Raw genomic sequence first — 212,746 nt, forward strand, 5'->3', positions numbered from 1 at the left:
CTTCCAACAGGGTAGAACTTTCATTTTCTGCCCTGCCCTATCCCAATTATTCAACTACTTCCCTAGTTCCTGAGACCAGGCACCCTTCGCTGGGAAAGAAAAGGGATTCCTACACAGGCCTTGAATGTCAATTGTAAACTGCTTTCTCCCATTTTCTTCTAGGGGATAAGAGAAGTAAACTCAGGTATCCTATGAAATAAATGGTTTTGCGAGATTTCCCTAAATAAAATAGTGCCTTTTTGAACCGATCACTCTTAAAATGGATTTGCATTTTTATGGCTGAGTTAATTTCTTTTGGCTTTTTCCCTCAGTACTCTGCTTAGTAGACAGTCGTGTAAATTAATTGATATTTATTTTTTATTATCGTCATCTAATAATAATCATTATGTGCCAACCACTGTTCTATGGGCTGGAGAAGATACAAGATCATCATGTTGGACACCATTCTTGTCCTACAATGAGGCTCACAAATCTAAGAGGGAGGAAGCCCAGAGATCTTATCCTCATTTATATAAAGTGCTTTGAAGTAGGCACTTCATTCTGTCCACCGTTTTCCATTCTGCCCTCTTGCTGTAAATTAATCCCATCCTCTATCATGGTTTTAATTAAATGCTTATGTGCTAAGTGTAGTGCTAAGCACTGGGGGAGAAACATTGATCAGATCAGACGCAGTCCCTGGCTGGCTTCGCTCATCTGCTGAACCCCCAAAAGTAATGGGGCCAGAGTTAGCAACTTGGCCTCCTCAGTCAACTGAACTCCCACCTTGGCAGCGAGAAGTTGACGCTCCTGGTCTGAAACAGATGCCAGGGTTAAGCTCTGGTGAGCCTCAGCACAAACAGAGCCCTGGTAACCTAGTCAGCCATCACAACAAATCTCTCAGTCTCAACCAAGAGAAAGACTTAGCAGGGGGCAAAGTTAAACAGAGTGATCCTTGCAGAATTTTTGGCTGAACGGATGCACCGTATGCAAGGGGGAGCTCAGGAATTTCTGGACCCACGGCAGGACTGTGTCTGCACTAGCCATAAACTCCCTGTGGGCAGGGAGTGTGTCTCTTTTTGTACTCTCCCAAGTGTTTAGTACAGTGCTCTGCTCACAATAAGCTTGTATCCACCCCAATACTTAGTATAGTGCCTGGCACCTATAGTAAGTGCTTAATGAATGCCATAATTATTATTAGTAAGCTCTCAGTAAATATGATTAACTGACACTCGCCTCCTTTCCAGCTCTGGGTCGTCCCCCCACCTCCTCCACCCAAACACCTTCCCCAACGAGCTGAACATGGAGGTTCCCTACATCTGAACCCTAAACTGGGCTCTGAGACCTCCCCAAACTTCTCCCCACCCTCACCTCCAGCCCTTGAGGAAATTAAGAATAAGGAGGTCACTTCAAGGAGGGTATATGGGTCAACAGAAACATCAGTTAAAACAATTTGCAAACAATTCCCAAGTTCTTAGCCCTTTCAAACACCACAATGAATGGAACAAACGCTATTTAATCAAATAACGTTCAAGGTCCTGGTTTCAGCCCAGTCCTGAGCTATACAGTGATTAGAGGGTTAGAAAAATTCACACCCTGCCCAACATTGTGTTACTGTCCTTTGTGGGTACATTTCTCACAAATGCTAATGACTAATTCCCTTTGGGCAAATGAGCAGCAAAGTTAAATGAGTACCAGGCTGAGTCAGGATTGCCCTTTATGCCCTTTCAGTTTATGCACTCCATGAATTCTCCTTTTTCCACACCATTAGAACAACTCTGTTAGTCCAAAACAATCAATAGCATTTATTGAGCACCTTCTGTGTGTGCAGAGTACCATGCTGAGTGCTTGGGAGAGCACCACAGAGGTAGAAAACCTGGTCCCTTACCACATCAGGGAAGACAGACACAAATGGAAATTTGTATGGAAATTTACATGTATAAAAGTTCAATGGTTGAGTACACAGGTGCTGAGATGAAATGAAAGTGCTGGGAAGGCAGTGACCTGGGGAGAAGAACAATGAATTCAGGAAAAATCCAGGAAAACTCCAGGAGGAATCTGGATTTGGGATTTCTCCTCTAGACTGTAAATGTCTGGTGGACAGAGAATGTGTCTACCGACTCTGTTGTATTGTACTCTCTCGAGTGCTTATTATGGTGCTATGCATACAGTAAGTTCTCAATAAATACCATTGATTGATTATCTCTATATACATTAAAGCTTTTAGACTGTGAGCCCACTGTTGGGTAGGGACTGTCTCTATATGTTGCCAACTTGAACTTCCCAAGCGCTTCAGTGCTCTGCATACAGTAAGCGCTCAATAAATACGATTGATTGATTGATTAAAGCTTTCCTTAACCAGTATTTTTTTAGTGTCCGTCTCCCCACTGCCCACAACTAAGATTGGCAGCTTCATGAGGGCAGAGATCATGTCTACTATTGAACTCTCCCAAGTGCTTAGTAATAATAATATTAATGGTGGCATTTGTTAAGCGCTTACTATGTGCAAAGCACTGTTCTAAGCACTGAGGGGGGATTCAAGGTGATCAGGTTGTCCCACTTGGGGCTCACAGTCTTAATTCCCATTTTACAGATGAGGTAACTGAGACACAGAGAAGTTAAGTGACTTTCCCAAGGTCACACAGCTGACAAGTGGCAGAGCTGGGATTCGAACCCATGACCTCTGACTCTCAAGCCCGCGCTCTTTCCACTGAGCCACGCTGCTATGGTGCTGTGCACTGAGTAAGTGCTCAGCAAATACTTCGGTTGATCAAGAAGAACTTTATCAACCTCCTTCCATAAAATGCATGAGGGTATCTGTAAGCGGACTCAAGACAGCCATTCTTGCCCTCTGCAGGGAGTGGAATTGAACTCAGTGGAAGTAAGTCTTTTCCTCAGAGTTGATGTCAGCATTTAGTAGATGGAATATAAGTATGCCCTCAATCCCAACCCGCAAGCACCTAGATTAATCTATTTTTCGCTTTAAGTGGGTTGTTTCCAGATATCACAAAATCACAAACTTGAGGTTAAGTCTCATGAGGTATTTTCCCGAAACATCTTGAAATAAATACTTTCAGAAGCTGTTGTTTGCATCTCATATCAGAAATTTGGCAATGTGACCAGGTGATTTCCAATTCTTACTCACTTGGAGATACTTCAGTATGTGAAATTTCTAAGATTACATGACAAACTTTTCTTTTAAATATTATGACATTTCTAGTTCGGAATTCTGACAGAGCTTCAATCAGTTTTACACTCTCAATGTAACCAGTTTTTCACTTTTGGAAATCCTGAAAACATTTCTTTTGGGTTTTTTTTGAAGCACAGAATTTTGATTCCTCCTCAACTACCCTTCATTATATCTTTCTTACCTTTTTGAGAAAGCTGAACATTTTTATGTGCATTTATCAGTCATTTCCATCAACCTCTCTTCATTTTCGTTCCGTGCCAGGGACACAATTCTCTTAGCCATTTTATTATTTGGTTTTCTCAGTCGGCTGCTATTAGGTAAATCTCTGCCGATTTTTTCTTATTTTACTGCTATTTTATTCCAGTCTACTCCATTCTGGCTCATAATAATAATAATAGTATTTGTTAAGTGCTTACTATGTGCCAAGCACTAGTCTAAGCGCTGGGGTAGATACAGGGTAATCAGGTTGTCCCACGCGGGGCTCACAGTTTTAATCCCCATTTTACAGATGAGGTGACTGAGACACCGAGCAGTGACTTGCCTAAAGTCACACAGCCGATGAGTGGCGGAGCCAGGATTAGAACCCACAACCACAACGTGTGGTAGACACATTCGCTGCTCACAACTTTCTCAAGTGCTTAGTACTGTCACACACATGGATTGCTTGACTGTAGAGCTAACCTCTCCCCCCAGTCCCCCTCTCCATCCCCCCATCTTTCCTCCTCCCCTTCCCCACAGCACCTGTATATATGTATATATGTTTGTACATATTTATTACTCTATTTATTTATTTATTTATTTTACTTGTACATATCTATTCTATTTATTTAATTTTGTTAGTATGTTTGGTTTTGTTCTCTGTCTCGCCCTTTAGACTGTGAGCCCACTGTTGGGTAGGGACTGTCTCTCTATGATGCCAATTTGTACTTCCCAAGCGCTTAGTACAGTGCTCTGCACACAGTAAGCGCTCAATAAATACGATTGATGATGATGTTTCTTATTGCTGCTCTTGCTGCCCAGTAAATTGTGTAAAACGCATACTGTCGAAGAAAAACTTCACCAACTCTGCACTGTGTTTGAGCGGGTATTAGAGACAAGTTTATCACTACTTGCGCTTCTAGTAGGGAGAGGTAAGGCCAGCTCAACTCTGAGTAATCCAGAGCTTCTTTTGGCTTAGATAGAACAAGGGCCTGGGTGACAGAAGGACCTGGGTTCTAATCCTGCCTCTGCCACATGTCTGCTGTGCGACCTTGAGCAAGTCTGTTCACTTCTTTGGGCCTCAATAACCTCATCTGTAAAATGGGGATTGAGAGTGTGAGCCTCATGTGGGACAGGGGCTGCACAGGCTCAAACTGATTAGCTTGTATCTATTCCAGTGCTTTGAACAGTGCTTGGCACTGTACTAGTTGCCTGGGAGAGTGCAGGAGAATTAGTAGACAACATCCCTCCACTGAGGAGTTTACAACCTACTGGAAGAGGCAGACCCTAAAATATTGTAAAGATAGGAAGCAGCGTGGCTCAGTGGAAAGAGCACGGGCTTTGGAGTCAGAGGTCATGGGTTTGAATCCCGGCTCCGCCACATGTCTGCTGTGTAACCTTGGGCAAGTCACTTAACTTCTCTGAGCCTCAGTTACCTCATCTGTAAAATGGGGATTAAGACTGTGAACCCCACATGGGACAACCTGATCACTTTGTATCCCCCCAGCGCTTAGAACAGTGCTTTGCACATAGTAAGCGCTTAACAAATGCCAACATTATTATTATTATTATTATAGGAGGACATAATAGAGTATATGAGGTATTTACATAAGTGATATGATTAGTGGTGAGTGCTTAGGTGTTTTTATAGTATTTTTTATATAGCTCTTACTGCGTGTCAAGCACTGTTCTAATCACTGGGGTAGATACAAGCGAACTAAATTGGACAGAATCCCTGTCCCACATGGAGCTCACATCATCATCATCATCAATTGTATTTATTGAGCACTTACTGTGTGCAGAGCTCTGTGCTAAGCGCTCGGGAAGTACAAGTTGGCAACATATAGAGACAGTCCCTACCCAACAGTGGGCTCACAGTCTAAAAGAGTTTAAGTAGGAGGGAGAACAGGAGAACTGAGGTACAGAGAAGTTAAGTGACTTGCCCAAGGTCACACCCTGCAAGCACTTGGCAGGGCTGGGACTAGAACCAAGGTCCTCTGATTCCCAGGCCCAGGCTCTTTCCACTAGGCTACACTGCCTTTGGAAGAGGACTGAAATGGGAGTTGGGGGATTTAAGGTGGGGAAAATAACAATAATGATTGTATTTACTATGGGCCAAGCACTGTGTTGAGCACTGAGGTAGGAACAAGATAATCAGATTAAACACAGTCCCTGTCCCAGAAGAAGTTCACAATCTAAGAGGTAGTGAGAACAGGTATCTTCTCCCCACTTTCTAGACGAGGAAACCGAGGCACGGAGATGGTAAGTGACTTACTCAAGGCCACACAGGGGACAGTTGTGGCAGAGTTGGCAGGAGTGGCAGAGTTGAGCTTTGAAGATGTGGGATGGGGGAGCCTGTTGCATTTGAAAAGAGAGGGAATTCCAGGCAGGGCCTCAGGCATGAGCAAACTGATCAATCAATCGTATTTCAATCAATCGTATTTACTGAGTGCTTACTGTGGACTGTCTCTATATGTTGCCAACTTGTACTTCCCAAGCGCTTAGTCCAGTGCTCTGCACACAGTAAGCGCTCAATAAATACGGTTGATGATGATGATGGTGCAGAGCACTGTACTAAGCGCTTGGGAAGTACAAGTTGGCAACATCTAGAGACAGTCCCTACCCAACAGTGGGCTCACAGTCTAAAAGGGGGAGACAGAGAACAAAACCAAACATACTAACAAAATAAAATAAATAGAATAGCTATGTACAAGGAAAATAAATAAATAAATAAATAGAGTAATAAATATGTACAAACATATATACATATATGCAGGTGCTGTGGGGAAGGGAAGGAGGTAAGATGGGGGGGATGGAGATGGGGACGAGGGGGAGAGGAAGGAAGGGGCTCAGTCTGGGAAGGCCTCCTAATAACTGATAACTCTTGGGCATTCAGGAAGCCCAAATGATGCCCTAGTCAATAATCCGAGAATCATCTTCATTGCTAGAGTTGTGGAACAGACCAGAACCTTTGCTCCTTATTCATGGTTGTATGGTTGTACATATTTGTTACTCTATTTATTTATTTATTTATTTATTTATTTATTTTACTTGTACATTTCTATCCTACTTATTTTATTTTGTTGGTATGTTTGGTTCTGTTCTCTGTCTCCCCCTTTTAGACTGTGAGCCCACTGTTGGGTAGGGACTGTCTCTATGTGTTGCCAATTTGTACTTCCCAAGCGCTTAGTACAGTGCTCTGCACATAGTAAGCGCTCAATAAATACGATTGATTGATTGATTGATTGATTCAAACCAAGGGGATTGAGCAGAACCTGGGCCCATCTGTCTGCGTAAATTCAGGGAGCCAACAGCAGCTCAGCTGTCTCTGGACGTCTCCCTCTAGATCACCATGCTTCCTCCACCATGGCTACACTTCCCATCCATCTTCAATGTCCCACTACCGATTGGACATGGGAGGAGGAGCCAGGGGCACTTTAGGTTGCCCTCTTAAACTGGGGGGCAAGAGGTGTCATCAGCAGCGTGACTTTCTAAACATCTGCGCCCTTGTCCATTTTAAGCACACATACCTAGGCGGGCCAAATTAGATCCTATGTTAATCAATCAATCAAATTTATTGAGCGCTTACTGTGTGGAGCACTGTACTAAGCGCTTGGGAAGTCCAAGTTGGCAACATATAGAGACAGTCCCTACCCAACAGTGGGCTCACAGTCTAGAAGGGGGAGACAGAGAACAAAACCAAACATATTAACAAAATAAAATTAATAGAATAGATATATACAAGATAAATAAATAGAGTAATAAATATGTACAAACATATATACATATATACAGGTGCTGTGGGGAAGGGAAGGAGGTAAGAAGTTAACAGCCTAATCCTTGCTTGCCTGCATTTGCCAAGGAAAATCCGGGCTACAGTCACAGCTTAGGACTGTTGATTTAAAGCAGAAAGCATACTATGGTTTTCGTTCCTTCCCTTCTTCTCTAGGCCCACAGCTTCTAGGGCCATCTTTCTTCCAGTTTTGAGCTTTGGTCTGAGATTTCTTTTGCCCTGGTTATGTTTATGAAAGCATTTTGTATTGCGCAGTTTACATGGGAAAATTAGAAATGGCAAGAAAGCATTTCAATGCATTTGAGGGGGTGTTTGTGCTCTTTGCCTGGAAGTGAATTGGTGTGGGTGTCTGGTCTTTTAGACTGTGAGCCCACTGTTGGGTAGGGACTGTCTCTATATGTTGCCAACTTGTACTTCCCAAGCGCTTAGTACAGTGCTCTGCACACAGTAAGCGCTCAATAAATACGATTGATTGATTGATTGGTCCTACCGGATGGGTAGTTCACCTTTTCGGAGCCTTCCCTGTTCTCCCACCAGCATTGACAAATTCAGTGTGCAGATGCAGGGCATTTGGTACACAGTGTTGGTACACAATGTCCTGAGGTTGCTGAGCTGGTTTTAAGAGAGACGTCTTGATCTCCTCAGACAATTGGAAGGGGAGGAGATTTTTTTCTGATTTTGAGATAATACCAAACTGGAAGAAAGGCAAGAAGCAGGGTTCAGGGAAACAAGTGGTTACTAGAAAGCCAGATCGTGCTGGAGCTGGAAACCTCTCTATTTTTATAATCTTTTCACTGGTGATTAATCCTGAGCTAGCTAGGAGCTGACATACATTCAGATCATAAATATCATAAAGAAAAGGGTAGCACCCTTCTTTTGTCTGTGCTCCAGTGGGGCATGCAATGAGGAACTGCAGAATACAGCAGCTTGGAGTCTAGGCTCCATGTCTTGGGATTTAGGGAAGGCACAACTGAATATTCTCTTTTCTGAATACGGTGTTGTGGTTACTAGAGCGGCAGGAGCCATGATTTTGCATCCTCAGGAAAAAGAAATGATTCTAGCTCCCTCTATATCTCCATTTGAGGAATAAATAGGTGCCTGGGAGGACAGACCGGAATGTAAAGCAGTCTCTTTAGCTATTGCTCAAGGAAAAGAGGACAGACTTCCCAAATACAACTCTTAACCTGCAAAAGGCAACAGGCAAGGCCTTGATCAAAGAAACTATGGCTTTCCTTCTAGAGGCTTTCTTAGTTTTACCTTTTCCCTTAAAAGATTACACTGAAAGTTTTACTGGCTTGCTTTGTAAAAACTCTGTATCTCCTCACACTGGGCACTCAGTATACACTGCTGAATGAACGAATGGAAGGATGAAAAGATGGATGGATGGGAGGAAGGACGGAGGACGGTCTCTTTTCCATTTTCGAAGCAAACGTGCATCTTAGTTGTTACTGCAGCACCTATTTGATTCATAGTGCTTGAGACGACTTTTTCTCTTCTTCCATTCATTCAGTTGTATTTATTGAGTGCTTACCCGTGTGCTGAGCACTGCACTAAGTGCTTGGGAGAGTACAGTGTAACAATAAAGACACATTCCCTTCCGTTCCTTCAGATTATTAGAAATGATGCTTTTTTTTTTCCACCCACCTCAACATATTGAAGTCAACAAAGCCAAAATAGTAAAGAAGCTCCACCAGCTCCTTGTAGGTTGAGGAATACTCTCAAACTGGAGATAGGCTTTAACAAAGATTTGGGGACACTTTTCTCCATGGAGGTGGCTGCCCATTTTGAAGCCTAGTGAGAGGACGAAGATCTATTCTCAATCAATCAATCAATCGTATTTATTGAGCGCTTACTGTGTGCACAGCACTGTACTAAGCGCTTGGGAAGTACAAGTTGGCAACATATAGAGATTGGCCCTACCCAACCGTGGGCTCACAGTCCAGAAGGTGGGCTCACAGTCTATTCTTAAATGAGAAGCAGCGTGGCTCCGTGGAAAGAGTGCGGGCTCGGGAGTCAGAGGTTGTGGGTTCTAATCCCGGCTCTGGCACTTATCAGTTGTGTGACTTCGGGCAAGACACTTAACTTCTCCGGGCCTCAGTTACCCATCTGTAAAATGGGGATTAAGACTGTGAGCCCCACGAGGGACAACCTGATCAACTTGTATCTAACCCAGCACTTAGAACAGTGCTTTGCACATAGTAAGCGTTTAACAAATACCATTATTATTATTATTACCCCAGCACTTAGAATAGTGCTTGGCACATAGTAAGTGCTTAACAAACACGATTATTATTATTATAAATCCCTCCAAGGAATGGGAGCTCCTGAGAGTAGGAGGAGCAGCACAGGAGCGTCACAGGCAAGATTTTGCTTATGACTTTTTAGATTTGTACTTCCCAAGCGCTTAGTACAGTGCTCTGCACACAGTAAGTGCTCAATATAAACGATGGAATGAATGAATTCTCATTCATCTGTCCTGGCACACATATGGCCCCGGGGGGCTAAGGACACTAATGTGGGGAGAGACAGGTCCTGGCTCAGGAGCAGGTGGGGGACTAGTCATCTAGACTGTGAGCCCATTGTTGGGTAGGGACCCTCTCTATATGTTGCCGATTTGTACTTTCCAAGCGCTTAGTCCAGTGCTCTGCACACAGTAGGCTCTCAATAAATACGATTGAATGAATGAATGGGGGTCCAAATGAGAGCCCGGGCCATTTACCCCCATCATAATTGATTGGTTGATTGATCATAAAGAAGCAGCGTGGCTCAGTGGAAAGAGCCCGGGTTTGGGAGTCAGAGGTCATGGGTTCTAATCCCGGCACTGCCACTTTTTCATTCATTCATTCAACCGTATTTATTGAGTGCTTACTGTGTGCAGAGCACTGTACTAAGCGCTTGGGAAGTCCAAGTTGGCAACATATAGAGACGGCCCCTACCCAACAGTGGGCTCACAGTTTAGAAGTCTAGTCTAGTCTTATTAGCTGTGTGACTTTGGGCCAGTCACTTCACTTCTCTGGGCCTCAGTTCCCTCATCTGTAAAATGGGGATGAAGACTGTGAGCCCCACGTGGGGCAACCTGGTGACTTTATATCCCCCACCCCAGCGCTTAGAACAGTGTTTGGCACTTATTCCCAAGCGCTTAGTACAGTGCTCCGCACACAGTAAGCGCTCAATAAATACGATTGGATGAACGAATGAATGGAGACCGTCTCTATATGTTGCCAACTTCGACTTCCCAAGCGCTTAGTCCAGTGCTCTGCACACAGTAAGCGCTCAATAAATACGATAGATGATGATATATGTTTGTACATATTTATTACTCCATTTATTTTACTTAAACATATCTCTTCTATTTCTTTTATTTTGTTGGTATGTTTGGTTTTGTTCTGTCTCCCCCTTTTAGACTGTGAGCCCGCTGTTGGGTAGGGACCGTCTCTAGATGTCGCCAACTTGGACTTCCCAAGCGCTTAGTACAGTGCTCTGCACACAGTAAGCGCTCAATAAATACGATTGATGATGATGATGATGATGATTAAGCGCTTAGCAATACCGGAATTATTATTATTATTGGAGAAGCAGCATGGCTCAGTGGAAAGAGCCCGGGCTTTGGAGTCAGAGGTCATGGGTTCGAATCCCGGCTCTGCCACATGTCTGCTGTGTGACATTGGGCAAGTCACTTCACTTCTCTGAGCCTCAGTTCCCTCATCTGTAAAATGGGGATGAAGACTGTGAGCCCCCCGTGGGACAACCTGATCACTTTGTACCCCCCCAGCGCTTAGAACAGTGCTTTGCACATAGTAAGCGCTTAACAAATGCCAACATTATTATTATTATTCTAGAGTGGGAGAGGCCCAGCCCCCTCCACCACCCCCATCTTACCTCCTTCCCTTCCCCACAGCACCTGTATAGATGTAGACATGCCTGTACATATTCATTACTCTATTTATTCATTTATTTATTTTACTTGTACACATCTATTCCATTTATTTTATATTGTTAGTATGTTTGGTTCTGTTCTCTGTCTCCCCCTTTCAGACTGTGAGCCCACTGTTGGGTAGATGTGGCCATCTTGTACTTCCCAAGCGCTTAGTGCAGTGCTCTGCGCACAGCAGGCGCTCAATAAATGCGATTGATTGATTGATTGATTGATTGACTGATCCGTCCCTCGGCTTTCGATCGCTTCTGCCTGAAGCGCTGGTTGGAGGGCGACGGGGCATCAGTGCGCTCGGCGGGCCGGGGCTGCGGGCGCGCGCACGCGCGCGCCGCTCCCGTCCCGCGGCCGCGCGCACGCACGCACGCACGCCAAACCGTCCTCCGCTCCCGTCCCGCGGCCGCGCGCACGCACGCACGCACGCACGCCCGGCGCGCCGGCTGGTCCTCCTCCATCCCGCCGGCGAGGAGGGATGTCGAGGGGCTCCAAGGCGGTGCTGGGGCTGTCCGTCGTCCTGACGGTCGCCACGGTGACCGGCGTGCACCTGCGCCAGAGGCAGGACCGGCAGGTCGGTGGCACGTGACTTTGCCCGCCGGGTCCCCCGGGGGGGGTGTGTGCCTGCTCTGCGCATGCGCCCCTCCCCGCCGGGAACCCCGGGGGAGGGCGCCCGCTCTGCGCATGCGCACACCCCCAGCACACGGGCGCGCGCCGTCCCCTCAGACGGCCCACCCCCTCCATCTTTCCACCCTATTTCATTCATTCGTATTGATTGAGCGCTTACTATGTGCAGAGCACTGTACTAAGCGCTTGGAAAGTACAGTTTTCTCTTGTGGCCACTCCTGGGCCTTCCTCTATCTCCCTTCTCCTCATTCATTCCTTCAGTCGTATTGATTGAGCGCTTACTATGTGCAGAGCACTGTACTAAGCGCTTGGAAAGTACACTTTTCTTTCCTGGCCACTCCTGGGCCTTCCTCAGTCTCTCTTCTCCTCATTCAGTCGTATTAACTGAGCGCTTACTATGTGCAGAGCACTGTACTAAGCGCTTGGAAAGTACACTTTTCTCTCCTGGCCACTCCTGGGCCTTCCTCAGTCTCTCTTCTCCTCATTCAGTCGTATTAACTGAGCGCTTACTGTGTGCTGAACACTGTACTAAGCACTTGAACAGTACAGTTTTCACTCGTGGCCACTCCTGGGCCTTCCTCAATCTCTCTTCTCCCCATTCATTCATATTTAGTGAGCTCTTACTATGTGCAGAGCACTGTACTAAGCGCTTGGAAGCCTTCCTCGATCTCTCTTCTCCCCATTCACTCAATCGTATTTGCCGAGCACTGTACTAAGCGCTTGAAAAGTACATTTTTGTCTCCTGGCCACTCCTGGGCCTTCCTCTATCTGTCTTCTCCTCATTCATTCATTCCATCGTATTGATTGAGTGCTTACTATGTGCAGAGCACTGTACTAAGCGCTTGGAAAGTACAGTTTTCTCTTGTGGCCACTCCTGGGCCTTCCTCTATCTCCCTTCTCCTCATTCATTCCTTCAGTCGTATTGATTGAGCGCTTACTATGTGCAGAGCACTGTACTAAGCGCTTGGAAAGTACAGTTTTCTCTTGTGGCCACTCCTGGGCCTTCCTCTATCTCCCTTCTCCTCATTCATTCCTTCAGTCGTATTGATTGAGCGCTTACTATGTGCAGAGCACTGTACTAAGCCCTTGGAAAGTACAGTTTTCTCTTGTGGCCACTCCTGGGCCTTCCTCTGTCTCTCTTCTCCTCATTCATTCCTTCAGTTGTATTGATTGAGCGCTTGCTGTGTGCAGAGCACTGTACTAAGCGCTTGGAAGCCTTCCTCAACCTCTCTTCTCCTCATTCATTCCTTCAATCGTATTGATTGAGCACTTACTGTGTGCTGAGCACTGTACTAAGCGCTTGAAAAGTACACTTTTCTCTCCTGGCCATTCCTGGGCCTTCCTCTATCTCTCTTCTCCTCATTCATTCCTTCAGTCGTATTGTTTGAGCGCTTACTATGTGCAGAACACTGTACTAAGCGCTTGGAAAGTACAGTTTTCTCTTGTGGCCACCCCGGGCCTTCCTGTCTCTCTTCTCCTCATTCATTCCTCTAGTCGTATTGATTGAGCGCTTAGTATGTGCAGAGCACTGTACTAAGCGCTTGAAAAGTACACTTTTCTCTCCTGGCCACTCCTGGGCCTTCCTCTATCTCTCTTCTCCTCATTCATTCATTCCATCGTATTGATTGAGCGCTTACTGTGTGCTGAGCACTGTACTAAGCACTTGGAAAGTACAGTTTTCTCTTGTGGCCACTCCTGGGCCTTCCTCTATCACTCTTCTCCTCATTCATTCCTTCAGTCGTATTGATTGAGCGCTTGCTGTGTGCAGAGCACTGTACTAAGCGCTTGGAAGCCTTCCTCAACCTCTCTTCTCCTCATTCATTCCTTCGATTGTATTGATTGAGTGCTTACTGTGTGCTGAGCACTGTACTAAGCGCTTGGAAAGTACAGTTTTCTCCTGTGGCCACTCCTGGGCCTTCCTCTATCTCTCTTCTCCTCATTCATTCCTTCAGTCGTATTGATTGAGCGCTTACTATGTCCAGAGCACTGTACTAAGCGCTTGGAAAGTACAGTTTTCTCTTGAGGCCACTCCTGGGCCTTCCTCTATCTCCCTTCTCCTCATTCATTCCTTCAATCGTATTGATTGAGCGCTTACTGTGTGCTGAGCACTGTACTAAGCACTTGGAAAGTACAGTTTTCTCTTGTGGCTACTCCTGGGCCTTCCTCTGTCACTCTTCTCCTCATTCATTCCTTCAGTCGTATTGATTGAGTGCTTGCTGTGTGCAGAGCACTGTACTAAGCGCTTGGAAGCCTTCCTCAACCTCTCTTCTCCTCATTCATTCCTTCAATCGTATTGATTGAGCGCTTACTGTGTGCTGAGCACTGTACTAAGCACTTGGAAAGTACAGTTTTCTCTTTTGGCCACTCCTGGGCCTTCCTCTATCTCTCTTCTCCTCATTCATTCCTTCAGTCGTATTGTTTGAGCGCTTACTATGTGCAGAACATTGTACTAAGCGCTTGGAAAGTACAGTTTTCTCTTGTGGCCACCCCGGGCCTTCCTGTCTCTCTTCTCCTCATTCATTCCTCTAGTCGTATTGATTGAGCGCTTAGTATGTGCAGAGCACTGTACTAAGCGCTTGAAAAGTACACTTTTCTCTCCTGGCCACTCCTGGGCCTTCCTCTATCTCTCTTCTCCTCATTCATTCATTCCATCGTATTGATTGAGCACTTACTGTGTGCTGAGCACTGTACTAAGCACTTGGAAAGTACAGTTTTCTCTTGTGGCCACTCCCTCGGCCTTCCTCTATCACTCTTCTCCTCATTCATTCCTTCAGTCGTATTGATTGAGCGCTTGCTGTGTGCAGAGCACTGTACTAAGCGCTTGGAAGCCTTCCTCGACCTCTCTTCTCCTCATTCATTCCTTCAATCGTATTGATTGAGCGCTTACTGTGTGCTGAGCACTGTACTAAGCGCTTGGAAAAGTACAGTTTTCTCCTGTGGCCACTCCTGGGCCTTCCTCTATCACTCTTCTCCTCATTCATTCCTTCAGTCGTATTGATTGAGCGCTTACTATGTCCAGAGCACTGTACTAAGCGCTTGGAAAGTACAGTTTTCTCTTGAGGCCACTCCTGGGCCTTCCTCTATCACTCTTCTCCTCATTCATTCCTTCAATCATATTGATTGAGCACTTACTGTGTGCTGAGCACTGTACTAAGCGCTTGGAAAGTACAGTTTTCTCTTGTGGCCACTCCTGGGCCTTCCTCTATCACTCTTCTCCTCATTCATTCCTTCAGTCGTATTGATTGAGCGCTTGCTGTGTGCAGAGCACTGTACTAAGCACTTGGAAGCCTTCCTCAACCTCTCTTCTCCTCATTCATTCCTTCAATTGTATTGATTGAGCGCTTACTGTGTGCTGAGCACTGTACTAAGCGCTTGGAAAGTACAGTTTTCTCTTTTGGCCACTCCTGGGCCTTCCTCTATCTTCTCATTCATTCCTTCAGTTGTATTGATTGAGCGCTTACTATGTGCAGAGCACTGTACTAAGCGCTTGGAAAGTACAATTTTCTCTTGTGGCCACTCCTGGGCCTTCCTCAATCTTTCTCCCCATTCATTCATTCGTATTTATTGAGCGATTGCAAGCCTTCCTCAACCTCTCTTCTCCTCATTCATTCATTCAGTCGTATTGATTGAGCACTTACTGTGTGCTGAGCACTGTACTAAGTGCTTGAAAAGTACACTTTTCTCTTCTGGCCACTCCTGGGCCCTCCTCAACCTGTCTTCTCCCCATTCACTCATTCAATCATATTTATTGAGCACTTACTATGTGCAGAGCACTGTACTAAGCGCTTGGAAGCCTACCTCAATCTCTCTTCTCCCCATTCACTCATTCAATCGTATTGACTGTGTGCTGAGCACTGTACTAAGTGCTTGAAAAGTACACTTTTCTCTCCTGGCCACTCCTGGGCCTTCCTCAATCTCTCTTCTCCCCATTCACTCATCCAGTCATATTGATTGAGCGCTTACTGTGTGTCCTGAGCACTGTACTAAGCGCTTGGAAAGTACACTTTTCTCTTCTGGCCATTCCTGGGCCTTCCTCAATTTCTCTCCTCCCCATTCACTCGTTCAATGGTATTGACTGAGTGCTTACTGTGTGCTGAGCACTGTACTAAGCGCTTGAAAAGTACACTTTTCTCTCCTGGCCACTCCTGGGCCTTCCTAAATCTCTCTTCTCATTCATTCATTCGTATTGATTGAGCGCTTACTGTGTGCTGAGCACTGTACTAAGCTCTTGGAAAGTACAATTTTCTCTCCTGGTCACGCCTGGGCCTTCCTCAATCTCTCTTCCCCATTCACTCATTCAATCATATTGACTGAGCGCTTACTGTGTACTGAGCCCTATACTAAGCGCTTGGAAAGTACAATTTTCTCTTCTGGCCACTCCCTCGGCCTTCCTCAACCTCTCTTCTACGCATTCATTCACTCAATCGTATTCATTGAGCGCTTACTGTGCGCAAAGCACTGGACTAAGCGCTTAGAAAGTACAATTTTCTCTTCTGGCCACTCCCTGAGCCTTCCTCAACCTCTCTTCTCCTCATTCATTCAATCATATTAATTGAGCGTTTACTGTGTGCCGAGCACTGTACTAAGTGCTTGGAAAGTACAATTTTTTGTTCTGGCCACTCCCTCGGCCTTCCTCAATCTCTCTTCTACCCATTCATTAATTCAGTCGTATTTATTGAGCGCTTACCGTGTGCCGAACACTGTACTAAATGCTTGGGAAGTATAATTTTCTCTTCTGGCCACGCCTGGGCCTTCCTCCCCATTCATTCATTCAGTTGTAATTGTTGAGCGCTAACTAATAATAGTGATGGCATTTGTTAAGCGCTTACTATGTGCTGAGCACTGTTCTAAGCTCTGGGGTAGATACGAGGTGATCAGGTTGTCCCACGGAGGGCTCACAGTCTTAATCCCCATTTTACAGATGAGGTCACTGAGTCACAGAGAAGTCAAGTGGCTTGCCCAGAGTCACACAGCTGATCAGTGGCGGAGCCGGGATTGGAACCCACGACCCCTGACTCCCAAGCCCGGGCTCTTGCCACTGAGCCACGCTGCTTCTCTGTGTGCAGAGCACTGTACTAAGCGCTTGGAAAGTACAATTTTCTCTTCTGGCCACTCCTGGGCCTTCTTCAACCTCTCTTTTTCCCAATCAGTGGTATCCAGTCAATCAATCAATCTGCATCAATAACAGCCTGACCTAGTGGAAAGAGCTCGTGCCTAGGAGTCAGAGGTCCTGGGTTCTAATCCCGCCTCCACCAGATTCATTCAGTTGTATTTATTGAGAGCCTACTATGTGCAGAGCACCGTACTAAGCGCTTGGGAAGTACAGATCAGCAACCTATAGAGACATGTCTGCTGTGTGACCTGGGGCAAGTCACTTCACTTCTCAGTGCCTCAGTTCCCTCATCTGTAAAATGGGAGTTCAGACTGTGAGACCCCTGTAGGACAGGGGCTGTGTCCAACCTGATTACCATGTGCTTAGAACAGTGTTTGGCACATGGTGCGTGCTTAACAAGTACCACAATTATAACTATTGATCGCTTACTATGTGCAGAGCGCCTGGGAGAGAACAATTCAACAGGATTGACTGACACGTTCCCAGCCCACAGTGAGTTTACTTAGTCCGTATTCCTTCCCCACCCTGGGATTCGGCATCTGGAGAGACTCCATCCTCTCTGTCTCCAATCATTCGCCTAAATCCCGGGAGTAATAATAATAATATTAATAATCGTGGTATTTGCTAAGTGCTTACCGTGTGCCAGGCACTGTACTACGCACTGGGGTGGATACAAGCAAATCAGATTGGACACAGTCCCTGGCTCATGTAGGGCTCACAATCTCTATCCCCATTTTACAGATAAGGTCACTGAGGCACCTAGAAGTGAAGTGGCTTGCCCAGGGTCCCCCAGCAGACAAGTGGCAGAATTGGAATTAGAATCCACAACCCTCTGAGTCCCAGGCCTGTGCTGTAGCCATATTGCCATGCTGCTTCACAGTCCCAGCTCTGCAATTTGCCTGTTGTGGGACCTTGGGCAAGCCACTTCTTTGTGCCTCAGTTTCCTCTTCTGTAAAATGGGGGTTAAGACTGTTAGCCCCAGGTGGGACAGTGTGATTACCTTGCATCTGCCCTGGTGCTCAGAACAGTGCTTGGCACATAGTAAGCACTTAACAAGCACCATCATTGCAATTATTATTATTATTATCATTATTATTATTATTGTTACTGAGCAGACCCCCACCATGTCCCTGCCCCCAACTTACCCGACTCCCCCAACCCAGCTCACCCACCAACTTATATGACATCTCAATGGTTTCTTTCATTTCAGAGGCTTCGAAACGGCGTCATCAGAGACATCGAAAGGCAAAATCGGAAAAAAGAAAACATCCGTCTTCTGGAAGAGCAAATTGTTCTGACTAAACATTTTGAAGCAGAGAGAGACAGGGTGCCACTGGCAAATGGGTCTCAAAAAACAAATTAAGAGGTGAAAATTAAACCTGAATGACATAGTGGGGGGGTTTTGTTTTTTGTGTGGCCAAGTGTTCCCCAGATTTAACCTAGGTTTCCCCTTAAATATGTTTGTATGAAAGGTATTGACGGTTAGAATACTTAAAAATTATCTGAGTGGATATGTCGGTGAAAGACCACTCTCAAGTAGGTTCATCCGTGCTTCTCCCCGTTTTCGTACCTTAGTAAGTAGCGTTTCAAATCCTGGGTGACCAGTTCCATGGACTTCAGAAGGCAGAAGGATGGACAATAGCATTCACATGAGGGCCCTGATGAGTCGGCACGATGATGAAGCAACTAGAACATCCACGTCGGAAGGCTTGGAGGAGGGTGAGGTGGAAGGCGAGACCCTCCTGATAGTCGAGTCGGAAGACCAAGCATCCGTGGATTTATCTCATGATCAGAGCGGGGACTCCCTCAACAGCGACGAAGGGGACTCCTCTTGGATGGAGGAGTTGTCCTACTTCTGCGAGAAGTGCCAAAAATGGATACCAGCCAGTAAGAACCTTCCATTTCTTTATTTGCGGTGCCCGTTTCTTCTTTCCTAAGTTAATTTAGTTTGTCATTCTGCCAGGGGACGGGGAATAGCCTTTAACGGAAAAATTTTTTTGTTTGCTTTTTAGGGGGGGTATTTGTTAAGGGTATACTGTAGGCCAGGCACTGCTTAGAAGCAGCATGGCCTAGTGGATAGAGCTCAGGCCTGAGAGTCAGAAGGACCTGGGTTCTAATTCTGGCTCCACCACACGTCTGCTTTGTGACCTCGGGCAAGTCATTTGACTTCCCTGTGCCTCAGTTTCCTCATCTGTAAAACGGGGATTGAGACTGTGAGCCCTATGTGGGACAGGGACTGTGTCCAGCTGATTATCTCTCTTCCCTCCCTTCCCTCCTCCTTCCCCATCTCCTTCCTTCCTCCTTTCCCATTTCCTTCCCTCCTCCTTTCCTTTCTCCTTCCCTCCTCCTTCCCATCTCCTTCCCTCCTCCTTTCCCTTCTCCTTCCTTCCTCTTTTCCCTTCTCCTTCCTTCCTCCTTCCCCATCTCCTTCCCTCCTCCTTTCCCTTCTCCTTCCTTCCTCCTTTCCCTTCTCCTTCCTTCCTCCTTTCCCACCTCCTTCCCTCCTCCTTTCCCATCTCCTTCCCTCCTCCTTTCCCATCTCCTTCCCTCCTTCTTTCCCATCTCCTTCCCTCCTCCTTTCCCATCTCCTTCCCTCCTCCTTTCCCTTTCTCCTTCCCTCCTCCTTTCCCTTTCTCCTTCCCTCCTCCTTTCCCATCTCCTTCCCTCCTCCTTTCCCATCTCTTTCCCTCCTCCTTTCCCATCTCCTTCCCTCCTTTCAAGAGCTTTGGATTCAGAGGTCATGGGTTCAAATCCCAGCTCCGCCAATTGTTAGCTGTGTGACTTTGGGCAAGTCACTTCACTTCTCTGGGCCTCAGTTACCTCATCTGTAAAATGGGGATTAAAGACTGTGAGCCCCCCCGTGGGACAACCTGATCACCTTGTACCCTCCCCAGCGCTTAGAACAGTGCTTTGCACATAGTAAGCACTTAATAAATGTCATTATTATTATTATTATTATTATTACCTTGTGTCTACCCCAGCACTTAGAATAGTGCTTGACACCTAGTAAGCGTTTAAAAAAAATACCATGATTACTAAGTGCTGGTACAGGTACAAGATAATCAGATCGGGCATAGACCACATCCCCCATGGGGCTTACGGTATTAATCCCCAATTTACAGATGAGGGAAATGAAGCCCAGAGAAGCTAAGTGACTTGTCCAGGGTTATATAGCAAACAAATGGTGGAGCCAGGATTAGAATCCAGAAAGAAAGTGTTCTTTTTCTAACACTTAATTGATCGCACAACGTACGCAAAGAATCAAACCATTTTATTATGGCCAAAGTTCAAATGCCCTCTGTGGGTGGAAATATTTTCTACTATGTTGAAGTGATTGGATCTCATGGTAGTTTATACGTTTTAAGTAAATGTAGTCCATATGAGTACGTGGCTCCATGCATATTGAAGAATCAGCCACTTTTCCTGAGATAGAAAAACCTCTTCGCATGAAAAAGGCTGCCGTGCCTACTCATGGTGAAATCCTTGGGAAAGGGGGCAGGGATGTATGCTTGGCTCCCAAAGGGAGTGTTTGGGCCACGATTCAGCCATTGCTGCTTTTGGGTTTGAGTTGCTGCTTTTCATAGTTAAGAATGGTCCTGACTCCTTTCTCCTCTTCTTTTTCCCCCAAACCTTCCTCACCGTTCCTGCTCCTCAGGAGGAGTTGGAGGGATCAGAGTACGTTAAGATCGCTGTCCTAGAAGGCACCCAACCTGGCTTCTAATCATACCTCTGCCACCTGCCTGCTGTGTGACTTGGGGCAACTCATTTGACTTCTCTGAGGGCCAGTTTTCTCATGTGTAAAATGAGGATTCAATGCCTGTTTTCCCTCTTAATGGGACAGGGACTGTCCAGCCTGATTATCTTGTATTTACCCTAGTGCTGAGTACAGTGCTTGGCACAGAGTCGGTGTTGGGGGCCAGGGCCAGCTCCGAGCCCAGTTGTGCACAGTTTTTAGACTGTGAGGGTAGGGACTGTCCCTATAGGTTGCCAATTTGTACTTCCCAAGCGCTTAGTACAGTGCTCTGCACATAGTAAGCGCTCAATAAATACGATTGATGATGATGATGTGCCCTCCGTGGGGGTGGCGACCGTACGGTGAGTATAAGCACACTGAGGCTCCCATGTGTGTTGGGGCCTGGCTCCCTCTTACTCTTGGTTTCAGCGTCCGTCTGTCTCCTTTTTCTGCTGCTTCTCCCTGCCAACTTGGTCTTCTCTCCCTCTCTCCATGGAAGCCGCACTCACAACGTAGTAGCTACGGGAAATTAATAGAGGTTGTTTTATTCTCCAGCTTCTCCTTTTGTTCTAAATAGTAATCTGTTGGGCTGAAAATAACTTGCCATGATTAGGAATCCGCAGCTATCAAGAAAGGAGTCACTCTGAGCAAAAGGTTTGTAAGGAATGAGTGAAGAAGAGGTTAAAGAGAAAACAGTGTTAGGCTTTACAAACACTAAGCATGACAGAGGAGACCCTTTTTGTGTTCACAGTGTGGCTGGGGTTGTGGGTCTTGTGTTGGCCTTTTCAGCCACACATGCAAGTATAGATTAATTTCACCCTCAGGAGGGTCTACTTATATGGGTAACCCTATATATTCTTTGTATGAATGTATATTTGCATAAGTAACCCGTCCATGGGAAAATAAAATAGAAATTTCCAAACTTAAGTCTATGTGCTAAATTTTTTCCCGATTCTATTTCATCGGCCTGGGAATTACAGAGATTGTGCCTAGATAAGAGTGGACCTACGAGAAATCCAGTCTTTGCATCAATCTGGCTGATTCCTTTTTCCAAATCTTCTCCAGCCAAACAACAGTCTCCCAATACAATGGAACTGGGTTGTTCAGTGGGCGGTGCAAGAGGTTGAATAGCTCAGGAGAGGGGAGAGGAAAACGTTATCCCTTTTTATTTAAATGGTTTTCTCTGGATGACGAGATATATTATTGTTTTATAAATGCTTATCGCTAACGATGTTGCTTAGCAAATAGTAAAAAAAGGCAATAAATAATAATTTTGCTAAATAGAAAACTGTTTACCACTTTGGCAGGGCCACAGATTGGGGCCCTTGTTGCCTCTGACATAATTGGAGATTTGGCGGTGGGGTTTGAGGAGGGTGTGGAGGATTAAAGCCTCGGTCTCTTAGTCTCTGCCTGCTCAATGTGGTCAGAGGCCAGGCCTGTTGGGAAGAGTCCCTGACAGCCTCAGTTCGGATGGTGGTCTCTCCTCTGTCCTCTGTTCGTGTCCAGGGTAATCCATGAGCCCGGCTGGAGGATAAGGTGGGGGGCAGTCAGAATGCCAAGAGGCAGGTGCTCGGCTGAACCCTGGACCACCTTCCCTGAGTAGAGAGAGAGAAAGAGGGAGCATCGCTAGTAGTGAAAATGCCAGATGTAAATGTCCCTGCTAGGGAACAGACCAGATGCCTCCATTATCTCTTCTGTAAAATGGGGATTGAGACTGTGAGCTCCACATGGGACAGGGACTGTGTCCAACTCGATTTGCTTGTTTCCACTCCAGCACTTCGTACAGTGCCTAGCACAGAGTAAGTGCTTAACAGATACCAACATTATTATTTTTATTATTTTACGAGAACCAGAACCATTTTCTCCACTGCTTTCGGGCTTGCTGGGCAGGAGAAAATGAAAATGAGCAAACAGAAGGAAAGTATAACTGTGTTCCAGGAAAGAAGAAGGTGGCCTGCTCAGGGTTTAAAATATGGTCCAAACTTTGGGAAAAAAAAAAAAAAGGCAAACTAAACTGTTTTTTTGTTTTCTGTTTTTTTCTTCTCTGCTTTAGGTCAGCTTAGGGAACAACTCAGCTACCTCAAGGGTGATAACTTCTTCCGGTTTACTTGCTCAGATTGCTCCGAAGATGGTAAAGAGCAGTTTGAAAGGCTGAAGCTGACGTGGCAGCAGGTAAATAAAAATCTCCATCGCAGAATAATGACGACGTCACCGAGTGTAGTGTTTCCTTGGGCCGGTAACGAGGGTCAAACCCAGAGTTGTTTGCCGACACCGTTTCTTAAGAAAAACTTGTAATTAGAGCTGGTGATGGGGACAGGTGAGGTGGAGGAGTGCTGAAGGAGCTAAACACTTTCCTCCCAGAGCATGCAGCCTTTTTCCATTAGATTTTTTTATTTTAGAATGAGGCAGGGTGAGCCAGGGGAGAGGGAAGGAGATGGGGAGGCATGTGGAGGCAGGGGTGTGCATCCTAGGAAGACCTACCTAATCACTCAGCCGGTGGCATTTGCTGAGCATTTTGTGCAAAGAACTCTACTAAGCACTTGGGAGAGCACAGCAGAGTTAGTAGATATGATCCCTGCCCTCAAAGAGCTTGCAAGCCAAACTGAAAGTGTCTAGCTCACATCACTCTGTCACCAAAGCAGACCTGGACCCCTACCAGTCCCTGAGTGGACCGAGGAAAATCTGAATTGTGAGCCAGAGCTGGCAGCAGGAATGGGAGGAAGGGAGAAGGGGCTGTCCTTGCTTCCTCCTGTCCAGTGGAGCAAGGGCAGCCCTCAGTGAACTGTTTGTAACCTGAGCACTGGCTCTCTGACGTGCCTCTCGAAAACGGGCTCTTGGCCAAGATTCCTTAGTGACAAATTAAAATCTCTAAAAGGTAGTTTTTTCCCCGTGATACGCTCTTCACTTTGTCATTAGATCACGATAAACAAAGAGTCTCTGTAGGAAAGGAGTTCTTGTTTTTGAATTTGAGTTGAGTGATTTGTGAAAATCTCAAGCATAAAATTCCTCTCACATATAATACTGAGCTTTCTGCTGGTCAGAGAATTGGGGAAATTACATCATTTCCAGGTGAAAGTCAAGCCGGCCAAAAGTAAGTTCCAAAAAACTAAGCTAAAAGTTACGTTCTAAAAGTCAAGAATGTCATCGTTTGCTTATGTCCCAATACGGTTAATAACCTCGTCTGCATTCCTTTGTTGTGAGTCATTCTAGTAGTTGTCACCCAGCGAGATCCATTAAAATGCTGTCTACCTTAACCACAATAATCACACTCAGTTGTTTTGTTCTTCAGGGCACTATAACAAATCATGAAAATTAAACTTTCAGTTGTTACTTATTGCATCATCTCGATTTACATATGGTTGTTCTTAGTATTCAATGATAATGCAACTGTTCGTTCAGTTTTTCTTTGGGCATCGAGGGATGGGTGTGTGTGTGGGGAATGTGTGTGTGTTTGCTTAAAGGCCCTTCATTGTGGAGCCTACTGTTCTCACTACCAAACACACTGCACACACAAAGGTTGTGTTTAACTGCTGTTGTTAACTCTCAATTAATCAATCAATCAATCGTATTTATTGAGTGCTTACTATGTGCAGAGCACTGTACTAAGCGCTTGGGAAGTACAAATTGGCAACACATAGAGACAGTCCCTACCCAACAGTGGGCTCACAGTCTAAAAGGGGGAGACAGAGAACAGAACCAAACATACCAACAAAATAAAATAAATAGGATAGAAATGTACAAGTAAAATAAATAAATAAATAAATAAAAATAGGGTAATAAATATGTAATCAATTCTCAATTGCTAGTTGTTAACACCAGAAGGCATCCCCTTTGGCACTTCTCACAGAACCCCAAGAAAGAAGTACATATGTGAGCTGTGAAGACTGCACCTCTAGCAGGTCTGGCAACAAATTCTCTGCTGGAACAGGATGTAACTCCAACATGCAAGAGAGTGGCATGGAGGAGGGCTTTTTTCTATTCTGAATTTATGGTGGTGAGAGTTTTTGGGTCTCCTTGAATTCAGACTCAATGCTGCAAGCTCCCTGTGGACAGGGATCATATCTCCCAACTCTACTGTACTCTCTCAAATGCTTAGTACAGTGCTCTGCATGCAGTAAATGCTTAGTAAATACCATTGATCGATTACTTCAGGAGGGAGAATAAAGACCAATACTTTTTAACTTATATTGAACTAGTAAAAAAGGGTTTAACTATGATCTGCCAGGCCAAAATTCTGGTCTGTTTATGTTGTCCATCAAATCATGTAAGTCGCGAGTTTAAAGTGGAAAAAGAGTGAGGATCAATAGAAAGGAGAGAGGTGATTGAGTGTCTTGAAGCCAGTGGTCAGGAGTTTCTGCTTAATGTGGAGAGGATTGGTTACTACTAGCGGTTTTAGAGGAGTTGGGAAATGTCCAGGATGATGTGTAAGAACAGTAATTTGGGCAGCAGAGTGAAATGTGGACTGGGAAGAGGCTAGGGGCAGGGATAACTGTGAGGGGGCTGATGCGGTCGTTGAGTCAGGATGTAACAAGTGCTTGGACCACTGCTTGGACCAGCGTGGAGGTAGTTGGATAGAGAAGAAGGGACCAATTCTAGAGCCATTGTGAAGAAAGAACCAGCAGGTTTTGGGTGACTGACTCAGTGTGGGGATTGAAAGAGCAGAAGAGCAAAGGTAATGCCAGGTTGCAGGCTTGAGATACAGAGATAGTGATATTGCCAACAGTGATGGGAAAATTAGGAGGAGAAGAGGATTTGGAAGCAACGGTTGAGTGTTCTCTTTTGGACATTCTGAGCTTGAGGTACCAATGGGGCATCTGAAGAGACATCCCGGAAGCAAGAGGAGAGGCGAGCTTATAGAAAAGGAGAGGGGTTGGGGCTAGTGATGTCAATTTGGGTCTCCCCACCTACAGGTGGTAGTTGAAGCTGTAAGAATAGATGAGGTCCTCCCCGAGGCGGTGATTTTAGCTTGAGATAAGAGGGGACCCAGAACTGAGCCATGAGAAATAGCCATGGAGTGGGAGGCAGAGGAAGAGCTGGTGGGAGAGACCGAGAAGGAGTGGCCAGAGAAGTAAGAGGAGAGCCACGAGAGAACAGGCTCAGAGAAACCAAGGTTAGATAGTGTTTCCAGGAGAAAGGGGTGGTCCATAGGGTCAAAGACAACTGCGAGGTCAAGGAGGATTGACATAGAGTCCATTAGATTTGGCGAAGAAGAGTTCATTGGTGAAATCATTCCGCTCTGCTGAGGTATTTTCTAAGCTGTTGTTTTCTTTTTTGAGGTGCTTGCTTGGGGGGAGAGGGTGTTGTTTAAGGGCATTAGGAATGGGTTAATAATGTTAAGTGAAGTGTAAGCCAGAATAAACTGTGTTCAAAAATTCCCATCCCCTGGAAATTTTTGGATTTACTGTTGTTTCCCTTTTAGTTTACGGTTAGAAAGTTTTCTCCTAGGTGATCCAAATCCCCAAGTGTCCCTTTTTCAGGTGTTGTTTCTGTCTGTGTTCTAGGTTGTGATGTTGGCCATGTATAATTTGTCTCTGGAAGGAAGTGGACGTCAAGGCTACTTCAGGTGGAAAGAAGATATTTGTTCGTTTATTGAGAAACATTGGACATTCTTACTAGGGAGCAGGTAAAGTGATTATATTTGAAATTTGGGAGTGGGCATATTGAATAAGAGGGGATAAAACATAATGCCAGATTTACCCAACCCCTTCAAGGACATCACCTTTCAGTGTGGAAGGAGATTGCTCTCTCCAGTGGAACTGAGAGTGAAACTAACAGGAGCATCGTTTTGATAAGGTACTCCAAGCTGAGGAACTCGACAGAGGTTATCTCGCACCAAATGCTGGGACCTATTGATGGACCGATTCCCCACATTGGGAAAAATAGATGGTCTCAGTGGAAATGAAGATAGAGAGCACAACGGGATGTACAAGGAAATAGCTGGCAAACTAAACCTTTGAAAGGGGGAATACAAGCATAAGTACTGAAAGGAAGCAAAGGGAACTGAAGGAAACGTTCACTTAGGAAAAGATAAACTATGTATTTAGCTGGATCTCAAAAATTATATTGGTGGAAAAATCGAAAAAAAAAAATATTGTTGGCAGTAACTTCCAGGGTAAGCATTAAATGAAAACAAAGAATAACATGCATCCAGATTTATATTTTCATAGAACATACAGAATTGATAATGTTTCAGTAATCACTTCTAGAAAAGCAGAGCTATTCTGCTTTTAGAAAAGCAGAGATTGAAACTGTCCTCAATCTGGCAAAATTTACTAAGGATTAGAGAAGAAACCAGGGACAGTAGTAAAATGGGAGAAAGTGATAACCAATGAACTAAGATAAACTTTTAAGAGGAAATATTTAAAAGTAAAATACATTATATCAAATGAAATGGACAGCAGAGATTTGAAGCAGAGGTCATTTTATTTGATAAGTAACATGACACTTCTCGATTATGGTTTCATTCACCGATCAGGCCGTGAGAGAGGAGTTTTAGCCTTTTGGTGGGACAAGGAAAGTGGAAGAAAGTGGTGGCAAATAGAGAAGGGTTTAAATAAGGCAAATGGTCACAAACTCAAGATAAAGATGACAGAGGCCACCATGGCCAGGAGAGACTGAGGCAGCCTCAATGCCTTTAAAGTCAATGAGTGAGAAGATAAGATAGAAAAAAATGTGTCCTAGAAATATTAATTTACCTACTTGAGGAGGCTTTACTTTTGGCTCTTTTCAAGGAACCCCAAACTCCTGAAAGCTCTGATTCCTGAGTCTCAGAAGTGGGTAAAACCCTGGAACAATTGCTGAGGGGTCCTTAAGTCAAAAGGCTCAATAGTGAGTGCGTTTCCTGGAGGGCTTTGGAGAGTGCTCCATAAGTAGCTGATGAAACGTTTTATTGGAGCAGGTTTCTCCAAGACATCTAATACATGTCCCAGATTAACTCACTGCCTTTGCCATCCAGTTTGGTTCCTACACTTTTAGTTCATCCCACCTATGTGCACCTTGCATTGAGATAATGAAACTGTATCTCATAGTCTGAGATCTTGTCGATCCTACACCATTTGCGTCGGGCTTTTGAGATTGCTTGAATCTGCGACATAGCTTCTCTGCTGAATTTTATATAGGCTTTTTGGATCCACAGACATTGTCATAATCTCCTGAACAACTAATAAACCTAGCAGCAGTTCCCCCGGTGTAGACGTGGGTTTTCACTGTTTCTTATCCTTCTGCGTTCTTTTCCACAATAAGTCACTAAGCAGATGAAGCAAAGCTCTTCAGATTCTGTTGCTAAGACACTGAGAGGAGTGAAAAGTGGAATCTGAAGTCAGAGGAAGTGTTAATTTGTAGTGATTTTTTTTCAGGAGGTGTCATTCTCATTTCTAAATTGCTTAGTGGTGGTTGGAAAGGAGTTGCCAGTGTAAGGGGTTCTATTCTTAAAACAGGGAAATCTACCAAAGGGGCTCCCTGGGATAGTGCTCTTCATTGGTTCCGTGAGAACAGGGTTAGGGGGAAATAGCCCAGTCCCAAAAACACACCTCCAAGGCTGCCGTTCTTCCAATGAGGAATACTATTTCTCCCTAAGAAACCTGGGAAAGTGCCTAGCTCCTTTTCTCTTCCCTTCCATTTCTCCCAAAGTTGAAGGGAGACCTTTCCTGCCCCTTTCTGTATCCCACCCTCGTGTGCAAAAGCTGAAAAGAACAAATGGGGATTTCTCTCTCCTACTCATCTCTTTGTAAATCGAAGTTGCCCGTGTGACTGACGTTTGAGAATTTCTCTCTTGTATCCATCTCTTTGTAAATTGAAGTCAGCTGTGTGACTCACATGCTTTGATATGTTTCTATATTGTTGGGTCTACCACTGGCAAAACGCTTTACACTTGTAACACTTATTGTTATTTTACCATATTATATACTGAAAAGATGCAAGATACGAGGCAGAGGTGGAAGCATAGCGGAATCTTGCCTTGACTGATATCACACTCATGCACAGCCATTTCTTCCAACACTGAATTTACCTGTACATCATGTTGAACCCAGGACAGATTTATGTTGTGAAAAAAATGTTACCTAATTCCCCCATTGTGTTATCCCCAAATAGCATAATGAAGACATGCTATGACAGAGCCAATTACATTCTAGAAAGCCAGAGCTGGTTTACCAAATGGCCCTTTCCCATCATTCCCCTTTGCGGACTTTTCCATTTTCCTTTTAAAGTTGTATTTGTTTCACCTGTTCAGCTTTTGGTGGAAGATATAGTTTTTGTCCTATGGCGTGTGGATTTTCCTAGTGAAAATGAACAAGGGATGTTACTATACTGCCGTCACTCAGTTCTCTTGATTCTTTTCAAAGCCCTCAGTAGTTTTGTGTTCATTAAACTACCCAGACTTAAGGGGGAGTTTTGGAATTCTCAAGGTATCCTATAGCCTCTTACACGTCCATCTTTTAAAACTAAACTTAAACCATCTTTTGAAAAATGAGATCTGGAAATTACAAGATTTTTTCTGGAGTCTCCAGTTGCCCTGAGGCTTAACCCTGTTCAAGGAACAAGTCATTCAGTTCCAGCTCTGCTTCGGTATGTGAAAACCAGGAACAGAAATGCTGTTGGAAGAAGCATCAGACCCCCTAGGCAAAATGAACTATTTACTTGCACTCGCGTCTACGATGATATATTCAGAGAGGTTGGTTTCTGTCCAACTGAAGTATTAGCTTTAAATGGGAAGCCCATAATTCATGATGTTGGTACTTCCTTCTGAGAAGCAGCATGGCTTAGTGGAAAGAGCACAAGCTTGGGAGTCAGAGGACCTGGATTTTAATCTCGGCTCTGCCAGGTGCTTGCTGTGTGACTTTGGGCGAATCACTCTTCTCTGCCTCGGTTTCCTCATCTGCCAAATGAGGAAAGTAAGTACCTGTTCTCCTTCCTACCAAGACTGTATGCCCCATGTGGGACAGGGACTGTGTCCAACCTGATTAACTAGTATCTACCCCAGCACTTAGTTCTTGACACATTGTAAGCACTTATTAAGTGCCGTTGTTATTATTATTATTATTCCTTGTCTCCATCTTTTAGGAAAAAGACTTCAACTTGGTGGAGCACCGTAGCGGGCTGTCTTTCTGTGGGAAGCCCCGTGTTCTTCCGCTCCGGGGCTCAGGAATTTGGAGAACCAGGATGGTGGAAACTCGTTCACAACAAGCCTCCAACAATGAAACCTGAGGGAGAAAAACTCTCTGCTTCTGCCCTGAAAGTAAAAGGTGACATTTATCAGAGCAGTACAAGAGGTGCCAGAAAGGCCAAAGTCAACTGAGATTTAAGATGGGAGATAAACTCTAATTTCAAGCAGCAGAGTTAATGTGTCTCTAGAGTTATGAACTCCGTGTGCTCTTTATGGCATATTTTTATATGATTTAATTTTTAAATATTACATTTACTCGCAAAAATTGCCTCTACCCCACCCCCTGAGTTTTTGAAGACAAAATAAATTTTTTTTTTCTAAGCAGTGGTAGTGGCATGTGGGCTGAAGTAGGAAAAAAGGGTCAAGATACCCTGGGCACAGGCTCTAGCTGCAAAGTTTTCTTTTTCCAAAGTTAGAAGGGATGAAGGATGGTTACCATAGTTCATGGAGTGTCTATTTTATGCAGCCTTTGGAAGAGTACAGTAGAAGCAAGTGCTCTCATGTTTCTCTTCATCCTTCACTCGTCCGTTTTTTTGGCCTCTCCTTATTTCCTCCTGTTCCATTATTTCTCAACTTCATTCTGCATGTTATAGCCCCTCCCGTTTTTGCCTCAAAAATTATGCAAAAAAGTGGCATGATTATGGAAGTAAATGTGGTAAACCAAAGACATTCTCTCTAATCTGAGAAAGGCATCTACTTTACCAGGCATTATTTTTTCTATGTCTGAACTACCACTAGTTGTCTATACCCACTGTGGTTTTTAAAAAGTTTCTCTGGTCATTTTATTCTAACTATTTCGAATTCTTCAGATCCGCGTTGCTTTTATAGGCTCAGCCAGATCCTTGTCAAAGTGTTTAAACAGTCCTTCTTTTCCAACAGCATCCAAACCACCTTTGGATCCCATCATTACCGTGGAGGGGCTTAGGAAGCGAGCGAGTCGCAATCCTGTGGAATCAGCCATGGAGCTGAAGGAGAAGCGATCACGCACACAGGAGGCCAAGGAGATTCGGAGAGCCCAGAAAGAGGCAGCAGGCTTTCTTGACAGGAGCACGTCGTCCACCCCTGTCAAATTCATTAGTCGGAGCCGGCGACCGGACATGATTCTCGAGAAAGGAGAAGTTATTGACTTTTCCTCCCTGAGTTCTTCTGACCGCACCCCTCTGACAAGCCCTTCTCCTTCTCCTTCCCTGGATTTCTCTGCTCCCGGAACACCCGCCTCTCATTCGGCCACTCCTAGTCTGCTGTCAGAAGCCGATCTTATTCCAGATGTCATGCCACCTCAAGCCTTGTTTCACGGTAAGAACCACCTATTCTATTTCCTTTATTCCTTAGAGCCTTCCCTTCGTCTCCCTGATCGTACTTGTGAGCCGAGTTGCCCCTGGGGCCAAAGATGAGGTCTGTCCTCCTTGCCAGCCGTCTAGCAATGTGTACCACTGGGGACAGCGGGACAGGGCCAGAAAGTGTGAATGGCTCAGTGCAAACCATCACCACCACTGCAAAAACAATTCAATTATTTGTTAACATTCATCAGCATTGCTGAGAAAATGCCATTAAATGAGAAGACGTCATGCAGTAGGAAATAGTGTCGATCAGTCACTGATATTTATTGAGTGCTTACCGTGTGCAGAGTACTGTACCAAGGGCTTGGGAGAGTACAGTATAACAGACACATTCCCTGTCCACGCCGAGCTTACGGTCTAGAGGGGGAGACAGACATTAATACAAATAAATTATGGATCTATACGTACGTGCTGAGGGAGGGGGGTGCGAATAAAGGGAGCAAATCAGGGTGATGCAGAAGGGAGTAGGAGAAAAGGAAATGAGAGCTTAGAGAAGGCCCTTTGGAGATGTGCCTTCAGTGATTCAGTTCAGAAACATCAAGACAAGCTGTATCTTAATGCAACAAATGAGACTTTTTCCCTGTGGTTTGAATATCCCACTCTTAAGAAAGGTAGTGAGAAGGCTTTTTAAAATACTGTCAGCTCATGAGTCCCTGAGGGTAATGGGAAACAAGAGTAACATGGGGAAATGAAAACCAGAGCTCCTGAATCCCCAGCTCTCATTTTATCCATTGGCTTTAATCTCCTTTCCATCAAACATTTTTCAGGAGCTGTAACACTCAAAATTGACTGGCCTGACTGGCAGATCCCTTCCCTTTTCTGGTAGAAGTACCTAATGTAAAATGAAGTGGTAAATAATGGTGAATAGGAAGAGAGAAAAGGAAAAGCAGCATGGCCTATTGGGAAGAGCACAAGCCTGGGAGTCAGAGGACCTGGGTTCTAATCCTGGCTCTGCCAATTTCTTGCTGGGTAACCTTGGGCAAATCACTTAATTTCTCTGTGCTTCAGTTACCTCATCTGTAAAATGGGGATTAAGACCGTGAGCTCTATGTGGGACATGGACTGTGTCCAATCTGATTATCTTGTATCTACCCCAGTGCTTTAGTACAGTGCTCGGCACATAGTAAATGCTTAACCAACACCATAAAAAAAGAAGAAAAGAGGAGCAAAGGGCTTTGATAATCCATCCCTGAACTATCAAAAGCTGACTGGAGCAAACCAGGTGGCAGGTAGGGTAAAAGAACATACTGTGTAAAGTTGGATTTATTGTTCAGTCTTTCTATATAGTGTATCCTATCTGTCTGTCTGATTCCCCACATCTTTCCTGATGCTCCTGTTTTTTTTTTTGGTTCTCTGTAAAGATGATGAAGAGATGGATGGCGTTATAGACCCAGGAATAGAGTATGTTCCTCCTTCCAGTGGAGCGTCAGCTTCTGGGCCCATGGTAGGGGGCAGAAAGAAAGTCAAGCCCCTTGAACAAATAAAACAAGAGATAGAGAGTGAGGAAGAGAAAACTGAAAGGATGGAAGTGGACAGTGAAGACACCGAGGACTCCAACACCTCACTGCAGGCTCGAGGGCGAGAAAAGAGGAAGTCCCATGTGGAGAAGGACAACAAACCGAAAGGCCCCAAGTACACACCTGTTAGCATCTATGAAGAAAAGCTTCTTTTGAGGCGACTTGAGGCCTGTCCCAATGCCGTGACCATGACTCCGGAGGCCAGGAGACTGAAGCGCAAGTTGATCGTGAGGCAGGCCAAGAGAGAGAGGGGATTGCCACTTTTTGACTTAGACCAGGTTGTTAATGCCGCCCTTCTCTTGGTGGATGGGATTTATGGAGCCAAAGAAGGTGGAGCTTCCAGATATCCCACTGGACGTGCCACCTACAGAACTACATGTCAGGATTTCAGAATCCTAGACCGATACCAGGTGAGCGCTGCCCAAGCCTGCATTCAATCAGTAGTGGATGTATTGAGCGCCTACCGGGTGCCAAGCCCCGTAAAGCAAGGCGCTGAACCTGGAAAACTTGGGGGAAATTTTTCAAAGGTGGGGGGAATGGAGGGGAAAAATCACTGACTAGACAAATTCACAATGGATGCACTTCTTTTTCTTGGGGAGTGGATTTCCTTTGAGTGCCACAGGGACTGTTGTCATTAGCAGAGGAAGTCTCCTTCCGGTTCCCCATAAAACCTGAATGAACACTTACATATCTGTAAGATCCCTCTTTATGGTTTTTCTCATCGTCACCCTAGCCAGTAAGGACAGGACTCCTACCTATAAAACCACAAAGAACGGTCATAGTTTCTAACTGTCTCTCTATTTATTGACTGCCTGGGGCCTGCATGAACGTGCCATAACTCATGTACTGCTGGCCACCTTCCAATGCTCCTCGTTCCACAGCTACGTTCAGAAGCTGAGAAACCAGAGTGGGGGCTGCTGCCATCATCCACTCGCTTGCTCCCCGTCTTATGACCGCTGCCGCTTTTTCTGCTGCCCCGTCCACTCCTGGCCCTGTATAAGGAGAAAGTAGAGCATGTGGGAGGGACGAAGGGGAGAGGTTGTATTTAGGCAGATACCGGTCTTCTGATTATCAGCAAGGAGACAAATAAAGTTTCCTTTCCAAATTATCGGGAGTAGCCCAGGGACAGAGCAAACAAGAAGTGGTGGAGCAAAACCAAGCAGTTAAGGCAGGTAAATTCTTCATTTTGGCCAGGTAGAGAGGGAGAAATGGGGGAGTAAAAGCTGGAATGAAGAATTATGAGAGTGGGAAGGCAGGGAAACATAATGCCAATGACTCTGCCTTTCTAACCTGCCTGTTTTCTACTCCTGGTCTTCAGGGAACAGCTGTTGAGGCCAGTGAAGTCAGACCACTCATTCTGCGCTAGGAATCTCTTTAAAGGAGAAGATAGAAGCAGAATAGTTGAAATTTTGGATTTGAAATATAATTGGCGTTAAATTAACTGGTGGGGCTTGCTCTCTGCTTCTCACTTCTCCATGATTAGGGCTCATCAAATGTTAACAGTTCATCAGTCAGTCAATTAGTGATATTCACTGAATGTTTACTGTGTGCAGAGCACTGTATATAATATAATGATGGCATTTATTAAGCACTTACTATATGCAAAGCACTGCTCTAAGTGCTGGGGAGGCTACAGAGTGATCAGGTTGTCCCACGGAGGGCTCACAGTCGATCCCCATTTTACAGATGAGGTAACTGAGGCACAGAGAAGTTAAGTGACTTGCCCAAAGTCACACAGCTGACAATTGGCGGAGCCGGAATTTGAACCCAGGACCACTGACTCCAAAGCCCATGCGCTTTCCACTGAGCCACGCTGCTTCTCTGTACTCAGTACCTAGGAGAGTACAATACGGAAGAGTTTGTAGACACACTCCCTGCCCACAAGGAGCTTTCAGTCAAACAGAATTGGCTCTTGTCAGCTCCTTTCTACCTGTTTTGGGCCAGTGTATTGGTTTTATTTTGATTTGTTCTTTCATGATCTCTCTACCTCCTGCTCCATTCAGAAATACTTATTCATCATCTTTCATTTCCCACTCATCACTGATGAATAGGGGAATGTCACTCTCTTAGTTTTGGATCTGTGCCCATGGCAGTGGCTCATAGCACCACGTAAACTGCTTTTTGACCTCAATCAATCAATCAATCAATCGTATTGAGCGCTTACTGTGTGCAGAGCACTGTACTAAGCGCTTGGGAAGTACAAGTTGGCAACATATAGAGACAGTCCCTACCCAACAGTGGGCTCACGGTCTAAAAGGGGGAGACAGAGAACAAAACCAAACATTCTAACAAAATGAAATAAATAGAATAGATATGTACAAGTAAAATAAATAAATAAATAGAGTAATAACAGTGCTTGAGCCAAACAGCAAAATGAAATTTTAGAAGTCGAAATGAATACGTACAGGTGGCGAGATGACATTGACTTGGTTTTGATGTTAAATATTGGCCTGAATCTGAATGTAATTTAGCATTTTTAACATTTATAATAGGTGATGCAATATAATTATTGTTTTCTTGGATAATTAATGATATTGCATATTAAGAGTTTAGTCTTCTAAATTTACTTCACCCTTTCCAGTCAATCTTCATTATTTTCTTTTCAGTCCACCTATTTCTATTTTTATGTCACAAGCCCAAAAGCACATATCTTATTGTTAGATGACTTAGAATACATGGCAACTGAATTAAAGACCAAGAGGTTAATTTTCAGTTTGAGTCTCTTGATGAATCCTTATGGTTGAGATTGTACATACTAATTTAAGTGGAAATTCCCCAAGCAGGCATAATTGAAAATCTCCTTCAGGTACTGTGAAACGTAAATTATACTTTTGAGATGCATTTGTCAAAAATATTTTAAATTGGAATTTTTTGGTAGTTTTTTTACACTTTGAAAGAAAAGTATTTGTTATCTTCAAATGAGGAACTCAAAAGTATTCATATTCTCCCACTACTCAGCACAGGTCTCGGCACATAGTAAGCACTTAACAAATACTATTATTATTATTTTTATTATTATGATATCACGGAGAAAATTAAGCTAATAATATTTACTACTTGACACTTTCTGAAAATTACCGTGACCTACTATATAACCAGTCTCTATTTGTTTTATAGACGACTTTGCCATCCAGGAAAGGATTTCGGCACCAGACTACTAAATTTTTATATCGGTTGGTAGGATCAGAAGATATGGTGGCAGACCATAGTATTGTCAGCCCTTACACATCTCGGGTCCTGAAACCTTATATCAGGTATAAGTCAGCAGAGGATGAATGTCAAGCCTGCTAATGGAGATTATCGGTGCCTTCCTTTGCCAGTTCTCTTTGAGAGGGAGATCTGAGTTTAGGGGAGTAGAGGGACTTCAAAATGGCAGTGAGAGCACCTTTACTTTTTTCATATTGTCCCCAATGAATTTTTTCCCCCTTTTTCCTTTAATTTGTGTGCCTCTGATAGGCTCTCACTCTTCCTTCCAACAGGTCCTGCTCCAACTCCCAGTATTTCTTTCTTCTTTGGAAAAACTTAGCCAACTTTCAATCCTGTTGTACACAGAAGGATTTACGTAGGGATATGGCAGCAGCTTGAGACCAACTGGAATCTTGCATTTCACACTAGTTTCCAACTTGTGCTACTGGCACAAGTATTGTGCTGGTAGCTGAAACTCCTTGGCCCTCGGAGGCCTCTCTGGAGGATTCTCCTCTTGGAATGAATAAAACCTTTCGTTAACAAGGATTTGCTCTTCCTAAGTCTCAACTCGTTGTGGGCAGGGAATGTGTCTACCAACTATGTAATACTGTTATATTTTACTCTCCCAGGTACTTAGTACAGTGCCCTTCACACAGTAAGCACTCAGTAAATAGGATTGATAGACTGATTCATTCTGATTCTCTGTGGTGCAGAGAAGCTGGCTTTTTGGAATGAGAAGAGCCCAACAATACTGTATTTTGGGGGAAGCAGCATGGCCTAGTGGAAAGAGCTCAGGCCTGGGAGTCTGCTTCTTGCCTGCTGTGTGACCTTGGGCAACTCACTTCACTTCTCTGTGCCTCAGTTTCCTCATCTGCAAAATGGAGATTCAATCCTATTGCCTCCTACTTCGACTTTGAGCCCCATATGGGACAGGGATTTTGTCCAACCTGATTATTTTGTATCTCCCTTAGCGCTTAGTACAGTGGTGCTTGGCACATAGTAAGCACTTAACAAATACCACAATTATTAGAACAAAGCCATCTAGGGTTATGTTGCCGATTTGTACTTCCCAAGCGCTTAGTACAGTGCTGTGCACACAGTAAGCACTCAATAAATACGATTGAATGAATGAATCTAGGATCTCTGACACCCCTAAGTAAGAAAGCGAAAAAATGAAATGGGAGAGTGCTGTGTTCCCTTCACTCTAGCAAATGCTGCAAGACTATTTCGACATAACCATTAAAACCTTGAAAATTCTAGTGCTTAGTACAGCATTTGGCCCTTAGTAAGCGCTTAACAAATAACCACAATTATTTACTTGCTTTTACTTGTCCTTAACTTTCTTTATTGAAACGAGCTGTTTCATTTCTGCCCCAAGGTAAAGGCTGTAGCGGTTCTAGTTAAATTTTGTCATAAAACATTTTATTGCATATGAGACCAAAAGCTGTTGAGGTGGCTTGTGTGAAAGTAGGCACCTCGGGAGGGTCTCCTGTCCACTAGTGGGGTCCACCTTTGGTCTTGGGCAGAGGGGTCAAAAGATGAAAGAAGACCCAAGAGACCGAACTCTCCTCTCAGTCCAATAGATGATCCTTCTGGGGCCTGGATCACATGTGGCAAGTAAACTTGCACTGCTATTTCTTATGCCCATTCTCTGATTGAAAATGGACAGCTTCATTGCTGTCCGTGGATCCCCTTATCAAGCATTAAGTTTGAGAAAATAATTTTTTGGATGGCAATCTGACTGACTGGAATGTCAAGCAGTTTTTGAACCAAGACCATGGTTTGGTTTGGGGTGGAAAGTCACTGTCCACCCCAAAACTGCAAATTTCCTTCTTGAAAGCCTAGCACTGTGATCAGTCAGTCAATCAATGGCATTTATTAAGTGCTGGTTGTGGGCAGAGCACCGTATTAAGCACTTGAGAAAGTATAATGTAACTGTTGGTAGTGACATGTTGCCTGCGCATAAGGAGCTTACAGTCTAGAAAGAGAAACACATTAAAATAAATTACGGCAATGTTCATAAGTGCTGGGGGGGGTGAACGCCAAGTGATTCAAGGGTTTAGACCCAAGTGCATAGATGATTCAGAAGGGAGAGGGAGGGAGTAGGGGAGAAGAGGGCTTAGTCAGGGAAGGCCTCTTGGAGGAGATGTGCTTTTAATAAGGCTTGAAAGGTGGGGAGAGTGTCATCTTTCTTCGGTCATCTTCCCCAATGACATTCATTTTTTTGTTTTCTATGATCCCGGAGGCGTGATTATGAGACAAAACCTCCCAAACTCCAGCTGCTAGCGGAGATTCGGACCTATCCTTATAAAAATGACACAAACTGGAAGCCTCAGCCTGAAGCCCCCATCGATTATTGCTACGTCCGTCCGAATCATATCCCTACTATAAACTCGATGTGTCATGAATTTTTCTGGCCTGGTAAGATTTGTTAAGTTTCATATTTTTCTCTGCTGTGTCCTCTGCCTAAATAGTCATCTTAGACATTTGTTTCACCGGTAAGTGTTTGATGGTCCGTTGATCTGTGAGGCACAATAGGAATTCAGCATAGAGCTATCAGCACGTCTTAGTTTTCCGAGATCAAAGAGTAGCATCAATTTGAGGAACTGTAATAAGTAAACTTTTTTTGGTATCTACTAGCTGCATACTTCTCTTTGTGTCCTTTATTAAAAACATAAAGGATCCTTGAATTTTTACTAGGGTGTATGGATCACTTCGGGTTTGGTTTTTGTTTTGCTTTGCATTAATGATTTGAGCTGATGGGCATTTAGGGCCCTGGTAAATCAAATAAATAGGGAAGTTGTTTCAGCCCTTGTTTAAAAATAATTATAAAATTTTCCTAATTTCTCCTAGTAGCAGAACACCTAATTTCATCTTTGTAATTTGTAGTTGAGTGAGGCTTCATTTTAATACTTATGACCTACATCATCAGTTTTCTTAGCAGTGTAATTGGCATGTGGTTAGTTTGGTGGTTTAAATAGCCACATTGATTTTGAGTCATTTAAAATGGCTTTAGGTTTTTTTTTATTGTTTTTTTGAACGTGTAGACACTATATAATTATCCACTTGGGCATGAAAGCATGAATCAATGAGCATGGATTTAGCGGAGCTGGGCCTTTTAAACCCCCTGACCATTTTGACATTTATTGAACTACAAAATGCAGTGACTTTTTGACCTATGGAAAATTTCCCTTTGGTTTGTATTTAATCTTTTTTTCTTCCATTCTCTGTAGGAATTGACTTATCAGAATGCCTGCAGTATCCAGATTTCAGTGTTGTCGTCCTTTACAAGAAAGTCATTATTGCCTTTGGCTTCATGGTCCCTGATGTGAAATATAATGAAGCCTACATCTCTTTTCTGTTTGTCCATCCTGAGTGGAGGCGAGCAGGGATTGCTACTTTTATGATTTATCATCTTATTCAGGTAGTTGACTATGCTAGACCGTAATTAATGTCTTTGTTTCCCTCAGGAATTTGGAAGTAACTGAGCTAGTGTTCTGGGTAATGCTCTAGTAGAGTAGTTGCCAAAAAATTAAATATGTCACCTGGAAGCCACAGGCTACAGATAAAATTGATCATTATTATGCCAGGGTCCATAAAGAAATAGAAAACTACTTGTGGGATCCAGAGGCTCAGGGCCTGAAAAAAATTTGCCTGCTGGTGAATAAGGATTTTAATCACATTTGAAAATATTTCTCCTTGCACAGGTATTAGATTTCTTTAGGCTACTTCTTTTCCTTTGCCATTAGATGCATCATCACTGTGAAGCTGTACTGTGGGTTGATTGATTATTTCACTTACCTTCAAGGCTTTTCTGATATATTGTTTTGTATTAATAGAGTTGACTGTCTTTTAAATTCCATGGCATTTCCCCTGGAGCCACCCCATTTTCTTGAAATGGGGGCTCGTAGGCAGATACCTCCCTACATTGTTATTAATGGTTACTAAACTCCCAAAATACGCAGAACCCTATGATGACTTTCCCTGAAAGTTTCCAACTGTTGCTGGTTTATGATGGTGGTGAGACTTTTGTAGTTGTCTATTCTGGATATCAATCTGTAGCTACATGTAAAGAAAAGATTTTATGGCTGCACTGGCAAAGAACGGAAGTGGAAGTTGGCCTTCAAAATATGAGCTTTCTAGAATTTTTCCCTGTAGCCTGGGTTGAGTTTGTGTTAGGCCAAGCCCCAGCCCCAAGGGGAGACCCATTTCCTCATGCTCCTCCTCAGAAAAATAATCTGTCAACCATTAGCCATCTATTTTTTAGGCTAAACAACCCCAGTGCCTTTAACGTCTTTTGATAGGCTCTCTTTTTCATCTCTAATAATTTTTATCATCTCTCCACCCCATTCCATTGTCTCCACATCCTTTTTAAAATATAATGATCCCAACTAGACGTAATAGTCCCTTAGGATCTGACTAGCTTCCCTACGCAAAGGCAGGTTCATGGTTAGAAGTTTGAAGATGCTTCTGTTTTAAGGGCCAGGCATTTTACTCTTCCATGAAGGGAAAGGGAGTAAACTCAGGATCCTAAGTCCTAGCTTTCTCCAGCTGCCCATCACATGGGTAGAGTTCCCTTTTAACACTAGCCAGAACAGCTCAAAAGAAGTGGAAGGTGGAGTGATGATTTGGTGGACTTGCTAAAGCTCCAAAGGAATATTTCAGGTCCCCAGGTCTAGTTGGTTCAGAATTGGGGCTGTGGATTTTTGTAGTTCCTTGGGCTGCTTTCTCCTTTATGTTTGTATTGACCTGACTCTATTGAAATATTTTTCTCTCTTTGAGGTTAGTGATTAAAGCTTTAAGACTAATGCAGTTCCCCCCAGGCAGTGCAAGCTTCTTATGGGCAGGGAATATGTCACTGGGTTATCCTTTACATTTTAAAAAAATGGTAAGCACCTGGGTAGATAAAAGATTATCAAGTTGGACACAGTCCATATTCCACGTGGGACTCACAGTTCTTAATCCCCATTTTACAGATGAGGTACCTCCCAAGCACTGTGTCTAGTACAGTGTTCTGCACTGTGTGGACACTCAATCGATGCTGTTGCTGCTACTACCACTAGTTCTGTATTCAGGAGTGTCATCCAGTGACATTATTAAGTGCTTACTATGTATGTGCCAAGAGTTGTTCTAAGCACTGGGGTAAATTCAGGTTAATCAGATTGGGCACAGTTCCTGTCCCACCTGGGACTCAACAGTCTAAATAGGAGGTAGAACTGGTATTCAATCCCCATTTTACAGTGAAAGAAACTGAGGTGCAGAGAAGTTAAGCGACTTGCCCAAGGTCAAACAGCAAGCAATTGGCAGAGTTAGGATTTGAACCCAGGTCTTCTGACTCCTAGGCCCTTGCTTTTTCCACTAGGCAAGGCGACTTCAATACTTGTAGTTAATGGAAACATAACCCTAGATGGCTTTGTTTTAATAATTGTGGTATTTGTTAAGTGCTTACTATGTGCCAAGCACCACTGTACTAAGCGCTAAGGAAATGTGTACTCATTTCTTTTCCTGAGCTTCTGGAAGTTTTCCCAGCTTCCAGAAGGACTGAAATGTGTGAGAAACCCATTAATACCAAATCCAAAATCTTAACTTTTAATTCCGTGTCTTAGGAGGAGGCCTCAACTTTATTTATGGGACCCTGTGGGAAATAATTGGTGGACAAGAGAGTAAAGGATTACAGAAACGGAATTTCTAAGCTTTGCTACTTCTTCAAGCTATTCATAAGTGTCTGAAATCGATGTATCTGAGACAAATGTACTTAAATTGTAAATGCATTAGTATCGATGGTGATAAATTCACTCCTGGGCTCTCCTTTCTGTTGAAAAAAAACAAACCCACAACATAACACCCAAACATTACAAAGTTCCCAAGTCTTCCTGTGAGTGTTTTGAGAAGCAGCAAATTCCAATCCTCTTTCAGCTGCTGCTACGTGTTGTAATGTCTTTCAGGTTCCCATTTTCTCACGTTTCTACAGCTAGCTAAATACCTAAACATAAAAGTGTTTCTTCACCTACTCATTTCCCCCAGAGGCTTTTTCATTCCGGTGTTCATTTTTTTTCCCCCTCCTTTTGGCAGACCTGCATGGGCAAAGACGTAACTCTTCACGTCTCAGCAAGCAACTCCGCTATGCTACTGTACCAAAAATTTGGATTTAAGACCGAAGAATATGTCTTGGACTTTTATGACAAATATTATCCCTTGGAAAGTAAGGAGTGCAAACATGCATTTTTTCTGAGATTGAGACGCTGAGACGGTCTGGATTCGTACCCCGTGAATGGAAAACTGCACCTGCAGAAAGAACCCATCTGTGGGATACTGAGGCTTCAATCAATCAGTCAGTGGTATTCACTGAGCGCGGCCTGTGTGCAAAGCACTGTACTAAACGCTTGGGAGCATACAACACAATAGAGTCGGTAGACCTGATCCCCACCCTTAAGAAGCTGACAATCTAGTGGGGCTTCATGCTCAGAACCTAGGTCCATTGAAGCGAAAGTCTATGGAAACTTTGATCTCTGATTGGAGCCAACAGTAGCACATCCTTTGCTAAGAGCACAGTGTAAAATTTCCCGTGTGTTCAGGGAGACCTGAGCATCAGAGCAACCAGAGGTCCTTTAAGGGGGTTCTAGGTCTCCCTTTTTTGAGGGCCCAGGACCGATTCCTTGGGATTTCCAGCTAAGAACATTGACTTTCCCAGCTCAAATGAAACTGTAGTTTTTATGAAAGATTGATAAAAACAGTTGGATGCAGTCATCCCACGAAACTGACATAAAATATAAATCAGAGAAGAGGAAACATAATGCCCTGCCCAATTAAATGGATGGTTTTAAACTCCGCCCCTTTTCTCTAGCCCGTATCTTTTCACTTTAGTTCTCTATGATGGCCAATACTGTTGGTATTGTGTTGTTTTGGAAGAACCCAGAGTCATGGCTCTAGGGCAGCCCCTGCTACCCACAACTGAATGTGGAAAATGTCCAGGGCAGACGGGGGTCGATCAAACTGTTGTTAGAAGAAGATCTCCGTACCATTGAGGTGATCCCTCAGCCTCCTTAGGGAGCCAGGGAGTCTGGAAGTCCTTCCTTGGGTCTCATTGGAGCTCTCGCTACAATTTAAGGCCAGTCCCTCTTGTTTGGGTGTAAAATGTTCTGCCTTCTCCTTGGGAAAACGCTTCCTCGACCGTTATTTGTCTGTCTTGGGATCGTTGTTTCTCTGGGTTTAACAGCCTAATTCCTTTGATCTTTCCCTCTAGAACCTATGTCCAAGTCCCTCAGTTATTTTGTCGCTCACTCTTGGGCCCTCTCCATTCTCTCCACATCTTTTTAGAAGTTGGACACAGTCCTTTAATCGGGGACTGAACGGCACCGAGCACAGGACAGGAGGATGACTCCTTCCTGCCTCTTTCCTGACACATCCCTGCCGTTGAATCCGTTCCCTTGCTGGCTTTCGTTGTAATGGCCCCGCATTGCCAGCTCCCCGTCGGTTCACCCCTGGACTTGGGTCTAGCCAGTTTTTTCTGGATCTGTGTTTCAGCTTTTGTGTGTAAGTATACTGTTTGGTCCATGACCTTACCGAGTCTAATTTATGAAATAACTTTGAGTTTTACTCCGATCTTCTGAGGTGTAAACAGTTCTTCCCTCACCGCCCAGCAGTTTAGTGTCACCAGTAGTTGCTGAGGGTCCTCTGAACTCCTTCAGGTAATCAGTCAAAATGGGGGCATGTAAAGCCGGGACCATTTGTGAGTGGATCTCCCCAGTGGACAGCGGTCCTCGGAGTACAGCCCGTCACTTCTGGCCTCCTGGTGGGGATGGCGCCGAGGCCAGGACTTCACCCCCAAGGCGCCTCACGGTTTTGGGGTACCGGTCTAACAGGCAGGACCCCTCTGCTGCTCCGTTATCTCTGGATAGCCAGCCCCATCATGGGCCACAGGCTCACAGAGGGCGGGCTGCAGCTGGAGAAGCACTTGGAGTGCTGCAGAAGGAAAAGATGGGGAAGCACTGGTCTCCGTCATTTCCTTCTGGCTTCTCTGGGTGTATTACTCAGTTTATGAAAAAAATAATAATTCCTGTAGCTAAGTAATTGGTCAGTTTCTACCACATCAGATCTAACACTGTCAGCTGAGGGGCAGCGGGGTCGGCTCCTGCAGATAGGAACCCGCCTCTCCAGGGGCCGGCTGCAAGATCGTCAATCAGCTTATTAACCGAGGCACTGCCCGGATGGCTCTGGGCACCAAAGGCAGTGGGGGAGCTTCGTCCCAGCAGAAGGGAGTAAGTCTGATATGGCAGAAATAGTGTGAATTGTGTCCAGCAGCAGGAGGTAACATGGTTCCGTTGGCCAGTGGAGCCTTTGGGTGTCTCCCCTTTCCGTTTGCTAGCCAGAAATGGTAGCAGCAATGAGGAGAGCTTCTGGGTGACTGCGGATGAGGGCGCGGGCCTCTTCCTCATCTGAAGCCGGCCAGAGCTGCAAATTATATTACAGCTCATTGGGTTATCCTAGAGGTAGGGTGGCCTTAATTCTTTTTCAAGCGGGAAAACCCCTCATAGCTGTAATATCTTCACCAAACTTACATTGTTACAAAGAACAGTGGGAGGCATTTGCCCCACCCCATCTTTTATGCATCTTTGAGGTGCCTAAAGTTGAGTCATTGCCTCAATCGACTCTCCATTCTGACAACGGTTTGTGTACGTGTGTAATTGGCCTGTCATAATGGCAAAGAAAATGTAGCTTCCCATAGAAGGAACTGTAATTCTAGAAGTCACCCTGTATTAACCCTAATAGCTGTTGCTCTTAACAAAATGTTTTTACAATCTCCTTGAAATTTGACAATTATAAATATTTGCTGTACTTGGAAAAAAAAAATCCTCTTTTTCCAATTGAAATAAAAGTTCCTTTCTTGCACAAATGCCAAGGGCTGTGATGTTTCCACAGCATTTGTGTACACTTGTGTTTTTGTGATTTAAGAAGAACTGAAACAAGTAAAGAGAATTCATTTTGCACCTGTTTTTGAAATCTGGCCAAAACTGCTTTGTGGATGTATGTATGCGTTTATTAATTTTCTTGCAGGATTTGATCTTGGTTACTTTGGGAATAATGATTTGGAGGTGGAAGGTGATATCGGTCAATCTAAAGACACTGCAGGACCTTACCAGCTGCTGCTCAGCCTTTCTTCGTCCGGTGAAGTGGTTGCTTTGCCCTGTGGGTCTTGAGCCAGAGCATTGGAGCGAGGATGGTGCAGGCTTGGGGCAGCGGGTTGTTGCTGGGCCTGGTGACCCTCAGGACACTCTCCTGCTCTCCACCAGCCGGAAAGCGGAAGGTTGGGTCTTAGGTTGTGTGCCCGAGGGTTTGTTACAGGGCTCTGGTGATGGTGGCTATCTGTCTGTCTCCCCTTCCCTTCTCTCTCCCTCTTTACTCAGCTTCACTCCAAATACCAGGCAAGTCCTCATCACCTGTGATTCCTCTGGCCCAGCTCCTCAATAGACCTCGGCCTCTTGGACCCCCAAAATACAGTCCCTTTGGGGGGATGCCCCCGGGGAACTTTATGGTAGAGACCCCTGTGGGTCTCGCGGGTGAAGGTAAGCGTGCTCAGGGGGTCAGATTTGGCTGTGGCCCCTCAGATCCCTCACTGTTCAGCCGGCCTCAGCTGACTTGGGGTTAGTGGCGGGGTGTGGGGCGAGGGGATCTCCGAGTGTCGGCCTCTCTGTTCCTCAGACCGTTGGACCCTTGCTAAACAGACCATCTCCTTTGGGACCCTTGTAAGGGTCTCAGGGTCCCCTAAGGTTCTCCCCAGCCCAGGTGTGTCTCTGGGGTCACTCCTCCTCCTCAGCCTAGGTGTGTCTTTGGGTTCACCCCTCCCCGCTTACCTCTGAGCTGTGGCTCCGAGGCTGGGGCAGAGGTATTGGTAGGAGCTCATCCCTGGCTCTCTCAGCCTCATCTTGGAGCCTCTTTTCAACTACTTCTGCCCAATCAGAAGAGACTGAAAAAGAGGGTCTTAGAAGGCCCCGGAGGGGAATGGGGTGATCCGATTTGTTGGCCTTTCGTTGTTTTCTTGCTGTTTCCCCTGGATTTTGCTAGAAAGTGGAAGAGACTCCTGCTGCCCAACTCTTACAAAGCCACTTTGAGAACTACGATCAAAGACGACTTACCAACTGGGTGAGGGTGCCACGGTGCCTGTCGCTACAGAGACCTCAGAGATAATCTGTGCTGTGACCGCGGGCCACAGTCGTTCTCCAGGCCGACCCCAGTGCGGTGCCACTGGGTAAAGGGAGACTGGGCAAGAGACGGGATGGCTCGGTGCAAACCATCACCGCTACTGCCGAAACAGCTCAAGCTTGTTGCGTGTCTGAGCAGCGCTCACCCTGAATGGCTAGGGCCCTTTAACCTTGGTTCACGGACAGACTGTTCATGCAGTAAGATGGAGAGGACTGTCAGGAGATGAAAGTGACAAAAAGAAGCAGCAGTTTTAAAGTAAACAGGGCTGGGTATTGCCAAATCGCCTCGGACCCTAAACTGACTCGGGCTGATGGTCAAGTTAAATAAGAGCATGTGCCCAATGAATGTGTTTTAGGCAGCAAATGGGAAAAACAAAAGCCTATAGAAAAGATCTGTGGGTTTTTTTTAAGAGCCCCTTGGAAAAAGCAAGGTCACCGTTTATCAGAGCTGAAATGCAAAAGGTGTCCACATTCCATAGATTCCTGCAGTTGAGGTAACAGCAGCCTTTACTGAGTTTCTGTTGGGTGCAGAGCTCCATACTGGGAGCTTGAAACAAGCAAACTAACTAGGAACAAGCAACAGAAGTTAACCTCAAGGGAAAGTGTATTCTCTAGGTGATTCTGAGTGGTAGGAGTTTCCAGACCCGAATCTACAGGAAGGGATTCCCGAGTACCAAAAGGTAGACATGATCCCTGCCCCCTTAAGAAATTACCTGATGAGCAATTGGGTGCTTAGAGTTGGAACAGGGTGGGGCGTTTAACTGTTTTGGCGTTTCCTCCTCAGATAGAACTAGCCATGGGCAAGGCATGTGAGTGACCCCCGCCCCGTAATGAGGAGTCCAGAATGGAGCTTGGAGACCATCTTACAGGATTGCCCGCAGCCCTCCTGGATGGGATGAATGGGTGAGAAACAGGATCCAAGTTTTCACTGCTCAAGAAGACTAAATAACTCGGTGTATGTATGTGTGTGTGTTCCGGGGGTGGGGGGGCAATTGTGTCGAGAGTTGGGACTCACAGAAGAATCTAACTCTTAAGAGCTGGCTAGAGGTGGCAGGAGGACAAAGGCAGAGGAGGAGAGAGTTCTGGTGGGTTTGGGAGGGGCGGAAAGGGAGTGAATTGAGTCCAGATCAGGCCAGGGTGTTGGAACATAGCCGGCTGAATGGCCCATGGGAAGGACTCACAATTGGGAAAGGTGGGGAGATGGGGCTGAGCCCATCCCAACCTCGACCTCTGCCAGCCCCCGGGCTCTTTGTTCAGAGCCACAAGTGCTGTTTCCACTCCTGCCCTCTTCATTCAATCGTACTTATTGAGCGCTTACTGTGTGCAGAGCACTGTACTAAGTGCTTGGGAAAGTACAATACAACAATAAACGGATGCACACCCTGCCCACAACGAGCCCTCTTCCTAGGCTCCCGCTCCGCCCACAGCCTCCAGGGGCAATGGTGGGAGAGGGGTGGCATCTTCAGCCAGACAAGGGGCAGTGATGGAGATGGCATGTTCAGGAGTGGCCGGGTTTTCTCTTGCTGCTGCCTGGAGGCAGTTGTCGGAGGAGGGAGAGAGACTCTGGCATACGAAGGAGAGAGGCTGACCTAAACGGTAATACAAAGTCTTGTATGTCTGTTTTTCTTGAAATCTAGATTTTCTTGAAATCTTGAAATCTAGGCCAAAGGACATTCTAGATTGTTCTGAATTTGAAAGGGACATGGAATCTCTTCAGTTGTGGAATTTGGCCTCATCCCTTGAGCCGGCCTCTTGGAAGGGTGTGGCTGTGGGAGCCATCTAAGTGGACTGAGTGAGCCCTCTTGAAAAGCTGTATAAAATAATGGCTGGGAGTGGTCAGCTGGGTTGGCTGGGAACTGGGAGACACTAACTGGTAAATGATAGGGGCAAGGAGGTGGGCACAGCCTTGTTGGTGGGGGAAGGGGGCAGGGTTATGCCCTGTTTCTTCCTGATGAATAGGGGTGATCCTCTCAGTGCTTGCTCTCAGTTCACAGTTGGATTGAATTGGGAGAGGGAAGGGTTGCAGGGGAAGAGAGAGTCCACTGAAGTGCTTTGTCCAAAGCAAATGCTCAAGAAATGCTGCTGAGGAAGAGCATGTGCCTGTGACCATTGCTGGCCAGATTGGAGAGCCCCGGGGGATATTTCTAGTTATTAGTTGTGGACTGGGGCTGGGATGGGTGGAGAGGAGGCTGAAGGTTGAGCAGGGCCTAACTCTAGCATTCACAGGTGGGAGTCTGCAGATCGCATTAGTGGAATGTGAGTTTTCAGATATATGTTTGCTTTGAATACTCAGGTGATGGGTGAATTTGCATTGTGAGTATGTGTGTGTATGCATGTTGGGGCGGGGGGAGTTCATGTTGGCTCACCAAGGTACCAGGTTAAGGGTCTGGGAATGTTTGGAGTCATGAGCTATACTGCTATTTGGACAGGAAGTGGCTCGGGCCCCTCACTTGAGTTCTGTCTTTCCAAGGGGAAGGAGAAAGCAAGGAAGGGAACAAGCAGGAGACACAGGGGGTAGGGGGCAGAGGTAATAATAATTGTTGTAGGATTGTTAAGTGCTCACCACTGGAGCAGATACAAGGTAATCAGGTCAGGCATAATCGCTGTCCCATGTTGGGCTCACAGTCCCAATCCCCATTTTACAGATGAGGTGACCTGAGGCCCAGAGATCTTAGGTGATTTGCCCAAGGTCACAAAGCAGACAAGTGGCAGAACTAGGATTAGAACCCAGGTCCTTCTGACTCCCAGCCCTGTGCTGTTCCCACTAGGCCACGCTGCTTACTTCCAAAAGCCCTTGAACACTGGCCTTTCTCCACCCCTACCTTTACCCAATGGCACTAGTTCCTTCAGATTCAAAAGCCTCTATTCTTGCTGTCATGTCACTTTGCCTCTCTCTTTGTTATTGCCTCAGCCTCTCTATATTTCATCTTATTTATTGAGCACTTACTGTGTGCACGGCACTGTACTAAGCGCTGGGAAAGTGCATTTCATTAATAGGGACAATTCCTGCCCTCTGTATTTCTCAAGATGGCCCTTTTTTATTGAGGGGTATCCTAGCAAACAGCCATAAATAGACTGGTGTGCCCCAAATATTCATTCAGTACAAACAAGAGCATTAGTCTAGAATTCCAAACTCCATCCTAACTCTGGCTTTACAAGTTTGGGTTCATCACCCTGTCTGTAGCGCCCGCCTGGCTGGGGCAGCGATGTGGTGATGTGTCTGTGGTGGCGGGGAAGCTGGCCCCGCCTGAGTAAGGCAGTGGTGGGGTGATGTGTCTATCGTGGCAGAAAAGCCCAGACTGTGACAATATTTACAGTAGCACAAACAGCGCCAGCCTGGTGCGGGCTTTGGAGCATGGAGTCCATTTCCTGCTGCCAGGCTTGGAGGAAAGGAGAGTTGGCGAGAGCAGCTGCCTCGTCCTTGTGTCCTTGTCTTCCTTCCCTTTTCTCCTTTTTTTTGTTTTATTTCTTTTATTCTGGGGGCAGAGCACTGTACTAAGTGTTCAGGAGAGCACAATCAATCAATCAATCATATTTATTGAGCGCTTATTGTGTGCAGAGAGCACTGTACTAAGCACTTGGAAAGTACAAGTTGGCAACATGTAGAGACAGTCCCTACCCAACAGTGGGCTCACAGTCTAGAAGGGGGAGACAAAGAACAAAACCAAACATATTAACAAAATAAAATAGATAGGCACCATACCCGTCTACTAGTATACTAATGGGATAGAAAGATGCAAACTCATTTACCGATAACAAGCTGCAGTGTTTCAGTAGTGTAAATAAATCAGTATGTCAAACTGCTGAGATGGCAGTAGGGAGGATGTGAGCCGGGGAGAAGAAAAATGAACTGGGGAAAGCCTCTTGTAGGAGGTAGGATTTCAGAAGGGCTTTTAAGATGGGTTGGGCTGAGATCTGGTCAAATTGAACAGGGAGGGAGTTTCAGAATTTCTTCCTCCTGGCCCCACGGTTTCCCGGGAAGGTGAGCAAGCGGAGCAAGTTGGGTGCTGGCTGGCTGCTGACACGGGCCAGGATGGAGCCCTGACCGTCCTGCTGAGTGATTCTTCCCTGGGCAGCGGTGACAGGGAGAGGAGGTGGGAACTGGCACTGTGCCCTATCCCTCTGCTCCATTACCACTTCAATGGGCCACAGAGCAGGAACGATCTCGCAGCCCCCGCCTTCCCTCCTCCCCTTCCCCAAGCCACCAGCATTCAAGTGGCCACCTGGGAGATGTTGGCAGTCACCTCACTTTCACCGGGGAAATCCTCGGTGGCCCTTTGCTACTCCACCAGAAGCCGTGGTGACCGGTCAAGGCACAGATGCCCACTCCAGCTTTTTGAGCTAGAGTCCCAGGATTTCTCACCCTGGGTCTGACAAAATTTTAGTTCTTCATCAGGGCCAAATTGACCCCCACTGGTGGCTTTCTGGCCTATTTTAGCCGTTTGAAGCCTGCATCCATCCTGGTCCTTTCACTCCTAAAGTTTCACCTCTCATCACCCCAATGCTCAAAATGAAAAGTGGGCACCTCTGAATTATGGTAAGTTCTGAGAGAGAAAAAATCCAGAGAGCAGCAGAAACCTCCCCATCTGCTGTAGACCGCGCCTAGGGTCTCAGGTCTCTCGCAGGGTAGGGGGAAAAGAAGTCAAGCCTCAGTGAGATGTGAGATGAGGGGAGGAACCCAGAACTGATGACATTCATTCATTCATTCAATCGTATTTACTGAGCGCTTACTATGTGCAGAGCACTGTACTAAACGCTTGAAACAAAACTCAGCTTGTGGGTGAAAAAGCCAGGAGCAGAGACATTAAGGAGGTGATACAGCTAGGGCAGCAGAGCAATTTCCTTGACACTATTCATGGGTCTCATGCCAAAGGCAGAGCAAGAGAAATGGGAGCAGGGTACAGTGGGGCCTTGTATTCTCTTGACCAGGGAATCTTTTCATCTTGATTCCAGAGAGAGGAAGTCTCAAAACGATGGACTGAGGAAATTAAGGTAAGACCTCCTCAGCCTTAATCAGGGCTTTTGTCCAAACCAATGGAAGCATCTATTTTCTTGTTTCTGTGTGCAAGATTCCTACGCTGGCAAAATATGTCCCCAATCACCTTCAACACTAGCCTTCAAATGATAGCAAATACCACAAGAGAAATGTGTGGGTTTGAAAACTAAATCTAGACCCAGCCCCAGCATTGCAAGGAAACCAATAATCCACTCCCAGAGACAGATCTCAGCAGATGCTGGAGCTTCCAAATTGGCTTCTTTCCCGAAAAATCCCATCCCTTGCTGCCCCACATCCCTAGGTCCTCCCTGCTCTACCCTAGACCTGCATGAAGGTCTGTTCCCTGAGCTCTGCTTTCTCAGTCCACCCTCCACCCAGCAGCTCCTACATGCTTCTTCTTGGGGGTTGGAGGAAGGAGGAGGTGGGGAGAACTACAGGTAATTTCCTCCCTCCGGCCCACTGAGCAGGAATGAGCAGCTGCAGCAGCACTAAGCACGGATTGTAATAGATTTTGGCTTTTCAGTTCAGAGATTCCAAGTTGGTCCATCCTCCTTGACTAAAACCTCCCAGTTTAATTCCCTGGGGGGCGGGCAGAAGGTTCCTTGATGCCTGAGTACTTACTCTGACTTTATGACCGAGGTCTCTTACTTTCTGCTTTCAGTGACCCTGGCCCCTTTCTTCAGGGAGGCAGAGTTGACTTGGTGCACGGGGAGCTGATGAACTGATCGGAAGGAGCTTGGTAAGCGAGAAAACAAGCAGAGAGTGAAAGTCTCCTGCAGAGAGAGGCCCCAACATGTGTGCCAACCTCTGGCCCTTTCCCCAGATATCAACTCTTTTTGAAGTCGATTATTATCGGTTAGCCTGAGGGCTGGAGTTCTGGCAGGACCTGTCATTTTCTCCTTTTGCTTCTTCCACAAAGCTTACTTTGGAGACTTCCCAGGAAGGAGCTAAACAGAATGTAATAAGATCCAATTTATCATGCAAATACGGTACTGGTTTTAGCAGGTTTTTTCGCTTGGGCAACACTAAGTGGTTTTGTGAGACAGCAGCAGCAGGGCTACCTCCTCGGTGCCTGACGGTTTGTTTCGCAGGAAACAGAACATGGGAGTTTCATGCTATCGCTCAACAGCATGATTGCCTAACAGTCATTAGGCCTGGTCTTCTGTGTCTTGTTGCAAAGAGGGGAAAAAAAGACAAGGAGTTAAAAACCTTGTAGTAGGAGCCAGGTCACGGCATTTATCTAATAAAAATATAAAAATAGCCGGTGGGAGCCAGGAAAAAAATTCCATGGGACCTGTTCCAGGATCTCGAATACTCCCACTGGGGGCATGAGAGCCATGGTGCAAAAGCAGATTGTTTGTTTTAATGATTTTTGCTAAGTGCTTACCAAGTGCCAGGCACCGTACAAGCGCTGGGGTAGATACAGGATAATCGTGTCGGTCATAGTCCCTGTCCCAGATAGGGCTCACAGTCTTATTCCCCATTTTACAGATGAGGTCACTGAGGCACAGAGACATCATCATCATCATTCATCGTATTTATTGAGCGCTTACTGTGTGCAGAGCACTGTACTAAGCGCTTGGGAAGTACAAGTTGGCAACATATAGAGACAGTCCCTACCCAACAGTGGGCTCACAGTCTAAAAGACAAAGTGACTTGCCCAAGGTCACCCAGCAGACAAGTGGCAAAGTCAGGAGTAAAACCCATGACCTACTGACCCCAAGACTCATGCTTTAGCCACTCACTATGCCATGCTGTTTCTATCACTCTGCCCTCCCTTCTGCACGGCAACATTACTTCTCCTTCCGCTAAGCCCACTGCCCCCAGTAGTGATGCCAAACCTTTAACCCCCACCCTCGGAGCCTCCAGTGCCCGATGAGCTGACCAATACTTTGAAAGATTATAAATCACTAGAATTGAGCTCCCCAAATTGCCCCCGTCACCTCACTAACTTCTTTCTGGCCCCACTGAGACACTCATCCTCAGCATTCTTCCAACAGGAGGTAACACGCTTGCTTTCAAAATGTTCCCCCTCCGACTCAATTCCTTCTCACCTCCTAAAAACAATTGCACCTACTCCTCTTCCCTTCTTGACTGCCACCTTCAACCCCTCATCCTCTGATGGCTCCTTCTCCTCCACCTTCAAACATATCCAAGCCTCTTCTAACCTTCTCTAACAACCCACTTATTGCACACTTGCTCTTAATAGCTGATTTTCCCCATTAGGCTATAAACTCCTTATGGGCAGGGACTGTGAGCCCGCTGGTGGGTAGGGACCGTCTTTATATGTTGCCACCTTGTACTTCCCAAGCGCTTAGTACAGTGCTCTGCACACAGTAAACGCTCAATAAATACGATTGATTGAATGAATGAATGTCTTTTTCTCTACTACAGTGCTTTGCACACAGTTGGAGCCCAGTGAGTACTGCTGCTACTGCTGATGGAGCAGTCCACACATGGCAGTTCTTGGTCACCGGTTTCTCAACTGTGGCCTCATGAAGTGGGAAGGTGGAGTGGGAGAGTGTTATGATGTGTGTCTGTGTCATCAATCGTATTTATTGAGCGCTTACTATGTGCAGAGCACTGTACTAAGCGCTTGGGAAGTACAAATTGGCAACATATAGAGACAGTCCGTACCCAACAGTGGGCTCACAGTCTCCTCACTGATGTGCACCCTCAGAGCTAACTGTTGCCGTTCCTACAGAGATCAAGTTGCTCAGAGAGAAGCTGGGGGCCTCAGCTGAGATTAGTGTGAGACCTATGCTCTCCAACCAACACCGAGCACCCCCCTAAAAGGCTCAGGCCCTGGGACAGTGGCAATGGCAGAACCAGTGTAGCCCACCAAAATCTCCCTCCAGAAGGGTAAGGAAGCAGACCCAAAACACCTCAAGGTTTCCCTTACATTTCCTAAGGTTTAATTTTGTTCTTAAACTACCTATCCTCACCCAAGTCAAATCTCTCCCTCTAAACTTAAAGGGGAATTCACAGAATCATTGCCACGGAGCTAGCTGGTTGCGTTAAGAAAAGGCCTACAGAAATTTTTAGAGTGAAAATGTTTAGAGTGAGGTCAAAAGTCATCCAGTTTACTGTTCTTACGTTGGGTGCGTTGGCTCAGCATTCCCTGGCCAAGTCTAACAGCAAAGAGTGAAATGATTTGGTCATTCCCAGTCTTCAGAGCCAAGTCATAGGCTGACATCCCTTTCTCGTTCTTCTTTTTGATGCTTGCATTACACCTGTGGGTGAAATGCAAGGAAGTTGAATTATGACAGGGTAAGGGATTTCACCCAATACACGAATAATTTGCTCTGCCATGACAATGGATCTACTCTGGTTATTCTGACGTGGGAGTGACTTGCAACTGGAGGCTGTAACTCTTCCAGCTTCCAAACCAGACTAAACTTAAACTTCACTTTCTCTGTGTTTGTCAACATCCCAGGTTCAAGAACTCTCAAATGAGCAAAATTTTCTTTGGGGTTTTGAACTTCATTACTCGCTTAAAAAACGACAAGAATGGACTTGGGATAGGGAAGACCTGGGGGGGCGGATGATGAGGAGAGGAAAGGGGAGCAGTCAATCAGTCATTTTTTAAGTGCTTCCTGGGTGCAGAGCCCTGTACTAAGCGCTTGGGAGAGTACCACATGAAAGAGTTGGTACATACGGTCCCTGCCCACGATGAGCTTACAGACACCCTTGTTAGAGCCCTTTGTTTGTCTTTTCCGTTTGATAAGCCGTAGGCCCAATGGACTCACCCCAATAAGACTTCTATGCACTTCACTGCCTCTAACAGAGTCGCTTCATGAAGAGCTGTATTTCTGAGGCTGTGGGGAGAAAAAAAAATGTTCATTTAGTTCATTTCTGACTAAAAGCCTAGATGGGGAGTCTATTTGGTACTTCATAATGCAGTGGCCCAGGAGACACGTCTAGCTGACTCATCCAGCAAGCCAATCACGCCCCAGACAATGCTGGTTATACAAAACATCTCCTGGGAATGTGTCCCCAAAATCACTTAATACCTGGATTCCCTGGCTCTCCTTTCTCTTCACTTTCCTTCTGGGAATTGATACTGTGGGGGAAGCCGGCGGGGCAGCAGGCAGTACAATTTTGGCCAATACCAAGCTTTTCAGCCAACAGACTTCTCATGGGGCTCAGGATTTTCAAAAATCCTCTTTCTCATTCTTTGAGAGCCCAACTCTGCATATCAGCTTAGGTGTAAAGGAGAAAGCTAAAAATGTAAACAGCGCCACACACCCTGGTGCTCTTTCAATCAATCAATCGTATTTATTGAGCGCTTACTATGTGCAGAGCACTGTACTAAGCGCTTGGGAAGTACAAATTGGCAACATATAGAGACAGTCCCTACCCAACAGTGGGCTCACAGTCTAAAGTCTTTCAGGCCTTTGATGTGCTCTACCATCACTATAACAGTGGGAGAGAAATGATGGATTGGAAAAGGGAAACACCTTACCCGCAGTAGATGCTTAAAAAATTCTATTATTGCTCCTAATGGGCTTTAAAAGCTTATTACTCCAGAGAGGAAAAAAATGGTCTGGATTAAATCTGATTATACCTGGACTAGTTCTTGGATTATATCACAAAGGGGCCGAGCGGCCACACCCAAGCCGGATCATCATCATCTACGGTCATCCATTCAGTCATATTTATTGAGCACTTACTGTGTGCAGAGCACTGTACTGTACACTGTCCCAACCCACACTGCTCAGACAACTAAACTGCACTGTAAAGTGGCCTCCAAACTGCCAGGACAGTTAAACGTTAAGATCCGGAGAACAAAGACATCTGCTAGGAACTCTTCAGCAATAGCCCTGTTGGAACAGAAAAATCCAACTACAATTCCCAGTAGAAGCAACGAATGGGCATTTCTCAGTGCTGGTCTACTGAGGCAGCTGTCAAGACACTGCTGTGCCCAGGGCTAGTCACCAAGATTGGGTTGATGCAAATGGCACAAAGATTAAAGTCTACTTGAAACAAAATAACTGCAACAGCAACATCATGTAGCTCCCAGAACTTAGACAGATGTGAGGCTTTCAGACACCTGTGTTGTGTTGTGCGAATCGGGAACATGCCCGACACGCGATCTGAGGCTGTGCAGGCCACTGGGAAACTAAGACTTTTCACATTATAAGGCCCTGTACATGCCACCCACCCCGACCCCATCATTCCTGAAGAGAACGGGTGGCTCCAACCTCACCCCAGAGGGAATAAAAATAATAATGATGGCATTTGTTAAGCGCTTACTATGTGCAGAGCACTGTTCTAAGCGCTGAGGAATGTAGAAGGAGAGAATGCAGGGCAACCGTTAAAGCTGTTGAGCTTCTTTCACTTACGGTCCTGACAGCTGGTCAATATCAGCCCCCTTCTGCACGAGAATTGGGATTGCTTCATGGTGCATGTTTAAAACAGCTACAGTTAGTACTGGTCGATCCTCATTGTTCTTGCAGTTGGGATCAGCTCCCTGAGATACAGAGAAATCGATCAAACAACCAACAGAATTTGAGTGCAGAGCACTATACTAAGCACCTGGGAGGGTACAATGTAATAGAGTTGGTAGACACATTCCCTTCCCACAATGACTGAGTAAAGGAGGATCCTGTCAAACAACACTATTATCTATGTCACTCTGTTTCCTTATAGAACAAGTGGCACCCGGAGATAAATGTCCAAACTAATGAAAATGATTAGTCCCTGGATTACTGGAAAGGGAATTCAACAACTTGGATCCAGCTTATAAAGGGACACAAATATCTAGGAAACTACATAATACTTCTGCAAAGATGCCAAAGACTAAAGGCAGCTTCTGGCCCAGGAGAGTTAAGGGATGATACCTGAAAAGGTAGTGATTTTACTGCCCAGCTTCCTATAGGAAATTCAAGTTTCCTGCTGTGAACAGCTGTGTTCTGTTAAATGTAAGTGTTCATTCTAGCGACAGTCAATAAGCACATGTGCCCCGCTCACCCGTTCAACTTGTTCAAGCTCAGGTGGAACTTTCCTATATTTACACTGAAAATTGGCAGCAGTTGGCTTTTAAAATTAGAGTTCTTATCTAGTTATCTGGGCTTTGTCACAAGAGTTTGCAGTCTGGTACTCTTCAATAAAAGCTCATGAAGCAAGTCTTTAGAAGTCATAAATTTCTCAGGACCCAGTATCTTGGAGAAGCAGCGTGGCTCAGTGGAAAGAGCATGGGCTTTGGAGTCAGGGGCCGTGGGTTCAAGTCCCAGCTCCGCCACTTGTCAGCTGTGTGACTTTGGGCAAGTCACTTTACTTCTCTGGGCCTCAGTTCCCTCATCTGTAAAATGGGGATGAAGACTGTGAGCCCCTCGTGGGACAACCTGATTACCTTGTATCTACCCCAGCGCTTAGAACAGTGCTTTGCACATAGTAAGCGCTTAACAAATACCAACATTATTATTATTACAGCTCTCCAAAAACCAGGAGCCACAGTGTTTTGCCCAGCCAAGGCCCCACTTGAGAAGCCACGTTTAAAACTAAATTCTCTGTGGGGATAATTTGGGGATGAGGCCCAGAAAAGCATGTGATGGGCTATATCAGATAGCAATCAATCAATCGTATTTATTGAGCGCTTACTGTGTGCAGAGCACTGGACTAAGCGCTTGGGAAGTCCAAGTTGGCAACATATACAGTCCCTACCCAACAGTGGGCTCACAGTCTAGAAGGGGGGGACAGAGAACAAACCAAACATATTAACAAAATAAAATAAATACATATGTACAAGTAAAATAAATAAGTAGCAGAGGTGTACCCCACAAACTACACAGGCCCAGCCATACTGGGCAAATTCCGAAGAAACCCAACGAAAACACAATGCGTCCAGTGGGTGCTAAACCCATGGAATTTATTATTAAAGGAACTGGGGGCAAGTCATCTGTTCGTAAACCCTTTGAGGGTAGGGATTGCATTTTCTAACTCAATTGCACTTTTCCAATCTCTTAATACAGCTGACTGATGGAAAGATTGATTGACTGAACCCTCTTAGTTCTTGTGGAACAGCAGTGTGGGGAAGAAATGGAAGAGTCTGTGTTGGGAAGAATGACAAGAAAAAAACATGTAGAAAGTACTGTATTAGAGCATCTGCGGCAGAGCTGGGGAAGCAGCAAGATGTAGTGAGTAGAACACGGGCCTGGACGTCAGAGGTCCTGGGTTCCAATCCCAGCTCCGCTACTTGTCTGTTGTGTGGCCTTGGGCAAGTCACTTCACTGGACCTCAGTTACCTAATCTGCAAAATGGGATTGAGACTGTGAGCCCCATGTGGGACAGGGACTCTGTCCAACCCGATTTGCTTGTATCAAGTCCCTGTTCGGGCTGCTGTTTACTTGAGGTAGCAGCTAGGCTCAGTGGAAAGAACCCGGGCTTTGGAGTCAGAGGTCATGGGTTCAAATCCCGGCTCTGCCCATTGTCAGCTGTGTGACTTTGGGTAAGTCACTTAACTTCTCTGTGCCTCAGTCGCCTCATCTGTAAAATGGGGATTAAGACTGTGAGCCCTCCGTGGGACAACCTGATCACCTTGTAACCTCTCCAACGCTTAGAACAGTGCTTTGCAGGGGAAGCAGCGTGGCTCAGGGGAAAGAGCCCGGGCTTTGGAGCTAGAGGTCATGGGTTCAAATCCCCGCTCCGCCACTGTCAGCGGTGTGACTTTGGGCAAGTCACTTCACTTCTCTGGGCCTCAGTTCCCTCATCTGTAAAATGGGGATGAAGACTGTGAGCCCCCCGTGGGACAGCCTGATCACCTTGTAAACTCCCCAGTGCTTAGAACAGTGTTTTGCACATAGTAAGCGCTTAGTACAGTGCTCTGCACATAGTAAGTGCTCAATAAATACGATTGATGATGATCCACCCCAGCGCTTAGTACAGTGCCTGGTACATAGTAAGCACTTAACAAATGCCACAATTATTATTATCATTATTATTATTAGAGTTGGTTTTCAAAGCTGTGGCTTCTGGAGAGAGAGATGCTTCCTTTAGGCCACATTACTGAATCTAATCTGATTGCAAATGAACTCATGAACTCCTTCTATTCTCCCCCTCCTTCCTTCTACCCATCTCTCTCTCTCTGAGAACCACAGTACATTTTTAGGGGGATGCCATAGAGATGCTAGCTAGGGCCTCCTGAACCATGTGGTTGGTTCAGAGTATGTGACCCCCCACAACTGGGCACTTGCACATAAACTGCTTCTCCTGACATTGCGGCACTCAGTGCTCCACCGGCATCATGCTATGAAAAGCACATTCCCAATTCCCTCCCAGGGATCTAGCCAAAACACACAGATGAGGGCAGGACAGAATAGAAGCCACTGCTTAAGGCCTGACTAATGGGATTCAATTAATCAATGGCATTTACTGGAGAAGCAGCATTGGCAGAATGGGTAGAGCCCAGGCCCGAGAGTCAGAAGGTCATGGTTTCTAATCCCGCCTCCGCCGCTTGTCTGCTGTGACCTTGGGCAAGCCACTTCACTTCTCTGGGCCTCCGTTCCCTCATCTGTAAAATGAGGATTAAGACTGGGAGCCCCACGTAGGGCAGGGACTGTGTCCAACCTGATTTGCTTGTATTCGCCCCAGTGCTTAGTACAGTGCCTGGCACATAATAATAACAATAATAATAATAATGGCATTTATTAAGCGCTTACTATGGGCCAAGCACTGTTCTAAGCACTGGGGAGGTTACAAGGTGATCAGGTTGTCCCACGGGGTGCTCACAGTCTCCATCCCCATTTTACAGATGAGGGAACTGAGGCCCAGAGAAGTGAAACGACTTGCCCAAAGTCACACAGCTGACGAGGTGGAGCCGGGATTTGAACCCATGACCTCTGACTCCAAAGCCCATTCTCTTTCCTCTGAGCCACGCTGCTTTCTCACATAGAAAGCACTTAACAAACACCATAATTATTATTTATTGAGCACTTATTTGCTGAACAGTGTACTAACTGCTCAGGAGAGTGTTCTGACACTTTCTTCCTCTCATACAGCAACGTTACAGTCTTTAAGTCTACAATCTAGAGTCTAGATTCAGCATCAAAATAGAGGATGGTCCCTGTAGATGGTCCCAACCTTTCCTCCTCTGTATCCATTTTGTTAAAATTAACTTTTTGACAGGTAGTTGAACAACAATTATTTTCCACTGACTCAGAAGTGATTTTATAAGAAACAGCTTTTCCCAAGAACACGAATTGTGTGGGGGTCTTACGAAACAGTTAGAAACATGTGAGAGCCTAATACACTGCCCAGAAGCAAGTGAGTATCGGCAATGCATCTAGCAAGTTCCCAGAAATCATGTTTTTGTTAAACTTACTTCATCGAGAAGTTCTTCGATGAGCGAAATGCTTCCTTTCCCTTCCAGGCTCACTTCTTTCAGGAGGCTTCTATTTTCAGGCTAAAGAAAATTTGGAAAACCCTCAATAACTGTATTTATTCCTTACGTGGAAGCACCCAATCCTGACACTATCTTCGCCCCGATCCAGTAGGTGTGCTCCCCCTAAACACTTGCATGGGTAAGAAGAAGAAAGCTTTAATCCTCTCAGATTCTGGCCGTGCTTAGCTTGGCCTGAGCGGAGCCTTAAATGTTGGCATCTGAGTCCAGTGTGGGTCCAAGCCGGGCCAGATTAAGTCAGAGGTGAGCTCGGGCCAAATTATAAGTGATCGGGGCTGCAATTCCGGGAGACATTACTGTTAGACTGCGGAAAGTCGTAATCCCAGGAGTCTGGAAGACAACTGTGTGTGTGTCAGCATGAAAATACAAAGCAGAGAGCAGTCTGGAAGTGCCTCAGGCCCCAAGGCATGGCTCTTTCCCAACTCAAGGGTCCCAGAGGAACACCCCATCTCGGTTCCACTTTGTGCGGATTTCCCCCCGATCCTTGTGGGCTTGGAACATGCAGGAGCCAAGGCTCCAGACTATATCCAGGACCACAGGAACAGGTGAGAGAATGCAGCTGCTGGGACACAGGCTGTCAATAGCAATACTACAAGCAGAGTATGTACAAGCCCAGTGAAGAGTGGAAAACTTGCCTCGGGAAATCACAGTCAGCAGGGTTGTCTTTAAGAAAAATGGGCACTGGTATATATAAATGGGACTTGCAAAAACCAGGAAGTAATCTTTCTGTTTTAATCTATGCTGACTCAAGACCTTAGAGTACCGTCTAGGCGACAAGAGAAAAATAATGATTAAAAGAATGGAAAATAGGTCTTAAGAAGAAAGGTTCAAGGAACTGAGGTGCCGTTTTGTTTGGAAAATTGTCAGCATCTCAAGGGTAGGGAGAAGTCTTTAAATTCTGAGATATGTTCCCAAACATTCAATACTTATCCACTCTCTTGCCCCACTACACCCCAGCTCATATTCTTTGCTCCTCTCAAGCCTACTTACTGACCGTGCCTCATTCTTCTCCCTTGCCTTTGACCTAGTTCTCACTCCCTCCCCCTTCCTCCTGTCTGGAAATCTTCAAATCTCACAACTCCCCTCCCTCTTCCAAGTTCTGAAATCACAGCTCTACCAGGCCTTCCCTGATTAATGTCTAATCTCTTCAGGTTATATCCTCATTAGCATTTCTGAGTCACCTAAGGGTTTGTGTCCATAATTCCATGCCTTAGCCTGTTACTTAAGCACTAACTCGCAAACACATCTCCTTTTCCTTCTTTCTCCTATCTGTAAATTATTTTAGTTTCTATCTTCACAGCTGGACTGCAGGCTTTTTGGGGACAGGGATCACATTTACTACTTCTATTGTGCTCTCTCAAGCGATTAATATGGTGCTCTGCTCAATAAAATGATGAAGTTGGGAGAAGGCTAATGGGTAAAAACTACTGCTTTCAAACATACGATGGGTAAAGAGGAGAATGCTGATACATGACTCTCCATATCCACAGAGATTTAAACAAAAATCCTGGCTCTGCCACTTGCCTGCTGTGTGACTTTGGGCAAGCCACTTAACTTCTCTGTGCTTCAGTTATCTTATCTGTAAAATGGGGACAAAATATCTGTTCTCCCTCCCCATAGACTGTAAGCCCCATGTGGGACAGCAACAGTGCTCGATCTGCTTATATTGTCTCTATTCCAGTGCTTATACAGTGCTTCGCACATAGTAAGCACTTAAATATCACAATTATTATGAAATGTAAATGGGTTTAAATTAAAGAAGGGATTTTGGTTGAACAGAGGAAATAATTTTCTTATTATCAAGGGATTTAGTAAGAATGTTAAGGATTCCCCTTCCTGAGACATTTAAGAAAAGAACATACAACTATCCACTTTGGATGGCCTAGTCATTCCCCTCTCTGGGGGCCAGGGACTGGACCAGATAATTCCTTTCAGATTTTTGAGCCCCCACAAAAGATAATTCCCACCTGTGTAGTCTTTAGCAGGGTCTACTACAGTGCTCTACACACAGTCAATCAATGGTATTGATTGAGTGCTTACTATGTGCAGAGCACTGCTCTAAGCACTTGGGAGAGTATAATACTACAGAATTAACAGAAACGTTCCCTGCCCATAATGAGTTTATTGTCTAGAGGGGTAAGCACTTAAGCACAGTAAACACTTAGTAAGTACTATCACTACTACTACTCAAAATTTCCCTTCACCCCCCTGATCTCTGACCCTATGATTCCAAAACAAAGTTCAAAGGCAAGTTAAATTTACATCAAACTCAGAGGAGGCCTAAATTCTGGGATAATGTGGGTATATCCAGAGTTGGCATGAAGGGAACAAGGAGGAGTAAAGAAAAAATTCAGGATGGCGTGACAGGTTTAGTTATAAATGTAAAGCTGGATAATAAGCCAGGGGATTGAGACACTTCCTCAAGCATGACACAATCATGAATCCCTTCATTCCTCGTTTCTGGGTCCTCCCACCCACCCACTGCCCTGATTGTGCTCCACTTTTCTAGGGTACATCCAGCACCTTTATCATCATGATCATCATGAGCAGTATTTATTGAGAGCCACCTTTGTGGAGAGCACTGGGGAAATCACAGAAGAAAAATAAGGGGCACACAATTTAATAAAAGACTGGCAGACAAACTGAGTTGGATAACACCACAAAATTCAAGAATAAAAAAACCTCAACAGCTGGAAAGTGGGGGACCAGAGGAAAGGAGATGTTTCACTCTCCCTTTTGTAGGCAGCAGAGAAAACCATAGAGGTTTTTGGCTCTCTCACCCACTGGTCCTGTTGTACTGGAGACCTCCAGGACCACTTCTTGTGATGTGGCTGCTCTGGAAGGGTGGCACTGCCATCAAAGCTGCCCAGGCCAGGCCTGTAGCAGCCCCACAGTCCCACTGCATCTGCACCCTAGGCAGCAGAAGCCCCCCTGCAGTGCTCTGTGGCAAAAGCTCTTTATCTCCATTTTCTCCTCGATTCCCCTGGCCCTTCACTTTCTTCTACCTTTCACTCTCTTCCACTTGTCACTCTTCCCCATCTCCCATTCTTTCTCTTGTTTGCCCTTCCCTTTATCCTCTTCCTTCCCTTCCTCCCACCATCCCCCCCTCCCCTCACCTTATAGTCTTTCTCCTATTCTCTCCATCCTCCTCCTCCTCTCTCTCTTCCCTGCCTCTTTTTAGTCCTTTCCTGTTCTGTCTTAATTAAAACTGTTTGAGAGTTTAATCTAGTGATTTACCCCAGTGCTTAACACATAATAAGCTCTTAAATACCATAATAATAATGAAAATAGTAAATGAACAGATATAATCTGCCTCGCACCACTACTCATTTGTTACATGCTTGCAGCTGAATCTCTTTAACCTTAAAAATTAACAGAGATAAAGAACTATACATACGGAAAGCTTTTCTTCTTTTGCTAAATGTTTTCTTATCTTCTTCTTGGTCCTCTTTTCTTTATTCTCGGTGCCCGAGGTACCCTGGCTCTTTTCACTCGCTAAATTTGACATAGAAGAATTAAGATTTAAAGAGAAATTCCCTGGTAAAAGTGCATTGGTCAGTACTACTCCGCCGCTCTTTTGCACTCAGGAAAGGGATAGAAAATTGCTCAGAGGAATGTGTGTGCCATCATCCTTAGAAAGTAGCAGCCCCACTACTCGATGCTATTCCTTGGAAACTGGGGACAGTTGGGGAACCACGGCCGAAAGGACCTGGGAGAAACTAGTCACAGGTTGGAGACAGAGGTGGCTTACAACCCTCACCAGCACCACTGAACTAAGTGGCTCCACCACACTTGCATTATTGGCCAGAAAAATGTAGACCTTTTTAAGAAGTTGTTCTCCTTCCAAAGTAACATGCTGTAAAAGATTTGGGCCCCTTCTCTGAATTCTCCAGGACTCAGTTCTACTGAAAAGCTTTAGGGAAAACTCACCCAAGCTGTCTTGGCTACTATACAATCCATTCCTGCCTTCAGTCACGTCACTTAAAAAATGACTGTTGGATTTTGTTGGCTTGCTGGTGAGGATATCCTGGCAAAAAAACAGAAACCAGTCATTTCAAAAAATAACCTTATAATGTCATAGCTTTCAGTTATGCTAAAATACATGAAGGACCAATCACAGAAAGACCCAGGGACAAAACAGGGAGAGGGGAGGCAGGTGTGGAATCCCACATCAGTCGATGAGGTCACGGCTTTTTGGGAACCCAGCTGCGGCAGGGCAAAGATAAGGAGGGAGGATACCACCACACGCTCTGAACTGAGCCCCAGCAGGCCCAATCCAGCACTAAGATACAGTGCCTGGAACATAGAAGCACTTAACAAGTATCATTTAAAAAGTTAATACATATAAATTTAAAAAATGCTCTACCAATTCTATAAAGGTGTTGTACCTGGCACTAATGAAAAGAAATAGCCTGAAGACATACAATCCTGGTGCTCAGGTCACCTATCCACAACTTGGTTTCTAGTTATGTGCTCGTGGGTACCTTACGTTATCTGCATGATTGGTCAATTTAACTCTTTTAGTGAAACCTGAAAATTAAACCTCTGCTGCAGGATTCAAAGAAGCAACAATCCAGCAGGAAGTGGCTCCGAAGTACCAAGAAGCAACTTTTCTTAATAACAGATTCTGGTTCCAACACACCTTGTTGGTGATCCGTATGTAATTCAACCTGATACTGACTTCAAAACCATCCTCTTGGACCACCGCGGAAAGAAGCTGTAAAGAAAAAGCAGGAATGGTTTTGAAACCCTTTTGTCTGAAGAGGGGTGTCCCATGCCTGACCTTGACCTCATCTGACAGAGGGGGATAGTCCAGGCGGCTACGTTAAACATTTGGTTCAAACACTGATGGCCCCTGTTGAGGAGGTGGTCAGGAATCACTTTGCTTGGTCTAAAAGCAGCTGGGAGGGTTTAGACTAGATTTAAGGACAAACTTTTTGGCTGAAGGGGTATAAGACACTGGAACAGGTTATCAGGGGGGCTTGGACAATCTCCTTCCTTTAAAGGTCTTTAACAGTTGTAATATAGATACCCTTAAAAAATTCAAGGACACTCCCTCCTAGAAGCTGACTGGCTGGACTAGATGACTTCCAGCCTTCCGATTCAAGGGTTTCAGAAGGTGCTATCAGGAAGGACAAGGTCACACATTCCAGATGCTGGTGGTGCCCTCCTGCCTGGTGGACCTCCAAAGGAATCTTGGGATCCTTTAACAATTCCAGAAAATTAGATGAAAATCATTACCGGTCCTTACTTGAAACCACGGCAAAGGCAAATGTTGGTCACTCTAGGAACTACATTTGGCAGCTCTGTCTATCTCACTTCTTGGGAAAGAGCTTCCCTAGTCAGCCAACTAGGAACAAGAGTTTTAACTGTTCATGATTATCACCTACTAGTCACTGCAGCCCACTATGCTTCCTCTTCACTGTCAAATCTCCTTTCTAGAGGTTTAATCACCAAAGATACTAGGGTGTATTTCTCTTTTAATCAAATTCCAAAACAAATGAACATAGCCAGCCTAAGACAGCAATTTCTATCCCTCCAAATGTTTGAAGACATTATTTGGAATCTCAAAAAATCTAGCGACAGTATTTATTGAGTGCTTATTGCCAGCGGAGCCCTGTCCTAAGCGTTTGGGAGAATCCAATAAAACAGAGTTTATAGACTCATTCCCTTCTTACAAAAAGCTTACAGTCTAGAGGGAGAGACAGACATTGATATAAATTACAGATATGAATAGAAGTGCTGTGGGACTGAAGGAGGGGTGAGCATCAAGTGCTTAATGGGTACAGATCTAAATGTATAGGCAATGCAGAAGAGAGAGAGATTAGGGGAAAAGAGGGATTAATTGGAGAAGGTGTCTTAGAGGAGATGTGATTTTAATAAGCCTTTGATGGGTGGGGAGAGTGGTGGACTCTTGTTTGTGGAGGGGAAGGGAGTTCCGGGCCACAGGGAGGGTGGTGAGCAAGGGGTTGGAGTGATATAGACGAGATCAAAGTACAGTGGTGGTTTTTCTGGTTTTATAGTTTTACAGGTACTGGCATAAACTACAAGGGTGTAGTCCTGTAGTTGGGTTGCCTCGGGGACATGCTTTAAAAAAGCTAAAAATTACTCGAAAATTATGTGCAAAATAATGATCAACAGAATACATTTAGAAAACATAAAGAAATGAAGTTGAAGACTAGAATGATCTCTATCTTTTTTTCAGATATGATGCTTTAGGGTAGGGCTTCCATGGGGCTGGAGGAAGTTGGGAAGGAAAGCAGGAAGTTAGGAAGGAAGGCAGACCAGAAGCAGGTATAGTTGGCAAAAACCAGAGATCAAAAGAGGCAGGTTTAGCCTTCTCACTTGCTCATGCTCTTTTCACTTCCATCTGTGCACGCTCTTTCTCTCTCTTTCTCACACACACACACACACACACACTCTTCCAAGTGCTTAATACAGTGGTCTGTACAGAGTAAGCTCTCAATAAATACCACTGATTGATAGAAGAATTCCATGGGAGATAGCAGCTCCAACAGCAGGAAAGAATCCAGCCCAACTCCCACTCTGCTTGCAGGTCTTATTTCTGCTCAGGACTGTCACACCTCTGCTGCCAGGGGCTGCTCACTGGGGTTGCTGACTGTGGTGACTGCATGCACAGTAATGCCCACCTCCTGCCAACTATCTCCCCTGAAGAATCTTGGAAGCCCAGAGAGCAGCCCCTTCATCCCAAAGTGGGAGCAAGAAGCTGAGCTGCTGGTAAGAGATGGACGGGCTTGACTCAGTTTCTCTTCTCCCCCTTCACTGTTCCACCTGGACCGTGAGTTTTATATGTGTAGCTTAGACTTCACTTCTTTTCAACACTGTCTCAAAAATGTTTTTTTCCAAGGTGGTAACTCAAGTAACTCGGGCTGAAATCTCCATTAGGAAAATAACAATCATCAAAGTGACTTGGCTGATTTATCTTGAAAGAGAGTTAAAAAACCTTCCAACCATCCAAACTGGTTTAACCTAACATGGTCGGGATGTTCATGGGTGTTTTCACATTTGACCCCATTGCTTAAACAACAAATAAGTGGTTTCAAAGTGTTGGATTGTGCAGCCTGTCAGAGTACAGTGATAAGGATTCTCTACTGACTCAGAGGGAAGGGTTGGCTCACCTGACTCATCACGACCTCTTTCAGCAAACACCTGACGATTTCACCAATTCCCAGGCTGAGTGGCCTGATTTCACTCAGCTTTTGAGCTCTGAGAGGATTACAGTCTAAGGAGGTATAGTTGGAGGCTGAGGACTCTGAGAAAGGTCTAAGATTAAAATAACCACAAACGATTTCATCCTGGATGGAAGAAAACATTTTGGCACAAATGGATGGATGCTGCACCATCCTACCAGCCATGACTCTTGAATAAATTTTGTTTTTCCTCCCTCTGCCTTTGGGGCAGAAGAATGTTTGGGGCCAGAACACTGGGGGACACGCCTTTTCTTCAGTTCTTTCTGCCTCCTTTTCTGGACTATGGAGTTTTGAACTCTAGTCCACAGAGAGACAACCAAGGTGTGTTTGGTGATGGATCACCAAGCGCTTAGTACAGTGTGAGCCCACTGTTGGGTAGGGACTGTCTCTCTGTGTTGCCAACTTGTACTTCCCAAGCGCTTAGTACAGTGCTCTGCACACAGTAAGCGCTCAATACGATAGATGATGATGCTCTGCACACAGTAAGCGCTCAATAAATACGATTGATGATCACATACATGACAAATACAGCCTCCCAAGTGAGCTGGAGATGTCTACTCTCTGAATTAGTGGGAAGTGGAACTAATGCAAGAGATGGTGGTTTTAAGCTCGCTTCATTCCCTCAGGAGCCTGACAAACCACTCCATCTTCAGGTAGGAGGCTCCCCCAGTTATTGCACTATTTTGAACTCTTTGGCCGCATCCCCTGACAGGCTAGCCCTGGCTCCGAGCAGCAGACCTGGCCTAAAAATGACGCACTAGAAATGTTCCTGCATCTTCTCTTCCTCTCCTGGGGGAAGGCAGAGGGATGTGGGCACATTCCTGCTGTGACATTCCAACAACCATCCTGCGTGCTGGCAGGAGGGAACCCAGAGCTATCGAAAGCGATGGGTGGTAAAGTTTGGGAGTCAGGGTGACCAGAAGTGGCTGGCTGTAAGGGACTGCCAGCTATTGCATCAAGCCACCTGCAGCCAGTGGTTTGACCAAGATGTCTGAACGCGACAATGAATTTTTCTTACTTTTCCCATCCGAGGTTCTCCAATTACAACCCTGAACTCGGGATTGTTCTGAGCATAGCTTCTGAGATGAGCACTGATGTGATCCAGCTGTTTCCTCCAGTAGCCTAAAACCAAAAAGAGGAAAAACCACGATCAGCAGCCCACGCTGATAAATCTTTTACGGCTCCGGAAGAATCGGGACGGAACAGGGACACTTGTACAAGATGTAATGGTCTTCCTTCAGTCAAACTCCTGGAGGTGGTCGTTTCCATTTTCAAAATCTTCCCAAAGATCAGCAGTTTAATGATAAAAAACCCAGTGAGGCCAGTTTTCTGGAGTTGGATTCCGCTACCATAAGCAGTAGTGGAAATGTTGTGGGGCTGGTGGATGGAGTTTTGGGCCCTCTGGGCTCTATTAGTGGGATTTAATGGTGCATGTAATGCAATCAAAGTTCCTAGAGAAAATTACCACTGGGCAAAACTGAACATGTACTCTTGCTGGGATGGGCCATTTGACTTCCTAACTCCCATCATGTCCCAGACAGCATGGGAATTAATAATAATACTACTAGTAATAATGGTGGTATTTGTTAAGCGCTTACTGTGTGCCACTCACTACATTAAGCACTGGGGTAAATACGAGATGATTGAGGTTGGACACAGTCCCTGTCCCACATGGAGCTCCCAGTCTAAGGTGTGGGGGGCAGAAGGGGTATTGAATTCCCAACTCATAAATGAGGAAACTGAGGCAAAGCGCAGTTAAGTGACTTGCCCAACGTCACGCCACATAGCAGAAAATAATAATAATAATTCTGGTATTTAAGTACTTCCTGTGTGACAGGCACCGTACAAAGTGCTGTGGTGGATACAAGCAAATCCGGTTGGGCACAATCCATGGTCTCACAGTCTTAATCTCCATTTTACAAATGAGGCAACTGACATTATTATTATTATATTATATATTTAATAATAATTTTGCCTCCAGGTATTATTACTGTTTAAAATTCCACGTGTTTGCCCTGCTTCAAACTAATGGAGGGTTTCCATTATATTGTGAAAAGTGCAAATAAGGATAAAAGTAACTTACAATGTCCTACCCTTGAGTCACATTCTGAACCTGTATTCAAAAAGGACCCTGAAAATCAGTTCTGCCTATAGCAGTTATGAACAAAGACAGAGAGTAGCGATGATACTTCCTGCCAGATTGCCAACTCTCAGATTATTCAAATCTCCCAAAACTGTCCCTAGAGTAGTTTGGCTGTTGTCAATCTACTTGACAGAAGGTGATACAATGAAATCCCGAAAAAGAAGTCGGGCTTCAACAAAGAATTTCATCATAGTGAGAAAAGGCAACAAGCTTCGTAACACTGATGATGCTGCATATGGAGGAAAAAGCCTTATTAATGAAGCTTTTGATCACAATCTGATACAGGGACACATGATCTTTCCTTCACACCAGAAACAGAAAAGTGCAAGGAACTCCTGGAAAACCAGTGTGGCCTAGTAGATAGAGCATGGGCCTGGAAGTTAAAAGAACTTTTTTTTTTTAATAGCATTTATTAAGCGCTTACTATGTGCAAAGCACTGTTCTAAGCGCTGGGGGGGGGTACAAGGTAATCAGGTTGTCCCACGGGGGGCTCACAGGCTTCATCCCCATTTTACAGATGAGAGAACTGAGGCCCGGAGAAGTGAAGTGACTTGCCCAAAGTCACAAAGCTGACAGTTGGCGGAGCTGGGATTTGAACCCATGACCTCTGACTCCAAAGCCCGGGCTCTTTCCACTGAGCCACACTGCTTCCAGTTCTGCCGCTTCTCTGCTGTGACACCTTGACCAAGTCACTTAACTTTTCGGTGTCTCAGTTACCTCATCTGTAAAATGGAGACTCAAACTGGGAACCCCACGGTAAACACTTTGGCCGGAGTTTTCCTCCTGAGTGCTCTCACATATGTAGGAAATTACTCAAAATTTTAAAATAAGTTTTGGGATAAAGTAAATACTCCTACTACCTGGTCCAAGAGGAAGGATAAGATGGCTCCTAGCCTCAGGTCTGTCCCGTCATTTGCTATGTGATTCTGGATAAATCACTTTACCTTTTGGTGCCTCAGTTTCCCCCTCTGTAAAATGGGGGCCCCCTAATGATTAAAAAGATAACAACCCAGATTCTTCTAGCACATAGCCAAGCTGGGAGTGAGGGCTCTCAGTAGCTGTTAGTTCTGAATCCCCTTGATTCCTCCAACGCTACTCCAACATTGTAATAACTGAAGTTGTCATTCCCATTACTCTCATGAATAATAATAATAATAATGATGGCATTTATTAAGCGCTTACTATGTGCAAAGCACTGTTCTAAGCGCTGGGAAGGTTACAAGGTGATCAGGTTGTCCCACGGGGGGCTCACAGTCCCCATCCCCACTTTACGGATGAGGGAACTGAGGCTCAGAGAAGCGAAGTGACCTGCCCAAAGTCACCCAGCCGACAAGTGGCGGAGCCGGAATTTGAACCCATGACCTCTGACTCCCAAGCCCGGGTTCTTGGCCAGTTTGCCTTTTGGCAATGTTAACGGCTGTACCAATTATTGGCCCCAAAATAAATTAGCCCCCTCTCAAAGTAGCATAATAAGAATAATGATGATGATGGTATTTGTTAAGCACTTGCTACATGTCAAACACTGTTCTAAGCGCTAGGGTAGATACAAGGTAATCAGGTTGTCCCACATGGGACTCACAGTCTTAATCCCCATTTTACAGATAAGGTAACTGAGACACAGAGAAGTGAAGTGACTTGCCCAAAGTCACACCGTTGATAAGTGGCAGAGCCGGGATCAGAACCCACGACCTCGGACTCCCAAGCCCGTGCTTTTTCCAATCAATCAATCAGTCAATCAATCGTATTTATTGAGCGCTTACTATGTGCAGAGCACTGTACTAAGCACAAGTTGGCAACATAGAGAGACAGTCCCTACCCAACATTGGGCTCACAGTCTAGAAGGGGGAGGCAGAGAACAAAACCAAACATATTAACAAAATAAAATCATCATCATCATCATCATCAATCGTATTTATTGAGCGCTTACTATGTGCAGAGCACTGTACTAAGAGCTTGGGAAGTACAAATTGGCAACATATAGAGACAGTCCCTACCCAACGGTGGGCTCACAGTCTAAAAGGGGGAGACAGAGAACAAAACCAAACATACTAACAAAATAAAATAAATAGAATAGATATGTACAAGTAAAATAAATAAATAGAGTAATAAATATGTACAAACAAATATACATATATACAGGTGCTGTGGGGAAGGGAAGGAGGTAAGATGGGGGGGATGAAGAGGGGGAGAGGAAGGAAGGGGCTCAGTCTGGGAAGGCCTCCTGGAGGAGGTGAGCTGTACAAATAAAACAAATAAATAAATAGAGCAATAAATATGTACAAACATATATACAGGTACCACTAAGCCACGCTGCTTCTTTAGTGCCTGCCAGGGAAAACAACCCATGAGAGTGAATGATTGTCTTCTCCTGTCACCACTGGAGGTTTCCCCAGTTGCAGTTCAGCTCCAGGGTGGGAATCTCAGACTAGGGTAAGTCTACAAGGACTGGACCCTCTTTGGGTTATTTCCAATCTTGGGCGGACTTGGCGGGCCCCGAACAAGGACCTGGTTTCCAAGGAGGGCTCTAGAATATACCCTTGTGGCCCTCAAGTCACACCAGACTCCTAGAGGGTCCCCCAGATCAGAAGTGACTGAGGTCCGTTCAGATAATAATAATGATGACATTTATTAAGCGCTTACTATGTGCCAAGCACTGTTCTAAGCGCTGGGGAGGTTACAAGGGGATCAGGTTGTCCCACGGGGGGCTCACAGTCTTCATCCCCATTTTACAGATGCGGTAACTGAGGCACAGAGAAGTGAAGTGGCTTGCCCAAAGTCACACAGCTGAAAACTGGTGGAGCCGGGATTTGAACCCATGGCCTCTGGCTCCAAAGCCCGGGCTCTTTCCACTGAGCCACGCAGGTAACCCTGGAGAAGAATCCAGACCGAGACAGGATCCTGGCAACTCCTTCCCACCACTGGCAACTCCTTCCCACCACTCCCCGGCCATTTCCATGCCGGCCTGCCTTGCAGTGAAACTGGGTGACTCAGTGAATTAGGCTGGGATGGTGCCCGAGTGGGAGGTGGTTCTTTTCAGTAACGGTGTGGGGAATCATTTGGCTGCAACTCCCCACCTCAAGGTCCTTTCTGTCCTGCCTAGATACTCCAAATAGTAGCGCTCTCAGCCAAAATTCCTAGGAGTTGGCTGCAAACCATGGGAAAACTGAGAGCTCTGCTTATACCTATAGGGTATTAAAGCATTAGTCACCCTGTAAAGCCTTCAATATACTTGTTTAATTAACGTAGCAATAGAAAGGTTACAATCAGGTAACTCTGGCGTGACACGCTAAGTAGTATCACTAGAGTCATCGAACACACTGTCATTAAGTCAAAAGTACCTGTAAAAACATGATTCCAGAAATAATAGGCTCCACGCTTGGCTCTGAGCTACTCAAGATGGCAGCTCCTACTGAACGCTTGAGCTCGCCTGTCGGTACCCGGTTACACCTACAATTCCTGAATGATTTATTGTAACTTTCGGGGAACTTTCAAATCATCTGCGCATAGGGGCCAAAACACATCTACTATTTATGGGGTGAATGTATTTTGGCTCCTACGCACAGATGATTTGGAAAAAAAAAAGGGGGGGGGATTTTGTCGGGGTGTCAGGCAGGGTCAGGCTACCTTCTTGATGCAAGGGGGTGAGATGTAAAATTTAAACCTGCTATGGAGCAAACTGCTCAGCTGCAGTTCAGGGCCCGTCTCATCACTTACTACGTGGACCTTGTGCTTAGGTGGGATTAAAGTATGTGAAGCTTCTGGGCCCTTGGGTTTAGTGGGCCCCATCCACCCGCCCTCACCAACCCCTGAAATGTACAACTTGAGCTGCTGCTGCCACTTCAATCAATCAATCAATCGTATTTATTGAGCGCTTACTGTGTGCAGAGCACTGTACTAAGCGCTTGGGAAGTACAAGTTGGCAACATATAGAGACAGTCCCTACCCAACAGTGGGCTCACAGTCTAAAAGGGGGAGACAGAGAACGAAACCAAACATACTAACAAAATAAAATAAATAGAATAGATATGTACAAGTAAAATAGAGTAATAAATATGTACAAACATATATACAGGTGCTATGGGGAAGGGAAGGAGGTAAGATGAGGGGGATGGGGGGGGCGAGGGGGAGAGGAAGGAAGGGGCTCTGTCTGGGAAGGCCTCCTGGAGGAGGTGAGCTCTCAGTAGGGCCTTGGATACTTCAGATAGCCTATCTGAAGCTGTCACTTGGGACATTTTGAAGATTCTCCCCAGTTGACCACCACACACGTGCAGTGTCAGAAGGAGAAGGGATCAGGGACAGGCAGTGGAGACTGCAGGTCTTCCTATGATCAGATCCCCCAGGACAGGAGGCCTGTAGCTTAGCTCTGCACCAGTAGAATGTCTCCAGCTCAACTTCCACCCTCCATGCTTAGGTGAGATGGTGTCTCCTGACCCAGGGGTTCAGGTCATCTTCGCTGGCTGTTAGTAACATGTTTATGACCCATGCAATATATAGCAGTGTCTATAAGTGATAGCTTTCCATCCCCGCCCTGGGCGCACAGGCCTGCATGCTGAATTTACACCATTGTACAAACATGATCTTGGGTTTCATGGCTTTAAATGACGAGACAAAAAGTCTGGAATGACAGTGTATGATTAGCAAGTTGTCTGCTACTGCCAAAACCAGATTCCAACTCCAGAGCTATGAAAGCTTCAATCATACGGAAAATGGGGATGTTTGGCTTTGAAGGTATGACATGGGCCTGAACCAAGATCTTGAGTAATTACCGTGGATTGGAAAGAAGATTTTAAATCTGTTATATGGAAAATCCATTTGAAAAGGACAAAGAGGAGGGAAAATAAACATGGTTTCAGAATCACGGACTGACTTACTCGCTGACCAACAGGGCATCTTGTTATAACATGAGACTCACCTTTTCCAGGGCTGATAGCCGTGCGAAGAGGCTTGTGGTCACTCATTTTCTCTTGATTTTCTTTTTGAGAAACCAGCTCAAGTTCTTTCTTTTCCAACTCCTTGCTGGATGGGTAAAAGAGGCCAATAGTTTGGGTGCTTTTGTCCTTTCTGTCTTGTATATCTGACAGTGATACAATTAGAGGCTGCCATGCAGATTGGAGCTGGAAGGAAATAAGTAATGAAAAATATAATTTAGTTAACATAATCCTGTAATTCACAGGTAGAAAAAATTCTACGGAGACATCAATGGTGCTTCTAAAAACATAAACCTTGACCTGATGAACTATCAGGGGTAAACGAAATAGAAGATGACAAATATTTATTCAGAGCTCCTTACTCACCTCCATTAATTCGGAGGCGGGGCAGAGGGCATCCACATGGCAATTAATACATTACTGTTCAAGTTAACACAGCTGCTGAAAGGGCTCAAACTCATACCCAAGGTATAGTTTACACCCTGGATGACTCTGCTCAAAATTGAAATAAAATGCTGAAATATTTTAACAATATTCATTCTACTGTTCTTACTAACACTTCATCTGAGTGACAGGAAGAGTTACAGCAAGGGCAACCTTACTACCCTCAGGGCTGCCCCAGGAGTCAGCTTCAACTTGGTGCTACTGTTCCGGCATTCCCATGTGTGAATTGTTTAACCTAGCCCAAATAGTTCCCCTGGTTGTTACCCTAATGAAAACTGCAACCGGGTGAAGTTGGGCAACTCCTACAGTTCGACATTGGGTTACCCTAAGTCAGTGCCATGTCTAGCAGAAGATTGAAAAACAATTCTCAAGTCTTCTTAAATTTCTTGATAATTCTTGTGTCTCAATTGCTATAGATGGCATTTGAATTGTTGGCTAAAGAGGGGTTTGCTACTCTTTTTGGTCACAATTCAACACAATAGGGCAGAAAAACAAAAACCAGCCCTGGCACCCCAGCATCTCTGTATGCCCCACTTTTGCTCATCCTACAGAAGAAGGGAGTAGAAGTTCCCACTGACATTACCACCTTCCTAGCAAAAGTGGGTTAGGGCTCAGTCTCATCCCCTCCATCTGCCCCAGAACCCTCCTTCTCCCTTTGGAGGGAAGAGAGACTCTTTCCTGGATTTTAGCCTGCAGGCTCTTCTCTCCTCACTGCTTCTCTTTGCTATCCTAAGGGGAGATTCAATAAAGTGGTTGACATCATCCTCTAGGATCCCCCAAAACACACACATAAAAAGCCGAGTATATAGAATTTGCAGTGCAACCCCTTTGAGAGATACCGTCAGGTTGTTACTACCCAATTCAAGGAGGTATGGAGATTTGGAAATTCTCCAGTTCATCTGACCAATCAAGTAGACAGCCACAGATAAGACAGGCTAAATGAAAAATTCTCAAATCCCTATTTCAACTGTTGTTGGATGAACTTTATAAAAGAATCAGTTAGTATTGAGCGCCGTTTAAAAATGCATATCTCTACAATAGCTCAATAATATACTCTTTTTAATGGTATTTGTTAAGTGCTTATATGTGCCAACCACTAGATACAAGACACTCGGGTTGAACTCAGTCCCTGTCCCACTTGGGGCTCACAATCTAAGTAAATCATTAAAGTCTATTTCAATCGGGAACCATAATCCAGTATTTGAGGACTGCTTTTTAAATGGTAACAGACCGCATCTTGTGAAAACTCCTTAAAGGAATTAATTTTGGGGAGAGCTTTAAATGAATATGTAATGCAGAGAAAGGAGGTTAAAGGAAGTCTTAGTATTTTTCCAGCCTACTAGAAGTGCTGAAGCTCCTGAAGTTCTAAAAGACGCTGGCGACAGCTTGAATGATATCAATATAGCATTGTGAAATCGTCTTCCATACTACTTCTGTTGGGATTGGCTCCACCTTCTCGGAACCTGTTTTAACATCAGATATGAAGGCAGTACATCTATCTTATTCGACAGGAGAATAACAGTGAAAACGATTTCTTTTCAGGCAATCAATCAGCAGCAGGAGACAAGGGACTAGCATTAGAACCAAACCTCAACCAAATCCAAAACATTTTTGAGAGGTGATTCCTATCTCACAAGTGGATTTGAATCCCGCTGTGAACACCAAATGGATTTTCATCGGGATCCACAAATCCGAGCATTCCAGAAATATTATAACAGAGTCAGGAGAAGGAGTTTTTGATCACGAACAACAAAGCTTTTCAATCTTGTTTTTTCAGGAGGCAGTACCACTTTCTGGGAGAGAGCAACTTGCAGAGAATGGTGGAAATACTCATCCAGGAGGCAGTAATCTCTTTCTGGCCATGGGATCCCGCCACCCTCCTCCTCTCAACTGAGACCTCTGCAGCGGAGAACAACTCTGAGAAACTGAGGCAGGAGTGGCACCTGCATCACTGTTGCTGCGGTTCTCTCTGCCCTAGTCAGGAGGAGGTCCAGCTGGAAAGGTAAGGGACGGAAGGGGTGGAGGGCCAATACATTTTTGTAGCAAAAACATGTTCTGAGATGCCACCAATATCTACAACAACCAAAAGATCGAGATCTTTACAAATCCAATTGTAGGGTCCAACAGCTCTCAAAATATTTGAATATCTAGTGTCCAAAACTGAAGTGCACTGAGTACACAGATAATTTCAATTTTCGACCAGATGGCCCAAATGATTTGTGGTGTTTGAATGGGGTTTAGTGCCCTCTCATCACAATTGTCTTACCTCAGAAAATGCAGAGGCATCTCCAGGACTAAGAAACATGCACTTCTCTGAATCTGATCTTTCCAAAGGCTCTGTGTAAACACCACAACATCCACAAAATCTAGCACGTATGGGATTGCAGGCTCCACATTTAGTGCAGGTGAAGTAGCATGCAGGAAGGCTGGGCTAGAGAGTAGAGAGTAGTGAAATTATCAATAATTGGCCAGTTAAGTACAATGGGGCTTTTCTTACTTTAAAAGAATACTTCAAAACTTCCACAAGGGAAATAGAAAAGTTAGGAAGATAGAAAACTAGGGGAGGGAGAGGCAGTTTTGAAGCCAGAAAGATAATTGATTTCACAAAGTCTTTAAGAATGAATAAATGAAAATGCGTGGATGGAAAAAAAAAAACACCTTTTCAAGCCTTTTTAGTTCCAGAGACAGGTTCTGATAATTTACCTAGAAAGTAGAAGGGAAGCTTATCAAGGAAAAGCAGTTATAAGAAGTAAGTAGAAGCACTAGTAGGAAATTAGGATAACAGCCCAATAAATATCAAAGTATTCTTATAAGATTGTCCACATGGTATAGTACACTATATACGAGGAGCTGGGAAGTACAAAGCAAAGAATGGTCCCTGCCCACAATCAATCAATCAATCAATCGTATTTATTGAGCGCTTACTGTGTGCAGAGCACTGTACTAAGAGCTTGGGAAGTACAAGTTGGCAACATATAGAGACAGTCCCTACCCAACAGTGGGCTCACAGTCTAAAAGACTGTGACAAGGAGCTTGCTCTTTAATGGGAGAGGCAGAAATAAAAATATTAACAATGAATAGTCAAGTATTTAAATGCTCACTATGTGTCAAACACTGTTCTAAGAGCTTAGGTAGATACAAGTTAATCAGGTCAGACACCGTCCTGGTCTCACATGGGACTCACAGTCTAAGTAGGAGGAAAGCTGAGGAAATTGAAGCATAGAAAAATGTAGGGACTCGCCCAAGGTCATACTGCAAATAATTGGCAGAGTAGGGATCAGAACTTAGGTCTTCTGCCTCTCAGGCCTGTAGTCTTTCCACACTGCACAATAACAAACAGGAATAACTTCCTGTATAGAGAGAAGTGTGAATCTTTGCAGATAGAAAAAGCATTTCAAACTGAGGGAAGGCTAAATGGCAAAAATTCTAAGCGAACAGTTGTAACAAAAATATGAAATTAGAATAACAGTCTAATAAATCTCAGAGTGTTTTCATGCAGGTAAAACAAAGTATTGATAGCAGTTGGAACGGTAACATTACAGAAGGCATATAAAATGAACAGAAGAACTATAAAGGAATGGAACTAAATTTCAATAAAAGTAAATTGGTGCAAGTATCCAAAAGAGAGAGGAAATGTGAATGTAAACTTGAAATTATCTTCAGTGGATACTGACAATAGTTCTTAAAGGCGCTATTTGGAATTCAGAGGGTCCTAGGAAACCAAAAGTTTTCTAAAACCTGCATTTTATTTCTTTTGTACCGTAATCAACTAAAAAATGCAAGGACAACTCAATTATGAGGCAAAAAAACCTTTATGGAAGCAAATCCACACAAAGCCAGGCAAGCATAGAATCAAAATAACTTCTCTGGAAATGAGGACCTTCAAAGAGGAAAGTAATCACAAAAACTAGAATGAATAATGCAAGCAGTGATAAAATAAGGAGTGATCTTGAAGGATGGTCATTCATAAAAATATCAAAAAAACCCCACCAGCCAAAATGGATCAGGCAGGTCAACAGAAGTACAAAAGGAAATATGTGAGGTCTTTCTGAGGCCATAGCAGAGGAAACTGAAGAATGAAATTGAAAAATGGGAAGGAAAAGAGGAAAGAGTGAGAATGAAATAGAAAAGAAGGCCGGGGACAGGGAGAAGAGGAGGAAATGGACTTTAGCAACTGTCATAATACAAGCCAAGGCGAAAACCATCAAGGAGAAAAAAGGAAACATCAATAATTGTCCATTTCCATATTCTTCAGGCACAACTGGCAAAAACAAACTCCCAAAAGATAACCCTATTAAAATCCTGACAGCAGAGTTACAGAATCAAAACAGAGGACACAGATTCAGATCTGGTCAGGCTTGGGCTCAAGATTGCCGGAGTCAAAGTTGAATCATACCTTGGTTCCACACCAATCACAAAAGTGAGCATCACAACGGTTTCTACGACCACACTTTGAGCAGGAAATGGTTTTTCCTCTCCAACTGGATGAAGGTGGGGTTGTTTCTTCCCTTATTATAGGCTGGGGAAACAAAAGATGAAAAAGAAAATATTCTTTGAGAAAACCAAACAAGGTGAGCAGCAGCATTTTATACAGAGCAGAGAAAACTACTGTATATCTTATTGCAGCACACTGCAGTACACCTCATAGTTAATTACAGCAGGTTTAATTTCATCCTCACAGATGCAATCATTACAGGGTCTGCTCCTGTGATGAACTAGCATGAGTGAAGGGCATGTTTTTACTGCCCTTTCCAAAGAACAGTGAAAATGCTACGCGATTAAAAAAGCACTTTAATCTACCTCTCTGATTTTAATGCCAGAAGCAACAAATACGCTGTAAGGTTTTAAAAAAAGAAAAACTCCTGCTTGCCACCTGGGCAGAACTCATGACATAAAATATTACAGTTAATTCCAAACATGTGTATGGACATGACCAAAAATACTTTTTCTGGGCTACTAAGAGTACTTGGGTAACAACTGGGAAACTACTCAATAGCAATTATTGAGTAATTACATTGTGCAGAGCACTGTACTAAGCTTAAAATCTGTCAGGGGAAACAGGCCTGAAAATAAATTACAGATGGGAGGAAGAAGTAAAAGTGAGTAGATGCATGACTTAGTACTTAATAATAGGTTTAGAAGATAGGTATAAAAATACTATGGAAGCTTGTGAGTTCTTAATGCTTCTTCCCTTTGGTATATTTTTTTTGTTTTGTTTTTATAGCATTTATTAAGCGCTTCCTACGTGCCAAGAACTGTTTTAAGTGCTGGAGTAGATACCAAGTAATCAGGTTGGACACAGGTTCTGTCCCACTTAGGGCTCACAGTCTTAATCCCCAGCACACAGTTGCGGTAACTGAGGCACAGTGAATGACTTGCCCAAGGTCCCAGAGCAGAAACGTGGCAGAGGCAGGATTAGAACCAGGTCCTTTTGACTGCTCTATCTATTATGCCACACTGCTTCTCTAAGCACTTACTATGTGCTAGGCACCAAGCCACGCACAGCCGCTAGGCTGTTGTTCTATCCATTAAGCCACACTGTTTTACTTGTCCTATGGTGATATAATTTACACATAAACTTTCCATTCCATAAAAATCTTTTAAAAAATTTCTCTGTGCAGATTCAGTCGACATTACCCGGCTCCCATGAGATTCTTGGTATAATTCCCCCCAAACCAGAAGAATCTTGGCCACCGATCCAGCCTTATGCATCTGCCCAAGCCTGACTGGGCTTACCGCTTGCGTTTCAGGCAGGTGGCTCTCACACGTCACACAATACTTGAGGTGGATGGGGTTTCCTGTTCCACAGGTGAGACAGATGATCGTCCTCTTTAAAAAGAGATTAATCATGTACATCTTTGGGTGAGCAGAAACACAAAATTATAACAAGCATCTCATTAGCTTACAATACTAAGAGTAATAAACATGACTGGATGTACCTGTTGGAATCCTAAATGGTCCTGAATTTCCAACTTCCCAATCATAATCCAAGGCCACACTATCACCCTGGTTCCTGGAGCTCCAACCCTCGCTGTTTTCTCCATCTGGCAGACACCGACCCAAAACATCTGATTCTTCTTTAGATATTTTACAGACCTACTTCTTATACATTCTCCCAGTGTTAGCCATAATCTAGGCCCTAACATTTTGAGTAATCTAAAAGGCTCCCCTCCTCCAGGACTAATTCCTTGACTGATTTCTCCACCTTCCCGATTACACCGAATCCTGAGTCACCTTAGTTCTCTCAGGCCCTTACCTGTTCCTATTATTTATCAAACGGTGTTGGTTAGTTATACCTGTTCTCATGGCTTTTTAATTAGTGCTCTACACTGCTTAACACTTAAAATGCATTCTGTGAAAATCGAGGAAAAAACTGCCCCAAAATTGCTTCCTCCAAGCAGTGATGAATGCTTTTTTTTTACTGCTGATATTTTTGTATTATTAAATTTCAATGTCTTTCTTTTGATTGAGGTGATAGTCCCCATATTATTTGACTCTGCCCTCCCCAGATTGTGGAGCCCCTGGGGTCCATGGACAGTGCCTAAATTGAATTTCATGTAATCACCCTAACAGTTGGTCCATTAATAGATGTCAATAAGTGCTGCTGTTTCATTTCTCCTGTCAACTGCGTTAAAGGTTTGTTGTGTACTGATATTCAGCCCTGCTGTCAGTCCAGTCCAAAGAGTACGGCTCTGGGAATCAGGTGACCTGGGTTCCAGTCCCAGCTCTGCAAGTAGGGGAATGTCTGCTGGGCTCCGTCATCAGTGGTGAGAGTTTCAGACCAAAGAATTACTTTAAGGAGGACAGATTTGAGGAATCTTGGAAAAACAGCTGCCTAGTATAGACAGCAAAGACAACAGCAGCTAACAAGGTGACTGCCTGTTGGGTTGTGGCAGTCCAGCACGGCATCACGCTGTGGTCACTCTGGCCAATAATGCAACAGGCACATAAAATGTCTTCGACTGCCCTTCACAATGTGCTGCATCCTGCCCCTTATCCGCTCATAGCATTTGGTGCCCAAATGGGAACATGACTCACAGGAGCCCAAGACTGCAAAGTGGTGCTGGGTGAAGTACTATCCATACTGGTAATCAATTCCTTCACCTAGAGACCAAGGCTCAATTGTTATTCTTGACTGTGGACTCCATCATCAGGCTTATTGCACCATGTTTGCACACTCTTGCCCGTTAGACTGTGAGCTACTGAAGATAAAAGAGCACTGTTTTGTTTTGTTTTTTTGGTTGCTACTACTGGCCTGCTAACCTTGGATTGGGAATCCCTGGGATCCTGAGCATGTGGGTCCGTGGTTCCAGTTTTCCTTCTGGAATGCTAGAAATCTTCCTCCTTCTCTTCCTCTTTCATATTTCAGCCCATGTAGGGCCCTATTGTGTAACATGTTTCATAATGAACAAAATAGCTACTCCTCAGCAAGAATTAAGTTCTCTCAAGACTTTATTTTACAGAAACAAAATATTCCTCCCACTACTGAAAATGTCCTATCCGTCACTTTTATTTCTGTTATGTTTCATTACCTTTAAATGGGTACCGGCTGGGGACTGCAGCTGTGCAGTGAGCGGTGTTTCACAGACAATACAATTCAGGGTGTTCATTGGAACTCTAGTTCTGCATTCTCCACATAATCCCATCTATACAAAGAGGAAAAAATGGATTTACAGAGAGGAGAGAGGCTCATTTTCAGGTGGAGATATTGCACAACAGAGAAAGCAGAAGACTGAGATCAGCAAGCCCCGAATCCAAATTAAAAGCTCTGGCCTAGACCTGTTATATAACCGGGGCAAATCACTCATTTTATATGAGTTGAGCATCCAGGAGGCAAGTGAGTATGTGTGTTTGCATAATTATAAATCCTGAGGTCCCTAAGCCTCTGGATTCCTGAATCGCTGTAACACAGCAGGCAAAGCTTGGGACCAAACAGCGAGAAGGGAAAGGAGAGTAGGAAGGCAGCTGAGAGGCAAAGAAGAAAGCTGGGTAGGAGCAGGATTCATGTGCTTATTCCACAGGAAGAAAATGTGAACAGAGAAAAAGAGGCAGTCAATCAACGGTATTTGAGTGTGTATTTTGGGCAGAACACTTGCCTTTAAAGCATTTGCAATCTAGCAGGAGAGAAAAGGGGACCCGGCCATGAGTTAGTGCTTATATATAATGGGGTTTGTAAGATAGGTCTCTAAGTGCTAAGGGAGGTTGAGAGTACTTAAGTGCTTCACTGGTGTCGAAGTATGGAAGTGGAGTACCCCTGGATTGGCATGGAGCAAAAACAAGATTTCTCAGTAGGACAGGTGGGAAGCATCAACGGATTGAAAAGGAATTAAGTGCAGTCATGACTAAGGGGCTACTAGACAGAATTTTAGAAGTTCCAGGAGGCTCCAATTCTTTCTATGGAAAAGTCCATGTGGATTGTTTGAGGAAGTTAGGGAGCAATCAATGAATATAATTTATTGAGTACCTACTTTATGCAGACACTTAACTAAGCACTTAGGAGCAAACAAAAGAATTAATAGACATGATCCCTATCCTCAATAATAACCATTATATTTATTAAGGGCTTACTACGTACCAAGCACTGTGTTAAGCGCTGGGGTAGGTACAAGATTATTAATTTGCACACTGTCCCTGTCTCCCTCATTAGAGGGAGGGAGAACATGCATTTCATGATCACGAAATGGGGAGAACGGGATCATGGTGTGCGGGGTACGTGAGCACCATATGCGGGGTGCGTGAGCACCACATGTGGGGCAGCGCACTCAGCACGTGACCTTTGCGTCATTGCCCTGTGGCGCCCACGTGATCACAGTGGGATCCACCCGCCTCCCGCCGCAAACGTGACCGTGCACCACGCTCCCCCTTCTTGCCGTCTCGGCCTGCAGCCCGGGGACCAGAGCACAGCGCTCTGCACACAGTCAGCGCTCAATAAAGAGGACTGAAGGAAGGAATGAACATTGGTCTATTAGTCGTCCCCAGCACAGTCGGCGCCTCTCGACTCTACCTCTAAAGTGGCTTTTGAGAAGCAGCGTGGCTCAGTGACAAGAGCCCGGCCTGGGGAGTCAGAGGTCATGGCTTCTAATCCCCGCTCCGCCACTTGCCTGCTGTGTGACTCTGGGCAAGTCACTTCACTTCTCTGGGCTCAGTGTCCTCATCTGGAAAATGGGGATTAAGACTGTGAGCCCCACGTGGGACAACCTGATCACCCTGTACCTATCCCAGTGCTTAGAACAGTGCTCGGCACATAGTAAGCACTTAAGTACCATTATTATTATTATTATTTCATTTTACTGAGGCAAAGAAACATTAAGTGACTTGCCTAAGGTCGCACACCAAGCAAATGGTCTCCTGACTCCCAGTCCCGTTCTCTTTCCAGTAGGCCTTGTTAGGCCACACTAAAATAAATTGCAGATAGGAAGAAGGAAAAGGTGAAATGTGCCCGAGTTAGTGCTTAACAGGGAATCAATCACTGGTATTTATTGAGCGCTTACTGTGTGCTGAACACTGTATTAAGTGCTTGGGAGTGTACAACAGAGTGGGTAGACACATTCTCTGCCCACAAGGAGCTTACCGTCTAGGCGAGACAAACATTAACATAAATAAATAAATTACGGATATGTACATAAATGGTAAAATAAGTACAGAAGTATTGCCAGAGGTTATGAATAGTTAAGTACCTAGGTAGTACAAAATTAATTGGAGATCTCCTGGAGGAGATATGATTTCAGAAGGGTTTTGATGATGGGGACACAAGCTCTGCTGAATTTGAAGAGTTCTGGCACGGGGTGGATGTGATCAAGAAATTTGGTGGTGGGAGACATGAAAACAAGGCACGGGGAATAGCTTAGCTTGAGAAAAACAAAGAGTGTGAGCTGTGGTGAAGTGGGAGAAGAGAGTAGATCAACAGAAGGGAGAGAACCGATTGAGTGATTTAAATCAATGGAGTTTCTATTTGATGTGGAAAATAGGTAACCAGTGGAGAATTTTGAAGAGCAGGGAGATGTGTGCAGAATGTTTCTTTAGAAAAACAATCTGGGAAGCCAAATTAAATATGGACTGGAAGTAGGGAGGCCAGTGAGGAGGCTAATGCAGAAATCAACCTGGGAGATTCATTCAATTCATTCAATCAAATTTACTGAGCACTTACTGTGTGCAGATAACTATACTAAGCGCTTGGGAGAGTACAACAATAAACAGACACATTCCCTGCCCACAACAAGCTTATAGTCTTGGTGGGGGGGAATCAGACATTAATATAAATAAATTTATTACAGATATGCATATAAGTGCTTTGGGGCTGAAAGGGATCCAGAACTGAACCTGGAGGGACCCCCACAGTTAGGGGGTGGAAGGCAGAGGAGGTACCCACAGAGGAGACTGGGAATGAACAGCCAGAGAGATAAAAACATGACAAGGGAAACATGACAAGGGTCTGGACCAGCAGAGTGGCCATTAGATGGAGAAGAAACGAGGTTTTCTGGAAATATTGTGGGTGAAAAACTGATAGGATTTGTTGAAAGAATTAATATAGAGGTTGAAATCAATCAATGGTATTTATCAATGTATTACATGCAGAGCACTGAACTGAACACTTAGAAGAGTGCAAACAGAGTTCGCAGACAGGGTTCCTGCCCTTGACGAGTTTACAATCTGGTTGGCGAGACAGACTTCAAAATGAATAACAGGAGAAGCAAAAGAATACAAGGATATGTATCAGTGCTGAAGGGGGTGGAGATATATCAAAGAGTTTAGGTGTTATGGATTTAAGTGCACAAAGTGACACAGAAGGGAGATATGGCAGAGTAGAGAGAGAAAAGATTAGTCAGGAAAGGCTCCTGGAGCAGACATTATTTTCGTTGTAAGAAAAAGAGGGAAGAGCCAAAGACAATGCCAAACTTGAGAGGAGAAAGGAAGTGTCGATAACTGCGAAGGGAAAGTTGGGTGGAGGAGAGAATTTAAGACAGTAAATGAGGCATTCGGTTTTAAACATCAAGCATAGTTCAGTACCTGGCATGTAGTAAGTACTTAACCACCACTGAAGAAAAAAAAAGGAGGCCATTGGTCCCCTAGAAGAGAGACATCTCAGTGGAGTGAAGAGGGCATTGTCCAGATGATTGAGGGTCAGGAAGGGAACTGGAAGAGAGAGGCAGCCCCACTCAGAGTTTGAATAGGAATGGGGTGAAGGGAATGCGGTGTTAGCTGGAGGGTGCAGTGGGATACAGAGAAGTAGTTTTAGATGTGGGGATGTTTTAAGGCAGAGGGGAAGAAGCCATAAGAAATGAGCATCTGGAGATGGCCCTCAGTCGGGCCACACAAGAAATCTGAGATATTGCATTTTTCCTCCAATGCTATTCTGTCCATTTTTAAGAGCAGGAATAGAAGAGAGTAAGGAACCTGGAATGCCTAAAATACATAGTAACTGGATTGTATGGGAGTTTAGGACTCACCCCTACCTTCCTACCCCATGGAAACTCAAGTGCACATCTCATAGGATACTCATGCACTTACACGCACACACACACACACACACACACACACACACACACACACACACACACACACACAGAGGAAGCACTAAACATTGGTCCCAATTAGTTCAGACAATTTCTATTGCTCAACTTGTTTCGTGAAGGTTATCAAGCAGCCTAGATGAGAAAATGTGGTTCACTTTCACCTGCAGTGAATGGTAACCCATCCATTTTATGGGCCCCAATGAGTGTGAGGCTGGACGGTTTTTACTTGGGTGATGCCTGTCTCAGGAGGGTTGGAACCCCTTCTCCCTTGGGTCCCAGATCCATCCTGCTAAACAAGAATTGTGGAAAATACTAGAGTAAGGCCTGATGCAAGACCAAATTATCTGCAGCAGTTCTGCCCCAGGGTAGATTCCTTGTGTCTGCCCCAGTTGGGGCCCAGATGGTTTGGAGATCCCTGGAGCCATCTTGATCTCCAGGGAGCACTCAAAGTTTGCTATTTCTAAGGCAAGAGCCCTGCGAACTGAATAGAGAACCTCCATCTCCTCCACCCCATTCTGGGTTTCACTAAGTGAACATTGGGAAAGGTGCATGCTGGCATGTTAAAGAATGCTTCTTAGGACCCAAGCTCACTATGTCTCAATCAAACTGTATTATGAACAATATTCTGCTCAGGGTGCCTAAACACACCACTGTGGCTCTTTTAGTATTCTTCACTCTATGATGTCATTATTCAGAGAAGAGTACACATTATAACAATAATATGCAGGTTCCACTAGAAACAATTGGACCCTTGACTATTGTGATCAAAATGTCTTGCATTCAGAGGGAGCCTTTCCTCTGAAGATCTGAAAGTATTTTGCAGACATTACCTCATTTATCTATACGGCATGCCTCCTTCCCACTCTGTGTCCCAGTCTCAGGGCCTTTCAGTGTGTGTGTGTCTCTGTAAGTCACTATAAGTGTGTCCAAAAAAAAAAAAAAAAAAATTCCAAAGACTGCTTTATTGAGATAGGGAACAAGTAACTGCCAAACCAAAGATGAATGGAAGGATGAATTATCTTTCTATTCTCAGCATGAAGTTTTAGGGACGTCATCTTAATTTTTCTTTGTTCAAAATTTTTTCTCACACTTCATAAGCTTGTTCTTATTAATCTTTACACAAATTTGAAACAGAGTAAGGAACAGATATTAATACCTTCCTCTTAGTAGCTGAACAAGGTGTCATTCAGGGAAGGATGTGTGACTTGTTCTTTGGCTGAAACTCTAGCCCCCAGGGCTCCTTACTCAGGATCCCATATCCTGACCATGGGAAGCTCAGGAAAGGTTTTCAAACTTCAGTTAGACAATTCTTTTTGGGGTCACTACCAATCAAATACACTGCAGTCTGTGATGAAGCAGGACTGATAAGCCACCCCAATCAAAGGAAAAATATCAGGAATGAGGTAGCGGAGTTAGACAGATTTTCAGTGCCATAAGAGGACAATCTTACAGTCTATCCCTCAAAATCCCAATTCCACCTCCTTGAAGCCTCCTCCTGCTCATACGTCTCGCCTATTTATTGCCGTGCACTGACTCTCCCACTCCTTCAAATTCTCTCCAAGTCTGTACCTGAGCTGCTATCATTAAACCCACCAGTTTTAGGCTTCTGGCGGGGAGAAAGTGTGAGTGGGGTGAGGTTACAGAGGAATCAGAGAAGGTTGGATGGAGAGAAGCTGGGGCTGGGTTTTGACCAGGAGGCAGTCCAGGTAAGCTGGAAGGCAAAGGTCAGGCTAGATATTTCTGCGCCCAAAGTCACACTTTACATACAGCAGGAATAAAAACTAGGCCTTCTACTCCCATTACTATTATTATCATCACTATAAATGGGCTCAAGGGCTCAACCCAGGCAGGAGCTGAGAGAAGTCTCAGTACAGATCCAGATTGTCAGTCCAAAAGCAGACATGCCCAAAAACAAATGTCTAATTTTTGGTAGAACAGTTCAATCTAAACGTACGTGGGGAGTTAAGTGAGCTTTGATAGAGAAGAAAGTGATTGTGATTGTCAAAATACAAAATGAACGGTTAAACTGACACCAAATACTGCCCACATGTAATTAACCTGCTTGAGGAAAAAATTTCGAATCAAGCGTCCAATTATGATCTCAAATATACAGATGAAAGTTAATATGTTGCTTATGACATCAGTTGCTGCTCCCCTGCAGTAAATTATTGTATAGACAGGTAGGTGAATGATTTAGGCTTCTCATGCATATTTCCTGTGAATTTCTCTTCACTGAACCTGCACTATGCACAACAGTCTGTGTTGAAAATGTCTGGGTTGAAAAATCTTTGTTTTTCCAGGAATGTCTGAATTTTTAAAAAGAACATTGAGATCTGGGAGTGACATTTCAACCCTTTCCTTAGTCACTTGGGAACACAAAGAAAACAAAGCAATGGAAAGTATTCAAGCATCTGCTATCATTAGGCAGCGTGAAGAGTAGAATGACACCAAGAACAGGTTTTTCCAAGCCCAGGTATGAGGAACCTATAGGGTCTCAGTATTAAGTGATTTGGTTTGCTGAGGCTTTATAAAGAGCAGCTCCAGCGCTTTGGAAGCTGGAGTTTAAAGTTTTCTTAGCTGACCTGAGCTTCTTCCAGGGGAAGGAGGTGTTGACTCAGAGCGGGTGGGACAGGAGAGCCGCATTCTTGACAGAACCGAGCAAAGGGATCAGACGGGCGAGGAGCTAAACAACGGGAACACCTAAAACACAATTAACGGACTGAATATACAGTCTTTACATTGAGTATTAAGACAGAAAGAAACCGGAAAGAACAGGGGGAAGTTTTTAATTTCACTTTGCTGCTCGGGAAACCTGGCAGGAAAAGTTTCCAATAGCACACAAACTAGGAATTAGGCTTCTGGATTACAGGAATACAAAACTGCCATTTCTTTTCCACCCTGGTAACCCTCAATAAGCCACTGGAGGAATAGATGACCCGACGTGTCTATCCAGTAACCTTACTAGCTCATCTCCTCCTCTCTCACCATAGATTGGAGTATATGTAAATAACTCCCGAACCCAGTTGGGCAAAGACAGCGTAAATCTGACTCTGCATAAAAATAAATTCCTACTGCTCCTGAATAGAAAATAAGGCATAGGATAAAAGAGAATGTATTTGCCATTATCTTTTGTAACGGATGAAGGCTCTGCCAATGGAATCTTTTCCCATACCTTTACTATGACTATGGGTTGAGCAGTCCCAACCTCTAGGAATACATGTAATACAATTACCTTGTTTCTACCCTTATGCTTAGAAGGGTGCCTGGCGCATAGTAAGTACTTAACAAATACCACTAAAAAAAGGCTGACAATTAGAACAGGATCACAGAGTTATGGTTTTCCACACAATTCTTGCACTGAGATGTTGGGAGGGTTGTGTAAAAAGCACAATTAGTTCTCCAGGAGCAATAGGGAAGACCAAAGTAGCAGAAAGCAAGAACAGACTTTTCACGTTGTTGTTGAGCATCCTCTTGTGGTCATTTTCTGCTTACATCAAGAGAGGGGAGCAGGAAAAAAGGAAAGGTCCCGTTGTTCATTGCCTAGAACGAGGAGCTTGGTTTAATTTAAGGCTATGGACTCAGATTTGTGAAATTATAAAGACAGAAAAGTAATATTGGTCAGAGAAATTCTCCTATGTTGCCTGGAACATAGGAGAACATACTGCCCAGCCCGCACCCTCCGCTCCTCCACCACTAATCTCCTCACTGTACCTCGCTCTCGCCTGTCCCGCCATCGACCCCCGGCCCACGTCATCCCCCGGGCCTGGAATGCCCTCCCTCTGCCCATCCGCCAAGCTAGCTCTCTTCCTCCCTTCAAGGCCCTGCTGAGAGCTCACCTCCTCCAGGAGGCCTTCCCAGACTGAGCCCCTTCTTTCCTCTCCCCTCGTCCCCCTCTCCATCCCCCCGTCTTACCTCCTTCCCTTCCCCACAGCACCTGTATATATGTATATATGGTTGTACATATTTCTTACTCTATTTATTTATTTATTTATTTTACTTGTACATTTCTATCCTACTTATTTTATTTTGTTGGTATGTTTGGTTCTGTTCTCTGTCTCCCCCTTTTAGACTGTGAGCCCACTGTTGGGTAGGGACTGTCTCTATGTGATGCCAATTTGTACTTCCCAAGCGCTTAGTACAGTGCTCTGCACATAGTAAGCGCTCAATAAATACGATTGATTGATTGATTGATTGATTGGAAATCAAAGAAGTTTAATAAATTGAAAACCTGTCTTCGATACCTATTTTCCTCAGGCTTTTCATGCTGATTTTCTTTAATAAAGCACACTACGCATGAATTTCAGTCTTGCTTTCTTCCAGTTACATTATTTTGCTCATTTGCTTTCTTTCATCTACTGGCTCCCAAGAAATATTCATCCCGAAGAGCTGAGAGTTCCTGCCTTATTGTTTCCCTCGGCCCCATTAGTTACATACCAGACATGCTATAAAATATTTGAGAATTGAGGATTATACAACTAGCATCATTTTTGCTAAAATACAACAACATTATTCCTTGTCTACATTGTAAACATCAGTCCTGTCACGATGGCCTCTATGGTTTAAATCTGAAACATCCAACTTGTGCTTCCCAAGCACTTAGGACAGTGCTCTGCACACAGTAAGCACTCAGTACAATTGATTGATTGATAAACCCGTTAGGTAATGAGAAGGTTCAGAGACAATATGCTCTTCAATATATTTCTGAGTACAAAGGTTCAGAGACAATACGCTCTTCAATATATTTCCGAGTACACAACTATAACGCAGAATGTCCAGCAGACTCAAAAGACTAGCACTAACCATGCCCACAAAAAGCAGGGGCGATGAGGGGCCAAGAACCAGTTGCCTATGACTGCCAGATGAATAATGCCACTGAAAGAGTAGAATCTAATTTCAAGAGGGTACTATTTTACGGTAGTCTAGCAGAAATACCTCTTTCCCCCTATCATCATTCCCAATTCCTGTTGGGGCTCCTTTTCCTCCTCAGTCATCCCTACTCTGCTCACAGCCAAACTCTTTTCCCAGGGATTAGCTCTCTACTACTCTTTTCTCCAGCTATCCCAAAAGCTCTCAGGTCCTCTTTCCTCTCTTCTACTGCTCTTTCTTCTCCCTTACCTTGGTCCTGATCCTACCATTTTCAAGGCCCGGTCAATCTCCGATCCATCTCTAAGACAATCAGAGCACTTGGCCATGCTGCCCAGATGAAGACAACGTCTTCATACTGACAAGAAACATTGGGGTGGGTTTGGTACACGTCATTTTCTAAGTTACTCCTAATGAGAAGGCAATACTCACAGCTCTGGGTAGGAACGTTTACAGAAAATGTTTTACATTTTGGCTCAGCCGTAAAGATACCATAGTTGGGAGCAGAACAAGAGCTGGTCAGCTGCCCCAGGCACCACCTGGGAGAGAAGCACAGAAGGGGTGAATACCTCATCCTGATCAAGTCTAAGGGCCCTGTAGCATTAAGACTTTAAGAAATAGAGAGCAAACCTGCCTGCCTCCCTTCCTCCCAGGAGGTGAGAGGATGAAGAAGTTCTGTCCCTCAGATGCCCACTCTGGTTTGGACTCGTCCTTAGGAACAGAGCAGAGGGGATACCACGCTGTTAATATCAGACGTCAGTTTTCCTCTCACTTTCCCATCCCGGCTGAGGATGCAGGGACTTAAAATCAGCATCTTCGCCACCAACCATGAATATTGGCAATTAAAAAATAGGAAAGCAGACCAGTATTTGTAAGGGTAACATTCTAATAAAATGAAATCTGAATTATGCAATCGTATATGGGTTGAATGTGAAAGCCAACAGGGTGTTGAATGTTCTGGTAAGAAAACACCACTGCATGGAGCCTCCCATTTTTTGGATTTCCTCCGAGGCTGTACAGCCCCTTTCTCCCAGTGATCTCCCAGTATTGGTGGCTAAAAACCACCAAGTTTTTTTGTCTCTTCCCCCAGCCAAGCCCAGTTGGGCTCTTTTCCATACCATATCTTTTCTTTTCCCTGCTCTGTATCTGGAATCGGGGATGGAACTAAAGGAAGCAGGTGTGCCTGGCCATGTATTACCAGTGGGTCCCTATATATTTGAGTCTAAATGTGAGTGCAAACATGCATATGCAGGTGAGTGGGTCTGGGTGTCTAAACATGGGTGTATGCATATCTAAACATGCTTCTAAAACACTACCATACAAATAACTTTCATCTACCAAAGTCCTTTCAACATTTTTTACAGGGAATTTCCACTGGGTAATATCACTCTTTTACATTATGTGGCCATGTACGGAGGAGCACTGTGACTCAGTGGAAAGAGCACACGCTTGGGAGTCAGAGGATGTGGGTTATAATCCCAGCTCTGCCACTTGTCTGCTGTGTGACCTTGGGCAACCCACTTAACTTCTCTGTGCCTCAGTTACCGCATCTGTAAAACAAGGATTCAGACTGAGGGACAAGCTGATTACCTTGTATCTACCCCAGTGCTTAGAACAGTGCTCTGCACATGGTAAGCGCTTAACAAATACATTATATATAAATGATTTCTACTCATGCTTTTGAAATTTTAAATGTATATAATCCTCTGTACAGTTAGATGAAACCCACAGACACTGTGTCTACACATGCAGAGAAGGAGCGTGACAGTGGAAACAGCACAGGCTTGGGAGTCAGAGGTCGTGGGTTCTAACCCCAGCTCTGCCACTTGACAGCTGTGTGACCTTGGGCAAGTCACTTAACTTCTCTGTGCCTCAGTTACCTCATCTGTAAAATGTGGATGAAGACTGTGAGCCCCACGTGGGGACAACCTGATTACCTTGTACCAATCCCAGTGCTTAGAACAATGCTTGGCACTTGAATACCAACACTATTACTACGATTATTACATGTAAGTGATATAGATAATATAAGCCTCCTGAAGACCACTTATCTAGTCATTTTAAGAAAAGACCTTATTTACCTTGAAATATCTGGAAAACTCAGCCAATGTATATTTTAGTACTCCAGTATTCAGATAACTGTTATGCTTATATTCAAGTAGTGATAGAGCTTGTGCTGTCATGGCACAAATGAGTTACAGTGCACTAACTGCTCAGGTGATTCAGTTACATTTCTACTGTGCAGAAACCCCACATTTCACTAGCGATAACACATGTGATGTTGGCAGCCTGCCTTCCCAGACCCTAGCACCTGACGGAGGCACACACTGCCTCTGAGCTAAGCAGATGACAAGATGGTGCCTTGGGAGCTCTTACTTGCAAACTGGGAAGCTCTGGTCACACTCGCAGCTCCTCGTGCAAATGGCTGGCACCTGATCAATCCAACAGAAAGGAGGGAATGTCGCGGAACGGGTTGCCCCCACCAAGAAAAAGGGATGTCAGGGTGTAGGAGTGGACTGTATATATGTATATATGTTTGTACATATTTATTACTCTATTTATGTATTTATTTATTTTACTTGTACATACCTATTCTATTTATTTTATTTTGTTAGTATGTTTGGTTTTGTCTCCCCCTTTTAGACTGTGAGCCCACTGTTGGGTAGGGACTGTCTCTATATGTTGCCAATTTGTACTTTCCAAGAGCTTATTACAGTGCTCTGCACACAGTAAGCGCTCAGTAGATACGATTGATGATGATGATGATGATGGACTGGGGCCATACCTTCCCCCTTAATACCTTTGATCCCATTCCCCTATCACCACTCTGAACCCTTACTTCCCCTCTCTATCCTTTCCTTCTCCCTCTACCTTGGTCCAATCTCACTATGAACCTCTTTCCCCAAACTTCAATCTCTTCATAGATTTATTTTTTGTTGCTTTTGAATATTAGGTTTTAGTTTAAGTCTTGTCATCTATGTTTGTCTCACCAGTGTCTCTACAGTCAAATCATAGAGCTAGCCAGCAGGGACTACATGGAGGTAGCAAACTCCTTGGGCAATCTCACGGTGCCCTAGTGTGAAGCACCGAAAGAATCCTACCCAAGATGTAAAATGTCCTAAGCACTGAGTGCCCAACCCCTGAAAATAACAGAAATGCCCCAGATACCTAAAGTACTTATGACATTCGGAATGATGTGTTTTTCATTATCTTTGAGAGATTAATATGATCTCATCCTGAAATGTAATAGGCGGGGGCACTTGTTTAGAATGACTATTTCCTTTGGCAGCTGGTTTAAAACAAACATCTCAAAATATGAGAGCAAAAACTGAGTTTGGGGATGCTGACGGTTTCAACCTCAGGGGGCTGGGGTAGGTAGAGAATAGAGGAGAGCATGAGTCTCAGGAGACCCCTACTTTGGCCAGTGTGGTATACAGGGTGAGTGTGGAGATAGAGGGGAATAGGGACCCATCAGCCTTCCACGGTCCCTGGTGGATGGTGGAAATGGATCAGAAGATGGATTGAAGGCAGCAGCCTGCTTTCCCGCAGGAGCCATCAGGCAAGGCTCCATGGATGCCGTTTGTCCTCACGGCACTCCAACTGGTGGGATTCTCATCCAGTGGGAATGCTGCTTCATGGGGACAGTTATCTATGAGCATCATGGTACCATCCATATTACACTACTGCTAACCTGGCTAATTTTCATTCAAAATTTAAGCACTCAGTAACCTAAAGCTACTTAAACCCACTTAATGTTACCAAAGTTCACTTAAACCAACCCACCCACCAATAATGTCTCTCTTAAGCCTCATTTGAATTCACAATGTCCACTGTTTAGTGCATAACTACTACATATTCCTCCAAGAATAAGAGAAATAGAGTCTTACTTGAGAAAGTCAGCTTCCCTTGGAACTCTGGCGGCTTGGGTCCTAATCAAACTTTTCCTGCTGGTCATGTCTGTAGGACTAGTGAACTAAAATAAAGGAAGCTTTTAGTGTAATCCCAAAATCACTACGCAAAGTGTTTAACAAGGTAATTCCACCATAATCATCCTCCATTTAATGTTTACTCCTATTATTGTTTTCATTCGTTCATTTTAAATGCTCCAGCCTAAGGTCAAAAATAATTCTAGTTCCAAGCAATACATCAAGAACTAAAAAAAATTCCACTAGCGTATGGTTAATGAGTTGTATACTTCAATTTCATATCCATAAATGAGGGGTTTTACATTCAGATAATTAAGATCATGCCCTCCCACCCCCAACAAAGCCACCACCACCACCATCATCATCATCAATCGCATTTATTGAGCGCTGTGTGCAGAGCACTGTACTAAGCGCTTGGGAAGTACAAGTTGGCAACATAGAGTGTTGGCCACCAGCACTCTTGCCTCCACCCTCACCATAACCACCTGGGCCATGGGCTTTTTGCAGCTCAGATCCTCACAGCAGGCAGCACCCTGCACTTTCCCAGCAATGACTAGAAACATGTTCATAGGGACTCCGCTGGAAAGCTACAGGACGCTTCCAGGAATAGGCCAGATCAAACATGGTGATGTGAGTGATGGTGGCAGGAAAGAAAAGGAAGAGGAAAAAGCTGAGCAGCCTCTCTGCAACTCCTTCACTTCCCTTCTGGCCTACTACCACCATTACCACCACCTTGCCCCAAGTGGAACCTTTATGGGCAGCACCAGAGAAACCCCCAAAACAGTGATTACTCCACCTGCTGCAGTATGTCTGATAGTCAAGTCTGGAGACCACTAGCAGAGGAAGGAGGCTATTGTTGTAATTATTTTGACCTCTCCTAGAGTCAAACGAATTGCTGAAGTGAGGCAATACTGCCATCCTTTTATTATCCAGAAACTCTTCCCAGTGGCCTTATCTGGTGAGTCAGAGCACGTTCATCACCAGAAACCAACAACTGGAGAGTTGATCGATGGCCAAATAACGACCACGGGACAACAGCATAACATCCTGAACTGCAGAGTGCGCAGGGAAGCTCAGCAGACTTTCTGTTCCAGCCAAGGTGCATTCAATCAACGGGATTCATTCAGAACTTTCTGCACACAAAGCACTGTAGTGAGATGGTTGACATTGCCCCTGTCCACCAGGAGCTTACAGTTTAGAAGACTCCAAGATGAGCTACTCCCTCCTGACCTGGAGACCACGTGAGGGCCAGAATAGTTCCAGGGCTTCCTACCGAGAGTGTTTCTAAAGGCTGAGAAAATTTCTGAAGGATCCAAGAAGATCCTTTATTCTTCTCCAAACCTCTAGAAGCCTACTGAAGCTGAGATAAGATCCGGAACTCTCTCAACTCCTTGAGAACCCCCGACAAGGCTGGTTTGCCCCGGTCGAGGTTTCCCCTAGAGCCAATCAATACTATTGGAATTTCCCCAAAGCTTCAACGGGGTTTCAGAGAACCCTCTGTTCCACCAACTTGCAATGGTAACTTTGCCAATGACTTCTTGATTATGCTTAAGTATATGAAAACTCAACTCAACCAAAATGAGGAAGAACAAACGTGTTTTCTGACAAAGAGCTCACGTTCTTACAATATCTCAGCAGTATCCTATTTCATTTTACTTTTACCTGCACCTGGTGAGTGGATGATGCAGAGACTAAATCTTCTTGGAAATCGGAGACTTCCATGGGATCTTTTGAGAAATATAGATCTTTCAGGATTTTGAGGTCAGATTTCTGGTCTACTCTGCCATCTAAAATGACAACAAAATGTCATTCCTTAAACAGCCCAAATTTACATAGAGCTACACATTTTTCACTGTTGGCCAATCTTTAATAAAAGACCAGCACTATAATAATTTTTAAAGGGTCAATAAATCTTTGCATATCATAAATTAAATGAACATGATCTTGTAAATCAAGAAATCGACCATCCTCTCCTTTCTAAACATCCTCGCCTCCTTCTCCCAGGGAATAATTCTATTGCAACGAGTTTCAAACACCAGCTCTGGCCTTCATTAGTAGCGTGCCATTCTGTGTCATATCATACCTTGAAACTTTGGAAATGTTACATTATAGTCAGGTTTGCTTCCCACATCTATGTCTGCCCTTCTCTGTTTTGGGCCAGGATGTCCATCTCTCAACTCCTAAGAATTAAGATTCCGTATCAGTTATATCATATGTGGTTAACGCTTTAGAATTTAGAATTAAGGTTATGATAAGTGCCAATTGAGCACTTTCTGAGTACAGAGCACTGTACTAAGCACTTGGGAGAGTACAACAAAGCTAATAGACACATTACCTGCCCATAAGGAGCTTACCTGCTATCTGATAAGGTGATTTACTTCTGTTCTACAAGTCACTTAATTAGAACTGGTTTATAGTCCTATGAAGCAGAGATCAGCAGTCTATGTTTTATGAGCCATAACTAGCTCTGCTTCGAACCAAACATGGCCCTGGAGCTGGGGAGGGTAGGTAAAGGACGGGAAAAGGGTAGACGGAGAGGGAAGAGTCATTCAAGCCCACTCCCCAAGGCTTCAGGCTTTGTGAAGGGGGCCCCCCTAAACAACTCACAACAAGCAGGCTAATACTGACACTAATATGACTGCTGCATAAAATTTTGAATTCCCTTCTATCTAAGAAATTGTTTTTCTATTGGAATTTTATAACCTCAGTGAAATGTTTTTAAGACTATATCAATTTTTGCTTCAGTTAGGAGGAGATCTATAAAAACAAATTCAAGCTTTTGGAAGGGCAAAACCGATATCCTTAAAATACTAAAAAGCTTAAAGGGAAATTACAAATTGCTGATTATGGATTACTACATACTTCAGTATCAGAAAATCTTGAAAGTTTTTTTGGCAGCTTAAGCACAAAAAAATCACTACCCGAACTGCAGTGTACCTGCTTTGAAAGATCTTTAAGGAAATTCTCGTCATTATCTTCATCAGAAGAGACCACACTTGGTGACTTGTAGTCTACCAGAAACGTCTTTGTGACAATGCCACTCTCTTTGCAGGTTCTGAAAATAACCAAAAATCATAATGACATTTATGCCCTTACTAGATGCCAAGCACTGGGGAAGATACAGGATAATCAGATTGGACAGGGTCCCTGTCCAACATGAGGTTCTCAGACCAAGAGGGAGGGAGGACAGGTACTTTATCCCCATTTTACAGATGAAGAAACAAAGGCACAGAAAAGTGACTACCCAAGGTCAGGAAGAAGGCAAATGGTAGTACTGGGATTAAACCTGGGTCTGCTGATTCTCAGTCCAGTGCTCTTTCCACTTGGCCATGCTGCCTCCCTAAACAAGACACTTGCTCACTTACATAGGTTTACAGGTAAGAATTTAAATCGGGAGCAAAGATGAGTCTACTATATAAAGTCTGTAATCTACCTGTTCGATTTACTATTGAAGTGACAAGATCATATCTTAGGGGGCCACAGACCCCACAGTTTTTTGAGGTAGACTCCCAGACTTGCCAATCCCAGATCTCCAAAACGATCTGAGAGTTTCCAACCAGGACTGCAATGACCCCAAATGATGGTTTTCTGGACTAATTGCTCTTTGAACAAAGAACAACCCCCAGGACCCACTGGGTCACTGGGTCCTACATAACTGTCACTTGTCTTGCACCTTCGGGATTCTGCCCAGACGCTAGTATTGTCCACTTGATCCATACTGCCACCATCCTAGACTCCTTACATGCCTCCTCTGTCCAGTTCTGCCTCTACTTTGGAAGTAGAGGGACTGTGGCACCAGTGAAAGAACAGACCCAATGGTCCAGGCAAAGGATCAGGTGCTGAGTAGTAAGAGCTGCTATCCTAAAATAGCAAAGGTTAGGATGACACCAAAGAGAGAAAGGTGGGGTGGGGTAGGAGGGCTAAAAAAAGTAAATAAATAGGAATTATAAGAGTGGTGGTCATGTGAAATATCCTGCTTCTCCTGCATAAGTCCAACATGAAGGTCACAGTTCAATCATACAGACATGCACTTTATCCCTTCTAGCCATCTCTTTCCCTTGCCATTATTTTTTCTGGTGCTGCTATTGAAAACGGGACTAGAAACCAACAGTTACCAATGCTTGGCTACAAAACTCATTTATTTTATGTCCTGAATACTCCAGTGTCAAAGAGTCAAATTGACATCCCTGTGAGATGACGGTAAAAATCACATAAATGAGTATATGGCCCAGATATATTCATCTGTTTCCATTTTCCCAATTCTTTTAGTTTTGACTAAACTTAATTCCAGAGTCATTAAATATTTTGTTAAATTGGTTCAACCCTGCTAGGTTTTTCCTATAAGGAATCGTTGGGAAATCGTTGGGAACTTATTTTAATGTAATATGGTCTTTACATACCACAATTATTTTTTAATCACATCTTTTCATAAGCCTTGGAGGCACCCCAAACTACCCCATAATTTGAAGTATGACACTTAAGGCTACTTAATCAACATAATTTGCTCAACTAATTCTTCTTGAGACAGTACTATGTACATGATCTTCCAACACTGTAATGAATCATAAATCAAACACACAAATCTCCCCACCCCCAAAATGATAACCTCCAAACATTTACTACTATCTATGGATTATACAATCTTTATACAATGATTTGTATAAAGAACACCCTTTCACAATGATTTTGTGTTTTCATCTTTCCTTTCGCGTCTATCGCCATTCCTCTCTTCTTGCCTTATTCTCAGATGATGAGCTCCTCGGGGAACCAGAGACTTTCTAATTCTCATCTACGTATTTTTCCCCAGTGCTTAGTTCAGTGCTTTACACCGAGTAGGCACCTAATAAATACCACCACTACTGCTACTTGAGCCTTATGCGGTATTGACTCTTCAGTTAGTGGTTTCTACTAGGCATAAATGGTTAATCCATGAATCTGAGGACTTTATTTGTGAGTTAACTGTTTACAGTGAATGCTATGTGAAAGGACCTATATGAAAGGACCTATATAGCATTCAAACAGGCCTACCTTTTAACCCCCTTAGGTTCAGCTAAAAGCTGGCTTGATTATTGGTTAAAAATGTTAGTTTAATGAAAACTAATAGTAAAAGAACAAAATGGCCCACTCCTAAAAAACAGTCTGTAAAGCTATCTGATTCTAAGTCAGCTTGACCGTGTTTTAGAAGTTGTCAAAGGCTGGGATACTGATAGAACAGAATTAACGAGCTGAGTTCTTCTCTTTTTTTTTTTACTGGCATTTATTAATGCCAGTATATATGTATATATGTTTGTACATATTTATTACTCTATTTATTTATTTTACTTGTTACCTATCTATTCTATTTATTTTATTTTGTTAGTATGTTTGGTTTTGTTCTGTGTCTCCCCCTTCTAGACTGTGAGCCCACTGTTGGGTAGGAACTGTCTCTATATGTTGCCAGCTTGTACTTCCCAAGCGCTTAGCACAGTGCTCTGCACACAGTAAGTGCTCAATAAATACGATTGATTGATTGATTAAGCGCTTACTATGTGCAAAGCACTGTTCTAAGCGCTGGAGCTGATCAAGTTGTCCCCCGGGGGGCTCAAAGTCTTCATCCCCATTTTACAGATGAGGTAACTGAGGCCCAGAGAAGTTAAGTGCCTTGCCCAAGGTCACACAGCTGACAATTGGCGAAGCCAGGATTTGAACCCATGACCTCTGACTCCACAGCCTGTGCTCTTTCCATTGAGCCACGCTGCTTCTCCAGCCTCTTCAGCACAAGAGGCTAAATGTTTTATGGCATTTGTTAAACACTATGTGTCAAACTCTTTCAGGCTCTGGGGTAGAAACAAATGAATTAGTTTGGACACAGCCCCTGCCCCGCATGGGGCTCACAGTCTAAGTAGGAGGGAGAACAGGAGAACTAAGGCACAGAGAAGTTACGTGACTTGCCCAAGGTCACAAAGCAAGCATTTTGCGGAGCCGAGATTAGAACCCAGGCTCTCTGAATCCCAGGCCCGTGCTCTCTCCACTTCGCCATGCGTTGCTTCTCACGTGCAATAAGCAGCCGCAGCCAGTCCAGTAGGATGATTAGGCTTTATCATCATCATCAATTGTATTTATTGAGCGCTTACTGTGTGCAGAGCACTGTACTAAGCGCTTGGGAAGTACAAGTTGGCAACATATAGAGACGGTCCCTACCCAACGGGTAGACTGCTCACAGTCTAAAAGGTAATGTTGGTATTTGTTAAGCACATACTATGTGCAAAGCACTGTTCTAAGTGCTGGGGGGGAATACAAGGAGATGAGGTTGTCCCATGTGGGGCTCACAGTCTTAATCCCCATTTTACAGATGAGGGAACTGAGGCCCAGAGAAGTGAAGTGACTCGCCCAAGGTCACACAGCAGACACGTGGGGGAGGTGGGATTCAAACCCATGACCTCTGACTCCCAAGCCCGCGCTCTTTCCACTGAGCCACGCTGCTTGGAGATAGTCATGTTCAAAGAAGTCCACCTACAGACCAGGCTGACAGAGGCAGCACTTTGCCTCCTCCTTCTTCTATAGAAAAATTATCCTTTAAAGGAAAACATTGCTGAACCGGGTTCTATAGACAAGGGCACAGGACATTCCTCAATCATTAATGATGAAATTGGGAGTGCCAACCATGGTCAGTTACTGTTTGGGTTTAAACCAACCAATCTAAAGGTGCAACTAGCCAAAAACAATCAAAAAACCTCCGAAATATGTAATTTCACAGTCAAAACTAATTAGTATGAATAAGGGTGACAATAAGCACTGTTATATTAACTTACCTTGTGACTGCCATTGCTTTAATCAATATTTTACCATCAGGCAAAGTGATTGGTCCTGAATACTTAAAAGTATTATTTTCACCATAGCCAGCTCTCTTTAGGAGCTCTGGTTTGCTTCCATCCAAGGTGTAGTATATGCTGACATCAGGGGTGTCTGGAAATTATGAATGAAATAATGATCATCGATATTGACCCTCGATTTAAATAATTCGCAGGTGGTAGCTAGTACCTCTTTTTTAAGAATGCCACACAACATTTTTTTCACCTCCCGCTTGAAACCCCCACCTTCTCATGGAAACTCTAATAAATTTCTATTTTTCACAGGTGTAATAAATAAACAAGTTTGGAACAGTAAAGGGGCATTTTAAAATTACATTTTTGTCACATATAAATCTTTAAATTGTTCGTATGCCAAATACTTCCTCTCCCAGATAAAATGTAGTTGGTCAGTTTAAGAAATGCCAATATGGTCTGAAAGTCTTTCAAGCCTAAACAATTCAATTCACTTGCCATCCACAGGTCCCACTCCTATTTTTAGCCTCTGCCTTTAAAAGAAAAGTTGCCATCCATGTCAACTATCACTGGGATCAAAACAGAAAATATTCAGAAAACCTTCAAGATACAAAGTATTGCATTTCCAAACTAAATGCAAGTTTTTCATTTTTTACTTTCTGAACAGTATATGAGGCAGTTCTACAAACTAGAGAACAGTACCACATGCCAGATACACGCAAGATTATGTGCGGAAGTATTATTGACAATGAACGAAAGCATAATTCCTACCTGATTTTATTTCTACAAGTGTATTGGTGTCTATTTCATGCTTGGCTTTCCCTGGAGGAGGAACTCGCAGGGGAATAATCTGAGGCACGGAGACTGAACCAGCAGTCATTTTCTCAGCTGAAAGAAATACAATATCCTTTTAAAATTGTAAAATCAAAAGATTTCATCATTTAATCTACCCCAAACAGCAGCTTGGATTAAAATAATTCATTCCATCATCTTCACCGGTTCCCCAAATTTAACTCTATAACAGTAAATCAATGCTATTTATTGAGCACTTACTGTGTGTACAGCACTGAATAAAGCTCTTGGGAGAGTACAAAAAAGTAAACAGACCCAATCCCTGACCTCAAAGATCTTACAGTCTAGCAGGGAAGGCACACATTAATAATAATAATAATAATGATAATGATGGTATTTGTTAAGCGCTTACTATGTGCAAATCACTGTTCTAAGCATTGGTCAGGTTGTCCCACGTGGGGCTCACGGTCAATCTCCATTTTACAGACGAGGTAACTGAGGCACAGAGAAGTTAAGTGACTTGCCCAAAGTCACACAGCTGACAATTGGCGGAGTCGGGATTTGAACCCGTGACCTCTGACTCCAAAGCCCTGGCTCTTTCCACTGAGCCACGCATAATTATGGGTAACAGAAGCAACTGAGAATATGCATACGGACACAAGTGCTGTGGGGGTGAAGGGTAGGGTGACTATCTAAATGCTTTGATAAATACGATTGATGATGATGATGCTTTGCACATAGTAAGCGCTCAATAAATCTGATTGAATGAATGCTTAGGGAATGACCTGCCAAAGTGACAGAGCAGGGAAGTGGCAGATGCAGGATTAGAACCCAGGTCTCCTGGCTCCCAGTCCCAATTTCTATGCCACACTGCTTTTATTGCCCCATTTATCACTCATCATAATTAATAGTTACGAAAGAAATCCCTTTTTCCTGAGAACACTTACATAAGGAAAAGATACCAAATGCCGAACTTGAGATCTTCAAAGAAAAATACATTTTCTTTCCACCACCCTATACGGTCAAGGACTCTATCAAACGCCTCCCTATTCTGACTCACTTTAATTATCTTCCCTATTTTAAAGCAAAATAAATTAGAATTCAGTTAATGAAATGAAATTTTCAGCCAAGGGTACAGAAAACCCCGGAGGCAATTCAAAGTAACATTGGAAATCCTAGCATTAGGGCAATCAAGCAGTGGCGGGAGCCAACAAGAATAGAAACGGGATAGGTGGGAGTTAGGGCTCTTGGGTGGAGGTGAAGGAAAAGAAGTGACACCTTGGGACTGCAGAGTTCCTTCAGAGGTAGAAACCCTTGGGCCAAATGATAATGTTGCTTTAATGTTGGAAGAAATCAATCTTTCCTCATTAATCAATCAACTGTATTTATTGAGCGCTTACTCTGTGCAGAGCTTTGTACTAACTGCTTGGTAGAGTTCAATATAACAGACATGGGAGACACGTTCCCTGTCTAGAATAAACTAAACTACAAGAATTACATAGCATGCCATCAAAACTACTCCTGTAGTGGAAAGGACACACACAGTGTTAACACCTCATCCCTAGAGCTCCCTTCTTGATTGTTCTAGAAGAGCCACCATGCAATAGCCACTCCTTTTAAATTTGGCCTAATGGGCCCATTCCAAGTGAACCCTGCCTATTACATGCAAAAATACTGCAAATCACACAGAGCGTAGGTTTCATTTCCAGCAAAAGTTCATCTCAGATATTCTTGATTTCTTTCCTTGATTTTCAGGCTTTAGGTAGTGAGTTTATATTTTCCATTCTTAAATTGCCTCCCCTTCAACCCATAAGGAAATAATCATTCAGAGGCTGACATTTCTTTAAGAGACAAAGGTTTCTGCCAGCAGGCAGCCTTCTCTCTCAAGGCATTAAAATTGGAGCATAAAAAGTCCCATAAAGTCTACACTGGGGAGTAAATATGGAGTCTGGATACGTGTATCAGAAATAACAAATTATGGAACAAGCCTAAGTACTACAGGGGAAGCAGCATGGTTCAGTGGAAAGAGCCCGGGCTTTGGAGTCAGAGGTCATGGGTTCAAATCCCGGCTCCACCAATTGTCAGCTGTGTGACTTTGGGCAAGTCACTTAACTTCTCTGGGCCTCAGTTACCTCATCTGTAAAATGGGGATTAAAACTGTAAGTCCCCCGTGGGACAACCTGATCACCCTGTAACCTCCCCAGCGCTTAGAACAGTGCTGTGCACATAGTAAGCGCTTAACAAATACCATTATTATTATTATTATTACTACAGGCCTTTGATATTTTAAAAGTGTGTGTGTGGGGGGGGGGGTGTTGAGAGAATGACATATAGAGGCAGAAGACAAGTGATAGCCACAAAGATGTGGGAAGGAAAAACAGAGGGATGGTATTTTTCCATTCTGAAGATTCAGGTTTTAGAGAGCTTACACATCCAGAGTCGATTTATATTTGCACCGCAGAGCTCCATCAAATAACAGGAAAACAGGAGTGGGGTAGGGTAAGTGGTGGTGGTAGCAGAGCTATGGCGGGGGCCAGAAATGGCCAGTGTAAGGGACCGTGGGGAAGTCATGGCAGAGAAGTTGGGGAAAGGCCAGACTGTGGGATGGTGGTGGGGACACTTGGGATAGGGATTTACAGATGTCTTTTAGTCAACACCAGGACACACTGCTTCTTCAGTGGTCCCCTCTGCATCATAGCCTAGGGAGAAGGGCACAGGAGCCAGGGAATCAGAGGACCTGGGCCTTTGCCTCAGCTCTGTCTCTTAGCTGCTGTGTGACCTTGGGCAAATCAGGTTATCTTCTCTGGGCCTCAGTTTCTTCATCTGCAAAATGAGGATTAAATAACTGGTCTCCTGCCTTCATAGAATGGGAGCCTCATCTGGGGACAGGGACCTCATCCAACCTAGTCATTTTGTAGCTACACCAGGGCTTAGTACATTGCTAACATACTACAATTTACAAGGAGAGGGAGACAGCTTCCCCTTTGCTATAAAACTTTGCTATATTGGTTTTATAATAACTAAGAAAAATAAAAACAGCTCCCCAAATCTCTAGCTGCAGCTTTCGCTCTCTCTCCCCTCCCTTCCCTCCCCCCCTCTCTCTCTCTCTCAAACACACACACACTGTTCACTAAATGCCAACAGTCAACAACACTGGGGAAGTTGGAGGAAAGGAAACACCTAGACTAGAAAAAGATGTGTTTGGGAGGTGCTTTGTAAAGCATTACAACCCTAATCACTGCTATGGGAGCAGCATGGCTTAGTGGAAAGAGCACAGGCCTGGGCAACTTGTACTTTCCAAGCGCTTAGTACAGTGCTCTGCACACAGTAAGCACTCAATAAATATGATTGATTGATTGATTGGGCATCAGAGGCCCTGGGTTTTAATCCCAGCTCCACCACGTGCCCGCTGTATGGCCTTGGGCAAGTCAGTTAACTTCTTTGTGCCTCAGTTTCCTCACCTGAAAAATGGAGATTCAATACCTTCCTACTTAGACTGAGCCCTGATTAGCTTGTATCCATGCCAGCACTTTGAAAAGTTAGCACGTAACATAATAATAATAGATTCCACCGGACTCCTGAGTACTTAATACAATTGTGATCTACACATAGCAAGCAAACAGTGCCTGGCACATAGTAAGTGCTTAACAAATACCATAATTATTATTAAATTCTTTTTTATTATTATTCTTAGTGGTAATAATTAACTTCAAACTGCTAATGTGCTGAGTCACCTGGAAGTGTATTGAGGGATACAACTTGGAGGGAAGTCGGGGGTTGAAATGGCTGGTCAGTGAGAATCCAGGAAACTGGTGGCACTGGGCCCCGTACGGTGGCATTTACAATAATAATAATAATAATTACAATGGTATTTGTTAAGTGCTTACTATGTGCCAGGCACTTTTCTAAATTCTGGGGTGGATACAAGCAAATCAGGTTGGACACGGTCCACGTGGGGCTCACAATCTCAATCCCCATTTTACAGATGAGGTAACCGAGGCTCAGAGAAGTAAAGGGACTTACCCAAGGTCGTACAGCAGACAAGTGGCAGAGTGATTAGAACCCGTGACCTTCTGACATCCAGGCCCGTGTTCTATCCACTATACCATGCTCTTATTTTACTTTCCTCGAATTTAAAAAGAAGGTGTAGTACATTTTTAGACTGTGAGCCCACTGTTGGGTAGGGGCTGTCTCTATATGTTGCCAACTTGTACTTCCCAGGCGCTTAGTATAGTGCTCTGCACACAGTAAGCGCTCAATAAATACGATTGATTGATTGATTTGAGGGTCAATCAACCAATGATATTTACCAAGAGTTTACTATACTTAGAGCACTGTACTAAGCACTTGGGAGAGTAGGGCAGAATGAGCAAACACGTTCCTGGCCCACAATGAGTTTACAGTCCAGAGGATGGGAGAATCGGCACCTCATTCATTCAATCGTATTTATTGAGCGCTTACTATATATATATATATATATATATATATATATATACACATATATATGTATACATATATCCATATATATGTAAATACACCTGTATATATGTTTGTACATATTTATTACTCTATTTATTTTACTTATACATATCTATTCTATTTATTTTATTTTGTTAATATGTTTGGTTTTGTTCTCTGTCTCCCCCTTCTAGACTGTGAGCCCACTGTTGGGTAGGGACTGTCTCTATATGTTGCCAACTTGTACTTCCCAAGCGCTTAGTACAGTGCTCTGCACACAGTAAGCGCTCAATAAATACGATTGATTGATTGATTACTGGGTGCGGAGCACTGCACTAGGCGCTTGGGAGAGTACCCAGAGCTAGGGGAAGAGGCAGCCCTGGGGCGGGAGGGGAGGGGGCCCGTTTCTCGCTGTCGCAGCTTGGACGTCGGGGGTCAATCAATCAATCAATCACATTTATTGAGCGCTTACTGTGTGCAGAGCACTATACTAAGCGCTTGGGAAGTACAAGGGGTCCTGAAAGGCGTCTGAGGGAAACCCAAACCCAGCTGGAAGCGACGACTCCTCGAAACCCCCCGTCCCCTCCCGCAACCCCTCTTAGAGAAGCAGCGCGGCTGAGTGGCAAGAACCCGGGCTTGCGAGTCGGGGGTCGTGGGTTTTAATCCTGCTCATCAGCTGTGTGACTTTGGGTAAGTTACTTCACTTCTCTAGGCCTCACTTCCCTCATCTGTAAAATGGGAATGAAAACTGTGAGCCCCACGTGGGACAACCCGATTACCTTATATCTCCCCCAATCAATCAATTGTATTTATTGAGCGCTTACTGTGTGCAGAGCACTGGACTAAGCGCTTGGGAAGTCCAAGTTGGCAACATATAGAGACAGTCCCTACCCAACAGGGGGCTCACAGTCTAAAAGGGGGAGACAGAGAACAAAACCAAACATGCTAACAAAATAAAATAAATAGAATAGATATGTACAAGTAAAATAGAGTAATAAATATGTACAAACATATATACATATCATCATCAATCGTATTTATTGTGCGCTTACTATGTGCAGAGCACTGTACTAAGTGCTTGGGAAGTACAAATTGGCAACATATAGAGACAGTCCCTACCCAACAGTGGGCTCACAGTATAAAAGGGGGGGACAGAGAACAAAACCAAACATACTAACAAAATAAAATAAATAGAATAGATATGTACAAATAAAATAAATAAATAAATAGAGTAAAAGAAATATGTACAAACATATATACATATATACAGGTGGTGTGGGGAAGGGAAGGAGGTAAGATGGGGGGGTGGAGAGGGGGACGAGGGGGAGAGGAAGGAAGGGGCTCAGTGTGGGAAGGCCTCCTGGAGGAGGTGAGCTCTCAGTAGGGCCTTGAAGGGAGGAAGAGAGCTAGCTTGGAGGATGGGCAGAGGGATTGGGGGCATTCCAGGCCAGGGGGAGGACAGCGGGACAGGTGAGAACGAGGCCCGGTGAGGAGATTAGCGGCAGAGAAGCGGAGGGTGCGGGCTGGGCTGCAGAAGGACAGAAGAGAGGTGAGGTGGGAGGGGGCGAGGTGATGGACAGCCTTGAAGCCCAGGGTAAGGAATTTCTGCCTGAGGTAACTCTTAGAACAGTGGTCGACACACAGTAAGAGCTTAATAAATACCATCATCATCATCCTGTGCCTCCCTTGGAGGCCCAAGGCGGGGGCTAAGGAAGAAGGGGAAGGGGATGGAGCCAGGCCAAGGCCCCGGGACCTCACCCGCGCCGGCCGCTCCTGCTCCCGTTACCAGCGACGCTCGCAGCCCATCGCCCTTCGGCCAACAACGAGGCCGCTCATTGGTGCGGACCCCCGCCTCCTAGCAACGGGCCCCGCCTCCTAGCAACGGGGCCCGCCTCCTAGCAACGGGTACCGCCCCGTGGAGCCGCCCATTCGGCCCTGTGTCTCACCTGGAGCAAATAATACTAATAATAATGGCATTTACTAAGCGCTTACTATGTGCAAAGCAGTGTTCTAAGCGCTGGGGAGGTTACAAGGTGATCAGGTTGTCCCACGGGGGGCTCACAGTCTTCATCCCCATTTTACAGATGAGGGAACTGAGGCCCAGAGAAGTTAAGTGACTTACCCAAAGTCACACAGCTAAGTGGCGGAGCCGGGATTTGAACCCCTGCCCTCCGACTCCAAAGCCCGGGCTCTTTCCACTGAGCCACGCTGCTGCTCCCCTTCTCTGGGCCTCAGTTTCCTCGTCTGCAAAATGGGGATGGAGCCTGTGAGCCCCACGTGGGCCAACCTGACTACCTTGTAGGCACCCCAGCGCTTAGCCCATACTGATAATAATAATGATGGTATTAAACGCTTACTACGTGCCAAGCACTGGTCTAAGCGCTGGGGTAGATGCAAGGTAATTAGGTTGTCCCACGTGGGGCTCACAGTCTTCATCCCCATTTTACAGATGAAGGAACTGAGGCCCAGAGAAGTGAAGTGATTTGCCTAGGGGCACACAGCAAAGTGGCGGAGGCGCGATTGGAACCCACGTCCACAACGCTTCACAAATACCATTATTATTATTATTATTTTTATTATTATTATTATTATCCTCTCCTCTTCGTTCCCAGATTGAGCGCCCCCCTTTTCCTCTGCTCCTCCTCCCTCCCCTCCCCACAACACTGGTGTATCTTTGTACTTATTTATTACTCTATTTTATTAATGATTTGTATGTATCTATAATTCTATTTATTTTGATGGTATTGATGTCTGCCTAATTGTTTTGTTTTGCTGTCTGTCTCCCCCTTCTAGGCTGTGAGCCTGTTGTTGGGTAGGGACTGTGTCTAGCTGTTGCCGATTTGTACGTCCCAAGCGCTTAGTACAGTGTTCCGCACACAGTAATAGCTCAATAAATACAATTAAATGATTGTTAGAATGGTATTTGTGATGCGCTTCCTCTATGCCAGGCACTGTACTAAACGATGGGGTGGATTCATTCACTTTTTCCATTCAATCGTATTTATTGAGCACTTACTGTGTGCAGAACACTGTACTAAGCGCTTGGGAAGTACAAGTTGGCAAAATCTAGAGACGGTCCCCACCCAACAGCGGGCTCACAGTCCAGAAGGGGGAGACAGACAACAAAACAAAACATTAACAAAATAAAATAAATAGAATAAATATGTACAAGTAAAATAGAGTAATAAATATGTACAAACATATATACAGGTGCTGTGGGGAGGGGAAGGAGGGGGCTCAGTCTGGGAAGGCCTTTGTATCTGGGTGGATACAGAGAAGCAGCGTGGCTCGGTGGAAAAAGCCCGGGCTTTGGAGTCAGAGGTCATGGGTTCAAATCCCGACTCCGCTGCACGTCAGCTGTGTGACTTTGGGCAAGTTACTTAACTTCCCTGTGCCTCAGTTGCCTCACCTGGAAAATGGGGATTAAGACTGTGAGCCCCCCCGTGGGACAACCTGATCCACATGTTTGGTTTTGTTCTGTCTCCCCCTTCTAGACTGTGAGCCCGCTGTCGGGTAAGGACTGTCTCTATATGTTGCCAACTTGGACTTCCCAAGCACTTAGTACAGTGCTCTGCATGTAGTAAACGCTCAATAAATACGATTGAATGAATGAATGAATTTAGCTTACTTCTATCTATTCTGATGACTTGATACCTGTCCACATGTTTTGTTTTGGTGTCTGTCTCCCCCTTCTAGACTGTGAGCCCGTTGTTGGGTAGGGACTGTCTCTGTTGCCGACTTCCCAAGCGCTTAGTACAGTGCTCTACACACAGTCAGCGCTCAATAAATACAATTGAATGAATGAATTGTAACCTCCCCAACGCTTAGAACAGTGTTTTGCACATAGTAAGCGCTTAATAATAATGGCATTTATTAAGCGCTTACTATGTGCAAAGTACTGTTCTAAGTGCTGGGGGGATACAAGGTGATCAGGTTGTCCCACATGGGCCTCACGGTCTTAATCCCCATTTTACAGATGAGGTAACTGAGGCACAGAGAATCAACCGTCTTTATTGAGCGCTTACTGTGTGCAGAGCACTGTACTAAGCGCTTGGGAAGTACAAGTTGGCAACGTATAGAGACAGTCCCTACCCAACAGTGGGCTTACAGTCTAGAATCAATTAATCAATCGTATTTATTGAGCACTTACTGAGTGCAGAACACTGTACTAAGCGCTTGGGAAGTACAAGTTGGCAACATATAGAGATGGTCCCTACCCAACAGTGGGCTCACAGTCTAAAAGGGGGAGACAGAGAACAAAACCAAACATACTAACAAAATAAAATAAATAGAATAGATATGTACAAGTAAAATAGAGTAATAAATATGTACAAACATATATACAGGTGCTGTGGGGAAGGGAAGGAGGTAAGAAGTGACTTGCCCAAAGTCACACAGCTGACAATCAATCAATCGTATTTGTTGAGCGCTTACTGTGTGCAGAGCACTGTACTAAGCGCCGGGAAGTACAAGTTGGCAACATATAGAGACAGTCCCTACCCAACAGTGGGCTCACAGTCTAAAAGGGGGAGAAAGAGAACAAAACCAAACATACTAACAAAATAAAATAGAACAGATTGTCCCACATGGGGCTCACAGTCTTAATCCCCATTTTATAGATGAGGTAACTGAGGCCCAGAGAAGTGAAGTGACCTGCCCAAAGTCACACAGCTGACAAGTGGCAGAGCCGGGATATAATAATAATAATAATGGCATCTATTAAGCGCTTACTATGTGCAAAGCACTGTTCTAAGCACTGGGGAGGTCACAAGGTGATCAGGTTGTCCCACGGGGGGCTCACAGTCTTAAAATCCCCTGTAAAATCCCCATTTTACAGATGAGGTAACTGAGGCCCAGAGAAGTGAAGTGACCTGCCCAAAGTCACCCAGCTGAGAAGTGGCGGAGCCGGGATTTGAACCCCTGCCCTCCGACTCCAAAGCCTGCGCTCTTTCCACTGAGCCATAAATGCCTAAATGTTATTATTGTTGTTATTATTATTATTATTATTATTATTATTATTCAGCAAATTGGGTTGGCCACAGCTCCCGGCCCACGTGGGTCGGTCGAGGCTGGGGTTGGGCCTGGGGCTGGGGCCGCCTCAGCCCAGGCCGGAAATGGCGAAGGATCGGCGGCAGAAGGCCGCCCTTCTCCTCCGGCCTCGGCTCGGCTCGGCTCGCGTTCGGCTCGGCTCGGCTCGCGTTCGGCTGGGCTCGGCTCGCCTTCGGGTCGGCTCGGTTAGCGTTCGGCTGGGCTCGGCTCGCGTTCGGCTCTGCTCGGCTCGCGTTCGGCTCTGCTCGGCTGGCGTTCGGCTCGCGCTCGGCTGGGCTCGGGCCTGCAGGCCTATCCTTCATGGCCGAGGTGAAGCTGAAGATGCAGCCGGCCGATGCGGCCCCCGTGGAAATAGAAAACAGGTGAGGCCGAGGGGCAAGTGTCTCTATGTGTTGCCGACTTGGACTTCCCAAGCGCTTAGTACAGTGCTCTGCACACAGTAAGCGCTCAGTAAATACGATTGAGTGAATCAATCAATGAAGTCACTTCCCTGGGCCTCAGTTCCCTCATCTGTCAAAGAATAATAATGATGATGGCATTTATTATTAATAATAATAATGGCATTTATTAAGCGCTTACTATGTGCAAAGCACTGCTCTAAGCCCTGGGCTTCAGTTCCCTCATCTGTCAAAGAATAATAACGATGATGGCATTTGTTAATAATAATAATAATGGTGTTTATTAAGCGCTTACTATGTGCAAAGCACTGCTCTAAGCCCTGGGCCTCAGTTCCCTCATCTGTCAAAGAATAATAACAATGATGGCATTTGTTAATAATAATAATAATAATGGCATTTATTAAGCGCTTACTATGTGCAAAGCACTGCTCTAAGCCCTGGGCTTCAGTTCCCTCATCTGTCAAAGAATAATAATGATGATGGCATTTATTATTATTAATAATAATAATAATGGCATTTATTAAGCGCTTACTATGTGCAAAGCACTGCTCTAAGCCCTGGGCTTCAGTTCCCTCATCTGTCAAAGAATAATAACAATGATGGCATTTGTTAATAATAATAATAATAATGGCATTTATTAAGCGCTTTCTATGTGCAAAGCACTGCTCTAAGCCCTGGGCCTCAGTTCCCTCATCTGTCAAAGAATAATAATGATGATGGCATTTGTTAATAATAATAATAATGGCATTTATTAAGCGCTTACTATGTGCAAAGCACTGCTCTAAGCCCTGGGCCTCAGTTCCCTCATCTGTCAAAGAATAATAATGATGATGGCATTTATTATTAATAATAATAATAATAATGGCATTTATTAAGCGCTTACTATGTGCAAAGCACTGCTCTAAGCCCTGGGCCTCAGTTCCCTCATCTGTCAAAGAATAATAATGATGATGGCATTTATTGTTAATAATAATAATAATAATGGCATTTATTAAGCGCTTACTATGTGCAAAGCACTGCTCTAAGCCCTGGGCCTCAGTTCCCTCATCTGTCAAAGAATAATAATGATGATGGCATTTGTTAATAATAATAATAATAATGGCATTTATTAAGCGCTTACTATGTGCAAAGCACTGTTTTAAGCGCTGGGGAGGTGACAAAGTGATCAGGTTGTCCCACGGGGGGGCTCACAGTCTCAATCCCCGTTTTACAGATGAGGGAACTGGGGCACAGAGAAGTTAAGTAATAATAATAATAATGATGGCATTTATTAAGCACTTACTATGTGCAAAGCACTGTTCTAAGCGCTGGGGAGGTGACAAGGTGATCAGGTTGTCCCACGTGGGGCTCACAGTCTCAATCCCCATTTGACAGATGAGGGAACTGAGGCACAGAGAAGTTAAGTAATAATAATAATAATAATAATGATGATGGCATTTATTAAGCGCTTACTATGTGCAAAGCACTGTTCTAAGCGCTGGGGAGGTTACAAGGTGACCAGGTTGTCCCACGTGGGGCTCACAGTCTCAATCCCCATTTTACAGATGAGGTAACTGAGGCACAGAGAATCAATCAATCAATCGTATTTATTGAGCGCTTACTGTGGGCAGAGCACTGTAGTAAGCGCTTGGGAAGTACAAGTTGGCAGCATATAGAGACAGTCCCTACCCAACAGTGGGCTCACAGTCTAGAAGGGGGAGACAGAAAACAAAACCAAACATACTAACAAAATAAAATAAATAGAATAGATATGTACAAGTCTGCTGTGTGACTTTGGGCAAGCCACTTAACTTCTCTGGGCCTCAGTTACCTCATCTGTGAAACAAGGATTAAGAACTGTGAGCCCCACGTCGGACAACCTGATCAACCTGACCTTCTAGACTGTGAGCCCGTTGTCGGGTAGGGACCGTCTCTATATGTTACCGATTTGTACGGCCCAAGCGCTTAGAACAGTGCTCAGAACATAGTAAGCGCTTAACAAATGCCATCTAAAAAAAAAAAAGTGAAGTCACTTGCCTGGGGTCACACAACAGGCAAGTGGCAGAACTGGGATTAAATTACTTTGTATCTACCCCAGTGCTTAGAACAGTGCTAGGCACATACTAAGCGCTTAATAAATACCATCATTATTATTATTATTATTATTAATCCCTGGATGGCAGGAAGGGGTAAATCTGTTCCCGCAGATTGTCCCCACCCTAAACCACCGGAAAAGTACAAAGTAGGTAGGGAGCAGCTTTGAAATTTGGGGGTCACTAAACCCCAACTTGCCTTAATAATTAATCAATCAATCAATCGTATTTATTGAGCGCTTACCGTGTGCAGAGCACTGTACTAAGCGCTTGGGAAGTACAAGTTGGCAACATATAGAGACAGTCCCTACCCAACAGTGGGCTCACAGTCTAATTACAGTAATAAAGTACAATACAGTTAGTAGCCATGATCCTTGCCTTCAAGGTGTTCACAGTACAGTGCATGATGCTTTAGGAGATTCTGTATATTACAGGCTAAGCCAAAAATAATGCGGTCCCGGTTCCCTAAAAGCTTTTGCTTCAGAATAGTTTTTGTCTATTTGTCAATATCATATGCGGTTAAATGGCTAAGTGGCACTTGAGCAATTTTCTTTGTAGTGGTATTTGTTAATGATAATAATAATAATGGTATTTAAGCGCTTGCTATCTGTCAAGCTGTTCTAAGCGCTGGGGTAGATACAAGGTAATCAGGTTGGACACAGTCCCTGTCCCACATGGGACTCACCGTCTTAACCCCCATTTTTCAGATGAGGTAACTGAGGCACTGAAAAGTTAAGTGACTTGCCCAAGGTCGCACAGCGGACAAGGGGCAGAGCTGGGATTACAACCCAGGTCCTCGCGGGGCTCACAGTGGGACAAACTGATGGCCTTGTATCTCCCCCGGCGCTTAGAACAGTGGTTGGCACATAGTAAGCGCTTACCAAATACTATCATCATCATGGATGATGTATATGTATATATGTTTGTACATATTTATTACTTTAGTTATCTTGTACATATCTATTCTATTTATTTTATTTTGTTAGTGTGTTTGGTTTTGTTCTCTGTCTCCCCCTTCTAGACTGTGAGCCCGCTGTTGGGTAGGGACTGTCTCTGTGTGTTGCCGACTTGTACTTCCCAAGCGCTTAGTCCAGTTCTCTGCACACAGTAAGCGCTCAATAAATACGATTGATTGATTCTGACTCCTGGGCCCGTACTCTATCCGTTAGGCTGTGCTGCTCACAATGTGTCAAGCACTGTACTAAGTGCTCAGGTAGTTGCAATATCATCAGGTCGGACGCAGCCCTTGTCCTTAGTGGGGAAGGGGTAGATAAAGGATGGTGCATTAGTGACTGACCAGCTTGCTAATTTGCGAGCCACCTAAAATCGTCTCATAAAAACATTCCTCAAGAGTTGTTGACCGTGGTAGACCAACCACACCTTTCAATTTTGACCATTTTGAATTTCAGCAGTCGTGAGTCGAACTTCGCCTGGCCCCTTAGCTTTCGTGTGTCACAGAATCATCTCAGATTTTTTAATGCATGAATGAAACTCGGGTTGCACAATTTCCTGTACTGAAGAAATATTTTCATCAAAACACTAGGAAGGAATATTCCACTCTGCTCTCTCGTCTGTAAATCTGTTTGACTTTTTAAGACTGCCTAAGTTACTTTGAAGTCAGAGAAAAGGAAAATGCTGTTAATAATTGACTTTGACACCCCATATCTGTGCAGTGCATTTGGGTGTTTTTTTAGTCTAGATATAAGCTGGTATCATGTCTACCAACTGTTGTATTCTCCCAAGTGCTTAGTAGGGTACTCTGCACACAGTAAGTGCTCAATAAATACCATTGATATATATGGGGTCAGTGAAATGCAAGTCTATGTTTAGGAAGCCCCCATGGAGCCACTTGATTATAAGCCTTTTAAGCTTAAACTTCACTTTACAACAAACTTCACTTTAAATTATGACCGCAACAAAAAATTGGCTTACGTCCTTATTCCGAGAATTCTTTTTTTTTAATGGTATTTGTTAATGGCTTACTGTGTGCCGTGCACTGCACTAAGTGTTGGGCTAGATACAAGCTAATCAGGTTGGACACAGTCCAGGTCCCATACGGGTTCACAGTCTTAACCCCCATTTTACAGATGAGGTAACTGAGGCACAGAGAAGTTGAGTGACTCACCCAAGGTCACACAGCAGACACATGGCGGAGTGAGGATTAGAACCCACGTTCTTCTGACTCGCAGGCCCCTGCGCTATCCTACTGTGCCGTGCTGCTGAAATGCAAACTCATCGAGCAGGCTTTTTCATTTCTTTTCCACACCCTGATTTGGCTCCCTAAAATAAGGTGGAATGTCTCTGTTCATGGGCTCTTTCTAGGATCATAGAGCTATGTCACCAGTTCCCTCATGGGATCACGGACCAAGTAATTCAGAACGAGATGCCCCATATAGAAGCGCAGCAAAGGGCGATGGCCATCAACAGACTCTTGTCCATGGTAAGTTGGAATCTGATTAAGCTTATCAGCTATACATTATTAGGGGTGAAAGTAGAAAATAATTTCTTACCTCTTTGCCCAGGACGTCACACCCGTTACCTTGGGCATGCAGCAAAATGTGATGATTTCTGGACCACAAACCTGATGCCCACATCCTCCCCAGCCTCCCTTTGGCTGGAAGGAAGGGGCCACTAGCCGCCTCTGTTTATTTCTCCACTGTTCAAGGGAGCCTGGGCCTGCAGTTCAGGTTGCCCAAAGGCTGAAGAACTGGGCCGGCCCCTCCCACTGAGACCCCAGGCCTCTTTTCCTCCTTCCCGTATCCCACCGTCAGCTGGATGATGAGGCGGTGGTGGTTGAGGGGCTTGAACTGGCCCGGGTCATGCTACTAAAAGCATCTCCTCCAGCCCCCTCCGTGGACCATACACATTTCCCTCCAGGCCCCCCACAGGGTTCTCTGTGGAAGCAGAGGATGCAGCAGTGCTTTGTGTTCCCCTCCCAGGTCTGTGAAGCCTGGTGGGGCTCTTTTTCTTGTTTCATGTTTTGTTTTTTTAAATACCAGAACCCTGTTAAGGCTTTCTTCCATTACTGAACATCCTTACTAATACCCTAAGGTTTTCTGCAATGATTGTATGTTGCCACTTCCATCTCACCCTACTCTGAGCCCAGCAGTCTTCCTTTTCCCCTCCTCCAACCTTTTAAATAATATGTCCACTCACCTAGTCTTTCATCTGACAGCCATGGCCCGCTACTGTTCATTTTCTTTATGTATTCTTCCTTCTCATCCATTCACTCTTTCCTTCACTCATCGTTTTTCCTTGCTTTTTCACGGTCATCTTGTTATCATTTTTCTTTCCATTTTTTGCCTCATTTTTTTCTTCCTCTTTGATTTCTGTTGTTCAGAAAACTGTTCCACAGTAAGACAGATAATGTCTCGCTTCCTCCCTATTTTTCACCTCTCCGTTACTGCTTGGGGAATAGCGAGGTTTTCATGTTTACGCCTCCCTCTCTGAAACCTCTAATGCCGTGTTTCCTGTCTTGAACCAAAACCAAGAGGGTGGGAAGGGCAGAGAAAGTCGGGTTATGAAAAAGGTCAGAAAGGAGTAGAGAGCTGGTTCTCCCCCACCCGCATCGTGAAATAGTTGATTGAGTGACCTGTTTCCAGCTCAGAGGTGGGTGCAAGGGAGAGGACGTAGTCAGCGTGATGTTAAATGTACATTTATGTTTGTACCTACCTCTTTTGGTGAGCAAATTTGAGCAAGTGCGTTAAAAGCCTATGTCAATGCGTGAGCCTGTGGAATGTGAGGGGGTGTGTGTATTTTTAGCAATAACCAGAACTAAATGGTTTGTTTTGCTTATTTCCTTATGGGAAATGGGGCTGTGAATCTGGAAGCCAGCCATGGGGCGGTCATTGAAGGGCTGGACAGGGAAAAGTTTGGACTAGGTGTGACGGTCATTAATGAGAGTGTTCGAGTCAGCCAAGTGGGGACTGGGAAGAAACAATGGACTTCTAAAACTATGCCGTGGGTGAAATATTTAACGTAGTACACATTAGGTCTGTTCAATTTATCATTTAAAATTACTTTAAATAAATGATTTACCAAACCATATATCCTTTAAGTGTAAGCACTATCATAAGAAATAGCTGGAGGAATAATAGGGCTCGAGAGCCCAGTTTAGAAAGCGTCCTCCGTTTGAGGAGTATGAAAACCCTATTGGCTTCCAGCAAGGGACTGGTTAGTAAAGATTTTGAAAGGTATTGGAAAGTCATTGATGTTTCTTCAAGACAGAATGTTCTAAAAACAGTACAGTGCTCTGCACACAGTAAGCGCTCAAGAAATACGATTGACTGATTAAAAAGAACTGACAAATATTTTTCTATTAAATTTTCAGGGACAATTAGATCTCCTAAGAAGCAATACAGGTCTTCTGTACCGAATAAAAGAGTCTCAAAGTACTGGGTAAGAACTGTTTGGTTTTTTAACTGAAAAATTAAGACCGTCCATTCCAGGAGAAGTGTAGTCAAACTCCAGTTTATAATTGATTAGTCAAAATAGCATGTCATTAGAAGAAACTTAATAGTCTCTAATCATTCAGATTCTTTTTCTAAAGCTGACTCAAAGTCCATTTTCCCATGCAGTCTGGAGTTCTCCCAGTTCTCCTTTAGCATGGAGCTTGCTTTCTTGCAAAACACTGCATTAAGAAGGAAATCTAGGTTGCTAGTACTTATCTTGCATATAAAAATGACCATTTCCTCCAGTAAAGCACCATGTGGGTTCTAGGGAGACGTACTCAGAAGAAAGTTCAACCAAAAGTCATAGGGAGAATGCACAGTGTCAGAATTGAGTCTACCTTGTTTTTCTTTAGGTAGTGAGCAGCTATATTGTCCTAGACAAGAATGCCATAGTCTTTTTCTGCATATCTTAAAACCGTGAATTTATTAAGGAAGCTTAGAAGTAAAAGAAAATGAACACCACTGCCTCAAAGTAATTGTTTTTCTTTTCACAGGAAAATGAAGGGCTCAGACAACCAAGAAAAGCTAGTTTACCAAATTATAGAGGATGCGGGAAACAAGGGTAATTTATTAAAGAATTTTGTGTAAATTGCTGGGCTTGTTCGGTGGGCTTTGCCTAAGTTATTGATGTTAACTCAAAAAAGCACAGGGGACAAATTAAAAGTGTGCATTTATTGTCCTGTATCTCATCTGTTCATGGGTCAAGGATGGTTTTCTGTGCTGTGTCCCACAGAGCAGATGTTGGATCTTGAGGCCGTGCTAGCGAGAATAGACGGTAGGGGAGGGCAGAGGTGGGGAAAGTTCACTGTCGGTAGTTTGAATATTCACTGTTTTTAAAATTTACCCCTTTTAGGTATCTGGAGCAGAGATATTAGATACAAAAGTAATCTGCCTCTAACGGAAATAAACAAAATCTTAAAGAACTTGGAGAGCAAAAAACTCATCAAAGCTGTTAAATCTGTGGCTGTGAGTAATCTGTTATCCCTTCCCCCAAGACACATACACACACACACCTCCCCCCAAACTTTCCAGAATGTGAGTATATGTGTGTTTTTTAAATTATATTTAAGTGCTTTCTATGTGGCAGACACTGTACAAAGTGTTGGAGTAGATCAGAGCTAACCAGGTTGAACACAGTCATATGTTACGTGGGACTCACGGTCTTAATCCCCATTTTACAGATGAGGTTACTGATGCATCGTTGAATGGAAGTTGCCCTGGCCCTTCTTACATAGGGAGGAGGAGGCCTGGGGTATTATTTAAATCTCTCACCTCATGTCATACTCTTTGGGGGGGTCCAAGGGAATGCTATGTAGAATGAGACCACAAGAACATATGTGTAAAGCTGGGTCAGACCCATGGCGCTCTAGCCAAGTGTTCAGTCTCCGACAGCCACACCTTTGTGAGCATCTTCATTAAAGTGTCCTATTTTCACTTTGACATTTTAGAAGGTAATTCTATTATTCAGGAATTAAAATTGTATATTTATTTTGGGGGGTGAGGGAAATGATTTGTATGCCTTGTAACATAATTCTCTCTCTCCTCCCCCAGGCCTCGAAAAAGAAAGTATATATGTTGTATAATCTCCAGCCTGACCGGTCCGTGACTGGTGGAGCCTGGTACAGTGACCAAGACTTTGAATCGGAGTTTGTAGAAGTGCTAAACCAGCAGTGTTTTAAATTCCTACAGTCCAAGGTAAAACACCAATGAAAAGTATTTTTGCAACAACTTTTTCGTCAAAGAAAAGCTTAAACTTTTCAGTAATACTTTACCTTTGGTCAAGAAAAACTTTAATGCTCGAATTATGCTAGACCTACCTTCAGGTTTTTGTGACGGAAACCAGTTGAAATGGTTATAAATTGTGTGCTTCATGGTAGGGTGGTCTAAGGGAAAGAGTCCGCACGTCGGGAGACCTCGTGGTTCTGGTCCCGGTTCTGCCATTGGCACTTAAGTTTCTCTGCTCCTCACTCTTCACATCTGTAGAACAGGCCTAGTCAATCCTGCCCTTCTCCCCTTCACAGGAATGTTGTGGGGCCCTCATCAGATAATTGATGTGAGAGGTCTCTGGAAAATCCAAATGGTGTATAAATTCAAGCTATTATTGCGATGCTCTGTATATTCATGATAAATGCATTTCACTAACCCCGCATCACGTCTTCAACAGGCAGAAGCGGCACGAGAAAGCAAGCAAAACCCCATGATTCAGCGAAACAGTTCATTCGCTTCCTCTCATGAAGTGTGGAAGTACATTTGTGAACTGGGCATTAGTAAGGTCAGAAATTTCAGTTTCTTTTACTGTTGTTTACTTTGTGGTGTACGGCGATGGTGAGGAAGGCCAAGACTTGAGCGCCCAAGCACCTTAACCCCAATGAACTCATAAGGGGAGACTAGGAGGAAAATATGTGCCCTTCTTCCCCCCTCGCCCCCCTCCCATGCACACCCCTCTTCTTCCAGCAGAAAGACATTATCATTATGTGTTAAGGTGACAAGCTGGTCCAAGTCTTCTAGAATGTGAGCCTGTTGTTGGGTAGGGACCATCTCTATATGTTGCCAACTTGTACTTCCCAAACACTTAATACAGTGCTGTGCACACAGTAAGCGCTCAATAAATACGATTGAATGAATGAAGGAAGGAACTCTGCTTCCTTCTGACTCCATCGTGATGCAGGGCGAGAAGCAGAGTAGACTATTGCCAGTATGGAATGATTGTTCTTCTGAAGATGTGACACTTGAGTTTGAGGAAATTAATCAAATATATATTTCATTACCCCTATCCCAGGTTAGAGCTTGAAGGGGTTTAGAAATAGTGAGACTAAAGTCCCTAGTGTTCTAGACTGTCTTCTAGACTGTGAGCCCACTGGTGGGTAGGGACCGTCTCTATATGTTGCCAACTTGTACTTTCCAAGCGCTTAGTACAGTGCTCTGCACACAGTAAGCGCTCAATAAATATGATTGAATGATTGACTGATAGTGTGCTCCCTGGAAGTAAATGAGACACTTCCTGGGAGCGGTAACTCAAATCGTTAAGGGGCTGTGTAGTGCTTGCTTCATTGTGTAGGCATTTGGCCCCTAGTTGTGTGAGAGGTAACACTCCTCCCAAAATACCTCTCCTTTTCATTCATTCAATCGTATTTATTGAGCGCTTACTGTGTGCAGAGCACTGTACTAAGCACTTGGGAAGTACAAGTCGGCAAACTCCTCCTGTCTGGGAGTTAGGTTAAGCACTGGTAGAATAGTGCTCAATATATTTGGTTTTCCATATTTGTTTTTAAATAGGTTTTATATTTTCCAAATATAAAAGTGTACTTGTATTTTACAAAGGAACTGGGGGCCTAGCAAAAAAAAAAAAATACTTTGGGGCCCTTTGGATTTGAGGCAGAAAAATTCAGTGGCTTTTTTTGCCTCTGGTTTCTTTCAATGTTTTTCACCCTGGCTGTATTGTTTTTTTAGGTCGAATTGTCCATGGAGGACATTGAAACAATTTTGAACACACTCATTTACGATGGTAAAGTGGAGATGACAATCATTGCTGCAAAAGAAGGGACAGTGGGCAGTGTGGACGGCCATATGAAACTGTATAGGGCAGTCAATCCAATCATACAGCCTACTGGCTTGGTTCGTGCACCCTGTGGACTCTGCCCGGTAAGTATTACCGTATGTTTAAATATTATACTAAGAAAGTGAGCTTAAAGGCCAATTTGTAAAAATGTATGTCTTTTGAATGAAAGGGGTACCATTGAGGTTGTGTCTTTGACACTGTGGAGAGAGGTCTCTAACGCACAATTCATAGTCCGACAGACTGTGAGGAATCTTGCTTACTCAGAAAAAACTATAAATACACTTTTGGCGTGAGACTCAAGAAACTATTAATTGAACATGTAACTTGGGTAAATCATTTCAGCCCTTTCAGGAGCACGAGTGATTTATTGGGGTAAATGTGGTTAATCATCCCTCGGACCTCTCTCTCTCCTCCACCTTCTCCGGCTGCAGATAGGGCTAAAATTTATTTTACCCGTCGTGTGCATTAAAGATTCTGCAGAATCTTAAGCGCAGAATTAAATGCAGAATATGCATTGTGTTAATAAATCTGTGTTCACTTTTCAGATGTACTCCAGTTGGTGGGGTTGATAGTTCTTAGCAGGCAGTGTCCGAACAATAGAGTAAAGTTTCTTTTAGTCTCATTGGGTGTATTTGAGTGGAGTTAACTCCCAGGATCCATGTTGTTGTATGGTGTCAGCATGAAGAATGAGAATGAAGCCAGAAGGACTGAGATATATATAATCAAATTAATTAGGAAAAGACCATGCCTGGTATGGAGGTCTGGAGATGACTGGATGTGAGAGATTGAGAGAAATAACACAGTCAAATTGAACAAATAATGTTGCTACTGCTTAGAACGTAGTGCTAAGGACCTTTAATTCCCATTTGTTTGCTTTATAGTTCAACTAGATTTTAATAGTTAAATTTAATATAAATTTCTATTTCTTTTCCTTCCTTTAGGTTTTTGATGACTGTCATGAGGGTGGTGAGATCTCACCATCAAACTGCATTTATATAACAGAGTGGCTAGAGTTTTAGTAAAGAACAATGAACTCTGGCCCTATTTTGTAGCGAAAGGCGGCAAACGCTATGACTTTTGAATTGAGAAATTGAATCTACTTTGGACCGTCGAAGTTCACTTGAGATAACTTCACAGACTGGAGGATAGATTTCTTTCTCTGAAGAACAAAGGCTCAAGATTTTCTCTAACTTCTGTTGACTGCGAAAGGACTAGCATTATTTGAAGTCACCCATGAGATCATCAGTAGAAAGACTAGAACAAGTGAGAGGCTCTTGAAAAATGGCATAATCACACTACTGGAAGGAATGAGTGGTTGGTGGTGAAAAATGTCAGACAATTCTCACATTTGCCAATAACTGCAGAGCTCAAAATTTCCAAGTGGTAGCTTGTTAGTGTCAAGAAATTTCAGGCTGCCTAGTAAGATAAACATGGAGCCTTTTCACAAACAGGCTGTGACAGCAGGAGGTTGGCACCCAGTGCCCTACTCGAGTGAGGAGGGAATATGGGGATAAGGAGGGCAGCAGTAGCGGTAATTGTGGTCTCTTGTGGGAGGAGATGGGGAAGGGAAAGATGTTTTTTTTGCCCCATCCCTGCCTCTCCCTTCCGCGGATCGAGGTGTTCTTTCTGGTGACGTGGTTCTGCTTTTGGCACAACTTTTCTGAAGAAACTTCTGATGACTGCCAAGAATTTCCAGACCATCAGAAGGCCACAGTTTGTGACAGGTCCTGAAAATTTAGCAGTGGCTCAGTTGCACAGCAGCGTTGGGTATTTAATTTAATGACAAATTATATATATATAAAAGCAAATGTTTGACTTTTACCATAAAATAGGGTTTTATTCCTTCAGTTAGGACTCTGAAGTCTGTGGACTCTCAGCTGATTGTGCGAATTTTTGTGGCACCTTTGATTCACTTAATCTCATTTTACCCTCACGTAATTGATCCTTTTTTTTTGGGATGTAAAGCAAGGAAGAAATGAAACTTCTTTAGAATGTATATATACTAACTAGCAGTTAAAATAAATTTCCAGGTCACTTCATTCTATCTTTGGCCACTCCTGTCAGCCTCACTGTTACCCTTGTTGAAGTGATTGGTCTAGGCTGGGCCTGGATGTGGGCCAGCGCACTCTCCCTCTTCTGGTTTCTGGCCAGGATGGGGCAGGGGGTTTTTTATTTTTAAAAAATGGTATTTGTTTAGCACTTCCTATGCGCCAGGCACTGTGTTAAGTGCGGGGGTAGATACAAGCTAATCAGGTTGGACACCGTCCCTGTCGCACACGGTGCTCACAATATTAATTTTACGGATGAGGTGACTGAAACACAGAGAAGTTAAGTGGCATGGGGCAGAGCCGGGATTAGAATCCAGGTACTTTTGCCTCCCAGGCCCAAAGTCTGTCTACTAGGCCATGCTGCTTCTCACGTGGGAGCATCTAACGTGAGGCAGTTGTACCCACCACAGATAGAAAAGAAGTTCCAACAGCCCAGCAGACTATCGGGAAAAGGTGGTCCCTTCCCCACCCACAAGGGAGTTGAGCCCTGCCAGTGCTCCAGATTAAAGTAGGATCGGCATTCCTGGGGCTTAGACTAGGCCCCAGGATTTGGGTCAGCACAGAGCTCTACCTGCCTCCCTTTCTTTTCTTCATGCTTTTCTTTTGTTTTTCACTCATCCTCCATCTTATTCTTTTCCTTGTCACCTGTTCTCCTCCATCATTTCCTTCACTGTTTCCTCACTCATCTGTTGTCTACCAACTGCTGTATTGTTCTCTCCCAAGCGCACAGTACAATGCGCTACACATAGCAAGTGTTCAGTAAATACCAGTGATGATGATGTTTCCAATGCACTGCACAACTGCTCAGTAAATACCGATGATGATGATGTTCTCTTTACTTCCAAATGACTTTCTGTCTCTTCATCTTTCTCACCTTTCCCCTGTTTACATCTTGCCCTTCTCTCTAGTATCCATCCTGACCCCCACCTTTTAGTGGCGTGCTGCATTTAATTCCTGTGAGTTAGTGTGACTTGGTTATTCTGATGGCATTTTAGTGAGCTGAGCAGTAGCTGAGAAATGCTGGAGGTGGGAATGTTGATTCTAATTCTGATATGAACATGGACTAATTTGGAGCAAATTATTTTCCCTCTCCTATTTCTTTGTATTTCTTCACGAGTTAGGCACGCTCCCCCTTGCATCCCTCCTGTTGTCCCTCCCCCCACCTTACTGAGGTCTGGACCACCCTGAATAATAGTAATAGCATTTGTTAAGCACTTACTATGTGGCAAGCGCTGTTCTAAGTGCTGGGGGGATACAAGGTAATCAGGTTTTCCCACACATGGCTCACAGTCTTAATCCCCATTTTACAAATGAGGTAACTGAGACCCAGAGGAGTTAAGTGACTTGCCCAAAGTCACACAGCTGACAGGTGGTGCGGCCAGGATTAGAACCCATGACCTCTGACTCTCAAGCCCGTGCTGTTTCCACTGAGCCACGCTGCTCCTGGACTGACCCTGCTTTCAAGCTCCAGCTCTCCTCCCAACACACTAACCCCTGTCTCCAGGCCTCCACCGGGATTCCCATTCCTTCCAGCCCGGGATTCTATCCTTGCATTTCGAGGAAGGACAAACCCCGAGGCCTAGAAACTTTCAGTGCAATAATAGGGTTTGCTCTGAGGGCCTGAAATGAATAGCTGCTGGGTTTGTTCCACCTGGAGGCCATGTAATGAGGCATCCTTAGTAAGCACTTAACAAATGCAATCATTATTATTATTATTATTAATATCCCGGTACCTCCTGCTCTTTAGCCTGGACCTCTAGGCCTGAACTGAGTTTCCTTGCAGGTCACTTTGCTGATACATCACACACAGCAGAGGGCTCGCTGGTCGGTGAGAGGTCTATTTTATTCTGTTAGTAGTTTGGGGGGTGGAATTCTGTTTTCCAGCAGTGAAGTGCAGGCATTGCGGTGTGGAATCCAGCACAGAGAGACTGGGCTATGGGAGGAGTCCTGAGGACCAGGACCCCTCCCACTGTCTCTGCCTGGCCCCCGTTAACTATAGAGCACACAGAGCTATCTCCGGGAAGCTATGGCTTATCTCTTCAAGGAACTGGGATGGTGTTTCTCAGGTGAGGGGTGAAGGGGAAAGCTGCACTCACATCACAGTCTTTTCTCTGAAAAAGAAAAAAAAAACACGAGGCAATGAGTAAGAAGAATCGTAGTGTTTAAGTTTTAAGTGTTTTCTGTGTGTCAAACATTATGCTAAATGCTGGGGTAAATACAGCACAATCAGATCAAACGCAGCCCCTGGCCCACCTAGGGTCCACAGTCTAAGAGGGAGGGAGGACAGTATTTAGTCCCCATTTAACAGATGAGGAAACTGAGGCCAGGGATGTTACCTGACTTAGCCAAGCACACAGCAGCCATGTTTGTACATATTTATTACTCGATTTTACTTGTACATATCTATTCTATTTATTTTATTTTGTTAGTATGTTTGGTTTTGTTCTCTGTCTCCCCCCACTTTTAGACTGTGAGCCCACTGTTGGGTAGGGACTGTCTCTATATGTTGCCAACTTGTACTTCCTAAGAGCTTAGTACAGTGCTCTGCACACAGTAAGTGCTCAATAAATACGATTGATTGATTGATTGGAGTGGGGATTAGAATCCAGGTCCCCTGAATCCTAGGCCTGGGCTGCTTTCCTTGTGAAGCTAAGCAGTAGGGTTGCTCTTATGTTCTTTGTGGGCACATTCTTGTCCATTGTGCTTCAAGGGCTTAGTACAATGCATTCAATGGCATTTCATTAAATACCACTGCTACTATTAGAATCCTGATTGGCAGAGAGCGCTTCTACTAACTGGTACATTGTACTCTCCCTAGCACTGAGTACAGTGCTCTGCTCACAGTAAGCACTCAAATACAATGGATTGACTGAACCCATATGCCTCGCATTCCAGGAAGTAGAAGGCAGGTTGGTGTGTTGGGCAGCATATTTAATTATTTTTAGCTAATTTTCTCCCCAGAAGTAAAATAAACAGACAGGACATCTGCCCTCCAAACATCCTGTTTGTAACGTCTCTACGTTACATGTTTTCATTGTGCGTTTATCTACGCATTGTGTGTTTATCTAGAGAAGCAGCGTGGCTCAGTGGACAGAGCACAGGCTTTGGAGTCAGAGGTCATGGGTTCGTATCCCGGCTCCGCCACGTCTGCTGTGTGACCTTGGGCAAGTCACTTAACTTCTCGGAGCCTCAGTTACCTCATCTGTAAAAATGGGGATGATGACTGTGAGCCCCATGTGGGACAACCTGATCACCTTGTATCCCCCCAGCGCTTAGAACAGTGCTTTGCACGTAGTAAGCGCTTAACAAATGCCATTATTATTATTATTATTACTTTTTTCCCCTGTGCTTTTCATCATCTACACCTATCTAGAGATTTGTTTGTTTTGCACTCCCCTTCCCTCCTCCACTCCCCTGATTGGGAAGCTGATGCCTGGAGTTTTGGGTCTCTGCACCACCAGCTTATCTGGGCTCGGGAATTGCCCTGGGGCCCCTTTCCAGGGCAGAAGCGGACTAGAGGGACGATATCTGGAAGTGCCATCAATCAGGCTGATGGGCTGATCTCGGGGCTCCAAGCCAAGTTTAGTGGTAGGGCTAGGGGTGCATGACTCAAAAACATAGGCTCTGTCTACACAGCACAATCCCCATTAGTATCGGGTTTGGTCTGTGCAGAACTGGATCAGAAGTCCAATTTTTTACTCAGAAAACTTCCTCCAGGTCTAGGCCTTCCCCATGCTTCTATGGCCTCTGACTAGAATAAGGCACTAGGCACCACCAGGCAGAACCCAACCAAGCCCTCGGCCCCGGCACTTACACAGCACTCTGCTTATAGTGCCGCAGAGCCTCCTCCGCTACCATTTCCATGAACTTCGGGTCGTTCCAAGGAATTTCTCCCGGGATGGTCAAAGAGATGGGGTCCGAGTCGAAGATGTGCACAACCACTTCTGTGTCAGATGGGGTGGATGGATCCTCTGGGTTTGAGGATTTAGACAGCAACTAGTGGGAGAGAGACAGTGAGACAATGAGAAGTTGAATCATCTCTAACCAAGTATTTTTAGATTAGCACTCAAACCAAGTTTATGCTGGGGACGCTTAACCTGGGCAAAAGCTTGGTACAGCGCTTGGCACGTAATATGTGCTTAAATACCACAATTATTATCACTCTTATTAGGTGACGGCACAGAGAGGGGATCCCTCAACAGGTCAGTGGCAAAGCCATGTCTAGAACTAGGATCTCACCTGCAGACCTATGCACTTTCCCCCACACCACACTGCCTGGTACTTCAAAGATGATGATACTGCCTCTCTCTAGGAATGTTGGGAGACATGGCTAAATCATGGGAGACAGTAGGCCTGCTCTGACTAGAAAATTATGGCTTTATTTTACAGAGCCTCTCACCTAAGTAGAAGGGGCTTTGGCCTCATTTTGTTAACCCAGCTTTGCCCCTGACATGAGCAATACTGACAGCCTGAAGCCAGGGATGCTTAATTATTTTCCCAATTCCTCTTCACCTGGGCACTGGAGTAACTGGCATGGATTCAATGAACAAAATCCCCAGCGGGGTTTACATTTTTCTCTCTGCCCCGCAGGATTTGATGCCTTTAATATAGGAATTGGGTTTAAGCAGGCCACATGAAGTGCACATCCTAGGCAAGTCCATTCACCCTAGCACGTTGGTACATATCTTTAAACTCTTGTTGCTTCCCCCTTCCTGTAATTACTTTAAGTGATGGTCTCCCTTACTAGATTACATGCTCCTGAAGAGCAGGGATGGTGTCTACCAACTCTACTGTACTTGCCCAAGCACAAGCAGAAAATCCCATGGGCCCGGCTACCCCAATGGTCCACCTCAGCAGCCAAGAAGGGAGAGCTGGACCTACGAGCACAAGGCAGACATCAGAGCCTCCCTATCTCCCCCCAGCCTCACTGGGCAGGGGAGCCAGGCCCATACCGTGGTGACCTGGAAGATGCCATTCCTTTTCTGCGTGACGTTGGCCAGCTGGGACACCCATCCAAATTGCTTGTTCAGCTGATCCAGGAGGGCAGACATGTTCAGCATCTCCATCTGGAACGACTGGAGGAGCTCGTCGTATTTCCTGGAGAATTTCTCCGCTACCCGCAGGGCATCTTCGAACTTCTCCCGCAGCTGACTTTGTAAGGGGTCTGTCTCCGAGCAATCTTTACGGGGTGAAGAGACAGGGACGGAACAGAGCACGGAGAGAGGATGACTAGGTGTAGATCCCAGAGATCGTGGGCCCAATAGAGACCAGTCTCTCCCCTCGACCTTCCCTCTCTGCACCGATCCAGAGGACCGGTAACTCTGACTTGGGCCGGCCCAGTTCTCTCTCAAGAAAGTATTTGGTTAGGACCCCGAGCTTGGGCAAGGGAGGCTTGGGTTTCTGCTCCTAGATCTGCCCTCTGGAGTACCACGCAGTTGAGCTGACATTCTCCAGAGTGATCGTCATGTTGGCCTAATTGACCAGCTTTTGACTTACCAAGAAAAAGAGTCATCTGGCACTGGACCAGAGTCGTTAGGTGGGTCCTGCAGAAGCAGGCGACACACACCAGTGTGCTCTGTGCCACTCATCCCGGCAGCCGGCAGCTTTAGCTAAGCACCCAGCAAAGTAGGGATCACAGGGCTGAGTTCACCTATTGTGCCTTTACCAGGGAGGGTGGGCTGACCAGTTTTTAGTACGTATGTGCAGACTGAGTTAAATGTTAGAGAGAAAGCTATTGCATCAGTGGTGAGGGATAAACCATAAAGCTCAGTCAGGCTTCCCGATGACTGGTGGGGTTCATGGGGTTGGCAAGAGGCACAACACTCCTTCTGCCCGGCAAAGGGGCCCAATCAAATGAGGAGGTCCAGGGCACCACAGTCATTTCTCTGCCCCTAACTAGCCTAATAGGGACTTTCCACCAGGTTAAATCCTCTAACCCAGTAAGTGGATAAGGCCTGCCTCTGGATGGAGGTGGGGATGGTCTCAGGAATAACAGATCTTCTGTCAACAAATAGAGGGCAGGCACCAGACACCTCTGATACTTGTGTATGAGGGGACCACCCTTGGCCTCTGCAATGGGTATGAGAAGTAGCCACTTTTTCCCAGGGCTCCAGGATTTTACATGGCCCCGGAAATAAAGCCTCCAGACTCCCGGGGCCATCCCATGCCCCTGCCCCTCTCCCTGTTATTGCCTCATTTAGATGGCAGCACTCCAGAAGTGACACATAAAAGCAGCATGAGAAGCAGGAAGTCCACAGGGCAGGCAGACTCCATCCCTGATTTACACTCCCAGTTTTGCTACATAGCTGCTCCCTGCTTGGACCGAAAAAGCCCTACTATTCAAAAGGTTAAATTCATTCAGAAGCTCAGCCAGGGGATGATATGAAATGCAGACATAGGCAGTATATTTTACAAAAAGATCAGCGTTGGGGAAAACTTTCCCTGGTTTTCCTTCATGGCACACAGAGCCACAGGAAAGTCATGCAAAGCCCCATGTGAGACAGGGACTACCCAATCTGACTTTGTAGGTACCCCAGCACTTAGCAAGCCCTGAACAAATGACAGAATTATTATTATTAGGAAGAGGCTAAAACTGATCCTTAACTTTGGTACATCAAGCCAGGCTTCTACTACCACACTACTGAAACTCCATACAGAGTGCTCTGTATCTTTAATGGATAGTCATTAAATAGTCATGGATGCTAAGTGACAACAGTGGTGGTGATGATGATGATAAAGTTGAATCACTGAAAGCTATTAGGGGGGTTGGGAGAGCTCACTTACCTATGGACAAAATCTCCTGGCACTTAGCACACTGGTCCTTCATCTTCAAGCAGCCTGCTGAATTGCGTCGGATTTCCCGGCACACCATACGGTCATTGGTGGCATTGTTCTCTGGACACACAAAACAGAAGAAGTCACATCAAGCACTGATCAACTCGTGGTCCAGAGGCAGAAGGAAAAGACACTCGATGCTCTCTCTCGCTTCTCTTTGCTGCCGCTTAACTGCCCAGGATTCATTTCCACTTTCTCCTCAAGAAGTCTTCCCTGATTTCAGCCCTCATTTTCTCTTTTCCCGCTACCTCTGACTTGCTCCCTTTATTCCCCAACCGTTCCATCCCCACAGCACTTAATGTATCTATCCGTAACTTATTTATTTGCATGACTGTCTCGCTTTGCATGGAATCTTGATGCACACACTTAAGAATTATTTCTGACAGTTCAAAATTTACACTAGAGGCAGGGCTAGGACTCACAAGGCGGCGGCTGTGGCCAGACTGGGCTAAACCTTCACAGAATCGCTACAATCTGCCTTTCCTCTCCATCCAACCTGCTACTACACTAATCCAAGCACTTCATCCTATCCAACCTTGAATCAGCCTTCCTCACTGACCTCCCTGCCTCTCACCTCTTCACTCTGTAGTCCTTACTTCACTCTGCTGCCCGGATCATTTTTCCAAAAAACCCAAAAACGTTTGGTCCATATCTCCCCACACCCCGCCTATCTTCCTTCACTGATTTCCTACTACAACCCAGCCCACACACTTCATTCCTCTAACACCAACCTATTCACGGTTCCTTGACCTCATCTAACTGACCACCCCCTCCTCGCCCCCCCATCCTCCCTCAGGCCTGGAACTCCTGCCCCATCCATATCTGACGGACCACCACTGTCACCACCTTCAAAACTCTCCTAAAAAAAACAAACCAAAAACAAAAAGCAGCTCCTAAATACCGCCCAAGTTCGTATTTCCCCTACTCCCTCTCCTTTCTGTGTGTCACCTATAGACACGGCTCTATATTCTTTAAGCTAAGTACGATTGATAGATTGAGTTCACCCTTTAGACTGTAAGCTCTTTGTTGGCAAGGAATGTTTCTACCAACTCTGTTGTATTGTACTCTCCCAAGTGTTTAGTACAGTGCTATGCACATAGTAAGCACTCAATATGATTGATTCCCCACAAGTCCAACAACTCTGGCAAAAATATCCTCCCTAGTTCTTGATAAGGGCATTTTATGTACCACAGACCAAAATAGTAGCTTTCAGAGAAGCAGCATGGCTTAGTGGAAAGAGCAGGGGCTTTGGAGTCAGAGGTCATGGGTTTGAATCCCGGCTCCACCACGTCTGCTGTGTGACCTTGGGCAAGTGACTTAACTTCTCTGAGCTTCAGTTACCTCATCTGTAAAATGGGGATTAAGACCGTGAGCCCCACGTGGGACAACCTGATCACCTTGTACCCTCCCGAGCGCTTAGAACAGTGCTTTGCACATAGTAAGCACTTAACAAATGCCATTATTATTATTATTATCTACATCTGGAGCAGATATGCTCAGCAAGCGGTTCCTGGGCCTGATTAATAACCAGAATATCCTTTGGAGGCAAATACCCTAGTCCCCCTCAATGAACCACCAAAGGAGGAAAGACAGGACCCAACCAGCCTTGGTCACTTCCTGGTCCTACAACCCCTCTGCTCAGGGAGTAGCTGGAGGGGAAGGAATCACAATCCCTTGGGAAATGACTGGGTGGATGGCAATTACCCCCAGCTGTTGCTTAAGCAAGCAGCAGGAAAATGGGCAGGCAGCAGGAGCAAGGTACTAACGATTGGGAGTTAAGACTTCAGATCCTATTCGGACTTAGGCTGAAGAATGTGTTTGGGGCCTCCATACGTTTGGAGTTTTAGGAAGGTGTGGGTAAGGGGGGCAGAGTATGGGGGTAAAGCCTTACCATTTCTCCTACTGGGCAGATATACATGCTCTGGGTTGGCAGAACTGCACTGACTACCTGTATATATGTTTATATGGTTGTACATATTTATTACTCTATTTATTTATTTATTTATTTTACTTGTACATAGCTATCCTATTTATTTTATTTTGTTGGTATGTTTGGTTTTGTTCTCTGTCTCCCCCTTTTAGACTGTGAGCCCACTGTTGGGTAGGGACTGTCTCTATCTGTTGCCAATTTGTACTTCCCAAGCGCTTAGTACAGTGCTCTGCACATAGTAAGCGCTCAATAAATACGATTGATGATGATGAAGTGCAAAGCTCTGGCTGCCATGCTTCCTCTCTTTCCATATTTTGCTCAAATATGGGAAAATAGGACTCAAAAGGCTCACGCCTTTTAAGATGAGTTCTTGGAAATCAGGATTCCGAACTCCCAAGGATCTAGCGCTCCTGCTTAACAGAAGCCAGAAAAGTGGCCCAAACCAGCCTGCAGTGCTCAGAATCCCACCTCCTCTCCCACCCGCAAAAGACAGAGGGTTTCCCACCTGGCAAGAATCCGCCCAGTGAAGAGTCACGACCGTGGACGTCCCACTGACTTTCCCTTTCTAAGGCTCTCCGGGTCCCCTCCATCATCCTCCGGGTCATTTCAAAAAGAGGCTGGAACAGCTGCTGGAAGCCTTGTTGGTGGTGAGGGAAGAAGGGAGACGTGTCCCTGACTACCCTGCCGCTGGAGAAAGGGAAACGGAAGCCCCGGAAGGGGGATCTCATGGGGTCTTGGAACACCCCCAGGAAGGGGGAGTGGAAGATGGGGTGCATCTGCCCATAAGCCATCGAACTGTCCTGGAAGAGGTCATCGATGCTCTGCTCCATCAGGCTGTAGTTCTCCTCCAGGTTGTCCAGCCTCTGGTCCTGCTCGAGGTCATCTTCCAAGAGGGAGTCCATCCGGTCCCCATTCAACCAAATGGAAAAGGGCGAGGACTGATTCAAGAACTCCTCCAACTATTGGAGCAAACACACGCCCGAGCGGCCAGTGAGGGTCTGTGTCAGCATCTGTACCCCTTAAGCACGTGAGATTCACCCCACCCTCCGCTCCCGCCACTTCCGTTCAGATCCGGAATTTATTTATATGAATGTCCGTCTCCCCCTCTAGACTGTAAGCTTCTTGTGGGCAGAGAACCTCTCTACCCACTCTGTTGGACTGTACTCTTCCAAGCACTTAGTACAGTGTCCTGAACACAGTAAGTCATCGATTTGTGGGTGGTGGCAATGCCAACTACGCACCCCAAGGGGACCTGCAGCAGGCTCGTGGAGAGACGCAGCTCTAGCTCAATCGCAATGGCACAGGGCAGGCTGCAAGGGCACCCCAAGACACAGCTACAGCATTAGAATCATCCACATAGTCACGTTCAAATCTTTACAGGGCACAGTTGCGTGTGATGCTACTTGTCATCCCAGGGAAGCTCGCTAATCTAATCCAGCTATTTGATGGGCCCACTAGAAGTTGATAGACAGTATCAAAGGAGTACTCGGTCTTCAACACGAGCGTCCCCGAGCTACATATGCTCTCACTCCCTGAGCGTGGAAGAGGTGGTGAGGTGGACAGGGGCTACAAAAATGATGAGGGCCAGAGGAACAAGTATGTTCCCTCCTGTCTGGGGGCAGACAGGAAGCATCAGGTTTGGTTACACTCATTTTTAGGTCCCTTGTTTATGGTCTCATTCAGATGGAAAATAGTCCCTTGTGGATGGTGGATATATATATCCACACATATCCACCTCTCTGCCCTTAGTTCAGAGCTAACGCTTCTTTCTCCTCCAATCCCACCTCTGTCGTTTGCCTGTTGTGTAACCTTGGGAAAGTAACTTAATGCCTCTGTGCCTTAGTTTCCTCCTCTGTAAAATGGGGATGGAATCCAGGTTCTTCGCCCCCCTAGACTGCATATGGTGAGTGGGTCCGGGTGTGTTTACATGGCAAACACTTAATGAATACCACAGTTATTATTCTCTTCTCAGAAGGCTCCTTCCTCCTCCCTGGCCAGACTCACCCTTGTTTTGGGGTGGGGCTAGGCCCCCCCACAGCAGAGTTGCCACTTCCCACCGGCCCCCTCCATCGGGTCCCTGCCTGGGTTCTCAGAGCAGGGACCTACTCCCAGGGCCGAGGGCCGCGGCCCTCTCTCACCTGGCGGCCGACCAGGCCAGAACCGCTCCTGCAGACTCTGGAGTAGAACTTCATGCAGGTGTGCTTCAGGCAGGGTTTGCACTCCTCCCACAAGGCCATCATGGTCTCGTTACACACCTCTGGCTTCTCATTCAGCTGCTTCTCAGTGTCCTTGGCCATCTGGATGGCTTCCTGCCAGGGGAGAGGAAGAGGCTGTGATGATAACCACCCAAAAATGCCTACCAAGGTGCTAAGAGTCTGGCTGGGTGAATGACATCCTTCTCCCGGACAAACTATGCTCTTCTAGCTGGAGCCCAGCCTAGACAGCCTTTGCAGTGCTATAAAATGGGGGTTAACTACCTGTTCTCCCTCCCCCAATCTGCATCTATTGTCTCTACCCCAGTGCTTAACAGAGTGCATGGCATACAGTAAGCACTTTCCAAATACCACAACTACAATATTGGCTAGGCTAACAATAACTAGATTGCTAGCATGTTTTTTTCTGAAGAGCTCAAAGTTCACCCTCTACCGGTATCTTATCCTGTATATATGTATATACATTTGTACATATTTATTACTCTATTTATTTTACTTGTACCTATCTATTCTATTTATTTTATTTTGTTAGTATGTTTGGTTTTGTTCTCTGTCTCCCCCTTCTAGACTGTGAGCCCACTGTTGGGTAGGGACTGTCTCTATACGTTGCCAGCTTGTACTTCCCAAGCACTTAGTCCAGTGTTGTGCACACAGTAAGCGCTCAATAAATACGATTGATTATCACTCATACCGTATCTACCCCAGTGCTTGGCAAAGAATAAGCACTTAAATACTTAATCGTTAATCATTATTGTCCCAGTGATCCTAAAAGGAAGGTTGATGGTAAACACCATGGTGGGACCGTCACGGTGGGGTCACTGGGGCCCAAAGGGAGTAAACGAGTTATTTAAGCACTTTTTCTCAAAGTGTGGAACATGAGGGGTTTTCGGAGGGTTGTGGCCAATCTGCTGGTGCAGTGCCCAGAAAGAGACCAGCAACCCCCGGGAGAGGTGAGCCCTTTTCTCCTGACTCACCAGATAGTGCTGCTGCTATTTTTAGAAAGAGTTGTCTGTCACATATTCTCATTCCAAGAATGCCACTTTCGGGAAGCTGAAGGTGAGTGGGAGGTACCCCCTCCTGTGTTTGAGGCCCACCAGCTCAAAGAAAGAGCTGAAAATAGGCCTGGTCTTCTGAGACTAGTCCCAGATGAAATCCAGAACAGGGCTTCCCGACCACTGTGCTGCGGAAAGCCTTCAGGGGTGCCTGAGGACCGTGCTGAGCTGCCATTTTAAATTTCACTGCACCTCTCTGGATCGCTATCATGCATGGGAGCATACCCGATCGAAGCTGGCAGTCCCCAGAGCCGGAAGGGGAGGATGCGTGTGTGAGTGGGTGTGTGTAGGTGGGGGTGGACAGGAAAAGATAAACTGAGGAAATGTAGATATTTATGGACTATTCTACCCGTGCTGGGTGAGCCTCCCACCAAGAAAAAGTTGAGAAGCACTGCCATAGTAAAGTTTCAGCTCTAGAATGTACGTTCATTGTGGGCAGAAAAAGTGTCTACCAACTCCATTTTACTGTACTCTCCCAAATGTTTTTATACAGTGCTCTGCACCCAATCAGTGCTCAAATATGATTGACTAATTTCAGCTGCCAATCAGGTAGCTCTGGTTCCCAAAGTTATGAAGACATCTGAAACGTGTCTCAGCATTTCCAATCAAGAGCCCAGCCAAAGGTCTGGGCAGCAGATTGAGGGTCAGAATACTGACCCTCATTATTACATTATTGCAGGGTATTATAATACAATTATAATACAATAATCTCATTGTATTGTACTCTCCCAGGTGTTCATTACAGTGCTTGTCACATAGTAAGTACTCAATAAATATCGTTTGTTCCCTCGCTACCTCCTTGTAGCCCTCAAAAACAAATACAGCTTCCCGAAAGAGTGCCCTGCAACATGCAGTGACCAGGGAGAATTAATAATGGGCCAGAGACGTGATGTGGAAAGCCACAGGCCTGGCCCCGTGGGGCTACAATTTATCATGCCCCCGCCTCTGCTAGGGACCCAGAGCTGCTGCGGCAACGTTGAACATCCCACCTCCTTCTCCTTCTTGGCTTTCTCCAGGGTGCTGAGGATCTGCTGGTGGTCCTTCCCAGTTTTGTCCATAAGATTCTTCATCTGCTTCACACCATTGATGGCATTTTCAATCTCGGTATCTATGTACTTTCTCCCTTCTGTGGACAGCTCTGCAGTAGGGGAAGAGATAGGCAGATACAGGTAATGAGGCTGTGGAGAGGTACAGGGAAGGACGGGGAAGAGCGCTGAACTAGAATCTGAAATGCTTGGGTTAGGGCAGATCGGAGTGAGAAAACCGTGTATAATGCAATGATCATCAGAGCTTGGGATGGTCAGGGTCACGTGGAGGTTTCCTTTCGTTTTCAATCCAAATGTGCATTTCCTCTTTGACCTCAGCCAGCTGAAGGGGTGAAGGCATTCTTTTCGCCCAGAATCACATTCACCTGACCTTGAAATGAAGATTGCTGGGCCTCCCGAATGTCAGACAGGACCCTATTCTGGTAAGGACTGAGAACTTGGTCCCTTAACCTGTTCCCTAATCATCCCAGCAGGATACCTTTCCTTCCACAAACCTCTGCTAGTTCGGCACTTCAACCATGTCCCTCTCCTTCAACTCTCCTGACTTTGGCTTTGGTTCCAGACTGCTGCTCGGGGCTTAGGAGGTGCCGAACAGACCGATAACGAGTGTTGATGCTGCGTCGATAATATCATTCCTAGTTTCCCACGGAGGAAAAACTGGGCACAATACTCTGGGAAGCTATCTGACCTGGGTGTGGTTTAGCTTTTCAACAGAGTTCACGAAGGAGGAAAACCACGATTCTCCCTCCATTCTTCTGACCCTCTGACCCCAGCTCTATTCTGTTTCTAGACCGTCTGGTCTCTGGTTTTGCAATTTGGCAGGCTGGACTGGGACATTCTACCGTGCATTTGTCCCAGTCAATATTTACCCAGAGAGCACACTTGGAAGGAAGTGACCTCACCGAAGGGGTGGGGAACGGGTAGGCTTTGGGGCAGGAAACAGCACAGCCCAGACAGTACCAATGCCAGCTGCTTGCTATGACTGAACTGGTCTCTGTCGACAGTGGGCAGACGGCATAACATTCTGTGCAGATAGTGGGGATGCTTCAATTTATGCCTCATGTCTGATGCAACTCACCACACTCTTCATGGCAGGAGGGGACTCTTGGGTTGCACTAACTGGGCTGGGAGGAAACTTTCCTTTCCTCTTTGACATATTGCTCATGACTCAAAGGACTTACGGTGTCACAAAAACAGCCCATGCTAGGAAACCACAGGGTTCTGGCACAATAGAGCCAATGACTAGAGAGCCAACGTGAATCATACCAACAGGGTGCCAGAATGCCACAAAACCCAGAGAGCCAGTGGGAAATGACATGGCAGATCTGGACCCCAGCTTGGTCTTTGTAAACCCAGATTATTTTTGCAATATTTCAAGGACTCACCGCTGCACCACCCCCTGGGGAATTTCACCTAATCACTACAAGTATTTGTGTTTGGGTACACGGGTCATGGGTCCATCTGGTTGGGATGGCAATGGGCATGGAGTTACATCAGACTCCCTAAACACTCCCCTTCCCCTGGAATGGGACCAGGTTGGTGGGGGAGGGAGAGCTTCAGGACCAGAGGTTGAAAACCCCAAGATACAGCATGGCATGGAGAGGCAGTGGCTGAATTTAACAGTTGGCCCAGGTAATGCGCAAACAGGCAACGATTGATGTCACACAACCATAAAAGAGGACCTGGACCCAAGCAATTCTCCCCAGAGAGGAGGAGGGTTGTAGCCCACCCAGCTCCTGCCTGCAGTGCAGCAGACTCTCTTGGGGGTGTGTGGGGATGTACAACAGAACAAGGGACACCCTTTTTGTGTGCCCAATGTGACCAGGACTGTGGGTCCCACAATAGCCTTTTCAAACACACACACACACACACACACACACACACACACACACACACAAACACACACTCTCTCTCTCTGCCTCTCATTCATAGGTAAACTTCACCAATCAATGGTATTTATTGGGCATTTACTGCATGCAGAGCATTGTATGAGAGCATATGGGAAAGTACAATTCAGTTGGTAGACACAATCACTGCCCACAAGTACTTGACTCAACAATAAGAGGGATTATTGTTGTGTTGTACTTTCCCAAGCGCTTAGTACAGTGCTCTGCACACAGTAAGTGCTCAATAAATACGATTAAATGAATCAAGCTCTACCAAGTGCACTAAAGAGCCCATCCGTGATTGATATCTCAAAGCCTACTCCCCAGCTCCTCCACAATAGAGAACGAGTAGATCCTTAGGCTTCAGAGAACGTCCCAGTGAGTAGCAATGCTCACTGGCTCTTACTTAGGTTTGGATTCTCTGCACAAGGGAAAATAAAAACCATCCAGAGGGCTGGAGGCCCAGCTAGGAGCTTGGTAAACTTACGTTGGAGTTCATTGGGGGAAACCAGCGCCTGGGCTTTCCCCAAGTTCAGCACGAGCCCCAGAAGCGGAAACAGGAACACAGACATCATGTTCCCTCTTTTTCCAATTCTAGAACCTTGCCACAAACCTGTTGGAGAAAGAAAAAAAAATAGAGAGGATCAGTTGATCAACATCTACTGAGTGCCTACTGTGTGCAGAGTGCTGTACTGAGAGCTTGGGACAGTACAACAGAATTAGAGGGTACAATCCCTTCCCTCAGTGAGCTTAAAAATCTAAAAGAGGAGACAGAAACAAAATAATTTACAGGTAGGAGGAAAGAGAAATGTGGATGAGTAAGGGGTTAAATAGTGGAGTATATGGGCCGATGGATGAATTCAGAAGAGCTACAGGTGGTAGTGAGTGAAGAAGTGTAGCAGTGGCTCAAAACTCTCATTGGCGATAGTTGGGAAGTCAGAGAAATAAATCAGGGGACATCTCCTGGAGGAGGTGGGATTTCAGTGGATAAAGGGCTCTGTAGTCTTGCAGATTTGAAGAGGGAAATGGTTCCCAGAAAGAGGAGGGGTATGAACAAGGTATTGTTGGCAGGGGAGAAGAGACTGAGGAGGTACAGAGTGAGCTGGGTTGAGGTGGGAGAAGAGAGGGAGAGAGCTGCAGGAATGCTTGCAGATGCAGTCTCATGATTTCCAGGAAGGGACTGTACAACGGGAAAAGCACAATTCATCTAATGAGCATAGTAAAGGCAGAGAAAGGAACACTGAGATACCCAGGCCCATCATTAGCTTCCTGACTACTACACTCTCTGACCCAAGGAAATCACTCTTTGTGCCGGGGCTTCATTAGCTTTGAAGCAGGGCAATATCTTAGCCATCAGATATAACATCTAGGAAGTACAGTGCGGTCAGAAGATAAAAGGGGCTTTAGGGATGACACAAAGTGTGGTCTTCATTCAAGGCATCTAGAGTTCCAGTGCTGCACTTTTCATAGGATTGTTCTTTAAGTCAGTTTCTCTTTGCTTTTCCAAATTGCAGTGGCAAGCAATTAGAGAGCTGAGAATGCACATAAGCAAGTGTTAGTTCGCTAAAGAGGGAGACAGGAGCTCTGTGCCCAGAATAATAATTTGGAAGAGACGGGACATTCCTTTATAAATCTGAACCAGCAGATGTTTTAGGATTTCTTCCTCTTCAGTGCTTCCCCCCTGCAGTTCTCTGGGTGGGGCTCATCCCCCTGCCCCAGGGGAACCCCCCAAAAGGTGAACATTAAGCCGGGGGCTTTCGCAAGTACTGAAAACTTTATTCCTTTCATCCTGACAGAGCTTCCAAAAATAGCTAAGGAAGAGATGGCCTCAAATCCATGGTTCTCACTAGGCAGCATGAACAAAAAAAGATGAGAATTATCTTTGTTCATTTCTGTAGCTCAGCTTCCTTGATAGGTGAATTCAAAAAATTATCATTTTGGATACAACTCTAAAATGTATTTTTCAAGATGAATGGTGACTTCCCCCCAAAATGGTGAAATGAATAAAAATAATATTTGAAAAAAATAAAGATTTCTGCAAGATCTGTCACACTGGGGAAAACATTTGGATTCATAAGCATGCCCCAATTGTATGGTTAGAGGAGGGATGCCACAAAAATGTGAAAAATGAGCACCTTGGTCCTACTCAGGCCCATCAAACCAGCAAAGTTTATTAATCCCTCTGGACTGTAAGTTCATTGTGGGCAGGGACCTTGTCTACCAACTCTGTTGTATTGTACTCTCCCAAGTCCTTAGCGCAGTGCTCGGCATACAGAAAACACGCTCAATAAATACAACATTTTTCACAAGGAGGCCTCCATCATCCATTTCCCTGATAAGCCTCAGTGCTGGGTCTCTGACAATTATTAAGAATTCCAAGAGACTGCCCACTGCACTTTCAAGTCTTAAAATTATTAAAAGAACAGTATGTATTAAGCACTTTCCATATGCCAAACAATGTGCTAAAGGCTGGAATAGATGCAAGACAATCAGATCATTCTTGGTTCTACATGGTGCTCGCAATGTAAGAGGGAGAGCAAACAGGTAAGTCCTCTCCATTTTTCAGATGAGGAAACCAAGGCACAGAGGTGGTAAGCGACTGTCCTAAGATCACACAATACACAACTGGTGGAGCCACGGTTACAACCCAATCCCAAGCTCTTTCCACTAAGTCATGAAGAGAATAAATTTATCAACTGTATTTATGAAGCACTTACTATGTGCCAAGGACTATACTAGATGTTTGGGAGATAATTTAGTAGAGTGACGATGGTAAACACATTCTCTGCTCCCAAGGAGCTCACAGTCTAGAGGGATTGATAAACTTTGCTGTCTAGACTGTGAGCTCTTTGGGGACAGGGAATGTGTCTACTAACTCTGTTAAATTGTACTCTCCCAATATGACACACAGCTCTGCACAGAGTAAGCACTCAATAAATATGATCGATTGATTGAGGGAGAGACTTAAGGTGTAAGACACCAAATACATGGGCAGCACAGAAGGGAAAGTGAATAAGGAGAAATGGGGGCCTAGTCAGGGAAGGACTCTATGAAAGGAGGAATAAAGAGATGGAATAACCACTCTCCCACAGATCTTTTGTATCAGACAAAATAACCTGACAAGATCAGTGGAACTCACACTTGCTTAGCATAGCCAGCAATAAGATGGAAGTGAACAGAACATGAAAAGCCTACCCTCACCACACAGAATCTGGACTGTAATGAAAGTTGGAAGCCCCTTTTTTCCCCTGGCTCCCTTACTGCTTGCAGGAATCAGGTCTGCAGCCCGGCCTTGGAGCCCAGAAAACAGCCTTCACAGCAAAGGGCTTTCAGCTGATCAATATTTCAATTCCTGGCCCAGTCGACTGTGAGTTGTGAGCCAGGACATGGGAATTCTATTACAGCCTCAATGGCCACCTGTCTGATACTCTGGGCTTCCTAACAAGCTACTTGAGCAGAGGTACTTTCATCAGTAAATCTCAGATTTAAATCACAGCAGCTGGCAATTTGAGTCCTGTAGTTCAATCAAGTAATCTTTCTCTCCCACCCCATCAGCAAGAACTTCCACTTATGCTCTCTACCCAGGAGGCCTGCAAGGCCCCCCAAGACCTCGCACATCAAAGGGTCTCTGCAGAGCCCCAGGCAACAGGAGAAGGAGTCCAGTATGGGCTTAAAAGGCTTAATGTGTGCTCACTCTCCACTCCTTGTCCTACCTCACCTTGGTGAAGGCCAGACAAGTCTAAGCTCATGCAAAGATTTTCCCCTGACTCAGAATGCCTTTGTCACACATTTAGGAGCCACCGGCCTACCTGATTATCTTGTATGACCCCAGTGTTTAGTCTAGTGTTTGGGACATAGTAAGCACTTAACAAATACTGCAATTACTATTAGTAGTAAAGTAGCTGGGCAGAGCAATTAGCCCAGAAGAAAACAGGAATTAAAGCCTCCTGAGCCCTTCCTCCCTGCTGAAAGCTGTCAGTGAAATTAGGACTTCACTAGGGCAAGCCGGAGCTGAGGCCTTTACCAGAGACTCCCCAACCACAATAATACCAATAATAACGGTATTAGTTGGTGTTTACTATGTGCCAAGCACCTGGCTAAACAAAGCGGTAGAAACAATGGCATCAGATCAAACACAACAGGCACCATTGAAGTAAATTCCTCAGGGATTCTCCTCTGATCCTTCTGGTCATTCCCAGAGGCTGCGGAGGCTGTGTGCCAGCCTCCGCACACCTAACACCCACCCTTACCCCCACGGGCTGAGCAAAGGAACCGGTGCCAAGCCTCAGTGTTACACAATGAAGACTTTCCCAGAAGTTGGAGGTGCTGTTGCTAACCGCTCTCACCCGCCATCAAAAGCAACTTAAGGTCACCCTGTTCCCATAACACATGGAGGAGGTGGGGAGGGAGGAACTTTTCCCAGCTTTGCCCTTGACTGTGGATCAAGACAGGGACCGCATCCTTGGACTGGTTACATGGGATGAGGGCGTAGGAGGGGTGATGAATTGAAACAGAATTTTTTCCAGTCCCAGACTTTTATTCAGAAGTCTCAGTGAAGTAGTAGGGAAAATTCACCAATACAATGGCAAAGGCCTGGCAGGTTGCCTGTGCTAAATTCCAACCCCAGATGGGAGGGTGGCAGGACAGGGGGGCTGGTAGTGAGGGTTTTAAGACAGCATTTGGCACGAGCAGATAAACTGACTCATGTACCTATGGGTATTGCTCAATCCCTGTTTATCAATAACCCAGCTATCAACAACATCTATCAGTTACTCATTTTTTAAAGCATTGCTTCATTCATTCAATTGTGTTTACTGAGTGAATGCAGAGCACTGTACTAAGCGCTTGGGGGAGTACAACATAGACACATTCCCTGCCCACAAGGAGCTTACCATCAAGAGCAGGGGAGGGAGACAGAATATAAATAAATATATTACAGATACGTACATAAGTGCTGTGGAGTTGGGAGGGGAGGTCGTATTGCTTAACTGGAGTCTAATTCTGGCTTTGTCTGTCTGTACTGATTCTATTTCTTGGTGGTTCCTTCACCCACTGCTTTGCTCGCCATTCCACTGCTCACTGACCCACGCTATACCATTGAGCATGGATCATTTCTTTTAAGTCTTTTCAAATCCTACTCCCATTTGGATTTCCGTGCTCAGCCACAAGCCAAATCCTCTGTGCAAGATAGACCTAACCAGACTCTCTTCCCTTATCTCCTCACCGTTATGAACGCAGTTGCCCTGGGGGGGATTGAAATTGGTGAATTATGAATGCAAGGGAAAATGAAGAAGGGATTATACTGTACTCTCCCAACCTTTTTACAGTGCTCTGCACACGGTAAGTGCTCAATAAATAGGAATGACTGAAGGGGGTGAGAAAAAGAGGTCTTCTCTTCTGTAAGGAAGTAGAGGGCTGGGAAAGGATGGCAGACTGATGTCATCCCCCTCTAGTCTGTAAACTCCTTGAGGGCAGGGAACATGTCTACCAATTCTTATTGTATTGTACACTCCCAAGCACTTATTACAGTGCTTTGCACACAGTTAGTTCTCAGTAAATACCACTTGTACTTGTACATATCTATTCTATTTATTTTATTGTGTTAGTATGTTTAGTTTTGTTCTCTGTCTCCCCCTTTTAGACTGTGAGCCCACTGTTGGGTAGGGACTGTCTCCATGTGTTGCCAATTTGTACTTCCCAAACGCTTAGTACAGTGCTCTGCACATAGTAAGCGCTCAATAAATACGATTGATGATAAATACCACTCAAAATCAGAGTCAAGTTTTCAGGTAAGATCTTTAATCTTCCCACTGAAAACTCCATTGCCACAGCAGAAATTGTCAATATTACAAACAAAGATCAGAGGGATCAATAAAAGTGCTTAGGGAGGAAAAATGTTGCAAACACCATCTTTCTCCCAATCCTATCCTTCTTTTCCACCTCACTCCTAGGTCTTAGGGCTAGAAAGAATGGCTAATAATAAAGGTGGTACTTGTTAAGTGCTTTTATTATGTACCAACCACTAAACAAAGCGCCGGGATACATGTAACACATTCGGATTGGACACGGTTCCTAACCCACATGGGTCTCCCGGTCTAAGAGAACAGGAATTTAATCCTCATTTTACAGTTGAGAAAACTGAGGTGCAGAGAAGTTAAGAAATTTGCCCAAGGTCACACAGCAGGCAGGTGGAACAGTTGGGATTAGAACCCAACTCCCAGGCCTATGCTCTTTCCACTAAGCCACACTAAGCTTTCCTTAAGTCTCCAGAAGAGAGAACCTAGCAAAAAGTATTGACTGATCTAAGCACTCATTTCCTCCATCTGCCTTCCTTACTATGTGCCAGGCACTGTACTAAGCACTGGGGTGGATACAAGAAAATCAGGTTGGAAACAGTCCCTGTCCCATATGGGGCTCACAGCCTCAACCCCCATTTTACAGATGAGGTAACTGAGGCCCAGAGAAGTGAAGTGACTTGCCTAAGGTCACACAGCGGGCAAGTGGCAGAACCAAGATTAGAACCCATGACCTTCTGACTCCAAGGCCTGTGCTCTATCAATCAATCGTATTTATTGAGCACTTACTGTGTGCAGAGCACTGTACTAAGCACTTGGGAAGTCCAAGTTGGCAACATATAGAGACAGTCCATACCCAACAGTGGGCCCCCAGTCTAGAAGAGGGAGACAGACAACAAAACCAAACATGCTAACAAAATAAATAGAATAGATAGGTACGAGTAAAATAAATAAATAAGTAGAGTAATAAATATGTACAAACATATATACATATATACAGGTACTGTGCTGTGCTATCCTCTGTGCCATGCTGCTTCTAATAGAGAACTAGATTGAGCTGATTGCCAGTTTCTGAAATCTTCTGTTCATCTGACACGCTACACAATTATACTGGAGTTACGGATCGCCCAACCCAGGAACTCGGCCTAACAAACACTGCAGAGTCATGCAGAGAAATTTTACACAAGAGGGGTTAGGATAACCTCGGCTTACAAAAGAGGAAGCAATGGGATCTAGGGATAGAACCCAGGCATCCAGAGTCCTGGCTCAGTCTCCAGGCCCAAGAAGGCCTGTATGAGTATCTAATAATAAAAATAATGATGATGGCATTTATTAAGCACTTATTATGTGCAAGGCACTGTTCTAAGCACTGGGGAGGTTACAAGGTGATTAACAAAATAAAATAAATTGAATAAATATGTACAAATAAAATAGAGTAATAAATACATACAAACATATATACATATATACAGGTGCTGTGGGGAGGGAAGGAGGTAAGGTGCAGGGGATGGGGAGAGGAAGGAGGGGGCTCAGTCTGGGAAGGATAATGTGGAGATACAGTGGTATAATATGGTATCATAGTATGGTATAATACGGTATGTGTATATATGAAGCATATATAAGAAGAAGAGAAGCAGCTTGGCTCGGTGGAAAAAGCACGGGCTTTGGAGTCAGAGGTCATGGGTTCAAATTCCGGCTCCGCCACTTGTCAGCTGTGTGACTTTGGGCAAGTCACTTAACTTCTCTGTGCCTCAGTTATGCCTCAGTTACCTCATCTGTAAAACGGGGATTAAGACTTTGAGCCCTCTTGAGGGACAACCTGATCACCTTGCAACCTCCCCAGCGCTTAGAACGGTGCTTTGCACATAGTAAGTGCTTAATAAATGCCATTATTATTATTATTATCAGGTTGTCCCACAGTGGGCTCACAGTCTTAATCCCCATTTTACAGATGAGGGAACTGAGGCCCGGAGCAGTGAAGTGACTTGCCCAAAGTCACACGGCTGACAAATGGCCGAGCCGGGATTTGAACGCATGGCCTCCGACTCCAAAGCCCGTGCTCTTTCCACTGAGTCACGCTGCTTCTCTATCTATCTGTCCTCACCACTCTGTCCCCTAATTTGTGTGGGGGTGACCAGGTCCGCAACACCCTGCCAGAGATGCCTGGGAAGCCAGGGGCTCCGGGATGGGGGTGTGAGAGGGGCATACTGTCCTGACTCCGTAGGCCCCCCGGGGCCCACCTCCCATCCTTTGGGCACTGTCACTGCCCTGAGACAAGGTCACACCCTGCTGGGACTGCGGAAGGCCGCATCAGATGAGTTGGCACGGCCGGCGGCGAGCAGCGGGTGGGAGTACAATCCCTTCCTGCAGGCTGTGGTCATGAGGAATCTCAAGGTCTTCTGACCTAAACAGGAGCCTGGCTTGCTGTTCCAGGAGATCTGCAATTCTCTGAGCCCAGTAACTGCAGAGTCATTGCAGGCGGCTGGGAAAGAACTTCAGAATTAGAAACCTCACAAGGGAAGAGAAGGGACAGGCAACTCTGGTTCCTGGGGGGGCGGGGGGAGACCTGCCCAGCCCTCTTTTCTGCAGAGCTTTCTCCTGCAGAGGGTAGGAAGCTGCCAAAGGGATGGGGAGGAGAAATTATGTTATCATAATCACTGTGGTATTTTTAAAAATCCTTACTACTGCTAAGCGCTGCACTAAGTGCTGGATGCTGAGTATCCACCCCACTCCTAGAGGTGATCAGCCACTCTGGCTAGAAATTAGGATCCCCATGGACACTTTACCCAGAAATGCGTGCTCCCAGCAGATGCCCAGAGTGCTCCATTTCTACGCCAGTTATGACTCTAAATTGCACCATTTCCTGTCAACAGCCCCAAAATAGCCACTCTCCCCAACACTGCACTCTCCCTTCACAGGCGTCAATTCCCCTTTCTTTTTCCTAGCCTGCCCCCAGTCCTATGTTTTCAGCTGGTTCTCCCCATATACTCTTTCTCTCTCTCCTTTCGGTCCTTCACTTCATTCCATCTGTCTATTTCTCATTCTTTCTCTCTTTGCCCTTTCTCTTCAATGGGTGGAGGGGGAAAAAGGAGAAGAAAAGAATCCAGAAATAATAAGTCGATAAGGACAAAAATCCGAAACTCATGCCCATGGTTAAGCTCTAGAAGCCTCAGGCTTGGAATCTACAGGACCTGGAATCTCCCGGATTCTGCCTCCTCAAGGGTTGGCATGTAATTACTCAGGCTGGGGAAATTTTTCTGATGAGCTTCAGGGATGGGGGCAGTTTGAGGAAGCATTAAGGGGGTGGGACCCAAACCTGTCTCCTGCTCACCCCTCTCCCACTCATCCCTATCCACCCACTTCCTGGTCCCCCCTGTGTAATAATAATAATAATAATCCTTATGGCATTTGGTAAGGGCTTACTATGTGCCAACCCCTGTTCTAAGCACTGAGGTCCCTGTCTCACATGGAGCTCACAGTTTCAATCCCCATTTTACAGATGAGGTAACTGAGGCCAGAAAAGTTTAAGTGACTTGCCCAGGACCACAAAGCAGACAATTTGCAGAGCCGGGATTAGAACCCATGACCTCTTTCTCGCAGCCCCTTGCTCTTGACACTAGGCCAGTCTTAGCAGAGTGGACTCAGTTTAGAGGAAGGATGAAAGTCAACTCATGGGGGCTTGCAGCAGGGGTGCTGCTGAACCTGCAAATCCTGCAGCAGAGGGCAGGGGCGGCCATGTCGGGCTGCAGTGGCTGGTGGAAAACTGGTTGGAGCAGAAGGAGATTGCAGCTGTGATTCTAGGGACCCTAAATTGGTCAGCCCCCCTCTTCCACCCACCCATTCCCTGATGCAGATCAAATCTAACCATCCCCATTTTAGCACCTCTGCAAAGAAGAGCCATATACACCGCTAAACCCTAACACACCCTACTCCACCCTCTTCCACTACCTGATGCAGGCTGCTCTCCAAAACAGCTCCTTTTGGCAGGTGGGCTCTGGTTCTGGGGCCAATTAACTTTCTCGGGGAGGCAATCCTTGGGTGGAGAGGTCTCCCTGAAGGGACACTGACTCTAACTCTTGTTCGAGGGGCAAGAAGCTTCTTGGCTTCTGGCGTATGGGCGTGCAATCACCGAGGGGTTAAGACCTTTGACCAGGTAAAACGGTCAGTCCCTTCACTCTGCAGGTGTCCTTGACTCTAGATATTGGACTACAGGACGCCGGGGGCAGGGGTAGCTCCAGAAGGCACCATGGGGGATTAGAGAGCCAGAAAGTGATCTTCATGAAAATCCAGGGACCGTTTTAATTTCCATAAAGGCTACTCCCCATTAGGAGAGGGGAGGGAGAGGTGGAGTGGGGAAAGGGGAAGAATCACATTCTCCCTCCATGCCTTAGAAACACCTGCACGTTTCTTTCCCTGGGTGAAATTTAGGCTGCAGCAGAGTTCTGGTCCCTTCCTATTCAACCAGCCCTAGGACCCCACTAGATCAATCAATCAATCAATCGTATTTATTGAGCAGCTCAATAAATACGATTGATTGATTGATTGATTGAGCGCTTACTGTGTGCAGAGCACTGTACTAAGCGCTTGGGAAGTACAAGTTGGCAACACATAGAGACAGTCCCTACCCAACAGTGGGCTCACAGTCTAAAATCACCCCGGGGACGCCCCCCCCCCCCAAACACTCACATCTTGAGCCCCTGAATGATCTCTGCCCCTGCAGCCCGCACAGTTAGACATTTCCCCCTTCCTCTCTATCAGCCTTCTCTTGCTGCCTCCCTTTTGGTTCAAGCTGAGCGCCTGGGGTTTAGAGAGATTTTAAAAGCATCTCACCCATCCGCAAGGCTGATCCTCCTTGCTCCCCGGATAGCTCCGCAGCTCTCTGATGACGGCGCTGGATGCTGTATTTATAAACCGCCCACCCCGCCTCCCGCGACCTCTTTCCGCACACCCCCTTCTTGCTCCTGTCTGCAAACCTCAATGAGTCACTCCCAAAGAATGCCCTGGAAATGCAGGGGGAGTTTTCTGGAAGCCTGCAGCCAGGCACTGGCGAACTGCTTTCTGCGTCGAGGGCAGCACGAGGCACTGTTGCACCATAAATTGCCGGCCCCTTGACTTTGGGCTAATAATCATGGCATTTATTAAGCAATTCCCCTGTGCCAAGCCCTGTTCTAAACCCTGGGGGAGATACAAGGTTATCAGGTTGCCCCACGTGGGGCTCACAGTCTTAACCCCCATTTTACAGAAGAGGGAACTGAGGCCCAGAGAAGCGAAGTGACTTGGCCAAGGTCACACAGCCGACAAGTGGCGGAGCCTGCCTTGGAATCCAGGTCTTCGGAAAGACCTGTCCACTAGGCCATGCTGCTTCTTGGGGAAGTGGCCCAGGGTTGGGAGTAGGGGAGTGGGTAGAAGAGAGAGAGACAAACAGACAAAAAGAGAGAGAATTTGCGTTTGTGGTGTGTGTATGTGTGCACCTTTCTCTCCCCCTCCTCCATTTTAATACTTGGCACAGTAAGTGGATTCCTGGTGTTCCCTGGGCAGGGGAAAAGAGGGAGGAAAGACAGGGGAACAGAGAGGAGGGAAAGATAGAGGGGAGAGGAAGAGGTGGAAAGGGGAAGGAGGAAGGGTAGGGTAGATCAATCAATCAATCAATCAATCGTATTTATTGAGCGCTTACTATGTGCAGAGCACTTTACTAAGCGCTTGGGACGTACAAGTTGGCAACATATAGAGACAGTCCCTACCCAACAGTGGGCTCACAGTCTAAAAGGGGGAGACAGAGAACAGAACCAAACATACCAACAAAATAAAATAAATAGGATAGAAATGTACAAGTGAAATAAATAAATAGAGTAATAAATATGTACAACCATATGTACCATATATATATATGTAGAGCGGAGAGGATGCTGCAAGGGCTGGTAACCATTGGAGCCTCCTTCTGCCACTACGTCCTCTGCCACGATGGAAGTTATTACTCCCCACCAGGCAGCTGCCTGCCACACTGCCCCTCCTCATTCATTTCTAGAAGTGCCGGGCCTGGCCTAGGCTCTTGGATCTGTACCCTTTAAGCGCTTGATATTTATACCACCCTCAGCCCCACGGCACTTATGTACATATAATTTATTTTAATATCTGCCTCTCCTGCTAGACTGTAAGCTCATTGCGGGCAGAGAACACGTCTTCCGACTCTGTTGCGCTGTTCTCTCCCAAGTGCTTAGTACAGTGTTCTGCACTCAATAAACACCGTTGATTGATTGGCCAGATGCTGTTTCTGGCCACACTGGAAACCCCAGTGTGCTTTAATAATAATAACACCTGTGGTATTTGTTAAGGCCACGTGCCAAGGACTGAATTAGGTGCTGGGGTAGATGCAAGATAATCAGGTTGGACACAGTCTCTGTCACACAAGGGGGTCACAGTCGAAAGTGGGTGGGAGACCAGCTATTTAATCCCCATTTTACCAATGAGAAAACTGAGGCACAGAGATGTTAAGTGACTTGTGAAGGACACACAGCAGCCAAGTAGTGGAGTTGGGATTAGAGTCCAGGTCTCCTGGCTTCCAGGCCTGTGCTCTGTCTACTAGGCCACGCTGCTTTGCTGCTGCTGAAGAGGGGGAGAGCGCCCAATGACCTCACGTTTACTCCTCTCCCTTCTCTTTTACCCTGTTGCTGGACTGCCACCTCCACCATTGGGTTGCAAACTTCCTTTTCTCTCCAACCCACCCCGCTCCTCTCCAGCCACCTGATCAGTCCCTCCTCAAGATGTACAGGAAGGCAGGGGGAAACCCTAAAAACACCACGGTCTGGCCCAAACTGGGACCTTTGATCACCTTAGCTCAGAGCCTTTCAGCTCAGGAGCTCCAACTGCTTCTGATGGAGACCTGGATTCTAATCCTAACTCTACCATTTGCTGGCTGTGTGACTTTGGGGAAGTCCCTTCACTTCTCTGTGCCTTCATTTCATTCATTCAATCGTATTTATTGAGTGCTTACTGTGTGCAGAGCACTGTACTAAGCACTTGGGAGTACAAGTTGGCAACATATAGGGACGGTCCCTACCCAATTCCTCATCTGTTCTCTATTTCCCCTTAGACTGTGAGTTCTATGTGGGACAAAAACTATGTCTGGTCTGATTGTATCTACCCCAGACCTTAGTACAGTGCTTGGCACATTGTAAGTGCTTAGCCAGTATCACAACGATTATTACTACTAGTTTACAATTACTATTAGTATTACTATTAGTTTACAAGCACTTAGTACAGTGCTCTGCACACAGTGAGTGCTCAATAAATATGATTGATTGATTTACAGAGGAGGACTGTCCCTTCAGCAGTTGGCAGCCAGGAGCAGAAACTGGCAGCAGTGGAACAGGAGCAGGGAGGGTAATTCTGTTATTTTGTACTCTCCCAAGCATTTAGTACAGTGCTCTGCACACAGTAAGTGCTCAATAAATACCATTGATTGATTGTTAGACCATGACCATGACCATAATGCCGTCTTCCTCTCTGTTTCCCTGCAGTGGCCATCTCCCCTGCTGAGATTGGGGTAGAAATGATATTGGAAGTCTGCCAGCAAGGAACCTGGAGGGTGCAGAGAGGCTTCTGAGGTTTCCTGCCCCACTTGGTCCTATCACCACTGCTGTCACCTAGGTCACTGCAGGGTCACCAATGCCCTGGAATAAACCAGGATCCAATAGGGGCCTGCTGGGCATAATGGAGGGCAAGAAAAGCACCCCAAATTTCATGACTGACCCATCTAATTAGAGGTATTTGATCACTTCAACCCCTTCTCTGCAAAAGGGGTCTAGTGCTACAGCAGTAGCACCCCCATTTTACATAGAGGGTATGGAGAAACTGAGGCACAAAGAAGCAAGGATTTATGCAAAGCCATTCAGGTGCTCAGGAGTGGTAGTCAGGCTAATGAATTTAGGGCCATCCTGCTCCATATGGGTAGGAAGAGGACAGAATGGGAGTAGGATGGGAGAGAAAGGTGTGATCCCTGGAGTCTTGGGGCGGACATCCCAGCCAAGCCCAAGGATGTAGCGTGGTTCAGTGGAAAGAGCCCGGGCTTTGGAGTCAGAAGTCATGGGTTCAAATCCCGGCTCCGTCAGCTGTGTGACTTTGGGCAAGTCACTTAACTTCTCTGTGCCTCAGTTCCCTGGAAAATGGGGATTAAAACTGTGAGCACCCCCTGGAACAACCTGATCACCTTGTAACCTCCCCAGCGCTTAGAACAGTGCTTTGCACATAGTAAGTGCTTAACAAATACCATTATTATTATTATTATGTAGAAAATGCCTATCATTTTGACAGCTCTAAATAGAGTATTGTAATTGGTAAAAAACTGAACTCAGGGCACTTGGATCTCTATCTGTTTTGGATGGTTTTGGTAGAGTCTATCTGGTGCCAGAAGATCTCAAGGATCACTCTACTTGGATGTCCCACCAGCACCTCAAACCTACCATGTCAAAAGCCGCCCAATCTCCCCTTTCCCTCACCTTCCAGGCTCCGTTGGTAATACCACGATCTTTCCTTTGGCGGAAGCTCACAACTTCGTGTAATCTCTGACTCCTAGCAGTAGTAGTCATAGGGATGGAGTCGTAGGGATGGTGATTGTCCTTTGCCTACTGGGTGCACAGAACTGTACCAAGGGCTGGGAAAAAATACACAGGAGAGAATTAGACCCAGTCTCTGGCCCTCCAGGGGCTCACAATCGAGGAATAAGTTGGAGAGGGGAGGTTGGTGACATGGGGAGGTTGGTGACACATAAGAAAAGATAAAAAATAATACAAACAAAAAGCCAACGCAAAAGACAATTTTCAGAGTCCATTTGGTCCAGTGGTCCGATCATGTGCTGAGCATTGTGCTGACTACTGAGGTAGATACAAGACAAGAATGATTTATTCTGTCTCCAGGGCAAGGGTGGAGCAGCTGCCAGCAGCAGAACACCCAGCTTGCACTTTCAGTTCCTCTCAAGCCTACCACTTGGCTGGGCTTTGTTGTCATCTCTCCTGGCCATGGGTTCTAATCCCAGCCTCGCTACTTATCAGCTGTGTGTCTTTGGGCAAGTTGCTTAACTTCTCTGTGCCTCAGTTACCTCATCTGTAAAATGGGGATTAAGACTGTGAGCCTCACGTAGGACAACCTGATTACCTTGTATCTACCCCAGTGTTTAGAACGGTGCTTGGCACATAGTAAGCGCTTAGCAAATACAATCATCATCATCATCATCATCATCATCATCATCATCATCACCATCGTCATCATCCTGCTGAAGACTTCTTGCCTGCATGGGAAGCAGTGTGGTATAGTGGAAAGAGCACAGGCCCGGGAGTCAGAGGGCAGGGGTTCTAATCCCAGCTCTGCCACTTGCCTTTTGGGTGACCTTGGGCAGGTCACTGAACTTCTCTCTCAGCTTCTCCATCTGTAAAATGGGAAAATCTGTTCTCCTTCCTACTTTGACTGTGGGTCAGGGGCTGTGTATCATCATCATCATCATCATCATCAATCGTATTTATTGAGCGCTTACTATGTGCAGAGCACTGTACTAAGCGCTTGGGAAGTACAAATTGGCAACATATAGAGACAGTCCCTACCCAACAGTGGGCTCACAGTCTAAAAGGGGGAGACAGAGAACAAAACCAAACATACTAACAAAATAAAATAAATAGAATAGATATGTACAATTGAAATAAATAAATGAATAAATAGAGTAATAAATATGTACAAACATATATACATATATACAGGTGCTGTGGGGAAGGGAAGGAGGTAAGATGGGGGGGATGGAGAGGGGGACGAGGGGGAGAGGAAGGACTGGATTATTTTGTATTTACCCCTATGCTTAGTACAGTGCTTGGCACATAGTAAGAGCTTAACAGATACCACCTATTACTATTACATCATACCCTCTGCCAGAAACTCAAAAGACCACAGCTCTCCCCATCTTCAGAGTCCTTCGGAAATTACATTTGCAGGAAGCCTTTTCTGACTGATTTCTAATCTCCCCAGCTTTTGTCCCTCAACTGTTATTTCAGCACTTAGTTCCATCTAAACACTAAAGTACACTCAACCTCCAAGAGCACTTATGTAGCACTTATGTACTAAGCACTTATGTCATAGTTTGGTTTGTTCTCCGTCTCCCACTTCTAGACTGTGATCCCACTGTTGGGGAGGGACCGTCTCTATATGTTGCCAACTTGTACTTCCCAAGCGCTTAGTACAGTGCTCTGCACATAGTAAGTGCTCAATAAATACTATTGAATGAATGAATGAATACCCCGTTACTAATGAATGCATCAACTCACGTATCCATCCCCATTTTCTTTCCTCTTCCTATCTGTAACATTTTATTGTCTGGCCCCTGCTAGATTGTAAACTGTTTGAGGGCAGGGATTGTGTCTACTATTTCTCTTGAACTCTCCGAAGCACTTAGAACAACGATCTGCACACAACAGTTCCTCAATAAATACTACCGATTGTTCAAAATCCTCCTAAAATCCCACCTTGTCCAACAAAACTTCCCAAGTTAATTCCCAATATCCCAAGTTGTAACATCTCACCAAACATCTCTAGGCCTCTTGTGCTTGTGTATTTCCAACCTTAGCACTTGCATAGCTACATTTATTACACTGTACAATCAACTATTAATTCTCATTACTCTCCCTGTAAATATTTGTATGTCTGCGTAAACTCCTTGTGGGCAGGGAAGATGTCCGATACTTCTGTTGGACTTTCCCAAGCTCTCAGTACAGTGCCCTGCAGCCAATGGGTGCTCAATAGATAGCATTATTACACTTTGACTACATTCAAAAGTACCACATGGCACTCCTCTGGGCCTTCCAATTTCAACGCAATCGGGAAGGGAGCACCAATTTCATAATAGCTTCACTTAGACATATGAAGCAGCCTCTGCGATCCACTCAAAAGGAGAGTTGGAACGTCTGTAACGACAGGGAGAGACATAGGAGGTTCCAGTGGGTGACACACTGTATAAATGGAAACTAGCCCTAAGGGATGCCTGTTGTCTAAATCTTTGAAAACTATTACCTTCACCCCATACGGTGGGAACCTGTATTCCAGAAACATTTCGTCCAACTGTTCAGACTCCTTGGGAGTTCTGCCTTCAGAGTTCAAAGAGCAAACAGATGGCAGCGGTAGGGATAGATCTCCATGTCTTGGATGCCCTTGCTCCCTTCAATGCTCTGGGCAGTTGCCAGCTTGGTCCATCCCCATCCCTACCCACCATTTGGTAGCATAGCCGTGGCATCTGACAGAATTGACGGTTGGGGAGGATGTAAAGAGAAAGAGTTCTTCTCCAGCAAATTGAGAGTACCTCTGTGGGAAAGGACAGACTTCCTGACTTCCTGTTGATGATAATCCTACTATGCTATGTCACCCATGGCACTGTTAATACAACCTCTCCCACTGATTTAAGCCCCACCACTGAACCAGCTTCTATCACCCGCTGGGGACCAGAAACGCCCCACCCCAGATGTTCAGGCCTGGCTAAGGACCCTGACTCTTGCTCAGACCGCTCATCACTTGTGGGTTCTCCAGGGCTTTCTCTAATTCCTCTAATTCCATCTGCAATTACAAGAGCTGTTTCCCTGGGGGGATATTTTTCCATTGTCTAATGGAGTTCATGATTAAAAGATGTTTCCTGTCATTCGGCATTAATTTCCCTTTACTTAAATGTCCTTTCCCATCTCCTCGTCACATAATCCCGAACAAACCCAACTCTCTCTTTCTGAAGTTAAAGCTCACATAAACGTTTAGCATATCTTCTTTGCCTTTGCTTGGCCAAGACTTCATTATTTTGGCATTAAGGACTCATTTCAGTTGTGATCAGGTCTCTCAAAGAGAATAAATCAAAATCCTTTACTTGAGGCTTTGGGTCAGCTCTGAGAAGTGTCTTAGTTGTTGGGGAATTCCCCTACATAGATTGGGAAAGCAGGGAAGGGGCAGGCAGAAGAGCAGGCGTCTCACTTCTACTGGCATGATGAGCCCCGATGAAGCCTAGGGTTGATGGACTAGGTAGGGCAGTGGAGCAGGATCTTCACTGAAGCAGAGCCCATCAGGCTTGGCCACTGGCCGACAGACCAGCTACTTCCCAGAGATCCTTCCGGAGTCAGTCGCCACTCCCGCTAAGGAATCAGACCCTGGAACTCTTCTGGTGGGAATATCCGCGAAGAGAAGAGCGATCCTGTGGTTGATTTGGTTTCATCTATCTTGCCGCCGACCCCTTGACCATGTCCTCCCTCTGGCCTGGATCTCCCTCCCCCATCATATACGATAGTCCATTGCTCTCCCTTCTTTCAAAGCCTCATTAAATTCTCACCTCCTCCAAGAGGCCTTCCATGACTATGCTGTCATTTCCCCTACTCCTTTCTGCGTGGCCTATGCACTTACTTGGATACTCCCTTAAGCACTTGATATTCACTCCACTCTCAGTTCCACAGCACTTACGCACATAGCTGTAGTTTATTTTAATTTCTGTCTCCCCAACTAAACTGTAAGCTCCTTGTATTGTACTCTCCCAAATGCTTAGTACAGTACTGGAGAAGCAGCGTGGCTCAGTGGAAAGAGCACGGGCTTTGGAGTCAGAGGTCGTGGCTCCGGCAACTCAGCTGAGTGACTTTGGGCAACTCACTTAACTTCTCTGTGCCTCAGTTACCTCACCTGTAAAATGGGGATTAAAACTGTGAGCCCCCCGTGGGACAACCTGATCACCTTGTAACCTCCCCAGTGCTTAGAACGGTGCTTTGCACATAGTAAGCGCTTAACAAATACCATCATTATTAATATTACAGTGCTCTCCCCACAGTAAGCACTAAATTGAATGACTGATTGATTCTGTTAGTCGGGGATGAATGGACCCGCCACATGATTGGAGGACAGTAGGGCAGAGATTCTGAGAAGGGCAACACACGGGCATGGACCGGTGCCTTCCCGGAGTCGATGCTGCTTGATCTTAAGTGACATCCGTGTGCTTCCCCCCAGAGAGCCATGAGTATAATAAGTATGCCGACCCGGGGGGGGGCGACGCCAAAGAGTTAACCTCCGGCCCATCTGCCCCCACCCTCCCATCCCATCCTAGTGGTTCCAACGGTTTAAGCAACTGGCTCCCCACACCCTTCCCGGAGGGAAGAATCCACCCTCTAAACAGTCAGAAACTTGACATTTGTTAGCAATTAGGGTTAGCGGTGGGGGCTGGGGGGCGGAGGAGGGGAGGAGAGAGAAGGGGAGCCTCAGGGAGAAGGTTCTCTGCCGCCCAGGCATCCCGGGTGGGATTTCTCTGACTCCTGCAAGCAGGCAGCATCCCGGGCCAGATGCCCACCTTCCTCCTTCGAGGTCTCTGGTGCTGTCGACAGCTGGTGGGCGAACCGGGGAGCAAGGTTTTTGGTGGGGGTGGTCTCGGGGGGGGAGGGGGTGTGGTTTGGGGGGGCGTGGCTCTGGTGGGGGGCAGTCATCGAGGGGCAGAAGAGCGGTTAGAGGGGCCAAGGGGAGCTGCCGGACACAAAGAAGGCTCGGCCGGACACTTTTCAAACCCCCAAGGAAGTTGATCGGGGGGACGAGGGAGACTAGAGGAACTTCTCTGGGGTCCTGGGGGGGAAGCAGAGGTGCCGGCTTGCCCGAGGGTGGGAGGGGACCCGGGGAGGCGAGAGGCCGGTCAGCGGGGCGCCCCCAACCCGTCCAGCCGCCGGCCTTGGGGGGCAGGAGGCCCCGGAGAGCCGGGCAGGGGGCGGATGCCCCGAAGATCGCGCTCCTCCGCTTGCCCTGGGCCGGCCGACGGCCGGCCGCGGGACCATGAAAGGTAGGACAAGGACGAGGGCGAGGGCGAGGACGAAAGGACCGGCCGCCGCCGCCGGAGCCAGGCCGTGGGCAGCCCCTCTCGCCGGCCTGGACGCGGGGGCCGGGGGGTCTGGGCTAGGGGGCCGGCCGCGGGGTCGGGGCTCCTTTCTGGAGGTCTATTGGCGGGGGCCGGGGGGTCTGGTCTGGGGGCTGGCCGCGGGGTCGGGGTCTTTTTGGGGGAGTCTGGTCTGGGGACTGGCTGCTGGGCCCGGGTTGGAGGGTCTGGTCTGGGGTCTGTCCGCGGGGTCGGGGGGACTTTTTGGGGGGTCTGTCCCCGGGGTCCGGGGGGTCTGGTCTGGGTTCTGGCCGAGGGGTCGGGGGTCTTTTTTGGAGGTCTGTTGGCGGGGTCCGGGGGGTCTGGTCTGGGGTCTGTCCGCGGGGTCGGGGGTCTTTTTTGGGGAGTCTGGTCTGGGGACTGGCTGCAGGGCCCGGGTTGGGGGATCTGGTCTGGGGTCTGTCCGCGGGATAGGGGGAACTTTTTGGGGGGTCTGTCCGCGCGGTCCGGGGGGGGGGGGTCTGGTCTTGGGGCTGTCCGCGGGATCGGGGGTCCTTTTTGGAGGTCTGTTGGCGGGGTCCGGGGGGGTCTGGTCTGGGGGCTGGCTGCAGGGCCCGGGTTGGGGGATAATAATAATAATAATAATAATAATGGCATTTATTAAGCACTTACTATGTGCAAAGCACTGTTCTAAGCGCTGGGGGGATACAAGGTGATCAGGTTGTCCCACGTGGGGCTCACAGTCTTCATCCCCATTTTTCCAGATGAGGGAACTGAGGCCCAGAGAAGTGAAGTGACTTGCCCAAAGTCACCCAGCTGACATGTGGCGGAGGCGGGATTTGAACCCATGACCTCTGACTCCAAAGCCCATGCTCTTTTCCACTGAGCCACGCTGCTGGGGTCTGTCCGCGGGGTCGGGGGGACTTTTTTGGGGGTCTGTCCGCGGGGTCGGGGGTCTTTTTTGGAGGTCTTTTGGCGGGGTCCGGGGGGGGGTCTGGTTTAGGGGCTGGCCTCAGGGTCGGGGGTCTTTTTTGGGGAGTCTGGTCTGGGGACTGGCTGCTGGGCCCGGGTTGGAGGGTCTGGTCTGGGGTCTGTCCGCGGGATAGGGGGGACTTTTGGGGGGGTCTGTCCCCGGGGTCCGGGGGGTCTGGTCTGGGGTCTGTCCGCGGGGTCGGGGGTCTTTTTTGGAGGTCTGTTGGCGGGGTCCGGGGGGGCTCTGGTCTGGGGACTGGCCGTGGGGTCAGGGGTCCAGCGTGGCTCAGTGGAAAGAGCCCGGGCTTTGGAGTCAGAGGTCATGGGTTCGAGTCTCGGCTCCGCCACATGTCTGCTGTGTGACCTTGGGTAAGTCACTTCACTTCTCGGAGCCTCAGTTACCTCATCTGTAAAATGGGGATGATGACTGTAAGCCCCACGTGGGACAACCTGATCACCTTGTATCCCCCACCCCAGCGCTTAGAGCAGTGCTTTGCACATAGTAAGCGCTTAACAAATGCTATTATTATTATTATTATTGGGGGGGGGGGGTCTGTCCGCGGGTTCGGGGGTCTTTTTTGGGGTCTATCCGCGGGGTCGGGAGGGGCCTGGTCTGGGGTCTGTCCTTGGGGTCGGGGGTCTTTCTGGGGGGTCTGTCGCGGGGCGGGGGGGAGGGGGTCTGGTCGGGGTGTGTCCGAGGGGGTCGGCGCTGATCTCTGCCCAGAGAAGCAGCGTGGCTCAGTGGAAAGAGCCCGGGCTTTGGAGTCAGAGGTCATGGGTTCAAATCCCGACTCCGCCAATTGTCAGCTGTGTGACTTTGGGCAAGTCACTTCACTTCTCTGGGCCTCAGTTCCCTCATCTGGAAAATGGGGATTAAGACTGCGAGCCCCCTGGGGGACAACCTGATCACCTTGTAAGCTCCCCAGCGCTTAGAACGGTGCTTTGCACATAGTAAGCGCTTAATAAATGCCATTATTATTATTACAGGCTACTTGTCCTGCCGGGCCGAAAGCCGCGGCGGCGGGGAGCGGGGGATGCTTGGGTCTCCGGCTGGCTCCAGGATCGCCCCGGAGCCGGGGAGGACCCCAAGGAGCCACGGGGCTAATAATAATAATAACGGTATTTGGTAAGCACTTACTATGTGCCAGGCACTGGGCTAAGCGCTGGGGTGGTTACAAGCCAATCGAGGTGGACACAGTCCCTGTCCCACGTGGGGCTCACAGTCTCAATCCCCATTTTACAGATGAGGTCACTGAAGCACCGAGCAGTGAAGTGACTTGCCCAAGGTCACACAGCAGACAAGTGGCGGAGCCGGGACTAGAACCCATGGCCTATGCTCTATCCACTGAGCCATGCTGCTTCCCCCACAAAAAGCCAGCAACCCCGACAACACCCGCTGTCCCCCACCCTGGCGAAAGCTTCCAACAGATTCTACCTGATGCTCTTCCTGACTCCTCACCCCTCCAGAGGAGTTTCTCTCGACCTTTCCCAGGAATTCCTACAGTTTTGCTGGGCTTTTGGGAAGCACCAGGTCTTACCTTCTCCTCCACTCCCCAAGGCAGCCAACCCCCCTCCCCACCATCGAGTTTTGCTTGGCCTCCATCAGTGCTCCCTGACTGCCAGATTCCCAGGGAGGTGGTTGCTATACCTGATAACAGCTGTAAACCCGGCTGGCCTGAACTGGTTTGCAATGAGACCCTCACCACAGTGACAGCCCATGGGCCAAGTCACAGCCCCTCGGAGCTTGCTGCTTTGGAAGTGTGTGTGTGTGGAGGGCTCCCTGGAGGTGTGTGTTTTGGAGTGGGGGAGTGCCTGCAGGCGGATGCACTCTGCTCAGGCGTAAGTTGTCCCTCAAATGAGCAGCTCCGAACTTTCACCCTGCTGTGACCACAGTCCAGCAGGGTGGTGGTGGCCATAGGGAAATAGTGCAGGTGGGAGGAAAGGGTTAAAAAGGGCCACCCTTCCAGTCCCAGCCCTCACCGCATGGGATAGTCAGGATCTGTGGTCCCTGCCTTTTGGAGATGGGGAGGGAAGATTGTGGAAAAGGACCCTTAGCTCAATCCTACTACTGCTCAGGCCCACTCAGCATCACTACTGACAGCCTCATCATCCTTCTCCGTCCTGACCCTACGTCCTCTCTGTCTGACCCATCCCAACCTCTTGGTCTGCATCATTCTCCCCCAAATAGGACCCCAACAGGGGCCAATGTCACACAGAACCTGATCTCTCCAGGGTTCACAGGGGTTCAGTTTCTCTCCCCTGCCTTCATTCTTGGGCTGAACTGTTCCTAAGTATTGTTGGAGTAGAGAATAGGATTTGGGCAGCTTGCCAGCCAAGAAATGCCTCCATCCCTACCCTCTGCACTCACTCTCCTTCTTTCCCTTTCCTCCTTTCCCCTCTGCCTTTTATTCACAGGAAAAGCTCATTGTGGGCAGGGAAGGTGTCTACCAACTCTGTTGTATTGTACTTTCCCAAGCACTTGGTACAGTACTCTGCACACAGTAAGTGCTCAATAAATACCATTGATCGACTGATTGACTGTGGGTCTGAGCTGGGGTTTAGGATCCACTGAGTGTCAACATCTTGGAGGTGAGGGGCGGTTCTTACCCTCACTTTCTCAGGGAGCTCATCTGCTCCCATGGCTTCCTCTATCCCCTCCATGCAAACAACTGTTAAATTTACCTCCCCAGCCCCAAGCACTCAATAAACCACTGACCGATTAATTTTCTGTAATCTTACATCTCCTCTTACTCTAGGACATCTCTACACGGATGTCCCACGAGCACCTCAAGTTCAACATATTCCAAACCAAACTCCTCATCTTCCCTCCAAAACCTCCCCTCCATCTAACTTTGCCATCCCAGTTAACCACATCACCATCCTCCCTGTTTCTGAAGTCCACAACCTTGGCATCATTCTGGACTCCTCCTCCTTTTTCAAATCTTTTACTCAATCTGTGACCAAATCCTGCTGGTTCTTCCTTAGAGTTTCAACCTGGATCCAGTATGTCTAAAAGGACTTTATTCAAGTAATCCCTCCTCAGGGCAAGAGTCATGTATGACAGTGAGGCTACTTTTTCCCAGAGCATCACTATCACCTTTGGTATTTATTGAGCACCTCCTGAGTGTGAAGCACTGTACTAGAAATTTGTGCTTGGGAGAGGACCACAGAAGCAAGATGCATGGTCTTTTTTAATGGGGTGAATAGACAGACACTCTTGAAAAATCATGGGGGCAGGAAAAAGAACAAGGGTATGCCAAGATATATATATAGCGCTGTGGCCTCGGGGAGGCCTCTCAAGAGGACAGGGATGAAGATACTTGGGAGAAAAGTTTTGTCTCAGTTTCTAGACATCTCCTTGCCTCCTGGCCAAGGAAGGACAGTTCTTTGAGTGATGAGAAGAGCAAGAATTTGTGTGTTCCTCTAGTAGAATTGATCAATAAATACAACTGAATGAATGAATGATTGTCCACTTTTCCCCTTTCTCCTCCTCCTCTTTCTCCTCCTCTCTGTCTCATGCCACGCTGCTCCTTCCAGGTTCTCCACTGCTCAAGACTCTGTATTTGGACTCAGGGATCTGATCGGATGGGGAGGACCTTTCAGAATAGCCAAAAGTGCCATGTTCTCTCTTCTACTACCTGGATGGGTAGGATTGTTCCCTAGAAGACAGTCTGAATTCCAGGAATTCAGTGCTTTCCTAACCACTTCCACAACTTCAGAGAGGTTTAGCCCCCTCAGTCCCTAAACCGGCCCGAGGCGGCTTCCCTTCCTGAGAGTAAGGGGAGACACCTCCTTCCTGTCTGCTAAACCAATCTCCTCTGATGCTGAGCAGAGCCACTGAGGGCCCCCTGCCAGAGCTGTTCAGGTGGGGGTAAACACCATGGCAAGGAGGCTGAGCACAGCTTGTTCCCCAGTCCTGCAGGGCGGCAGACAGTAAATATGTGACCCACTTTCTGCGGTGGATGATCTGTGGAACACGAAGTCAGGTTCCAGTTTTCCTCCCAAGGAAAGTGACCGCCTGCTGCATAGGTGAGCAGCCCCTCCCTGCAGCCCCTTGCTGAAAGGCAGCCCGAGTTGTACAAGTTGCTGTTGGGGTCCACCAACCCAGGGAGATTTACAGCCCTTTGCGAAATCTGCATTTTCCTCTCTCAGCAAATATCATGCTGTTGATGACATTCTGTTTTTGCAATAAAAAGCCAAATGGTGCTAGGAGTGGAGCCCTTCCAACCCAGGGCAACGTGCCTGGCTAAACTCTGCCAATGCAATTCAATCTCATTTTGCCACTCCCCTGTACACCTCCCCCTGGGCACTGCAGGGAGGGAAATCTTCCTGGCCTCCCACCTGGCATACCCCTTCCAGGAAAACACCCTGGCCCCTGGTATCTGCTGCAGCTGCCGCAGGAGCTCCAGCAAATGCTTTATGCGCCTCAAAGCCTCAGCGGTCACCAATGCCCAGTACCCCTCTGTCCCCCCTTCTCCAATGGAAAAAGGGGGAGTCAGGGACCTCAGTTCTAATCCCAGCTCTGCCACTTCCCTGCTGTGTGACCTTGAGCAAGTTTCTTTACCTCTTTGCCTCAGTTTCCTCATCTGTAAAATGGTGTTTGAATCCCTGTACTCCTTCCCCCTTTGACTCTGAGCCCCATGAGGGACAGGGACTTTGTCCAATCTGATTACCTTGGCTCTACCCCAATACTTAGTACAGTGCTTGGCATACAATAAATGCTTAGCAAATACCACAATTATTGTTATGATTATTATGACATCAGGGCTAGGCTTGAGTGATTATTCTTGTGAAACCCTGTTCTTGCTCCCATGTATGCCTGAGCATGGGTTCATTATCAGTCCTTCTCCCAACCAGCAAGAGAGCTTCAATTCAGCTAATCAATCAGTCAATCAATGGTATAGTGGTACAATATACCATTGGTACAATGGTGTACTGTTCTGTACACAGTAAGCACTCAATAACAGTCAATCAATGGTATTTATTGAGTGCTTACTGTGTACAGAACACTGTACTGAGCAATTGGAAGAGTACAACACCATAGAAAAGTCCCTGAGATGGACCTGACTGGTGATACCTGCTAACCCCTTAGTTCTTGGACTGAAAGTCAAAATAGACAGAAGGAGGCTTTGCTGATATGCTGATGCAGAATTGAAAGGGGACTGTTTGCTCACAGTACTGGTGGGAGAGCTCTCCTGCACCCCACAAACACCAAGAGAGTGGGTCTCAGCACTTAGAGGAGTAGGGCCCCCCGTGTTCCATATCTGGACCTTCTTGGAGCAGAGGGATGGGCAAGCAGGAGGCGAATTGGAGTGACATAATGTCAGGGAAAACCTACCTCACAAAGCCCGCCAGAGAAAGAGATTAAATCCTGTGCTGCTGGCCTCATGATGGCTTCTTCTGCCAGATGGAGCATGGGCCTCCCTCCAAAAGCTCCGATTCCACGCTGTGGGCTTCCACTGCTTGGCCCTAGGAAGAGGAAGCAAAGGACACTCAGGTTGCCCAGGGGCTGGGATCAGTGTAAGGGCCAGTGACAGCTAGGTCAGGGGAAGGGGCTTCGTGGGTAATCCAAGATAATGAGTTGTGGGCACCGTCCAGTCAGTGGGTTGACTGTTAAGGGGTCAGACTTCACTGGGTTTCAACCACAGGCCTGTATCCCAAACCCTAAACTTAAGGGAGAAAAGGCTCGCTGCCCACTTGGCATTGGATTGTTTTTGTTATAAATCTATTTCAGAAGAGAAACTTCTTTGGAGCTCCCAGCACGGCAGCTTATGACAGCAGTTCTGTTGGGGCTGTTGGAGGTTGGATGTGGGGTTTTTGCAAGTCACTCTTTTCCTCTCTCCTTTCACACCCCTCAGGAGTTGAATCAGTGGGCAGTGCCTGGTCGAGAGTCAGTGGGAAACGCGGGATTGGGATCAAGACATTCCACTGCCCTGCCCAAGGGTGGACTGGGGCTGGGAATGGGCTGTGGAAAGATGGTTTGGGCTGGGCGGCTAGGCTGAAGCTGGATGGCCTATGCTTCTTTCCTCTTTTCCTCCCTTCTCTCCCCGTATTATTCCTGTTGTTGGCCTACTGAAGTGGGCCTCATCGTACCTCATTCTCACCTGTCCCGCCAACGACCCCCGGCCCACGTCATCCCCCGGGCCTGGAATGCCCTCCCTCTGCCCATCCGCCAAGCTAGCTCTCTTCCTCCCTTCAAGGCCCTACTGAGAGCTCACCTCCTCCAGGAGGCCTTCCCAGACTGAGCCCCTTCCTTCCTCTCCCCCTCGTCCCCCTCTCCATCCCCCTATCTTATCTCCTTCCCTTCCCCACAGCACCTGTATATATGTATATATGCTTGTACATATTTATTACTCTATTTATTTATTTATTTATTTATTTTACTTGTACATATCTATTCTATTTATTTTATTTTGTTAGTATGTTTGGTTTTGTTATCTGTCTCCCCCTTTTAGACTGTGAGCCCACTGTTGGGTGGGGACTGTCTCTATATGTTGCCAACGTTTACTTCCCAAGCGCTTAGTACAGTGCTCTGCACACAGTAAGTGCTCAATAAATACGATTGATTGATTCCTGTTGTAGGCCTACTGAAGTGGGTCCCAGTTTTCAACCCAGGAGGGCAATTCTTGGAGCCTCACAGCAGACCTATGGCCAGCAGACTTGGCCCAAGTTCCTGCAGGTGACACTCCCGAGGCACTTCCTCACATCTTCGCTTTAGATCCCAACTTACCTGTTTCCCATTACTATTCAGGGAAACAGGTAAGTTGCCCCCCCATGAGTTTTCCGGGACTATGAGCCATTGTCCTCTGCTTCAGATCAAGGGAAAGCATCACCTTCTCAGCCATCTCAAACAAAGGGCCAAAAAGCATCTCTCTAAGGTGTTGGGAGAAGCATGAATGAGGCTCCTGCCTGTTCTGTTTGTTTCTCAGAGGTGCTTATCCCATAAGACCCTTCAGGAGGATGCCCTGGCATTTTGGAAATGTCCCATTATTATTTGTAGTCCAAACCTAGGCTAGGTATTTTGGATGCTTTTTGCCTACCAAGGTCCATTCCCAGGCCTCATCCCAGGATAGGTGGACACGGCCTAGCCGGGAGGGTAAAGGGATTGTCTTGGGACCTTTATATTAACTTCTGAATGGACATTTCGCCTTCCAGAAAGATTATAGCAGAACTTCCTCTCTGAGCACTGCCCACCAACTGTGTCAGGGGGCACCCAGTTCTGGATTCACAGTAATCAGGTTCACACCCTCAGCAAGGAGCTCACAATGCTGTGCTAAAAGGAAATTTACACTCTTCCCCTACGACAGCTAGAAAATCAAGGGAAGGAAGGTTAAAATAACACATCCACTTTCACATGGTAAAAAATAAGTGCCAAGCTTTTCTCACAAATGGACACTTCAGAAATGCTGCTGGCTGACTGATTTCTCCCATTTCAGTTTTCTTAGCCTCTGATCAGTACAAGCATTTTACCAGACTTTTTATAATGGGAAGTCTGTTGCTCCCACTTTTATTCCCCAGAACCACTGCCCAGATTTTCTTCAGGCCTCCCCCTCCAAATCTGAAATGTGATCAAACATGGGAAGATGCCACTTTGAAGGAAGGGCTTTTTAAAAAATGCTGAGCAGCTAAGACAAAGAGCAACGTGGTCTACTGAAAGCCATTTCACAACCTTTAATGGTAGAGTTTTCCAACCTCAACTACAGCCATTTTGCAACATAAGCATAGCATTTGTTACCAGGAAGAACCTAGAGTCCTCATCTGAATGGACAGAGAAGACCACTTAGAAAACCCAAGCAATTATCTCTGTCTTTGAAACTCTGGAAGAAATAACTTTTTATCAAATTCCTCCAAAAGCTGCCCCTCAATGGACCCTCTTAGAAGAGTTTGACCCAAGGGAAGGCATGGGATGATTCAACTCTCCAATCTTGGATCAGGCAGAAAAGTGTGGTGCTCTCTCAGGCCAGTTGGTTGATCCAAGTCTTCTGGCTAACAGCCACCGGAAAGTTCTCGGTTTCTGGACCTCAGTCTCAGACTTCAGCGGATGCAGTGAAGGATAGAAACAGCAAGAAACCGATTCCTAGAAATCCTGTTCTTCAAGCTCCACCCAGGGGCCCTGCATCCTAGAAATGTTTCCAGTCTGTGAGGCTGAAGCAGTCTGACTAGGATTTTGATTCTCTGCATCACTTTCTTTAGCCAAAAAAGCACAAGAAGGGTTGTGTGGAAGTAATCAGTTGATGGTTACAAAGGGCTTTGCATTCAAGAAGTAGGCGGAAAGTGGAAAAGAGTCAGCATTGGGGATTACTAATGGGCATTGCGATGAGAGTGGCGAACAGTTTAGGGGTGAATCTTTGGTTGGACGTTGCAGCAGCAGACATACTTCTATACTGAGAAAAGAGTTTATCATAGAGCTTCTTGAAGCGTAAAATCAGGTATCTCTTTCTCTCCTCTTTACATACACCCTAGAGACATACATATATTACATACATGTCTCTCCCCTGCTCATTACATACTTATGCAACTCTTCAGACACACACCTACAAATATATTCAGAGAGATCGATGGATAGAGAGAGTGATGCCTAGGTGTTCTTCAGAGCCATTGAAGGCTGACGAAAAGGAAATGCAGTTAAAATAGTAGAGTTTCAGATGCATATAAGACAACACAAGTTTTCTGAGGTGGGTGAAGCACTGGAATAGGATTCCAGGGAAGTTAGGCATTCCCCTCCTTAGAAGTCTTTAAGAAAAAAATAATTCTATCTATCCTGGTGTTTCATCACTCTTGTCAAGAGGCAGGGGGCTGGACCAAATGACCTAGAGTCCACACATATCTATTTGATTTCTCTGAATCTCTCTCACTCTCCCTTTTTCTTTCTCTCACACACATACTAAAATACATATATACCCTCTAAATACAATGTATACGTAGAGCTAAGAAGGGTGAGCACTGAACACCCTTCAATTAGAGGAGAATATGGAGAACTACCTCACAGCTACATACCTAGTCAGTAGCCCCTGGGGTTCTTAAAGTTTAGTTTTGGATTGGAGAGAGGAGGTCAGAAGGGAAGCACCCCATGAAGAGAATTCCTAAGGGAATGTGCTGTTTTGGAGCAGGGAAACTGCTCCCCAGATGGAGGTATAACCCTTATCCCATCAGGACTAAAGGTGGCTGCCTGCCACGCTCCCGCCTTGCTCCTGCCACCTTCACTGTCCCGTGCTATTTTCGTAAAGGACTTGATACTGGGGTCTTGTAATTCTCGCTGTAAAATAAGTGCCATTTGGCTGGTCTGTGGGTGCTGATAGTTGGCTGGAAGAGCAAAGTCATGACGAACAGTGCAAGTTTAAGGGAGGTGGCTGATGTGGGTCAGTGTTGGGTCTTGTTTGATTTAACGCCTTCCCAAATGGTCTAGGAAAGGAATAAACAGTGAAGTGATAAAATTGGCCAAGGAGCCAGAACAGGGAGGAGCTTCAGTCACGAGGGAGAGCAAAGGAACAACACTGAGAGGCAAAAAGAAATGAGAAACATGGGCAGGGAAGGGGAGGGAGGAGCGGGGGAGTTGGGGAGAACCGATATTGTGAATTACTAGTGGGCAGACAGAATACCAGGGGTGACAGTGGAGGTGTTAACGGATGAATTTTGTGTTGGATCTAACAGCAGTAACAGCAGCAGAAGTTCTGGGTGATTTACTTTTAGTCAGGACCGCTTTGCTCATTGGGCAAAAGAGACAGTTACTCCAGACCCAACAACCGTCAGGAAGCACCACAAATCAGATCATATTTCATCAAATATGAGCAGTGTTTGGACAGTCCCTTCGAAACCTCCAAGTGGAGTCATTCCCATTCATGAATTCAAAACTACAAACCTTCAAGAAGGAAGTGAGGCGGCGTATTTTGGAACACAAAGTCTTTGGCATGAGGCCCACCAATAGGGAGGGAATGGAGGAAGGCTATAAATTCTCTTTGCACTTCTTTGAAGAGAGTATAGAAAGTGGTCTTTCATAATCAAAGATGACACCACACCTGGCGAGAGCCGCATCCACACATGTGGATGTAGTCCTTTTCTCGGGCAGTGATGTCTGTCTAGTTTAGTTTATATTAATATGGGCTTATCAAATGTTGCTGAGGCCACGCCAGTGATTAAAAAGACGTACACTGTATGAACACACCAGTAACTCCTGGCACATGCAGGCATTTCTAGCTACTCAGCATCACGTTTATAATAATCAGCAGCAGCCACAGCAGTACTTACTGAGTCCCTTCTATGTGCAGAGCCCTCTATTAGGTGTGTGAGAACATTCAATAAAAGTAGAAGACACGGCCCTGCCCTTGAGGTACTTACAATCTAATGCGGCGAGTCAGGCAGACAAGCATGCAGTGGGAATAACGGGAAGAAGAAACATAGACACCACTGGTGAGAAAAGAATACATAAAGTAATATACACATTTAATAATAATTGTGGCATAATGCTTACTTTGTACTAATCTCGGGGGTAGATACAAGAGATTGTATTCAGTCCCTCTCCCACATGGGGCTCTCACTATCTTGTCCCCGTTTTGTGGATGAGGAAACTGAGGCTCAGAGCGGTTAAGCGACTTGCCAAGGTCACAGTAGGCTAATGGTGGAGCTGGGACTCAAATCCATTTCTCTTGACTCCAATCCCATGCTCTTTCTATTACTAATAATAATTCTGGTGTTTTGGATAAGTGATCACTAAGCACTGGGGTATATATAATAAGGTCAGACAGTCCCTCTCCCACATAAAGCTCATAGTCTAAGGCGGAAAAAGAACAGAGATTTAATCCCTATTTTACAGATGAGGTAACTAAGGCACAGTGACTTGCCCAAGGTCACATGGCTGGCAAGGGGCAGAGCTGGGATTAGGATCCAGGTCCTCTGATTTCTAAGCCTGTGCTCTTTCCACTAGGTCACAGTGCTTCTCATTCCATGAGGCCATGCTAAGAGTAGCTGATCGGTTGATTTCAATCAATTAGTTATTGACGGCTTACTATGTGCAGAGCACTGTACTTAGCGGTTGGGAGATTACAACAGAGAGTCACAATCCCTTCACTGTACCTTAATCTCATCTATTTTGCCTCCAACCTCTCGCCCTCATCCTGCCTGTGGCCTGGAATGCCCTCCCTCTTCATACCTGACAGACAATCACTCTCCCCACCTTCAAAGCCTCATTGAAGGCATATCTCCTCCATGAGGCCTTCCCTGACTAAGCCTTCCTTTTCTCTTCTGCATCACCCTTGCACTTGGATTTGCTCCCTTTATTCACCCTTTCCTCTGCCCCAAAGCACTTATGTGCATATCCATAATTTATTTATATTAATATCTGCCTCCCCATCTAGACTGTAAGCTCCCTGTGGGCAGGGAACATGTCTATCAACTCTGTTATACTGTACTCTCCCAAGTGCTTAGTACAGTACTCTACACACAGTAAGCACTTAATAAATAAGATTGATGATTATAATCTTAACCACATAGAGGTGAGGATTGCTCAAGGTGTGCCTCCTAGAGGGGGTGGGTTTTAGGAAGGCTTTGAAGATGGGGAGTAATGGGTTGAAGTAGGAGAGTCGAGTGAGGTACAGTAGGGAGTAGTGAAGAGGGTGAGCTGGGGTGTAGCAGGAGAGTAGAAAAATAAGAAGGAAGACACCTGAGTGGAGTGCCTGGAAGCCAATGGTCAGCAGTTTCTACTTGAGGTGGGGAGATGAAGATCCACTGGAGGTTTCTGAGGAGAGAAGTGATGTGTTTCATTTGAATTGGCAACAAAACATCCAGTTTCAGATGCCCAGTACACTGAGTGGGTAACCGAGCTGAGGGGAAAGGGTTGGGGAGGACAGGTACGCTAGCCTTGGGTAGTAGAACTGATGCCCTGGATCATGAAGGAGTAAGCAGATTCAGAGTGGTTGTAATGGCCGAGAGGGCGAGAAGAATCAGAAGCATCAGGGTTTGGCTGGTGTTTTTTGGTCAGGCTATTAATTTTGACAAGCATTTAATTCCTCCCACAAAAATAAGTTCAGGAACAGTTTACCACCAGATCTAAGCCTAGTTATGAGACCACGTAAGGGAGAGAGAGAGGGTTAAAAATCCCTTTTCTGAAGATCAGAGTTGAGGGGCTAGGGTCATGGACTGGTTGAACCCCTCCTTCATCTATTGCTCCCTAAGCCAGGATTTTGGTTCCCTGCCCCCAGCCCCATTCCCAGAACAAATATCTGTGGTTCTAATAACAAGAAATCCTGAGTTTTTTGTTTTGAGTGGTTCATATGGCAAGCGTGGTTTCTGAAGAATGAAGGGGGTGGAAGCTCATTTGGAGAAAGTCCGGGAGTGAGTTGTCTGTTAAGAAGAAGCATGCAGTGGGTGGGCTGTGTGTGTGTGTGTGGCCTGCTGCAAGTGCTTGGCAGGGAAAGGGGCAGCAATTGGAGGGCAGAGATGGGAATGTCCCCCGGTGCCTCAGTTCCCTCCTCGGAAGGCTCCTTTCTTGGCCCTCTATTGAAATGATAACACTTTTAAACCTTTTATCTGAGTTGGGATCGTTCTTCAGATAATCTCTTGTTGGCTGTTCTGGGGTTTTTTTTAATAAGAATGCACTGGAATAGCATAAACACCTACAGTTTTATAGCAAATGGGGATACAGGACAACAAACCCCTAGGCTAGGAGAAAATAAGTGGAGGAGAAGGTTTTTAAGGGGTCATGGATCCTAACCCCATCAAGCAAAGCCAAGCATCAAGCAAAGCCAAGCATCAAGCCAAGACCCCGGTTTTGCATTGTGAGACTGGGACCCAAGGCAGGAGGTGTGCTCAAGACTCTCCCGGAGATATGAAATATCAAGCACCTTCTTACCTCAGCACCCTAGTTTCTGGCTCAGCACATATCCCATCTGTCTGGGCAGCAGCATACTCAGAAAAGCATCAGCAGAGGGGCAAGCTGGAGGAGGGAGATCTTTAGGTGCCCCTCAACACAGGGGTGAGATGATTCGGTTGCCCCCGCTACCCCACCTTACCCCGCCAGCGGTGATTAAATGCTCCCATGGCCCGGCAGGGAGTTGGCATCCATGATTCCCCAAGTCTTCAGGACTTAACCTTATTGAGAAATCTTATTGTGCCCTCCTCACCTCACAGCCAGGACCAGGTCTAGAAGTCAACAGTTCCACAACATTTCATGGCACAAAAAGCAATTTTGCTATTCCTTCCCTCGCTCCCCCTCCCACCCGCCCTGCTTACCTGCTTACACATTTTCACCGCCAAGATTTAGGATAGGAATTCCTGGCCCTGGCCCCCAGAGCAGTTGCAGTCGGGCTCTCAGTGGGAGCAGTGAGAGAGCCACTGGGACCCAAAGCTGCAGGCCAGGAACAACCCAGGACACTGTGCTCACTCAAAGAAGTGGCTCAATTTTGTTCTTGACTAGCTGGCTGGCTCACTGATTAGTAAAGTCCTCTGTTTTCCTCCTATTTTTTTTTTAATGGCATTTATTAAGCGCTTACTATGTGTAAAGCACTGTTCTAAGCGCTGGGGAGGCTACAAGATTATCAGGTTGTCCCTCATGGGGCTCCAGTCTCAGTCCCCATTTTACAGATGAGGTAACTGAGGCCCAGAGAAGTGAAGTGACTTGCCCAAAGTCACCCAGCTGACAATTGGCAGAGCCGGAATTTGAACCCATGACCTCTGACTCCAAAGCCCGGGCTCTTTCCTACTGAGCCATGCTGCTCCTCTTCTTCATCATCCTTTTCATCCCCCTTGTCTGGAAAGAGCACAGGCCTAGGAATCAGAACACTGACTCCTACTCCCAGCTCTACCACTTGTTGCTGTGTGCCCTTGGGCAAGTCACTTATTATTGTCATTATTATTAGCGATAATAACAATTACAATAATAATAATGGTATTTGTTAGTGCTTACTATGTGCTTACACTGTACGAAGCACTGGGGTAGATATAATACAATCGGATCAGACACAGTACCTCCCCATATGGGACTCTCAACCTAAGGGGAAAGGAGAAGAGGTATTTCATACCCATTTTACAAAGAAACTAAGGCACAGAGAAGTTAAGCAACTTGCCCAACAGACAAGTGAAAGCAGCGTGGCTTAGTGGCTAGAACACAGGCCTGGGAGTCAGAGGACCTGGATTCTAATCCCAGCTCTGCCAGTTGCCTGCTGTGTGACTTTAGGCAAGTCACTTAACTTCTCTGCGCCTCAGTTTCCTCAGCTGTAAAATGGGGATTCAAAATCCATTCTCCCTCCTACTTTGACGGGGAGCCCGATGTGAAACAGGGACTGTGACCCATCCGGTTAATTTGTTTCTAACCTCCTGTACTTAGTACAGTACTTGGCACATCGTAAGTGCTCAACAATACTATTTTTTTAAAAAGTGGCAGAACTGGATTTAGTGTACACGTCTCTTGACTCCCAGTCCTGTTCTCTTTCTACTAGGCCCCTCTGCTTCTCCCTGCTCCTCATCCTCCTTTTTCTCTTCCTCATCATCACCAACGCTTTCCATTGAGTGCTTTCTTACTGCAAGCAGTGTTCATGGCTCTAATTAAGGGCTCCCCTGTTGAAGGCCAAAGTCAATAGATGATTTGGTAGGTACCTTCTATATCATCATCATCATCACCAACATTAACGGTATTTACTGAGCACTTACTGTGTGCAGAGCACTGTACTAAGCGCCTGGGAGACTGCAATGCAAAAGAGTTGCTAGACATGTTTCCTGACCACAACAAGCTTACAGCCTAGAGGGGGAGATAGACATTAATATAAATAATTTATAATATATGATTTATAGATACCAAAGGGGCTCTTATAGGAAGGCTCAAAGCAGCCTGGAGATACTCTTTCTCTCTCTTCCTCCCCACTGGGAAGCAAGATCTGCTATTAGTGATTGCCTCATTCAAGAGTGAGGAATGAGTGAGTGAATGGGGTGAAACCAAGTTAATCACCATTCGGATAGGCCCAAGTAGTCCAGGGAAGGATGTGATCTTTCATTAGAACAAAAGAAAAGCTGAATTTCCTATGACCCCACCCCTTCTTTAGGTCGGAGGCTGAAACATGAGAGAGGTGGACAGATAGCGAGGCTCCTGGGAGACCGTGCCTTTTTGTTGAAAACAAACCGGCTGTTAGAATCAATAGATCTGAAGAAGTGTACATCTCCTTCTTAGATGTCTTGAAACATCCAGCCCCTTAAAACCACAGGCCACCCAGCTCAGACACCAGCTTGGGCCTCCTGGGTCCTCCTCACTCCTCCAACTATACAATGGTCGTATTTGGACTGGAACATGGAAACGTCAGCTCTCAGAGAGAAGGGACTGCGGGGGCTGAGACTGGAGGGGGTGAAGTAGCGGAGGAGGGGGTGGGCCTGCGAGCGTGGGTAGTGGGGTCAGCAGCTTGAGCTGTGGAGTCCTGACGGCCAACGACTCCATCACAGTGAGGTCGGGCGGAGGCGATGCGGACGCCTTGTGTCTTGCAGAAGAGGAACTTCCAGGAGAGGAAGAGGAAATGCCATCATTCCCAAACAGACAGAATGGTAAGGGCCTCCCTGAGCCTGGCTGGACTATCCAGACTGGGCCACTGCTTTAGGAAAGCCAAAATAGAGAGGCACCTGGTCCCTTCTTTATGGCAGGTGGAAAACCTGCCCAGAGGAGTGAAGAAACAAGCCGCAGAGGCGTTTAACTGCATTAGGTCAGGACAGTTGACTACTACTTTCCAGGGCTGCTTGGGAATTCAGCAGACTGGAGAGGTGAGAAAGGCCAGAGAGAGGCCCACAGCCAGCATGGGGAGGACTGAGGCTTTGGTGGGAGAGTGGGCATTTTGTCAGGCTAAAGAACACTTGTAGGTTTTAGGACTCTAACTGCAAAGCTGGTCTGAGCATCGGGCAGGATTTCTCCAAACGAATGCCACAATACAGAATAAAGTGGTGGGAGGGGTTGGGGAAGAGAATGTCCCGCTTAGAACCCACTAAGACGTTCCAGGACAGTGACGGTCTGAGTCAGAAAGTTGGGGGGAGAGTTTTCTTTCCACTCTCTGAGCAGATCTGAGGTGACCTTGGGGCTAACAGGGCCAGGAGCAGAGGAGGCCCAGGTGATACACATTGAGCTGGGCGAGCACTGTTTCTCCTTCCTTCCCTGCAGGCCGGGCTGGGCCGAGCTGCAGCCGTTGCCGGAGGAACCTTTCCCTGCAGACGTCGGTGAGGGTGCTCTACCTCTTCTTGGCTCTGCTCATCGTTGCTGTGGCACTACTGGCCTCCCTAGGTGAGTGGAGACTTTCCCCCAGTCCAGGGATTTCTGGGCCATTCCTTCCTACAGTGAAGAACTGGGGAAGCATCAAGACCTTTTAGAAAGAGCACTACCGTGCCTGGATTTCCACAGATCTGCCAGGATTTCTACAGTCCTCCTGAAAACTGGCTTGTGAGTCAGCCAGGAATAGGAGGGTTTCTTTCTTGAAGTTTTTGGAGAGACTGAAGAGCACGATGAAGATTACCCAGACCAGGACTTTTGTTATTAATTCTGCATCCTCAGGAGTGTCTCCAGATTGGTCCTGGAGACTGTCTGATTGATAGCTACTGCCCAGGAGTACTGATGACTCTGTGTTGCTCTCTTCTCCTCTTCCCTCCTTGTTAACTGCCTAGACTCAGGGACTGCCCCAAGGACTTCCATCCCACTGGACAAGGGATGGGAGAGGTGAACTCCCGGAACTAGCTTCAGGGAGTCACTAGGGATTGCTATCTTAAGAGCTTCAAAGGCAGCATGATCTAATAGAAAGAGCAGTGGACTGGGACATGGTCTAATCTAAGTACTTCCACTGGCTGGGCAGGTCGCTTAAACTTTCTGTGCCTCAGTTTCCTCATTTGCAAAATGGGGGCAAAAAACCTGATCATCCTACCCTTTAAACTGTGTCCCCATGTGGGGCAAAGACCACGTCTAACCTCACTGCTGCCACAGTGCATATAGTAAGCACTTAATAAATACTATAATTATCATTAAAGGCACTAGTCTAGACTGTAAGGTCCTCGAGGGCAGGGATTGTGTTTACCAACTCAGTTGTATTGGGCTTTCCCAAGCTCTTAGTACAGTGCTCTGCACACAGTAAGTGCTCACTAAATGTCATTGATTGATTGATTGACAGTCCTATATGATCATGAAGGCTCCTGCCAATGCTGGTCCTTAAAGTTTCCAGTTCATATTCAGGACCCAGATGAAATTTTCCACCAGAAAATATTTTTACACAGGAAATTAAAAATGCTTGCTCCGTGCCAACCTGGCCATTCAGCCACTTCCTTTTAGGGTCTAAACTACTACTACTACTACTACTATTACTACTATTTATAGTATTTGCATTGTATTCCCCCAAGAACTTATTACAGTGCTCTGCACTCAGTAAGAAATCAAAAAATACCACTGATTGATTGATGGTATCGTTAAGAATGCTTACTATATGTCAAACACTGTGTAGTTGCCATACAACCACATCAGACACATTACTCTCCAGTTGTAATTTAGGGACATTCATAGCCTGAAAGAGTTTATGCAGCTTCCACAAACACCAGCTAAATTCATGTCCTGGAAGAAAAATAGCTTCATGGATGACTTGGGGCAAATCATATCGTACTACCCCTTGGTGTCTATTTCTCCACTGTATAATGGGGATGATACTCCTTATGCTGCCTCTGCCTCATAGCGACAACCTGAGAATAAATGAGATCATCACAGTACATCTTCACAGTACTATGCTTTGCATTCCCTTAATAGACAGGGACATTAGCGAACCAGGATGAAATCAATTATCAGCCTTTTAACCAGTTCTTGGCATGAGCGTTATATTTGGTAACTTTAATTTTTTTGACTAAGAATCAAAGAGCCTCTCCCGGTCTCTGGAAGGTGGAAGAAATCATCCCTCTTCTCAGGAAATAAGTCTATTGAGCCTGGAGATGTCACCTGGTTTAACAAGTTAGCGACCAGACAGTGAGTAATGGAGTTAGGAACAGAACTGAGGAGTCCTGTCTTCTGTAGCACCTATTCTAGCCACTCCCCCCAAACCCTTCCCTATAAAGCAGAGGGAAATGAGGCTAATATCACATTTTATAGGCCACAAACTAGGAGGGACCCCTAGTCCCCAGCTGCCAAAAGAAAAGCTTCAGCTCAACTGGCCAGCCGAAGGGGCACTGAAAACCTGGGGACCGTTTTGGTTGGTGTGAGATCAAAGGAATCAAGTCCAGCAGAAGCAGTCCTCTTGAACTTATTCCATTTGAGCTGACCTAACCTAACCACCTAATCCCTTGCTCTGTGTCTCCTTTTCAGTTTTTAAGAAAGTTGACTCTATCTCAGAAGACATCAATACAACCCAGTCTTATTATGAGAAGAAGATTGTTTCTGTGCAGGAAAACCTCCAGGAGCTGGGTGAGTGTCCCAGGGGTTGCTCGGGGATTGTGTGGTCAAGACAAATGGACAAGACACGGATGCTGCACGCAGTGGGAGAGCTCCCCGCCGGCCCTCTGAGATAGATACCCAGTGTTGCTACTTGATGCTGCCACTTGGTCCTGACTGGCTGCCTTGATCTGACGTAGAGTACAAGAGAACTAGTACCTTGGTCTGGGAGATGCTCGCCCTGCAGGGTATGTGCCTCTGGGCCAAGCCGGGCTGTAGAGCTGTTCGCCAAATACTGCTGGAAGTGCCTGGAAAAAGGGGCAAGAGGGAGGAAGTGTTTGGCTAACGTGACCCATCCCCTACCTCCAGGGGACTCTTGGCCACCTCTTGCTATTCACCTTTTTCTCCTGGGCCCAGTCCATAGCTGCTATACCTGGAAGCCCTGAGAGAAGCAGCGTGGCTCAGTGGAAAGAGCACGGGCTTTGGAGTCAGAGGGCATGGGTTCAAAACCCAGCTCCGCCAACTGTCAGCTGCGTGACTTTGGGCAAGTCGCTTTACTTCTCTGGGCCTCAGTTACCTCATCTGCAAAATGGGGATGAAGACTGTGAGCCCCCCGTGGGACAACCTGATCACCTTGATACCTCCCCAACGCTTAGAACAGCGCTTTGCACATAGTAAGCACTTAATAAATGTCATTATTATTATTATTATTATTATTATTATTATTGTTATTATTATTATTATTACACTGCAGCAGAAGCCATGAGCCCACCAGACCGCTCGGCCCAGAATCTGTGATCCCCAGTAAATGGTGCCTATTACAAGAGAGACAAACTGGGAAATTCACATTCCTCTCCCCCCTGCCACCACAAACATGGTCCTATGAGCCTTTCTCCACCTACCTCCTCTCAAACATTCCCTCTCCTCTACCCTACATTCCCTGTGAACACACACTCTCTACACAAACAAGTACCACGTCTTCTTCCATACCCCCACATACTCACCATCTGGAAGCAGTGAGGCCTAGTGGAACGAACACAGTCCTGGGAATCCGAGGACCTGAGTTCTAACCCTGGCTCCACCACTTGTCTGTTGTGTGATCTTGGGCATACACATACATGTGCAGATTCACACCCTTCAACCTTTCTCCAGCCACTCTTCATGCACATACATACATCCTCATTAGACAGCAAAAGCCTCAAGGGCAGGAACCGTGTCCTTTACTTCTACTGTTTATTCCCTGAGAGCCTACCACAGTGCTCTGCAGACAGTCAGCATTAGAAATATGCTATATTTGATGATGAATTCAGACAAACGAACACCTACCTATACACATAAGCAGTTCCCTCCACATAAGTCCTGGAGCACTCAAATACAGGGAACACATATATAGGTAATAATAATAATAATAATTGTGGTATTTGTTAAGTGCTTACTATGTGCCAGGCACTGTACTAAGTGCTGGAGTGGATACGAGCAAATCGTGTTGGACACAGTCCCCGTCCCATATAGGGCTCACAGTCTTAATCCCCATTTTACAGATGAGGCAACTTAGGCACACAGAAGTGAAGTGACATGCCCAAGGTCACACAGCAGACAACTGGCAGAGCCAGGATTAGAACCCAGGTCCTTCTGACTCCCAAGCCCGGACTCTATCCACTAGGCCACGCTGCTTCTCAGGAACATCTTACACAAAAACATGGAGGCAGAAATTTCCAGCTGCACTGGAGGGGTGGACACAGACACAAATGCACATGCACACAAGGCCAAGAGACAGACAGAGCATCAGAGGAGAGCTCAGGACCTGAAGAAGAGTGCAGAGAGAGAAAATAAGGAGTAAGATGGAGAGAGGAGAAAGGAAAAAAGAATTTGCAGTGTGTGTGTGTGTGAGAGAGAGAGAGAGAGAAAGAGAGAGAGAGAGAGAAGAGAGAGCACAAATAATACACTCAGCATTCAAAGGTAAGGCTACTGAGGGTGAGGCTGTGAGCAAGATGGTGGCTGAAAAGGTAAGCGGGGCTGACAGCTGAACTTCAAGCCTCTCCCTGACAAAACAGAGTGGAGAAAGAAACAGCTGTACTATAGTAAATGAGACCAGGTATTTTCCCATAATAATAATAATAATAATGATGGTATTTGTTAAGCGCTTACTAGGTGCCAAGCACTGTTCTAAGCACTAGGAGAGATACAAGGTTGACAGTTTGCCCCACGCGGGGCTCACAATCTTAATCCCCATTTTACAGATGAGGGAACTGAGGCCCAGAGAAGTTAAGTGACTTGCCCAAAGTCACACAGCTGACAAGTGGCGGAGCCAGGATTCGAACCTACGACCTCTGACCCTCAAGCCCGGGCTCTTTCCACTAAGCCACACTGCTTCTCATAAGCACACACTTCTCACACACACACACACACACACACACACACTTCCCATGGTGGAGCGGTTATTCTGTTTCCACATGGATCCGAGATATCGTGGATCAGGGTTTGGAGAAGTACCTTAGAATTTGCAGCCATTTTCTGAACCCATTCCTACCCCTGAGCCCCACTGCTTTGGACTGCTAAGGGACTTGTCTCCTTTCCCCTGTGCAGATCAGAGGTCCCTGAGCAACTGTTCTTTCTGTCGGGACACTGGGCAGCTGGGACAGGAGATCAGCAAGCTGCAGGAAGAGCTGGAAGAGATCCAAAAGATGCTTCTGGTCCAGGAAATCCTGCTCGATCGGACCACCCAGACCCACCAGGTGCTCTCCTCCTCCGGCAGCCAGATCGCCAGCAAGGCGGACAGCTGCTCCTTCTCCATCCGCCAGGTCAACCAGACCCTCGGACTCTTCCGGGCTCAGATCCAGGGCTGGCAAGGCGCCACAGCCGGGCTCGACGCGTCCCTAAAGAGCCTGAGCCAGGAGCGTTACGACGTCAAGGCCGCGGTGCAGCAGATCAACTTCACCATCGGGCAGACCTCAGAGTGGGTCCAAGCCGTCCAGCGGAAGACGGATGAGGAGACGCTGACCCTCCAGAAGATCGTCGCCGAGTGGCAGAACTACACCCGGCTCTTCGGCAGCCTGCGGACCACCTCGGCCAAGACCGGGGAGGTGGTCAAGAGCATCCAGATGAACCTGGGGGCGGCCTCGCAGCGCATAAGCCAGAACTCGGAGAACATGCACGACCTGGTGCTGCAGGTGATGGGCTTGCAGCTGCAGCTGGACAACATCTCCTCCTTCCTGGATGACCACGAGGAGAACATGCACGACCTGCAGTACCACGCCCGCTACGCGCGGAACCGGACCGCGGAGCGGTTCGAGACGCTGGAGGGCCGCATGGCCTCCCACGAGATCGAGATCGGGACCATCTTCACCAACATCAACGCCACGGACAATCACGTGCACAGCATGCTCAAGTACCTGGACGACGTCCGGCTTTCCTGCACCCTGGGCTTCCACACACACGCCGAGGAGCTCTACTACCTCAACAAGTCAGTCTCCCTCATGCTGGGCACCACGGACCTGCTCAGGGAGCGCTTCAGCCTGCTCAGCGCCCGGCTGGACTTCGACGTCCGGAACCTGTCCATGATCGTGGAGGAGATGAAGGCGGTGGACATCCGGCACGGGGAGACCCTCCGCAACGTCTCCATCCTGAGAGGTGAGAGGGTTGGCTGGGGGGCAAAGCTCTTTGCCCCCACTGAGGCGCGGCACCCTCTGAGCACAGCGTGCCCGGCTCGGGCTGGGCTTCCCACCAGGGGTAGCGTTGCCCTGGGGTCAGGAGGGTGGGTGGCCAGCAGGAATGAAAGCCCCCCACCTCGGCCAGAGCCTGTGGACAGGTGCTGCCGTGCTCCTGGGAGAAACTCTGTTGCTTTGGGCACCCAGACCAACCTAAATATCTGTGATTTATTGATTTATTTATAGTAATTTATTTATAGTAATGTCTGTCTCCCCCTCTAGACTATAAGCTCACTGTGGGGAGGGAATGTGCCTGCTTATTGTTATACTGTACTCTCCCAAGTGCTCAGTACAGTGCTCTTCACACAGAAAGCGCTCGATAAGTACGTTTGACTGACTGACTGGGTTGTCAGCTGTGTGACTTTGGGCAAGTCACTTATATTATATTATTATTACCTGACCCTCTAGGGACTGGCCGTCAAAGGAAGAAAAGGCATAGCACTCTATATCCTTCAGTGTAGCAGAGCAACGAGATCTCAAAACGGGGCGACGTATTCTTAAAAACGGAGAACAATTTAGTGCATTTTTAAGATCCGCCTTCCACCTATTTTCTTGGTCCCTCTCCCCTTCCTCTCCCTCTCCACCCCCCCACCTTACCTCCTTCCCTTCTCCACAGCACCTGCATATATGTATATATGTTTGTATGTATTTATTACTCTATTTATTTATTTTACTTGTACATATCTATTCTATTTATTTTATTTTGTTAATATGTTTTGTTTTGCTGTCTGTCTCCCCCTTCTGGACTGTGAGCCCACTGTTGGGTAGGGACCGTCTCTCCGTGTTGCCAACTTGTACTTCCCAAGCGCTTAGTACAGTGTTCTGCACACAGTAAGCGCTCAATAAATACGATTGATTGATTGATTGATACTCTGGGCCTCAGTTCCCTCATCTGGAAAATGGGGATTTAAACTGTGAGCCCCCCATGGGACAACCTGATCACCTTGTAACCTCCCCAGCGCTTAGAACAGTGCTTTGCACAAAGTAAGCGCTTAATAAATGCCATCATCATCATCCAAATCACTCCTCACTTCCTCCGGCCCTGGTGGGAAGCTGGGCTGGCAGAAGAGTTGCTACAGGCAGGAAACCACAAAGCCAGAGACGGTGGATGGGAAGAGCCAGGCTAGAAGGCCCCCTACTATTCTATTGGCTTCAAAGTCCTCACTGGCCCCATGGTCCTGAGGGCAGGCTAATAATCCCCTACAAGGATTAACGAGATTTAATGAAAAAGGGATGGGCTTCAAAACCGGGCAGCTGGATCATACTGGGGTCAGCAAGCAAAGGAAAATGCAATTAGAAATGAGGACTAGTAAAACATTTACACAGAAAATAAAGGGAGATAATACAGAAAATGAAAAATTTTTCAGTTCATAATCCACTCCTGGGAATAAGTAAAGTGAGACTAACCCTGTTGTTGGTCCAGTGGAAACAGCACTGCTGCTCTGGGAATCAGGAGCCCTGGGTTTTGGTAGTATTCAGTGCTTACTGTATGCAGAGCACTACACTAAGTGCTGGGAGAGAATATGCAGATGATTCTGGTTCTGGTTCTACCCGTAGCTGGCTAATGTGGGGGTGACCTGGAGGGACAAGGAAGAGTGTGAATGGCGTGCAAAAGGGCAAGCCACAAGCACTATAATCAATTCCTCCGCAGAGGATCTTGGACCTGAAGTCACACAAAGCAACAGAGGAGGGTCAGGGCCAGAAGAGGACAAGAAACCCCCCTAGCTCTAAAGGCTGTTTTGGAAAGTGGGTCTAGATGAGAAAGAAGGAAGGTGCTAGAAAACAGAGAGAAAGCGTGAGAATGACAGAAAGCAATCCCAGGACTGTGTGACACCACCCAAGGAGTGGCTCAACTGGATGAAGAGGTGTGGGGACCTGCCAGACGGAAAAGGAGTCAAATAGGAAACCCCCTTCTGTCCATAAAGTGCAGAGACAATATCCTAAAAAATGTGGAATTAAAGGGGGAAAATGGAAGAAGAGGTCAAACACGATTCCACATAGGTGACACCGTACTGGAAGCAGGTACGAGGGAGAAATTTCAAAAGGTGGTGACAGGATGCACCATAGAGCTAGAAAAAAAGGAATGGAAATATACGCTCATAAAAGCAAAGTTGTGCAACAACCAAGAGAAAAAAAGGTAGGCACTGCACCTAACATAGACAAGAAAACGGAAGTTGAAATGTTAATTATTTCAGAACAGCCTTTTTTGGGATGGAAGATTAGCTCCATGGAAGTGGGGCTAACTAGAATCAGAACTGTATTTGCCTACAGTTGTTCCACTAAAGAGACACAAACCGGAATACCGAAACGCAACTCGATTCTTCGTTGGTCCTCTCCCCCTTTACCACCTCCACCCCTGAAAGACGGGCTCTGGTGCCCCACAAATAGGTCTGGAGCAGGCTGGGGGTCTTGGTGCTAGAAGATGACGAGATCAGTATCTCAGCCTGAACTGCCCCAACCACAAGCTCACTCCCACAATTCAGCTCTTGGAAAGCAGCCGACCACCCATTTCTCAGGATTCAGAGCCAGTTGAGATCAGCCTTAATGGCCCGTAATTGCTTAATTATAACCACTGACTCTTGGGCCTTTCCTATGTAATTAAGAGTCTCCCCAATCCTCATGTGGTGTTTCTGTCCCTCATTTCCCTCCTGGTGCCAGAGGCTCGCTAAACCCCACTGCCGCTTGTGCTATTCATAGTTTGTCGATTTTACTAAGAATTTAGCCAGTCAACCCCGCCCCCAGGCAATTCTCCTGCCTTCCACTGTCTTTCTCCCAGAACTGCATGCAGAATGTCGAGAGCAAGTGGATGCTAAGCTTGCCTACTTCCCTTCCTCTGCTGCCCCTCTCTCTTGATATGCTTGGTGCCAATTCCATTCAATAGTGTATAATTTAGAAGCGCCCTGTGATTGAGGTTTCTGTGCCCAAAGGACCCTTGGTAGGAGGGGACTTCCCCCTCAAAAGACAGCTTGGGCTAGGCATGTTGGCTCCACTCTGTCCCCATCTTCCTCCCCACCCTCCTCCTACTAGCTCAATCAAACCCACAGGCTTCCTCCTCACGGACCAGGTCATTCCAAGCCCTGTCAGAAGGACTGTCTGCCATCCACAGAAAGGAATATATTTCTCCTGGACTGACCCGGGTTTTATTTCACCCCTGCCCTGAAAATACTTACTCGGGTGGCCCCAGTTTAGAAGTGGCAGCCATTTGCTGTCGATGACAATGATGATGATGATGATAATGTTTCCTGTCAGGAACAATGATGGGGCTCGGTCCTGAGACTTCAGGACCAAAAATCTGCAAAAGAAATTGATCGCAGTATTAGTAGTTTGTGCAGTGCCACTGGCACTCTCTCTTCCCTGCCAGTTGTGTTCCTGCAGAGACACAGAAAGCAATGAGCTAGTGAGCTGGCAACAGTGTGACAGACAGCACTTAGACAGCGCTGTACTTTCCAAGCACTTAGTACAGTGCTCTGCACACAGTAAGCGCTCAATAAATACGATTGATTGATGGATTAGAACAGTGCTTGGCACAAAGTAAGCACTTAGCAAATACCATCATCATCGTAGCGTGTGCAAATAATATTTTTTTTGTGCAGAAGGGACTGTCCATAGGCTACCTGCAACTGAGAAATGTTTTTCCTCCCATTTGGTCAGATGTAAAACTGGGCAGTTGGCAAAAGGAGTGCTCTCTCCTCTGCCCTCAACAGGAATCTCTGGATGCCCAAGGAGAAGATATCTTTCTCTGGTATCTCTGGGAAGGGGTGAAATTTGACTGAGGTGGCAGCAAGAGAGGTGTTCTTGGGGAGGGAAGGTGCATGGCCTTCTAGGAAAACTGTTTCTTGGGGATTTTCCTCATGGAAACTCTGCCCTGAAGAAAACCAAGTAAATGTTACTTCTCCAGGATTTCCCTTGACCACTCACCCCCATAAAGCCACCTCTTCCTCCAGCTCCACTTGAGGTTGCCTGATGGAGAGAGGGTTGCTATTCCCTGGGCAGCGAGTTGCTGCAGTCAGTCACTCGGTCAGTCAGTCAATCGTATTTATTGAGTACTTACTGAGAACACTGTACTAAGAGCAGAGCACTGTACTAAGCGCTTGGCAGAGTACAATATAACAATAAACAGACATAATCCTGCAGCCCCTCCAGGGAGCAGGCTGGTGGGACCTTCCCACCCAGTTTCAGAGAGAGAATTGGTCCTCCCCAGAGAGCTGAGGGAGCTGGGCCAGAATCTGCCTTAGGAATGAATTGAAGCTCTTCTCTGGCAAAAAGAGCAATCAAAGACTTTACCTCCCATCTCTGAAGGGATCAGTATTCTATTGGAAATGGCTTGCCAGCTTCTGACTCGGCCAGGGACATTAATGGCTATTTCTGAGGTGGAGATCTTCACTCCCAGATTGGTGTAAGCTAAATCAAGCAATCAATCATCATCATCTGTGGTATTTATTGAGCACTTACTGTGTGCAGAGCACTGTAGTAGGCACTTGGGAGAGTACAATCAAAAAATCTTGAGGGCTAATCGGTGCAGAGGACTGTACTAAGCACTTGGGAGAGTGCAACAGATTTAGTAAACATGATTCCTGACCTCAAGAAGCTTACAGTCTAACTCGGGAGAGAGAGTCAAAAATTTTCCAGGGAGAGGGAGCATGGGATGGTCGCTCCAGAGACCTGTGATGGCAGCCCAAGTATCTTCACCACTCTCTCTCCTGTCCATCCCTGCCTTTCTACTGAAGGGGCACAGAGAAGTCCCAGAAGGTAATAATAATATTTGTTAAGTGCTTACTATGAGTTCAAGCACTGTTCTAAGCACTGGCGTAGATACAAGCTAATCGGCTGGGCCTCACCCCACATGGGGCTCCCAGTCTAAGAAGGAGGCAGAAGAGGTACTTAGAATGATGGCAGTTGACTACCTGGGAGCCACGTGGCGGGGGCCTTCTCTCCCGAAGTCACACAATTGAGCAAGGCGGTGTCTTTGGATTGTTGACCATACAGTAGAAGCCCAAAAGGTTTTCCAGCCAACAGTACTTGTTGAGCACTTACTGCGTACAGAGCTCCAAACTAGAGGTTTGGGGAAAATACAAAAGAAATAAGAGCCATGTTCACTGAGGTGGCCCTCAAGGATTTTGCAAGTGATAGATCTACAGATACACATATGTAGATAGATAGATGCATCTATATGTATATCTATAGAGATACTGTTGTTCAGAGAGATACGATAGAAATGAGACGTGAATAAACAGATAAATATATGACATAGTAAACACTCAAGAAATATCACTGATGATGATGGCTGATGGGAAGGTGAAGGAATTGATCATGGAAAGGCTATTGGAGAAGGTGATTTTTTAGGAGGGCTTTGAAGGAGCGGAGGTTTGAGATTTTCCAATAAGAGGAAAATCTCTCTGTCTCTCTCCTCCATTCACCAGGAAATCTAGGCCGCTATGGTCTAGCTTGGGGCATTTTTCATTTGCCTTCCAAGATGGACCAGGGAGAGCTGGCAGCAGCAAGCCTTTGTTTGAGATGTGTGGATGCAGAGAGCAAGCAAGTCATTAAAAATAAATTGGGTCGTCAATGAATGGACACTATCCAGTCAAGAACAATGAACGGTCAAAGTGGCGGTTGCTCTGAGGCATATGTTTAAGTCTTTTATTTTATTGCTGCTCTGAGGCATATGTTTAAGTCTCTTATTTTATTGCTGGTTGTCAATCAATCCCCTTCTCTTAATCTGTTTAAAATGAGGATGTTTTTGCTAAGGTTATGTTTTAAGCAACTTACCTTTCAGTCTCAGTTGCTTTATTTCCCTGTGGTCTGGTTTATAAGATTTTGAAAAACTATTTCAGAGGACACCAAGAAAATATTAGAGAAAAATAGTTTTTGAATACCTATTTTAGTTCAAATATATATATTAATATAACCAGTTGTGACTAGTGCCATCTAAGTGGGCTTGTATTCACTGAGAGGTAGATATGCTTTAAACCCCTTCTACTTCTGGTCCTCAGCAAGTTGACAGTGCTCATCATTTGTGACTCACTCCTTGCAAATCTTGGCTGCTTGGGATCACCAGCTGGCTGTGCTTCACCCAACACTTACTAGGCCAGCCTCTACCTCCTCCATCCTATTTCCCAAAGGAGCATACCTTTTTGCAGGAGTGTTCTTGCTAGCTCCACTCTAATCCTGCTTTTTCACTTCTCTGAACCTCCTCTTCCTTTTGGTGTACGCAGGTGCTATAGGACCAAAGCCGTGCGAGAGGGAGAGAACCGGAATGTGTGTCCTCCTTTGCCCACAAACTGACTTTGCCAGCACGTGACAGCCACCCGCTCAGTCTCCTACCTGTTTATGGGTGGCATCAAGCTCTGTCTGCTCAGGAGAATAATAATAATAATAATAATAATAATAATAATAATAATAATAATAATAGCATTTGTTAAGCGCTTACTACGTTCTAAGCACTGTTCTAAGCGCTGGGGGGGGGGAACAGGGTGATCAGGTTGTCCCATGTGGGGCTCACAGTCTTCATCCCCATTTTACAGATGAGGTAACTGAGGCCCAGAGAAGTCTATCCCAACACTTGTTCGGCCCAGAGTAAATGCTCAACAAATACCACTATAATTATTATTAATTAGCAGGAGCCGCTGCTGCAATAGGTCACTACATGGATTGGGCTGGCTCCAGGGCCTGCTGGGATTCAGATTGACTCAGAATAGCTGATTCAGTTGAAACCGGGGCCATTTTTGCACCCCCAGATGGTGTGGAGAAAGAATGCCAAAATGGCTCCTCCAAACAAAAATAAATTATCCGGGAATGCATAAGGAAGTGACAATGGACCGCAAAGGGAATATAATTTGGAATTGGTGCTCTGTTCTTTTTAAAAAGCAACATAATCCTGGGAAATTTATTGGCAAGAGTTTGACTCGCAAGAGCTGGGAAAACCTCTTCCTCCTTCACGTCCCTTTTCCAAATAGGTTTTTCTAATAGAGTAAGACAAATAGAGAGAAACTAGAGAGGGCTCAGGGAAGAGCAACAGAAATAATTACAGAATAGAAAATACGATCCAAGTGGAAGGGTGATAGGTGTCGGAATTATTTATCTTGTTGAATAGAAGGATGAGTGAGGGGAAAATAATAACAAAGAATATAAAGGCAGCAGGGATAGTGAGCAGATGTTTTCTACATCCACTGAAGACAAACAGAATAAAATAAGTTTAAATTGAACATTATGAAGAACTTCCTATTTGAAAGGAGACATTTAGATGTATTACCAAAGGAGATTTTCAAGGAAGTTATAAGCTACTTTCTTTCTGGGATATTTCTGAATGCATGTCTGGCTATAAACAGGAGGATGGATTAGATGACCTCCAAGGTCTCTTCTGCTAGCTCGGTGATTTAATGATGTCACCGGGCCCAGTGTGCTGTTCAACAGTGCGGAGGGGGAGGGGAGTTGTGGTTCATAAGCAATTCTGCCGGTCTGGGAGATGGTTCCAAAGAGAAGGACTACCTAAGACGGTGTTGGTTTCCTGTCTGCCATTAGTTGACGTGATTATTTTGGAAAAAAGGAGCAATCCAGAGCTGATTTTTTGCCTGGCACCAAGAACTCCAAAGTTGTTGTGCTCTTACTCCTGGTCAGACTCTCTCATTTCCCCTCCTCCTTTCCACCTCTCCCTCCCTATGCCTCTCCCCAGCCAATCCCACTGCCTCCCCACCCACTAATCTCAGAGGCAGAACAGGGGATTTTAGCTTCTGCCTTTGGCATCTCAGTGTGAGTCAATATATGACAGCATCCCAGTGAGGAGGGAGACCGGGTGGGGAGGTTCGAGAAGGAGGTGGCAGGAAACTGGGACTGTAGTTTTCATTGGCTCCAATGGGGCATCACTGGGCTCTGATCCCCAGTTTAGATCATAACAAAGAACAGGCCTTACAGATGTTCTGGTCATTTAAAAATGTTCCAGGAAAGGGGATGAGGCTAGGAGAACGGACTGGGATCAAAGGAGCTTGGAAAGGTCACTAACAGTACTCAAGCATACCAGGCACCCCATCTCTGCTGACCCCCACAAATCCAGACAGGGGAGCGACCAGCTGGTAACCAGACTGACCAATATTAAAGCCAGACAAATGGCCACCTTGATGGAGATGGAGGGAGTGGGGATAGTGCCCTGCCTAGCCTCAGCCCTGCAGGGTATAATCTCCCAGAGCAGGTCAGTTGGACATAAAACCAACCCAACTGAGCTTGTGACTATATCTAGCCCTCCGGAGATAACCGCTTCCACAGCTTCAGGGCACTAACGAACCGAAAGCGGGGTGGGCTGACCTGGAAGAGACCAGCGCTGAATTGGAAAGTGAGACAGACCAAACTAGAATTGGTCTAGAACTCATATCCTGGGACCCATGTCAGTTCAATCAATCAATCAATCTATAGCATTTATTTAGCATCTAGTGAACGGAAAGCCCTGCACTGTAAGGCACAAAAAAACAAGTCACCCAGTCCCTGCCCTCAAGGTGCTTATAATGTAATGAGGGAGACCGACAAAAATGACTGAAAATAGAGTAGGAGGAAGAACAAAGATACAATAGGAAGTCATACAAGTGTATCAGGATGAAATAGCTCAGGAAATAAATGTACAAAGAAAAGTATACCTATGTATTCAAGCATTGAGGAGTGGAATAAAATGCATAAGTGCTAAGGGTTGATGTAACTAGGGTGCTGAGAATTAATTGGGGAAGGTTCTCAGGAGGAGATGGAATTTTTGGAGATCTTTACTCTGATGGATTTGCCAGGGAGGGATTCAGGCTAGGGCACAATGTGAGTGAGGGGTCAGACATTGGCGGGGGGCAGGGGCGGGGGGAGAGAGTGAGAGTGAGAGTGAGAGTGAGAGTGAGAGAGAGAGAGAGAGAGAGAGAGAGAGAGAAGGATTTTTGCTTGATGTGGAAGGAGACTGGAAGCCACTGGTGGCTTCTGAGGAGAGGTTTGAAAGTTGCTTGATGAGGTATTCTTGCATTTTTCCAGAATAACAGCTAAACCGATGAGGAATATCATGTAGGCTTTTTCAACAATGGCTACAGCCTTATTCCAGCCCTTGGTAACTTCTGTCCTATCCCAGTGTGATTCTCCATTCTCCCATCCTTCGTGGCATGAACTGTACTTAAAAGGAACTTTAAGCATCTCAATTTCTTCACAGGCCTCTGCTACAGGCTTCCCTTCCTTTGTGGGCTTCCTCCCTGAAGCTCATTGCTGAGGATGTCTAGAGTCGATTGTAGGTGGGGGGGACCTGATGGGTACAATTGGGCATGAATATACTCCTGAATGCTCGCAGAGGAAAATCTCCTGTAGGAACCAGTTTTATGTAATGGCTTAGCCAAGCTGCAGAAGCAGAACCTGGGTTCTAACTCCAGCTTGAGCAACCTTGAGCAAGTCACTTATCTTCTCTGGGCCTCAGTTTCCTCTTCTGTATGATGGGGCATTCAATACTTGTTCTCCTTCCTATAGGACTGTGAGCCCGAGTGAGGCAGGGACTGTGTCCAATCTGCTTATTCAGTGCTCAGTACAATGCTTGGCACACGGCAAGCACTTAACAAATGCCACAGTTATTGTTATTATTACTCATCTCTCCCTTTTTCCTCCCCTTCTCCAGGTGTCCCAGGCCTTCCAGGACCAAAAGGACTCAAAGGCGATGTGGGCGTGAAGGGGTCTCCTGGGAACAGGGGGCCAAAAGGAGACTATGGCAGCTTGGGGCCCCCGGGGTCCCAGGGCCCCCAGGGTCAGCCTGGTGACATGGGGCCAGTGGGAGAGAGGGGGCCCACTGGACTGAAAGGTTTCTCTGGCTTCAAAGGAGCCAAAGGCAGTTCGGGGCTCACTGGCCTGAAAGGAAAGCCAGGTCCCAAGGGTGACGTAGGACCCCAGGGGCCGGATGGACCTCCCGGCCCTCCAGGGCCCGCAGGCCTCCAGGGGAGGCTGGGGATCACCGGAAAGACGGGGTCACCGGGGCCACAGGGGCTCACGGGCCCAAAGGGAGAGCCGGGGATACAAGGCCCTCCGGGCCTGCCAGGGCCCCCCGGGCTGCCTGGACACCAGAGCTCCTTGAGAACAGGGTCTGCGGCTTAGGCCCAAGGGTGCTGCCAAACCTGGGGCTAGTATGGGAAAGGGGGAGGGTGGTGCTGGACGTGGCCCCGGAAAAGAAGAAACCTCTGCCCTTGGTATCCCAAAGCCAAGAGCTGCTGTCTCCCTCCCTATAGAAGCATCCGACAGTGTTCTGTCAGCCAGGGGTGGACCCTAATCCCGCAGCTTCCGGCTTCCCGAGCCGAGCTGCCGCTCGCTTTCCTGCTTGAAGCCCTGGAGCCACCCCTGCCCCACCCAACTTCAAAATGGGGGCAGGGGGAGAGAAGACATTGAGTCGCTTCCACCAGAAATCAAGGCGCTGAACCATTGCAGGGGAGGAACCAGCCGCTCTGGTTCTGAAGACCAGGAGAAAGAACTACTACTGCAGCTTCCTCTTCCTTCTTTCTCCCTTCGAAGATGTGAAGGGCAGTGGTCCTTGATAAGGCTCCTTCTATTGGTTCTGAACCAGGTGGGGTCCCATGGGGTTCCCCCACAGGGCGGGTCAGAGGTGGGGCCTTGGTGTGGGGGTTGGAGCAAGTGCGTGGGTGCGTGCTGAGAGTGACTGGCAAGTACGAGAACATGGATACCACACAAGAGGGAGATATCGGCCCATCTTACAGCCAACAGCGTACTGTTCTCTTCTTCGAGCCTCTGCTAGCCTATTGCCTCCTGCCAGCTACATCCTGGGTGCCAGCCAGGAGGGATGAGGCAAGAAGGGAAACCTAGCTTGTGGGAGATAATTTTGCTTCTAAATACTGAGTTTGATTGGCAAGGGGAAGATTGCTTTGACTCGGAAAAGTCAAATCTGAGCCAAGCAGACTAGGGGAGTGGCTAGTGAGAGATGAATCTGAGGGTGCAGAGAGGTGGTTTCTCTGGCTGGGAGTTAGCTAGGGAGAGGCAAGCAGTCCATTCTCAGGGTTCAGTCCACTCCTTCTCTAGTTCTCCCATTGGTGAAAAGCCCGCTAAGCAGGAATTGGGTCTAATGTATGAGACCTTTCTTCTCCTTCTCCCGCTTTTCTTCCCTGCGCTCCCCCGGCTCCTTACCAAGGACTTGCTTGTTTTAGGCAGCAGCTGTGCAGCAGGGTGGATAAAAGAAAGGCACCCTGGGAGGCACCCACCCACAGAGCAGTCCGGGGGGAGCACAGATGGACCAGGGGAAGCTGAGTCCTTAAAACTCTGGGTAAGGATGCTAAGGAATTGAGGCCATTTAGCATGGGGCTAAGACAAGTCACCCTGAAGACCAGGTGGTTTGAATATGTTCACGGGTGTGTGCGTGTGTGTATGTTTCTTTTAAAAGATATCTCTGAACCGGAGCTTCCCATTCCACCTCTTTCTTTCCCCTACAACTCTATTGAGGCTGGACCTCTCCATCCCCAAGGGAATTCCCCAGTCTTTGCTGGGGAACAATGTCCCCGAAGAGCTGTCCCGCAAGTAATAGCTTTGTCTACTCTCCTCAGCAGATTTGGATATGGACTACTGTACCTGGAGAAACTGCCCATCTGACCACTTGTGTGCTTTGGCCTCCTGAGATATTTGGTGAGGCAGGAACTATTCTTTTCCCCCTCCTTATATGACTGTCACCTATACCAGTCCCCAGATCAGAGGGCAGGACCACGAGAATGGTTCCATCAATTAAAGGGAAGAGTCTTGCCAGAATTTCAACTAAATAGAGCATCTGGCCTCTGCCGCTTCCTCGATGCTGGCCCTGACCTCTCACCTTGAGCAAGTGTCAAAGCCAGTGCCGGAAGCTTTGCTATGAAAGGTTAAAGGTCAGCAACTCTCCAAACTTTAAGGTATTAACTCCATTCCAGCTACCACATTCCCCTCCAGGGAGCATTCTTCCGGCCACCAACTGACTCTTGAATAGGGCATGGTGTTTTTGAGCTTTACCCCAGTCTCAATCCTCCAATTCACCTCGTCAGACCCTGGGTCTCCCACCCCTCAGAGGTCCCTTTAGCTCTGCACTTGATTCTTGCTCTTCCTCCTTCCCCCAGGAGCAGTTCCCTCTCTCTTCTCTTCTTTTCCTGCTCTCTTCCTTCCCTCCTTTCCCACTCAGGAGGCAGAGCTAAGAGGAGTGAAGCCCTGGGGAGCAGGAAGCTGGAGAAAGACAGACTGCAGCACAGAGCCTCCCATACGTGAGGGACTTCGAAGCACAAATACTACCACCCTATCCCTATCAGCATCTCCTCCGTAGCCCCAACTGCCAGTAACTGGTCTTTGTGCCATACTCTCCTGCTGTTTTCTTGGGGAAACTTTTTTTAAAATAGGTAATCTAATTTTTAAAATTTAATGCAAGTTCATTTAAAACCAATTTTTTTCCCAAATTGAAAACAAAAATTACCTCCTAATGTTTTAACCCCTGAAATCCAAATGAACTTATGAGATGTGCCCCTGTGTTCTCTGATGGGGCCCTGAGCGTCTTGTTAGGCAGATGGACGTGCAACTGGTTTGCATTTCTCTTCCCCTCTGCTGCCATGTAACCCTCGTATCTATCCATGATATCATGCAATGTATTATTCCAGAAGCAATAAAAAGATGACTGTATGAGGGAAGCTGGATTCCTAGCCTTTCTTCCAGTGGGGATGGGCCGAGCCAGGTAGGAGGGAAAGCGGACGCCTTCTGGCAGGGCAAAGAAGGGTTGGATGCACAGACGGCAAAACAGCCTCCTTGTCCCATCTTTCACCAGACAGCCTCTGGATCTATCTGGTCAATGGTCCAACCTAATAATTACCGTGGCATTTGTTAACTGCTTATTCCCTGATAAAGTCTTTACTAAGCGCAGAGGTAGATGCAAGATAATCAGATTGGACATGGTCCCTGTCCCACATGGGGCTTGAACTCCAAGTATGCTGAGAACTCTGCACTCTGAGAAGCAGAGTGGCCAAGTGGAAAATACACAGGCCTGGGGGGTCAGAGGACCTGGATTCGAATCTCAGCTCCGCCACGTATCTGCTGGGAGAATTTGGGCAAGTCACTTAACTTCTCTGTACTTCAGTTTCCAGTAGAGAGGTCAATCAATGTTTACTTTGGTATAATGTAGATGTGTGGACCCTCCCTCAAGTCCATGGCTAGCCACCAGGAACCCAAGCCCGAGCCTCTCCTGCATCCTTCTATCCCCCCCGCTCAATGCAGTTTTAACATTTCCCCCCCCATTTTCCTGTGGCTCCCGCACCTCCTTCTTACCCTCCGTGCCTCAAATCGAATGCCCCAACACTACCCGCCCCCCTTCTCTGCCCCTACTAGCACCGCTTTTTGAGTAAATAAAAGTATTTATTGAATGCCTGCAGTCAGTCCCTCCCCTCACTGTAATCCCCAGAACAACACAGCCACAGGGTCTGGGATGGGGAGGGGGTGAGGGAAGCCTGGGAGGGGACGGTAGCCAACCCCCACCTCATTCTGACCCAAAGCTATGGGGGTCCCCAGAGCCAGGGAAGGGGCTGCTGAGACACTGAAACAAGTTTTCTCAAAATTCATAAAGCAGTGTTGCATGGGGTGGGACTGAAGGGGGCTGGTGGGAATAAAGGGGTGGATTCAGGACGTGATGGGAGACCCACACAAGACCCACAGTGAAAAGGGAAAAAATTAAAAGTCATGGGGCAGGTGGAAAGAGAGGGAAGGATTTGAGAGGGAAGGATTTTAGGAGTATGGGGTGGGAGCATGTCAGGGGATTGCCTAGCCCCAGACGCCGATGTTGGAGCGTCAGCATGGCTCTTTCACTTCCACTGAAGTAAAATCGGGTCATCACACCAGTAAAGTGAGCAACCATTCAATACCTACTCACTGCTAAACTCTACAATTCTCCTTTCCTCAGGCAAGAAACCCCCAAATCCCAACTTTGTCTCCATCCCCTCACCGAATCATATTTATTGAGTGCTTACTGGGTGCAGAGCACTGTACTAATCACTGGGGAACGTACATTATAACAAGGCTGGTAAAGATGTTCCCTGCCCACAGCAAGCTCACAGACTCTCTGTCCAAACCCCCAGTCTTCCTGCCAGGCACTAATTCCATCTTCCGATTTTGAAGAAAAAAAGAATCTTACTGTGAGCCAGGAGCTCAGGGACCCGTTTTGCCTCTCCCTCATTCACGCTCTCCTAATTTTCTCGGCTCCTTCACTTCCTGTGGCTGACGCCCCATAGAACGGCAGCTTGAATCTCCAGTCAGAGCTCCCTGTATGCTTACATGGTGAATCCAGAGGGAGAATGTCAATGGGGAGAGTGTGGGAGGAGGTGGAGTGCCCCCCGGCATCTTTGCCCCAGCACTGCTTAAGATAAATACTCAAAGGTCACAATCCCCATTTCTCAAATAAGGAAACGGAGGCCCTGTACTATTGCAAAAGGGGTTGGAATTTCCTATTTGTTCAGGGAGTCTTGGCTTCCTTGGTTCTGAGGGAATGCTAGGGACAAGGGCAAAAACCTCTGCTAACCTCCACATCACCCTTCCCCTATCTCATGCTCCATAAGCCACTGGCATCCAGCCAGGTCTACCTAACAGAAACAATCCTGTGTTCAAAAGTTCATCTCTCCCAAAAGTCTTCTAGTATGGAGGGGGCATCATTAAATTGCAGAGATAGAAACTGAGGCATGGATAGTTGACTAGGAGTGACCCCACCAGTCTTTGGGAAAGATGTAGCTAGAACCCAGATCTCTGGGGTCCCAGCTTTCTGCTCAACCACACGACGCAGCTCTGAACGAGAGGCCAGAATGTTTGTCCTCTCGGGATAAGCAGCTACTTCGAGGGTGGAGCCAGAACAGGAGGGGAAACAGTCCAAAAGCTGCCTCCTAGAAAAGGACTCCACTCTCCACCCCAGCCTTCTTTCCTACCTCTATTCATCTTCTTCATGCCAGGAACTCTGTGCAAGGGATGGCCTGTGATGGGGAAGATGTGGGAGAGGAGGCCCCCAACCAGCACCAACATGGCAACATGCATTGCTGCTGCCACCTCAGCCCCCTCTGCCATGTAGGAAGGTGCAGCAGCTGCTGTTTCTGGATGCATGGGCCACCCCTCCTCCAGCCCAACTTCCCCCGTTACTCAGCATCCTCTGGCTCTGGGCCCTCGGGCCAGGATCAGGCCAAAAGAAACATGGAGCTCCCTTTCCCAGAACTGGAGGGGAAGAAAAGTACTTTAACAGCCCCTACTTAGTATCCGGAGCGCTTTGCTTCTCTCCAAGGACTGGAGTCCCAGCAGCTTCAACCTGCTGACCTGCAGAGTTGTGATTTGTCTGGTTTAGTGGCTCCATGTAATAATAATAATAATAATAATAATGATGGTATTTGTTAAGCGTTTACTAAGTGCAAAGCACAGTTATAAGCGCTGGGGAGGTTACAAGGTGATCAGGTTGTCCCAAGGGGGGCTCACAGTCTTAATCCCCATTTGACAGATGAGGGAACTGAGGCCCAGAGAAGTGAAGTGACTTGCCCCAAGTCACACAGCTGACAGTTGGCAGAGCTGGGATTTGAACCCATGACCTCTGACTCCAAAGCTCGTGCTCTTTCCACTGCGCCACACTGTTTCTCCGACTGATCATCCAAGCCCCCCAGAATCCACTTTGGGCCCCAAAATGATATCCTGTTGGGCTGTATAAGAGGAGCAAATTAGCTGGATATTTAGTCCTTGTCCATGGCTGTGTTCTTCCTCTTTAGAGGGGCAAAAGCAGATGCTTTGGGGACAATTTCCTGAGAGAAACTTTCCATTTCTGACTTGAGAGAGCCCAGAGCAAAGCCACTTCCTGTATCACTAAAGAAGATTTGTGGGGAAAGGGTCCTGCAGACAAGGATATGTCATGCCTGTGGGGTCACTAGTCCTGAATCAGGCCCAGGAACTCTGCCTGACCGAGCAGGTTTACTTGATAATCAGGTTCTGAGGAAACACCCTAAGAGGAAGTTTAAACCAAACTTGGCCTTTTGACCTTAACAGGTTTTCCCCTCAGTCCCCAGATCCCAGATGGATTCTTTAGCCTGGGGATCCATTTTTTTTTTTCTTTTTTGGGGGGTGGTATTTGTTAAGTGCTTACGATGTGTCCAGCACTGTTCTATAAACTGGGGTTGATACAAGTTAATCACTGCTTGTGCCACATGGGTCTCACAGACTAAGTAGGAGGGAGAACATTGCTGCTTCTGCTATGAAGCAGTGTGGTCTGTTGAATAAAGCACAGGCCTGGGAGCCAGAGGACCCAGGCTCTAATCCCAGCTCTGCTGCTTGCCTGCTGTGTGACCTTGGATAAGTCACTTAATCCATTTTGCAGTTGAGGAAACTGGCACACAGAGAAGGCAAGTGACTTGCCCAACATCACCATTGCCAAGATCCGCCCTTTCCTCTCCATCCAAACCGCTACCCTGCTAATTCAAGCTCTCATCCTATCCCGTCTGGACTACTGCACTAGCCTTCTCTCTGATCTCCCATCCTCGTGTCTCTCTCCACTTCAATCCATACTTCATGCTGCTGCCCGGATTATCTTTGTCCAGAAACGCTCTGGACATATCACTCCCCTCCTCAAAAACCTCCAATGGCTACCGATCAATCTGCGCATCAGGCAGAAACTCCTCACCCTGGGCTTCAAGGCTCTCCATCACCTCGCCCCCTCCTACCTCACCTCCCTTCTCTCCTTCTACTGCCCAGCCCGCACCCTCCGCTCCTCCACCACTAATCTCCTCACTGTACCTCGCTCTCGCCTGTCCCGCCATCGACCCCCGGCCCACGTCATCCCCCGGGCCTGGAATGCCCTCCCTCTGCCCATCCGCCAAGCTAGCTCTCTTCCTCCCTTCAAGGCCCTACTAAGAGCTCACCTCCTCCAGGAGGCCTTCCCAGACTGAGCCCCTTCTTTCCTCTCCCCCTCGTCCCCCTCTCCATCCCCGTCTTACCTCCTTCCCTTCCCCACAGCACCTGTATATATGTATATATGGTTGTACATATTTATTACTCTGTTTATTTATTTATTTATTTTACTTGTACATTTCTATCCTACTTATTTTATTTTGTTGGTATGTTTGGTTCTGTTCTCTGTCTCCCCCTTTTAGACTGTGAGCCCACTATCGGGTAGGGACTGTCTCTATGTGATGCCAATTTGTACTTCCCAAGCGCTTAGTACAGTGCTCTGCACATAGTAAGCGCTCAATAAATACGATTGATTGATTGATTGATTGATCACACAGCAGGCAAGCAGCAGAGTTGGACTTAGAACCCAGGTCTCTGGCTCTCAGGCCCGTGTTTTATCCACTAGACCACACTGGTTCCAGTGGAGAAGCTATGGGGTGCGTTTGCCCCGAGTCCAGTGAAACGGGGTAGGGACACTTGATCTGCTTAACTTTTCCAGGTCTCCTTTCCATCTTCTTTCAGGTTCCCAGGCCCTGGGAGGGATACCCTGGTGTCTTGTTCCTGGCTCTTGGGGGCAGAAGAGCTGAAGGTGGGGCCAGGGTGAGCATGCAAAAACCAGAATCCAGCCCAGAGGCCAGATTTAGAGGACTGCCCTTGCTCTCTGGGTTTTAGAAATTCTGAGACTGACTCTTTAAAGAGATCAGGGACTTGGGGAAGCCTCCTCTGAGGCTATAGCTCCAGAGACCAGCCTTTCGCAGGCAAACCTCTCTAGCCCCCAGCCCAGGGGCCTCAACCTTTCACCTCTGATGACCCCAGTCTCTCCCCTGCAACCCCCGCAGGAGAGGAAGCCAAGGAAAAAACTTCCAACGCAGCATCCCGCCCTCACCACGGCTCGTGCTGAGCTCGGCAATTCCTATTGCCCACAGCTCAGTGGAGCCCAGCATTGAGACCCACCTGTCAAAACAGAGAGGGGGTGGGGGAACAGCGCAGTTGGAGGGGAAGAGCCGTCTAAGCAAGCTCTCTGCTTTTCAGGGAAAGAGCTGAGCTGGGCTGGCCAGTATCCCCTTTTTTTCTCAAAGAAGGTAGTAGACGAGAGGAGGCGGAAGAAGGGGAGACAGCAAGCGAGGCTTTTGAAGGATCCTTATGCCCGGCACTACCATTGCCTCCACCATGGCAGAATCACCTGTCATCCCTACTTGCCCCTCCTCAAGCATTGGCAGGGCCACCTCTACCTGGGTTGCAGAGCCCTACCTCAGTTTGACTGGCACTGCTCTCCAGGACTTAATTCCAATCCTTCCTCAGTCCCCACGGGTCAGGGATGACCTGAATTCAGCAACTGGAGCCTCCTCGGGTGAACCCTGGGTAGGAGGCAACAGCTGAGTTACAACATCTATTTAGCAGCAGGGCTCAAATGAAGAAGAAACTTGGGCCCATGATGCTGTGGGGGAAGTCCACATCCAGACGTGTACTGTGGCTGGGACTAGGACTACTGAGGCAACACTCTGCTCTTGAGAAAACATAGTGGAGGTCTACTGTGATCCTACCCCTTTTAGAGGGGAATGATGAAGGGCTCATTCAGCAGTTGGGTTCTTCTTTGGAAAGAAGGAAGGAACAAACAAATGATGGGAGGAACCAGGGGCTACAGCCCAGGCTCTGTCAGGAGTGAGTACGGAGCTAACTTGCACCTGGGGCAGGGGGGTGGGCGGCTGAACCTGCCCAGGGTGGAAATCTGGGAAAACCCAAGATACTGTGAGCCCCATCAGTCAGAAGCTACACAGGCTCTGCCATCATCAGCAAACTTAAAGCTGTGTTCAAAGAGGGCATGGGGTTTGGAGGGATTCTCACTTTTGCTGGGCTCAGTGAGAGTTGGGGAGAATCGACTATCAGACTGAACACAGTCTGCGGACCAGACGACTCCATCTGGTTTGGATGAGTCCACTGAGGGAGCCATCACCCGAGGGTGGTGCTTATCACCTGGGCCCTGCCTATGCCCCAACGTCCTCCTGTAATCCAGGTAGAAGCTCCACCTCCAACTTCTGAAGCCCAGCCTAGCCAACCAATGAAACCCCTATTCTATCTGCCAGTTGCAGCAGGTTTTCTAGGGCTCAGTCTTGGGTCAAGGGTATAAGTCAATCGTTTAGTCCTCCGGGATGGCAGCCATCAATCAGTGGTATTTATTGAGCGCTTACGGTGTGCACTGTACTGAGCATTTGGGAGAGTTCAACTGAGTAGGTACACAGGATCCCCGCCCCCAAGAACCTTACAGATTAGTCAGTCATTAAAATAAAGATGAATATGTACATAAATGTTGGGGGTGGAGAGAATATAAAAGTGACTAAAGGGTATAGCCCCGAACAGAGGATGGAGTTCCATCTGCCCTGAGGACATTATAAGGGCCTTATTTTCTTTTTTCTTTCACTGTCGTGCTTTGAGGGGAGGAGGAAGGGAAGTAGCATGGCCTAGTGGAAAGAACACAGGCCTGGGAGCCTGGGAATCTAATCCTGGCTTTGAAACCTGTCTGCCTGCTTGTGTGACCTAAGGCAAGTCACTTCACTTCTCTGTGCCTCAGTTTTCTGATCTAGTAAATGGGGATTCATTACCTGACCTCCCCCAGTGCTTAGTACAGTGCTTGGCACATAGTAAGTAATTAATCACTATTATAATTTGGCTGAGGTGCTATCAAGTTACACCGGACAAGAGGAGAGTTAACGGTCCTTTTGGATTTGGTGTTCTCTTCATACCGACGGCTTCTTGACGCATGGGGCAAGGTGGCCTTGTGGGGCATTGGACTTTTGATACCAAGCTCCTTGCTCGTCTATTACACCTCACAGCCCCAGCTTGTCCACATGGGTCATCTCAGCAGCCACTTGGGCCAGACCCACTAACGGGATAGCAGCTTGGATGGAGCAAGGGCTGCGCTTCCTTTCGGCTCCCAGGGGTGCTCAGGGTACCTGTGGGCCCAAAGGGAACGTCCTGCCCTGTCCCTCGCTGCCAGGAGGACCAAGCCGAGAGGGTGGGTAGAAAGAGTCGGGGTGGGGGCCGGTGGGACTCATCCTAGCCTCATGCCACCCTTAGGAGAGGTGGATGGACAGTCTATTCTCTCTCTGCCAGTGTTAGAACCCCCAGAACCTGAGCATGGGAGGGAGCGGTCCCACTAGATTGTCAGCTCCTTGAGGGCAAGAATTGGGTCTACCGGCTATACTGTATTGCACTCTCTCAAGCGATTAGTAAAGAGCTCTAGCAGGTAGGTTTCCCGGTTTCCAGCCAGGTGGCTGGGGTTCGACTTCCAGTATGGGAACAATTAATTCTTCCCTTCTAGACTGAAAGCTTGTTGTTGGCAGAGAACATTTCTACCAACTGTGTTATACTCTACTCCCCTAAGTGCTTCGTACAGTGCTCCGCACACAGTAAGCACTCAATAAATACAATTGATTGAGTGCTCTGCACCCAGTACGCATTCTCTGATTCACTATAGCAACCCCAGAGCCAAGACTTTTGAAAGATCTTGGCTCGAACCCCTGGACTGCATGCTCCATATGAATTAAGTCATGTCACGTCTACCTGCATTTTCTGTGGGTGCTGCCGATCCCAGGGAGGCCAAGACCTCAGTAACAGGTCTCTGCCAGATGGGTGGGGTGGATTGGTATCTGCTCCCTCTGGCCTCTGAGCGTCACTGCCCGGGAGAAACACAAACTGGAGAATTGAACATTTCTCCCTTTATTCTTTGTACTGATTTAGGATGGCCACTGAGAGCCCTACGGATCACTGGTTGGCCCTTTGCCTATCTGAAAGAAAAAAATGTACATTATTTCTGGTGAAGGCAAGTCCCTCTTGCCCCAGAGTCTGTGAAGAGAACATCAAATCCGAAGGACCGTTAACTCTCCTCTTGTCCAGTGTAACTTGATATCACCTCAGCCAAATTATAATAGTGATTAATTGCTTACTGTATGCCAAGCATTGTACTAAGCACTGGGGGAGGTCAGGTAATGAATCCCCATTTACTAGATCAGAAAACTGAGGCAAAGAGAAGTTAAGTGACTTGCCTTAGGTCACACAAGCAGGCAGATAGGTTTACTTTACCCTCCCAGGTCCCTGTAAATACGGGCAGTACTTCTGGACTGTTGGGGCGTGGTGGTAAGAGTCGGATAGTCAGCTCCCTGCCCTGTTACCTGCCTGCCTTTCCATCCTCCCACCCCACCTTCTTTGATCAAAGAAAGGGGAAGGCGGAGACAACTGGGAGAGGGGGCCCCTGCCTATGACCGGTCAGTGGGCGAGTGGGGCTACATGAGAAGCAGCGTGGTTCAGTGGAAAGAGCCCGGGCTTTGGAGTCAGAGGTCATGGGCTCAAATCCCGGCTCCGTCACTTGTCAGCTGTGTGACTTTGGGTAAGCCACTTCACTTCTCTGGGCCTCAGTTCCCTCATCTGGAAAATGTGTATGAAGACTGTGAGCCCCTTGTGGGACAACCTGATCACCCTGTCACCTCCCCAGAGCTTAGAACAGTGCCTTGCACATTGTAAGTGCTTAATAAATGCCATCATCATTATTATTATTATACAAGATAATCACGTTGGACACAGTCCATGTCCCATGTGGTGTTCACAGTCAAGACCCATTTTACAGATGAAGTAACTGAGGCTCAGAGAGGTTAAGTGTGACTTGCCCAAGGTCATACAGCAGACAAGATCAAAACCCAGGTCCTTCTGACTTCCAGGCCTGTGGTCTATCCATTGGGCCATGCTGCTTCTCACGGTTTCTAACTGTTTGGACTTCCAAAACCAGTCTGAGAGCTTGCTTAGGCCCCCAGCTTTCTGAGCCCTGAGTACAGATATAGGAGAATGCTGGGAATACTTGATTCTGCACTATTCCTCGTGCCTACCACTCCCGTGTCTGCTCGGAGCATGGAAGTAATCCGGCCCTTCGAGAATAGTGTCTCCGAATCCTGGTTCTCAACAAAAATGCTCTGGTGTCTGGGCCCCTGGCTGGGCAGGCCGGCCCATGTTGGAGAAGGAAGGTATAGAGCTGGGTTAGCAGCCTCCACCCCTCCCTGCCGAGGGCCGGCTCCCCAGCTGTTTGTTGCTGTTGGCTGGGCAGCTTCCTGTTTTTCCCAAAAATAATAGTTGCCTAACCCATGAGCCATGGAGCTGTTTGTGAAGTGAATCACACTAATTTAATTCCCTAAACTCTACCTATCATCCTTTTAACCACCTAACGAGAAGCATACGGATTGTGGGGCCAGGGAGGGCACCAACTCCACAGGGTCACTTGCCCACATCCCGCCTCCGCCAGTCCCCTGGCAACCAGCCCCTCATCAAGGTGTGCACCTTGGGCTCTGCCCGTCTCCCGACCATCCCTAGGCCACCACACGTGGCAGAGGTAGTAGACGGAGCACCGGTTCGACTGACCCATCCCTGAGCTGCTGCACTGCTGCTGCTGCTGTCACAGCCACTTGGTCCAGGTGGCAGCCACAGCCCAGGCCAAACCTCCTCTCCACTCCTCTGCCGCTAACCTTCTCACTGTACCTTGTTCTCGCCTGTCCCGCCTTTGACCCCCGGCCCACGTCCTCCCCCTGGCCTGGAATGCCCTTCCTCTGCACATCCACCAAGTTAGCTCTCTTCCCTCCTTCAAAGCCCTACTAAGAGCTCACCTCCTCCAGGAGGCCTTCCCAGACTGAGCCCCCTTTTTCCTCTCCTCTCCACCCCCCTGCCCTACCTCCTTCCCCTCCCCACAGCACCTGTATACATATTTGTACAAACTCCTCACCCTGGGCTTCAAGGCTGTCCATCCCCTCGCCCCCTCCTACCTCACCTCCCTTCTCTCCTTCTCCAGCCCAGCCCGCACCCTCCACTCCTCCGCCGCTAACCTCCTCACCGTACCTCGTTCTCGCCTGTCCCGCCATCGACCCCCGGCCCACGTCATCCCCCTGGCCTGGAATGCCCTCCCTCTGCCCATCCACCAAGCTAGCTCTCTTCCTCCCTTCAAGGCCCTGCTGAGAGCTCACCTCCTCCAGGAGGCCTTCCCAGACTGAGCCCCTTCCTTCCTCTCCCCCTCGTCCCCCTCTCCATCCCCCCCATCTTACCTCCTTCCCTTCCCCACAGCACCTGTATATATGTATATATGTTTGTACATATTTATTACTCTATTTATTCATTTATTTATTTTACTTGTACATATCTATTCTATTTATTTTCTTTTGTTAGTATGTTTGGTTTTGTTCTCTGTCTCCCCCTTTTAGACTGTGAGCCCACTGTTGGGTAGGGACTGTCTCTATATGTTGCCAATTTGTACTTCCCAAGCGCTTAGTACAGTGCTCTGCACATAGTAAGTACTCAATAAATACGATTGATGATGATGATGATTTATTACTCTATTTTACTTATACATATTTATTATTCTATTTATTTTGTTAATGATGTGCAGCTAGCTTTATTTCTATTTATTCTGATGACTTGACGCCTGTCCACATGTTTTGTTTGTTGTCTGTCTCCCCCTTCTAGATTGTGAGCCCGTTGTTGGGTAGGGACCGTCTCTATATGTTGCCAACTTGTACTTCCCAAGCACTTAGTACAGTGCTCTGCACACAGTAAGCACTCAATAAATACGATTGAATGAATGAATGAACCAAGCCAGTTGGGCTAGGGCTGTTTCCCCCATCCTTGCCCCTAGGGTGGCAGCTGCCTAAGGGCTTCCTGACTCAGGCTCTCTGACTCCATGCCTTGGAAGACAGGGCAGAGACCCTGGTGGCTGCCTTGCTCCTCCTCCAATGGCTCCATAGTCCAGTCCTAGGGCTTGGGTGCGAGACACCACCACTGAGGCGTGATCCCCTAGCAGATTGGAACAGCCACAGCAACGATTAGTGAGGGCAGTGGTGGTAGCTGCAGTTGTTGCTGTTGTTTTAACCTCCCCCTCCCACAATTCATTCATTCATTCGATCGTATTTATTGAGCGCTTACTGTGTGCAGAGCACTGTACTAAGCGCTTGGGAAGTACAAGTTGGCAACATATAGAGACGGTCTGTATGCAATAGCGGGCTCACAGTCTAGAAGGGGAAGACAGACAACAAAACAAAACATATTAACAAAATAAAATAAATAGAATAAATATGTACAAATAAACTAGAGTAATAAATATGTACAAACATATATACATATATACAGGTGCTGTGGGGAGGGGGAGGAGGAAAGGCGGGGGGATGGGGAGGGGGAGGAGGGGTCAAGCGCTCAATTAATACTATTGATTGATTAGTTGACAAAGAACAGCATAAATGCCTCGCGTTTCCACTTCCCACTTTAGTCTTTCTTCCCGGGACATAAAACCAGTATGATGATGATGATGGCATTTATCATCATCATCATCAATCGTATTTATGGAGCACTTACTACACGCAGAGCACTGTACTAAGCGCTTGGGTAGTACAAATTGGCAACATATAGAGACAGTCCCTACCCAACAGTGGGCTCACAGTCTAAAAGAAGGGAAGGAATAGGGTTCAATGAAGAGATAAATATTGTCTGCCTACCTCCTCCTCAGCCTGAATCAAAGGAAACATCTATCTCATTACCTTTCCAGGTGGGACATGACCCTTACTGTGGCTCTCCGTGCCTTTGGGGAACCGGGATCTCCTGGGACCTGGATATAGTCTAGGGTGGCCATTCAGCTAGCTCTGAGCCGGACATTCTTGTTTTCAGTTGGTCTTCCCCCAACTCCCCACCAATCCGGTATGGATACAGAACCAGAAGATGTCTTTATGTTTGCTATTTTTATTTTATATTCTGCCAGCCTCTCTCCATGGCAACACTTGTGCATGTGAGTATTCATTTATTTATGCCTAGTCTCAGCCCTTGTTTTTATATGCATATTTGATTGCCTGTTCATTTTTTTTTTCATTCTGATTCCACTTTGAATATTTGTGGGGTTGTCTCCCCTCCACGCTATTAGAGTGTAAGCTCTTTCTGGAAGGAAACACATTTTGTGCTTATGTTGTATTTTCCAAGCACTTGCTCCAATGAATTGCATTCATTAGGTGCTTAATCATTCAATAAGTGGTATTTATTGAGCATTTACTGTGTGCAGAGCACAGTTGTAAGCGCTTGAGAGAATACAACACAACAGAGTGGAAAGACAGAGTTGGTAGACATAGTCCCTGCCCACAGGGAGCTTACATTACTACTTCTGACCAGCACTCCTAGAGTTTCCTCCTCAACTCTTTCTCCCTGCCAACTTCCTACCCTCTAGCCCCTCTTTGGTAGTGGGAGACCGGTCAAGGAGAAAGGAGCCCGAACAGACAGTTCTGTCCTAACCCCAGAGGCACAAGTCCCATGGGGAAGGCATCTAGTTGTAGTTTTTCAGCTAGAGATCAGAAATAGGAGAGACAAGAAACAGGCACAGTGATAAGGTTAGTTCGAGAGGAATGAAGAGTGCAAGCTGAGGCGTAATGGGAGAAGAGAATGGATAAGTAGCAGGGAGAGAACTGATTGAGTGCCTTAAAGCTGGTGGCTTTTTGATATAGAGAGGAAAGGACAACCACTGAAGGTTTTGCAGGAGAGGGGGAAGGCCAGTACAGAATGAATGAGCCAACTCTGCTCTCTGTTCAATAATGCCCTGCCCTTGGCCCCTTCCCTGCCCCTCACTCTGCCCATTCTTTAACATCACCCTACTCTGCCTTCACTTTTCACTGCCGCCAGCACTGCCCCATTTTCCTTTTCTTCACATGACTGGTTTTCCAGCATCTTAGGGCGAACTCTTCTCCCCCCACCCACGGCCCATCTTCATTTCTCCTTGCGAAGTGCCCAGCTGCAGGCCCGGTAATGGAGCATGGAGCTGCCGGCTTCAGCCCGTGTGGGGAAGTGGAAAGGAGGGGCATCTGGCATGTCTATTGCCGCCTGTGAACTCATCATGCAGAGGCAGCCAACAGCTGCCCGGAGGGAGGATGGTGAGGGAAATAGCAAAATACCCTGCCAACTCCCCGGGGCCGGGCCAGGCTTCAGGCTGGGCTCCCTTAGTGGCAGGAGGCAAGGGACTGGGTGCCCTCCTTCCCAGCATTGGAACAGCCAAAACTTTTTCTCTTTTAGACAAATGGTCATTTACATCACGTTTGTGCCTTTCAGATAAGATGTGGGGCCAGGGTCTACGTTTCCCGAATCTGTTTTTCTATACAAATTCAGTTTTCAGTCTTGCTCATAGACAAGCACATTATGGTGCTCAATAAATGTCTACAAAGAGAGATGTCCAGGAGGGCAAACAACCAGGACAAGCTAAGAGGAGGGGCTACCATCATCAGTCTGCCACAATTGCAAGCTCCTTGAGGGCAGAGATCATGTCTACTAGTTGTATTGTACTCTCCCAAGTGCTCAGTAAAGTGCTCTGCACAGGGTAAGCACTCAATAAACACTATTGATACTGATTGATCACAGTTCCCCAACTCTGGTTTCTGGGGCCAAAGTCACTTAGGAATCGTACTCTACTGTCTCCAGCCAGGTTTATTTGTTGTTTTTTTAACGGTATTTGTTAAGTGCTTACTATGTGCCAGGCACTATACTAAGCACTGGGGTAAGTACAAGATAATCAGGTTGGATACAGTCTGTGTCCTCCATTGGGCTCACATTCTTAATCCCTGTTTTACAGATGAGGTCACTGAGGCACAGAGAAGCTAGGCAAGTTGCCCGAGGTCACATAGCAGACAGGTGGCAGGGCCACGATTAGAACCCATACTCTTTCCACTAGGTCATGCTGCTTAAACCTAGAATTTGGTAGGATCTTTTTTTGTAAAGCTGGGAAAAATACCAAATTGGAGGGCCCTGTGGACTTCACAGAAGCTGGAAGAGTTAGCGTGCCCTGTTCCCTCCAGACCTGCCGGTCCTGAGCACTTAGCATGTAGGATCTGGAAGTCTTCAGGACACAGTAGGTGCTCAGTAAATATCACTGACTGATTCTGACTTCCAGGTAAGCCTTTAGCTAACTCAGCCCATAGGAAAGACTCTATCACCATTCCCTCGAGCAGCTTTCAACAGACTGGGATAGAAATAGAGAAGGGCAGCTTCTCTCCGGCTTCCAACTACCAGCTTGCCAGAGGTAACAGGGCAAGTGGGCAGGAGTGGGCTCAGGGACAAAGTGAGAACGGAATTGGCAGATTAGGAATTTGGGAGAAATCTGTGAAACGCAGACTACAGCAGAAAGCTCAATTATCCACGGGAATATGGGCAGCAATGAAGAGGATAAAGGAATTAGCAGATAACTCACAAACACCCCCAAGAAATAAGTAGCTCTGGGCCGCCTTTTCTCCCTTCAGCTTTCCCTTTAATCTTAATTAATCAGAAACGGTGCTTAAACATCTGAAAAAATGTAGTTTAGCTGTTGGAGAAATCCCTTTTTTTTCTGAACTGACTTTATTTCTGACAAAATAGAGAAGGAAGGGAGAGAAGCAGCGTGGCTCAGTGGAAAGAGCCTGGGCTTTGGAGTCAGAGGTCATGGGTTCGAATCCCGGCTCCGCCATATGTCTGCTGTGTGACCTTGGGCAAGTCACTTAACTTCTCGGAGCCTCAGTTACCTCATCTGCAAAATGGGGATGAAGACTGTGAGCCCCACGTGGGACAACCTGATCACCTTGTATCCCCCCAGCGCTTAGAACAGTGCTTTGCACATAGTAAGCGCTTAACAAATGCCATCATTATAATTATTAATTGCTCAGACCTGCTCATTTTTTGGAAACTCAGACTGTAGCTGTGGATGTGTGTGAAGGGTCTGTTTGCCTGCATGTTCCTGGAAGCCCAGGAAGGTGGGAGCGGGAAGAAGGGGAGAAACTCCATCCAGAAGACCAGCATCAAAGCGGGGGAAAGGCCTAGAGGGTCCTAAAACAGGGAAAATCCTAAAGACCCCTCATAAGAAAAAAGATCTTTTGTATAGGATAGCAACCATTCATCTCCAGTGGAAACACAACCAATTAGAGGGAAGGACTTGGGCAAGGGGAAGGAAAGTCCAGAGCCATGAATCCCTCCCAGGGATCCCCAGATAACAGACTTGGGAAACCAGTGTTAATCAAGAAGGCCGAAGGTCAGGATGGTGAACAACACAGAAGGATCTGTGGACACTGTGCCCAAAGAAAACCTTTGTGCCCAAAGAAAACCCAAACTATAGAGAAGTTTGTCATGGTTTTGGGGCATGGTGGGATAGTAATCCCTGTGTTTAAGTTAGGAACAAGTTCCAGGTAGTGGATCATTCATTCATTCACTGTCGTATTTATTAAGCCCTTAGTGTGTGCACAGCACTGAACTAAGCACTTGGGAAAGTACAATGCAGCAATAGAGTGACAATCCCTGCCCACAACAGCCCACAGTCACAGTCAATCAATCAACAGTATTTATTGAGCACCTATACTGAGCACCTATTGTGTGCACAGCTCTTTCCTAGGAGCTTGGGAGAGTACAATAGAGTTAGCAGACAAGATTCCTACTCTGAGGACCTTCCATTCTAACGGGGGAGCCAGACGCTAAAATAATTAACAGATAGGAAAGCTGTCTTTGGCTTTTCGATCGTTTTTTGAGAAATAACATCCCTGTGAATTTAAAATTTCATCGAACGATGACGTTCTATCTCCACTCCATCATGACCACCATCAACTCCAATACGTACCAACACCCAGCCCGCCTGCCACTGGAGTCTCTTTAAGGAGTCCTGAGAGAAGCAGGCTCCTGCCCCAGCCCTGGACTGTATCCCTGTTAGTACTTGGAAGAATCCCACCCCGGGTCCCCCAGGTGAAAACTCCTGCCTTAGCCCATCAGGCTATGACTACTTCTCCTGGGTCGGAGACTCAGGATGGCCTTCTAGCATCTTCCTCATATTCGACAGAATCAACCCCTGGGGTTGTGGAGGGCAGCCTCAGAATTTTCCAAACAAATTGGTCTCGGGAACTGATCTCGGCCTCACCCAAGGATGGAAACTGTTCTTCCTACCTGAAAAAAGGTGGGGAGAGAAGACTCAGCCTTGGGAAGAAAGCTGCCACCCAGGGAGAGGGTGTGATTTTGGATTAGAGCAGGGAAGAGATTAGATTTTGGAGCCGTGAGACCGCAGCTTCCTGACCAGTTCCCTCTGAATCACAACATGAAACAAAAGAGCAAATGGACACTGAAGAAAGGGTGTTAGGTCAGGAGTGCCTGCACACCTGATCTGCCCAATCCGTCTGGGAGGAAAGCAAACTCCGCCTGGCCACCCTTGATGTCCCAGGTTTCTAGGAGGGAAATCCCAGGTAAGAGAGGAGCCAATAGGGAGCACCAGGGGAAGCCTCAGAGCCACGTGAATCAAGTAGTTTAGCAGCAGGAAGTAAGGCTAATAAGCAATCTTCTACAAGAAGCCACATAATTAGGCCATGGGCACCGACAAATTCGGTTCAAGAAAGTCTCAATACTTGTTCCTCTGAATCTCCCTCTACCACTCCAAAACCTAACACGCCACCTGGAAAGAAGTAGAATATAGTGCAAGTGGTCCTGCTGGACAAAGGAAGCTGCGTTATGTCATGCCCCATTAGGAAGAGCTGGAGGCTCAGATGGGGTTTGGGGAGTGGAGACCCTCGCCAGTTTAGAGGAGCCCACCGGGAAAGTGGCAGGGGCTTTTTGACCAGTTTTTTGCTTTTGTTTTTAAAATACAGCCTACAGTAGAATCCCTGGCACTGTTTACTTGCTAGAAGCTGACATGGACCCAAGTGGTCTTGAGACTTTTCTAGAGGGAGTCAAATGATCAGCTGCCAGGGCCTATCGGACCACCGCTGGGGACCGGGCAGTGCCTCCAAAGGACAACACAATCTTAGGTTTGGAGTCACCAGGAAACCTCAGTGGATTTTTATGAGATGCCACGTGAACCTGCTGGGGCCAGTGCTCTCCTTGCCCCCTGGCCATCCTCTGGGTACTTGCTCCGAGTCATCGGGTGTCTAGAACTCGCCCTGATCTGCAGCCTCTCAGGGACAAGTTTATGCCTGACTTTCCCTTAAATAAATGAAAACAGCTTCCAGGATTTCAAAAAGCCTCCTCTTGTTTTCCTTCAAGTCTCTGGTGGAAAAATAACCAACCAGGGGAGACAGAGTGAGGGTCAGAGCTGCGGAGGCATCACTCCTGCCTCTCTCAGTCCTTGGCATAACCTGACCTGCTCTGTCCCTCTGGGGCTTGTTTATCCAAGATTTGTTTTATTGGCAAGCTGGGGGGGAAGACGCGGGA

The 212,746-nt window shown here is 46.2% G+C and overlaps 6 protein-coding genes across 9 annotated transcripts; 4 read left to right on the forward strand and 2 right to left on the reverse strand.

Annotated features, from left to right (window-relative positions):
- The first annotated feature begins 11,506 nt into the window (after positions 1-11,506).
- Positions 11,507-18,476, forward strand: LOC119932304 (protein PET117 homolog, mitochondrial). Of its 2 annotated transcripts, XM_038751417.1 has the most exons (3): positions 11,507-11,656; positions 18,033-18,188; positions 18,398-18,476. In XM_038751417.1, exons 1-2 carry the CDS (start codon positions 11,561-11,563, stop codon positions 18,183-18,185), a joined length of 249 nt encoding a protein of 82 aa, XP_038607345.1. In that variant the 5' UTR covers positions 11,507-11,560; the 3' UTR covers positions 18,186-18,188; positions 18,398-18,476. The 2 variants fall into 2 exon arrangements, with proteins under 2 accessions (XP_038607345.1, XP_038607344.1); XM_038751416.1 differs by lacking the exon at positions 18,398-18,476 and having other exon boundaries at positions 18,033-18,198.
- KAT14 (lysine acetyltransferase 14) lies at positions 18,431-56,664 on the forward strand. Of its 2 annotated transcripts, XR_005452300.1 has the most exons (15): positions 18,431-18,709; positions 22,609-22,727; positions 26,057-26,178; positions 29,616-29,797; positions 30,598-31,014; positions 32,420-32,985; positions 35,693-35,829; positions 38,007-38,182; positions 38,995-39,185; positions 41,834-41,963; positions 45,166-45,324; positions 46,749-46,863; positions 50,914-50,952; positions 51,618-51,695; positions 56,609-56,664. XR_005452300.1 is itself a non-coding variant. In XM_038751412.1 (10 exons), the coding sequence occupies exons 1-10, from the start codon at positions 18,454-18,456 to the stop codon at positions 42,005-42,007; spliced, it is 2,340 nt and encodes a 779-aa protein (XP_038607340.1). In that variant the 5' UTR covers positions 18,431-18,453; the 3' UTR covers positions 42,008-44,654. The 2 variants fall into 2 exon arrangements, 1 of the variants encoding a protein (XP_038607340.1); XM_038751412.1 differs by lacking the exons at positions 45,166-45,324; positions 46,749-46,863; positions 50,914-50,952; positions 51,618-51,695; positions 56,609-56,664 and having other exon boundaries at positions 41,834-44,654.
- Positions 53,855-118,166, reverse strand: DZANK1 (double zinc ribbon and ankyrin repeat domains 1). Of its 2 annotated transcripts, none has more exons than XM_038751413.1 (21): positions 118,113-118,166; positions 102,959-103,075; positions 102,176-102,329; positions 98,322-98,439; positions 97,468-97,564; positions 97,047-97,171; positions 95,346-95,431; positions 89,178-89,295; positions 82,615-82,728; positions 80,819-80,911; positions 79,479-79,601; positions 77,349-77,513; positions 74,623-74,824; positions 68,586-68,689; positions 64,999-65,073; positions 64,287-64,383; positions 63,754-63,851; positions 60,279-60,359; positions 56,302-56,429; positions 54,706-54,774; positions 53,855-54,189 (listed from the first exon to the last, which is right to left on the reverse strand). In XM_038751413.1, the coding sequence occupies exons 1-21, from the start codon at positions 118,150-118,152 to the stop codon at positions 54,024-54,026; spliced, it is 2,370 nt and encodes a 789-aa protein (XP_038607341.1). In that variant the 5' UTR covers positions 118,153-118,166; the 3' UTR covers positions 53,855-54,023. The 2 variants fall into 2 exon arrangements, with proteins under 2 accessions (XP_038607341.1, XP_038607342.1); XM_038751414.1 differs by lacking the exon at positions 118,113-118,166 and adding an exon at positions 109,196-109,201.
- POLR3F (RNA polymerase III subunit F) lies at positions 112,772-125,182 on the forward strand. The gene is made up of 9 exons (XM_038751415.1): positions 112,772-112,848; positions 117,279-117,396; positions 119,287-119,354; positions 119,902-119,969; positions 120,261-120,373; positions 120,959-121,102; positions 121,572-121,679; positions 122,858-123,049; positions 123,908-125,182. Exons 1-9 carry the CDS (start codon positions 112,787-112,789, stop codon positions 123,983-123,985), a joined length of 951 nt encoding a protein of 316 aa, XP_038607343.1. The 5' UTR covers positions 112,772-112,786; the 3' UTR covers positions 123,986-125,182.
- A 1,657-nt stretch (positions 125,183-126,839) lies between these two features.
- Positions 126,840-150,810, reverse strand: CLU (clusterin). Its single transcript, XM_038751402.1, has 9 exons — positions 150,601-150,810; positions 140,463-140,588; positions 138,033-138,181; positions 135,917-136,087; positions 134,284-134,737; positions 131,798-131,908; positions 129,967-130,193; positions 128,829-129,010; positions 126,840-127,125 (listed from the first exon to the last, which is right to left on the reverse strand). The coding sequence occupies exons 1-9, from the start codon at positions 150,602-150,604 to the stop codon at positions 127,107-127,109; spliced, it is 1,443 nt and encodes a 480-aa protein (XP_038607330.1). The 5' UTR covers positions 150,605-150,810; the 3' UTR covers positions 126,840-127,106.
- Positions 150,811-159,530: 8,720 nt separating this feature from the next.
- Positions 159,531-195,283, forward strand: SCARA3 (scavenger receptor class A member 3). Its single transcript, XM_038751382.1, has 6 exons — positions 159,531-159,583; positions 176,009-176,107; positions 176,712-176,831; positions 178,878-178,976; positions 181,530-182,573; positions 192,270-195,283. Exons 1-6 carry the CDS (start codon positions 159,577-159,579, stop codon positions 192,737-192,739), a joined length of 1,839 nt encoding a protein of 612 aa, XP_038607310.1. The 5' UTR covers positions 159,531-159,576; the 3' UTR covers positions 192,740-195,283.
- The last annotated feature ends 17,463 nt before the right edge of the window (positions 195,284-212,746 follow it).

Source organism: Tachyglossus aculeatus, chromosome 9 (assembly GCF_015852505.1).
Source record: "Tachyglossus aculeatus isolate mTacAcu1 chromosome 9, mTacAcu1.pri, whole genome shotgun sequence".
NCBI lineage: Eukaryota > Metazoa > Chordata > Mammalia > Monotremata > Tachyglossidae > Tachyglossus > Tachyglossus aculeatus.

Coding starts and splice junctions, on each gene's coding strand:
- LOC119932304 (XM_038751417.1), top strand. CDS start 11,561: ATGTCGAGGGGCTCCAAGGCGGTGCTGGGGCTGTCCGTCGTCCTGACG. Junction 11,657..18,032: donor GCCAGAGGCAGGACCGGCAG/GTCGGTGGCACG, acceptor CTTTCATTTCAG/AGGCTTCGAAACGGCGTCAT.
- KAT14 (XM_038751412.1), top strand. CDS start 18,454: ATGGACAATAGCATTCACATGAGGGCCCTGATGAGTCGGCACGATGAT. Junction 18,710..22,608: donor CCAAAAATGGATACCAGCCA/GTAAGAACCTTC, acceptor TCTCTGCTTTAG/GTCAGCTTAGGGAACAACTC. Junction 22,728..26,056: donor TGAAGCTGACGTGGCAGCAG/GTAAATAAAAAT, acceptor TCTGTGTTCTAG/GTTGTGATGTTGGCCATGTA.
- POLR3F (XM_038751415.1), top strand. CDS start 112,787: ATGGCCGAGGTGAAGCTGAAGATGCAGCCGGCCGATGCGGCCCCCGTG. Junction 119,355..119,901: donor AAAGAGTCTCAAAGTACTGG/GTAAGAACTGTT, acceptor TTCTTTTCACAG/GAAAATGAAGGGCTCAGACA. Junction 120,374..120,958: donor AAGCTGTTAAATCTGTGGCT/GTGAGTAATCTG, acceptor CTCCTCCCCCAG/GCCTCGAAAAAGAAAGTATA.
- DZANK1 (XM_038751413.1), bottom strand. CDS start 118,152: ATGAACAGTAGCGGGCCATGGCTGTCAGATGAAAGACTAG. Junction 79,602..80,818: donor ACCTGCCTGAAACGCAAGCG/GTAAGCCCAGTC, acceptor TTGTTTCCCCAG/CCTATAATAAGGGAAGAAAC. Junction 63,852..64,286: donor TAGTAGCCAAGACAGCTTGG/GTGAGTTTTCCC, acceptor TGTCAAATTTAG/CGAGTGAAAAGAGCCAGGGT.
- CLU (XM_038751402.1), bottom strand. Junction 130,194..131,797: donor CCAGGAGATTTTGTCCATAG/GTAAGTGAGCTC, acceptor CACCCCGTAAAG/ATTGCTCGGAGACAGACCCC. Junction 129,011..129,966: donor GCATCTTCCAGGTCACCACG/GTATGGGCCTGG, acceptor CTCTCCCACTAG/TTGCTGTCTAAATCCTCAAA.
- SCARA3 (XM_038751382.1), top strand. Junction 178,977..181,529: donor GGAAAACCTCCAGGAGCTGG/GTGAGTGTCCCA, acceptor TCCCCTGTGCAG/ATCAGAGGTCCCTGAGCAAC. Junction 182,574..192,269: donor CAACGTCTCCATCCTGAGAG/GTGAGAGGGTTG, acceptor CCCCTTCTCCAG/GTGTCCCAGGCCTTCCAGGA.